Source organism: Fistularia commersonii, chromosome 3 (assembly GCF_037954325.1).
Source record: "Fistularia commersonii isolate RoL2024-O1a breed Wild chromosome 3, RoL_Fcom_v1.0, whole genome shotgun sequence".
NCBI lineage: Eukaryota > Metazoa > Chordata > Actinopteri > Syngnathiformes > Fistulariidae > Fistularia > Fistularia commersonii.
In genome coordinates this window covers 4,592,948-4,844,964 of record NC_141286.1, presented here as the reverse complement: position 1 = coordinate 4,844,964, position 252,017 = coordinate 4,592,948, and the positions used below count along the sequence as shown (strand labels likewise).

General features: G+C 37.8%; 10 protein-coding genes and 1 pseudogene across 18 annotated transcripts; 6 read left to right on the top strand and 5 right to left on the bottom strand.

Moving 5' to 3' along the window:
- Nucleotides 1–2,986: 2,986 nt before the first annotated feature.
- Nucleotides 2,987–27,728, bottom strand: alp3 (alkaline phosphatase 3). 2 transcript variants are annotated; one of them, XM_086142154.1, is made up of 12 exons: nucleotides 27,653–27,728; nucleotides 26,578–26,636; nucleotides 22,630–22,746; nucleotides 22,215–22,330; nucleotides 20,928–21,102; nucleotides 17,907–18,079; nucleotides 17,676–17,816; nucleotides 16,464–16,533; nucleotides 12,311–12,445; nucleotides 10,020–10,211; nucleotides 6,965–7,081; nucleotides 2,987–4,973 (listed from the first exon to the last, which is right to left on the bottom strand). In XM_086142154.1, exons 3-12 carry the CDS (start codon nucleotides 22,646–22,648, stop codon nucleotides 4,651–4,653), a joined length of 1,461 nt encoding a protein of 486 aa, XP_085998280.1. In that variant the 5' UTR covers nucleotides 22,649–22,746; nucleotides 26,578–26,636; nucleotides 27,653–27,728; the 3' UTR covers nucleotides 2,987–4,650. The 2 variants fall into 2 exon arrangements, with proteins under 2 accessions (XP_085998280.1, XP_085998269.1); XM_086142143.1 differs by lacking the exons at nucleotides 26,578–26,636; nucleotides 27,653–27,728 and adding an exon at nucleotides 24,538–24,830.
- A 2,534-nt stretch (nucleotides 27,729–30,262) lies between these two features.
- yif1b (Yip1 interacting factor homolog B (S. cerevisiae)) lies at nucleotides 30,263–36,535 on the bottom strand. 2 transcript variants are annotated; one of them, XM_086142175.1, is made up of 8 exons: nucleotides 36,400–36,535; nucleotides 34,989–35,091; nucleotides 34,684–34,813; nucleotides 34,169–34,273; nucleotides 33,691–33,827; nucleotides 33,435–33,590; nucleotides 33,132–33,225; nucleotides 30,263–31,355 (listed from the first exon to the last, which is right to left on the bottom strand). In XM_086142175.1, exons 1-8 carry the CDS (start codon nucleotides 36,434–36,436, stop codon nucleotides 31,200–31,202), a joined length of 918 nt encoding a protein of 305 aa, XP_085998301.1. In that variant the 5' UTR covers nucleotides 36,437–36,535; the 3' UTR covers nucleotides 30,263–31,199. The 2 variants fall into 2 exon arrangements, with proteins under 2 accessions (XP_085998301.1, XP_085998292.1); XM_086142166.1 differs by having other exon boundaries at nucleotides 36,391–36,520.
- A 3,895-nt stretch (nucleotides 36,536–40,430) lies between these two features.
- LOC147235283 (GTPase IMAP family member 9-like) lies at nucleotides 40,431–43,337 on the top strand. The gene is made up of 2 exons (XM_086178413.1): nucleotides 40,431–40,643; nucleotides 41,207–43,337. Exons 1-2 carry the CDS (start codon nucleotides 40,586–40,588, stop codon nucleotides 42,148–42,150), a joined length of 1,002 nt encoding a protein of 333 aa, XP_086034539.1. The 5' UTR covers nucleotides 40,431–40,585; the 3' UTR covers nucleotides 42,151–43,337.
- A 3,671-nt stretch (nucleotides 43,338–47,008) lies between these two features.
- On the top strand, nucleotides 47,009–76,410 carry LOC147235282 (uncharacterized protein C14orf132). Of its 2 annotated transcripts, XM_086142128.1 has the most exons (3): nucleotides 47,009–47,194; nucleotides 67,317–67,539; nucleotides 74,970–76,410. In XM_086142128.1, the coding sequence occupies exons 1-2, from the start codon at nucleotides 47,165–47,167 to the stop codon at nucleotides 67,533–67,535; spliced, it is 249 nt and encodes an 82-aa protein (XP_085998254.1). In that variant the 5' UTR covers nucleotides 47,009–47,164; the 3' UTR covers nucleotides 67,536–67,539; nucleotides 74,970–76,410. The 2 variants fall into 2 exon arrangements, 1 of the variants encoding a protein (XP_085998254.1); XR_015104411.1 differs by lacking the exons at nucleotides 47,009–47,194; nucleotides 74,970–76,410 and adding an exon at nucleotides 58,059–58,101 and having other exon boundaries at nucleotides 67,317–67,446.
- A 5,368-nt stretch (nucleotides 76,411–81,778) lies between these two features.
- Nucleotides 81,779–102,455, top strand: LOC147235281 (HHIP-like protein 1). Its single transcript, XM_086178400.1, has 14 exons — nucleotides 81,779–82,849; nucleotides 88,425–88,689; nucleotides 89,716–89,995; nucleotides 90,082–90,207; nucleotides 90,542–90,685; nucleotides 93,327–93,439; nucleotides 93,763–93,903; nucleotides 94,592–94,666; nucleotides 95,879–96,005; nucleotides 96,212–96,357; nucleotides 97,231–97,312; nucleotides 97,887–97,969; nucleotides 98,266–98,556; nucleotides 100,974–102,455. Exons 1-14 carry the CDS (start codon nucleotides 82,550–82,552, stop codon nucleotides 101,702–101,704), a joined length of 2,904 nt encoding a protein of 967 aa, XP_086034526.1. The 5' UTR covers nucleotides 81,779–82,549; the 3' UTR covers nucleotides 101,705–102,455.
- A 10,824-nt stretch (nucleotides 102,456–113,279) lies between these two features.
- Nucleotides 113,280–126,356, top strand: LOC147235280 (protein TUNAR pseudogene; annotated as a pseudogene). The gene is made up of 2 exons (XR_015104402.1): nucleotides 113,280–113,414; nucleotides 125,272–126,356. The product of XR_015104402.1 is annotated as a protein TUNAR pseudogene (transcript).
- Nucleotides 126,357–137,606: 11,250 nt separating this feature from the next.
- On the bottom strand, nucleotides 137,607–139,911 carry bloc1s3 (biogenesis of lysosomal organelles complex-1, subunit 3). 3 transcript variants are annotated; one of them, XM_086142081.1, is made up of 5 exons: nucleotides 139,860–139,911; nucleotides 139,520–139,635; nucleotides 139,239–139,419; nucleotides 138,927–139,027; nucleotides 137,607–138,493 (listed from the first exon to the last, which is right to left on the bottom strand). In XM_086142081.1, the coding sequence occupies exons 2-5, from the start codon at nucleotides 139,631–139,633 to the stop codon at nucleotides 138,314–138,316; spliced, it is 576 nt and encodes a 191-aa protein (XP_085998207.1). In that variant the 5' UTR covers nucleotides 139,634–139,635; nucleotides 139,860–139,911; the 3' UTR covers nucleotides 137,607–138,313. The 3 variants fall into 3 exon arrangements, with proteins under 3 accessions (XP_085998207.1, XP_085998216.1, XP_085998199.1); XM_086142090.1 differs by having other exon boundaries at nucleotides 139,756–139,895; XM_086142073.1 differs by lacking the exon at nucleotides 139,860–139,911 and having other exon boundaries at nucleotides 139,520–139,853.
- Nucleotides 139,510–144,463, top strand: trappc6bl (trafficking protein particle complex subunit 6B, like). Of its 2 annotated transcripts, XM_086142111.1 has the most exons (8): nucleotides 139,510–139,649; nucleotides 140,212–140,294; nucleotides 140,581–140,678; nucleotides 140,759–140,826; nucleotides 140,921–141,038; nucleotides 141,477–141,560; nucleotides 142,214–142,307; nucleotides 142,430–144,463. In XM_086142111.1, the coding sequence occupies exons 3-8, from the start codon at nucleotides 140,583–140,585 to the stop codon at nucleotides 142,459–142,461; spliced, it is 492 nt and encodes a 163-aa protein (XP_085998237.1). In that variant the 5' UTR covers nucleotides 139,510–139,649; nucleotides 140,212–140,294; nucleotides 140,581–140,582; the 3' UTR covers nucleotides 142,462–144,463. The 2 variants fall into 2 exon arrangements, with proteins under 2 accessions (XP_085998237.1, XP_085998228.1); XM_086142102.1 differs by lacking the exon at nucleotides 139,510–139,649 and having other exon boundaries at nucleotides 140,021–140,294.
- A 3,213-nt stretch (nucleotides 144,464–147,676) lies between these two features.
- LOC147235277 (mRNA decay activator protein ZFP36L1) lies at nucleotides 147,677–152,033 on the bottom strand. 2 transcript variants are annotated; one of them, XM_086142051.1, is made up of 2 exons: nucleotides 151,880–152,033; nucleotides 147,677–150,741 (listed from the first exon to the last, which is right to left on the bottom strand). In XM_086142051.1, exons 1-2 carry the CDS (start codon nucleotides 151,931–151,933, stop codon nucleotides 149,521–149,523), a joined length of 1,275 nt encoding a protein of 424 aa, XP_085998177.1. In that variant the 5' UTR covers nucleotides 151,934–152,033; the 3' UTR covers nucleotides 147,677–149,520. The 2 variants fall into 2 exon arrangements, with proteins under 2 accessions (XP_085998177.1, XP_085998186.1); XM_086142060.1 differs by having other exon boundaries at nucleotides 147,677–150,738.
- A 22,986-nt stretch (nucleotides 152,034–175,019) lies between these two features.
- Nucleotides 175,020–177,992, bottom strand: LOC147235276 (mRNA decay activator protein ZFP36). Its single transcript, XM_086142038.1, has 2 exons — nucleotides 177,837–177,992; nucleotides 175,020–177,290 (listed from the first exon to the last, which is right to left on the bottom strand). Exons 1-2 carry the CDS (start codon nucleotides 177,867–177,869, stop codon nucleotides 176,043–176,045), a joined length of 1,281 nt encoding a protein of 426 aa, XP_085998164.1. The 5' UTR covers nucleotides 177,870–177,992; the 3' UTR covers nucleotides 175,020–176,042.
- A 29,648-nt stretch (nucleotides 177,993–207,640) lies between these two features.
- On the top strand, nucleotides 207,641–209,309 carry LOC147235275 (uncharacterized). The gene is made up of 6 exons (XM_086177942.1): nucleotides 207,641–207,759; nucleotides 207,889–207,979; nucleotides 208,113–208,204; nucleotides 208,291–208,455; nucleotides 208,563–208,654; nucleotides 208,811–209,309. The coding sequence occupies exons 1-6, from the start codon at nucleotides 207,641–207,643 to the stop codon at nucleotides 208,882–208,884; spliced, it is 633 nt and encodes a 210-aa protein (XP_086034068.1). The 3' UTR covers nucleotides 208,885–209,309.
- The last annotated feature ends 42,708 nt before the right edge of the window (nucleotides 209,310–252,017 follow it).

Sequence of the window (252,017 nt, the reverse complement as noted above, 5' to 3'; positions counted from 1 at the left end):
CAAATAACTATCTATCTACCTATCTATATATGTATAAACACACAAATATCTATCTATCTATCTATACACACACTTATTGTATACAGACACAAATATCTATCGATACACACTCACATACACAAACACATCTATCTCTCTAGCTATACACATTCACATATGTACACACACACATAAAGATCTATCTATCCATCTATATGTATAAACACATATGTACACACACACATACACACACTCATATATATATATATATATGTATGTGTGAGCAGGTTCAAACCCTTTAAAATGATTGACAGGGAAAGATTGTCCAGATGTCTTGAATGTATTGGAACCCAAAGTGGACGACCTTCTGCTTTGACCAGTGTGGGTGGAAAGAGAAAGAGAGAGCGCGAGAGGACAGAGATAAGAAGCAAGAAGGGTGTGATTGAGAAAGATGCGGGAATGTTGTTTTTTATCATACTTATAATAACTGATACCAGATCAGCTTGAATAGAACTGATACAAGTGTGGAATGTGCTGAAAAGGAACGGCAAAAGAAATGTGTAAAGTTTTCTTTTTTTTGTTTTAAAGTCTTCAAAAGGTGTGTGATTTTACCTGCTGGGGAGCAGCAGACAGTTTCTTCTTCTTCTTCAGTGCAACTTTGACACTTTTGCAACACAGCAAAGTTGCAGCAAAGCCTCAGCCTCCATAATCCCTCCCTCACCCGCATCATATTGGATTTTTATCCGGGTCTCTGGCGCCACCGGATGGACGGATGCGGTACTTGCGACTGCGGGAGCTGCGGAAGTTGCGGGAGACAGGTGCCTGTTGCGCAGTTACTTTGTGGTCACTGGAATGAGAAGAAAAGTTTGCGCCGTGGAAAAATATCCAAATATTCTACATTTTCAGACGGTCGTTCCTTTAAAAACAGCAAAGTCCTGATAAAAAAACGAATATATTTTATGATTCTTAAAATGAACCGACATCCACGGTTTATTGTATTTATCAGAAATAAGAATACACACCTGATCCAGCACAGTCCTTTACAGAAATAAGCGCAGCTTTGCTTGCAGATGTGAAAACAGTCTTGGACAAGCAGCAAAATGCTTTCACTTTTCTCTGACTGACAGACTGAACAAACAAATAAATCAATCTAAGAATACATAAATGTGCACAAAATAGATAGATAGATAGATAGATAGATAGATAGATAGATAGATAGATAGATAGATAGATAGATAGATAGATAGATAGATAGATAGATAGATAGATAGATAGATAGATAGATAGATAGATAGATAGATAGATAGATAGATTTGTCTCCTTCCCTCTGCAAATCATCTGCCTCCATGTGAGCCCATTCTTTGTATCCTCCTCTGTCACACCAACTAACATCACGTCCTCTTTCACTCCATCTGACAAAGCTCCTGTCTGCTCTTCCTCTCGGCCCGGCGGCGCTGCTCGGCCGCCTGGCAGTTCCCACCTCAGCATCTTTGTACCGATATATTCACTATCCCTCCTCTGTGCATGTCCAAACCATCTCTTTCTGGCCTCGCTGACTTTTTTCCACAAAATGTCTAAAATTAATAGGCCAACAATGATCTTATTAAGAGTTTTAGTCATCAAGGCTTTAGTGCTGAAAATAAAAAAGCCCTGCAAAACAAGTTTCCCGATTCCTCGTAGGAACATGTCATCTACGAAAAGCGAGTATATGACTCAGGCTGGGGACTGAGTGGAAAGCCTCTTTTTCGGAGTAAAAAAGGGTCTATCTTGTCCCCTCAGGGTTTCCTAGGAGAGCCAGAAGGCCCAGGAGGGGAAGCAGAAAGGATTGTGAACCAGCGGGCAGGAAAGCAAGCTGTGATGGACAGAATTATTCATCATGAGCCGGAGATGGAGGAGATTGATGGAAAACAAATCTGGAAAGTCATATATGACCTTCTTGCATGCAGATTGATTTTAGAGCGGGGAAAAAGACACTGCCTCCTTCTTATTATCCGTTGATCAAAGGTGTCATGTAACCCTGTAACTCTGAGAAATTCGGTTTCAGTTTGTGGGATTCCACTGGAAAATGCATCGCCGGACGTGCTAGTTTTTTATTACCTGCCACTCACTGATTTAAAGATTCATGATACAATATTTGTTTGATGCGTGTGTGTGTTTTGCCTGCGATTTTTAACTTTGCATTTCCACTCGAAAATATTTTTATAATTCTTATGCAATTTTTCATGCATGCGCCATGCTGCCATTTTAGAAAAAAAAAAAAAAAATAAAAAAATTATAAAACCCAAATTGAATATATTCTGGCTGATAATGTCCAAACTGAGTTTCATATTCAATTCTTTTTCATAACAACTATAATCACTATTTTTGCACATTTGTAGTTATAAAATGTACATTACAGATGGAGCGCGCATTCATGGATGATAACTTTTATCTGTATACTCAGTTATTACGAATATGCTCACTCAAAGCTATAAATGAACAACGAGAACATTTAATATGCATGACATGAAATACTCGTCATATTTCCCATTAATAATCTTGGGAATTCTGAACTATATCTCTGATAACTTTATGCAGTGGAGGCTAACACATGCAAGATACCTTTTATTGCGATGAGCTCAAGAGCAAGAGTTCCAACCCTCAAGCTGTGTGAAGCATCAACCCAGAAATAAGGCCATCTGTCTGCTCCTCTTTTTATCATTTATAATGCTGGCGATGATTGGTGGGACCCCTGGACACTGATTCTGACCAGATTGAAGCTATTTTGTAGACCGTCGTTAGATTTATAGATTTTTCGGAATCGGTAAGCAATTATGGCATGTGAAATGAATGTAATGATTCTGGGTTTCGTTCAGTGGAAGGCGATCTTCCGGAGCAGGGGCGGGAAAACTACGGCCCGCGGGCCACATCCGGCCCGTTGGTCTTTTTAATTCGGCCCGCCAAAGATCGGTACAGAATTCATCCATGATGTGCATGATTGAATGATTGGATCGCTGGATGTGGGAGCTCAAACAGGAGATTATTTCATTTTCGGAGCTACTTGAGAGCACTTGGGAATTTTCCTGAGCTGAATGACACAGATTGGTTTTGTGATTTACTGTGGACATACTGACACACGTGAATGAGCTGGACGTGAAGCTACAAGGGAAAAAAAAACGGTTTGTGCCTGAATTGCAAGCAAAGTTCGGAGCCTTCAAAAGCAAGTTGGTTTTATTTTCAAAGCAAAGACAACGTTCGGACAAATGCCAGACGAGTCCGATATGTACTGTTAACAAATACGTATGCGTATTAATATGTCTGGTATCTTGTGCTGAACCGCCCCGTCTGTCAAATTTCAAAAATCAATCCATCCCTGTTCCAGGGCCATGGAGAGTCACTTACTGCTCCTCAACTGAGTTGTGTAAATAAATAGAATAAGGAAAAAAGTACTCGGCCGATGATGTCACACCCGCTCCTGCGTCTCATGCTGTTCGGCTTCATTCTACCATACAAGACTATTATTGCGTCTTGACAGAGTGTGTGTTAAAGCCGACAGCAGGGCTCATCATCCTCAACAAAAATGACGGCCTTTGGCCATTCTAAATGAGTACAAGGGTCCAAATCAGGTGTAATGAACTCCAAACCTCAACAGATGTCCGAAATAATTACCACAATCTGTCACCCAAGGATAAAAATAGATGATGTTAAATATTTTGCTTCGTTATTGGGCTGCTGTTGTAATGTCATCAAGCCCATTGCCTCAGTGAACGCTGCGGATATTGGAAGATCAGATGAAAAAGAATAGTTGAATCTTTTGAAATAACGGCTTAGTGAAACCTAAATGAAATCTCTGACGGAAATGTCATCGCTTGAGAAAATGTCTTTCCATTTAATGGTTTTTAAAGATACATGAGTGATGCATTTGCTGTACATTTAGAGGCTTAAAAAAACAAAGAAAATTAAGTCCAAGAGGATGAAAGTGAGTAACCCTAGGATTTCCATTCTTTATCACAAATTAAAGTGACATTATCCTTTTAGCATAAGTTAAAATCTAATGCTGAGATCTTGCCCAATAAGCCTATGATGTAACCTGAAGTTTTGGAAGCCAATATCGGTCCGGTTTATTATATATTTTGAGCTTTTGAATTGGCATTTCTGATTTACTAAAAGTAGATATGTGAGGAGCAACGGTATTTTCTACTCTTTAGTACATTGTGTGCCGTAAGTAAATGTAATGTGGAGCACACGTAACCTACGCTGCAGTCCGACATCCCACAACCTCAAAGTCTTTGATAACTGGAATAGAAAACTTGATTTCTTTTTGTTTTGTTGTTGTCTGAAGTTCCTGTTGATATCCCCAGCAGATACAACTGAGGAATTTGTAAAGTGTATAAACATACTGATGATATCAAAAATTCACCTGTTGATCCCGGGTTGATTTTGTTGCTGCATTTAAGAAAAAAGAAAAACGGAAATTCAAATCGGTATTTGATTGTTTCGATTCGGCATTGGCTTTTATGAGACCAGGATAAAATGAAATTTTGGCAAGAAATGACATTGTTCTGTGACAAGTAGCGAACGCCAACACAAAGTATCACACGGCCACTCCTCTTTCTATGACCTTGACTTCTGACCCTCCAGTTTTGGCGTTCAATGCAAGATCAATAGAGTCCTTTAACCAAAGGTTGAAGTCTATACAAGAATTGTAAGCAGTGGCGAAACACAGAGGAGGCTACCGATCAATACTGCTGAGCTTTGAGCTCCTCCAGCCCCGTTCAGATTATTGGCGACGGTGGTTTTAGAAGAAGAAGAAGGCAAGGTGGTTTGTGCTTCGCAGTGTGTTGGGTCGGCGCCCACACATGCAGCGTACGCCATGGCGTGGGCAACGAAGTTCTGCTCCCGGACGCCCTGGAAAAGGTGAGCCATTGGTCCACGGGCGAGCACCACCACGTCCTCGCCGCTGTGGGTGGCCGACTCCGTGGGCACCGCGGACTGCTGCACGTATCCTTTCGTTTCTAGCAATGATGAAGATGTATTATGTTACCATTGCGTATCGTCTTAGTCGATTTACGATTAACCGACACATTATGCAACTCCTCTTCTTCAGTTTCTCCATAATTAGGGGTCAACAGGTTTCCATCTTGCCCTGTCCTCTGCATCTTCCTCTATCACACCCACAAACTGCAGGTTTCTCCTCAATCACTTCCTGATACTAAAAGACTTCACAAAACATCCCAGTCTGACGTGTCCATCCTGGTCACTTCCAAACTCCTGTTTTTCAGTCAGATCCGCCATCTCATAGCGGTGAAAAACGCCAAACACTTGTGTTATCCAAGTTAATCAATCCATTCCCAGATGTTTGGGTGTTTCATCAAGATGTGTTTTAAGCTTTAGTTCATTAGAAGTCACAAAAAAAAGACTTATTTACCTCAGGAGTCTTGTGCCTTTAACATCTGATTTCATGCAAATTTTCAAGCACAATTTAAAATGTAGTTCTTTGGAATAGCTTAAGTTCAGCTGCATGAGGCAGGTTGAGATTTTCACTGACATTGATACATGTTGTCAAAAAAAATTACATAAAACGTGGCATTGCTGTCTACCTATTTCTGAGGGCTGATAAATATCAACATTCTTCAAAAAATACATATTGAGGTACCCTGAAATTCCAAATTCTTAAAAAGCCTTTGCTCACGTCGCTGTTTGTGTCAGTTGAGTCAATTCTAGCTTTTCAGTTGCACTGAGATTTGGTGAATTAAAAGAAAAAAAAAAAAAAAAAAAAAAAAATCAATGCAAACAATTACATCTTCAAAAATGCCACGTTTTTAAAAGACCGTATTTTTAATTAAACATTTTGATTAAAATGTCTGGAGTGGAAAAGAGGGAATCTGCTCCAGAGTTCCTGAGCTCTCTCATTGTGCAGCCTTCTACCAACATAGTTATGTATTTTATGAATATCAAACCTATAACTATAGCATGTCAGCTATTACTATCAAACTCTCTGTGCTACTTTTCTCTCTTTCCACCACAACCAGTCTGGACAGAAGGCGCGCAAATTGAGCTTGGATCTGTCCAAGCGTTCTGCCTGACAAAAGGCAATTTTTTGTTTCCTGGCCACTGTTGCAAAGTGCTTGTTAATTTTGGGCTAATCTAAATTATTTTAAAGTGCAGTCCAGACCTAAAGAGTCATGAGACAACTGTGTTGTGATTTGCACTATGTAAATAAAATCGGACTTGACCTGACTCAACTAGTCTCTGATTTATCAAATTTATGACCGAGGTTTCTGCGATTTAAAACTTTTTCAGTGGCTGATGTACAGTATAATGTTTTTGTAGCTCCTTTGAGCGCTAAGAGAGTTATTTCTTGTTCATCCTCCTGTGACGTCTCTGTTTTTTTTTTCTGGCTCACAAAGTTACTGTTACTGACTGGTGCACACTCACTGTTCTTAACACATAATCTAGCACCGAAATCTGTCGGAAACACAATGATGAAGTGACAAAACTAAAGTGACACAGTGCCAGCTGGAGGGATGAACGGGATACTTGTCTTTGAGGTGGGAGATATGGAAATTTGTTGCCCGTTATAACATTCATTGTTTCAAATAATTTAAAACAATGTGTGATTATCAATGATATACATTTTTTTTTTTTTTTGATGCCGTTTGATACATTGTCATTCATGTTGAACTCCCATCTTTCCTAGTTTATATCCACCGTAAGACAAACTGGATTATAAAGAAAAAAAAAAAAAAAAAAAGCAGGGAGAAGAAAATCGCCAGTGATTATATTATAGGGAAAGGTTATATCGGATTTTATGTGATGGATCTAAATACAGGAAGATGAAATTTAAAGGTCAGTCAAGTTGTTTTTGGCCATGTACATTGGAAGTGTGACTGTTTGACTCTTCATTTCTGAACACACTCTAAAATAAGGATATATAAGGGAAATAGACGGTGTTTTATAAGAATGATCAGACAGAGGGAAAATTTAAAGACTGCATATGTCTTACTGGTGTCCACATTGCGGATGTTGGGGCGTGTGCCATTGATGATTTTGTGGCCGGGTCCATTTCCATACATCAGGGTCGTGAAGGGGAGCATGTCTGAAGCCCACAATGGAGATTTACCTAGAAAATACCAAAAAGATCATCTAAATTATCTCTGAATCCTCTTCCACACTTTTCTATTCCTACTCCATGCCTTAGTGCTTCACACACAAACATCCCTGCATGAAAGAAGACACATACACAAACACACACACACACACACACACACACACACACACACACACACACACACACACACACACAGTATGTGTGCAGCGGTGTTTCTGGATCCCGGTGGTGCCAAAGGACGTCTAAAGTTTGTGGTGTTGAGCCATTAGCCCGGCAAGTCTCTTCGTTGATGAAGAGCTCAGAGGCTCACAAGCACATTAATCACAGCCGTACCACTGGGAGGAGCAGGAGGAGGAGGAAGAAGATTAGAAGAAGAGGAGGAGGAGGAGGAGGAGGCAACAGCAAGCAGAGAAGTGGAAACCGATAGTCTGAAAAGTGTGACACAAGTATTTGGCTTTCAAAAGTGACAATGATATATTCTTAAAATGTGGTGGATAATTAAATTCTGTGCTGCTCCAAATATTTGTAATCTGGGGAATAGACAAATTGATTATAAAATGCATTACAAATAAATGAAACTGCATTATTTTCTGCTCGGTGTATATTTATATCATGAGATAAATCATCTCTTGTTGTGGTTTGATTAACATATTACATATTTAATTTTTAAAGAGATACTTTTCCTGGCTCAGTGAAGGGCTACAGCATTTTGTTGAAACAAAAAAAAAACAATGATAATTATTTGCACAACTTTCTATTTCACACTACTAGATACATTTTATTTCAATGAATAGAATAACAATGAAAAAAAAACCCTAAAAAGAAAACGGCGTCAGTTGAAACTCTGTCTAAGCAAGAGGTCTGAGTAGGTGTTGCTATGACAGCGATGCTCACTGAATTAGTACCTATAAATCCTGATATATGACAGGTTTATATTTTTATTTATTTTGCCCCCCCCCAAAAAAAGAGAGAGACGGAATTAAATATGACATAGCAAACAAATCAGCGTTCTGACACTGTCACACCCAGCAGGGCTGTTGCTGTGGAAAAAAAATGAATATCGAACTTTTGCCAAGTAAACAAGTCAAAGTATGAAAGAATATTCAAACACTGCAGTGGCGTCTCCACCAAGAAAAAAAAAAAAAGTTTCCTTGAATTCTATGACGTGTTATATACAATGTCTTTATTTTATGAATGCTTAAAAAATTAATAACAAACACATTTAAAAAAATCATTACTTTTTATTCTTATGAGGATGCTGAGTGCTATGTGTGTATGTGTCATGTTCCTGCATCCCCTGCAGTTTGTGACGGAAAATGTGCATTAGACGACCTCATCCTGCAAATGTCGTAATGAGAAAGCAATAATAATCACCAAATTATTGTTTTTATTTTTAAATTGTGTATAATGATTTCAGGCTGCCCTTTGACTAAAATCATCAGTGAGCTAAACTACAAAATTCACCATCCTGGTTCTTGCTTACCTCTACAGCAGAGGTCAGGAACCTTTTTGACTGAGAGAGCCAAAAATGCCAAATATTTCTAAATATATTTCATTGAGAGCCATATAGTATTTTTAACTTATAATAAATGAAATATGCCAAACTTTCAATGCCACCTCTGATGCTGCATGGATTTGTTCAAAGTGCCGCTTTATATTTGACCGTTTCATCGATGCAATTTTATTATTGCATGTTAGACATACCACGGATCCAAATGCAAATTCCTTTGTCCACAATTTTTTTTTTTTTTTTTTCTTTTTTCCCCATCTTTTCTGTTATAAGGGTTGAAGCGGATAAACTAGTTGGCTATCTGATAAAATTAATTTCTCCACCTTTACAATGACCCGGACATGTTCAGAAGTTATCTGGTCATGGGGTGACCAGTGAAATGTATCTTAAAATCTAATTTCTGTTTACCTTAAAATGACACAGTATTATGAAGAAATATCACAAGTATTTTAAAATCAGTCACAAACGGATTTTTTTTCAACTCAAAATAGTCCCGACCGCTGCTCTACAGCCTTTTCTTAGACCTGTTTTGTCCGACAGAGAAAATTAGATCCCCTTGGCAGAGGACTGTTAACTGTAAAATAAATAGCCCCATCCCTATAGATTAAAGAATAACAATAATAATAAATAATAATATACCAGCAGCACCCCCCCCCCAACCCCCAAGTTAAAATGAATCCATGATATTCTTGTTGATTGGATTGGTCCATTACATCCTTTAAGCCTCAAGTAAAAGAGAGAAAATCCAATGAAAGAAAAACAGAAGTGACAGTATTGAGGGAAAAGAAGGAAAGAGTAAGTAAGGGCAATAGAGGTGTTCTCCAAAGGGAGTTTAATAAGCTAGAGAGTCTGATGAAGTGAGCAGGAAGAGAGATCGTCGTCAGCCTCAATGGAAAGAAACAAGTGGGAAGAACAGGGACATGAAGCTGAATGAGAGACTAAAATAGAAAAATGTGGCTGTATATGTTTACCCGGGATGTAATTGCAGGGGAGAGTCAGCAGAGGAAATGTCAAGCTGCTGGTGGCAGAGGCACAGTGGCAGGCAGTGCGCTGAGCAGCGTCACACACACACACACACACACACTCATACAACAAACACAAAATGCCACCCTCGGTGCCTGCTGTCACAGGGTACGAAGGCAACCTTGGGAGAGACGGAGGGCGCGAGAAAGGAGAAAATGGAACGAGCAAAAGTCGAGAGTGAGCGCTGGTCCACATGAGCCTCTCGGAGGTGACGGGTTTTTTTTCTTGCAGGGAAGAAAAACAAACCCCTTGCCCACAGTAAACACACTTTGGCTCAGCAATTCTTAAGTAGAGGGAAGGAAAAAAAGGGCTTTTTTAACGGTTGTTGGTGCGGACCGACCCAGCAATGCTCAACCGAACCCCAAAATATCAACATATATTTTGACAGAAGCATATAATGAGAGGAGAAAGGGCTACCCAGAATGCTCTGCCCCCGGAATGGATATCCGTTGAAAGTAAAAGGGTGGGAATGGTCGGCCATCACCACCGTGAGCGTTTCCTCCTCTTTGGTGAGCTCAAGGCCTTTGGCGATGGCGTTGTCAAAAGCGACGGTCTCGTGAAGCGCCATGTACGCCCGGCCGGCGTGATGAGCCTGGTCGATACGCCCGCCTGAAAACAGAGGAAGGGGAAGAGGCGCGGATGAGAGACGATAAAGCTAAATTCCTCACATGACAACTTAGGGAGTCACATAGTTTTAATAACCGCACTTAAATGCGATGCAGCTCATATATGGCTCATGTGTCCTCAAAGAACGACTTGACTTTTGACCAGACTGCTGAAAAAAATTGTGACTTCCGTCTTCAAAACAAAATTTGAAGTCTCAAGAACCGACCGAGCTATTTTTGAAGCCAAAAATATTCCCCTTTCACTCACATTACAGCAATTGGAAGGAACGTCATGTCTGACTATCAAGAATGATTTACTTCTAAAATGAGATAAACTTGACCATTAGAGTAGTTTGCTTTTGAAAGGATATGAAAAAACATTCTTTAATTCAATGATAAGCAGTCTTGGAAGACCTTCAGCTGGTTTGCATTTCGTGTATGCAATACACCTTGACACGGGCCGGTTTCAAACAACCTCTGATTTGGAAAGTGGTCTAGGGAGGCTTGGCAACCGACACGGGCGCATCTAGTCTGATCAATCTCAGTCAGGTTGTGATACATCATCTTAACCGAGATGGTACAAGACCATCTCATTCTTGTCTGTTAATTATATTTCACTGCAAAGCAATCACACTTAGTATTTCGAATATAATAGTCAATCTTTTATACATATAGTTCTATATAAACAACGCATTCTCCCCTTTTTTTTGCCTAGGTTTCTTCTTGGTGCTCAGTTTTCCTCCCCCAATCCAAAAACATGCAGTAGGTTAACAGTAAATTGTCCAGACATGTAAATTAGATTATTTTATGTCTCTGTATAAGGCCCTGTGATTGAACCTCAACTGGGATCGGCCCAGGCACCCCTCCCACCCTGACTGTAGGATAAACGGTATGCAGAATGAATTAAAACACTTTAAAAAGTTTGTAATTCAGAACAGAGAAGAGTCCAGGAGACTAGCATTCGGCAATCCAGTAAGTAACTAATTCAACAAAATAACTATCGAGAAACTTCTTGCAGCATACCAGTCTAGAGGTTAGTTATTGTGAGTAGAAGTTAATTTACTTTAGTATATAGGGTGAAACTAGCTTCTTGTTGTTGTTAATGTTGTTGTTTGTTTCTGTTTTTGATTGGCCAATCAACTTGGGGCGTGTCCGAGTGCATCCCAGTCATCTCAGGGCAATATATATATATATATATATATATATATATATATAAAATAAACAACAAAAAAAAAAAAAAATATATATATATATATATAACATATGTTTGCGTTTTGTATGTGTGTGTGTGTGTGTGTGTGTATGAATATTTTGTGACTATATCATTGTCACTGACATTTACACTGACATTGTTGATATTCAGGTATTAAAATTTAATCCTTCCTTTAATATTTTATTATATTCACTAAATTAATTTGTTTATTTGAATGCATTTTTCCCAACCTGTTACCTGCACCCGTTATATCACAAGGCAAAGTGGACTCCAATTTTAATAGAGTTTGGTCTCTCTGAGATGTCAGTGATCAGGTGCACCATATGCCTGCTTCTATTTTTACATTTGCCTATTATTGTAAAGAGACGGCGAAGACACTCAGCGGCAGCGTGGAGTCCCCGGACACCTGCCTCCGATTTATAGGAGGGATGGATAAAGTGGCCGGAGAGGCGGCCGTGTGGAACAGAAACACATCAGTCGAATGTGTTGCGCTTTCGCACACCAGCAAACTCATTGAGCTGTATGCAGAATCGATGTCAAGTCACCAGATCCGCTGCAGGTACACAGTGTTCTGTTACACAATCCGTTGTGGGAGTTGCCGTGATGTCAGACCGCAAAGACAACCTCAAAGTACTTCAAATGCAATGATGAAGTGGATAATATCTAGATACTAACATATAGATACATTAGTACACAACAATTCCTGTGTTACTGTTGTTTAATCACCTGACCTCCCATTGTGACCATAACAGGATCGATGACTCGATTGACCCGCCAGAATACACCGCATGCTCTTTCCTATATATAGCAGGACCTTCACCTCTTTGGGGATTTCATTAAGCACTCTTGGACTGACAGATTAAGCAGAGGAGCGGTGTGTGTGTCCTCACCCTCCACTAGCAGGAAGAAGCCTTTGGGGTTTTTCTGGAGGATACGGATGGCCTTTTCCGTAGTTTCGATGATGGATGGGTCCATCTTTGGATCTCGCTCTGCTTCAAAACGCAAATCGCCGGGCTCAAACAAGGCTGAGGAGAGAAAGAGGAAAAGCAAATAAGATAACGCCAAAGACAAGTTTTGCTGCATGATTTTAAATACCGACCTGTACCTGATAATTACTTTCCTCCTCCTGTCTCAACATTCAGCACAGAGGATTAATCCATTTATCCTAAACTGTCCCTTTTAGCGACTAACCAGCAAGTAAAAATTCGAAAATGAAGTTGGGTGAACGGCAAAGGAGACTAGGAACCACATCAGTGCACCCTTCAAGAAGTCATTAAAAATTACTTTAGCAAAATAATTCTTAGAGTCCATTTTGCTTCTGGCACTGCAGTAACACCCCTTGTCATTGAAATCCCAACCAGTAACAGCTTATAGAGTAATTTGAAAACAATTCAGTGGAACAACTATGACCTCTGGGTCATATGTTAGCAGGGACGGTCATTATGTTATACAAATTGTGCCTTGTTTTAAAGATGTGTGTTTTTGTTGTGCAAAGTGACTGTAGACAGAGGCCTGAAAAACCCACGGAGAATCAACTCTTTGCGGCAGAATGTCTGAACTCTCCCGGGTGTTTTAGCGACCTCTCGGCTCATTGTGCAGAGTAAATGTTAAGCAAATGTTTTCAATTCTACCAAGTCCAAATACTGACACTCAGGAAAAAAAAAAAAGACCAACGGATCTTTTATAGAACGAAAAAGTGGTAAAAAAGGGTGATAAATACATTGCAGCTGAAGAGCCAGATATTTCCCTCTGGAAATGGTGGAAAGCAAAATAAACCCCAAATCAGAACTCATCAAGTGGCTTGAGATTTCACTTCTGTTGTAACGACACAAGATTGCTGCAGCTTTAACGGCTCACTAAGCAGCTAAATAGATTTTCTCTTGGAGTCATTCTCACTCCTGCCAAATGATAGAGCTTTTTTTTGAGTATGACACAATTTGACCACTGAAAAGGCTGAATGTTTTGTTTGCCTTCAGAGAAGAGCACATATTGTAATTAGTTTTTACGGCAGTTCATTATCCAGAAGGAAATATAATATTTGTCGAAGCACCGATCCGAATTTTAAGCAGATGCATTGGTCTGAGACACTAGCGGCGATGAAATACTTAATATACTGTGGATTGACTTGGCTGTTTGACATGCACATGGGAAATAAACCTCAGAAGAACTCCAGAAGTCTTCACTTCTTTACTTTTTAACTTCTTAACTATAAAAGTAAAGAAAAAATGTTAAATACACCTTTTGAAGTACTACCCTGGGAGTTGCACGTTGCTGTTTTTCCAACAGGTTGCCGTGGATCCACCGATAAATGCCATTGTAATACCTCTCTCTATTTTGAAACAAAGAATAAAAAAAGTTCTTGGGAGGAAGTAAAATGACTAAATTACTACAAATTACTAAATTCATGTAGCAGGGTTTGCAAATATTAATTGTTTTTGCGAACAATATAAATAATTAAATAAAGGAGTGTGGGTCCGTATGTATATATTGTGCATATATTTGCATATTTTTCCGCAGTGGTAAGATTGGTGTTCCTATAAAAATGATTTTATAAATGTGCCATTGCTAAAGTAAGTGAATATGCCCAGTGATGCACTTTTCCCTTGGCATTCATCAAGCACTACAGTACTTTGAATGTTCATATAAAGCAAATAGTTTCTGGGTGTACTTTGTGAGGGTTTTTTTTTTCAATGACACACTTCCGTTGCTATGAAACAGAATATGAGGGATAGTAAAAATATCAGCATTAAAAGTGCCTGCGTCATCCTGATCAACTTGAAACACAAGCTCTCCGAGGGTGTGTGTGTGGGCGCGCAAGTACCCTTGTTTAGTTCAAGAGCTCCTCCACTGTTACGGCTCTATTGTTGTTTCAGACCAGGGGGTTTCAGACTCGCGGCCCGCGGGCCAATTTCGGCCCTCGGAGCAATATTTTGCGGCCCCCTGCCCGAAATCAAATCAAATACGACAAAATGCACGGAGAACTGAGAAGATAGAACCGAGGCATAGTGTTGTTGAAATTCCATTTGCTTATTTTCATGAATTTCAGGTTGTTCGTCATGCATTTTTTAAGGGAACAGTTCATTACAAATAAAGATTTCTATAATTATCTGTTCTCCTTTACACTGAAACAAAGGAAAAAATTGGACTTAGTGTTACTTTTAGGTAATTACGCTATGATTTTACTGGTCCTGCCCCCCTTGACATCAAATTAGGCCTGTTTTAGACATATATGTAGGATGCGGTTGTTGGTCTTTGTGTTTTTTATCATGCATTTGTTTACGGTTGGGCAGCAGAGTAACTGAAGAGCACAGCCAAAGACCAACCATTTGATACTCTTCAACTCTTGCTGACATAGAAAAAAAAAACAATTCCATCCTGATCTAAAACTAGCATGAGTAAAATCAAATTAATGGTAAATGCCAAAATGGATCCACCAGAACCCGAGGACCTGCTTCTACCTGGTAAGCCTGCACAGTTTCAGATCTGCATTTGGTGCGTTCTTTTATTTCTTGACCTTCATATTAAAGAGGTCACCAGAACTGACCCCTTCCATCCTAGAAACATTGATAATATCAGATCTATAATCCCTGTATTTGTTAAATCGTGGTTGGGCCATTGCAATGTCCTTTTATCGAGGTTGCCCAGAATGTCCACGGCCTGCAAACTGTCCAAAATGCAGCAGCCCGTGTTCTTAGCGGAGCAAGTTAATTTGAACACATTACTCTGTGCTAACCTGCCTCCGCTGGTTTTCTGTCCAGGTGGAAAGTGTTGCCTCCCCAACTGTAAAATTGCACCATCTTATGAATCTGACTTGGTGAAACCTTATTTGCTTGGACGTGCACTGCACTCCCAAGGTTCTAGTCTTTTGTGTGTCCCCAAGGTCCGGAAAAAGACTGTCGGTGAGAGGGCCTTTTCTTTTTGTGCACCAACGATGTTGAACCAAGAAGGGTCTTGGTTCTGGCCTCTTTGTGTGGAGTTTGCATGTTCTCCCCAAGCATGTTTGGATTTCCCTCAGGTTCCCTGGTTTCCTCCCACGCCCCAAAAACATGCAGTGGGTTCATTGGAAGCTTAAAACTCCAATTAGTCCTTAACTACAGGATATGCAGAATAAATGAATTAAAGGTGTGTTATTATTCATCTGTGTCCTACTCTTATTATTATTATTATTATTATTATTATTATGTCATATAATTTATTTTTTATTTTATTTTATTTTTTTTAGTTTAGGTCTCAACAGAATTATGAAGTGCTGAGTTGCTGTGTGATTGACCTTATATTTACTTATCTATTTATTTGTCAATTAATTCATTTATGATTATCTATTTTTCCACTCTGCAATGTTAACAAGAAAAGAATCACCTACGCGAGCATCTGGACTTTAAACATAAAGTAAGGAGCTGATAAGCTGTTTTGCTGTTTCAACACGTGGGACAGGAAACAAAAAATAGATTTTAGCAACTTTCTTGGCACCAACCTACCTTTGTCACTGCCGGAGACGAGGACATGGCTATTAATATTATATTAGCAGGAACAAAGTTTTTGTTTCAGCAACCTGTTTAATAAACCTTAACCTTTGAACGCCAATCGGTTGTAAAGGCAGTGGCGATCTGGTCTGTGTCTTCTGTCCAAGTTCACCTTTTTCACTTTTGCAATGGAGACAAATCCTGGCTTTCAAATCAAATCAAGGCCTGGTTTGGGTCTGGAAAGTACATTTCAGGTATGAACTTTGGAAGTGAGACATACCTAGTTAATTATTTTGTTGTTATATATCTGTTAACATTTGAAAGTTGTTTTATTTGTTTGTTTTTTTTTTGTTAAAACAAATGGTTTGCTATAATGCTGATTTACAATTACCGATACCATTTTAACTGGCAAAGGCTAAGATGTCATGAATTTCATTAGGGGTGGCGTGTTGATGTCACATGACGCTAACGTGAGTTTTACAGAAGAATGACAGGATGATTAATGCTTCAAGTCGCCTTTACGTTCTGGTTTGCATTTAGAAGTGAGAAGGCAAACGGGAAGAAAATAATGACAACTCACCCATTAGATAATCCGTGGTCTGGGGATCTACGGCGTCAAAATCCGTTTTGTTCCACACGTAATGGGCTACCTGTACGGCACCAAGGACATCTATATTCACACACGCGTGTCACGTCGAACGCACTGATGCATTTGACGTGAGTCACTGGATGAGCTTTTCACCGCCACGTAAATCACGCTTCCGTGGTACATTATCCCGAGTTACTTTCACCTGCACTATTCATGACTCTGCTTACAAGCTGTGAATCCATGCCTGCATGTTTGATGATAATGATAACAATGATTTCTTTATTCTAGGCACAGCTCTCCTTTCAATAACCTTGACCATAGAAGGAGCGGCAAAGTACCATTCCCTTGTTCCCATCTTTCTGAAGGTCGTTTGAAAACTTCCCTGGAGGTGGTGCTTTTTTACATGATCATAACCTATCACTGATTTTATATTACTATTATATCTTATATATGCATTGTTCCATTGTACTATCCATCCATCCATCTGTCTTTCTGTCTATCTATCTATGAATATATGTATTTATTTATGTGTCTTATGCCCATTTATTTATGTGTTTATTTATTTGTTTGTTTGTTGTAATGAAAAAAAAGTACAAGTGAAATATATAAAGATAAAGAGCAAATACAAAGCCCAATGTTAAAATATAATATTGAAACTTATCATTAAACCTTATTAAACCTTAGTTTAACCAACAGGAGTTCTTGTTACTTGGTCATTCTGGAACAACTCCCAACTGTGTGATACTGCTCTCCTCTCAATAGCATTTATTTAAAACAAAATGCATTATAGATTTGTCTAATTCACAGTTATACAGCGGTGGCTATTAAATATTGAAACCTTAAATAATAGTACTTCTTTCCCAAAAAGGGTTTTTAATCCATACAACATATTTCAATGAATCATTTTTACTGGCTAACTTCAATGAAAGTCAGCTCAGTGACAAACAGTATGAGAGTAACTTCATATATCGCACTTTTCATTTAAGATTCAGTCGTCAAAAAGTTATCCGGGCCTTTCAAACGGTACTTTTTGAAGTCAAACAATAAAGGGAGAGAACATCACATCTATCCATCCCCTAAATATTGTCATGAAAATGCCTTCGGGAGGGCAATGATTTCCAACATTTATGCCTTTTGAAATCCACCATCATTAATATTTTTTTTGTCAGTGATACATTATGAACGATGATATATATGGGTTACCTTTCCAAACTTCAGTTGCTGCCATTCTTTGATCAGATTGCGCCTATCTTTTCTTTTGCCTGTGGAAGCGGGGTCTTTTGGGTATTCTGGGTCATGGGTACCCCACGGAGTCATGTACTTTCTGCCGCCTCCAATGATCACCTGAAAACACACACATTCTCATAGCGATGTTCCATAAACAGCAAATTGTCAAAAGTCACATGAGAACGGTGCGAATGTGGAGGATCTTACATCGATGTCTGTGTTATTGAGGAGCTGAGAGGAGATGTCAGTGCAGCCTTGCTTCTTAGCAGAAGTCGGCATGTCAGAATCACTGTACCACTTCCTGCTGGCGCTGTGGGCATAGGTGGTTGCTGGAGTTGCGTGTTGCACCCGCGTAGTTGTTACAATACCGACAGATTTGCCTGAATGATAAAACATTGACACGCAGAATTTGTTATTTTTCATTCATCATCAGATGCTACTTCTGTAATAGCGTGTTATTGGTGTTTCTTCAAGTGTAGGAAAGGCGTTTGTCTCTGTTGAGCTCCCTGAGCGCTTTCATCAGCTTAGGTTGGCAAAACGTTTCAAATGCATCTGCAGAGAAGCGGCGAAAACACAGCAGCCGACCCCTTGGAAGTTGTGTATGTCCCAAACCAATTTCTCCCAACCATTCTCTTCTTGTCCCTTGGAAAGCCGTGTCGACTTATATCGGTCTCCTTGTTTCCCTTGGACTGGAAATTGCACTCAAAACCAGCACAATGGGGCAACATTACCGTACAGAGTTAACATGTTTCTGTTGTAAATTTATGTTCGATATTGCAATTTTTAAAGAAATAACAATCTTTCATGCATTTTCAACAACACATTCTAGTATGAAAAAACATACCAGACAATTATAGCTATGGCAATTAGTCCTCCAAGGAGAGTTCACTTTAAATGATATAAAAGGGGACGTGAACAGTTCCACATACTTTGCTGAGCATGTTGCTGAGCGGTGATTATTTAGTTAGAATAAGAGTTTTTGACACTATGGTCATTGAATATGTATTTTTACAAATATGGTGAGGTTATGTACAGGACTGTCTCAGAAAATTAGAATATTGTGATAAAGTTCTTTATCTTCTGTAATGCAATTAAAAAAACAAAAATACTTCTTTATGATATTCTAATATTTTGAGATAGGATTTTTGAGTTTTCTTAACATGTAAGCCATAATCAGCAGTATTAAAATAATAAAAGGCTTGCAATATTTCAGTTGATTTGCAATGAATCCAGAATGTATGACATTTCTGTTTTTGTAATAAAAACTATTAACATGTAAAATTTAAGAGGGGAAAAAAAAAAAAATCAAACAGCTGGCAAAATAATGATTGAGCCATTAATCAACAACTTTCTCAATTCCCTAAAGATTCAGTTCATTATATTTTTGTGTTGAGTAAATATACTGTGCACATTGTCCTTTTAATTACCTTGACACAGAATACTTTGTCTTAAATAATGCTGTTCTCAATGGGATTACACTTCGAAAATATGCGTCATTTGAAAAATGATACAATTAGACGGAAGCGGTTTATAGAGCTCAAATAAGTAGCTTCTTAATTCAACAAGGAGCTCATATACAGTAAAATGTCAATGTTAAGTATCACCCCTACATTATCCTTTTTATACTTTGCAGTATAATAACCTGGATGATCTGTAACTGCGCACAATGGAAGAGCCACATGTTTCACATCAAACACCCCCAAATCATGAAAACAAACTTGTTTTCCCCCTTTTTTTCTGTTCAAGACAAAAAGACATGCATTTACAAACCTTGTACATTAACCACATCAACTATATGGTTCTTTTAACACAACTGTTTCAACGTTTTTGAAAATATTTTCAAATGTTTTCTGAAAACAGCTAAAAGGCAGGTGGCATTTTACCCAAATGTATTTATTCTGACGTCTTTTTAGTGCTACCTTTAACCCAAATGCACAAATGTATTCATTTATTTATTCCTATACGGATCCAGCTATCTATGTATATATCTAGGTATTTAGAAACAGCCATTTTTAAACATGATTATGGATAATTCCATGATAAATATAGAAATAAATACATCCATGAGTGTGTTTGGCCCTGGATTGTGCTGGGTTTATAGTCATGACAGGATGTTTGTGTGTGTGTGTGTGTGTGTGTGTTTACGTGTGTTAGGAAATATTTATGGCTGTTGATAAGAGGGGAACATGATAAGAGTCAAGGTGCAGCACATGATCCTGCAGTGAAACCTGCAGCCTGGACTCACGGCTGCCTGGGTTCCCCTGTGGATCGGTAATAGAAGACTGACGGGGCGCTGCAGCCCACAGCGGAGCGCTAAACTGTAAAATCGTGTTTTTGCTGAGAAAGGTGTAAGACCTAAAGGATTTTCTTTTATCAGGAGGCAACTTAAGTATAACACTGCAGGGCTGTGCCTCACCCCTGACAAAGAGAAGCGTATTGTAATTTGTCACTTCAGTCTAAACACTGTTTAGGGCCATATTGCATCATTATTCCATCAGGATTCGCAGTCGTGTTTGTTTATATTTATGTACAATTTTACACACTGGATAGAAAAGTTATTTCCAGCTCAGCTTTGTAAATGGATTTTATAATTGCCCTTATTTCGGGGACTGGATCGCCGGTCCATTAACAAATTACCATGTGTACGTATATGTATTTTTAGCACAATGTTGAGTACCTTGTGTAAGATGTTAACAGCCTATACTTATCTTTGAATTGTCAATTGCCACAGAGAGTACAGCTTCAAGGACATTTAACATAGTATATCTTACAATATAAAGCTAATATACGCAGCTGTTTCTTAAACCTTCCCTGTGAAGCACATTAAAATTTTCACGAGTTGAGCTAAGGATGGGGTACTCCCACACTTGACAAAGAATTTATTTAAAGTCATCTCAAGTGATCAGTGATTATATGAGAAGAGGCACTTTAAATTTGGGAAATATCTAAGGATTCATCGAACAATACCTTTTTTTTTCCTTTCATTTCACATTTTTAGTCACATTTTATGATATTCAAAAGTTAGACTGAACAACATTGCGTGATTGTGCATGAAGTCGAGCGGAATCATGAACAGAGTCTGTGTGTTAAAGTAAAAATGTGTCATGAAAATAATAAGTCAAAACAATATATATTCATAAAAGCAAAATTTTTTTTTTTTATACTTTCAAAATGTTAAACATGATCATCGGTTGTCCTGCGACTCAGTCTTTGTCACGTCAGTCTCACCAGCATCTTTTGCCCATTTCAGGATGGACGTGACCTCGTTGCCCTTCTGTGTCTTGCAGACTCCGTTGCGTGCAGCTGCGCTGACTCCGATGGTGTTCAGGTTGGTTTTCACTCCGCACAGATACGCGGTGGCCGTGGCTGCGCTGTCTGGAATTTGAAAGTCCACACTGTACGTCTGCAAATAGCACAAAGAGAATTAGGGTTTTTTTTTTTTTCTTTGCAGAATATGCCGTTCCTTTTTGAAAAGATTGTGAATGAAAGTATGAGCATGGACTGTTCCCTAAAATAAAATGGAAATACATCCTCATCATTACTCTTCTAAGGTATACTTGCTAGGACAAAGTGGCCACACTTACAAGCGCACACACAAACACACGCAGCTGGTGTGATTTGCATAAAGCTACAGCTATGGAGTGTATGATGAATGGCGACAGACTCCGAAGCAGAATGTCAATTTAACACGAGAAGGAGATTAATCTTAAGTCTGAGATGGAATTTAAAACCCCAAAGTGGCCTGACACGAAACTTTTAATGTAAGGCAGACGTAATATCTGCGTTCGATTCTTGGCTAGTGTGTCGTATATTTTCCTGTGAGGTTCGGTGTCAATAGGTTATTTGTGTTATTTTACAACAACACACTGTAATACAAACAAAATATCGGTGTCACAGCCCCATCACTATTCTGTTCGGATAAATGTTGTAGTATCCAGCTTTAACCCTCTCTCACATCAGTAACATCATGACATTTCTCTATATATAGTATATGTTAGTATATGTAAATACTAAGCGCTGCCACCAAAATGAAATTGTGCAATTTAGGCTGGACTGGTGTGTGCGTTCCTGCTACATGTGCCTGAGAACTTCTTAAAAGCTATCTAAAAAGTTAAGATTCACTAGAGGTCAACAGACACCAACAATGTCATCAATGCATTCATATTCAAAGAAGGTTCTGATTGAGAAAATGCTATATTGAGTTCAGTAAAAAAAAAAACAGTGTGGTATAAGGGGAATTTGGGGCTGTATTAATAAATCTAAGTTGATTTTACTGTGACCCACTGACATGCATGAGTTGGCAGAGCAACAGGGCTGAAGTTTTTTTTTTTTTGTTTTTTAGATTATTCTAATGGATGGATGTAAATGCATGCAACGACTGCTGATTTACATATTTCTGATTTTGCATTCAGACAACCATCTGTACATGTGTCCATTCATCTAGATGAGGTCCATGTGCATGTGTGTGTGTGTGTGTGTGTGTGTGTGTGTGTGTGAGTGGGTGCGCATATATACCTTAACCAACCCCACATTGGGGAAGGTGTCCATAGTCATCACTGTCTCCTCTCCTGTCTGATTTTGTAGCTGTCCCTTGAGGATACGACCTGCTGTGTAGGTTGTGATTCCCATTCCTAACGCACACACATGAATACACATAAGTCTGAATAATTTTTTTCCTGACCAACCTTGTTTGCATTATAAACCCACTGTTGAAACATAATGTGTGTGCACTGTTTTGGTCGTTAAACTTTTTTTCTTGTTCGCAAATTTGTACATATTTGTACATAGAGTTTGTGAATTTAACATTTAAGATCAGAATGACAGTATAGTGTTAAGAATATTCTGATAACTATAATAAATTATTATTAAATAAAAAAAAAAAAAAAAAAAAAGATATTTTTTAATTGTGCCAGCCAATAATATGACTCACCATCTCCAAGGAAAAACATGATGTTTTTAGCCACGTTGGTGTTTATCTTCCTATTCAGTGCTTCTCTCAAAGTCCTCTGGGCCTGTGACCTCCAGTACTCTGGGTTTTCCTCCTCAACTGTGGGCAATGCAGAAAGATTTCAGTGCAGAAATACTAACATCCCAGTGAAGAAAAGTCAGAACAGTCATACTGAGAGTCTGAGACGTCACCGCAGAGTTGAAGATGAAAACATAACATGCGCTGTTCTTCCAAATCCATATCCCGTAGCAGGTGTTTATGCTTTGCACAGACTTTAAACTGGCGCTCAGCAGATAAAAAGTCAGAGCCGCTTGACAAATACTACTGAGATCATTGTGGGAAGAATTAGAAGACAAGTCGGCTGCACTTTGTTGAGGCCGCTGAGATGCAAGCGTGTGTGTTTGCGTGCAGCATCAGCAGTTGCATTTCGCTCTCTAGTCTATTATAATGAAACTTTCAGCAGTGTCAACAGTTCGTGTTTTTTAGCAGTCATCTAATTCCATAACATAGCTACAACTGAATGTGCTGATCCAAGAAGCTCGGAAATGAAATGAAATCCCAGGAGAGAGAGGTATAAGTAATGATGAAATAAAAGCACAGATTGGACTAAGTGTCATATACTAACTAACATTGCTTAATGTTCTAATGTAACAACTAAGCAATAACGTAGTAATATACTTATGTAATATAGATGTTTAATCTACATTCTCCTCAGGTCGTGTAAAAGTTGAAAACCACAAGTATGTAATTTGTTTCAGGTACTGTTATTGGCAGGTTTTGGAAGGTAAGGTATTGGGTCTAAATACATGTATACAGCACATAATAACACACAGAATATTATAATGGTGGTCAATTCCCAACCCATTTATGGTATTTTATTAGAATCACAAAAGATTAATTAACTGAAAGTCATTACAATGGAGGGACAATAATTCAGTATCGATTTTTGTCAGTCAAAAATATGTTTTTTTTTACTAATTTTATCAGATTTGTTTGAGTGTGTAAACAAGAGAAGAAAAGGAATTTTGAAGGAATATAACCTTAAGGAAGACACATTTGACTGCTACATTATAGTAAATGAATGGCACAATATTGATTCTCTTCCTTCATTGGCGGAAGTAATGCTAATGCTGATAAGGTGCAGAATTCAGTATACTTGCATATGTGTTATACATCATATTGATAATGATATGTCGTATATCGGGGGCAGGTTGAATGGTCACCGTATACTTTTAATTATTGCCTTTTTTCTAACAATGGAGTCCAGGGGGTTAATTGATGGATTTGATGGTGTCAAAATAAAGCATCGGTAAAGACATAAAGCAACAGGAAAGGCAGCCCAAGTCCACAATGTCTATCTGGAATTTGTTGACATAACTTTGTGTACATTAACAGAGGCTGTTGTGTAATAAAGGTAAAATCTTATGATAAGAAAATACAGGGAGAAAAACTTTTAGAACTGCTGAAATGGAGACTTTGGTAAGTTATGACGTGTATTCGAAAAGTTGGGAAAAAGTATGAAATACTTAAGTAGGAAAACTGTCCGCTGAAGCGAATTCAGTGTCGTTTGACAAGAATTAGAGCAATATTTTTCAGTGAAAGTAAAAGATGAAGGTGGTCGAGGTGTTATAAGAAAGCAAGGGAGTGTAATTCTGCAGCACACAGCGAGTGTGACATCTCATTTAATGCAACACACATATAAAATGAAACTGCTGCTATAGGAAACCCTGTGCAAGTGAGGAGTGAAATGATGGATACAACACCTTGATGTGATCATTAATAAATTTGACTGGCTTAACAAGTGGAAAAGTATCAGAAAGTTGGAACTAATTTAAAAAAAAAAGAGGAAAATCGCCGTCTGTTTCCTGTAACAGTCAGGTCATTTCTTACCTTTGGCGGCAGCATTTCCAATAACCACCAGTAGAAGGAGAGCCGGGATGAACATTCTTGTCAAAATCTTGTCCGTGTTAAGGTAAAGGACAGGCTCCTCTAACCTCCACACTGATCACCTGCTTGTCTAAAATAATCCTTGTCTCCAGCCGCATCGGCTGTCAGTCATCTTTAACAGCAAGTCATAAATGTGTAATGACCCTTAGGCCTGGCAAATTTATGGCATTAGACTGCAATTACTGTGTCCTATGTTTAGCGTAATAAAATAGAATAAAATTAAAAATGGATGTAAGACAAAATGCTCATATGGTTGATTGTCTAAACCACACAATCATTCTACAAAGAATTCACATATGAGAATAAATTAACTATTGACAGATGTTAAACCAGTAATGAAACTTCTTAATATCTAAATTTGATCAAGGAACTCATTTATAATACAGAAATAAATATCAAAGGGATCACCGTTGGACTGCTATTATTATGCATTATTGTTAGTGTGATTTCTAATCTAAAATGCAGAGTATCTGACAAGATAATGCAGCGGGGGGATGGTTATGTAACCGAGCAAGACAGAGTCCATTGGGACAGAGCCGGATGGTCTAAACTCTGAGCTGTCTATTTCCCAAAGAACAGATTAGTAGGAGAAGAAAATTTTGGTCCGGCGATCACGTTTTGCTCTACTGCTTGTCCAAAATGTCCCCATCAAGGACACAGATGCAGGTTGGTAATATGGCAACAGAGCAAAAGTGTTTGTTCTTATTCAGCAGGTAACATATGTGTCATCCTGATAATGGAACTTTGATCAAAAGTAATTTGATCACCTCGTGTTCCTGGTGAGTTCTCTGATTAGCCTTCCAAATGCTGACAGGCTGTTGGTGAGGAGGACCTTGTACTTGAAATGCAAAGTGGATTAAGCACCGTCATGTATCTTGAGATTATGTTCAATTTTGGTTATTACTGTGTATGGATATCAGCAGGGGTAATTAAAGGAAACAACATAACATACGGGGAAGGGAACATTCTGTGGGATAATCCTTAGTGGGTAAACAAATCGAGTATCACTTTGTCATTCCCTTTTAAAACCAATTATTCATTAAAGTATGATCAGATTATACACAGTTTTGAGGTACTTACCAACCGGTGGTTTCTTATATGTAATATCTGACAACACATAGTCACTTAATAATGCAAAAACAATGAAAGGCCTTTATATACTATACTGTATGACAATGTGGCAAAGAGTTTTAAAACATTACAATTTCATGATTGTTTGCCTCCGCAGTATTTTTGGTCATTGTAACAAAATATATTGGTAATAGGAAATATTTAAAGTTTTCTGTTAAATTGACGAATATACTGCATCGGATTCAAATATCATAATCAGTGGCTGACAGTCAGGAAAAAAATGTAAGTGTGAGTTTCTTGTTCCTTACTTTCCCTTCGGAATACGTTAAAAAGGCTTAAGAAAGAAAAAAAAAAGAAATAATGATAATAGCTGTAGTAACTTTTTATGCTGTTAGAGAGAAAGAGAGAGTGCATAGTAGGTTAAAATGGGTTTTAGTTGGGTCAACCTCTATGAAAGGTCTTTAAAGGTCTCCATTTACCATTTGCTTCAGTTGCAGGAGAAGTTAAGTCCGCCAAAGCAAAGGCAGCTTGTACAAGCGCTCCCATCCAAGGATGAGAAAGTCTGGCTCACAGGAAATACCACTGACTGTGGTAGGAAACGGGAACCGCAGGAAGCGGTGAAGCATACTGGAGGCACCGGGAAATCACTGGCACAGTGTGTCAGAAGCGTCAGAAGCGTCTCAGCCTGAGCAAGTACAGGAGCAAGAGTTTGAGCGAAACCAACGCCAGAGAGAGAAGAAAGCTTGTGGTGCAAAGGGCCAAGAAGAGGAACGGCATGTTAAAGCGGCAGGGCGAGCCTCTCGAGCCCACAGGACGCAGTGGGACGAGGCCATGGAGTGCTCGCTGTCTTGGAGGGAGCTCTGGTGCATAGACCGGAGCAAGCTGAGCTTTCTGCTATGCACTGTGGCTTACCGCTTGCCGACTCCAAATAATTTGAAGACTTTCCAGGCAGGCATGCGGTTCCAGAGAGTCTAGAACCAAAAAACAAACAGAAAGCTGCAAGGCTCCCAAGGCAAAGACACAAGCAACTCCACCATCCCTCCTGCATCTAGCATCTGGCTGGGAGGTGCATGTGGACCTCAAGAAGAGGCTGGTCTTCTTGCAGGGGGTGCTCGTGACCATCCTACAACCATGATCCTTCTCTCCAGAAGTGCAAAGGCAATCATCTTAGCTGAATTAACAGTGGCCTGGGAAGAAAAAACAGCCATCTCCCACCAGCTCATTAAGGCCAAGTGCCAGGACCTGGACGAGGCCAGAACCAAAGGATGGCACACAGCCTCAAACCCCATAGAAGTTGGCTCTCCTAGGCTACCCCGCAACTTCAGTGCTCTTCCTTTTGCAAAAGATCAGTCTGGAGCGAAAACAACTGCGGAATGCTATTAAGGAGGTGCCCACGGCAGCGGAGACAAGCCCTAGGTGGCTGTGGTTGTCAAGAAGCTGCAGTTAGAACCTCTCTGCTGTTAAAGGCTAACTCAGCTTTGCTGGACATGCACAGGTTGAGGGCCGAGACCCCCGTGACCCTGAAATACCTCCCGAGGATGCAGAAGGGGATCTCTGCTGTTTGCTTTTTTTTTTTTTAAATAGTTCCATCAATTGATCTTTAATTGCCACATCCCTCGTTACTCTTGCAGTCTCTGCTTGTAGGACAGCATCTCTGATATTTAGTTCACCTTCATAACAGTGATAACTTTTAATGTTGTTGCACAGTATATTCAACATGATGACTGAAAAGAGTCTAGGTCAGAAAACTGGTTGTTCAAGACCAGCCATGACAACCATTATTTCACATATCTATTTAAGTATTTACACAGTACAATTAAATCTGTCATTCATAGTCTTGGTAAATAAATTCAATATTTGCATAATATTTGGGTATGTTTAAAAAATGAAAATACTAAAATAACAGAAAATTAATTGTCACATCTATCCTTGTAATACTTTTGTGTACAAAAAAATTGAAATACATGTGGGTGACTTGCTGTCTTACTGTATTTCTGTATGCCGAAGGGCCTCCCACAGCAATCCTTGTGGGTGGACTGAGCACGCATACTGTGTGGCAGCTTGTATCACGTGGCTTCGTGTTTGGATGTGCGGCTGCTGTGAAATCTCAGGTGGGGGTGATGTTTTTTATCAACAAACGAATTGTGGGAAAGTGGAAACTGGGGAGGACAATTTCAGAAATGAAAGCAGGGAAAGAAAGGCTATCATTTGTCCCAGTTTAATGGAATGTATCAATAGTTCAGTAGGGAATGCATGAGAAACGTGTTTTTGTTGCGGTCAAGGATGTACAGTACATCACTGGCAGAGCAGCTTAGAACTCACAAACAGTGAATATAGTGCCAGAGCGTACGTTATGGGTCAACCTTGAAAAAAAGTCATTCACATAGTTACAATTTATCTGAATTGTAAATTATCATGGCAAAGAGCACTTGAACAAGATATTATTTAGGACGCAGAAGTGGAAAGTTCCAGTTAGATCAGCTTGAGTAGGATTGTTGTTATTGGCTGGGGTGACAAACTAGAGGCACACATAATATGTGATGAAGATACATCAATAAAACATGAAATTTCAGATTTTTCTGAGGTGAGAATATTTTCAACAAGCCATCCAGCAAACCCAGTAGGGCAGCTCCAAGGAAGCCGGCAGCGGTGCTTTAAGCCTAGCAGCTGCAGACAGACCTTGCTGCAGCTTCCCTCCCTCAGCCAGAAGCAGAAGGTATCTCAAGGCAAAAAATGGTGCAGTGGTGAAGTTAAGACCGCTGCTGGTCTGCGGGTTGACCATAACAGCAATTCTACTTTGAGACCCTTTTTTTGGATGCTGCAGTTTTCTAATCAAACATTATGTGATCCTTTCTGCAGCTATTGTGCTATAGAAACATCAAATATGACTGCGACCACCACAGAGCATTGAATGAGATAACTAGATATTTACCATTTACATTATTAACAGTACATATATATAGAGAGAGAGACTATCCATTCGCTATGCATTGTTGCTAAATGCCGAACAAAAAAGTAAATTTTTGTTCAACACAAAAAAATTTAAAGTTTATGTATTTTTTATTTGCTTTTCAAGTCAGGAAGCATTAATGAAACTGAAATAGAACCTCTCGTCTTTTAATTACTTGTTGTAAGATTGTGACTTGTAGATTGTGCGCTCTTAATCTGCCTTTTACTTGAATTCAGTTGCTAAAATCCTAAAAATGATGAGGTTGTCCTGTGATTCAAGTATAAATTTACTATGAGCAGAGATGAATGAAAGTAATGAGAAGAGGGAGATAGAAACAGCAGCCTCTAAAGAGAGCTGATGAGGAAAAATAACAAACAGGTGGTGGAGGAAAAAAAAAAAAACAACAAAACACCACAAACACACACCGAGTGTTTAACGACTCAATTTTGATCAGAGGCTGTTCAAGCGAGCAATCAAGTGAGCTCTGGTGCCTCAGAAAGCGATGTTGCAAATTTGGGCGCTTTCACTGTGAAATAAATGATCAGGTTTGTATGCTTTTTTTTCTTTTTTTCCCCTCACTAAAATATTGTGCTGGAATAAAGCAATCAAGTGAATACGATGCCTCGGAATACAATGTTGGAAATTTTGGCGCTTTCCCTTTGGAATTAACTGTGTGTTTGTTTTTTCCCTTGCTAGAAATTGTACTGGACTTTTCCTCAATCGCTTCCGAAAATGCTCCTGAAACTCCTGAAACTCCTGAAACTCTATGGGCCTTCTCGCTGGACTGCATGAGGGCATGAATTAATAGTGCAACAGCTTCCTCTGGTGAAGGAAGGGTGGAATTGAATGCTGGAGTCAAAACTATTTTCGATGATTCGCTTACCACAAAATAGCAGGATACTTTTCTGGGCCAGAACAGCAAGGATGGTGTGAAGGCATGCAGTGGTTATCAAGACAATAACAGCACATCTTGTAAATTGTTACATTGGCTTAAATGTATTGGGCAGCTTGGTACAGAAGTTACACTTAAGAGACAATCTCACCTTTCCTACGAGCCCTCACATATATTTATGTTATACATTTTGATAAACACAATGTCCTTCTGGGTCCCCGCAACTTTCCTTATTATTTCAGCTTGATACTTTCTGGTTTTCTTTTGTTCATTTTTCAGTCTGTATACTCACATATAGCAAGAGGGGAGAAGGTGGCCTTTTTATGTGGAGTTTGTATGTTCTCCATGTGTCTGAGTGAGTTTCCTCCCGCAGTCGAAAATCATGCAGTGGGACAATTGGAGGCTCTAAATTGTAAGAGGAGCCTCAACTGAGGCTCGCGTCTGCCCCCTGAGGCCTGGAGTGCAGAATAAGAAGTATACATAAAGAATCAATGAAAGTATTCACAGCTAATCGAAAAGGTATTATAAACGGCTGGTGTTTAGAATCTCGATCTCAAAGAAAATCACTCCGAATTACTGTGATGTGCATTTGTAAACACATCTCTAAGGTTTCTTTTGTCTCCGATGTAAATATTTTTAGGTTTTAAAAAATAAAATCTGAATTGGCCTTGCCTGATGAAACAATACTGACTTAATAAAACGAGTCATTAATAGATCAGGATTCACAATGGGAAATCAGTTGTCACAACTCAAAATTCACATTTCTTCCCTTTCTTTATTTCATCTGACTCTCAGTATGAAAAAAAGCAACAAATAATTTAATCGGCTTTTAAAAGCATATCAAAATTACGTAAACCGCTCCTTGTTGCAGCTACACCTTAATTTTACCGTGGCCTTAACTTTTGATACTTCCATTCAAAAAGTAATAATCAGGCAGTAAAGCACATAAAAACAAAGCACATACAAAGTAGTGGTTCACTTACACGTACTGACGTGAAATACATATTGGCCTGGACACAGCTAAACGTCCACACTTGCCGTGAATTTCTCACTTGGCAATCTTGCCAAAAAGTCAGGTATTCTTAGAAAACACCACATCTGTTTGGGCTTTTTTTTTTTTCTCTTAGAAATGACCAGGACGGCTTGTGTGAGGTTACCGTGCTTTTTTCGTTCGCTTCTGGAAAAAAAAAGCCAATTTGCATAGCAAAGCCTGCACAATAACACTCATGATACACCAACATATGCGATGAAATATTCCTAAAAAGAGATTTGACAAATAAATTCACAGTAGAAAAACAACTTAAAGCCACTTGCCACTTGTTCCTGCTACAAATGTTGTGAGGATATTATGTAAAAAAAAAAAAAAAAGACAAAATGCGATACAAAGAGAATGGGGTTGTGCTGTGAGACAAAAGACGTTGAAAGCCTCTTATCTCTTCTCCTGTAGAATATTTTGTTCTGCTCCATGCAAAAGAAGAAGCTAGTCTTTCCTGTTTTTAAGCCTGGGACTGATGGGATATTGCCCAGACAACTGTGTTTGTGCTTTCATCCAAGTCCTGCTTCTGCAAACCATGTGCGTGTTTTTAGGACCTTATTTTGTTCTTGGTTGGGTCAAATGGCATTTATAGAACGCAATGTACGCTTTTCGCACGAAAAAAAACAAACAAAAAAAAAACCTGCGTGTTCCTGGTTTTATCTGATGAGATGGTAGGTGAGCCAGTACATGAAGATAGGTTGTGCTGCTGCTATGGACATAGTAAGGTACATCCGCATCTGGTTTCTGGCTCCTCTCACGAGCCGCCCCTCCGCTGCCGCCTCAGATAGCAACTTCAGTCGCAATGTGCGGATCTGAGGAAGGAAACAAGGACATTTTCTTTAATCAACAAACACATACACACAAATCGATAAATGTCATCCTGTGTTTGTTCTACACCAGATAACTTGATATGTGAATTTCCATGTATGAAGTTCTTTTCTCAAATGTTGACTCCTTCAAAATGGAATCCTATGGCATCCCAAAATGTAATTAACATGATAGCTGAGCCATATTAAAGTCATTATGCCTTTTGAAATGTCAAAAACAACATTAAACCTTTGTACATGTTTTAAGAATAGGGGAAAAAAAAAACTGTCTGATTAGATCACGTTGATTTGTTAATTGCTTCGATCATGTGCATTAATCATATTATGGAAGTGCTGTACTTTCCTGGAATGACAATAATGTCCTTTTTTTATTTTTCAAGGCTGAGAAGATTATATCCAGTTAACAAGAGATGAGCTCTTTCAATAGATTTTCACTCCAGTTGGCATGAATGAACATTAAGCTTTCATTGTTGTTACAAACCATTGAGGGATGTTTATACCAGCTGGTGCATACAAACAATTACCAGTATATTTATGGCAAAAGTAATCAGAGATTATGAGATCGATGGTGCAACATTAAAAAACTTATTTTCCATTAAAACCCTGGATACTTAAAAAACACTTGTCCAAACAAGTGGGACACAAAGAAATCACAACCCATATATTATTAGTGTATGTACACTACCACACACACACACACGCATGCATGCATACCGCTATGGTTTTAATTACTTCTATTTCAATATAAATGCTTCATAAGGTGCCCAGATGGTATAGCATCAGAAGAACAGCTTTTACAGTAATCTCTAATTCTGCAAAAACAAGTCAAAGTCCTTTCAGTGATATCCTAGGATTAGATCTGCGCAAAACCAAAAATCTATTCTTGTTCCAGGGAGAGCAAAACTGGACATTTTACCTCGCAGTAGCTTTTGGAAAATAACCACGGAAGTGATATCACTCTTACAATGAGCCCTTTGGATTTCCATATCTGACCTACAATTTATCTGTTTCCTGGCTACTTTTTTCCTTTCTTTATTCCCATATGTTTTTTTGTGCTTTGGAAGATGGAAAAGCACCTCGTGCTGCTGCCCTTTGCGTCAGCGTAGGGCTTGCAGCTCATTTGGCATTTACATTTGAACTGTGTCCATTTAATGGAAGTCGGAGGTCATCCCATCTAAGTCTTTGAACCCATTCAAAAAGATCAAGGTGTCTCTAGTCCCTTCCAAAACACAGAATTTTACCTATTGGGACAGCATTATACAAGCTTTAATGGTTCTGTGAAAACCAACGGCATAAACTGGGATTGTTATCACTTTCATTTGGCAAGAAAAAGGCTTCCTCTCACATTCTAGCTTCAAATCTCTGTAAAAAGTGATCGTAAATTACCAAAGATTAGCAGAAAAAGAGGAAAGGGGGTTTTGTGTTCAGCATTCAAAGCAGAAAAACTACAAATTGCAAGGTGGTAGGTGTATTGAATATTTAAGTAATGATGTTTGATCCTCTCTGGAGAGCACCAGAGGTATGAAGTGACCCCAGCACTGCACTACAATATTTGTGTTGATTCTGTGACTTTGCACCAGGAAGCTAATGGGTCATAGTGCATTTTATGAACCAACTTGTTCTGACATACGGTACTTTCAGTTTTGCACAAGCTGATGTTAATGATAGTTAGTTGATGTACATATCCCTATGTAATGATTTAAATATTGTTTTTATAATTTTGACACAATTTAAGATTTCTTAGCAACATATGATACTCACCATAAAGACAAATATAGCAGCACAACACCACAGTAAGGAGAGGTAGTATGCTGGCCTCCCAAACAACAGCCCTGAAATTACACCTACGATCATTCTGAAAAAACATTAAAAAAAAGCAAACAAAAAACAAGATGCATTAGTGCATTTATTTGCTCAAAATATCTGTACTGATATATAAGCAAAACATTTAAAGCACAATTACTTTGCTTGAGCATGGACTGACTTTTTCATTTGAAATCTTAGAATCATCAATTTAATTAAGTTACAGCCATGTCAAATGAGAGCAGTAACAGAAAGACCTACCCAACATATTTATAACCAGAGAAGGCAAGCAGGTCTATGGTTGTGAGATCAGTGTTTACGGTTACAAGGTAGAGTGAGAGGAGGACAGCTAGAACCTCCATGATCAGCCACACCAATGCTGAGCTGGCCTGAACCCCTAGGAGCTCTGGAGAAAACCTGAGGGCACAGAGATGATTCCCTTTTCTGTCAAGGGCAAAAAATCTCAAGGAATGAGAATTGGCTAAGTGTTCTGTGCTGATCAAAAAAAAACACATACCTGTTTTGTGTGCCAAGGGCCAGTCCAGCCACAAGGACATACGTAATGAAGCCCATAGCAGGAATGTAGAGATCAGGAGCATTTACATCAAAACGTGGCGCCACAGGGGTGTCCTGCTGGTAACTCACCTCCCAGTTCTACAGCCCATGTGATCAATCACATAAATCTTGCTTAGTCCTCAATTATTTCACCCAACAGCAAAAAAGCATTTTTTTTTTAAATTAAATTATACAACAAAAATACATTTTCCCTAAAATGACACAGTAGTTCCCTAACTGACACCTACTGGATTATGAAATATTGGTATCTATGGAGCTCTGTGGCATTTTTGGAAGATGGGGAAATATTAAAATACCCAGGCAGTTACAATTGTATGCCAATTAACAACAGCATCATGGGTCCCCTCATCTTAACCCACCGTAAATAAGAAGCATTTCTAATAGTGGAATTTATATTTAAAAGGTGTCAGCCAACCTACCTCATGCATGTAAGGAAAAACTAGAAGACCAAGCTTCTTTCCAACATATACGGTATCCACCGCGAAGTAGTATTTCAGCTTGGAAATTGGGATGAACCTGTCCAACTGTGAAGCGCAAAAGAGGCAGCCTATCTCAGTTGTAATAGCACTAAATGAAACGGAAATAATTTGCCTATTATTTAATGGGTATAAATTCCTGTACACTGTTGCTAATCTACAGAGATTGCTTTAGCAAAATGGAACCATGAAAAACCGCAGACCTAATGCAAGGCATGTGATTGAGAGGATAATAGAAGTATACAAAAGATACAAAAAAGAGCAAATGGGTTATGAACAATTAGATCCTTACTTCATAGGGTGCACTTCCGCCAAAAAAAATTATTCAACAAAAATCATTAAACAAAAGACATCTCTAGAATAACCTTAAAATCACACTTTATAAATCAGAAAAACACAAGCACACGACCAGTTTTTTTTTTTAAGCAAAAAAAAAAAAAAAAAATTCATATTCTTACATTCTTATCGACCATTTCCCTCCCTTGCGATGCCAAAGAGCTGCCATAAGCCATTGCTAAATTGGACATGGGGTCTGACAGCATGGCCTGGCCAGGAAAACCTGCTGCCTGGGGGCCGGTCTGTTGGTTTCTGTCCCCAAAAGACAGGATGACATATGATGTGAGAAAAATGCACAACCTTTTATGTAAATACAAACAAAGATTGCATATCTTGTACTGAGAAGTCCCCCGACATTAAGTACATACAATGTGATTAGACAGGTCAATATTTAGTCTATTTTGAGTCTGATGGAAGGGGATCCTACCTGTAGACCTGCTGTGATCCTGATCCAACTCCACTGGTATCCTCGAACAACTGGTTGCCATCAGAGTCGTCCATGGAGCTATTTCTAAGACGCACATTAGGCTCTGGGATGACAGGAGGAGAAAAGGGAGGAAGTTGCAGAAAGATATGAAAAGGAATTAATGACACACCATGAATCTCTTTTTAGCCATGTACCGATAAGCAGAAGTAGCAAAGCAAGCAACATGATCACAACTATTATGGAAAACAAAGAAACCAGCAAAATCCTATCATATTCTATATCTATTTCTATTCATAGAATACAATTGTGTGTGTGTGTGTGTGTGTGTGTGTGTGTGTGTGTGTGTATGATAAAATATAATAATAGAATAGTTATATTCTATTTCTTTTATTTCTGATTCCGATCCACTCTGAATAGACAATTGCATCTTCAATCCCATTTATTTTGGAGTGAAAGGTTCCATTGTCTGACAGCGCAATTCACTTAACTATGTCGAACAATGTAGAAAGAAAGATTTTAAATTACTGATGGAGTCAACTTTACTTCAAACATTTACTTCATCTGGGTTAAACTAAATCAATTCTAAATATGTTTAAAAGTGACAATGCAGCAACATTGCAGACTGCATAATCTAGGTCTGTGAATAAATAGGAGGCACAGCTACCAGAATAGAAATTATTCTGACGTCCTTAAAAATGTAATCACATGAAAAATTACACCACTGTGAAGACAAAAAATAGCTTCATCCCCCAGCCCATGTGACAAAGTCGTGATATAATACCAAGAAAAATCCAGACAAACATTTATTTACCCCAATATCTTCTTTACAGATCAATTCATAGCTGAACAATGTATACGCGTTGTAAAACATCACCTGGTCCTAAACTACTGGATCAGTCTTAAAAGATTTAGACACAAAAAAGGGTAATTCGATTATGCGGCTAGCGTATCAATATTGTGTGCGTAGATGTATCTCCTAAATTAATTCTAAATGTTTGTTTTCAAGGGAATTAAAACAAACTAGGAAACACTCCTATTTAGGAAGAGTAAAGTTAGCTAGCATTAGCTCGGCATCTCTAATATGCTGTTGAGTACATTGGCTGATTAGCATAATTAACACAGCGATTAGCTTCTATGTTAATTGTCAAGAAGATAACGATTTCTGTAATATAACATTTATTTTAACCAACGCTCTGAAGGGCCACAGAGCCAGCGACATAATTGGACATTTTTGGTCAGTGCTGTAATTAGCTGTCGAGGTCGGGGAAAAAATAGAACAAGCTAACGGCACCACTGGGCTCCGTGTACGTTGATTTACAGAAAGCTAGCAAGTCATGTTTCCAACAGTATAAGCCGCCGGTTATTTAGTTGAAAAATGTATTTGAACGACAAAATCACGTACGTAACTTACGCTGTCTGAACCCTCCTTGATGCGCGGTGTAATCCATTAGGACAAGTGTGACGATACTGATACTTCGGTAACCCAAAGAACTATGCGGGGATGGTTGGATCCCTGCAACCGGGAGTTAGCAAGCGGCGCACCGGAGTTCTTCTTCTGCAAATATATGTCCGCCAGGCAGACGGTAAAAAATCTAACGCTGCCTTCTAGAGGAAATAAGTTGCTATCATAGTTTTATTTTTGGATTGCAGGTGGGGGGGTAAACTTGCATTGAAGATATTTGAAGCTTCCATGAATTACATTTAAAAAAAAGAGACGGAAAAAAATGACACATGCATAACAAAGTGCATGATGGAGGAGTTGAAAAAATCCAAATAAGCCATTTTTATCATATGTAGAGAGACATAAATTCTGTTTTCTTTGAAAAAAGTGAACATTTTTCTTTAATAGATTTCCCTTTGTGAGGTGAAATGTAATTATCTCTTTTAACTGTTTGCCAAACATCCCTTGTATTAAACTGGAAAGTAATTGCGAGTTGCAAACAAATTTACACTACCCTGATATTCATTAAAATAATTAAATAGAAAACAGATAATTAATTCATCAATTCCCATAAATGCCTAAAATATATCGAGACGCCAACTTCTTGTGGGTCAAATATTGTACCTCTAGATGGCACTACCTCCAAGTGGATCTCTGAAATTTTCGATCCATCCATTGTTTACTGCTTATCTTCCTCTGGGTCTTGGGGGATGCTGGAGCAGATCCCATCAGGCTGAGATGTGAGGCCCATCCTGGGCTGGTCACCAGTCAATCGCAGGGCCACATATACAGAAAGACAACCATTTACTCACACATTCTGGGAATTTTTTCCCAATTAACCCGCTGCATGTTTTTGAAATGTGTGTGAGGAAACCAGAGAACCCGGAAAAACCCATGCAGACAACATGCAAAGTCCTTCGTGCAAAATTTTTTACAGATAAATTTGAGCAATCAACAAAGAGGGCAGTTCTAATACCAACAAATCATGTACAACAATGTCGAAAGTCTCAGAGAGAACTGAGGACAACCTTCAGAAAAGGCCAATGAGGATAGAGTCTTTATTAAACCCTGCGCCGCTATTGTAGCCATAAACATCCTGAACAACCTGAGAAGAAATCTACTTTTTCTTTATTTCTTGTCAAATCATCTTCTCATTGCAAATGGACTTGTTTTTTTCTTTATCATTTACAGCTTCAGCAGAACTACCACTCAGCACTACTACTGATATTGTCATCACATTTAATAAACATTGTTTCTGAGAGGAGATCAAAAAGTTGGAGGATCTCAGGTACTTGGGGACAACAGTCCAGAGTAGGAGAAGAAGAAGTTTCTTTTTTTGATAGAGAGTGGATTTTTCAACTTTAATCTTAAAATGAAAGAACTCCTTTTCTTATCCATCCCCTTTTGATTCTTTAAGGCAGAATAAGAATTTCATAAAACTTCTAATTTGCATATTTTGATTTAGTATTCACATCTGAAACATTGTGTCTGTACTTGAGATTTTTTAGAGTTGCCTCCTAACTCTCACACAAGGAAACTAAATGGCTGGTAACATACATGTGAACTGATGAAGTGTTTTTGGTTTAAAACCATCAAATTTGGACAATTCACTTTTCTGTCTCTGTAACGCATTCCTTTTTACATTTCAATGAGTGGACGGGGGCTTTTTATCGCTGTACAAGACTGATCAGAAGCTATGCCAGCTATTTTGGTTTGAATGTTTATTATGGATAAGACACAAATGCTTCAGTGACTCAGAATACATATTCAGGTTCCAGTTGCATGAAAATGATTAAATTCTGTGGCTACTTATTGACAACAATCCAAAAAAGAGAGACAGATGGATAATTCGACCGAAGAGGAAGTTAATTGAATGTTACCAAATAAAGAGTGATAAATTCCTTGTCAAACCATTATGTAAACCTTCTGAAAACAGCAGCTTTCTTGCAATTTAACAGCTTGTAACGCTCTCCAAATGTGGAGAGTGTGGCTCTGAACGTCTGTTGCCATTGACCGTGAAAAGTGCTCTCGCCCGATGTTAACCAAGAAATAGATGTGTAATAGTGTGTGTGTCCCTTAACTGTCCAAACATCTTAACAAGACCATATTGAGCAGGAGAGAAAAAAGATGGAATTGAGGGTCAACTGCACTGTCTGCAATTTTCCTGTCCCATCATGCCTCCCATGTAGTTTCTTTAATTAATTCATTTATTGATTTATTTCTGATGGGGGTATTAGCATCATGCTACAACTTATGTAGTGAGTGAAATAATGCTATGATAGCTATGCCCATCAAAATAAAACAAAAAAGAATAACAGACACAATAAAAATATTGCATGTATGCCTGCACAAGTGGTCATACACACAGGCATGCACATGCACACACACACACACACACACACACACACGCACGCACACACACACACACACACACACACACACACACACACACACACACATACATACACATACACATACACATACACATACACATACACATACAAACGCATGCAGCCAGTAAGAAAACACGTTTTCAAAGTTTATAGTTTGGGATTTTTTTCTTTTCTATGACTTTGATATGTCTTATTTATTTATGATTATGTCACAATGAAGTAACAGGTCTTTCTATTTAGTACCAGTATCAAGTACCAGTACACACAATTTTTCTTCACAGCTATTATAAAATTATTTTTTCTCAACATTGTACAATCACATTTTTATATTTAATTCAATAAATGAATGATGTGGCTCAAGAAAATGTGTCAATGGTAGGTGAGTACCAAGGTGGTGATTTCCCAGAATCCAAGGGTGTAACTCTCAGTGAAACATGAATGTCAACATTCCAAACATTATAGTGGGCTGTTTCCCATAAAATGAGATCAGCATTGTTATGCAAGCAACAACAAAATAGGTACTTAATTTTTGTATATATGTCAACATTGGTCCCAGTATTTTGTTTTCTGAGATACCTCAGAACTACAGGTTTGCATTGTGTTCAAAATCCTGATGATTCAAAAAGGATTTGGAGAAAATGACCTCACATCACCACCAGCCCGAGCTGAAACTCTTAAACGCGTTTATGAACATTTTGATTAAACCCAAGTTGTTGTGAACAAAAGCTAAAACTATAGCTTGCTGATACATTTAATTTTTTTTTTTTTACCATTTATTTAAAATTCATTGCTCCATGGGAAACAGTAAACCATCAAGATGATCACACGTAAAAAAAGGGGTAACTCAAGAATCAATCTGCTCACAATAGACACCATCTGTTCAGTTTCCTTATACTGTTTTGGTTTTGCAGTGTCAGGCAAAGTACTCTTAACTTTAAACTTTCTGTACATTTCGACAAACACTGACGTTGCTAACAGCGTGATTGTATTACCAGAATAGTTTCCTCATCATTTCAAAATGTTTCAAGGAAAGATGTGCTAGAAAAGAAATCCATAGTTGATGGCAATATAAACAAAGCCAAACATGTTTCCTGCATCTACCATTAAAGTCACCAATCTGCCTTTTTCGATTTTTGTTTGTTTTGTATAATACGAAACATGAATTGAGATGTGCAAAATAGTCATTTTAATGCCATTTTGCGCCGTCGAAGATTCCTTTATTTATTTTTGTATATCCTGTACAGTTTAATATTTTTATATTTACAGTTTGATATTTTTATTTTTCCCTTGTTTCAACATAATGATCAGATTGTAACCCCTTACAGCTCAAACTTTTGAATCACCAACCTGAAAATGTAGGTACTTTAAATGCCATGGTTACATGGTACTTTGTTGAATAATATATCACAATGCATTATGTATATAATACAATATATAGAATACTAATACATATATATGTGTCTGGAGTTACAAAACATAACCCTATGGTTAACATGATTTGTTTTTTATACTTGCAGCACTTCCTGGAAGTTGATTTGACTGATATATGCAGCAAAAACTTCCTTGACACACCTTAAAAGTATTTTCCCACGTCACTGTTATTGAGCTTGTGTACTTTCATTTCAGAAAACAAGTCTACATTTATCGCAAGCAGACAAAGCCTTCAGAAAATAGGAATGGTCCGGAACTAAAGAGCACTCGGGACGCCAGTATTAGTTTGAACAGATGATTGACGAAGCATTTGTGTGAACTCATCTTCAATCATGGCCCACAGCAGTCTAAAGACTACACAGACCGTTTCTGTGAAGCAGGCGCAAAGTGGTAATGTGTTCTTCCTTGATTTTTTGTATAAGCAATAGAAGATATTCATATTTGAGTGCCTTTTCTTGCAAACAAATAGTAAATTTTGTATTTTTTTTGTAGACATAAAGTCATTGTAAACAGTACACATTGCACATTTGTTAAATGTTTTATGCTTAATGTCATTCTTATTTATAAGTCATATTTAATCTTTTTTTCATAACAAATTGCTAATTGTCAAAACCTGCTGTCATGTGGAAAACTATGCTCTAAGCAACTGAAAAATAATTAGTATGAACCGTAGCCCTCTCTCTTTTTACATATAGCTTGTCAAAATGATGTAATGCAACGTCTGTTTATCGAAGTTTGAAACAATATTGGAACAAACAAGCAATGCTATTGGTCCTCCAATTTACATGTGAATTGTATTTTTTTATCCAGTGCTTGAATTATTGTTTAAAACCTTTTCAATATGAGTAGCAGAAATGGGAACAGCATCATACATAAAGTGTGATGGAAAAATAATTTAAAAAATAACAAAAAAGTTCATACTTATAAAGACATATCCATTGTATTTTTTGTAGTTTTACATCAAAAGGAGGAGATTCGAATCATTCTGGTCGGAAAGACAGGGAACGGGAAGAGCGAATCCGGAAACACCATCCTGGGACGAAAATCCTTTAAGACAGCTCAGTCACCAAGCTCAGTGACATCGGAATGTGAAAAAGCAATTGGACGCGTGGATGGAGACAAGATTGTGGTGATTGATACACCTGGAATTTTGGACACAAAGTACACAATGACAGATGTGATTCAGAAGCTGAAAAAGTGTGCATCTCTGGCCTCTCCTGGTCCGCACGTGTTCCTGATCGCGATTGGCTTGACTAGATACACCGCAGCCGATCAGCGAGCTGCTGTGCTCTTGCAGGAGGTGTTTGGTAAAAAGACCGTAGATCACACATTTATCCTCTTCACTCATGGGGACCAGCTGACAGTCAAAATAGAGGACTTTATTTCTAAAAGTCCTGAACTAAAACGTTTAGTCGAAATGTGTAATAAGCGGTACCATGTCCTTGACAATAAAGTCCCCAACCGCAACCAGGTAACCGAGCTACTTCGAAAAATAAAAATGATGATGAATAAAAACGGGGGAGCTTTTTACACGAATAGACTGTTCGAGTACGCAAAGAGAGAAACCCAAGATGAAACGTTGAGAAAAAGCGCAGACAGAGAAAAACCGAACACAGCGTTCAGTGGATTGGTGCCAGAGAGGAGACCAAAACTGCTTGAAAAAGAATATGACACCAAATCAAAAGATATGGCTGGGAAAAAAAAAAAGCCCATTGAAACCGGTCTCGTTGTTGCAAGCGCTGAAGCGGGGATTGCAATTGGCACCGCAGCAGGAACTGCTGGAGGTCCAATATGTATGGGTTTAGGTGCTGCAATGGGTGGAGCAGTTGGGGCTGTTCTTGGACTCATCACACCGGTAGCTGTAAAAGCTCTGAAAAAGGAATGCGCGGTTCAATAAAGTAATTGCAACTCTTGCGGTAACACACTGGTGGTCGTGCACAAACACACTAATGTGCTGTCATACTGTTTGAATACTTGGTTGGTACTTTTATTATATTTTCCTCTGTTTACTGCATTTGCTGGTACGTTTATATTTTACTCTATGTCCATTTAATGTGTATTCTGGTACTTTTGAATTTTACTTTACTTTGTCTTTTTTGCATACTTTTGTTTTCTTGTGATTTGCACATATCCGATGATAGATGACGTTGCGCCGTTCCTTTTTTTCTTCCTTTTTGAACTATGGATGAAAAATAACCTCACGATTATGCAGGTACATTTGCAGAAACCCTTATGAAAGTCCAATGTACAATTCATATAAGACTGATTTCAACTCAACAAGCTATTTAATAGTTTACATCAATAAATAAATAGCTTTTTTCACAGGGTTGGTTAAACTTATGAGGAACTGACAATGGTCTGAAAAATCATGTTCAGTGAATTGCAGCAGGTGGAAGGTCATTTTGGAATGAATGTTTAAGATGGGCCGGTGGAGACAGGAAATGCTTTTTAAAATAGTTGGAATTGATAAAGAATGCTTGCAAGTAGATCTACGCATTTTTTTTTAAACTACCGCACAAGCAATGTCTCTGGTCTTCTAGCTACAGCGCCTGAGAAAAAACATGCATTGATATTTCAAATTTACAACTGTAATACAGATTGAACTAATGACATAATTTGATGCTCAAGGTCATTCTGCCGTTATATGTTAGCTTTTGACATCTGAAAGATCACTCATGAAATATCACAATCTTCTGGAAAAAAACTCCTTCAAAGTTTTTTTTGAATGTCATGTCTGTAACTCAAGATATGGTGACAAGGTTCGTTTCACAATGGTAAAATAGTTCAGTTGTTTTGTTAAATTGAATTAAATATTTACATATGTTTATCAGATATTATAACAGTGGAATGATGTTCATTGCATTTAGTTAATAAGGGTCTATTGTGTTTGCGGTTACCATCCAGGGGGAAAAACTCATCTTAAAAGCGTTAAAAGCATTTAAGGTTGAGTAGAGTTAATCAGTCCATTGGTGTTTTAGAGTATTGTCCAAATTTGAATTATTCTGTAAAAAAATGTAATATTTTTGTTTCTTTGCACAATAAAAATGCATGTATGCATGTATGCATATCTGCAATTGTGTTGCACATTTGTTTGAGTGTGTACGTATGTATGTGAAATGTTAAATGGATCCGCAACAATTTGAATTTTACATTTTTAGATATACAGGATACTGACTCAGTAATCTTTTTTGTCTTCATACCAAGGGAATGATTTTAGAAACTGTTGAATGGATGACATGTTTTATTCAGCGCACATTTAAATTATGTTGGAAATTCTACACTCTAACATAACAAATTCATATCTATACCAGGATCATCGATTTATGAAATAAATATAGCTGTCATATTTTTCCAGTCTCTCTTTCCAAAGGTTTTCTTTTGATTCAGAAGACTGTGTCTGCACTCTCTGGCCTCAGGGAAAAAGGCTGTCTCTTACTAAATGGAGTGTGTGCTGCATAAAAGAGCAACATATTGCCCTTACTCAGCTTTACTCCATATGATCAGGCCTGTGCACTCATGACTGTATGTAAGTACAGGAAGGTAGGTACTGACGTTTTCTCATTGTGACTGGGAAAACACACAGAAGCCAAACACGGGGACTATTTTGAGGAGGTTCGTCATGCAGTAATAATTGCTGTAAAGGCCACCGAGAAGAATAGAGGTCTGCAGTTAACAGCTTGGTGTGTGTGACACTGGAAACACAGAAGTGGCTCGGGGTGAATATGTCTTTGGGAATTATAGTCAGACAAGCTCATTTCAAGCCACAAATGCTAGCGTGCGTGCCCGACTTTACCTACGTTCAAATCTCTTAAGACACTAGCTGTGTCATCAGAAGCATGGAAAAACTGAGATTCTTAAGCTACAGTGATATTAATATATCCATACTTCTTGGGTGTGTGGAAATAAAATAGGTGTATCGTACCAATGGTAGAAGAAGAGTTTCCCTCAGAGGACAACAAAAGTTTATCTAATCTTGTCTGATAACTCCCATTGAGAATTAAAGAAAACAAAATCAGGAAGAATTAACAAAATTAATCTGATTACAACCAAATTACACAAATATGCAGCGGGTGAATCAGAGGCACTATGATGCCCCAATATGAGAGTGAATGGTTGTATGTCTCTATATTTGGGTGTAACCTCAGCTGGTAACCAGTCCAGGAATTTCGGAAAATAAAAACTTGGCCTCATATAGAATTTCAATGTTCTTACATTGTATATATCAACGAACACTAACAGGAACCCTACAATGATAGACAGCAACGAAATAGTTTCTGTCAATCATTGGTCTTGTTGAAGTGGTGACTTTTGACTGTTTTGAAAGCCTAAAAATGGGGGGGGGGCACTGTTGTTGCCAAAACGGTGGAGATCCAAGGGTGAAGGATGACGATCTGAACCAAGTCTGAGGATCTGAAGCTCGAGGATTAGGTCTGCCAGGTAAGGTCATGGTGGGATCTTGTAGGTGATCCACAACTTGACTGAGAGCCAGTGAAGGTGAATAAGGGTCGGTGTGATGTGCTGGCTGGGATTTGTGTGGGTGAGAAGTCTGGCACTTGATTTTTGGAGGAACTAGAGTCCCTCCAGGGCTGTTTCGGAAATCCCGAGCGAAATTTCTTTGCAGTTATACAAGTGGGTGGAGATAAATACATGGATGACTCACAGTTGCTGTCAATGAGTCAGAGTGATGGCTGGAGTCTGGATGTGTTTGTGTTGTGGGGATAAACAGATGAATGGGCTCTAAAAAGAATAACTCAGGGCTGTAATTCATTCAACATTATACAAATTATTTTTAGATGGTACCCCTTCCCCACCGACACAACATATAAAACCTGCTGACATTTGCGGATGGTTTACTTAAAAGAACTGATTTGACAAAAAATATTTACATCCAAGATGCATTGCAGACATGCAAAGACACTCATATTCAGAGTCTGACCACCTGAAATCTAGACAGAAAAGCAAGCATTCTGAAAGTGTCTTGAAGGTTGTCCTCTAAGTATAGATGTCATAAAGAAGGATTTTACTTGTATACTTAATAAGAGTCAGTCTACACTTTTGTTGCATGATAGCACAACTTCCATCTATTTTAGGAACAGTATCATTCGGTTTGTCGCCATAACAATTCATGATTTTTATTTTATATCATGGCAAAACTATGTGTCACAGCTTGTGTGTTGAAATGTTTAGTAGAAAAGCTTTCTCTAGAACTGAAGGCTGAATAAACCTCAGTATTTATTTTTAGCGAACATTAAGTGTTCTCAAGACAATTCGCTAATGGTTATAACCAGTTACCCTGACTGACATCAAACCAGTGAACGGCAGAGGATTCATCCAATTCTTTGCTCAAAGGAACACAAAAGGGCACCTAAACATGTATTTCTGCAGGTTGAGCTTGGTTGATGTTATTTATTTTTGTAAAGCTACTTCATACCCTCCTGGAGTACAATCAGCATGGCGGTAGACTCCGCCGCCGAAAACACCGGTCAGCCGCTAGCGCATGAACCTCATCCTTGGGCCTTGTTTTTCTCCCATAGTAATGCAAACAGTATATTTGTCATTATCTATTTTTGTTGTCACCTGTAGGAGGACCAACAGGTGCCTCAATAAGGTGCACAGTGACAGAACACAATAGTCCAGCAGGTGTGTGCACATCCATGTGTCCTGTACTCAAACAGTCTGAGAGAGAGAAGATGCTTTTTTGGTTCTTGACCAGTCCTGAGACGGGTGTTGAGACAGTTAACAGGCTCAACAAGGTTTCATGTAAATTGAACAAAAAGAAAATTGCAATTGAAATATTTACATTTTTTGGCATTTCATTTCAACTTTAAAATCAATAATGATCATAAATAAACGTACCAATATTATTTTGCATGCAATCATCAATACAAAATTAAACAAAAGTAAATAAAATTAATTTCTAATTTCAATATCGATTGAAAATACTTATTAAGATATTTAAAGATAATAGTTTGGCGGGCCGGATAAAAAAGGAAAATGGGCCGCCTGTAAAAATTCAATTTGGAGAGCCTTTTTGATAGGCACTTTGCAAAAAGATTGCACCTGGCACTGGCAGATTTTGACATGCATGCAATTAAAAAAACAAAATTTACTTTTTCATCATATTCTAATATTTTGAGATAGGATTTTTGAGTTTTCTTAAGATGTAAGCCATAATCAGCAATATCAAATTAATAAAGGGCTTGCAATATTTCAGTTGATTTGTAATGAATCCAGAATGTATGACATATTTTTTTTTTTGTAATTGCATTACAGAAGATAAAGAACTTTATCACCATATTCTAATTTTCGGAGACAGTCCTGTATATGCATGTATAAAATTGATTTGTTGCCTATAAAACTCTAAAAATGATAAAAGACAAGAATCTGAAGAGCTGCAGTCTTTTGAATACTTAAGAAACTGCAAATTTTTACAAGGAGATTTATAATTTATCATTCACCTTTAGGATGCTTGTATCCTTCAGAGTTTATAAAAAAAAAAGTGATAGCAGAATAATGTTTGGGTTTAATGTCAGAAGAGCTTACTTGCAAAAGTGACATGTCATCAATAATTCTGTGAAGGACGCTTGGCATGCTTCAAGTACCAGTTTAGCTTGACATACATATCCGTGGAGAAAAAGTGAGCGAGAGAAAGAGAAAGAGAGAGAGAGAGAGAGAGAGAGAGAGAGAGAGAGGAGAGGGATGTGCTGAGTGAATAAACTATTCCATGAACCATGAAGAGCATTTATTGTGTCATTATGTAGCATACTCACAACAGTACTCATCTAGTGAAGCATAGCCGTGCAGTTGCAGAGAGCATCTTTGTACTCTTTTATCCTTGCATAACTTTGATTTCTGGGTGTTTCCGCAACGCTGTCTTTTTCACTGTCAGGCTGGCAACCCTGGATCCCGGAATGATGGAGTTATCACTAATGGCAGCACAGGTAGGGTGGAGGCTAATGCTAATGCCAATGGATAACAACTTACAACGTAACTATTCAATAGAGGAGGTGAATGAACTTCTTACCCATCTGAACTTAAAACGCTGATGCCTTTTGGTTAATTATAATTTTGAAAATCCTTCAGTTTAACCATATATTTTGTATTTTGTTTCAAAGTTTTCGAGTTTTGAAGATTTGTTAAAATCATATTTTGAGCGCTGCAAATATGATTTGTTTTTAGCATTTATATGATTTTTGGTGTCACTATTACTCTACTGATGTTGCCTCAAGCTTATTTTAATTGTTGAGTGCAAAGCACTGGGTTCTGTACATTGACAAGAACAGTTGAGGAAAGTCATTATTAACAATAATAATTATTATGAATAATTTGTTATGCACTTAAATGCATTCTGACATTTTCTGTTGTATTTTTCTTATCATGAATACTTTGAAACAATTAAGGATTTGTAGTTTTTACCAGACGTTCTTTTAATATTAGAAGGCTCACAATAACAAGGATTATTTGCAAGTTGAGTAACTTTGACAAGTTTTTGTCAAAGCTATTTGTGGACATGAGCACAGTTATAGAAATTACATTTTTTACTGATACATCTGCAGTGTTGTGAAGTGACTGTATGCAAGCACACATGACTCAATGGAAGCGCGCAAATCATGGCTTCCCCTTCCTTGCAAAAAGTGACTCACTCAAGCTGGGATTTGGATTTGGAAAAATGGACAGCTCTTGACATTGATGTACAGGAGAAAAACAACCTATCAAGTAAACATAAAAAATACAACAAAAACACCCACACTGTATAATTCAGTGTAAGTAAGGAATAGGGAATCCTCATGTTTGCCTTGTTCATTGAAATGCTCTGGATCGTGCTTTATTTGCCCAAAAATATCAATATATATATATATATATATATATATATATGTATTTGTGTGCGTGCGCATGCGCGTATGTGTGTATATGTATTTTTTACTGCTGCTCTTTTCCTTGCTGTTTCTCTTGACCTATGATGCTGAGTTTAAGTTGCCTCAGGGCAAAGCTTTATGCTACTATCAAGGTCCCGCACGGAGCTGCAGGGTTCGAAAAGTAATTGCTGTAGCTTTTAATGTGAAAGCATGCAGTGAAAGACCTATTCCTGCATGCGCTTTTTGCTGATTTGGATCACAGCTACATTAATGATCTAGTTTTAGAGAGAAGCATTAAAAGCATTTTTTTCTCCTCTTGTCAGATGAAATAATGTGTGATATTGTTTGACGAGGCCTACCAAGCTTAATGTGCAGCATTCTAACTGTTCGTGACATTTGTGCAACCTTTAAATGAATTCCTACATTGAGCATGACTTGAGATTTTTGAGCCTCCAACACATTCGAGACATATTATTAAACATGCAAGCCTTATTTTCAAAACTCTCATCAAGCAACACCTGACAAATTACACTATTTAGGTAAAGAAAAAATATGTATAGATATATTTCATATATTTATTTATTCTATTTTATTTATTCAGCAAGATAAAGTCACATCATCTGCTGGTTGCATTAAAAAAATGAATTAAACTCAATCAAAAAAAGGCAATAATAAGTGAAACTTTCAGTGGCTAACGGAATATCTAAATTCCAAATAACATGTAAGAGCTGTGATGAGGTAACAGTTTTATTGTGTTTTTGCAACGGGACAGATAACTTATAATGTACTCTGCAGACCCATGGCAGAAGATGAACATTAATTTATTATAACATGAAAAATACATTTTTTAATGCTGTTTTCTTTCTCCCCTTGCTTTTTCTGTATGTTAAGATAATGTAATTATTTCAAAATATCAATAAACGAGCATAAGCAATACATGTCGAAAGCAGACGGTTATGACAAAATCAAATAAATGCATCGATAAAATGTAAAGAGACAGTAAAAAAAAGACAAGTTGCAAAGACTGATAGGGGTTTTTGCATATCTCATTGGACCGAATCAGACTTCTATAATCTTCTCCCGACTCAACAGCGTTCCCCTTTAAGTCTCTGAATTTCCACCCTGAGCCTGTCTGCATTAGAGGTGAAGAGGGTCCAGCTGAGAGAGCTTGATGGAAAACCTCATGTGATAGCCATCTGTTCCCAGATAGTTAATCAGGTGCACTTGATGTGCGCTATTTAATCACATTGTCTCTGAAAAGAGGAGGGCTAACACCTAAACTCTTAAGGTGGAGCTCCAAAACGTTACTTGCTAAAATCTAGCACCTAAAATGCTCTTTTGACTTAGAAACTCATTCTAGGCATGAGGGTGGGTGTTAATTATATACATATAATTTCACGCAGATTCTGCGCTGACTTAGACAAAGCTTAAACGATCCCGTCGAAGACCTTGAAAAGTAAGCAATAACACATTAAATTTGCTTGTTTAAAAAAATAAAAATGAAGGCATTTTTCCAGTGCTTCACCTCGAGACGGTGATCGGTTTGTTGTTTTTCGATTCAAAATTTGCAATCGCTTTCCGGTACTTAATTTTTAAATGACTGCAATTAAGTCACATCTATCAAATACAGTGTGATGGAGGGTCAGGTCAGATTACCATCTGCTAAAGACTTTATCAGGAACTTTAGGGAGACATAAAGGATGATGCAGCCAGAACTGATCCATCATGAGCTTCTACTTCCCTTTTTGGATATTCTGAGACTGGATTAGATTTGATTTTGTATATTTTATTTGTCCTACTTAAAAAAAGGTGCATGTTTGTAAACACGATGATTATTTTGTTTATTTAATGTATTTATGTTTACTTGTGATAATGTTTCTGGGAATGCTTTTTGATAAAAGCAAACATTAATAGGAGTTTTCTCATATTCTCATAGGCAACAGGGCCAACAAGGGCAAAAGATTCATATTTGCCAATCGTTTATTTTGATTATTGAGTTGGGACTGAATAATTAGCTGAAGATTACAAAATAAAAAAAAACATGATAGGGGCACATCATTTGTAAGAATTATCCAAAGATTATTCTAAACATTGCTCCAAAGTTCATGAAACATACAAAGTATTATCTTGATAAATCCCCACCATGCAAGAAAAAAAAACATATACCTGTGTGTATGTATATATATATATATATAAAGAAACGTGGTTATGCGAAAAATTACAAAATGAAAAAGACAAAGACCTGAGAAAAGCTAGAAAATGATCAGGATGAATTGAAAATATAAAACACAAAAATAAAAATAAAAAAATGAAACAAAATCTCAGTATTTTAATAATTTGTATAATATCATTATTCATAGGTTTATGTACAAAATTTATATTTAAAATTAGATTATATTTTTTAGGGGTGTTGAGTATGAATTCAGCTTGAAAAGCAGACTTAGGAGTAGCTTTTCCCAAACCAAACCTCTATTTTTGAAACTAAATCGAGTGGACAGCTTATTCACTTAATACATATGCCCTTGTCATGCATGAGTTGCAGAACAGTAGTGGTTTCAGCAAAGCAAGCATGAAATCAGTCAAGGATCCAAATATATAGGAGACGTTTCAGCACTTCACTGCTCCTTTTCTAAGTTTCTGTATATATACCAAATAAAGTATGAGATGCTGACAACAGTCTCGTGCGTGTTTAACAGATTTTCTGGTTCACCTTGCAGAATGATCAAAAACTGTATGCGTGTTGTTTGTGCCGGGGTGCTGTTCTTCCATCTGCAAATTAAAATTGATCTTATTCCTGCACAGGAGGAAGAGATAACCTCTGCTGATAACCTGAGGATATGACTATGGTGAACGCATTAAGCATACAAGCGAATGAGTCATTCACAGCACGCATAATACAAGACCCAAGATGCTTTATTCATGCAGTAGGAGTGGCACGACAGATTAAACACACTCTGACATGTTACGCACGTATGTGAAAGGACCAAAATTACACATTTGTTATGTAAACACATCAATTTTCAACCAACACTAAACCTTGCGTTTAGTCATTAGATAATTAAGGCTGATTTGATTTGGATAGATTGATGTGTTCAGTTGTGAAAGCTTGTTATTTGCACTTATGGTTAAAAAAATTCAATATCATGTTGAAGACTCAGAATGCAGCGTGATGGATGTTCTCATACAATGCAAACAAATTGAGAAATAAAATAAAATAAAATAAAATAAAATAAAATAAAATAAAATAAAATAAAATAAAATAAGATAAAATAAAATAAAATAAAGGATGTGCAAAAGTTGGATGATCCAGTTAAGAATGTCCCAGTCTATAACCTTAATAAACTTTAATGTAAGGCTTATCTGCATTCTGTCATTTAAGTAGAGCCACAAAATGTAATTCATTCACTCCCTGGGACACCTTAGCAGTAAAGTATTATCTCGATTGCAATGTCAGAAGGTTTGTTTTCTTTACGTTTGAGGATTAGCATAATCTCTCTCTCACAGAATGCAGCACTTATTTTGCAGGGCATTCTACTATACCCTGACAAAGCCCTCAAAACGTCAAAACATCACTAATGTAATGGTAAACAACTGTGTATCCAGTTTATCTGACATAGTTTTAATACTTACAGAAATAAAATGATCATAAAATGGGGTTACATATAACTACTGTACTTATGTACTCACCAAACAAAATATTTTATTTAATATTTATATGTTATGATTTAATAATGATTTAAAAGTCAAATTACGATGGATATGTTCAGGCCTAAACTGTAGATCTTAAATGGGATTTGAAGAAATTGTTTCGGGGTTTTCCAGAATGTGCATTCTGTACTTACTCCTGAGACACACGTAACACAGACACACGCCCGCACACAAACATACACATGCAAAGTACAATCAAGTGATTAGTTTACCCCTACAAATGTGGAATACAATGCTATAAGTAATAATTGTGACCTCCAGGGGTCTAGAAAAACCAGTTATTTCACAAAAAGTGCTGCATTTTTAATTAATTCTCCTCCTCTGGAAAAGAATGCTGTCTATGAAGGATTCTGCACTGTTCTACAGGTTTAGAAATAAAAACAAACAACTAAACAACCTTTAATAAATAGAGATTGGGGTAAGACAGAGGGGTGTACAAGCATTACAAGACACAGTAATAGTTCTCTGATTTTTAAAATAAACTGTGTAAATCAGTTTAGTCTAATGATCATATTGTACATTAATACCACATGCAGGGGCTGACATTGTATTAATCCAACTCCTGTTCAGATCCATGGTTTAATTGTGACTAATTGTTAGCCTAGTCTGTGGCCTTGACGAGCATGCACAAATAATTGGAAGCTTAAAATAAAATAAAATAAAATAAAATAAGATAAAATAAAATAAAATAAAATAAAAGTGAGGATAATCTGCAGATGATGGATGGATGGAAAATAAAATTAAAAAAATAATCAATTCAGCATCTGCCTTTATGAACCTCCAATTATTTTTGCATGTGGAGTGGATTAAGCACATTATCATGATCAGAATGGAAAAAGAAGTGGAAGTTTGAGAGCAAAATTAATAGGTTTAGTCAGAAAGAGTTGGTGTATAATTATAAAAAACATCTAATGATTCATGTCCTCATTGAATATTTTATTTCAGCCTGTCACCATGGGATTATATATTGATTCAAAGGCTATTTAAAGGTGGGGAATCCGTTTAAATCTATTGAATATTGTATCATTAATTTTTCAGTAATTTATTATTTTTTTCAATCTGAAAAGAAAAGGGAATCTTGAGGGCAAAAGTGAAGTGTGAATGAATTAACAGAAGTTACGCAAGTCATTCGACTTTCAAAAGTGACAGTTGCATGGATAAAACTAGACATTATCAAGATACAATACATATATATTTTTAAAAAAGGACCTGCAAGACAATTAGAGATACTTCTAAATTAGATGATATTTATCAAGAATTCTCCGTGCAAAAAAGTACATCCCCCCCACCAAAAAACAACCTGATTTCAATATTAATGATATTTTCTTTTACCAGACAGTGAAAGTCCTATGAAAGCAGAGGGATTTTACCTGCTTCTGATTTTACATGGGCATAGATCATTGGTATTTGATGTGATTTTCAACACCTAAAAAAAAAAAAGAAAAAAAAGGTATCCAGACTCCTTTGTTCAGTTATGTGGAAGGGAAAGGTCTTCTGGGTGCTTTAGGTGAAGGGAAGCCAGGTTTCATGGTTACACATGGCTAAGAATGAATCAGTATTAAGGTCAATATGACAGCTCATTGGAGCACAGCATTAATTACATGGAGTTTAACAGAGTGTGATATGTACAGTATGTACAGTATACAGGTGAGGTAAAATGGCCTGTATGGGACACAGTTTCTTTTTGCTGTTTCCTGTTGGGGTACAGAGGTACTTAAGGAGGGTTGACTGCTTGAAAGAAAAAAAAATCATTTAAAAAAAAAAGAAAGACCAAAAACATTTTAAACACTATTTCTAATCTCAAAATAATCATTTTACAAATTATTATTTTACAAATCATTATTTTTATTTTATTTTATTTTATTTTATTTTATTTTATTTTATTTTATAAGGATTTTGATTAGCTCCATTTCAAAGATTTCATAGTGGAGACATATGGTTAGAAAGATAAAGCAGTAAAGAACCCAAGGCAAAAATTAAGGGGGGCATTCTATAGTCTGCACCTTGTGTGTTTTTCTTCTACAGTAACACATGTGTCTGTGTGTAGGAGCACGTGTGAATGCATCCATACTGCATTTATTGTAGCATTGGATATCACGTAATTATGTCAGTGAACTCTGCTCGTCTGTCAGGCTCTGACGCCTCCAGCAAAACTATGCAAAGATTCAATCAGCCATGGAGTTCAAACTCTCATTCATTGCAGACCCTCCTTCCCTCCCTCTCACTCTCTCTCACTCTTTTTCTCTCTCTATCCCTATGTCACACTGTCTCTTTCTCACCCAACTTTGCCAGAACCTACCATCCGGAAAACCAACCAGGGTTCTCCCACTCCCTTGACATCCTCTCTTTCTCTTTCTCACTGTTATTCTTGCTCCCACCATTTTTCACCATGAATTCAGTCAAGTTTTTTTCCCTGCGGACACACTCAAGCAGTAGTATTTTCTTTTAATCACACAGCTCAATAACTTTGAAATTATGGAATTAAATTGAGCTGCTTAAACTATCTGGATTTTCCCTCTATCTTTCATTTCAAGGAAAGAGTCAATGGAAATGGGATTCAGCAGTCATTTTAACATCCATCCATCCATCCATCCATCCATCCATCCATTTTGTGTCGCGCCTGCTGTCATGGGGTGAGAGTCGGGTTACAACCTGTAATCGCAAGGCCACGTAAAGAAACAAACAACTGTTCACTCACTTGCTCATTTGGGGTAATTTTTCCATTTTTTTTTTTCCAGTTAACCTGCTGCATTTGTTTGGACTGTGGGAGGAAACCGGGGAACCCAGAGGAGGGAAGAACATACGAACTCCACATACAGGACTGTCTCAGAAAATTAGAATATTGTGATGAAGTTCTTTATCTTCTGTAATGCAATTACAAATACAAAAATGTCATACTTTCTGGATTCATTGCAAATCAACTGAAATATTGCAAGCCTTTTATTATTTTAATATTGCTGATAATGGCTTACATCTTAAGAAAACTCAAAAATCCTATCTCAAAATATTAGATTATCATGAAAAAGTAATTTTTGTTTTTTTTAATTGCATTACAGAAGATAAAGAACTTTATCACAATACTCTAATTTTCTGAGACAGTCCTATAGAATGGTCCCCTTGTCGGAAAGAACTGGGATCCTTCGTGCTGTGAGGTCGAATCACTAACCACCGTTCTGCCCTCATTTTAACACACACATCATAAATGGAGCGCAAGTGATACATGTGATACATGGAAAATAATGACGGTATATCCAAATTATTTATCAACAGCGAGAAAATCCTTGAGGGCCCGTTTTTAAGATTGCACTTTCTCATTCTCAGTGTTAAACAGGCAAACAAACAGGCTGTTTTTGCCCTGTTTATTTCGGAAGGTAAATAACCAAGGACTGATTGCTTGATTTATATTTATCGAACATCATCATGCTCTCTTCATTGACCTGAAGTGAGGTTTAAAATTTGTCCTTAATAGGCAGACAGTTGAATGATCATAATAAAATCAGACACACACCCTCCCAAAATGGTTAAATAGATAACGAATAAATAGAGAAATAAATAATCAGCCTTATCCAACAACTATCTATGGACCCTTCTTGATGCATTGTGTTGCAAAATATTAATGCGGTGATATCTTTCCCAATGGTTAGGTAATGCCTGTAATACCACGAGGACATTAGGATAATGACAAAACAATCACACAGAAATAAAGTATAGACGTGCAGCCTTACATGACCAGTCACATGTCTATCGACTCAGTTGCGATAAAAAATGTATCCCGATAGAGATGCTCTTTTTACATTATACAGAATAGTTTGGTTATGCATGCAATTTTCTGCACCAAGCCAGCTGGATGATGCAACGTAAAGATGCAAACCCACCATGGGTGGATGGAGTGTTCGTACTGTACTTTCAGTCCATTTTTTCTGACCTTTTCTTACTCTATGTTTCCCTCCATCTCTTCTCCAGCTTTTTTTTTTTTTTTTCTTCAATAACAGATGTTTTGGATGGGTGAGGAACAGCTGGCTGCTGTAGGGCTGTTTATTCAGTCCGTCATGTCTTTTTTTCTTGTGACTTTTTTTTTTTTCTTCTTTTTTTTCCTTAGCATTTACAAATGGAGAAATGAAATCCGAGCCTTGGAAATCTTTTTTTTTTTTTTTATTATTAGAAAATAAATAAATAAATAAATAAGTAATAATAAAGCAAACAAATTGCAAATTATTTTCAAGATTCCCGATTTCTGATTATGGTTAAACTCTGACCTCAGTAAATCACCCAAAATTTCAATTTTTATTCGCGTTTTGGCGCTTTTGGGAAACTAATGAGTGTATGTTGCTTTTGCATATGAGTGTATGTGAGCTCTTTGCAATTAAGTGCTCTGCAGGGGCACTTTTTGAATCTTTAAACTTAACTATGAAGAATATTATGTAGCTTCATAAACTGTCACTGCCCTGTAATACTGTCGGACAGAAAGACAGATACACAAACATGCATGCATGTGCGCGCGCTCACAGACACACACACACACACACACACAAAACCATAGACTTGCATACAAAGAAAACACATATGTACTCGCTCCCTTCAAGCCCCACAGGACATCCACTCACAGATGGGCACAGGAAGCAGATGCATATGCCCACTTATAATGCACAAAAGTCAGGTTGCACACTCACATGTGACACAGTCTGTCATTGTTGGAGTTTTTTTTTTTTTAGGATTGAGGGATTGTGGATTGTATATGTTTCACTTTAATCCCACAAGCCCTGCAGAATGACACGCTACATCAGGATGTCCTGTCCATGTCTAAACAGACGTACACGCGGCAAACGAGAAGCTCCTGTCTATCGCCGACTCACATCGGCTTGTTCGGCTTGGTTGAGCTAAACTTTACATTTTATTTCTCGGGATGTATGTTGCCTCCTTGTACAGACCCTCAATATACATTAGGAAAAATTCATTTTAAGGGATTTCAAGTTACTGACATTGGCCATTTAATTATGGATTCATATTCAGCCCATCCAACACTTGAAATCCACAGTGATTCTCATTTTCAATCTCAAAAAGAGCAAAATTCAAATCAATAATTTACAGATGATGATGAGTTCAAACTTGGCAAGACGGGAGAACGACAGGAGCCGGAGGAAACTATGAGGTTGTGGGAAAATGGAGAACGAAAACATAAAATGTCAGTGTCAGCAAGTGAGGAAGTTACTGTTTTAGATAAAGAAAGGCGACATCTGATGAGCAAGAAAGAATAGATGAGAGGAGTAATGACACATGACTTAAACAGACAGGCCATTAGGGATGGAGACTGTAAAATTGGAATATTAGAGTGTTCACTAGCTGAACTGATAAAGAGAATAAATTAAAAAAAAAAAAAACAGGAATTATAGACATTATATATACATGTGCGTGTGTTTTGAGATGAAAAAGAATTAATAATAAACTCATGAAGGAATAAAAAGATACGTAATTACATTCAATGGATCAACTGCTTGAAGGGTCCCCTGCCGAATAGATAATGAATGAATGAAATAATTTACACACGATACATTTCAGTTGATCCTACAAACAGGTCTGTTGATCTATATCTTTTTTTTCCCTTTTGCTTCTGCCGATTTTTTTTTTTTAACTTTTGTTTATTTTGTAAATGTCAGCAAAGCTCAGTATTTTATGTAAAGGAACACACAGCTTTGTTGTATGTAGATTCAAAACTGTGACCTTTAATTTTAAGGGTTCCCACTGCTGTTATTTGAATCAGATAATGTTCAAAATTGACATTTTGCAGTATTCATGTCTGACTTAAACTTATGTGTCTGAAGTGGATGAATTAAATCTTGTTTCCACTTCCGCATTTGCTTGATGCATGGTGTGATTGCGTCCTGGGTGCACGATCAAAGATTGCTTTTTAATGTATCACAATGAAACACGTCTCTGTAAGAGGCTGCAGACGACCAGCTCGGCTCTCCCTTCAATCGGAGAGCCTCTCCTGTCACCAACAACAAAAATGCACTTATTATGCACCCGCACACATTTGTGTGTTCTTTGAGTGCCTCTAACTCACAATCATCTGCGCTCACACACAAAGCTTGATCTCTAAATCTGTCTCAAACACATGGTCTCACCGAGCCTGGTCATCTCTCCACCGCCACCATCTCTCCCTCTCTCTCTCTCTCTCTCTCTCTCTCTCTCTCACACACACTTTCACTCTCTCATGAAGTGAATGCACTCAGTCTCAGTTAGAGTTCAGAACAGGAGGACAGTGAGGAACACCCGACTTGCAGTAGGTAAAACACTCTCCCTCTTTTCATGTTTTTTTGTCAATCCAATACAAAATGTAAAAAGCGTCTCTCTTGTCTTGTTTGGATTAATTGCCAACGGTTCGATCCCGTTGTAGACTCGCCGCAACAAAGTGATGCTGTACGGTTAGAAGTGTTCAGTTGTCTGATACTTGAGTGTTTTTAAGAACTTACTCACATTCAATATGCAACTTCAGTTGCAGTGTTGGTACTTGTTGTCAACTGTGAGCCTGCTGACATGAAGTGAATGTGACTGAGATGTATCTCGGGGAATGTTTTGCATCACATTAGACTGCATTATTACTGATACCTGACTTTTAAGCGTTACATTCAATCTACGAAAAGGCTGTGATTAATATTCATTACATTAAAAATACATCTAATGATTTTTTTCCCCCCAGAATATTCTCTATAAATATATTTATTTCTATAGAAATGCCAGAAATAGTGCAACTACTTGACCCATTTTTACCAAAACGAAGATGATGGTCACCAACCAGATTTTAGCATTATTATCTGGATTTCAAAGGATTTATTCATCATTTAATTTTTTGTGACTTTTGCAAGACTTTGCAAGATTTTATTGTTTTTTTTTTTCTCTATTCATTGAGTCATTGAGTACATTTGTTAGTTGACTGAAGGTGTTCTTTATCCATGGGGCTGTTTCTTTTGCATTCCCAACATGACACTTCCCAGCATACCCTACAGTCACTGGTCTTCTTTTAAAGCTACAAGTATCATCTTTCCGTCACTCTGTCTGACTGGTATGCTGGTTTTGAAAATGGAGCAAGGGCATACCTTACTTTAGTTTTACAATTGTAATTAGATTCCTTTTTCTATTTTTTTCTTCTGCTATATTGTGGCAATAAAAGTGCAACATAGTAAACCCGTTCTATAAAACTTGAGTGGGGAAAGAAAAGGAAATGGCGGTGATCTCATATTTGAGGTAACTGGGCAAGTTTGGATCCAGACAATTGACCAGCTTCCGTGGGTTCGTTATAACTTCACTTTTGATTATATTCCTAACAAATAATTGAGAAATTCTAAAAAAAAAATTAAATGAAATTACAATGTGATAATTAGTCACAGGCCTGCAAAAACCATGTCTATAGATCTGCTTGGGAGCCTGTCGTTGGGTGAAAAGGCGAGGTTCACCCTGGCCCGGTCACGAGTCAATCGAAGGGGCACATACAGGACTGTCTCAGAAAATCTTTTGTAATGCAATTAAAAAAACAAAAATTACTTTTTCATGATATTCTAATATTTTGAGACAGGATTTTTGAGTTTTCTTAAGATGTAAGCCATAATTAGCAATAGCAATCAGTTGATTTGTAATGAATCCAGAATGTATGACATTTTTGTTTTTGTAATTACATTACAGAAGATAAAAGAACTTTATCACAATATTCTAATTTTCTGAGACAGTCCTGTATACAAAGAAATACTCATTCACGTAGCTGGGCAATCATCAGGACAGAGCAAGTGACCTTCTTGCTATGAAGCGGAAGCGCCAAACAGTGCGCCAGCATGCCGCTCAACATATATCAAACGCATGTTAAAATTGATAAACAGATTCAGTTCATTCATTGAAAACCCACAGTTAAAAGCCAGATTTTCATGTATTCCTAATATATAGTAAACCTGAATGACCAGGCTTTTTGATTCTCATGAGGGGGAGTGCTTCTGTTTTTACTACTCTTATGTATTCAGAATCTCCAGAGTAGACATGTGCGGGAACACAATGGGCAGACCTCTGTGTTGTCATTGAACTGTCCCGGCAATTTAATCCCTGCAGCTCCCTAATGATGAGAGTCCTCTAGCCCTATAAACCATTAATTCCACCCACCTTGAATCTGGCCATTGGGAAAAATGCTTGCACGCATAGTGTGAAACACACTGTATGAGTAAAAAAAACTGAGCTCGATAGTGAATACTGTGTCAAAAGATATAATCCACCCAGGCAACAAGATGGCATTGAACTCAAAAAGTATTATAGGCACCGGTTTTAATCTGATGCTCTAACGTGACCTCCCACTCGAACAAGTATGTCATTTTCAACTGCAGAATATATGAAAAATGAAATGGTTGGTAACCATGTTTGAATTTCACCCTTGAGAGTCAGCACAAATAAGCACAATTTATTTATTTCTTGTGGAGGAAATAAGAGTCGCATGAATCTGAACGCACACAGCAGCCGAGTTATAATGCACCTCCGTAATGTTGGGGGGGGTCAGCGCGGCAAAACCGAAAGAGGGGGTCTCAGGTTGTCACCGGGTCTTTTTATGCAAAAAATTGTGGCTTTTTTTTTTTTTGGGTGTGGATAAAAACACTCTTGGTTGCATCTGTTAGCTGTTTAGCCACAGACAACATTTTTGCAATCGGGGCTAATTACAAAAAAAGGACCATAATTTGACCGCTAAGGCTTCTATCAAGCACTTTTAATAAATATTCAACAATTTTCCCTTACTCTGCACGTCATGTTCATATTTTTTTTCTTTCGAAAAATTCCAAGGGCTTGTCTTTTAATGCTGGTGGTTTTGCTCTCTATCTGTCAAAGAAGTTTTGAGGGTTTTTTGTTTGTTGGCTGGTCACCAGATATTATGCAAAGCAGGTTTGGAGCGTTTATAAAACCTGATGCAATGAACCCGCAGTTAAGGTAGGACTCTTGGTAATTTGTTTTTAATGCAGCTCTTTTAGTGCTGGCGCTCTGAGACCCTTCGTCTCAGATCGTTGGCTTTTTCTCCCTTTTCAAAAAAGGCTGTACATTGACATTTGTTCGTGGGCCATTTTAGCAGGGGGCCAGCTTGCCGACTTACTGATGCATAGAAAAACCCTTTGACTGAGTCTAGTGCAGGACTGAGGCGCAGGTGGAAATGGCAATTTTTCAAAATAAAATACCAGGAAGACAAATGAAAATAAAAATGCATATACTTTTCAACCACCTTATTCTTTCTTTTTGGCTCAATACCAAATGCTTGTGGCCTGGTGATCGAGAAACCCTGATCTAAATGATTTATTTATGCTATGTGGTCGAATATACCATCAACTTTTACGCATAAAGTTTTGCATTACCACTCCTAAAAGGGCTGTTGAATCAGCCATGGTGTTTTTCTTGGGAGGAGGAAGGTTTCATCCGCTTGTTTTTATGCATGATTTCAAAATTAATCAATTGAATACTTGAAAGTACAAATAATGCAGTGGATGGAAACACAGGATCTGGAATTATAAGGAGTTCATATTGTTTCTTTGAAAGAATTTAAGAACCAAACAGATGGGAAAATGGCACTAATCTAAATATCCTATGGCTTGGGGTTATTTTGCACACCTTGGGAGCTGTTGATTTTGCTAAACTAGCACGGTCAAAATAAACCAATTATAGACCTGGCATTATTAGATTTGATGAAAGTCTTGTTATTGTTTGGTCAAAAGACAATCTCTTAACATGGGGACCATTGCTATTGTATTATGAGATAAAAAACAAAGGTTGGGGGACAATGTCACAAATAATTATTATAAATGTTGAAAGGTGTGTGTCAACCACTCATCTACAAAAAAAAGCGCATGTTCTTTTCTTCTACTGCAAAGCACTCATGATCTCCATATCTTTAATGATTTACTAAAATTGATAATGGGCTAAACAAAATTAAAACATCAATAACAACAACAAAAATGACCATGTTATCATATATGTTTGGAGATGTATGCATAAATTGTCAGTCACTGCTCAACCAGTTAAAATAATGAAGCAACTCTTGGATTTTCATGAATTTTTAAACTAGTGTTAAACGAGTTTTACTTATCAAAAAAACATCTTCACAATTTTAGCATTTGTAATGATGACTAAATTATGTAATGATGTAATTATAATGCGTATTTCCCCAAATATTTTTTCTGGCCATATATTTATTATCCATTTGTTCATTTACAATTTATGCTCACATTTATGATATAATGATATGCAAATATTTGCTTTTTTTCTGACAATATTTTCTCAATGGTAGAATGACTCAGATATGACACATAGCTCCCGATAATTCATCTATATTGTTTTGTCATTCAGAGGCACAACAACGTAAAGATTCTGATTCTTGACTTCAAGATGTGAAACAAATATCTCACTATTATTTGTTTAGAAAGAATGAGCAAGTGCACACTCATTTTTGTGCATAATGTTGATAACCTTTCTGTGCTTCTTTTGTTGCAAAGTGAGACGTAGTTCCTGGGCGAGAGTTTTACTCAATTGAGACAACTGTGCTGGAAAATATTTGTTCTGATTTGTGAAATATGTGTCTGCATGCTGAGTTTTCCAAATATGTTTGGGTGTTTAGTGTCTGAATGATATTGAATCTTTTATACCATGTCCCTGTATCTCCCCTCAGTCAAGAGGAATCCTCTGAGGCACTTTTAATTAAATATACATAATAAGTGGATGATGTGAGAGCTCTTAAAGTTTTCTCATGAATTATGCTGCCGCAGCTTGACTACTCTGATGTTTTGGGCTGTTTATTTAAACTTTTGCATGGGAAAGAAAAAACAGGCATATAAGTGATGGTTGTCAGTGTAAAGATATAGGGAGAGAGAGATTGTGTGAATGATGGTGCAGAAATGAAAACTAAAATCATTCTAAATATCAGAAAGACGTTATCAATACCGAACAGCTTTTGGAACTTGTGGGTAATTATTCTTGAAGGCAAAATCAAACTTTATAAAAACAAGACAAATCAATAAACAGATGGATAAATGCATAAATCTGAAATAGTTGTGTATTGTTATATGTGGAGTTTAAAAGGTTAATGGTTAAATGACACTTTTCTTTCTTTCTTTCTTTCTTTCTTTCTTTCTTTCTTTTCTTTTTCAAATTTTTGCTCATATATGTTGAGTTGAAGAGTTGTGCTTTTTAACCTTGGTTTTAAGGATCGATATCAGTATGGCGAACCAAAAAAACTGTATATATAAAAATAAATCATTTTCTTTTTTATATCAAATAAACAGTCATGGGTGTCTTTTTAAAACAAGCACACATACAGTGTTGTTGAGCACATAATTTATCCAACCCATTTTTAACAAAGATAAGATAAGATAAGATAAGATAAGATAAGATAAGCTATAGCATGTAGATTGGGAATCCTTATCAGTTATCATTTCAATTCAACACTTTTTTTTATCCGTGTATAAGCTAATCTCTGAAAAGAAGAAAATACAGCATTTTTCAATTAAAACTAAATGCAGCCAAATAATAGTTAAATCCGAACTCATAATATTGGTAATAAGTCATTCCTGAGGTAATTCTTTGTGTTCAAGATTCGGGTATGGGTCTGTATCTTTGTAATATTGTTCAAACGACTTTTTTTCTTTCTGTGTATTTAACTTTCCAGGTAGGAAACAAAGGGAATGTAAACTTTCCAGTGTTCTCTTGTAGCAAGTAATTCAATGAATCCCTTGATTCATAAAAGTGGCGCATTTGTATATTTTCCCCCCAAAAAATCAAGTTTTCTTAAAATATTGCTAATGCCTTGTAATGTTCAATACAACAGTTTATTAGTGGTTCTCCACTGTTAATCAGAGACACCTTTATAATGGATGCTGTATATAAATTCAATGTCATTATATTCCCAAATACCAAAGACTTGATATTACATTTTGCTTTGTTATAGAAAAAAAAAAAAAGATAAACAATCTAATGGCTATTTATCTTATCTGGAAGGATTGTGACCCAGATAACTAAAATATTTGCAAACTCCATTCTTTATAGATCTTGGAAGAAAATGTGTATTTTGACAAAAAAGGCCCTTTGGAAACATCGGCCCAACTGCGACTTTTTCCTTGCAAGTATTTTAATTTTGCTCAACACTGAGGGCAATGTGGCTACAAGACTCAGCTAAATTTTACATGTTAAATCTTACAAGTTTTAATAGTTGAGTCTTGAAATAAGGAGAGGGAGGCAACTTTGCTTTTCACATCATCAATTTAAAGGCATTAAAAATTTCCCTCAAAGATGGGATCAACAAGGATGCATGATGTGCCTGAGAAATGCTGTGGGAATAAATGAATTTGATGAGCTGGCGGTTTTGCATACGTCACGCTGTTTAAATTAACTGGTGTCATCATGTTGAGTGACAAGTCTATTAATCAACTTGGTGAACATGTTTGTACTTTATAATTACATTGCATTTCCGCCCATCTCCCTTTTTTTTTTAGAGGAACAGACATGCTTTTTTAACTGAATGTAAATAAAGCTGTGAAATATGGTTTAAGGAACAGTATGTAACGGGTGTAGTCCATATTTCATCTGAGTTTCTTTCTCAAAAATATGTTTTATCACAAGCAGAAACAACTGGTGCTTAAATTTGCACAGTGTGAGACCCGCTTTTCTGTATAATAAAAGATTTCAATATGTTTAAACTTGAACCCTTAACATGACAGGTGTGTGGTCAGCAACACCTCCATGAAATGTCTTAAATCACAAACAGCAACAACCAAAACAGGGTTTGCAAAGAAAGTCTTTTTAGCACAGTATGCTTGTGTACTGATCATGACTTTTCTTTGAATAAAAAGCAAAAGATAATCATCAGGCTTTTTTTTTTTTTTTGCACAAATCCATGTCTCAAATATTAAAATTCTATTAAAACAAATAACTCAATGATAAAATAAAATAAAATAAAATAAAATAAAATAAAATAAAATAAAATAAAATAAAATTAATTGAATTTAATTAAATTAAAAAAAAAATAAAATAAAATCTGAAAACTAACTTGCCAGCTTGGGGGAGGAGCTCTGTCCTTCCTCCTAAACTCAGAAGTCATAGCTCAACTTGGAACAACTGAAAACTCAATTATTCTTGGTTGTCTCTGTGTTGCCATGTAAAGCAGGACAGAATGCGTTAACATTCCCATTCATTGATTCTTATTGTTCTTGCTCATCAATCCTTTTTCTTCTAACTTTTTTAAATCGGGAAGCCTACTTTTTTGGTTGTTTGAGCACTTGGAATTGACCAAAAGAAGGAAAGACATCATTTGCATCACTTTGGTAACCCAAATCAACTTCAGCAAAATCTGATTTAACTTTTATGACATGCTACTAATGGCACTGCGGAGAGTTCGTCAAATTTGGGCTTCAACAAGCCAAAACACTTTGGAGTTAAAGGGTCAGAGTCGGTTGAACCCATCAGCTGCTAGAATGAGTGCTAGAATTATTAATAGCCACTGAGCACACTGCTTTGTTTCCACAAACTGCACAGTGTGTGGCTGTGCAGAACAAAAACCTGTACATACACAGGAAATATTGCACATTTGTTTTTCTACTCACTAATTTTAGGAATTCACATCTACCTATTGGTGGAAAAAGCTCAATATATGCATATATGTGTGTATATATATATATATATAATGGTAATCATACGTATAAAAGAATGCTAAAACAAATTATATTTAATTTCACAAAAAATTTAAAGGACCTTATAATGTGCGTGTCATATCGTCACCCTCTTAGAATAATCGCCTGAGTCATTTTTTCAGATTTTTTAGGAAACACAAAAACGGAACCGTTTGACACACTCTTGACATAGGCAATTTCTACTAAAGGGGTAGAATCTGTTTAACTGAGGATGTAGGCAATTTTGCCAGAGGTGGTCAGCATCATGAGGAGGTGATTTAGGAAAAAAAAAAAAAAAAAATTGTAAAAAAATGACTCAGGCGATTATTTTAAGAGGGTGACGATATGCATGATACTGTGAAATAGTATGTAAAAACAAAGAAAAAACAAAAGGACAAATAGGACAAATGACCTTTTTTTAAAGACAACAAATGAATATATACATCATATACTTTAAAGTATAAAGATCATCATGGCATTTATGTTTCGCATTTAACATATGTAAGCTTGGAATGTTGATACAACAAATGAATAATATATGCTACACATATTTTATTAATACAGATTAATTGAAAGGCAGATAAGAGCAGATAAAAATAGCTGACTGACACATTGCTGATCAGAGTTTGTTCTGTGTTTGCATGCATATGGGTCAGAAAATCAAAGGTGTGTGTGTGAGTGTGTGTGTGTGTGTGTGTGTTTGCACAGCACATGTTCTCAGGACATGGATTAATAAGGCCATTTATCACCAGAAATATCTTCTCGCTCTTCTCCCTCTGGGATTTGGCGCAATGGAAGCCCCCCAGGGACGCTCATACAGCTGAGCCAAAAACTGGGAATCATTATCCGCCTCGCTTGTTTTGGCCCGGCCTCTCTGAGTTTGTGTGTGAGTGAGGGGAAACTTCTCCGCATCGGCTGCCACGCGTCTAACTTTGTTCATCTATCGGGAATTAATTCCCTTGAGCTTCTCTCCACTGGACGGGACAGCTGAGTTTGTTGCCGCTGGTGGACTCAGTTTGAATCGACTCATGTTCTGATCACTTTTTAAGAGATGAAACTCCAACAATTAATAATTTGATGACGTCCAGGAAATGTAACAATGCAAGTGAATAAGAGCGTCTGAGATCCACACAAATACACATATGTGAATATTAAAGTTATCATATTTGTGCTTTGATTGTGTAGTTTGATACGTCAAAGACGGCGTGTTTATAATCATTTTTAAATGACTAGATATGAAGATAAGAAATTGTAGATTTTTCTCACTGATTTGTTTTAAAGGGGACTTTTTTTTCCAATATTGTATTAATTTCTTGTTCTGAACATATATTTACATACATATACAACATATATTTACTGTTATTGTTATCTATTTCTTACCCATTTAACAGGATACCAGTGTATATGAACTCTGTTGTAATAGTTTTGGATATTGAATTTAAGTAAACTTAACAGCAAATTAGCAAATATATTGACTGGAAAAATTCTTGCTCATTTTTAAAAATTCTTATCTTGATTTAACAAAGGTGGATTTGAGGTTTGGATTCTTAGATTCAACTCACGACCCCACTCTACTTTTGTTTTTTATTCCTTCGTGTCATGATTTTACTATGAAGTATACTTTATGCAACAAACACCTTATTTTCTCAGGCCATTTTCTTGTATTTGTTTCAATCAAGTTTGCTTTATAAATATATTAAGAGAGATGTGTATCGCGTTCGCAAATTCCTATTATTCTCACTGTGTTGCGGGTTTATAAATATATGGATACACAACTGTCTGACAACCAGAATGACTGACATTAATTCAAATCATTTTCTTTGCCTGCACAGCATTTCCCAGCCGTGAGCGGGGCTTTCATGGATTCTCCATACAATGGCAACACGTCCTTGCAGACGTCGTCCTCCAACCTCAACGCCGGCTATTCTCGACCTTCGGAAGCAGAGGACGACGGGAAGGTGTCCAGTGACACTATATGGCTGTGGATCGCTGTGCTGGCCACGATCGGAAACATTGTGGTGGTGGCTGTGGTTTGTGCCTGTGCCTTCTGACAAGGTGTGAGACTGAGCTGGAAACACTGAAATACCCCCTGAATATATTTATTTTCAAAAAACAATCATAAAAATAGCCTTACATCTGGACTGCGGAAGTTTAGGTTGAGATTTGTAAATAATTTTACACAAGATTGTCACCTCTAAAGATCAACTATAAATGATCAAAGATTTTTTTTTTTTATTACTGTTAGAATTAATTTAACTTCACGCGAGCGACCTAATTTTGACTCCGACTTTACGACGGCAAACAACTTTTTAAAGCTTTTTAAATTTCAATGGGAAATAGACCAAAAAAAGAAGTTTTGAAATCAATCTCACTTTGAAAGGATTATTGCTCCCCCATATAATATTTTAAACATAACCCGAACTCTAAATTTCCTCCCATGGTAAATAATAAAGCATTTAGTGGAAGAAAGAAAGGAAAAAAAAACAGCAAACCAAAAACTAATGTTGAAGCTTTTTCGCTCATTATTTCAAAAATGAGACGCCCCCCGAGAATATTGAAATTCACTCAGATAAACTTCTCCTCCTGGGAATGATATTCATTTAATTTGCATTTGAGCAAATTGTTAATGTTCCGCTGAGCATCTTTCCACAAGCAAAATGCTGAATTCATTCATTTTGGTTTCTAGGCTTTAAAAAATGGTGACCTTTACACGGGAGCCACGCCATACTCGCCAATGGTCACTTGGTTATGCAAGTCCGACTGGCGTTATGTAAATCCCTCGGTCACGCACTCGATGGGAGCTACAGGTCAGCGCCAGAACGGCAAAGATTAAGCACGATCATGCTTGATCTCTTGGTGAAATGAGAGACGGAAAAGCAGATCCACATGATTAAGTGAGTGATTTGGAGCTCCCTGAGGTCAGGGAGGTTAAACGTTACTGCAGCCAGTGTCCTTTTGATCCCTGCACAGTGTTGAACCTAAGCCCATCTTTCATCTAACGCTTACATCGCGTGTTTTATATTCCACCCTCTCAACTAAGAAATGTTCAAAAATTTTGATTTTTTTTTTTTTTTTTTTTTATCTGTTTTGGAAATATCAAAGTATTTTCATGCACTTTTCAAAGGGCTCCAAGCAAGCATGACGAATTTCCTGCCCTCCAACTTTCGTCCCTTTCCTCATTTTAAACTCACCGCCACGCTTCACCTATTCATGTAACATTCAGTCAAAACCATCAACATATTGATTTCAAATTGATACATCTTGTCCCATCAATAGATATTTCATTGACTATTTTTGTAAAAGACTGTAGTCTAAGTTGAACAGCATGATGGATTCAATTTATTTTATTTTGTTAACCTTTATTTGAGATTGAAAACTTCTTTTTCAAGGGACTCCTGGCCAAGAGGTAGCAAAAGAATATAGTTACATTTAAGATGAAATCAAAATTACATACAAATCATATAAAACAGTTACAATAATATAATATTTTAATTATAATAATAATAATAATATTTATATTATAAGTTTAGAGCGGAGCAGTTTTCACTGGAGGCAAAATCAACACATTTATCCTCACTTCAAAATAGCTTCTCTTTCTCTAATGTTTTTAATTTAAAATAATAAATTGTTTCTTTCACACCATGGCAGGCTTAACATAAGAGGAAAGCTCTAGAAAAAAATGACCTCTTTTAAGGAATCCAGGTTATAATCATACCTTTCCCAATTTTAATTTAGAGTTAGATCCACCAACGTGGCAGGGATGCAAACACTATGACAACAACAACAATCACAGCAACAAAGAGATAATACAGTGCAGGAAAAAGCACTGTAATCCAATCTCAAATCAGACCAAGGGGTTAAAGAAGGCAAAAATCATTGGTCTCTGACCAGAGCCAGACATTTTAAGATGATTCAGAGATAACACCCTTTCATTTCTTTGATTTCAAAGCAAAGGGGAAAAACTGCCCGAAATTGATGATTGACTTATTCAGCTGCTTTTTTGAATCCAAACCCCTCAGGACTGGTGCACGAGTAGTGTGACTGGGATAAAAACAGCCGCACATTACGGATACGCCATCCATTTTTGGAGGGGGATTAATCTATTACGTGTTCCAAGCAATTGTAGTTGGATCAGTCAAACGCAGTTTCAAATGTCCTCCATCACGGTTGTTCAATTTAAACCGACAACTCGCGTTAATTCTAGCCGCAAGAAGTCTTCAACCACATCCAGAGACGGTGCATCCGATCAGATTGTTAATCATTCTTTTTACGGTCTGGTTGAATTTAAACCTCAGATTCTGGTGCTCTAGAGCTTTCGCTTTGATAGTGTACATAGAGATATAAAATGATTTGAATTTGAAATAGCGCTAAACTGGAATCGAACTTTCAGTCCTTGAAAAAAAGGACCGTCTACTAGAGAAAAAAAATGTTGTATGGTCCATAACAAACGGTGAATGTGCAGATGCTGCATATATTGTTACATTGAATAACACATGACAAGGATTTATTTAACCTAAAAAGTTTGAAACGTCTCTGTGATCGAGACGTCCTTCTGTATCACTTAGGAAGATGAATAAAGATAAAAAGGGGTAAAAATAAGTAGGGAAGCAGAGGCGCTTGTGCGGCATCTCCCCTCCCAGCCAAGACACACCGGAGATGGACGTCTATGTGCGTGTGATAACGCCCTCTAGTGGTTTGGAAATTTGCTTGACGGTTTTTTGTTAATACTTTTATGGTGAACACTTTAGATGTATCTACATATATTTAACGGCCAAATAAAAAGAGCAATATTCTTGCCAGACGCAAGGGAGGCTTATTAGTACATTGTCCTCTCTGCTCACCGTGGATGATGCAACAAGTGTGTTTGTTGCTCTTTTATTTCCACATGCATGTGTAAGTTAAATCTGTCCAGCGCAGGATAATGAGTTGAATTCGGGACAATCGTCCTCCGAGCCTGAGGTTCCTACCCTTTCCATCCCTTTGCTCTTCCTCAGCCAGTATCCCAGAAGGACATGAGAGAAGTCAGAGCAGATTTGATCAGTCTGGATGATTTTATCTTTTTTTTTTTTTTTTTTTTTTTAGAAGACCATTTAGCTAATGGAAGAGAGACAAGTTTCTCTCAGAAACAATAATAGATTTGTAAGCAGGGGGCAGGAAATAAATGATTTGAGATTATTTTGGAGTGTTGAGGAGAGGGGAGGGAATGCATGTTAAATCTTGCACACGTTGCTATTCAGCGAAAACATACTCGTGCGATTTCATCATATAAGCAGAGTTTTAAAAGATAAACTATCTAGACTATGTATTTGTCTGCAATGACATTTGTGAAGATGCAAATCACAGGAATGTTTATGTATACTCTGCAGAATTTAGCACAGATGGCACCAACATAATTGGGATGGTTAGATTTTGATATATATATATATATATATATATATATATATATATATACATATATTTTATTATTATTTTTTTTTATTTTTTATTTTTTTTGTCCATACACCTCCATTAAGACAACTTAGAAAATCCAAACTCTGTTTTGACATAAATAATTATGCTCCAGCAGGTATATTTCTTTATAGTGGTCAGTAAAGGTCCAGGTGCCCACTGCTCACCACTACTTCCATCAGTTTGGAATCCCTGCAGTCCAATGTGCTGCCGGTTTTTGGGGAAGCAAGGACAATTTGGACAATGGCGGCTTTTCATTCTATAGAAAAAAAAAAAAAAACAGTGAGCCTGAGATTCCTGGACTCCAAAAAATACAAAGCATATTCTGTATCATTTGGAGAAGACAGACAATTCAATCTTACCCGCAAAGTTATAAAATGGGAGGAACGGCATCTTCATTAGTCATCACTTCGATGTCAACAACAACAGAAGGTGAGAGGTAACACATTTTAACTGAAGGTGTTTTCCAAGAGGCTGATCCTTTTCGTAATACCTCATTAATACAATGACACTCTGAACTCACATATTTTAGGCATAAATGTGCTATTCCTATTGATGTTTTACTTTACTAATGTGAAAATGATTGATTTGTAAAACAATGAATACTGTTGTTTGCAGTTTTCACATTCATTGTGAAAGAAGTGGATTGTTTTAAAGTGGCAATTGTGTTTAAATCACCAATCAAAACATAACAAATGACTTGAAAAATACAATAAACAACCATAAATCCATCCTTACGAGAGTCAACAAGACGTAGATCGCCAAGATGACAATAAAATTCGAATATCTATTTTATTTGTCCATTCTGGGGGCTAAATATAGCCTTACTTGACACAGGGGTATGATGCTGCACGGGGACGGGGGGACCCCAAGTTAAATTTGACTTTGGGGTTCCATAGACATGGCCAAGGTCACTGAGGTCAGTGTCAGTGATCCTGCAGGCCTACACATGATTTGGTCATCACTCTGGACAGCTGCTCCACTCAGACACTTCGGGTTAAAATCCCTAAATGCACAATCAAACTGAATCTTTTGTCTGGATTCCTTGCTAAGTGCTAATGCATAAACAAGCAATCCTTCACCACAACAAAGAAAGACGATTTATATATCAGGGAACTGATATATAACATCGAGTGGTAAAAAAAAAATGCTGTTTTAAAGGATAAAATTACACTTGAGTCTTTAAGAAAACAGCACTTTGTATAATCTCTCCATAGGTATCACAATAAAGATATAAGTATGATTTGACTTGTGGCTGATCATTTATTCACAATTAAATTTCTTTAGAGACACTTTGTGTTTGCACAAATCATAAATTAATGTCACAAAACATCTGTATATTTGATTATCAATTAGATGCTCAAAATTATTGAAGTAAGTCACGAAATACTCAAGAATGTGTGACATTTAACTTTTACATGAGTAACCGAATGGAAAAGTTTGCTGCGCCTGTTCAAAGATTGATTGTTTTGATTTCATTTTGGGTTCCTTTTCCAGACAGAAATCTTCCTTCCGCATTCAGCAGGAAAAATTGCATGTGTATAATTTGCTTTCTCAGTTACCAGTATTTACTTACAGAAGCATAAAATCTGGTTTTCAGACACACGGGTGCCAACTATCTGATAGTAGCCCCAGATACAGTTAGGACCAGAAATATTTGGATAGTGACACAATCTTCATGATTTGTGCTCTGCATGCCTCCACACTGGATTTGAAATGAAACAACAGAGTTGAAGTGCAGACTTTCAGGTTTAACTCAAGGGGTTGAACAAAAATATATGTGAAAACACGTAAGAGTTGTAGCTATTTTTATACAAACGCTCTTCATTTCAAGGGCTCAAAAGTCATCGCACAAATAAACATAACCCGAAGTAAGATGTTACTTTTCAATCCGTTGGAAACCAAAGAGACCGCCAAACTTCGGGTTGAGTTCTGGTCATCGACTCGGGCATTGCAGAATATTCCACTTCTATGGTTGCTTTTGCAGCAAGTTTTGGATCATTTTCCATCTGTACTTTGACGTGACGTCCAATTAACCTTGCCGCTCGATCTGAAAGTAAATCCCCGTGCACTTCAGAATTCATCCGGCTGCTTCTGTCTTTTATCACATCATCAATAAACACAAGTGATCCACTGGAAGCCAAGCATGTCATGCGTGCCATTGCATCGCTTATCGCTTCCACCGTCTTTTACAGAAGATGTGGTGTGCTTTGGATCATGAGCTGTTCCAATTCTCCTCCAAACTTTCTTCTTCCCATCATTCTGGTACAAATAGTTTCATCTGGCTTCTTCAGGTGTTCATAAGCAAAGTCAGTTCTGGCCTTTTTAATGGTTTGCACCTTGTGGTGAATCTTTTCTATTTACTCTCATGAAGTCTCTTTATGATGGACTTCGATACACCGACTTCCTGGAAAGTGTTTTACACTTGATTGGATGTTATGAAGGGCTTTTTCTTCACCATGGAAAGGATTCTGCAATCATCCACCACTCTTCTGTGGACGTTCAGGCCTTTTTGAGTTCTCAAGCTCACCAGTGCACTCTTTTTTTTTTTTTCTCAGAATGTACCAAACAGTTGATTTGGCCATTCCTATCATTTCTGCTATCTCTCTGATGGATTTCTTATATTTTTTCCTAGCGTCATGGTCTGTTTCACCTCCATTGAGAGCTCCTTTGTAGGGATGTTGTGTGTTCACAGCAACAGCTTCCAAATGCAAACGCCACACCTGGAATCAACTCTATACCTTTAAACTGCTCAGTGGATGACAGCTTGCCGAGGGAAGAGCCCACGCAGCCTTGTTATTATTTTTGCAGCTCTTCTGAGTTAATTGTCAAATTGCTTTTGGTCCCTTGAAAAAGAGGCAGCTACGTATTAAAGAGCTGCAATTCCTAAATCCTTGCTCCAATTCAGAGGCTCTCAAATTACAGCTGAGAGTCTGCACTTTAAGCCCGTATTGATCATAATAATTGTATCCTTAATGTGCTTTCGTAAACAGCTAAAATAACAAAACTTGTGTCACTTTCCAAATATTTCTGGGCCTAACTGTAGATTGTCTTTTCCACGCACGCACGTAAAAACTGTCCTCATCGGATCGCTGACTGATTCTTTTTTTTCTCCTATCCTTCCAGTCTATCTGTTTTCTTCTTGTTGTCTTGTTGATTCATCTGTTGTTGACAATCTGCATTTGTCATCAAACCTCATTTCATTATTTCCATTTTAGAAGGTTTTAGTTCTGTGAAAATCCATTTATTTCCATAGTGTGAAAACAAAAGGGAAAGATACAATAGGCAAGGCTCAAGGCCATTTTAAAGTATCATATATAAAGAATCATTAAAAGGAAACGTGAAAGTATAATGACAAATTTCATTCATTAAACATTGGTTTTCAGGCTTAATTTACATAGAGGGATAAACTACGTGGGTTTTGGAACAATATATCAAACATATTGCAGGCATTAATTTATAATATTATCATAATTATCATCAATATAATAACAATAATAATAATAATAACCCGTGATTAGGTTGTACCCTCCAGCTTGTCCAATGGCTGGGATAAGTTACAGATTGAGTGATATGCATAATAAATTAAATAGAATGATGACCAGTACTACTACTAGTACTTCTACTGATAACAATAATCACAATAATAACTTTATAACAACTTAATAATTTCAATTGTGTGAAAAAATATCTGTTCTTTGACCAAGTTCTACCACAAATGATGCTGATTACGTGTCAGTTTGACATATTTTTGCATTCGACAGTCCTCGGCGCTCAAGGTCCAAGGACGTGTTTGTTCGTGTGAGAAAATGTAAGACCAGTTAGTCAGATCATTGTTTGTGGTGGCCTTTGCGATGCATGACAAAACATGTCTGGAAAGTTCCAAATACACAACAGTTTGAGGCTGGAAAATGAGATGAATCATGAAATGATTGACTAATGTTTCTATAGGTTCTCAAAAAAGTATAACTTCTCCGTTTATTTTTCCTCATCTGCAATGCAATGTTATATTAATGGACACTTTCTTCCATTTACAGAGATCTCAACCATCATCCTTCACAAAAGATAAATCCCGGTTACTGCATCCAGGGCAGGCGGTCAGACAAAAACTAACATTTGTGGACAAAAAGTTTCTTATTCACTAAGATGGAGTTCAAGTAGATATTAACGCAGGCACTGCCTGCCTGTGTAAAAGTGACTCAGTCCTACGTCTTGACGAAAGTGACTCAAACCTGATGAAACCACAAGGATCTCTGCTGTATTAAAAAAGGACCAATGACAACAGATGCATGGACCGCCATGTGGATTTTGGCAATCATCCGTTCTAATCATAATAAAAAGCTCGAGGAGCCTTTTCTTCTCCAAGGATTCAATTCAAGGATGCTTCTGTTCAAGGATGTTTAACTTTATGTACCAGGCGCTCGGCACTGGACTTACAGACAGACGGAAACAGATAAACGGCTTCATTTAACTCAAGATCACATCGACGGGATGTCAATTCAACGCCGGAAAGATATGAGACTGAACCTACATTGATTGAAAATAAAGATTGTTATAACAAGCCAACTTACTGTCTCAGAAAATTAGAATATTGTAATAAAGTTCTTTATCTTCTGTAATGCAATTACGAAAACAAAAATGTCATACATTCTGGATTCGTTACAAATCAACTGAAATATTGCAAGCCTTTTATTATTTTAATATTGCTGATTATGGCTTACATCTTAAGAAAACTCAAAAATCCTACCTCAAAATATTGGAATATCATGATAAAGTATTTTTTGTTTTTTTAATTGCATTAGAGAAGATAAAGAACTTTATCACAATATTCTAATTTTATGAGACAGTCCTGTAAATGAAAACGACATCTTCCCCTAATCTGAGCCAAATTGTCAGCTTTGGCGTAAACACTGTTACCTCTCGTCCCACAGTGAACCCTTATCTTTTAAACTTAAAAAATGCTTTGACCTTCTAGGCCCTGTTGGGAATGTGGATATTACAAATTACTTTCTATTTCTATAACAGATAGTATGTCAGTTAAAAGCAGGGTTGTTTAAAGAATTGGTCAGCTTCTATATGATTACCCAGAAATATGAAAAAGTAACATTACAATGAAGTTATGTGACTGAATCAGTGCTCCGTGTTATTCTATTCAATTCATTTATTTTTGATAGTGTTTGTGTCTGTCAGTGGTAGATCTTTGTTATCCCTTAAAAATCCCCCCCGATGAAGCGAGCACTTTAGCCTCATCATACTGTATTTGCATACTTTAGCCATTTGCACAGACGTAGTAACACCACATAATTAAGGATATAGCTTAAGATTCATTTCTAGACAAGTTGCTTTTTTCTGTCTGTTTTTTTTCCTTTTTCTTTTATATGATAGATTTTGGATTGTAAGAATCTCTCCATATTGAACAGATGTGTTCCGGTATGAAAGAGGATTTTCAAATGAAGGATATTTATATTGTATGTCTGAAACAATGCTATGAATCATCTGTAATATAAAAAAAATTAAAATGATAAGATTGAGTAGCTGCTTCTTTTTTACAAGGGTTTGAATGTTAAAACATTTTGAAGCTGCAATCTTAAAAATTATATTGCTTGTAAATTCACTTCACCAAACTGAACAGTATTATTAGAATAAAGACTGAAGAAAAGAAAGAGTTGTAAAATGCTAATGGGGATAACACGTGTGACATCAGCGATACATATTCATAATTCTATAAATAATCTAAATTTGACCGATAACGGAAATATGATTTGCATTTTCAATGTGAAATGAGATTTCTACATAAAGGGAACAAAATGTGTGTAAACAGCAATGTGGCATCTTGACTCTGCTCACACACAGAAACATTTTCCCCCCCAAAACAATGGATATTTTGCAACTGCTGACCCTGAGAAGATGACACAACACTGCTAACCTTCACGTGTTTCATGTGTGTGATGTCAGAGCTGGAAAACAGGGAAGTTCAGAAATGTCAGCGCTCTGATTCAGACAAGAAAAGATAAAAAAAAAGGAACACTTCTTTTGACATATATATGCAAACATAAAAAAACACCCGATCGGAAAAAAAAGGATTTTATTTTTCTTGAGGTTTATCTATTTTCAGTCGTAAATTTCAATAACATGACGTGTTTAAATTTGACATTTCTCATCTGTCGACTTTTTGTTCACTACTGTATTTCACATAAGAAGCAGAGAGGGCGGTTGTGGTGAAGGTTTGACTTCATGCAAAAGGAAACTTCTGCAAGGAACATTTTGAGGGGAGAGTTACATCAAGATAGAGCTACTCTACCCACAGAAAAGATGTTGATAATGCAGTTTAGGGAATAAACTAAGAAAAATCCATTGCCTTTTTTTTCCCTCATATCAGTAATATAGGCTTAGCGTGATTCCAGTACGTTTCTGTCGTCTTAGATATAACATAAATCAGCTTGACTGATAATGGTCCACTACATTTTAGACTTTTGAATAAAGTCTCAGCCCTGTGTCTTTCTTTCTGTTGGTAATGGTCACACTTAAACGCCGGACAGCTGAATGTGAATAGCGGCACCGGCCAGGCAAAAAGATGTCTATATATGGTGTGAGAACCTGATGTAAACTCTGCCTTGTGAGACCCGGTTTGTCTTGGCAAACTGTCCCTGGAGTTCCACCTTCGCAGCCTGCTGTCAAAAGCCGGATGACGGCCAAGCTAGAAAATGAAGCAATTTACAGGTATTATGTTTAGTACGCGGTCGAAATGTACGATTTGTTATACAATCATACTACTGATGTCTTGCTGCCACAGCATCCCTGTCCTCAGTGCATCTTTGAAGAGCCACATTGACATGTAAGGGTTCATTCATTTAGACATATTTTCTCATTGAAAACTGTACATTTTTAACGTGCCTTGGCTTAAAAGTCTGTTGATTTTTGTTTTAATTTGCCTCTCGGTAGCTTTGACTGAGATGCACGTAATCCCTTCCAAACTGTATTGGGTTCATTCATTTATCTAATCCATTAGTACTAGATTGAATTTCATCAGCTTCATTAGACTGCCGTTCTATGACCTGATATGTTTTTCTGTAGCCTTTAAGCACTCAGACTCTTAGTACTTCTACTACTACTAGTAATAATGATAATTCTTTGAGTGTAACTGATTTCATGTGAAGTACAGTGAGAAGAATGACTCATCTACCCATCCTATTTTTATCTCAAATTTTTTATTTTTTTTCCTGCATGGGTTTGACGCATTGAAGCCACCTGGTCATGATTGTGAGCAGATTGTTGCTCAGATTGTGTTCTTGGTTTAACCAGGCTTATCTGTTTTTCTTTTAATTTGTGATGAATCCATGTTGCAGTCACCGCACGGGCGGCTTGTCACAGTTTCTGACTCAATCCAATGAAGCTTTACCAGCTTTAAATTAGATGTTACGAGCTAAAACCCACATCCATCGGGCCTGCTTGGCATTCTGGTTCCCACTGCTCATGCGGATACATTTGAGGAGGTGTTTCGCTCAGTTTGTCATCTGTCAGCGTGTTAACAGAACTAAAGTCTGTATCTGTATTCAGTACCTGAATGGGGTGAAAAGCGATTTATGAAGACAAATCCTTTGCATATAATTCATGTTAGTTCTTTTCTTGAAACCAGACTTATTGCTGTTGTTATTAGTATGAGATTATTCGTGCCGCCCCTGTCTCTATCACACCTACTCTCCATCTCTGTCCTTTCTCTCTCACTTTCTCTTGTTCTACTTCGGCTGGTCGAGACAGAAGGTCGCCAAAACTGAGCTCGGATACGTCCGAGATTCCTGCCGGGAAAAGCGGAGTTTTTCCACGCAACCGTCGCCAAGTGCCTGCTCGTGGGGGATGTCGGGTTTCTGTTGGTCCAAACTAAACTTTGTTGTGATTTGGGGCAGTAGAAATAAGATATGACTTGACTTGGGGAAGCTACCTAAAGCAAATTAGATGTTGGAGTTGATGCAATACCATGCACGATCTTGCAAAAAACAAAAATCTCAAAATCAAGGTAGTATTTTAATTTTTGTTCACTAGGTTTTCATATATCAAGTAACGCTGGGCTTACGCCAAAAGATTTCACAGGCAGAGACTTCAAACTGAAAGTCAGAAGGAAATATAAGGTGGAAGTTTGTAATCTGAACTCATTCAGATCGGTCTTTTCCTCGTCTTGGGTTTACGACGTATCAAACACATTTGATATTATCGCAAGTCAGGGGATCTTCAAATCTTTGCACTTAAGACCTTAAAACACTTTATAGCCTTGACTTTGACACTTCATAGTTTTATTTGTATTTCTTATTCTCCCGCCCTTTTTTTTTTACTGTTCATACAATTTCCTTCTGTTATTTATTATTGTTATGTTTTACTTGAAACTCTGGCACAACAATTTTCTTTGGGATAAATAAAGTTGTTCTTATTCTTGTTCTTATTCTTAAGTCCTTCAGTCTTTGGCGTCATGTAACACAGTCAACAACCAATTGATGAGCTCTAACAAAACGAGAAACACAAAACCCAGTAGACAAACAATCATCAGAGCGGTATTGGCGGCAGAGATGGTATTTGTTGGCGGTACGAATGAACAGGAAGGACGTCCCGATCAATATGGAGCGTCTAGAAAGGTGGAACTGATGGTGGAGCTGTGGGGCAAAAAAGTCCATCTTGTACGATGTCGACTCTCCAATGTATCACGACCGAGCGGAGAAGGAAATAGCAGAGGCTCTGCAAAAACCCGGTGAAAACATCGCATGGTGGGAAAAAAATGCTGAAAGAATCAAGGTGTAGTCTATAAATTGTGAGATGGTAAGATTCTCAGTCTTTCTAATATCTCAGTCTGAGGCTTGAATTGGCAGAAACCCATGTAATTCAAAATGTGATCTATTCATTTAGTTAGTAAGGTTTCATTCTGAAGAAAAAAATTTAACGGGCTGCGTTTGTGTAAACGTGTCCTTGAGTTCAACTGACTGCGGGCGAGTTAATGGGATTTTTTTTGGCCGGTGATTCTTTTCTGCTCACATGTTTATAAGATACTATCATAAAGAGAGAATCCCGCTCAGACCAAGAGACAGTGGTTGTGGATAAGAGTGATAGAAAATTTGAGCTTCTTTATCCTTTTCCATGAAAGATGACTCACTGTGTAAGTCATAGTGAAGATTAGCCCATTTTACGATGCAAGCACAAAGAGGGCCTGATACAAATGTTTCAGCTCTGACTGGAAGCTCCTTTGTGTTGATTCATCTTCACTAAAAAAATGGAGAGGAAATGGAGTTCAAGAAAACAAAATGAAAACAAAATTGCTGAGGGGATGTTTTTGGGTACAATGTTAACTCCATCTATTATCAGCTGAAAATAATATTGCAACGTGTGTGTGTGTGTGTGCCTGTCTTTCTGCTTACATAACATGCTAAAATCTATTAAAATTATCATGTGAGTGTCTTTTCTATCTGTGACTTCAAACTGATAAAGTATATGAGATCCAGCAAGCCAGATGGGAGTCACTGTAACCTGAAGGTGGCGAGGAACTAATGAGATACACATGTTACTGGTATGTCCAGGCACAAGGACGAGTGCAATTGCACCACTTGCACGTACATTAAACTCACAGTCGACACATTCGGTAAACATTCTGGCGAGCCATTATAATACTAATCCGAAGGCATGAATAAAGTCACTCCTGAGTACCGTCAGACTTAATCGTGTTCATATTTTTCAACAATAAGCTTCTGGCAGAAATGAGAAAGAGACAAAGAAACGAGTTGCTCACATGAAGTAACCGCTGCCCTGAGCGATGACCTGAGAATTTTGGAGGCTCCATTGTCAGGATTAGTGCACTGGAGCATCGCAGAAAGCGGCAGTGAGGTGGGTGGAGTTACTGTAGCCCTGACTTTACTGGCCGCGTGAAAAAAAAAGAGGGGAAAAAAACCTAACAGAACATCGCTATTATATAAAACATAAACGTTGTACGTGTGCAAAAGGTGGGTGCTACGTAATAACTCTTTCTGGCCGCTTGAAGTAGGAGAAGCAACATGTAACCAGATTTGTGATCATCATCTGTTTATGTCTGGTCCAAAATCCGAATCATTAATTAATCAGTTGGGCTGATGCAAGCATGAATTCTTACTCCCAAAAAAAAAAAAAAAGGAGGCGGCTGTCCAAATGTTCTGTTTCATGGTAGAAATATAAATTTCCCAAGTCACATTTGGGTTGGACGTCTCTCCCTAAAAAGAAGATTTTTGAAACTTTCGAAAACAAAATACGGCGAGGTGACAAAGAACCGAGCGGAAAAAAATGCCGATATGAGCGGATTAATCACCAGCATCGATCTCAAATATATCCGAAGCATATTTGACTCAATTCAGATACTTTTTAGCATGACAATTTGATGCTTGTTCATGAAAAGAAAAATGCCTACACTCTTGTCTGCTAAGTGCTCACAGAAGATTAGAAAGCACGCCGAGAGAATCCATTGGTCTCGACTTCCAGCACACGTCCTGATTCATCAAGCCACACATGCACACACACCAACAAACACACACCAGTGTGAGTCCGTCTGGAAAAAAAACAGAGAAAGGGAGGCGGTCTGGGAATGCTGAAGGGGGAAAGGGGAAGGGGGGGCGGCAGGAGAGAGATGGAAAGCTGCAGCTTTAGGGCAATATAGACCGCATTCTATGGGGAGGAATGCACATGTCTTTGTAGAAGAGCGAAGGAGCAAATGAAAAGACGTGAGGAGGAGACAAGGAGGTGGAGGAAGGAGGCAAGGAGGGAGGGATCTAAAGCTGAGCTGCAGCGTGGCTCTGTGTCTGAATGAAAGGACCTCTCTCTCCGTCTCTCCTGCTGTCTGTGTGTTTGGCTTCCGTCCCCCTGCTGCACATGTCCGGAGTCAACCACGCTGGACTTTTGAGTCACTTTAAGCTGGAAGAAAACATCTCGCACTAACCTTGACCGGAGATGCAACGCTGATTTTCTTATGCTTTTTGTTTTCTTTTTTTTTTGTTTCTTCACAAAATCCCTCTCTTAAAAAAGTTGGATTACAGGAAAGTAGTATGGCTACTTTTACTGAGGATTCTTCAACATCCAGCAAAGATATTATCATCTGATGGACATTAAAAAGCTCACTGAGAGGATTTGGAAGTGTCTTCCTGGAGAATTCATACTGTGATCTGCATTTTACTGAGCACAATCTCACCACTTTTGCAGAACTTTGGAGTCTTCCGAATACCTTCTGGATGCCTCTGGATCACAAGTGTACAGTTTTTTCATACATTCCTGATACGTGGGCCGATGCTTTAGCTGCAGAAATTCTGAATACGTCGCAGGATTCTACACAAATTTGCAAGCAGGTGTGATGCTCGGTCAGTGTGTTTGAAACACACATTCGCAGACACACGCATCGCCCGAAACTATAGAGACCGGGACAACATCCATCCCTCATCCACTGTAACTTTGCTCGGCAGATGTGTAACATGTGCATGTTCTCACAGCAACTTCCTCACCTCATGCACTTGTGGTTTTTATCACCACCAAGCTCAACCTGCCGTACGCTGTCTTTACTGTTTTATTGCATCGCCAGAAGTTAGACCTGGATCATAGTGATACGCGCTTGAACTTAAAAAAAATGACTTCAAAAACCTTTATTTTGGTGCACCCTCAGACTTCAGGGTATAAATTCCTTCTTATTGCCCTGCTGTTATTTATCCGGACCTGGTGGGGGAGCTGTCACCCCCAGTGTTTGGATTACAAACCACCATTTGAGCCCCGGGAGCCACTGGTGTTCTGCAAGGAATATGCCAAATTTGGATGCTGCGATCTGGAAAAGGATCACGAGATATCAGTCAGATTTTACACCATTATGGACAACTTTGACCATTCAGGCTATGTAACCTGTGGCAGGTTCATACGTAACATCCTCTGCCAGGTAAGAGAAAACACAACAATTTGCAAAAACACTGGAATACCATTTCACCTTGACTTCTTATTTAATGAGCAAATCATAAATAATCATTCAAACAAATTGCGAAATTCATGAAGGCAGTTTTTGATAAGTGTGAAATCACAATTTATATTACAAGGTAAATTAGATATCAGACTGGCCTTGAATTAAGATCATTGTAAGCAAGTAACTTCGATGAAACTAAAGGGATTTTCGGTTAATTTCAATATTACTCTACAATTTACTGTCACTGAATAAACCTTAATAAACCAACAAGCATTTGAAGGTGTGACCAAATCACTTGAAGACAAAAAAAAAAAAAGAAAAATTTAAATGCTTCAATGTTTGAATATTTGCCTGAATATTTAAATACTTGACAAACAAAACATGTATGCATTATATTTTTGATTTTTTTTTTTTCCCCCCATAAGAATGAGTCCTACAGGGTACATCTGTTTCGGCATCCTTTCTGAGTCAACTGATGTTACGCAGATCCCAGCAAGGAGCCCCCCAGCTCTGCTTTACTGGAAATAATAAAGCTCGCACTGCCTACTGATTGTATAATTAGGTGCTGACACTGCAGCTCACACACTAAGTCTATGTAATTTGAGAGAGCTCCACTAACACACACACACACACTTGCCTGCGTTATTTAGATGCAACCCTTGTTTCAAAGAGAAAATGAAAACTTGGCTCAGCTGCGTCCTTAGATTAACACTCTAATCTGAATTTCTGAAGCCGTGTGAAAGCAAACAAACCGACGGAGAGACGTTATTACATCATGCACTGTGTCTATTACATCATTCACTATGTTGAGATGGTTACAAATCTCCTGACCCTAAAATATAGGTTTGCCATCATGATTGTAATTAAAGTCCACGGTGGTTACTTGTGAGCACTGCAGGGTGAGTGTAATGACAGCGCTGCAGTGCACGTAAGACTCTCTTTGAGTAAAATATAGTTTGAGAACAATGAAAATAAAATCACTTGTAACGCAAAGGGCTTTCCTTTTATAACCAGCGTTTGTTTTCCAGCATTTAAAGCGGAATTGTTTCTTGTAACACAACCACACCTAATGTAATGCATCTGAGCAAACGTGCGACCGCTATTTCTCCTGATTTTGAGCTTTTTTTACCAAGTGGTTCTCTGTATCTTTTTCACATCACATTTACCCAAAGCCAAAAAGGTGAAGGGACACTGTGGTTTTCAGCTCAAAAGACTAGAGGTGGTCGAGTTAGTCCTCAAAAAGATAAACCGACACAGTGAGGCACTCTGTCCCAAATGTGCTGTAGGCGCCTCCTGGTGCATATATTAATGATATACTAGACACATATAAATATTGTAAGGGAGAGAGAGGCAGACAGACAGAGAGAGAGAGCCTGGCAAGAAACTGGCAAAAAACTGCCAGCATCCATCTGCTTAACTGACCAAACAAACATCCATTTCCTCCCCTGGCCAGAACACAGGATGTATCAAGTTCCTACACAAAGAGTGTGAATGCATAACAGCAAAGGACATTTAAAAAAAAAAGAGAAATACTGAAAGGGGGGGAGATTTTCTGGAAAATGTGTTTTATAAATACAGTATACATATATACTGTATGTATATATGTGTGTGTGTGTGTGTGTGTGTGTGTGTGTGTGTTTGTGTTTGATGACAAGCAAAAGTTGTTGCTCTCCTCCCCTGATCCACCTTTTGAAGTAATAACAATCACATCCACAACGCAACAATAACATTGTAGGGTTTTTTTTTCTGGTTTTTTTGGATCATTTAAAACAATGTAACAGTTTTCCTATTATGATTCCCTTGTGTTGCACTAAATCAGGACGATACAATAAATGTTTTCCCATTTTTGCTTTAGAACATTATCACAACAAATGATTTTAGTACTGAGCTCCATCCATAACATTTTTCTCCTTACATATTCAAGAATTAATAAATTACCTGTACAAGACAAAATGGAGACACCCCAATATGAACAGGGTGTTTGCTGGTTAATTCAGAATTAAGAGATAATACAGTCCTTTGAATTCCCTACTGTATTTATGTAAATTTTCATAGAAGATTAATGGACGTATTGAACAGGGTTAGATGGGTCAAAGAAGGAAACAATTTATGTACATTTTCATGTATATTGTCTAAGCTTTGTGTAAATATATATATATACATATATATACATACATATATATATATATATATATATACACACACACACACACACACATATATATATATATATATATATATATATATACATGTTGCAAATTAGATAAGCAAAGTTCACACATAGTGTTCCATCATTTAGATCAAGATCAGAGAAAGGACTCCAATAAAATGTCAATGGCAGACATCAGATAGTACATGCCTGCACCCTATGTGGACCAGGAAAAGATTAAAAAAAGTAAAGCATGTTTAACATATAAACACATGTTTATATGTAGAGCAATGCATACCTTAGCATGTAGTTGTTACCAGACAATCCAGCTAAACACGAACAGTTCTGTTGATCTAAAGAACAGGATCAGCGGAAGTTGCTGTGGATTTTCTTAAATCCCAAAGTGAAAACTTCATTTACTTTGTATAATAAACAGCCCTTAAAGTTATCAATTAATTTTAAAATTGAATCCTGAACTGGAATCTGATAGATTGGATATAGAATATAGTAAGATATCGTTTGAAATAGTAACAAGATGTCCAGGAACGCATTCCTTCATTGTGATTGTTCATAGGTCAGGAAGTCTGCATCAAAAGTAGTCTTTAACTATTGTTTACTTTTCTTTTAAAGAAAAAAAAGATAGAGGCTGATAATAAGTAGTGATATTGATGTTCTGGCAGCATATTGTATGTGTGACAGAACTCAATCGTTTATAACGGTGTCTTACTTTGTTTGTTATCACCCCCATCAAGGTTTTGCATATTAACATTAAAAGACAAACAACACATTCTAAGTTTAGTAAATGTATGTCATTGATGTCTGAAGAATAATGGGAATTCATAAAATAATATGACTGACATTAGTATTAAAAAATTCCCCTTTTTTCACTTTCTATATTAATGATTCACAGTACGTCATACTTAATGTAGTTTTTTGACCTGGACATGCACAAATAAATGTATGCGGAAATTATTTATGCCGCATACCCCTGTTCCTTGCGAAAAAATAAATAAAAATAAAGGATGCTTGTTTAAATGTACCAATGAAACCAATGCAAAAAACTGGGGATTGTCCTGTTGTGCGTATTTTGTCACGAGTATTGTCTTTTTCATTACATTAAGCTAAGAGTGTGTAACAGTTGCACCGTTTCTCACACAGATGCTGTGAGTGATGAAAGGTCAGTTATTTTTTTGTCAAAAATGCTGAAGGGAAACAAACAGACTTTGAATAGGCTTCTCGTGTATTTTTCCCATTAGGGTTGGAAGCGCGGCTCTACTTCAGGTTCACCGACGGGTAATAGTTATATTTTCCTGTGTTTTGCATTTGCAGTGGGACTCCTCTCACTTGCTCAAGGCTGTTTTTTAATGTGAATTGGTCATTACAATCAAATTATTAGGCAAGATGTCGCCTGCCAGCAATTTTGACTTATATTGTATGAAGTTTACAGGTTAGTGATGTCACTTGTTTAAATCTTAATATATATAAAACACAAGCAGTCTCATTTTGTGCAGGCTACGAGTAAGTATAACATACATTCACATAAGCAAAAAAACATCTTGATATCCTATAGACTCAAAACCACAACATTCAGTTTTAACCCATATGTATTATTTCAATTCTACAGATGTTTGCTGACCTTTTCAGAGCTTTTGACATCATGTTACAAGATTGACAAATGTGTTTTTAAGAGGTAATTCCTCACTCACATATAATAGAATCTGGCCTTAAACGACACAAAAATGCTTCTGCTGGTCATTCAGGATTCATTAAACATGAATCGCATTGACTTTTCCCGGATGTTGTGGATCAGCTGGGATTTCGGGATGCTCTTCAAAGCATTTTTTGGTCAGGCTGTTCTGTTGCTGAGCATCAATCTCTCATTTAACAGTTCGGATGTTGTTCCCCCTTTGTACCAAGAGTTGACTATTCAGGGAGTGGCTGACATCGTGGTTGTGACTTAATAACTGGCTGGACTTCGGTGGGATCCATTTTTACCATTTCTACACTTACAAGAAGCACACAGGCTGTTTATAACCAAAATCCAGACTAGTCACAGTGAGGCGGGAAGAAGCTGCGGTGGAATAAATACACCAATCATCTATTTATGTATGTTCTTAACTCCCCTCCTGAGATACATATTTGACTTGGAATGGATTTCATTATGTATAAAATGCTATACTGATGAATATAGTGAAACATTAGTTGCAATACCGGCAGCCTGGGGGATCTGGAGCCTATTTCCGTCAAAAGCCATCAAATAACAGTATCAAATGCACTTAGGGACAGGATCATTCAACGTATTATGAAATAGTACAATTCCGAGACACTTCTTTCAGCGACTACATGGTCAAACTGCTTACTTAATAAATACAGATAGGGCTTGCATATATTGACACATGAAGTGCATTTGATCTGAAAAACATGACGTCAATAGAGTATTTTTTCCAGGGGTGAACTTTGTGATGGCAGCAGATCTTTGGCTTCCTACAGCAATTTAAAAAGAGCGTGTTTTCTGATATCTTCTCATTATGATCTTTATAAGTTGACACTCTTCCCAAACTTAAACGTGTCCAATTTTAATCTCCATTGATCTTAAACTACAAAATGTGTTCAAACTGTATACTCCTGCCATGACACTTTCAAAGGTCATCTGGTAATCATTTTATTATTTTCATTATTTTTTAATACATACATTCCTATTCTTATCTAGGCCATAATCATAAGACTGCACTGAGCTCAAAAGATTTAGCACTTTTTTTTTTTTTTGATTTTATTTTGCGTACAGAAAACTAAAAAAGTGTTTTTACAACAGGCCTATGGTATGTCTTGTTTGCTAATTTTAACTACAGCTTCAATTGCTCTGTAATATTAACAGTCATTTGATCTGAACCAATGGTCTTTACCAAAACCTCATCGAGCTCTTTTTGCCTGAAATCAAACATTGCATTGATATGATATAAAGCGTGCGCAATTCGTTATGCACTGATTTTTTTGGACTATTTGTAAGCATAGATTTAGGTTCATTTTCACACCAGGTGCTGGCAGAATCCCTCTGAAATATTTCTAAAATACAAGCATAATAGAATGGATATTTATATTCTTTTTTTTCTGCTCATATGTATTTGCTTTCGATATGCCCGGTCCTTCATGAACTTCATGAACTTCAAAATTAATCCTTGACTGCTCAGAGTAGTTATTTATAGATCAATTGCCCAAATGAGATTTAATACCATTTACAAATAAAACCTCTAAACAGCTGTTTTTCACATGGGACCAACTTCATAAGGCTGTTCTGGGAAAAAAAAAAAAAAAAAAATCAAATACAGTTTAGTCCTTTTGAAAAAGTGATTTAAAGGATCTTAATAACAAAGAAAAAGAAAATAAATACTATCTCTTTCTGTCCAGGAGTGTTCACCATATGCAGCCCATCTGTACGATGCTGAAGATGCAAACACACCAATGAGGATTCTTCCCGGTCTGTGCGGTGACTACTGCTCGGACTATTGGAGGCTGTGCCGCTACACCCTCAGCCTCCTCCTTGAGGACCTGGGGAGCCCACCACAGTTTGCAAACTTCACCACCGCCATAGAGGAAGACCAAAGGCAGTTCTGTGACTTTCTGGAGCTGAAGGATAAACAGTATTGCTATCCGAATGTTTTGACAAATGAAGGTAAAGTTGAGTTAACCTGGTGAGAGGAATTTCCAGCAGCGTCTTAAATTTGTTTAAATTCAGTCATGTTGTGTTTGCAGTGGTCTTAGATAACAACCAGCTGTCGTGTCAGTCGGGACAATCAAAGGGTCTAAATGACAGGCTTTCCGCTGTAATGTGATTGAAGTGGGACTAAAGCTAGGTGGAAAAAGAATAAAAAAAATACAAAAGGGAGTGTAAACCTGCTAAATCCAAAATGAAGGACCATGTAAAATAAAAATACTGTTGAAAGAATTCCAAATGCAAGGCTTAAAAAAGGACCTATAAACGAAATCCCTTTGCAAACTCCAAACAATTAAAATAGCCCCAAGACAAAGGGAGACAAACTAGCAACTAAAAAAACGGGGGGGGGCAGCTATTTTTACACACTGAAAACTAATGTGAACAGATGGTGCCAAACAGATTAACTATATATTTTTAATCAAAAAAATGAAATTACCCCTAGCATCCCACAAGGCAGAAAAATTAGACAAAAAAACAAACAAACAAAATATAAATCTCAAGGCCAATTAAATGCACATTGATTTCATGAATTTGAATTAATAAAAAGAGAGACTACATTATTGCCAATGAGCAAGATCTTTTTTTTTAATGCCATAAAACTTAAAGAACGTGTTTTTGTGATTAGAAAAATAAATATGCTTGAAGAAATGCCTGCTCTTTCTAAACTGAAATAACGCGGGGCTCCGAGGTTAGACTCCCTTACGTATCAGGAAATTATTGGCCGATAACCTGCTGATATCCAGAAACAATCTGCTATTAAATCTGCTTCACAATTTACAGAATTAAGTCATTTTACCTCAGTTGCAGTGCGGAAGTGATGTGTGCAGAGTCCATAATTTTACCACACATTGCAAAAATAGCAAGCTTCTGAAGAGGTTCATTAACTACATAAGAAGTCTCTACAACAGAACTCATAGTAAACCTTCAAACGCTGCAAAATGCAACTCATTCTTTTGCTTTCTCTGCGATTCTCTCCGTTTCCAGACCTCAATGCAAACCTCGGCTCGGTGCGAGAGGATTCCGAAGGCTGTCTGGAGCTGTGCTTACAGGAGGTTGCAAATGGGCTGCGCAACCCGGTGGCAATGATCCACGCAGATGATGGAACTCATCGCTTCTTCGTGGCAGAGCAACTGGGTTATGTGTGGGTGTATCTGGCCAACGGTTCCAGGATCGACCGTCCGTTCCTAAACCTCACGCGCGCCGTTCTCACCTCACCCTGGGCTGGAGATGAAAGGGGATTTCTCTGCATGGCTCTGCATCCAAGGTTCATTCGCTCACAATCGCAATCATTATCTCTACATGACAACTTGTCATATGGACTTGTATATTTCTCTTCTCCTGTGTGTGTAGTTTCACAACGGTCAGAAAAGCCTACGTTTACTACTCCGTGTCTGTTAAGAAGGAGGAAAGGATACGAATCAGCGAGTTCACGCTCTCAACGCATGATGATAACCAACTTGACCACTCCTCTGAGAGGTGAGAAGGTCAGAGGCAGACTTAAATTGGCGAAAAAAAAATATGAAAAAGGGGTGTTTTTTTAGTAATATGTCAACATTTTAGATGAAGGATGCCATTTGGTTGAAAGTTTGACGGTGAGCTACATGATGAAATAAACCGGTTGTAAACTGTCTTTGACATTACAGTTGACTACAGCCTGACAGACATTTCTAAAAAAAAATGGAAAGCACCCGCCTCAAAAAAAATCTAAAAAATGTTTTCATTGTATCGTGTATAACAGGATATTATTTTTGAAAAGGTACTTCACATCATCCCTGAATATTAAGAGTATCTCTTGTGTCTCCACTTGCAGAACCATTCTAGAGGTGGTAGAACCAGCCTCCAATCACAACGGTGGACAGCTTCTTTTTGGCCACGATGGGTATCTGTACATCTTTATCGGGGACGGCGGTCGAGCCGGGGACCCGTTTGGAAAGTTTGGCAATTCACAGAACAAGTGAGTCCAAATACACAAATATGTTTGCATCCCTCAGCCTCAGTGTTGTTGCATGTTAACATGCAGGTGTGCTGCAACAGCAAGGCAACACGTGCTTTGTAATTGGTCTAAGTGTGAGGCGTCTTTCAAAACTTTTGTTTTGTTTGTAATTTCAAGGGAATTTTCCACAGAGGATAAAAAAAAAAACAAAAAAAAACAGCTTTGAGTGTTCTGTTTTCCCAAGCGGTGTTGATTATAGTTTAACCACCATCCAGTTGTTTTTGAGGTTTTGGAGACAAAAGTATGCGTAGAAAATCTCTCTCTCTCTCAATTTTGCGTAAAATTGAAATAAGTCTTGAAAGTCTAAGACGGTTCACATAAGTGGTTTGTCTTTCTTAATGCAAATTCCCCCTCGCCAATCTTCTTGTATTAAAAAATAAAATAAAATAAAATAAAAATATTCTCATCTGTTTGTTATGTCAGTAATAATAATTCAAGGTTAGAATTGATTTCTCAGAAACCCGCATTCCTGAAACATTCTTATTGTTAACTTTTGAATACGAATGTTATGTTAAATTATGCTATATTGTTATGTTGTTTCCTTAAGTTTCCTTCTGATTTGTCACAAAACTTTAAACTAAACTTCCGGCTATGTACAGGAAAAACTAATTTGAACACCATCTGAAGTGAGCTTTGCATTTGGAGGCTCAGATGTCACAATCTGTGGTTTTTCCAAGTTTACCTTCTGTGAAAAAACCCTTCATGTTATAAATGGATATCATGCCTTTTTCTACTTGTTACTTCAAATCAGTTTCCAGTTATAATCCCTTAAAGGCCAGAAGAAAGTGCAATTATGTGTTCATGCCAAGAACAGTAGTTATTAAAGGAGCTTAGAATAACATGACTTAAGAGCAATACTTTTCCGAGTGTTTTATTTTATGAACATTACCTCGAGATCCAAATTACTCTCATTATGATCACAAGATAAGACACAAAAGGGGTGGTGTGGCTCAGCTGTTAAGAGCATTTGTCTGGGAACCAAAAATTCTTGGTTTGATTCCTGAGCTCCTTCTAGTCAGTTGAAGTGATGCTGACCAACCACACACTCCTACAGCTCATGCTCATGATTGTTCAAAATGCAGTGAACAATTTCCCATGAGAGATTAATAAAGTAGTCTACATTACAAAAAATTAAATACATATAAAACAGTACACTTAATGCGGTACTTCTAAAAACATATTTAGAGTTGTGATATTAAAAGCAAGTGATGTAAATTCATGCAAATGATTGACACACACACAAACACACATATACACACGTACATAGAAATATAATAAAACAATACATATGTCAATCTTCTTTTCCATTTCGGTTTATCCCTTTACTCATTAATTAGTTGATGAAATGCTTTGCTGCTACTTTCCAATACGTATTTGCCATCGTTTTGCATGCCAACATTACCATCATTAAATAGGAGGATGACATTTAGACATTCACAAATCATGGGCCAAAGAACTTTAAAAAACCAACAAGAAAACAACAAAAAAAACCCAATATCCATTCAGTTTGCTTGATGTTTCAAAGTTTGTGTCCTCAAAATCATGTCTAGAGTGAAAGATGAAAGCATTAATATGACATCCTATCAAAGAGCGTACGAAATTATACATGGGGCCTCAGATATTTTGAGACCGGATGCAGACACCTCCTTTTCAGACAGCTATAATTTAGCTGTTTAGCTGCTTCTGAGGGGGCTTGTTGACATGCAAAATTAGCTGCTCTGGGAATGAGGGAGGAAACACCCTGCCAAGTCTAATATTGACTCTACACATTGCGGGCCACCACACACTAGTGTGTGGAGGGGAGCTACGGGTGGGACTGAAAAGATGGGAGGGGCAAAAGGGGGAGCTGTTGTCAATTTAGACTATAGGTGGCAGACTTGGGCCGGGTCTTGTTTTGGACATGACAGGTAACACTTTTCAACAAAGAAAAACAAAAACTGAGGAGAGCATGAGGGGAGAGGTAGCACTGCTGTAAACCGTAGGTGGAAATGTAGGGGGGTTACAATACGTTAAAAGGTCCTGGGTTGAAAATGGAAATAAAGAAAATACATTTAAATTGGGAAAAGTCGAGCTCTTCGTGCAAACTATGATGTTATTATACATTACATATTTTTCGGTTTGCCCCTGTGCACCATATTTTCATTCATAATAATGAGAATCGATCGGATTATTCTACCAATGAGATTATCATATGCTTGATAAGTGATTAATTGCAAAGAAACTACAACAGATACACAGATATACAACAGATCTTTTTTGATATTTTGAAATTAGTCCAAATCTTTATCTAAAAATGTACAAATAAAAAAATGCAGCTAAGCACAATGTAAAATATTCATATTTGAAATACTGTTGGCAAGGCAGCAAGCAGAGGTATCAGTGGAATAATAGCTACAGTCCTGCTGAGTATGCTGTCATGGAAATGTTGGAGTGTGACAGGAGGGTGCAAAGTAGGGAAAGAGAAAAACACATTTTGTGGAAATAAAGAAATATGAATTTTGACAGCATATTCACTCCCAGAAACTCTATAGCTAATTGATATTTAACTTCCACATCCCCAAAGCTGACAGCATCATTATGTCTGTCTTTTCTCTGTATATAGGTCAGTACTTCTTGGCAAAGTGCTGCGCGTTGATGTCAACAACAATGATGATGGCGCTCCTTATAGCATTCCTTCAGACAACCCCTTTGTGGGCGAGAGAGAGACACGGCCTGGTAAGTCCTTCACTGTTGCAACCATGCAGCTGATACAAACATCTATACTGTGATTTAATAAATAAAAATGCTTGTAACCTACTCTGGCTGGAGCTTTCTGATCTGGATCAAAGGGACAAAAATAAGGATAAAAGTAACCATCAGGTCTTGAAATGTGCTTTTCCAAAGTAGGATTATATTACGAAGCAATGATTTTGATTTTTAAATGTATTTATTTACTTTTCTTATTTAATTTCATCTTTAAATGATGAGATTAGTCCACAAGTCCACAAGTATCTTTGCTACGTCACTATGCTTGCCTATCTGCGTTACATCCCTTGCAGAAATCTATGCTTATGGAGTGCGCAACATGTGGCGCTGCTCTATTGACCGGGGGGATCACGCCACTGGCTTTGGACGAGGCAGGATGTTTTGTGGTGATGTTGGACAGAATAAATATGAGGAGGTGGACATAATTGTCAAAGGTGCGTTGTCTTAGGCGTGCAGCCAGATTTCAGAGAAAATGCTTGTTTTCAATGTTTGTTTTTTCATGAAACTTTGGTTGTCATCTTTAAGTCGGCAAAAAGGCAAGTCTGGTCACTTTGCACTGTTTATGCATATTTGTTGTTGTTTTCTGGATGAGGCTAGTGATTTATTTTAGGGAATCAGCCACCCGGTATTCAAATTGAGATCATCATTACATTTTTAAACATTTGCATTAGCATCTCGAAGATGTTCAGTGACATGAAACAATCCATGGTAACATTATTCACATTATTATTTGACTGATGAAAAAAGTTATACCTCATCTTTTCTTTGCCAGAAATACAGCACAAGTAGCTTAAAAAGAACACAATTAATAATATCAGGTCCATATACTAAATATAGGTTCCTATATTATTGTTAAATGTCAAAAGTCATTGAATTATAACATAGAACTGCTTGAAAAGTGTACTTAACTATTCAGTCATGATTTGCAAGATTCAGCCAGCTATAAAACACCTTGTATGCTATGTGTGGGGTTTTCTTTAGAATTAGAATAAAAAGTCTGCAGAACTACAAATGGGCGAGCGAAATGATTGAAAAAGCGACTTTCTTCTTGGCTCTTTCACCTGTCATGCTAAAAAGGAAAATATCTTAGCATTTTTCAAGCCTATCTATTTCTGTTTAAAGGGGGCAACTATGGATGGAGAGCGAAAGAAGGCTTCAGTTGCTATGATCGCAAACTCTGCCAAAATTCATCTCTAGGTGAGCTGGTTTCACTGATTCGCAGGCATGATATTATTATTTATTGCACGAGAAGGCACAAAACTCATCCTCCTTGTGTGTGTGTGTGTGTGTGTGTGTGTGTGTGTGTGTGATAGTGTTTAAAAAGCCAAAAATATAAAGTCAGTGTCATCTACAAACAAAATGCTCGCAAATTACATACTATGCCTTGTTGACAATGCTGGATGAGCACTTTTAGACATTTTGAATGTAAATACGTAAATAGGTATACAGACAAACAACCGTTCACTCACTCATTTGGGGCAATTTTACCATTTTTTTCCAATTAACCTGCTGCATGTTTTTGGACTGCGGGAGGAAAACACATTTTTTTTCTTTTTTTTTTTTTTTTCTTGCATATTGTCTCACAATAAATTGGAATTGTTAGTCACAATTCCAATTGCAATCATTTTCTGAGTGATACATGTTTTCAAATGCCGCTGTAGCTGAACAAGACATTCATTTTGTCTCTCATGCCGACACAACGTTTGTGATGACCGTTGATTATGTACTCATTCATCTTTCCATCAAACCTCTACTTTCTAAATGCTCCTGTCTCCTCTGTATTTAGTCTTTTAGTCATTTACAGAATTATTCTTAGTTGAGCACGTAGAGAACGAACTAATTGAACATGCAATCTGAGTAAACATGAAATTCCATACCTGTTTTAGACCTTTTATTCTCCATTTGGGGAAATGAGCCCTGAAGTGTTCTGTTCATTTGAGCTACATGCCAAACTTTCCAATCACACATTTATCTTCCGGCTGCTCCCTTCAGGGGTCACCGCAGCTAATTTAATTCCTCCATCTGACCCTATTCCCTGTATCCTTTTCTCTGACACCAATTGACTTCATGTACTCTTTCACTCCGTCCATAAATCATCTGTCCGGCCTTCCTCTGGGCCTCCTGCCTGACAATTCCAACCTCGGCATCCTTCCACCAATATATTCACTATCCCTCCCTTGTACACGGCCAAGTCAAGGCCTCTCTGACCTTATCGCCACTGATTCGTATATTTAGTTTTGGCACACGTTTTACATTGGATGTCCTTTCTGGCGTGACCCTCCGCATTAATCCGGGCTTGGAACCGACTCAAAAAGACACTGAGGCTGCAATACTTTCCAATAATACCTCAATGTATCCGCTTTCTAAAAACATCATAGATCGTTACATCGAGCTTCTTTGAAATTCCAGATGACGTCCTACCCATCTTCGCCTATCCCCACAAGCTGGGCAAATCAGTGACAGGAGGATACGTTTACAGAGGCTGCCAGATGCCAAACCTCAATGGACTCTACATTTTCGGGGACTTCATGAGCGGGTAGGTATTCCTGTTACTTTGACTTCTTTTTTTTTATTTTCTTTCCTTTTAAAAAGTGGTGAGAAACACAAACAATCTGAGCTCACTTATTTAAGACCTACAGAAAATGCATTGTACTGTATATAAAGTATATATAAAGTGTCATATCACGATAGGAATGTTTTGGTTTTTGCGTTTGGATATATGAGAATTTGGTTTTTTTTCAGGCGTCTGATGTCTTTGAAAGAGCAACTGGCAACAGGTGAATGGAAGTATACGGAGATCTGTATGGGAAGAGACCAGACCTGCAGATTCCCAAAACTCATCAACAGCCACTATAAGTACATCATCTCTTTTGCTGAGGATGAGGCAGGTAATGATTCTACCCCTGTGTTTATTTGTTTATTTCATCATAAGAAAAAGCATGCGTTATACGGTGAAAGTGATGCATATTTTACAGGTTAAGAGTGAAATGTATGCAGGTCAAGCAAATGTAATATATCTACGGTGTGAGAAACAGTTTGAAATACACTCTCTGATATATAAGTTGTATATATTTCACATAGAGCATGAAAGTGATCCTGAGTCAGTTGGCATAAAACAACCAAGTCCTCCTATTGATAATGTTACGTGATCTTTAAACTATGCTGTACTAACAAAAAGAATTGTGAATCATCTATGAAACAGATTGATGTTGCATTCAGCCATTTATAAACCCACAAAAATTAAGATCGATAATTATACTTGAAACTGGATTTACATTTGTAGCCCACAAATTATGTAGCAGAAGAAAAACAATATGTTGAGAGGAACTTAGGTAGATATGGAGTAAGAGTCATTGACATCTTGTTGCTATGGAGACCCTATCAAGTCACTTGAAGAATAGTATATTACATTACATTACAGTCCTTTAGCAGGCGCTTTTATCCAAAGCGACTTACAAAAAGTATACACAGTATATATGTATACTGTACTTATAAAACACTGCCTATCTAGGGGCAGAATCATGAAAGACTCTTGACTTGGTTTGTATAATGAAAATATACGCTGAAATGTGCAGAGGAACACTCTGAGACCACTTTGAAAATCAATCAAAAAAAAAAGAAAAAAGAGGAAAGCTTATCTCTTTTTCCCCACTTCAGCTACTGAATCTCTCCCAACTCTTCCCTCGATGATATGTGTCGATACGGGTGTGAATCAATCTTACCCTCCCTGTCTTGCTTTCTCCATTCACTTTTCCTGCAAGGTGAATTGTATTTCTTAGCCACGGGGGCTCCAAGTGCGACAGCCAGAGCCGGCGTCATCTATAAGATAGTCGATCCTTCCAGGTGATAAAGTCACTACTCACTTGACTCACATACTGTACATTTTGGGGTTTGGTAGGATTTTGATCCAGTCATATTATAAATCCAGGCAGAAGAAAAAGATCCCTGAAATGACATGTTGTAAGGGACGTGTAGCCTATTTCTTAAGCTGCAGTTCCAATGATGACATAGAAGTTGCAAAGCAACATTAGCTTTAAAAGAATTGGTCATTCTTTATATGGATCACAAAATAAAAACTGAGCATTAGAATTAAATTCTTGGGAATTGACATTTATTTGTTTTGAGCAATGACATTTCTTCTGAATTGCGAGAGTAAAAGTAATACTGACAAAATCTTGTGTTGCAAAGTGCCTGTCAATCACATACATTTTTATCTATCATTAGTTAGTATTTTATCATTTTTGACTTTTAATGTGAATGTTGACTCAAAGATAAAATTGTTAGAATTGTTTTCAGACAAGCTATTAGATCTTAAGATTGTCCCATTAAAAGGTACATAAGAAACTAAGATCTGTAACTAAAGGAAAGCGTAACATATTTACAGACGGCTCGATCTGTTGTTTTACTCTGCTGACAGGCGAGCTGCACCAGGAAAGTGCAACATCAAACCCGCACCTGTCAAAATCAAAGGAAAGCTGATCAATTTCTACCCTCGACAAGGTAATAAATATGAAATCTCAAAAAAAAAAAAAAAACTGAAACATGTCAATGACTGGGTTTTCTATTTATGGTAATATATATTTTAGTATTTTATTTAAATGACACACTGAAGCCAACAAAACATGTTATTTGCACATTAATTTTAATTTTATTTGTATACTTAATATAAACTGTATTCATCTAATAAATTGCATTATTTCGATTTTAAAATCGAACTGATTATGTCGTGTAAGAGTAAACGTTATCGAGTTATCGCGATCGTTTGCTGCTGCTGAAAAATGTAATTATTTTCACAGAGTATGTGATCAACAAAAAACCAACCACAACAGCCGCGCCCACAACCACCACGACAAAAACGCCGGCGACAAGAAAAACCACGGCAACGAGAAAAACCACACCAGCCCCGCAAACAAGAAAACCGTCGAGAAAAGCCACTCCGCCGCCGCAGCCGACAGCAGCTTCAACGAAGAAACCATCGCCAACGACGATAAAAACAAGAGAGACACCTGCACCGCCAATAAAAGCAACAACAATAAAAACAGCTACTGTCCAGATGACAACTACTCCCACCAGATCCACACCCACTGGTAGGCTTACTGGTGTATCTGTTCGTCAAACCCAGCCCACCGTGACTCCGGCCACTAGATCCACTAACATTAAACCCACCCACGCACTGCCAAGTTATGGACACGCTCACACTGTCAGGCCTGGCCGTCTTCCCCTCTGTGCTTTATCCCTGCTCTATATATTAAAAGGGTGTTAGTAACGTTCACATTTTCGAAGATTTTTGTTTATTTTTATTTTTTTTTATATATATAAATTTTCTTTTTTGTTTTAATATTAGCCTTTTTACAGTTGATTTTTTTTTTTTTTTTTTTTTTGTGATGGTGTTTATTTAGTGGATAGAATCAGGCAGCACTTTATTGACAGAACACTTTCAGAGGCCCTGAAAAGTTTTCGTTGCCTCATATTAGCTGGGAAAAGTCAAACGGCGTCTCCGAGACATAGAAAAAAAAATCTAAAAAATAACAAAAACAGATATTTTGCACTTAACATCGATTCATGCATTCAATCAATATATATAGCTCTTATCCTGCTCTAAGGTTGCATGCAGGGGGCAGGGAAGGGGAGCGGGCCGGACCAGTAAAATCATTACCTACAAGTAACACTAAGTCTAAATTTTTCCTTTGGTTTAGTGTAAAGGAGGTAAATTTTAAATGTAATGTACAATCTGTATATGTAACGAACTGTTCGTCTAAGAAATACATGACAAATCAATATTAAAAATGAACATTAAAAAAGAATTGATGAAATTACACCCTAAAAATAATGGGAAAATGTGCCACAAGAATTTATCAGAAAATTTATCGGTAGCATGTATAAGAGGAGTTATAAAGTTTACAAGGCTAATGGGGGCTACTCTGGTTATTAAATCAATCTTTTAAATTTTGCCCGTTTTTTTTTTTGGGCTATCATTTTTGTGGTTTTTATAGAGATAAGAAAAGAAAAGACTGTTTTAACAATGACACTCGATGTTTTTTCATCAAAAACTCATTTTGTTTTCAATTTTTGAAGCAAAAAATACATTGCAAAGTTACCTTTTTCATTTTTTCCTTGCCCGTTTTTTTTTTTTGTTGTTTAAAAACCCACTGTATAAAACCCCCAGATGCATGTGAGAAAAAAAACGCATTTAGCCGCACTAACACAAAGATTTGATTTCACAAAATATTGTTCCGCGAGTCTGAGACCCCTGATGTATAGAGACGTGCAACCACTCACTCCCTCATGCACACGTCTGGAGAATTTTCGGGTCTCCAATTAACCTGCTGCATGTTTCTGCTTGCAGCGGCGCATCACTGTAATGATGTCAAATGAACCAGACACTGATAATGCATCAAAATGTTAACCTGTCAAAATCCAACGCCTTATTAAAATATCCATATATTATTATTCCAGTCCGTCACGGTCAGTATCATCATCGTGTAATAGAAAGAAGACATGCTGCTCAATATTAAACTATTACAGAAAATTTAAAATTTAAAATGCATTTGGCAGCTATGTTAAAACTAGTTTGCTTTGAATATTTATTGTGACTTTTTGGTTATGTTATACTGGCAATTACATTTGAGCTACCTATCTTATTTTTGCTAAAATGAGTGAATGAGTTGATTTTTCCTCTTGAGTTGATGAAGCCACTTGTCTTGAATACTATAATTATTGCACGTTTTCTGTTTTTTTTTTGGTCAGAATGAATGATAAGAAAATTAAAGCTTTAGTAAAGCACCATCAGACTGTTGCAATTGCAGAAACATTATCAAATATATATATTGTAAAATCCTTAAAATATATCACTTTAGATATTTGATTGAAACACAACTATTTTTAACCTACTTACTCTCACCTTGAACAATTGTGGCTCAAAAATCTGATTATTTAACTGTGTTTCTTTTATTAGATATATTTCTCATGACATAATACATGCAATGCAATTTAAACTTTCTGAAATAAATTAAGACAGGAAAATAGTCTATGGCTCTAATAGATGTTACATTGTGAAAATAACACTGTAGAGTAGTTACTATCTATTTAATAGAAGTTCTCTCCAACTTTGGATTTGGTTATATAGAAAAGGGAACTCATTTGAGGGTTGATTTAATGGAAGAAACATTTGCAATATATTGTGTAAGACCAAAGTTAGGTTAGTAATTTTCTTAAGTCCCTGTAGCATATTATTCTTTGTCAGGTACAAGAGTAAACCATGCAGAATAAATTATTTCTTTTTTTAATTTATGTTGATATTTATGATTACATGAAATCAGAAACATTGGCACTACTTATTTTAAATAAATGTTTCTGCATCAGCCCTGGTTTGGACATTCATCTTTGTGTGTTTGTGTTATCAATTTTATTTTTTCTTTATTTTGGCCTTTGAATGGAAAAATGTACGGTATGTCATGTCCAAACGAAGATTTAAATAAAGAGGGTGATTCTTTCTCTCCCTCAGGTTATCGCTCAACCACCACGACCGCAGCCTCCGCAACCGTTCAAACTCCAACCATCACCACACCTTCATCAAGGAAACATTTGAGACCAACTCAGTATTCCTCCAACTCCCAACTTTTCCCCTCACCTACTCCTCCGTCATCCACAATGAGGTCTATGGCTTTCACGGCCGCAAGTTACCCCGCTCGGGGGTCGACCACGCCGCGCTCGCCGTATTGGAGCCACAGGCCAGAGGGGTCTTCGAATAGAAGACCCGCGGTAAACACCACGACGCCCAGAACGCAAGAAGAAAAGCTGTGGTACGGGGAGAAGCTGGAAACAGCAGGGGAGGGTAACCAGATTCATAAGAGACCCAGAGGACGGGTCAGAGGATCCAAAAGGGGAGGAGGAGGTAACAGACTGCGCGTCGGCTCCGTACGACTGGTGAGCGCCGACGGTTTGCGGGATCGAGGAAGGGTCGAGATCTTTATACGAGGAGAGTGGGGTACCGTGTGCGATGACTTCTTCAGCAGCAAGGCCGGGACGGTGGTGTGTCGACAACTGGGCTTCGCCACGGTGCGGGCGGTGATGAAAAGGGCCGCGTTGGGCGAGGCGGACCGCAGCGTCAGGATCTTCCTGGATGATGTGGAGTGCGAGGGAGGGGAGAGATCGCTGCTGGAGTGCAAGAGAGCCAGGGTCGGGAAGCACAACTGCTCACATTCGGAAGATGTAGGGGTGATCTGCGGGAAGTAAATTACAATGAAGTCTATTTTCAACCCCAAAATCAATATGTTTAATTTCACCTATTGGTAAAACTCCGACACCGCACTTTTACCGACAATAAAAAGGAACCATGCACATGACAGTAGCGCAACCATTATTCGCAACACCTTATTGAGCATTTTCATTTTTATCTCCATTTAAAATTAAGATTTCCCAAACTTGTTCAAATAACTGGATACTAAAAGTCATACTATATCTGAAATCTAGCCAAAATTGAAGGGATAGAAAATAGTCAGAAAATTAAAACAGAGATAGGAATTATATTATCAACATTAACTTGAACGCTTGAGGTCACATTGATTGTTAGTTTATTCAACCTTGTTTCAAATGTCACATGCATTGAAATAAAAGTATCATATCTTGATTGTTTTTTTTTATTAGATATTTTTTGTGACAATCTACTTTCATGATGGTTTTTGTTTGAGAAAAATATATTTTTCAGAAATATTTTGAACTGCGCCCCCACCTATAACACAAATTGCTGGAAAATTTCACCACTGGCGGGTAAGGAGTTCATTACATCTTTCTATATGTTGTATTTACATACAAAGAGACATGAAATATGTATTTTTATATTGCTTCAGAACAGCAGGTCTATTTTCTAAAAGATGTAAAGGAAGTATTTATCTCTGAATGTAGTCTTAAAAAGAGGAAATGCTGGACATTCTGTACCTTGAATGTAATCGGATGTATCCACTCTTCGATGAAAAATGCAAGTTACTTGAGATATTAATAAAGTTTACTGCGAATCTGCCATATTGTTGTTTATCATTCTGAAACGGTGCAATCAAATGAGCTGATCGATGGCATCTTATACTTTTCCCCCTCTTTCTTTTATTTTGTTTCATTCTTTTGCCTCACTTGGTCGAGTCTAAAAGCAACTAATTAAATTTACAAGGCCCGTTCTTGCACAAAGTATCTGCTAATATCTGAAATAATCATATGAATGATAAAAAAATGAGAAACAGCCACTTTCCTCTGAAATGCTGCATCGCCTCTCATCAGTCACTGTTTGTTGTTGTTCAAACGCTATTTGAACCAGAATTTGTTCTGTGGCTGAAGAGGTCCATCTGTTCACAAATCATACAAATACAGATCAATACAGATGTTTATTTGGATGTTCAATACATCAATACAGATTTTAATGTCAGATAAGATTAATAGATCAGTGAGGAGGCTGGCAGCACTTCAGGGTTCTCTGCAACATTTTCCCACAGTGACAAGATTTTCTCTTTTAACTCAACAGTATTTTTAGGATGTAATTTTGTCAATTCTTTTTTGATAGTTTGTCATGTATTTTTTAGACGAACAGCTCATTACGTTTACAGACTGTATATTGCATATAAAGATTTTTATAATTGACTGGTTTACATCCTTTACACAAAAACAAAGGAAAAATTTGGAGTGCTTGTAACTTCAAGGAAATGATTTTACTGGTCCGGCCCACTTGACATCAAATTAGGCTGTATGTGGCCTCCGGACCAAAATCAGTTTGATACCCTTGATTTACATCATTTACTTTGGTATCAAAAAATGTAATAATAGTGGAAACCGCAAGGAACTTTGTATCGCAGTTATTTGTTTGGTAATAGAAATAAAGAGATTTGACTCGATGTTATAATGTACCATTTATAAGGAGCTTCACCCCATTGAAAATGGGCTTCATTTTAATCTTAATTTTTTTTTTTAAATCTTGTTTTAATGTTGAAGATTCATTAATTTAGATGAAAAGAATAATTGTGTCAGGTGGTCACGGTAGAGTACTGTAGATATTTACAGCAAAATACTATTATGTAATAACATTATGTGTATAACATTATTATTATATTTTTATTGTAATATTATATCATTAATATTATTAATATATTAATATTATTATTGCTTTTGATGTCATAATAATAATAATAATAACAATAATAATAATAATAATGATACTTTTATCATTATTGTGGGTCAAATGTGTGATTAAAATATAGTGATTCTGCTCTAACTATTGCTAAACTGAGTCGACTGCCTGAATGCAGTTCCACGCATCCACACTGGGGGAGGCCAGCGTACTTATCATATGTTTGCAGCTACAGTGATATTCACAGTCAGCATATTCGTTTACCTGTTGCATATTCCTTGACAATTTATCACCTGTTCTCTGTGACATCCATGTGAAATGTGCTTCGGTGAAAGTGGTAATGTATTTCTAGCACTTTCCAAAAAGCAACCGACATGATATGACAACAGTCTGTGTGTGAGGCTTTCGATTAACGCGTTACATTCAATGAAATATCTAATCACTAAGTCACGAATGTTGGGGTTTATGTTCATGCTTGTTTTTTGGTGATTTTGGGGCTGCTGGGAATGCTGTGGATGTGGTTTAGGGTGCAATAAATCCTGTTTTTTTTTACCTGGAATTGAGCAAGAAGAGCTATATTGCAGGCTCGTGTGGCCAACGACAGCGATTGCTCATTAAACAGTCGTTTTACCGTCACCTGGGAGTTTCCCTGACTAATACGCCACAATATTTTAAAGCAAGTTGTCAGATTTAAAAGCAGAATTCTAATACCATTGTTTAGATACTTGTATAAACCTGGCACTTTATTTTTCACAAAACCAGTAAATAAAGTTATACTCGATGTAAATGACAACCTGTTCCCATCGAAGCACATCTAGGAGTTGATGTATACTGTTTACTAAATTCAAATATAGTTTTTTCATAATGTAAATATATTTTGTACAATAGGAACAGTTTCGCCATGAGGCACCACAGCCGAGCATCAATTCCCATTATACTATATATTGTTCAGTTATTGATATTTGTCCTCAGGGGTTGTTTGGTTCGTGAGTGAACGAGCACTTTATTAGTATCAATAAGATCACTAATATAGAGTGGCCATCCTTGGAACTGAACATTCCTGGCTCATGTGGTCCTTCTAGCCGGCTGAAGTTTTGATAAGCGAGAACCTGAACCTCTAACTGATGTTGTGCTCAATCTATAATTTAATGTGACAACAAAGATCTTTCTCCTTTCTTCTAAAGCAGGGGTGTCGAACTCATTTTGGTCCGGGGGCCACATACGGCCCAATTTGGTGCCAAGGGGGCTGGACCACTAAAATTATTACCTAAAAGTAACACCAAGTCCAAATTTTTCCTTTATTTGAATGCAAAGGAGATAAATAGGTCAATTATGATAATCTTTAAGTATAAAGAACTGTTCGTCTAAAAAATACATGACGGATTAATATCAAAAATGAATATTAGAAAAGAATTGATGAAATTACACCAAATATTGTTGAGTTTAAAGAGAAAATCTGGTCACTATGGGAAAATGTGCGACTAGAATTTACCAAAAATTGATTGTTAGCATGTATAAGAGGAGGTATAATGTTTACAAGGCTAATGGGGGCTATTCTGGTTATCAAATCAATCTTTTCAATTTTGCCCAATTTTTTCTTTTTTTTTGCGATCATTTTTGTGTTTTTTTATAGAAATAAAAAAAGAAAAAAATGTTTTAACAATGTCATTGGATGTTCTTTCGTCAAAAAATTATTTTGTTGTCAAATTTTGAAGCAAAAAATACATTGCAAAGTTACTTTTTCATTTTTTTTTCCTTGCCCAATTATTTTTTTTAACCCACTGTATAAAACCCCCAGATGCATGTGAGAAAAAACACATGGGCCGCACTAACACAAAGATTTGATTTCAGGCAAGTGGACACAAAATATTATTCCTTGGGCCGCAATTGGCCGCGAGTCCAAGACCCCTGTTCTAAAGAGTGTATAGGATTTTGAATATATATATGACATAATGTAAACCATCCCTAGATCTAAGTTGTTTTAGTCTTCTGTTTTTACGGTTTTACTGTGGTCTTAAATGTGCTTGTAAGCACGGTTTACTCATTAAATCGGAATCTACCGTAATGATTTCATTACGGTAGATTATAACATATCCAAACTGACATTTTCTGTTTTAGTATATGAAGCATAATATTATGCTGCTCTAATTTTAAGGAGGAATTAATGAGGGAAGGACTCAGAAAACTGAATCAAGAGGCTCACAGTGGCACCCAGGGTTTGGATAGTTGTAAAAACATACAGAACATTCACATATAAGCATGCCATGCTGCCCATGAGCACGCACGCACACACACACGCACACACACACACACGTCTTCTGCTTGGCGACTTTTCTTAAGTTCTTAATTTAGCCCTCGCTCACAGTCTTTATTTCCGCCTTAATGACTCTCCCTCTTGTGCCGGTCCGCTCTGTTACTGTATTAAGTCATTTATTTTTCACCTTTTCAACAAGACATATCTTGTGTTATGAAGCAGGAAAAGGGAGCTAGAAAAATGACAAATGATAGAGAGGAGAGATTAATATGTGTCTTTATATATCACTTGATTTCGAAAAAATACCATAACATTATTAATCTGATATGTTTACACTTTTATTTTCTCACCCAACAGGCATTAGGCTGTAGATCCATTCTCGGCAAGGAGCAAAACTCCCTTTAAGTTGCGAATCACACGAGGTTTGTCTGAGTCGGAATCAAAATTCTCAAAAAATTCAGAGAATTCTTTTAAATATTAAATTGGTATCCAAGTGAGCTCAACGTTTGATCCCTTAAGAACCGGCAACAACAAGATCTATCGAAAGTTTTCGGCAGAAGTCTTATCAAGTACTTCTCTAAAACCTACATGCAAAAAGGAGGTGAAGTTTGTGGCAATGAATTGTTGTCATGTTCCAAAATGTAATTTAATTAACATCAGGAAATTAATGAAATAAGTAAAAATGCCCTTTAATGGTAGATAGTAATGTCTACAATGTGTGGAAAGCAATATATGAAAAGAGGAATGGAAGATTGAGGTTTGCCTGTGCTTTCAAATTTACCTCCAGAAACTGTTTCGTAAAATGTTGTGGAAAAATGAATTTGGGAATTTTCTTTCACGTATTTTGATTTTACGCAAACACCACATGTAACTATTTTCTTATCTAGACAGCAGCTGAGATCACTAGCTGTAGCAAACATCTGATCTTCAATAAGTGGCTGTCAGAGAGCATGAGTGTTCATGATTTTTTCTCGCACAACAATAATAATATTAAAACAATATATTTTGTGATAGGCATGTACAGCTTTCAAAATTGTTTTGTACTTTTGGACTCATATATACATACATTATATTAAAAATGTCTCGTCTTCATGCTGTGCATTTCCCCTGTCACCGTGAGATAGTCAGAATTACTTCTTGATTCCTCTGTACATCTGGTACATGTGGAGAAATTGACAATACAGCAGACTTTCACTTTGATTACATACATTTATCAAATTATTGTAGATTGTACTGTATCCCTTGCGATATCACTATCCCCATCCTGTCACGGTCAATGAACACTAATGGTAATGATGATAATCATCATCATCATCATCATCATCATCATCAGGTCCGTCACCCCGGTAACATATTTTTCTTATCTTGCACACAAATAAAAGGTCATTTCACATCTCTATAGTCGTCTCAGCCACTTTGTCTGGGTTCCACGATGGAAATAAATATTCGACATGAGAACTTCTATCTGCTATGCATGATTAGGAGATGTCAGGAGATGAAACATAATTTCATACAGATTTTGTAACATTATTAAATATATTTTACTCCTTAATGATCTCCTCAATCCTCCTCCTGAATGGTCAACTGCTATGTTGCTATGATAATGCAAAATTTTATCAACATGAATCATTTTCCTCTGCATTTTCCTGTCTGCTGTCCTGCCTATTCCCTACAACTCAAGCAAAAAACATAAATGAGGTAAACAACCGTTAGATTTTATAGCTACACTCATTTGAAGTGGAGTGAAGTAAGACTTTCTTGTTGTTGACTGAAGTGTGTTCCTTGAGCTCATGAACTTAGAGATAGAATAACAAAAGCTATTCCAAACAATACTTGGCTGTACTTTTTTTTTTCTCTCTCTAGTGCTGTTTGTTTTAGATTGCTCACAATATGAAAGCGAGCCCGGCTTGTGATGTTTTTTTGAAAAATGTTGGCATGGAAACAGCTGATGAGGACTATTAACTGGAATGGGTCGAATATTGACCGAGAACACGGTGACTGCAGGCTGTGAAACGGCTCCAATCTCATCAAAATTGCCTGTGTCAAAGTACAGAGCGTGCCAAGATGGAGTCAAGGCTGGTCACGCACAACATGGATAGCATTACAGTTTTCACTCATGTTACTGCAAGCCAATATATATCACAGTATTTGAGTGTAAGGATGTTTTTTGTTTTTTTTTTGTTTTTTTTATAATTATTGTTGTTATATGTTATTAACCCCCGAGGACAGAAATAGGATCTACAAAGAAGAAAAGAGGGGAAAAAAGTGTATCGCTATCATAAAAAAAGAACAACGATAACACAAAAAAATAGATTTGGCAAAAAGGAAGTGGGTCTGTCTGAGCACTGGGACGCGGAATGAGCATCAGTGCATCAAAATAGTCAGCAATGGATAGAAAATCTTCTCCTGGGACAAAAATGTCACCTCTCTTCCACAAATTCATAAAAATATACTATCTTTCCTTTTCCTTTTCCATATAAATCAAATATTTTTGCTGAAGCAGGATTGATTGATTCGGGATTGATGCTATTTATGTCAAGTTATTATATTTAGTTGATTCAGTTCAGTTGTTTTCACAACAACAGTTATCTCAAGGCACTTTTCACAGAGTGGGTCCAAACAGTACGCTTTATAATATTATTCACAGAGATAAAAACAGTTCCCCTGCAGATCTTTACTATGGCACAGTTCATATAAAAAGGGAGATTGATTGTGTATTTTTCAAATCATTACAGAGCAAGGATGAACAAGGGGAACCAGGATGAAGAAAAATAATAATCATGATAATACGTATAATTTTACAATTTAATGGATAAACTATACTAATAGATACGCCGTATATATTTCTGATTTTTTTAAATCAAATGATGACCCGTTTCCACTGGAAGGTGTTATTTAAGGGAAATAGAGTTTCATTACATTTTGGTAAATTAAGTTAGATAAAAGAATTGATTGTGAACACGGCACAAAGAGATAATACAGTTCATTTCATTTATTCATTTATTCATTTAGTTTCTGTTCTGCCTATCATGCAGCCGGGGACGTGCTGGGATAAGAGATTTCCAGAGAACTGTTGGAGTAAAGGTATGGCGCTTCTCATATAGTCATATTCCATTTCTATCTGAATTTCTACCCTCTCCGGTGTCTACAGTTCAATACTCAGCTCAACCCTCGCACTCATTCTGATTTCTGAATGCGAAGCTAAACAGTTTTCACAACCCAATACAAGTGAGGAATAGTAAGGCTGACCCTGTTGAGGGATACCATTCTTGTAAGTAAAGGACGACTGTAAATAAAGTGGACTTTACCTTCACGATGTAATGGATTAAAATAACTAAATAAAATGGAAAAAGTTTACTGTACTATAAATGGGATTTGGATCGCGATATGTCAACAGCTGAATTTTCCTGGTCTTGGCAATCTATGATTGTGATTGTTGTGTTGCGTGTCAAATTTGTTGTTAGTCAGGTTCAGCAAATAGTTTGATCTGAGGAGGATACAGAGAATAGGGTTAGATGGAGATGGTTGATTTGCTGTGGCGACCCCTGAAGGGAAAAGTCAAAAGAAGAGGAAGTAGAAAAAAAAAAAAATATATATATATATATATATATATCATGAAATAATATCATGGAAATTTGCTTCATTCACACCCTCATCCCTTTCGCAAAGTTATAGAAGTAGAAGTATTGCTCTCATCGGTGAGGTACCTACTCACCGATTTAGAGATGAACAATTTAAAAAAAACAAAAAAACAAGAAACCATCATCCTCATGGACAAGGTAGTTAAAGTATACAGGGGCTGTTTCTGGAAAAATTAAAAAGAAAAAAGAAAAATAAATAATGAATACATACATATATATGTGTGTTATGGTGAAAAATGATCACATACACAAACAGGCGCACAAACACATGCACCCACATCTGATTGGCTGCACAAACAGTGGGACAAAGTAATGCCGTAGGCCATAACAACAACTCTAACCAGCTATATAAAGACACACACCGAGAGCAATGTGATATAAACGCATGTCATAACTTATGTATGCAAGCAGCGATGTTTAATACTAACCAACAGACATACAACGGGTGCATATATACAAACACAAACTCCCTACTCCATTACTCCGTGGATGCATGGAAGCCTAATGGAGCTAATGTTTCATTTATTTATTCCATGATTCAGCCACTGTTTGTCAAACACTATTTCATTTTCAAATTAGAGCATTTTTCTCCAGGGCAAAAACAATGTGTGTGTGTGTGAGAGAGAGAGAGAGAGCATATTTATGCATGTACTGTACATTCAGTACGTGCATCTGTGGCAGCAGTCATATGAACGTGCGCTACATCCACTGTCAGTTCAGCGATTTACAGCATCATTCTCCTGCCGTAGAAAAAAAAAAAACTCTTTCATTTTCAGCGCCCTCAGTGTAATGTCTCTTGGTGTGTGTCTCTGGAATGTGAACGACGCTCAGGTGTGCATGTGTAAGAAAAGCCTCAAAGTGTGCTCGTTTTTTTAGCAGTGTTTTTGTTTTCGTTATACGGTTGGAAAAAGTACAAGTCAAACCTCACTGTGGATGGAAATATGAATAAATCATGTGCATATAATTCATGTGGCAGGGTTATGAATGGTGTCGAGAGTTTTCCACCTCCTTAGACCGTACACACTCTACTAGAAGCTTCGCTCGGAGAGAGAGAAGTAGGATGAAATGAGCGAGCAGGGGGAAGAAAAAGTGTGAGGAGAAGGAGGGAAATTATAGGAGACGGAGTGGGAGACAGGTGAGGGAGGGCAGGAAAAGAGGGAGGGATTCTGCATTTTAGCAGTAGAGGAGGTACAAGAGCTTCTATGAGGGGGCTGAAATAAAGAAAGACAATGAGTTTATCATCAGGATTCTTGTGCAGGTAAAAAATATTCAATGATAAATTTATAAGACTATGTGAATACCTATACCTTGCGACTAATAGGGGACTGAGAGATTATCTACACGATAGATTATTCAAAGATTTTGTGGATGTCAGGGAAGAGCAGTCAACCTGTCAAGCCAGTAGGTTATTCGTCCATAAATCCGTGCGTACGCCCGTGTTTCTCTCTCCCATTTACCATCCACTTTCCATCCATCTACGTGCTTTTCATCTGGTCGGCAAGCCCCTCCTCCCAGTTTGCTCCATATCCATCTCACAATCATCTCTCCATTCCACCCACCCACCCACCCACCCACCCACACACACACACACACACACACACACACACACACACACACACACACACACACACACACACACACACACACACACACACACACACACACACACACACACACACACACAAGCGTTTCTCCACAGCCTCCCCCTCTTCATCCTCTTCTGCTGTCACTTCCCTGGACCCAGAGGGCATCTCTTTTTTTTTTTTTTTTTTTCCCCCTTAAATCATCTCCACAGCTTTCCTCTCCAATCCATCTTGAGTCCCCCCCCCCCCACAGTGTACTTTCAAGAAACATTTACCCCTGGTTCATTTTCCTTTTTCTGTTCTTCTTTCCTTTGTCCCCAACCGTGTTCGTGAGGGACGTGGCAGAAGAAGAGCCAACGGATATTAGTGACCCGTCAGAAGGAACGGAGTCGTCTTCGTAGTGAAGCACTTCGGCTTCCCCCAGGAGGACAGAAGGACTCTGAGACACATTCGAGCATCTGGGAGAGAGACACACAAAGCGGCGTAGAGTTTTTGACAAAAAAAAAAAAAAAAAAGATTTGCAGGCTTCTGGAAAGAAAAGGGAGGAGAGAGAGGTATGACTCAGAGCACAGCAGCTAGACACAGTGTGTTCTGTATGCAGGAGGAGAGGTAGAGGGAGATAGAGGGGCAATGAGAGAAGCATGGGAAGAGAAATAGGAGGAAAGGACCAGAAGTGAGCGGTCATTAGACAGAGGAAGGACAGGATGAGGATGGGAGCCTCACTGGGAGGCAATGAGTGAGATATAGGCCGAGTGATTCAGCCAGCTGCAGGCAGAGGAAGGCGGAAAAGAGGGGTATAATCTAGAAAAGTGTAAGGTTTTAGCGCTGCGAGGGGGATGGAATGAAGGTTTGCCGTAGGGTGGGTAGGAAAAAAAGGACAGAAGGAGAGAAAGTGCTCGAACGGTCACGAAGGGAAAAAAAAAAAAAGTCCCGAGTGACTGTGTCTCGCTGGAGGGGTGAGTGTATGAGTGTGTGAGAATGAGCTTCGAAAATTAAGTGTGAGGTAGAAGAGGGTGCCTGAGAAAGAGCTGTGAAAAAGGAAAAAAAAAAAAAAAAAAAAAAAAAATCAGGCCACATCTGAGCAAAATCCAAACCGCCGTAAAGCCCGCCGACCGCCGATGAGAAGCAGATCAGAGGAGATGCCAGCCTGCGCACAACGACTGGGGAAACTTTAACTGTGACAGTAACAGGGCGAGAGATTCCTGTTAAATATTGATGCCGACAGACGGCTCTGGAAAGAACTCGCTCCTTGCACAGACAGAAGGAAAAAAACGAAAGAAAAAACAAGGCCGATTTTTTTTTTTTCTTTTCACCCCACATTTTGATGGGATTATACACATCGGGTGGATGAGCCTCTAGACGGGATATTACAAAGTGGAGAACCGAGACATTCATTTGTATTAGCTGAAAATTCCGGGAAGATCGCAGTTGGTCGTGCAATTGTGATTGCCGCAATCAAAAACGCTGGACCTGTTTCGAATGTGGGACACAGGAGGAAAGCAACATCATGGAATAGCAGGTTCCCTTCTTCTTTAGTCATTCATGCACAGAGATTTACATTTTGTATTGACTTCCTGTACCTGCCGGGGAAGCCACCGAGAACAACATACAGCATCACTGCCAGATGAAATACTGGTGAGGCATTCTTGGGGGGTTTCCTCATCTGTTTCCGTCTGAATGACAGGAATCTTTCTAACTCCCCGAAAATTGTCTCATCACTAAGATTTTGGACTGCCGTCATGGCTTGACGAACGGCGGGTGACTTTTTTTTTTTTTTTTGCGTCGAGATGGAGCAGAATGCATTCATCGAGAGTTTTTCAACCTTTCACGGATACACGCGCAAAAGCAAGCCATTGAGAAAGAGGCTCTGAAACACAGTTTTCTCAAAACAGCACAATAATAAAGCAGAAAGGCGCAGCGACACAGTCCATATCCAGCCGCCGATCGACCAGCCTGGTGTTTATGTTCCTGCTGCACACGGGTGCACGGACTGTCGAGGGGCGCTGAGCGTTTGTGCATTTGCGAGCGGTGATGATGAGGGTTTAGGTTTGTGTGTGTCGGCCAGCTGTGGGCTCAGACTGAGCGTATTTTTGAAAAGCATCGCCGAGAGCTCTGCGCGTGTGTGCGCACGTGTGTGTGTGTGTGTGTGTGTGTGTGTGTTACCGGGATTCTTCCTCCCAGTGACAGAGCTGGACCTGAACAGCAGCTGTGAGTGGGGGGAAAGGGAGGGGGACGAGGACGACGAGAGGAAGGTTAAAGACGCTTGCAGGACAGGAGAGAGGAAGAAAGTAACACCATGCTTGAATAAAGAAAACAAAGAAAGGAGTTTCTGGTCGCCTCTCTGGTGCAATGTGTGGTGAGTACACTTGCATGCGTGCATGTGTGTGTATTTGTGCAAAGTAAACTACCCACTATCAAGCATTGGAGTCCCCCAGGCGACTGGTCATAATCAAAGGTGAAAGGTTAATGTGTGGACCCGGAGGTTTTGGTGTGTCAGGATAGTAATGGTTATGAGTCAGTTGTTAAAGGGGGCGCCCCTCTAACGGGAAGGTTGGGGGTTTGATCCCAAAGTGTGTATTTGTGAGGCACCAAACCCCAAAGTTGCACCCGATGGTTTGTTTAGCGCCCGCTGCCATTGGTATTTGAGCGCATGTGTGAATGGAGAACGGTTAACACGGGTCATGTGACGTCAACATGTCCTCTTGATAGGTTGAAATTTGTGTCCATTCACTAATTAATGTGTGGGTGTTTTTTTTTTTTTTTATCCTGGCTACAATCTGAGAGAAAACAGTGAACTGAAAGATTTATGTAATTTCTGTCACTCTTATGCACAAATTAGGGATCAGGATTTACTCCAAATATAGCGTATAATGATTGGAGAAATTCACAATAACAGCACAAGGACAGCAAGGATAGAATTCAACATATCTATGCTGGCATTTACAAAGTATAGGTGAGGCTTTAATTAGACAAATATAAATCTATATTGAATTAATGATTTGTTTTAGATAGCGCATGTCCTCCACTATTTGTTTCTAATGGCATCAATATCAGTTTCATTTTTTTGCAAATCCCAGCTAAACAAAAAGGGCTAATCGGATAGCGATTTTCAACATTCTAAGAAAAGCATTTTTTGTGAGATTACAAACAAAATGAATGAAACATTTTTGTCCCATCCTATTCAAGGTTTTCCAAAGTTTGAGGAGCACAATTTTTGTTTGTACATTACTTTGCTTGAAGCTCAAAACTGTGTGAACCCATTAGAAACGTCACCTATCCATGTTCATAGATTCAATGCATTATGTCTAACATACACACACACACACACACACACACTCATATATATATATATAGATATGTATATACACCTAGATATTTTTTGTCAAAATCATCTTCTCGTGGCAACTGGATTTGATTTTCTTCCCATATTGACCACCCTTCACTGGAGAAGGTGAAATATCTTCAAGGGAAAAATATCAAGTCCAGTTGCCATGAGAAGAAGATTTTGACAAAAAATTAATCATGACCGGGATGACCGAGAACCTCCACAGCCATACACACACATATATTCACACACTTGGTATGGCTTGCCTGTCGAGTTGTTGTTAAGCATTGAGAGCAGAAAGCATAGAATTGAGCATTCTGTTAGATACTGAATCCCATAACTGCTGGGCGGGCGCCTCTCAGTGGCTGCCCTCTGCTCAGGGCTTATATCTGATGTATGATGGGTTAAATGCAGAGGACTAACAAATTCAGCACTGGGTTTTTTGTAGGGTGTCATCAGTGAAGTATTATAATATATATGTATATATAAATATACACACACGTACACAAATATATATCTATATATATATTCATGCATACATACATACATATATATCCACATACACACACACACAAACATATATCGATGTCTATACATATATTCATGCATACATACATACATATATACACGTACACACACAAATATCACATGCACACAAACATGTATATATGCTTGTATGTATGTATGTATGTATGTATGTATGCATGCATATATGTGTACAGTATACATATGCACTTGCTGGTTATAATACATCCAAGAATCCAATATCAATCCAACACACACACACACACACACACACATATATATATATATCTATATATAAATACTCACAAAAAATATACTCTGTTCATGTGTGTGTGTGTGTGTGTTGGATTGATATCGGATTGTTGGATGTATTATAACCAGCAAGTGCATAGACATAGACACACATACTGCTCGATCCCATGTAATGTATACATATATACATCTGCCTACCCTATTTAGGTCTTCCCTCACATACACACACTTTGCAAAGACACACACAAACCAAGGGGGGGAAAGTGGCTGTGGCTGAGAAAAAGAAGTGACAGTCCGTTCATGGCCGCTGGCCTTGTATTGTTGCTGTGGTAGCAAGTAGCAAAATAAGGCTGGTTCTAATATCATACGAATCAGTTTCCCTTGGCGATCATTGTGCACAGCAGCTCACTGCATATGAACTTGTATGTAAACACATGGACCTGGAGAACTCAGTCTCTTCATGCTGTATTTTTACGTCACTATTTTTCCGTCTTGTTTTTGAATGGTAAGAAATGAGGATTGGTGGGCTCTAAGTGCCTTGTTGGGAAAGTATGACATATTTATCAGCTCTGTAACAGCTTTATAAAAGATGCACACTGATGGTTGAAGTATTTGGAACTGGATATTGGGTATTAAGAGAATACCTTAATATCTGAAACACCGTAATAAATAAATAAAAAGAAACATACAGACGGTTCACATATACCAAAGTAGCTATAAAAGAAAATGTACTTTTCAGTACTTTTCTATTTATTTAAAAAAATAAAATAAATTAACCCCACTTAGACATCAACTGTTCTTACTAGATAGGAAGAGCTCAAAACATTGTAATCTAATCCATTCAGAGAAAATACATGTCAGAAAATATACACGCAATATAGGTATATACATACTGGAATATACGTGTCAGAAAATATAATGAGGTATAATGTGAATTAAAAAGATGAGACATCATCAGATAAGACTAATGTGTTAATGTTGACATCCCATCCTATTTCCCCATGCAACACCTGAAAGGCTTCATAACAGAGTCCTAAAATGAAATAGTTCACAAAGTTTCACTTCACAATTCTTGACATTAAAATTCACGTGGGAAATAAGATGCTTTTAGCCATAAATGATATGGCTTCATAGGAAATGTGAAAATGATCTCCTGACCAGGCCCCATCTGTGTCTTGCTGCCATCAATTGAGCCCCAGTGTCCACATTTAGGTCAGCAGATTTAATGGGCGGTGAACAAATTTCTGTACTCTAAAGACCTACTGATACAAAAAGGAAACATTTCAAAAATTAAAAAAAAAAAAAAAAAAAAACTTTTGGAATGAAAAGCGAAATAAGCCAATAAATTACAAAAGTGCCTGGAACACTGGCAGGGGCAGTCCCAGATCAGCGAATGGAGGTGTTATCACTACAAACAAATGCGTGCCCATTACAAGTACAAATGAGAGTCCAGAACAAATGAGCTGTCTCAAGAGGCAATAACAGAGCATGTCTACATTTTGCTAACGTTTCACACTAAGATCAGAACAGATGCATTAGAGCGTCCAGGTGGAAAAGGTTGCCACTATTTAAGACCTTACAAGCAGACATTGTGCAAACCTAACCTCCCGCCCTCTGTTCGTGACTTTCTCGTTTAATCTCCAATGTCCTTCCTTTCTTAATTGTCTTCCATATAACTAATTGAATTTTATTACTTTGAATCTCATTGAGACGTCTATAGTGGGACACATGCTTACCGAGCTCTGATCGTGCATCACCTTCACTACAACCTTCAAACGGATCGTAGCTCTGCTTATTTGAAGGTCTCGTTTTTGATATGATAAGTGGCCTCCACTTAAATGGCACTTCAATCTCCATGCAGCTCCAAAGCTATGGATTTCTTTTTTTTTATTTACAATCACCCATTCACACATGCACTCACACATAAATGGCAGCAAATGCCTATGCAAGGTGTTAACCTGACCAACAGAAGCAACTTAGAGTTCAGCCCAAGGACACTTCAGCATACAAAGAGAGGAGCTGGTGATCGAACTACTAAACTTCAAATTGAAATTGTGCCCGCTCTACCAACTGAGCCACAATTGTCCTTATATATATTTTATTGGGATTTATTTTATTCTACTTTTATTTTTTACCACCCAGGCCTAAACCTTGCAGGATTTTTTGAAAGCTTGGGATGTGGACATCTTTTTTATTTTTTTGAATCAATGTATCTATTTATCTATTTATTTAACTATTGAATTATTTAATTATTTATTCATTATTATTATTAATATTATTAATAATATTATTATTAGATTTAAATACTGTCTCAAACTAAGCACTAGCAGCCAAACTGATACAAATATCTGTTCAAAATGTCAAAGACCAGAATCCTGAGGAGAATCATTTAGATATTTTCCTACTCAAATGCATGAATTTATTTCCAAGGGCGTAATTTCCATTTGAGATGTAAGACCAAGATTATCAGAGAGATGCTCATAACCTTTAGACTGCAACAGTTATGTATGCAGCACTGCAGACCGGCCATCCCTGGGCCATTCTTATCACACCCTATATAAATTAATTTGACAGTGAAGTAGAGCAAAGCAGATATCTGAGCCAATTATGCTGGATATCATGCATGAGTTTCACAGGATGCACCACCTTGCATTGCTCATTTAGTGAGAATCAGTGGTGATTCTTCTAATGCTTTTGTACATTTTAAGTGCGTTTCACAGTTGCCCTCAGCCTAGAATTTGGGCTTTAAAAAAAAAAAAAAAAACAATTAGGGCAGAAGATCTCTTAACCATCCATGCAAGACCCCAACACAGTATCAGAATTTTACTGGAAATCAGTTAAATTCTAACTACTTAATGAAATTGTTGCAGTACATTTCTGCTTCTAATCATGCCTTCCTCCCCTCCTTTTTTGACCCACAGAAGCCAGATTTCCACTCGTACCCCGTAGGTTATCGGCACCATCGGCTGTCGTTGTTAACCCGGCCTTCAACCAACCCGATATAAAAGTCGTGTGTTGGATTTGCAAATTTGGTTTGGGCCGGATGCCCTTCCTGGTAAAACCCTCTGCATTTCTCCAGACTTGAGAGCGGCTCAAACAGACACTGGCTTCAGCCCTCCAAAGGCTTCATTGTTACTGTGCATGTACATTATAAAAGATAACAATAATAATGATGATGATAATAAATTAATGAAGATGATCGATAGGACTCGATTTTAAAACCCACTGCAGCCTCTTTGCTCCACCCAGAGTGTAAATAGAATATACTGGCTTTTGTGAATCTCTGCACTCTGATTGGTTCTCTCCCAGTGGCCTTATTTTATTTTATATACATGTACATTAACAAAAAAATTATTTTCCTTTCGGCTTCTCCCTCCAGGTGTTGCAACACAGAATCATCTACCTAAATCAAATTCTGTTGAGTGTTTTGGTAAAAACATCACTCTAGCTCATATTCACATTTGGGAAGCAAACACAAAAAAAAGAAAAAAAAAATTCAAAATACTAAACAAATACTGTTTTGAGTTACCGTTTACCCTCATTATCTGGCATCATACTGAAGACAGGTGGGAAGATTAAAAGGCAAAAACAAAATTAAAACCTGTAAATAACTAAATCAGAGATTGCTCATGACAGAAAATATGATTTGAAGCTTTAACTATGAACATAAGACTACTTTGTCTAATGGTGAAATTAAAAATGATGACACAAGCAAAGACACTCACAAATACACAAACACACAAATACTCAAACACAAATACAGCATGCTAACACGCACACACGGATGATGATTCTCCTTCATTCTGGTCTTTGCACTCATTACAAATGTTATTGCGAATCTGCAATACTTAATTCATCATAGATTTTTTAGGTTTTATTCAGTTACAACTTCTGTACCAGAAACTCTGCACAGTTCAATAAAATCGAAGAAAACTCTTGGATGTGAAGTAAAACGGGTTCAAATTTAGAAGCCTCAATTAGAAATAACAACAATACCGTGAACATATGAGTGAGTTCCTGGAAAAATTCATGCAAAGAGTAAAAATTGAGCCCTCTTTGCTCATGCATTTTTCGGTTCAGTCCTGTTACTATCCCACCAGAACCGTGTTAAATATTGATGTGGAAATGACAGATGTCATAAAAGCAAGCGATCCTTGAGTTAAACCGCCGATCTGTGAAGTCTTTTATAGACACAGTCACTTGGAGCGCTTGAATTTTGGCAGCGGGGGTGGTTTTGAGTTTTGGGAGGTCATTTGGTCCCGTGATAAAACTGATAAAATGAATGACTTCAATAAGTGCTTGGCTGTTTTTTTGTCATAACTCCGGGGAGCCTGCAAATGCGTTTGAAGTTGGCTTCATTTGAGTTACTTTTTTACACACTGAAAAATTACCCTGGAATTGGGAGTTGCACATTAAAAAAAGGATTTTCAGAGTCCTACGGTCCCCAATTTGACTCTCCTTCAGTGCATTTTAAACAAAATCAGGAACTTGCTTTCCCTTGCTGAGGAACATTGGACCAAGTGTCATGATGGCTCCATTAGGCGCCACCGAAATATGAGGAGCGCTAATCCCCGGGAGCCTGAATGTGTTCCCATTCGCATATTGTTGATATGCAAAGACAAGATATTCCACAGTTTAACCTCAACATTGTGTTAGGAATGTATCTCTGCAAATACTGAATGTAATTTTATTTCTTTTTTGTCGTTAATGTTGACTACTGTTATGAGTTTTGAGGTGCGCCATGTATTCCATCTAATTGGGTTGGAAATAATCATGTTACACTGTTGAATGGTTAGGCCGTGTCCCTGTCTTTACTTTCACATATATATACACACACACACACAGAAATGCACGTAGAAACACACACATAAACACACACACACAGCCGCGGTCTGCCAGAACAGCTGCTGGATGCTTAAAATTACAGATTGTGCCAACAAAATGAAGAGCAAGTGAAAATATGGTGACAAGTGAAAGAAGGAAAATAAACTTTTCATTAAGAATTATTTTTGCATTAAGAACTTTTTATATGCCTGAGAATCAAATTTGCCTAAAGTACACTAAAAAAGTCCAAAGAACTTGTGCAGGCCGGCTCACATACAATGCCAACAGGAGCTCGTCCTACTTACAGGACTGTTACCGAAAATTAGAATATTGTGATTAAGTTCTTTATCTTCTGTAATGCAATTACAAAAACAAAAATGTCATACATTCTGGAGTCATTACAAATCAACTGAAATATTGCAAGCCTTTTATTATTTTAATATTGCTGATAATGGCTTACATCTTAAGAAAACTCAAAAATCCAATCTCAAAATATTAGAATATCATGAAAAAGTTTTTTTTTTTTTTTTTTTTATTGCATTACAGAAGATAAAGAACTTTATCACAATACTCTAATTTTCTGAGACAATTTTCTGATAATTTTTCCTGAACAAGCAGAACTACAACATACCCGTAGAGTCTTGTGTGAAGGAAACTATTTGTGAGATGAAATAAAATGGAGTGGTTGAAACTGCCGTCTACATCTCACCCAAACCCTCGAAGGCTATTTTCTATATCTGCGCCAGCTTAATGCAGAAAACCAGAACCTACACTGGTAAAGCTGGAGACGGTGGGGTGCCGTGGGTTGAGCCTCACATCTACAGTACCACCGCACAAATGCTATCTGGCGACGAAAGCTAAATCCCGATGTGCTTGGACTCGGTCGAGGCAGAAGGGCAGCCACGCTGAGGTCCAAATGCAGATTTTTCTTGTCACTGTTGCCAAGTGCTCGCTGGTGGAGGAATGCTGGGTTACTAGAAATCATTGTAAAGAGTGTGATCCAGACCTGCTCTGCATGTTAAGTGTTATAAGACAGCGTGGCACTATCTAAATCAGCTTAATATCAGCACAAAATTCAAGAATTCACCATGACCTGGATGACTGAGAACCTCCACAGACACCTTTAACTGCAATTGGCCGCTGAAAAAAGCCTGACACTAATATGGACGCACAAGTTACCAGCCATACCAGACACAGTGTTACCCATAACTTCCATCAATATAATTTTAATGCTTTCAATTTTATCCATCTTTGTTCCACTTTGGCTAAATGATATAACGGCCTGTATGGAGTTCTAGAGTGAGAAATAGAAAGGACATTTTTACCTTCATGACATATTCATTGGTTATCTTGTTATTTCCCACTTTTTAAAAACCCTGTCGTTCCACGCAAAACACGGAATAAACAATTATCTTTTTCTGGGTGAATATCAATGGCTATATTTAATATAGCCATACATATTTAATGGCTTCATCTAGGTTCAAAAACCCGCAGTGCCCATGCTTATTTTGGGTGGTAAAACTTGAATAATTGATAAATTGCTCCACTTCCTCACCAGACTTGAATCCCATTGAGAACTTTTGAGTACTTTTAAAACAAGAGATTTGCAATCACAATGCAACTCAGCTTTTGGGAGCCATTAGTTTTCTTTGTTGATTAAGAAAATGACACGTTCCATTCCAGCTCATATTCTGGGGAATAAAAGGGGCTTTTTGCTTGTTTGTCTCTATTGCCTTCCCTCTATGTATATTTAATCTCTCTCATATATATGTATACACATATAATTACATAAATGTCGGTATATGTGTACAAATATATACATTTATATATATACATATATATCTACACACACCCACATATGTACATACATATACACACGTGTGTATATCCATATACTACTCAAAAAATAAAGTGAACCCTTGGATTTACATTGTGTTGTTTAAGTGTTCCCTTTATTTTTTTGCACGCTATGCAGACATAATTGTGTATATGTATATGTATATATACATATATATATATATATATATACATATATATACATACATACACACACAAAAAACATGTTTATGATGACTTAGAGCCTTGTAGTTGTTCACGAATGAAATTAATCCTGAGAAAACAGAGTTTGTTTAACAATTGTGCATCCACATGGAGAGTATGTGCTCACATTCAATGAACTTCAAACAGTTGTTCGGCCAAGGAGATGTGACAAAGCAAGATAAAGATCCACTCACCAAAGCTGTCCAAGATACATTTTAATGGGTCGATTTCTCATTAAAATGCATGTGAGGGAGGTTTTTTGTGGTCCTAGTAAAAGTATACACAGTGTAAAGTCTTTTTTTAACGATTTCATCAGTGTAGCCTGAATCAATGGCAAAACAGACCAATATAATTGACCATTCAGCCTTAATGTGGACAGCTCAGAACAATCTCACTTTCTATGCCTTGAAGTCCATCTCACATGATTTCACATTTACACGGACTAAGTTATAAATATACATAAACGTGCACTATCCTTATTCCATCCTAGTCCGTTCCCCTTTCCTCTCCGTGAACCCAAACCGTCTTCGAAAGCTGCAGATAATTCCCTCATCAGCAACCGACCTCATTCATTTTTAATAGGCACCATGAATGCATCGCATAAATGCTTATGACAAAGGAAAAGGGAGACAAATAAATAAGGAAAGAGGAAGACGAACTGAAGAATACGAGGACTTACAAGACGTAGACTTCACCCATTTGACTTATGTGGGTCATGTCCACATTAGCATCTTCTTTTACAACCGTTTAGAATCTAAAGATCTCCACCCCCTGTGGTCTCATTTCACTAACGTTTACTGCCCAAACAAGCTCACTTGAAGATATACGCGACAACACCGGCACGGCCTGCAGAACCTGGATCTTAAAAGTGCAGGGAAGCAATACAAGCCACAGCTCAGGCTGCTTACTGCAACATACGATGCATGGGAGTAACCAAAAAAAAAACAAACAATCTAATTATTGGTTCTACGTTCTAGCTGGAAAAATGCAACGTATAACTGCACAGGGGGTTGCAATCATAAGCTGACCACTAACATGGTTTGCAGCTTCTGAAGTGACAGATGTGAATGGATCGTGTTGCATTTTCACCAGTTTCTAAGGATCAATACGGAGGCAGCATGTGGACACGGGATGGGAATGCAGATTTTTTTTTTTTTTTTTTTTTGGGAATGTGCGAAGGTACACAATTCATCATGGCTATCAGACTTTTTAATTCCTCTTCCCTCAGCCGCAGGGAATCTTCAAGTCTTTGTATTTAAGACCTTAAAACACTTGATAGCTTTAACCTTGACAATTTATATTTTATTGTATTTCTTATTCTCCCTCCTTCCTACTATTATCCATTACTGTTATGTTTTTGCTTGAAACTCTGGCACAACAATTTCCTTCGGGATAAATAAAGTTCTCATCTCTCATCTCTCATCATATTACATTCTACATGCTCCTTTTTGATGGATAGTATTCTGTTCCTATCATGTGACTGTCTGTCGTTACCTTAAGCTCTCTTTTTTGTAAGAATTAAGGGAAAAACAGAGTTTACTAGGTCATTATTTATAATTGGCCATCTTGTGACCAGGTGACCACAGTTTACTGAATACTGAGATTTTATTTCCTTTTTTCAAATATTGTCTTTTTGTCACTGCTTTGAACGTGTTGTGCCATGTTAGATTTTCTAATCTTTACACGAGCCTGCATAAGCCATCATCACTTGTCATCATACTCTACTGTGCAACCATTTAAAATATGTATGATTTTGAGAATACTACATCTTTGTCTGTGCAACCGCTGCCAAATACCATTTGCCATTTTGTGCTGATTTCCTGTGGTAACAGTTTTGTATATTTTTACACCTTACGATATCATTTGCATGCCATAATGCTTTTTCAATTTCTTTTTTTTAATGGTGTTGCATCGTTCAACGAGTCCCTAGAGCTGCCTTATGTAGCTGAAAACCATGTGATGCAGTAGTAAGTGAAATTTATTAAAAAAAAAACAAACATAAAATTATATTTTATTGATTTATCTACGAGTGCGAATATTAACAATATAATGTGGTGTGTCATTTTTGCATTTCACAGTTTGAAGAAACAACATCCATAGAATAATGATTAACATGTCGACTAGACAGAGTTTCTATTGGAGGTTGATAAGAAACTACACGTTTAACTCATAATACACTTTTTTTGTTTATTTCCATCTGGCCTCTCTACTCTCTTTCCTCTAATTGCATTAAAAATGTAAGATGCTTTGTAAATAAATTACAAAAGCAGCCTGTTGCTTTAAAATGCACTACTTAATTTTACTACAAAGACTGCTTGACGGGGAAGGGCAGAAAATAAAATTCCTGATATCATCACCACATTGAGAACTTTTGATACTTCAAGCTCAAACCGGTGTACTTATATCATATATATTTATCATATATGTATTTATGTCAATCAATATGAGATATTCGAAGTTAATGACGAAAGGATACCACGCAGTCTCATGTTCACTGAGGTTAAGAGGAAGAATAGGTTATTTAATGACATATTTTGTGAGCTTGTTTGTTTGTTTGTTTGTTTAGAAGTTTATTAGGACAGTGTACAAATACATTAAGCACAGCGGCAGAGATGTTTGTACCAGATTATAGTTCATAGCTAATTTCCATCTGTAGTCCTGTACAATACAAATATAAAACTGTATAAAATAGACGATATATAAAACATACAGATAGGCAATAAAATAACTATACAATACATAAACAGGCAATAAAATATGTCTTTTGCAAGTTGAAAGTGCAGTTGAAAGTTGGAATCGTCTGTTTCTATGAGACTTTCCTTGCTGTCTATGGTATGTAAACAGAGAAAGCTTGAGGGGCGGAGAACTATGAAGTTCAGAAATCATTCAGAGATCGGTCGAGGAGATGACGGTGGAAAATACCTTTGAGGTTTGCTAAATGTTTGTTACAGTGGGGCAGAGGGAACAATGTCAGAAACCCATTTCATTCTCCACTGCCTTTTTACTTTTTATACTTATGTGATTAATATTCAATGCCCAGACGCACAGGGGAAAAACCCGACTAAAAATACGTGTGTGTGTGTGTCTGTCTGCCTGTCTGTTATGCAGGAAGAAATTCCTAACTACTTAGCAATAATTAACCTTTTTTTCTCTTGTCTCCAACCGTCTCTTTAATTTCAATATCGTCCCTCTTTTTCATTTCTGTCTGTCTCTCTCACGTCCACTCCTTCGCTGTCTCCAAATCCAGGCATCGTGCCTTGTGGCGGTGGGGTTCTGTGATGGTAACCATGATCCCCGGCGGTCACTATGTCTGCAGCACTCACGCGAGAGAGGAAGACTCCACGAACAATCGGGAGGAACGAATTTTAGCCGTGTTGGGAATCATCGGAACCATCCTCAATCTTTTAGTTGTCATATTTGTTTACATCTACACCTCTGTCACCTAAGGGTTCGGAAAGACAAGATCCGCTGTCATCGTCCACAACTTTTCAGCGACCATCCTTAAGCATTCATGTAATGTGAATGGTTTGATTAGTCGGAAAAATGTGCTAAAATGTGAGAATCGCCGGCGGAGTGTGCCACTGGATCGTAGCCATAATAATCTACACACTGTGTCCCTTGCGACAGTTTAATTCTGTCGGCTAAAGACTGCTGCCAATCTACAAGGAGTTGCACATGCATTTCCTTCTGCTTTTAATACAAGATTATAACTTTAAAATTCCATATGGCCACATCAGTGTATCCAGGCTATGTCATTTCTGCAGCATAGCGTTTTCACGACAGAGAAAAAAGTAAATTAATAAACCGATAGCTCAGCTGCATTTGCCGCTTTGCAGTAATATACTGACATTTTTTTAATCACGCCTTTGTAGAAATTGAAATATTTTCACTGCCAGGATGATATTATCGAAACCACCACATGCTGTTCTATGAGTGATCACATTAGCAGATTAGAAGAAATGCGCCTTAGTAGCACTAATGTTTAAAAGAGCAAAATTGCAGAGTGGCCTATCCTCAAATTCACTTGAAGAAATTATCAATACAGATTTACGTACCAAAAATCACTTTCATATATAGATTTTAATTTTCTGTAGTTAACAATTACACACAAAACAAAGTTTTACATGGACCTAACATGTCCATTCCTGAGCACACCAGAGGAGAGATTCCTGGCACTGCTGGGAGTGATCGGCATCGTACTCAACCTTCTACTGCTTGTCTTTGTATACATATACACATCTATTTGACAAATGTGCGGTACAACTTTGTCTGCATTTGCAAAATCAGTGTTGAGAGAACCTGTCACAAAGTATTAGATCATAAAAAAAAAAAAAAAAATGCCATCCGGCCACAGAGTTGAACATTGAGCATCCTGGTTTGTAGCTTTCTGCGGTTTACACGATGCAGATCTCAAGGAAAAGAGTTTTGCTCATTGACTGATTTACAGTAGATGTTGATATACTTAATTTTGGACAATATGTACCCTGTGGTGATTGTTTTTTGACCCAGTGCAGTACACATTTGTGCTTATGAGAAGTCGAGCTTTGATTTGCCATGATTTTGTCGATGCTGTGACCAAAATAATCAATGTAATTGTAGCAGCTCTGTCTGATCCACATGCCTATAGATGTAAAACATATAAAACTTATTAACATGGAACTGGATTCAGGCTGTTCAGCAGCTCATCTCCGTAGCAATGTTGCCTTTGTGGAAAGCTGTTACCGCAGGGTGATGGTCTATTTTGTGGTGCATTGTGTCCTGGATGGGATCTTCAAAAGGGGAACGGAGCATCATCGGAATGGGCGCAGCGCGAAACGGAGACGACGTCACACGAATCGAGATGGACGGATGAAGGGACCGAATATCGGTAAAGAAATTGCGCTGACTCAGTGGGAATTCCCGGAAAAAGGAGGATGCAAAGTCTCTGCACTAGACTTCACCATCTGTCTCAAAGCTCAAGGCACAGAAATCTCCCTGGGTTACGACATGTCTGTCGAAGCGGCGAATCACCCGGGATGTGATTTCAGGTTGAAACATTATGTATTTAACAGAGGAACAATCTTAAATACTGTTGACAAACAAGCAGGAACTCAGCTGAACCTTCACTTTATCCTTGTCATTCTATTTTCCACCAACAAACTAACACCGGAGAAGACATAGTACCGAGACGGCCAATAGGAATCTCTGCGGCAAATGTCATTTCACGTAGCACAATACTTTTTTATATCTGCACAACCATACATATTCCAGTTGAAAAGGATTTACTTTCAAACTTGACCAGTCTGAAGTTCTGAGGAGGACATGATGATTGGGTTTTGATCTTGAAAAACCAGCAATCCCGACTGCTCACATTTAAAAAATATCATGCTTGTGAGAATAACTGTTGAGATTTGATAATCACTGCATAATAACTTCCTTGTCAGTGTGTGTGTGTGTGTGTGTATGTGTGCTTGTGTGTGTGTGTGTTTGTAGTTCATCATTGTGTTTTGTTTATTTGTTTTTTACTGATTTCGCAAGCAGAGGTTAAATCACAAAATCAAGGTTATATCTGGAAGGGGAAAAAAAAAACATCATCATATCAACATTATTAATCTGTATCTATAAATATTTTAGGGTTCTGGTCCAACATACGTTTAAGCAATACAGTGATAATGTCAGCAAAAAAAATAAAAGATCTCTTCATTAACAATTGCCAAAAAAAATTGACGTCACTTGATAAATACCTGTTGCCATTTTAAATGAAAGCAGAGCAAAAATAAGAATAATAAAAATGTCATAAAAATGATGTGCATTTGATTTCCTTGTGATTCTCAGAGACTGTTGTACACCTTCCAAAAGACGTTGCGCAAAACAGCAGCATCTTTACCTCCATTTAAGAGTTGGGTGTGAGTGGTTGTCACACTTTTGGCGTTATACGTGCAGAGCGACACACACGTGTGGTTTCCTCAATTTTGGCATTTCCCCATTATGTCTTATTACTTTCTTGGAAATCTATTCCATGACATTCACATTTAAATGGAGGCAAAATATTCAGCATCAATCCATTGTTATATTTGGTCTATATGCTAAAAGAGCTTAGCGCCCCACTTAAAAGCCCACAAAGTTGTTTGGTTTTCCTCTGTTTAAAATCGATATGACATTTTTCTCATGAGAAAACAAAACAAAAAAGGGTCATTACTGAAATAATAAATCTAACTGAGACAACGGACTGCATCTACAACGGTCTGCAGCGTAGCCGCATTCTCCCAGTGGTGTATAACTTTGATTTTGAAATATGAACCAGACTGAAAACACCAATTGGCAAATCTCATATTTCTTAGGACATCAAATCCAGTTCCGATCTTATAGTTACTATTCTTACTACTTGCTGGGCTTTCTCAGCAAGTCACGATTAATATTCCACGGTTTTAAGAGAATTGGTCAAGCTGATTTAAGCTTCTTCTCAGGCAGGAGATCGACCTGGCCCTCTGCCATTCGGTCTGATTCTCATCATCTTACTAACATTATGTTAAGTACAGACAAAAACACAAGGTAAGGCATTCATTTGCTTCCAACTATTATCCACATTCTTATTTGAAAGCTTTCTTGCCTCGCACATGTGCAGACTTACAATTTGACAGTGAATCACAAACACTGAATGCTTGCATGAGAATTGCAAGACTGTCTTTTCAGCAAACTTTCAGACCACTTTATATATATATGTATAAATTCAAATGTTGAATCCTGTCAGTTATATGGACAGGCACTCTTTTGTTCATTGCCAAGTAGTGCTACTCCAACAATTAAAATGTTCAAATTAAATCAAGGCAAATCATTGCTATTGATCATCGAGCCACAGTAGTGGCACAAAGGGCAAGACAACAGCTATCTATGTCCGGGCCTGATTTCTGTGTATTGATAGCGGTTAATGTTTAAAGCGTCTTTGCTCCAGTTAATTATTCATTTAATCAGGATGAAATAAGCTATCCCACTTGCAGAATAGGTCTCAGGCGGATTCTCAAACATCCCAACACCTAAATAGGAAGTGCTGCATGGAAATGAAACTCAGACCTTGATATAGAAAGCTGAGATCTCGACACAAAAACTGCATTGCACCAGTGGACTGAGATAAACAGGTGGGGGCATCAACAGATACCTTCTGTACTGTCAATAACACGCTATGATTTGTAGATTTACACTTTTGGCCTTTAAACCGCGTCCCAGCAGAGGCAATTAACCAAAGGCCAAAATACAGTTTCATTCATAAATACCCTCATTGAACGTAAACCTCACAGATACAACACGGAAACGATACGTGCATCGCTCTTTGCGAGTTACATTCGAGAGTTCTACAAAATCAGGAGACCGAAGCTTCAGCATGCATAGCTTGACCTGACCCTCGCTCCATTAATTCTTGTCACATCCATCGTCAGCAAAATGAAGTTGGTGGATCTTTATCCATCTCCGGTGTGCCAAACCGTAGTGTGAGCCACTTCTGCGATGCCAAACATCTGCTGTCAGATTGTGACGGTTTAATCCAACACCATATAGGGACACATATGAAGAAGTGTAAATATGTGTGTAGTATTGAGCATAAAAGAAACTCAAGGCACATTGCAGAGTTCTGTTATTATGATAACAATCAACTCCTCCATGTTGTCAGTATTTACATGACAGATATCGAATGTATTTAATCGTTATCTACACCTGTTTTCCTGTGTTCAGAGTCACAGCCTCTCCCAGCTGTCATTGGTCAGTCCATCAACAGGCTACATGTAAAGACAGACAACCATTCATACACACATCTGGGCACTTTAGGGTCTCCAATGAAGGTACAGTATGTTTTTGGACTGTAAGAGGAAACTGGAGAACCAATAGATAATATTTCATTGGTTTAATTGATTATATCTCATAACAGCTAAATATACAATGTTTTTCCATACTCTTGTGCACTCCTTATCTTTCATTTGGTACTTAAGACCCTTATAGTTTCTCACTTGTTACTTAAGACACTTTATAGTTTATTTGTATTTCTTATTCCCCCCCCCCTTTTTTTTTTTTTTTTTTTACTGTTTACACAATTTTCTACTATTATTTATTATTGCTATAGTTTTCTTGTAACTCTGGCACAACAATTTCCTTCGGGATAAATAAAGTTATTCTTATTCTTATTCTTATAAGCAAAGCAGACATCGTCAGACTCTGTGAATTCACTATCCAAGCCACATTTTCCTTTTTTGGTTTCTGCATGAAGTTCAAATATTCACTTTAGCCCAAATTGAACACGAAGGACTCAATCCTGAGCCCACCGATGAAAGCAAAATGCCCAGAAGGCAGGTTCCAACCATCTGCTGTCCCCGCAGACCCTGTGCCACCTCTTCACGGTACACATATCCAAACACGATTTTAACGGCGTCACAAACTGCTTCTCTTTTTATGTCGATACAGAATCTAGATGTATCTTGTTGTCCGATTTATTAATACGGGTGCCCACTCTGCGATGCAAAAGCCTAATGTGTTCGCAGCCACAGGATAAACAGGTGCACCAGAGCACACCTGTGACTGTACACTTATTGCTTCAAGCATGAAATATAAACAGAAAACAAATGCTCATTATGCGTCTGGGCTCAGAAATGTTCACTCGGGGTCAGAGTCTGTCAGGGACTATATTATGAATATCCAAAGCGAAGAAATATTCACATGTTTTTTTCATGGTGCATTAGATGAATTGATTTTTAGCCTGAGAGGGCAAACTGGACTTGGCCAGTTTGAGTCTTGGCACAAAATCATGAAGACAAGAGGTGGGCGTTAAATATTCAAAAAAAAAAAAAAAAAAAAAAAAAAAAAAAAAAAACTCAGTGCAACGTGGTTGAAAATGTTTGGGAAAAAAAAATGGCAGGAAAAAAAAGAGCCCTAGTAATGTCAATAAAAAAAAAAAAAGGTTTTAAATTGGTCTGTGACATACGCAGTTGCAGCTCAGTGACAATTAAAATTAGGTTGATATGAAAGTAATTCTCACAAATAATATGTTTCATGACAGGCAATGCTTAAATAAATTTCCTACGTTTGGAAACGTAGATTGACCTTTAAAACATGTTATTTTCAATATAGTCCCTTCCTTTCACCTTATATAATTTTGTAAAGAGTACCAGCAGGAGCTTTAGCTCCTTGGCTTGAATTCCTTCCAAAAAACATTTTTGTCGTTTTTACGTGTTCTAATACTGTTTATACTGTGTTGAATCTATCTATCCCACAGATCTATATATCAAAAACTGAGGTGTAGATCTTAACTTGGAAGAAAACATCTATTATCCATTTAAACGACGTCGGTCTTGAGTTTTGTTTAATATTTGTAAATGGTCGAGGGACGATAAATCATATTTTAATTTGCATGCCTGCGGCCAAATTTTGAAAAAGACTTGAAATCATGGACACAGAATTCAACCAAGGAAAATGTCGGGTCGTTACGAGACCGGTTCTTTTAAAATAACCAGAATCAAGGCGAAAATCTGTTTTAATTGCATATTCACCATTTCTCTTATCAGTCGGCTGCATGCGGTGCACTTATTCCCTTTAGCCTGTCTCATGCGTTCCTGTACCATGTCGCTGTGCAGCATCTTAATATTGCATTGTCTCGAATCACCAAACGAACAGAGCTCCTTAAGTAGTGGAGATGCTTCGGAGGACCTGCGCTATTGTGTGCAGCCATGCTCAGCCAGCCAGATAAACTAACAGTGTGTCCTCAGGCACCCCATGAGACCGGCAATGACCTGGCTAATATGGGTGACTGCCCTACACACACACACACACACACACACACACACATGCGTGCACGCAGCCACACACACACATACAATTTACGCCAGCGTTTAGTCTATAGACGGCTCGAATGTAGAATCCAGTTTGACTTCGCAATCTGGTGTCTCTTTCCTCTTTTCCTGTTCTCCTTCACCCTCCGCGATCCTTGTACCGCAAACATCCACGTTCTCCCCCAAGTGCCTTCGTCCGCTGTTTCCCGAGGTCCTATTTTAGTCGACTTACTTTGCCAGCTCAAGCATGAACTTCATCCCTGCCTTTGAGCGTGAAGCCACTGCCAGTAGAACAAGCAAAGATGTTTCATGTAAACAATAATATGACGTCCTATTTGCCTGTTGAGTGTAACAATTCCCTCTGAGGTTCAGTAGAGCTTGAAAGGAAATACCCAGCGAGGCACTGTTTTTTTTTTTTTTTTCCTCTTGTTTATTGTTCTCAAGCTATTTCTGGTCTTTGACTGGAAACCATTTATATTAGTTATTACACTGAAAAATACTCATGTTTACCAATGAGCTTACCAAACAGAAAAAAAAAAACTTGCTGGGTGTGAAGTTCCATTAAATCTTCACATCTGCCCGGCCAATTCTCTCAGTTTCCCCTCATTTTTTTGCAAATTCCAGCCACTGGAGTCTGATACAGACACTGTCCAATATTGTCGAACAAGAACGTCCAAACTCAGAGGCATTTTGAAGCACAAGATGTTTGCTGGCAGGATCTGGGAAGCCGCTTGTAGTGTTATCTCGGTTTCAAGTATCGCATCATGATTCCATTTACTCGTTGTAGATCCCAGTTTCCCATCGTGTTCACACGATGAGAAAACCATTTTTATCTGTTATTTTAAAAGTGGCAAAAAACCGGACTCGACTTCTGAGAGGCTTTTTTTTTCCAACTTCAATCAATTGTTCCGACTGCGTTAACCAATCACAGTTGAGGGGCCAGTGTTCATTTCCTGTTAACAACCTTCATTTATGATAGTCTCATAATCTCCCCCCTTATTCGAAAAAGAAAAAGGTTGAACTTAATAGTAGCTTTTGTGCCAAACTGATAAAGATCAGACAATTGATGGGTTCCAACATTGGGTTTTGGTTAAATGAGGCACAGAATCTTTTGCTTTTTAAAACTCAAGTGAAAACAAAACTCAATTACCCAAATCAATGGTAATTGACAGCATCTATATTTATCAAAAGACAAAGAAAAATCATTTTGTTCATTAAATAAGCTTATTTTAATCAGGCTGTCACATAGCAACAGCAGAATATGACCATCGCATAGTTATAAACCAGGCACCTTTTTATGTGATGGGGACAAAGAGCGCCAAGCATTGTTTAAATGAGATGTTCAGAAGGGTAAAATAAAGTCATCCACATGGTGGCAATAATACTTTTGCAACCGCAGGGAAATTAAAGAACCTTCCAGAAATGCACAGAAGCAAGCCAATTGTAAGAGGAAGGGACAGAGGAAACCTGCCCCGCCAACATTATCCGAATGTGAACTGCGTGTGAGCAGAGCTTATTTGAGCGTGAGGGAAAACATCACTGAGAGACACAGAAAGCAAAGTCCAGCCTTTTCTTTCACACTCGGCCTGGAGACGAGCAGACAGAGACTGCCGGCCAGTGAATTTATCCCCACAAGCTCCAGAGACTCTGAGAAGCGGGTAGTTAATGCAATCTAATTTTCTATTCCAGACAAGTTTCTCAACTGTAAAATGTCAGGATTACTTTAAGGTCAAAAGGTACAATCACCTGTGTTGCATGGATCATATCTCGTTTTATTCTATGACAGTAACTTTATACTCCAACAGATAGTTTAAAGGAGCAGAAAAAAAATATATAGATAAGGTTTCAATTGTAACAGGTTTAATTCAAGTTGACCTTTAGAGGTAGATGTGTATCGAAAATAAAAAAGCGAAAACTGAAGAGATACTTTTGAATGGTGGGTCTGTCTTACTTGAAATCCAAGTGTTTCTGTTAAGCGTATTTTCTCTGCGGGAAGACATCGCGAAGAGTTGATTTAATGTCATCAGCAGGTAGAAAGTACCTTAACTTGGCCAACGCAGGTTGAAAATACACATTTGTGCTCCTGGACCCTCCAAATCATTAAAACTACCATTGACTTACAGGTCATTACATTTTTGTCTTTATTACCAACCCTCACATCGAAACATTAGGTTGAATGGCTACCATTGTCCTTCAGTTAATTTCGGATTCAAGTATGTGTGTGTGTGTGTGTGTGTGTGTGTGTGTGTGTGCAGGGGTTGAGAGGGAACCACAGGACAGGCAGTGCTATGGATACACAATATGTGATAGACCATAACCAAGCAGACTCAAATTGGTTCAAATTAAACCTTGACCATCAGATTCATTCAGTTTCCAATCTGTTTTTCTTTCATTTTTCATCCTTAACAATACATCGGAAAGTCGCATATAAACAAAGTTGATTTGGAAATGCATAAACTGACACGTTAATGTAATGGGTGTCAATTTTAGGATCCAACATGCAGGCAAAAGAGCCTTGCATTACGAGGGACAAAGAAGAATCAAGAAACTCGGCGAGCGCGAGGCAGAGGGAGACAGAGGAGCAGAAATATAGCGAGAGTGGTTTAGAGATACTGCAGACTGTCACTGTTTCACTGTTTTCCCCTCGATTTCCCAGTGTCTTACCAATCACGCTGCTTCAGTCGAAACAGCTGAGTGTGACATGACATCACACACACACACACACACAGATAGATAGCAGTGGGTGTGGGAAATGCTTTGTTAGCCGAAATGCTGGTCCCTCGATTTAAGACCACTGATTCCAGTGTCCCTGGGGTCTCATTATACTCCATTAAACTCATGTTACCTGCGTCCCAGTGTCCCTGACCAATTGATTACTGGCACTCCCACCCTCAGCCCATCTAAGCGCTACTTCAATTCCCTCAGCAAAAAAGCAAAGATGATTTCCTCCCCTGTAGTCTGAGACTATTCCGTCACACACACACAAGCCTCCATGCACAATGACAAGTCATTATAATAACATAAGATACATATGTAATGCTGCACAACTAATATAGTAACTATTTTAAAGTATTTTTGGTCATATTCAAAAACTTTGCAAAAAAATATCAACACCAGCGTGCAGATTTATATATTTTCATTCTGAATAAATGAATGTAATTGAAACCAAACCAACACCTTTACAAATGACAAACGGCGAGATATTATTATTCACAGGGGGAAATTAATTAAGACTACAAAATGACAAATGGTTTTTGAAAGATATATTCTATTCATGACCCTCAAAACCCGTCACGCTTGCCGACAAGCTTTGCCAGTATTAATCTTGATATTCATTGTTTGCCAATTGCAACGCCCTCCAACGCCCCTGACCCCCTTCCAAGTTTAAACATGATGATTGTAACTCAGCATCAGCTTGTGTGCACGTGCGTACATGGTATAAAGAGAAAAAAGAAAAAATTCCCAGCAGAATATTCACATAGTTTAGCTTGGTGATAGTGATAGGTCACTTCCCCGACAGTATTCTAAAATCCATATAAGGCTTTTCAACATTTCTACGCCAAAAACAATCAGTCTTGCACTGACAAATCCCATCCATAATCGTTAAATTTGGAGAGTGACAACAAAAATCACTATGGATGAACACGTACAAATTAGGGAGCCAAAGGGAGACATCATCAGGCAATGAAGTCCATCTCACACATCCCTCTAGACCAGGGGTGTCAAACTCATTTTGGTCCGGGGGCCACATACGGCTTAATTTGATGCCAAGGGGGCTGGACCACTAAAATTAACACCTAAAAGTAACACTAGGTCCAATTTTTTCCTTTGTTTTTCTGTAAGGAGGTAAACAGGTCGATCATAAAAATCTTTATATGTAATGTGCAATCTGTATATGTAATGAACTGTTAGTCTAAAAAATACATGACGAATTAATATTAAAAAAGAACTGATGAAATTACACCCTAAAAATATTGTTGAGTTAAGAGAAAATCTGGTCACTGTGGGAAAATGTGCCACTAGAATTTATCAGAACATTGATTTTTAGCATGTATAAGAGGAGGTATAATGTTTACAAGGCTAATGGTGGCTATTCTGGTTGTTAAATCAATCTTTTTAATTTTGATCTTTTTTTTATGTTTTTGCTGTCATTTGTGGTTTTTATAGAACTAAGAAAAGTAGAGATTGTTTTAACAATGTCACAAGACATTTTTCAACAAAAAATTATTTTTTCAAATTTTGAAGCAAAAAAATACATTGCAAAGTTACATTTTCCTTTTTTCCCTGCCACTTTTTTTTTTTATATGTATAAACCCCCCAAATGCATGTGTCACGGGGCGGGGCGGACTCGGGCAGGGAACCACACCTCAGAGCATGAATCAGGACGGGTCCCAGGCAGAGTGAAGGCTGGATCTCGGGCGGGGTCAAGGCTGGATCTCGGGCGGGGTCAAGGCTGGATCTCGGGCGGGGTCAAGGCTGGATCTCGGGCGGGGTCAAGGCTGGATCTCGGGCGGGGTCAAGGCTGGATCTCGGGCGGGGTCAAGGTCCGATGATCCACTAGGGGTTCCCGGTCTACACGCAGGGTCTGGTGGCTCACCTGGGTCAAGGCAGGATCTCGGGCTGGGTCGAGTAACACCGGCCGGCTGGGTCCGGTCGTAATGGGGTAGGGGTCCGGCGTGACAGGGGTCTGGGACATCCTCAATCCTCCGGTGCCAGGCAGAGTGTGCCACTGCCCTTTTTAGGGATCTTGATTAGCGGCAGCTGGCGCCGATTGCGAATTAATCTCAGCCGTGTCTCCTCTCAGCCGCCGAGAGGAGATCCTGACAGCATGTGAGAAAAAACACACGGGCCGCACTAACAGAAAGATTTGATGTCCCCCTGCCCCCCAGGCAGGGGGACACAAAATATTGTTCCGCGAGTCTGAGACCCCTGCTCCAGACAAACACACACGAGCCGCTATATGTGACGGGAGACAAGAGCAGCTGCGTTTCTTGGCCTTGCATCTGTTTGTGCTGCACTGCCCATCTCAAAAGCAACCCTTTACCATCTCCTTTACGGCACATCCTTGAATCACTGGCGCTTCGACATAAGGAGAATCACCTTAAAACTTAACACCACCATCGGTGCAGTGGTCACTGACCTTCGCTGTATACATTTGAAGTTTAAAACTGCACTGGATTAACAATATGGATCTGGGTAACTATTTTAGTAACTATTTCGGAATGGGAAAAGACAACAACAGAACAAGTAGCTGACCAAGAATGCAGAAGTTGCAAGGTATAGGTAAGGTAAAGAAGAAACTTCTAATAGCATAGAATACAATAAAATAGAACTTGTATAATATCTTTACTCATAGTACCACCATGTGGCTAATATTGGTACTACGTCTCATCGCCCATGTACAGTATTTTTGGATCATTACAAGTGACTCTCCAGTGAGTTGAGATGCAAAATTCAAAGTGTCTCATGCACAGAGTAGAAATGTGTTTCCCTGTACAGTGAACTTCTTACTTTGCTGTCCACAGTGCATTTGTATTGCTAAGAAATAGTAATAGTGTAAACATTGTTAGAAATATGAACAGTGTTTGCAGTGCAATAAGACATTTACTCTCAGTAAGACTCTTACTGTGAATGTGTTTTCTGATTAAAACTCTTAAGAGTCGAAGCAGATGTGAAATACTCATAATAAATATTGAGCACGTCATATCAACGACAGGTCTTTTGTTGTTAACCACACCAAACTTAAGGCCATCTGTCATGCAAGGATAGGAATGTCAACTGCCCTTTCAAAATGTACAGCAGAAATTGTTTATTTTCAGAATCATTATGCTCAATTTATGAAGAAATAAATAAATACATAAATAAATCATCAGTTTCCATGTGGATTTGTGTTCTCTCCTTATCAATAATTAAACAATAGCAACCTCTCTTTAAATATGGTTTCAGTAAGTCAATTTTAAGTATGCGCTGCAGTTTTTCCAAAAATCTTTAAGACCTGCAGCGTTTATCGCACTCGACTTTTTGCAATAACTGTGATTTGGCAACAAAAGTAAAGATTTTGAGGAAACTATTGCTAAAATGGAAAATGGAATTCAGCCATCAAAAAAGGCAAAGCAAAAACTGCTTCATCACTTCATAAAGCTGATATTCCATTCTAATGTTACATTTGAGCATAAAACCAGAAAATTCTAAGAAAAGGACATTCTGCTCAGGACATCCAAGAACAAGTTACTTCCTAAATATATTCACAATTGGATATGATCACAAATTCATTCTGAAATGTAAACCACAGTGTAAACCCACCTGAAAAATCCACATAACTTTAGATATAGTGTAAGGTCCTCAATTTAAACAAGCTACATCCAGCACATCAATACAAGTATGGTAAATCTGTTGAACATTAATTTCATCAAACGCATAAACATTCAAAACATTGAACATCTTTTTCCTACAATTTGAATATTGAATATGCGAAAATAACAATACAATAAATATGTATTGTTACAGCACAGGAGTAGTATTTGAATAATTGTCTCTAATATCAGGTAGTATTTGACAACTAGTGATGATGTCAATCTTCTCAGACACAGCTTTCAGGTCGTCCAGGATTAATCTGATACTATGGGAAGCGTTGATGATGGCGGTCTGTGAAGCGTTCAGCTGACTGGTTGCACTGCGCACCTTTTTCACAAAAAACAACTTGTCAATTAACCACCCAAAACTCAGGCAAAAACATTTTGTGCAAAAGTTATAACTTTCTACACTGGGTTGTCGGACTATAGGTGACGAATGTGAAATTTCATCGACCACAGTTACAAAGAAAAAATAAACATGCACTCTTTCTGAAGAAAAACTAAATCTCCACGTAAGACAAAACTGCATCCAAGAAGGGGGTTAGAAACCGGGCTCATACCATATAACAAGAAGCTTCATTATGTCAAAGGTCAAAATAATGCCAAATACAAAAGAAGTTCATGTACCGGTGCTTGATCTACATCTACAGCTAATGGAATTGATTCTGAATTTTTTGTACTTGTTTTTCCTAATCTCTTTTACTGCAAATATTAATTTTGACAATGAAATAAAAAACAACTCAAGTGAAAATGCATTATACCTCCCTGCTGGCATTTCCATAGACTTGTCTCAACGTCTGTGCCACGTCAGTGTAAAGTCGGCTATTCGACTCCTGCAACTTCTGCTGTAACAAAGTCTCACCTTTATAGAAAAAAAAAGGCAGAAATAATTTCCAAAGTTTTTCTCAACAGCATCATTATAACGTGTAGACTGTTGTCCATCATCACCTACATCCAATCACCTTAAGAGTTCCACAAAGCATCTAACTAACAGTGATATTTACATGTGTCTCTCAATCCAAAGGATTTACAAGTGTTACAATAATTGTAGTTTTGATGATGCCATTACACACCATGGGGTCTGTGAGTAGGGCTCGGTCTGTCCTCCACTACTGACTGAATATCAGGGTGATCTCTGACAACAATAAGTGGAGGAAGTTCCCTCCTGAGAATCTGGGCACTGCTTATTGCAGGGCTTGGCTCCGTATCCTCCTCTTCCCCATTACTGTCTGTCTCAGAGGCCTCCCCTGGAACCTAAGGGGATCCGGAGATATTATGACTTTATGATTTTATGAAAACAACCTTAGCAGACACATCTTCCTCCTGTGCATGCAGATATATACAACTAAAGCACCTTTGTTCCCGCTGCCGTGGCCAGGGGAGGAGGCATGGAGGTGATGTAGACCTCATCATCAGAGTCTGTCTCAGAGGCCTCGCCCTGCACCACGATCGGATACCTACTGGACATAACTGCGAATACACAGGTAAAATCTGATTTTTTAAGTCTTGAAGTTACCAGTAGCAGCGGTGGCTCGATACAATTTGAGAACTAAACAGTTCAGAAAACATTGATTAAGTTGAATGGCTTACCCCGGTGCTAATAAAAAAAAGATACAACTGGACTACACGTATAATAATAACAATGATTTTTCTATTCTTGTAAAGCGAAATAGATCCAAAACATAATGTCAAACCTTCGTGATGGCGATGTCAGAACAGGTCATGTGAGCAGACAGGAAGAGGCTTGTTTTCTGCCATCCAATCAAAACTCAAAACTAATGTCACATGATAGAAAAATGTCAATGCAATGATTGGAGGAAACGTCTGTTTCGTCATATTTACACTTACGGGTGTGTTTGGGTTTGTGTCGCGTACACCGAAATGTTGTTACCGCTGTCATTTTCTACATCGTGAAATAGCGATATTTAGGTTGATTTATGTTGGTAAACATCGAAATCGTTTAAACCAGTGGGTTGATTGAGTCTGTGACACAATGGGTTGTTATTTTAGATTGTTTTGTTGATTTGTTTGTCAAACCCCGCTTAGCTGTCACCGCTCAGGAATATCGTGGTGTAAAAAAGGAGTGCACCCCATGAAGTACGGTTCAGTTCCCTATTTTCGTTAGACAGGTATGTATAACTGCCTATATTATCTTTTTTTTTATTGTTGTTTGCCTGTTTTCAATGGCTATGTCAAGAGGCATTGTTCTCTAACTCATGCTTTCCTATGTGACAAAAAGTCGAACTCAAGATTTGTCCCTCAAAACCGATGCAACAACGCGAACCAGCAACGAGCTAGCTAACGCAAAACCAATGCATGTTCCCTCACTGAACGTTTGTCACTACAGTTTTCTAGCATTTTGTCAAAATATTTCATTATTTCACCGGCTTGTCGTTTGTTTTATGTGCCCGTTAGGAATGGCAGATGATGCTTTATTTGAATTTCTCCACATGGAGATCGTGTCGCATGTTTATAAAGTGCAACAATCTAATAAACAAGATATGGACAACAAGGTCTGTTGTATACACGCACTATGACATTGCATACATAATTGAATTTTGAACAACAATATTAACTTGAATTTCACTCACAGGACAGAGCTGTCTGTGTTTCTGTCTTGGAAGGGATGGGGTTTAGAGTGGGACAAGGACTCATTGAGAGGTAGATACACATGCATGTTCTGCCTGGAGGTACAACACAACATCATATCATACTGAATTATACACAAATCTAATATCTTCTTTTCACCGTCAAGGTTGACCAAAGACTCACCAAGCTTCAAGGATGAGCTTGATATAATGAAGTTCATCTGCAAAGACTTCTGGACCAAAGTCTTCAGGAGGCAGATTGACAACCTCAGAACTAACCATCAGGTAAAATACACAGAAAAGTAAACCGTGATAGAACTTCTTCTTTTTCTTTTGGCTTTTCCCTTCACAGACTGCTGGGTCCTCACTAAATCCCCCATGGTTTCCTTAATGGAATCATGATTTGTTCTTGAGAATAGACATGATTTAATCACATAACCTGAAAATGTGAGGGAACAAGACATTGTGATTGGATGCCTTGTGTTTGAACACATAGCACAATTGCAAATGTTTATTGTAGTTTGTTTGTTTCTGAGGGGCTAAGTGTTTGGCCTAAGTATTCTTTTCTTACACTTTTTGTAAAAAAAAAAATCACGCTTATTTTTGTCATACGCGATGTAATTTAATTTCCTTTTTAGGTATTTTGTGATTCCGCTTGTTTTATGAAATGAATAAAGGTTCATGCTGCTTTTTTATAGTGTGCTTGTTTATTTCTTGCCAAAGGGCACGTATGTTTTGCAGGACAACAAGTTTGCCATGCTGACTCAGCTTTCTTGTGGAAAACAGTACCTGGATCAGGCTCCTAAGGTTAGCGCGCAGGCTGAGGCAGTATACAAGTATATGATGAATATCATTTAAGTGTGATATTGTGGGTTAATGTTTTATGTATTTTGAATTTTATATGCTTTACATATTCTGAATGTCTTATTTGATAATTCAAAAGTTTTAAATTACAAGGATGTAATTTTCAGTCAATTTATCAAAATGTTCAAATGAAGAGATTAAGTGTAAGCTGTCAAAAACCTTCCTGAACTATTTCTAGAAAACATACTCATAGTCTATACCTATATTGAACAAAGAACAAATGACCTAAAAAAACACAAGTAACATTAATGCAAACAAAAATGTAACCTGGAAATATTCACAATATTACCTGAAAAGGGGAGGTTTTAGAAAAGTAGGAGCAAAAGATCTAATTTGAGAAAAATGTTAAATACTTGTTAAATGCTGAATTCAACAGAATTAAACAAACAGTAAATAAAAGTGTGATTCAAGTTTACCTGTGTTTGCTGAATACACTCAATGTTTGTATCTCAGCAGATACTGTAATAAAATTTTGATTTTGCATAACAGGCTTATGAATACCACAGCATTGCCCCCATTTGCATGGTTGCAATCTAGGCTCTGTATTTTGAGATCATTGGTTAAATTTTTGATTTTGTGTGCATCTTTTCTCTCAGCATCTCGCTTTTTCATGCGGTGTGGTGAGAGGAGCCTTATCTAACCTTGGTCTGGACAGTGTGGTAACAGCAGAAGTGACTTCTATGCCATCCTGTAAGTACCAGAATATTATTTCTGTTCTAGTGATCTTGGATGTTGTTTTTCACAAATGAATAAGAAAATAAACAAACAGATAATGTGAATGACAATCCCTGTATATTTTGTTGCCTTTGCAGGTAAGTTCCAGGTGGTAATCCAAAAATTGTGACTGCTGATATCCAGGATTCTGCCCATGTAGGGTTTGTGTGAATCCCAAACAGGAAGAAAGCAGTTTGTCTCACGACACTGGCCATACCAGAATGTCCATGCCAATGTTCCCTGAAGGACTGAACTGCACTCGCAAGGTTCTGATGACAACAGGTTAAAACCCTGAACCTGTGTGACCATAAGGTGGCACTTCTTTGCTTAGCTGTCAGTGACTGAGAAGTTGTGTTTTTACTGTTTGTAATTTGTAGTTCTACGGGTCTTAGATTTGGGGGATAAATTGCTGACATTCTGAAGGCTTCCACTCATGTTATATTAGGAGTGGAGAAATAACTTCATGAAAGCCTTTGAATATCATCAGATTCCCAAACAGAGACTGGACTAGCAACTTGTGCTTTGCTCAGACTTTCATGCAGATTGCCTACAAGAACCGGGTGATTCCTTTATACTGCTGGAATTTTTTGTTTCTGGTTATTTGGTGTGAAAACATCACTTTTCTTTTCTCCAAACAATTAGGTATTTAAAAAGATAGTGATCAGATAAATCTTGCACACATGAAACCCAATGGGTGAGCTGAGGTCTAGTTTTTGAATTTAATGCATAAAAGTGTTCTGCATAAAAGTGTTAGAGCCTGCCCAATACTGGAGTATTGGAGTACATTTTGATATTCGGTTATCATACTGAAAATTATAATGTACCTGTGACCATTTTCATGTTAAGTATATCAGTACTGTGTGTCTAAAAAAAAACTAAATAAAATATAACGGTGCAATTCTTTCATCTTATGTACTTTTGAATATATATATATATATATATATAAGCCAAATTGTTGTCGTTGCAATGTAAACTCTTCAGCGGCAAAGAAATGGATGTGGTTTGTGAACATCGTATCACCCCACTTCCCATATATACAGCATATCTGTGAGGGCTGTTATCAAAATCTCAACAGAAGTCTGGATTAAATGTCCCTACTTTGTCACGGCCTACATTCAACAACATGTCAATAACGTCACAATGTTTGAAATCTGATATGACACACAGAAACGAACCTGTAAAGTTTTATCTGCTATTTTTGCCCACCTTGACATTGGCAGGAAGGCCCAAAACAACTTGAGCAGTCAGCAGACTGATTTGTCTATTGTCTCTTACGCCACCTAAATATGAGTTACGATATGGACTTAATGAGGAAAAACTAGTGTATTGAAAATATATTTTAGACAGAAATTCACATTTTGTCCTATCAGTTTAGTCGTCATATTTACATGACACATTAGAAATTTTTCCCATCACTTTGAGACCTTTATATTGATTCGAGAAACACTTTTAGATTGAGAAGCTGAGGAACCATGATAATATATCAAATGCCCTTTCAATTTGGCCTTTACCCTTGAGATGTAAATATTGCATGTCCTGCAGCTGAAATTTAATACAAAATATTGAGATTTGTGTAACAAACAACCTGCTGCAAATGTGATTGGATTTTGCTGTAACAGTTTGATTAATTTTGGACTTCTGTTACATTTGTTAGTGAAACTTTGCTTCGCTTCAGATTAGGATTGTGTTCTAAAGTGACTGCCAACATTTAAATACCACTGTTTGGCATTTCTTTCTGAAAGTTTCTGTATCATCTCAGATTTAGCTGCATTTATACTTGCCCTTGTGTTTTGGACATAGAGGGCACACTACTTGTTTATCACATATGACAATAAAAGATGTGAATTTGAAGGAATTTTCAATCTTTCATCTTGTTTTCAAGGGCAAGTTAAAAACCCTTTAAATCAAGAGCTTTCACATTTTAGAACAACTGTGTCATTCAGTGATTGTCTTGCACACAGTTCACATTTATCACATTTATGGTTGATGCAGTTGCCTTTTTCACTCACCAGGTGGACACATTGAGCAACTTTCATTTTTTTTTTTTTTTTTGCCACTTACTGTACAAAAGTTTTGCTGATATTAATGAGCCAGTTGTTTTAAACTCTTTCTATTAAAGCATATTAATTCATTGACCTTTAGTTAATCCCTTCAGAAATAGAACTCATTCTAGGGTCGAGGCTGAGCGTTGTGTGCTACATGATACTCTATCACAGTAACTGTATTGTTGTCCACTGAATATGGTTTCCTGTTGTGTTACTTTACAATTATCAAACCATACAGGAAGAAACTGTCTGTAGCATGATGTATTGGGATGCTTCTAATGCAGGCCTTATTATTTTGTTAAATATGTCACATAATGGCTGTTACTGAGTGACCTCATTCAAAAGGAATTTCAAAAAGACCAGATGTGGAAATAGCTATAAGATTGCCTGGGGGATCTTTTCAACATTGGAGAAAATAGCTGTTACCACTAATAATCCCACCATTGCAAGCAGATTTACAAGTAATTATTCTATTGAAAAAGCTTTTGTAACTACTATCAACAAAGCCTGACAAACACAAGCATTTTGTATTTACTGTGAAAACTAATAGGAAAATAACGTTAAATACTACTTGGTATAACGATTTCACATCATTCGGTCCAAAACTGTCAATTTATCATTCGTTGACTGTGGTTACTTTTGCGCTACTCTTTCCTCCTTTAGCATGGAGATCTGATATGCATGAGTTGAATAAGGTATCCCCCACTGAATTCCTGCATAATATGCAGGTTTTGTGGAAACTTCAGCACAGCTGAAGAAATGCTGCTAAAGAAAACCACACAAACAGCGCAAGGCATCTGCATGCATGTGTGGCACCTGACGACGACCCGCTCTCTTCCCCATTTGTTGCAACCCATTAAACACTCAGACCAAATCCTCTCTGGAAAAAAAAAAGGGACTAAAAAAAGGTGGGATTAGAGGGAGGTCCCAGTGAGGGGGGTAAAATTGCAGAACTCTGTAGGAGGAGGACGAGACTGAAAGAGTGAGCAAGTGGAAAATGGGATGGAGAGAATTAAGAGCCTCAACAGGAGGCTACAGGGAAATGAAAGGTGGGAGAAAAAAAGTGTATTAGAGAAGGGAGGAGTTGTGGGTAGGGAGGAGGCATCACAGGAAGAAAGAAATAGGTAGAGAGGAGAGGATAAAGATGTGACTGGCTGCATGTTGGTTTTCAGTGTGTTGCAGTCTAGATTAGCCAGGAAACGAAATGCGCCGTTTTGCGGGAATTAAGAGACGACGGTGAATTCTCTCCAACAACTGCCCCGCACATCTCTGCACCCCACCCTACTGCATCACAATGTCACCAATACACTCACAAAGAGAAGCGGTGAATGAAAGGAAGGGGGCGAGGGGGGTGCGGGGGTTGTTCAGTGGCTCGAAGAAAAGACAAGGCCTATTCGAGAGTCCGGAATTAAACAAAAAACAGCTTTTCTTCTCTGAAATTGATGACTCTGTACAAATGACTGAAACTATCCGTACACTATCAGGTAACGTGTAGCATGTCTTCCATCTGCTGGAAGAGACAAACTGCGATCTGAAGTTGTACAACCTCAACAAAGAGTCAAAATCCAGTCAAGTGTAAAACATTTCACAGTAGATGTTCAGGGTGCTGAACTGGTTATGAAAGAATACTAATAATAAACAAGGCAAAAACCGCTTCGACCCATTTCATTGGTACTTTGAAGCAGTCGTATAAATATTATCTAATCTCACAGTTTGAGCGGTGGTGAGACAGTTTTGTGCCAAATACAAAGAAGGATGCATCTTACATGGTGTAAAAATGTTAATAGAACAGAGTTGTTTCAGCAAGAATACAATGTTATCAAGAAATTAGATTCTAATTTGTACATAAATCTTTCATGTTCAAGTATATCAATAAATCTACAATACTTAACACAAAATGGTTTGTTAGTAAACAGCCATTTGCTCAACGTCATCCTGGACTTGCTCAAAGACAACACAACCTAGTGTGGGGTAAGCGGAACAGATTATTCACATAATTAGTTCCTAATCTGGTTTATTATTATCTCTCAATAATACATAATCAAATCATTGAGTACAATTGTATGTTGTTGATACTCAACTGAAAACACAATTTTGATTCTAACAAGGAACATAATTTACACACAACAGGAGGATCAAAAAGGATGTTTTAACTTTTCCTCATTTTTAAGATGACTCCTTACCAAATCATTCAAACTTCACAACACGGAATAGTTCGACTCTCACTCGAACACACAAACTTTGTCTCCCTGGGCCATATGTTGACCTGCGGTGGACCTGAATACGGCCATCTGCCTGCCTTTCCTATGTCCCACGGGGCAAGAGTGTGGGAGAATGCCTATCAGACACAATACAACACACACACACACATACACAAACGCATGCACGCCTTTAACCCTTTCACAGCCACTAATCACTCCCAGACAACCAACCCCTCTCATGTTAACAGTGACAAGATAATAGCCCCTGTATGTGTGCATGAAAGAGATTCCTAAAGGGCCAACCATTTGCATGTATTTTAAACTTTCTCTGTCTTTTTTGTAGAAAAATCCATCACCATTAAGCTTTATGATAAAAAAAAAAACTCTCATTAGATTCCTTCATTTAACTGACATGATCCGGCATAGGGCTTGCTTTCAGGCACTGTTAACAGTGATGTATTTGGTTTTTAAGAAGAACTTAATTATCCATAATACACTGGCAAAGAGTGTTGGTGGTTGAGAAAAATTATTTATAAATCGAACGAAAGTGGAGAACTAAAGGAACAGAGGATAAAAGGTTTAGATGATGGGATGAAAGCAGTGAGCAAATTTTAAAACCCAAACAAAAAACTTCATCTCTGCTGAAATCTGCAGCGTCCAACTAGACTTAAGTAGTTATAACGCAACCATTCGGGGTTTTGAGACCACATGAGAAACCCCAGTCGGCCCCGCTTTGTCCATGAGTAGCGAGGTAATAGCTGCAAAAATCAGCAACTTACCAGAATGACCTAAATGCATTAATTATATGTGCACAGTCTTTGGTCATTAAAGTGGACCACAATCATGATTGGAACAAAAGCATTTGGTTTGTTAAAGGAGAGGATTGTTCTTTTGAGTTTTAAAACAAGCTTACAATGGTCTGTTTTCACAAAAAAATACATTTGATGATTTAAGTTTCCTCAAACGATCGAAATTGTTGCAGAACTACTCAGAAATTGACAGATGAGAATGTTCTTTCAATGTTAATAAATTACAAAATGTCACTTACGTTGCTATCAAATGACAATGTTTTTCATCTTGGGGAATAAGTAGTCAAACGTCTGGTAAAAAAAAAGCCAACTTTATTTTCAGTACAAAAAAGCAAAAGAAACTCAAATATATTAAACTTGATACAAGCATTAACAAATCAAGGTATTCTATAAATATGTTAAAATAAATTAAAGAAGATAATTTACTAAAGAGCATCACCTTTAACACTAACAGACCTAAATCACGTAGATGAAAAGGCAATTTTAAATAGACCAAAAAAAAGTTATAGTCCTTGCTATCACAACTACATCATAAACGAACAAAATATTGTAACATTCTAAAAATACTAACCCTACAGTACACTGAATCTAGCTCAGTAAGCCAATAACCCTTGACGTATATAACCAGGATGCTACACCATTCAGAACAGTAAATAGCTAAAACAGAAGAAAGTGATTCTAAAGGAGATGGCGAGGTCAGTCTCGAAAACTACAATATTATCAAATATGAAACGCAGTCTAACATTTACACCTGCCTGGAGAAGTGAGAAAGTACCCAGGAGCTTAGGAATGTTTTAAAGTGAGAATACATCACAACACCACAACTTCTCACCGCCTTCATTAACTCGAGGTTTGAGCTGACTGCCTTGCACCTAAAGCTTAATTTTGAACACTAGGCAAAATGAGATGCTAAATAACTCAATTGAATCTCAATTAAAAACTTGTCTTGGTCCATATAAATGGTGCAACTCTTGCATTGTCTGGCTGAAAGAAAAAAAAAAGTTCATAACATGACATGAACATTGCCTTTGAATTCTAGCTTATTTAAGTCACTACGTTCTCCCTCTGTCAACGAGTGTTTAAGTAGGGCAAATGTGGACATTTTTAATGGAGACAATTGTCATTAATGCACATGTGATTGAAAAGCATCACTTCACGATGTGGACAGCTTAACTAGGTATAAATGCTTGGAAAAAAAAAACAAAAACAAAGAACCTATCAATGTCCCGCGCACCTCTGCAGACCAACCAGCAAAACGTGGCTCCACACTACCATCGAAATGTGACAGGGTGTTTAAAAACACAACATTACCAGCCCGTAAATTAATCTACATCGGCTCTCAGACTGCACAGCCATGACGCAACGCAACTTTCTAAAACAATACTGTGTACGCTCTTAATGGAAAGAAGCGATTGCGCAACACAAGCCCATAGTGCATTTGTCCAATCTTAAAAAAAAAAAACACAAACGTCGATGTCTTTGGCCTTATCACATTCTTCAGACTATCCAGGGGACGCTGACAGAGGAAAATGTAAATAGTGTGGAGGAACAAGAGCCAATCACACTGATTACACCATTATTTTTTTCCCCCCAATCAGCAATTTCAGTGTACTATTCTGATAAACTGAACACTTCCATCACAATGAGTCCTACTCACAGGAGGCTGACTCACAATTCAGGAAAAGCACAAGCATAAAACACTAAAATATTGAAAACCTTATTGTATCAATCACCGCATCAATCAGAGCATGCACAACAAGAACAGTGTGCAACTCTTTGATAATCATTTCTACTACCCCTTTTCCTTTGACCATTCATCATATTTATTGTGCAAAAGACCCACTAAAAATCTATCAAGATTTACTTTGGTGTCAACACCCACTCTACTTCAAGCACGGCTGTGGTTTTTCTTTTGCACTCACTGCTCAAAGTTTAACCACATGCATCATCAACAGGTGAATCTTTGAGTCAGTCTTTACATCCGGTGACAACGTAGAGACACACATTTATGCTATCGGACTGCACATAGATGAATATCGTGCACTTATGGGGGTGTGCCACATTCGAATGTGGTTTTGTCTGAATGTGAATTTGGGTGGTGCACATACATGCGTGTGCAGCGGCACACAATGGCCTAAACGCTGACCACAGCAGCATCGTCAGGAACAGAAAGCTGACTGAAAACAGCCAGTCGTTTGCCATTCCCCTCATTGTTGCCATTGCAGGATTCAGATCCACTGACTGAGCTTGCAGAGCTGCTTCCGTCCTGGTCCTGGTCTGACAGAGAGGTGTAGGACAGGGATCGGGTACCAAGAGGCTCAGAAATGGCCCCAGAAGTACCGATGCTTTGGACCAGGGAGGGGGAGGTAGTAGGAGAACATCCCGAGTCTGGGGAAGGGAGGAATGGAGAACGGTGATCTGATGCATTTGGGAGCGGGTACTGCGGGGACGGGGAGGCCTCAAAGGCAAGAGAATCCATCTCCAGGAAGGCGTGAGATAAGAGGTCAGTGAAATCGGCACACGGTGGAGGGGAGGCCGATGGAGCGCGTGTGAAGGAGGTGGAAGCGGAGGTGGGCTGACCTGGCTGGATAGGCTGAAGCGGTTGTTGGGGAGCAGAGGGGAAACCAGCAAAGCTGAAGCTCTGTCTGAGGAGTGGAGGTCTGTGTGAATGGGAGGGGGTGACAGACTGGGGGGCAGTACTTGAGGAGGAGGACGAGGAGGAGGACGAGGAACGAGAGAAGAGTTTCATTTCTTCTTCATTGTTGTGGACAAAATGGCAGCGGATTCCATAGGGGCAAAAACCAATGGTATGAAACGTACGACATGGCTCTGTTTTGTATTTGGGGTGCCTGCTGAGATCCCGCAGCTCTTCCGGCCCATGTGCAAATTGGCACTTTCCACCATACTTGCACAAGCCGCTCTCAGTGAAAGAACGACACAGTTCGGTTTTATAGCGTGATGAGGAAGATGGGGTGGATAAAGACGAGGTGGAAGAGGCCATGCTGTTCAGTGAAGTGGGGCTGATTTCACTTAGGGAGTTCTTTAGGTCCGACCCGGACCAGACCAAACTAGCTGCTGCCGGGCTGCTGGTCTCAATCATGCTGATGGATCTCTGGGAAAGGAAGCCTTGTTTTACCCATTTTGTAGATTTTGAGAGCTGACAGGGAAGATGGCACTCTGGCTTCTGCCCCCACTGATTGGTGGACAGAAAAACGCTGTCTGCAGGTGGATCAGTGTTCAGGCAGGAGATAGTGCCGCAATTATGGTGCTGTCCAACATATCCTGGTGTTCTCATTGCCAGACTGAGGGGTGACAGGCCCCTAGTCTGGTCCCTCATGTCCAGGTTTAATATCTGCTGGAAAAAAAGTCAGAGGGCCTTAAAAGTTATTTGGTTAAAAGGAGTGAGATCCCATCATGACATTACTATTTCTTTGTCATTTATCTGAATTATTTTAAAATGAGCATTTCTCAGAATCATTAGTGGTGAAACTAGCATCTGAATTGCTCTGAAAAAGAAAGTAACAGTGGTTAACATCAAATACCTTCAATCTATTTTTCTTTAGCAAGCCAGGCCATGCAAGACTAATTCTATAAATTAGACAGTAACCATTAAAACCCTGATCTTTATCAGGAAGCTATATGTGAAATAAAAGTATATAAACCTTCTGCTGTGTGGTGGATTTCTATGAGTATACATTTACGTGTTAGGATCGATGTGCATTGAATGTATGATTACTTGTGTACATCTAAACATCAGCAGCATTTTTAAGTGGTGTCTAAATCAATGTTGATCACTGGGATCGATTAGTTTATAATCTATGTATTGAAAAATCTTGCAGAACATCAAAGGATGTAGAAAGACCAACCTTTTTTAATTACTGATTACTGTTGCTAAGCCAAAATATGAGTGCGTAGTTTTATGGATCAGTCGAGCACTTCTCTGCTACAAGATGCATTGTTAAGGAGTTGACTAGCTCATTTTTCGTGTATAACAAGAGTTGTAATGACCTTGTTTCAATGTTTCGTACCGTCAAATCACATTGAATTTGACTTTTACTCATTTTTTTCCCCGTTGTGGAGGATTATAGTGACTTTCCTTTGCGTTTTTAAATACTTTTACAGCATGACATGAGCCGTTTATAACGGTTGACACTACTTTCCTTATGGCCGTTGACTCGAATGCGCTTGTCGCCAGACCATTGAGTTTACTCGCTTTCAGATAGTTAAAACATGTAGTAGTTATAAGCAGCCTTCAAATTCTCGAATAACATAATTTTATGGCCAGGGTCGGTTAACTTTTGAAAGTAAAGTCAAGCCACGTGTTGATAATAAACCGCTGCGGCAGCGGTGTTTGGTTAGCAATACTTTAAAACACGAAGTTAACAAGCTGGTGCGGTTACAAGTGGGACAAGCTAAGCTAACACCCCCGACCTGGCAAACTTTTTCATTTCTTTCTCCCACTCCCCTTCACTTTTCTTTGCACATTTAGTTACCTTGCACATCATCTCTTCCAGGTCAGCAAACTGGTTGACGGGATGAGACGGCATTTCGCTGAGTTATCGAAAGCGGTAAGTGGTCTTGTCTGCCCCCGCGGCGATAGACGTCGGCAACTCGCTGGCATCGGTTGGTCAGAAGTTTCTAGTCGCCTCCGTGGTGCGAAACAAGCACTAGTTTCGGACCACGTGTGGATTTAAAACCTAACACGACTCCTGGCCACGCCCCCAAACCCAAGTTCCACCTCAGAACTTACTTCCGGGTTCCTGACGTCACCAAAAGTAATTTCTGGCATTAAATGTTTTGCAATATATTTGGACAGAGACCAACCTGATTCTGTTTCTTTATTCGTTTCTTTGACTAACACAGTTCGACCCAAAATTGTTATATACATGACAAAAATATTGTGAAATCTGGTAAGACATTGACTTTTGGGAGATTGGATGGCATACTAAATTATATAATTTGTGAGATTGGATACTGTATGAATTACGATTGTACAGCATTATACGACATCATTTATGTAATATATAATATTATCAATGAATCACAACACTGAACTATGATTAAGCCAGTTTTCAGCAGCTATAGAGGGAAACCTCAAGTCTCCAAACGTTGCTTAATCGATTAATCGCCAGCCTGCAATTTGGTTTGGCCACTTGCTATATAACTCATGTGTATGTTTATTCTGTTCAATCTAAGATTTTTTGGGAATACGATGTAAATAGATAGGCCACATTTGGCCATAAAAGACACATTTGAATTTGTTATCCCTGACAAAGCACTTTGACAAGAGCATTTGGGAGCATGTATAATACTGGCACATATACAACCACAATTGTGGACATAAATGAAAGAAAAAGTTTAAACAAAGCACAGCCTACACTATAAGCTCATTATCATAACAAGAATAGTTCCAAAGAAAAGCACATGAGGACAATAAAATTTAATTGTAGTTATAGTCACTGACAGCTACCACAGTGAATGATTCTCCAACCACTTGGTTATAAGACAAAGTTAACGTGGGCTACAAGCAGGCTTACCCAATGAGTAGAAAAGGAGAGCGAGAGAAAGTAAAGGTGGAAACAAATGGCGAGAGAAGACAGCGTGGAGACAGCTGACCCATCTGATGCAGACAGGGAGGAGTGAAGTCTTTGATTTCAAAGATAGAGGTAAATGTGTGAAAACTCCTTCGCAGAGTCGAGAGTGTCTGACACACACACACACACACACACATGCTATTTGTTCTGAAAAAGAAAAGGCAACATGAGGAAAATAAAATTCCCCACAAACACCCCTTTCTTCACTTGTGAGAGACGAGGGACATTTGGTCCTCGTTGCAGTCTTACCAGGAGGGACGTCTGCAACGACATCAACGGGCTGTGGTTATCAACAACTGGTTACAGGATGTGCATGTCGTGGCTGGATATTATAGTGTACTTTTAGTCAGATGCATGGTAAAACTAAAAAAGGGATAAAGCTTTACCACTTTAACTGTCAGATAAATCTATTTATAGGCTTTTACCCATGAGCGTAAATGTTGGCTAATGTTAAAACTTACTGAATCAGTATTTCAAATTGAAAAGATCTGTAATGTTTGTGTCATCTAAATTTCTCAGTTTGTGTAAAGTTGTAATATATACCAACCAAATCCCACGCCCTTAAATGTACAAATATTAAGGTTCATAAAATAAAGTAAGTAAAGGGTTTTCATTGTCCAGAATTTACTGGCTTTAAGTCCAATGTTTGATTACAATGCCAAGCTGATTTTGTCCTTAAATGCCATCCTTATGTCTCTCACAATCATTCAGATTTTTAAATAAAAGTTTTTTCGTTACTTTGAATTGAAGTCGGTCTCAGCTAGTGACACAGATTTTTTTGCATTTTTTTTATATATCCATTTATTTCTTTTTGCAGTTTTTCCATGCAGAAAGTAGCTTTGCTTTTTCTTTCAACCTGCATTAGATTTTTTTAAACCTCCAGATATTAAAAACTACTCATTTGGAAATAGTTGTTGGAAATTGTGAGTTATTGTATTTATACTTTGCACAGTTTTTCCATTAAAATGCAACATATTTAATGACAAAAAGTTTGATGTCCAAAATATTTTTTTTTTCCCGTTTCGAAATTTTAACCGGCCGAAAACAAACAAGAAAGCTCCAAAAGAGACAGGAATGAAACCACAGATGTTGCTGGAAAAGGATCTACTGTGAAAGGTTCTACCCCCATAAACAACGGATACTGAGAATACGTCTGAGCGTGCTTGAAACCAGATCATAGCTTGAAGCCCCTTTTCAAAGATAAGTTCTGCTGAGACAAAAGCTGAGTTAGAAGCTTTATTTTGCTCCACCTGAGTGGTTATCATTAAGTGCGAATGGGTGTGCGAGAGTTTACTAGCATGCTTGTGTGTTTGACAGTTTTGCCCCCGCTCACACCCTGGGTATTGAGATGACGTAATTGTGTAGTTTGATCCCATTCATCCTCACCATGTTTTGACTTGTGTGATTCATTCATGAAAATAAATCACTTTTATACCATATGTATGGTCTTGAGAGATGGACTTTCAGCTGAGGAGTAAACTCTTACAAAGAACCAACAGCACTTGTTTGTTACTCTTATTTAGTGCCTCCAAAACTTTTATGTGGCATCGTTGGGTCTTTGTGACGTACTGCATCAGAATCCAGTTAAATGCATCCCATCTGAATGCATCGCTTACTGTTATAAGAGCTCCCTTGTTCATTTCACAGTAAGAATATATGTATTTGGTTTCAAAGATACAGTGACAATTGCCTCAAAGTCACTTTACGACCCATCCTGTCAGCAAATGTGCTTCTCAAAGGCGAATAACATTTTTGCCAATTCGTTATTATCAATTCTATTTGGTCACGATAATGGGATTTCCTAACTTGTTATCATCATGTACAAATCATGCAGGCATAATGGTCATTGTAACCTGTGATTTGTTTCAAAACCTTCTTATCCAAAGACCTGATAAACTGTGGTCTTTAAACACTCCCTTTTGACAAAGCACTTCTCTCCATTTTTTGCACCATTAAATGAAGACCACCTCTGTGAACAAGAAGTCCTTAGCAAGAAATCAACAACTTAAGTGCCCGAAGCCAAACATGCCCTTCTATTATTTTGATTAGGAGTAAACAAATGGTATCTGGCAACAACCTTTTTTAGTCAGTAAGTTGAATTTACCTCTATAAACAAATCTCTTTGGATGAGTTGGGGGATTACTGTGAGTATGGCTTGGGAGGGGTTGGAGTGACCGAATGAGGGAAGAAGGAAGGAGAAAAGAGGAGAGTTCTTGCATCTTGTTGAGTCCAGCTGGGCAAGAGTACCTCTGGACTACAATGAGCTCAATGAGCTGCAGCACAGAGTAACAAACTAATGGCCCGCCCTCTGAGAACCCCACCCCACCCCCACACCCATACCAACACACAGACACACACACACACACACACACACACACACACACACACACACACACACACACACACACGTACGAGACAGGCAGTGAATGGGTGGAATAGAAGGGCCTGTTGGTAGAAAAGAGATAGGGGGATGAAGGGTTAAGACTATTTAGAGAAAACAGGGGGCGGGGGCAAGGGAGGAGGGGTCGTGATGGAATCATGAGCACATCCACATGGATTCATTAAGACTGGCTCTGCAACAAGCTACATCTGAAGGGTTTGAGATTTGGGTTCAATAAAACAGACGCACAAATTTATATTGCAGGACGCATTTCCCCTCCTTCGTCGTGCAATGTCCCTGCAGTGAAATAATTAGCCAAATTGGTAGGAAAACATTTACTAATTCAACATCTGTGGAACATTAGAGAAGATTTGCAAAGGTGACATTGCGAGAGCGAGTGTGCCTGAGGCCTTGCAGCAGGACGCAATGGTTGCATACCATTTTTGGTGAGATGGGATGAAAGGATGAAGAAATAAGCCTCTTTAGAAATCCCAACGAATTCACCCTGCAGTGTCTCATGGAGGTTAAAAAAACAACCCAAAAAAAGTGGGCAAGGATGATTGCCTGGATGTGAGTACAACTTGGAGGAAAGCGTTAAAATCAGAATAAACCTTATATGCACACGAGCTGCATGAATGTATTTGTGTGTTTATGCACGAGTTGGTGTGCATGTGTGTCTGTTTGAGAGATACAAAAACTGAAAATGCTTAATGCGGTTTAAAAATGCTTCTTATGAAGTAATGTCATTCCTCTGCAGCCTCACACAAGCTTCTTCATATAAGAGGCCTCTATTAGAAGTGAAATAATAAGCAGCAGGAAGGAGGGGTTTGTAGACCTGATGAACATCTGCTTCTCTTTTCCTTTCCCTCTCCTCAAACCCCCAAACTACCCCTTCCAGCTTTCACAATGTATCTTCAGCCACATGCCTCCATGTGTGTGTGTGTGCTTGTGTGTGTGTGCATGTGTTTGTGTGTATGTATGTATGTATGTACAGGAATTTCACAGCTTTTGGAAAGATGCTTCATTGACATCCAGACCAGTTAAAGCAGCTTGTATTGTATATACCCACTAATATTGTATATATATTCACAAACACACACACACAATATATACATATATTATACATATATTAGTGATCAGTGCTTGATTATTGCAGATAGAAATCAGTTTGCTGATAAAAACCGTCAGAAAAGACACTAGGCAGGATGATGGGAACAATCGTAAACAGCACATACGTTAAATGCAAATATGTGAGTCAAATTACCCGCTAAAATATCAGAGAGAAAAATGTCTTCCTTGCATTGCTCAACTAAAGTAAAGAAGGCCAATGAATAAAGTGGTGAAAATGCCATTTTGATCTTGCTTTTAACAATGTTACAAAGCTGTCAGTTGGGTATTATAAAAGTAAATTGTACAATGCAAATGCAAAACAGGGATGAAAACATATTACACAAATACATGTAACATCCACAGAAACTGCAGTGGAATTTTAATTGCAGTATTAATATGCAACAGTGAATGACTCTCTTGTATCTCCCTGACATGTACATAACAAAATCTGCACCAGAAACGCTGCACTGTAGGGTTCTCTTTGCAGTGCAAAGGGCATAACCTAACCTCCAACCTCTGACATCACCCCCTCCCCCCCTCCTTTCCTGTGCACTGGAATTCACTCCTACGGCTTCAATTAGAAAGCAAAGGAGAGAGCAGCAACTATCTAGAATGTGTCAAAAAACAAAATAACAGTGACAAATGTCCTCAGACTGACAATCGTGGAAAAGGACACACTCGTTGGAGAATGGAGAGAGTGTGAGAAATGGGTGGGGAGAGGTTCATTTGTTCCGGGGTGTAAAGCCAAACAGATAGTCATTTGAAGCCCAACATTAAGCATTACTGATAATTTTGATAGCAATTTATACGCAGATCATTTTTTGTGACTTTTGTAGTCACCTAATATTATTCCATAGGATATTTTAAGCAATATGCTATGCTTTCAGCAAAGGACCGACTCCCCTCCTTTCTCCAAGTGCAACAAAGAAATCATGTTTCTTTGTTGTGAAAAGATTTGTATGCTAGAGGTCTGACCTCAACACTGTCCTAGATGAGTAAATACGCAGAATGTGAGTCAGGCTGTATTCTTAAGCATCAGCTGTATCTCAGAAGAACATCCGGTTCTGTACTTGTGTAGGTTTAATGTGTGATGTGGGCGATCAGGTGCACGTTCTCATTGTGTGTATGAGTGTGTGTTCATTTATGCGCTCATTGCACATTGCGTAAATGTAAAATGGTGTTTGATATATGATTTAGATTATTAAGTACACCTACTCTGAAATGAGAGATCTGAGCTCGGTCTCTTTTTCTAAAGCCCAATAAATGGGAGAGGGGGAAACGGTCTCTTTTCTTGTTGGGTCTTCTGTTTTAAATACATGGGTGTCTTTGTGTGTGTGTGTTTCTGTGTGGGCGTGCACGTGCACAAGTGCATGCATGCGTGCAAGCATGTGTAAATGACACTGCTCTCTGCTGGATGAAGATTGGTGTTACATCGACCCTAATATGAGGGAACTAGATGTCTCACGTGACTACTTTCAAGTCGACTTGAGTCTAAGAGACTTAATTCTGCCATTCAGATTAAGACAATACAAAATAAATAAATACATTTAAAAAATTAAATGAAATAAATTAAAAATTTAAAAAAATGTGCCAGAGATGTTAACAATTCTCAAAAGTGGGACAGCTCTATGGAATATCTTGCACAAATTCCATAGAATTTAACAGTTTATTATTTGTCAGATTTAGGAAAGAGGGTTACTTCCAATTCTGTCACTTATTCTAAATTTTGTGTGCGTTTTCATAAGAAGCCTAATGATCCTGAGTGCCAGATAAATATTGGAGCAGCTCAAGATTAATAATGTTTGTGATGTCACATATCACCCTCAGTGGGTCATCTTCTTATATGAATTTTAGATGAGCTTTGAAAAAACAAAAATAATTTTTAAACAGTTGTATTTGTAAGATTGAAATATCTTACCGTTCAATTTATGGACAGTCACATTTCTGATGGGAAATTTTCCTCAACATGATTGATTTTGTTGTAATCAGAATCAGAATAGCCTATATTGTCATTGCAAGATACAATGAGATTGGAAATCAGTTTGACTATGATAGAAAAAACAGTAGATAAACTCAAATGGGTTATAGGAGTATGAGGGAATCATTCAGATGAGTGATTTTAATGCTATATTGATCATAAAATAAAACCATATAGAGAATGAACACAAAACATATGACGGATTTGCAATATCCTATATTGTCAATGGGCATAAAAACAATAAAATGGAAAAATTGATGACGGTGTTGTTTGGTTGCTATGCCAGCAAGAGGAGCTCTCGTGCTATTTATGTGTTTGTTTCCTTTACAGGGGACTGACTTTTGACGAATTCTAGATCTCCTTGAAGAAGTGAGAAGCTTAATCTACATCTGTTTAACTGTTCTCATGTGTTTAAGGTCTGTTTCACATGACACACGTGTTTGGTATAGGGCACGCAGATAGCTTAAGAACAGTAATGCAGGAAACCAGAAGTGAGGGGGAACGCTGCACAGATCGGAGAACTTACACAATACCACAGACTGGAAGCAAGCCTCAAAGCAACACGTGTTAAGCAACATTTCCTGGAGCTTCACTGAACCCAAACAAAACAAACACTTACTTGTTTCAATAACAGAGAGTCGGTCCACCACATTGAGTAATGATAGGCTTGCTGCTTAAAAAAAAAAAACTACTTAATAAAGGCAAAGGATTAAAAAATAAGAAATACAAAACACACAATCTATTTTTCAAACCGATAATTGAATTTCGTCTTCAGTTCAGAAGTTGTAACCCATGCGATCGAGTCAAAGCGCAAACTAATTTTCATAAGGAACTGAGAATGAAAATACAACAATGCTGTTTTACATCACACGTGGAATAGGATGAAATGAAATAAAAATAGGAAGAAAGCCTGAGTGTCATTGTTACATTATGCATTATTTTGTAAAGACGTACAGATTCTAAATGTCACTCAAAAGGCAAATCTATACTGCCGATAGGTTTTGTGTGGACATGCAACACAGAAAGAGATGTCGGATATTGTGAAATAAATAAATCAACACAAAAACACATCTGCAGTCATTTGAACAGATTCTCTGTGTAATATTGTGGTTATCATAGCTGACTACGTCTCTAATGACACGAGGTACTAAAGGTAATTGGTATTCATTTATAATTATCTGCACTTATCTACTGCTGTATGAACATAGATTTAAAAAAAAAAAAACAGCTGACTTACAAAAAACATGTAACATGCAATATGACACCGGGTATTTAGACACTAAAGTACACGCAAATGTTGAGCTGCCGTCATGAGGCGATGTATTGCAACACAGTTATTTCTTGTAGTTCTTCAGATGAAACAGAAGAAAAAGACATGCAGAATGCTGCAATGTCTGCGTTGCCTTGCGAAATGCACTGCAAAATTCTTTGTTAGTTGGATGGACATACTTGACAGAAAGACAGTCAATTGTTAAATTGCAGTTTATGTGAGAGCAGTTGGGTAACGATGAAGTCATTGTGACTGGTTATTTACAATGATCAGTAAAAAGATGAACAGATGAATAGATAAATGTCCATTACTTCTTATCAACTCCTCCACTGACATGTTGAATTAACATTTTGAATGACAAAATAGCAGGTGTACATATTTCCTTTGCAGACATGGTTGACGCTGACTCACGGTCTACAAAACTGCAGTTTATTTATGTTTAACCCCACATCCAATATCTAAGGACATAAAAAACCCAAAGATTGTGAAAGAATATAGAACATAAAGCTCTGAGCAGATGATGGGGTCCCATTTGCTATTTTTAGATTATCATGGTGCTTTGATAGTTTGTGCTTAATTGAGTTTAAAATGGCAAAAGCTGACATTATTCTCTTTTTTTAGCTACTATAGTGCAATTGCCGAAGCAAAAGCTGTAATGGGTAACATTGTTGTGGCACAGACAATTGCAATGCGGTTACAGAAATGCAACACGAGACGAGTCGACATACAAATGCTTCAGTTTTTATTTCCTGTGCATGTACATTATCTGTGGCAGGTCTACACCCACCCGGGACCAGGTGTGAGGGCATGTCAAAGAGCGGAAAGAGTAACGATGCAACAGAAGCAGCCGTTTATATGTCAGCAATAGACTGAATATTTCCATTCAACTGACTGTACACCGAAAAAGTCAATTCGGTGTTTGTTTTTTCTCATACTTTACTTACTAATCCAACCGTATGTTAACAGCAACCAATGCAGTTCATCATGTGATCAGATTGATAAACAGTATAAAGAGATTCAAATCAAAGGGAGCTTCATTTTACCACTACATAATTTCAGCCGTTTCAAGACTACTTGTGGATTTAATTTTTTTTTCTCTCCTCATCCATGTTTAAGGGTCTCTCTCTCTTTCTCTCTGCTTATTTCTAATAGGAGCCATGTCCCTAAACTAGTTGTTTAAATTTTATTTTATTTTTTTCTGCTTTCTTTTAAAAAAAAAAAAAAAAACACCGGGTTTGGGGCGTTGTAGCACAATGCACGCTTAATTGGAGAAACATGTATACATGTGGGTCTTTGTGGAAAGAGGAAGCCATGAGCCATTGTGTTATGGGGGGAAACTATGATGTCACTAGTGGTAGAGTTGGTGAGAGGGTGTAAAGTGCCGGCTTGCAGACAATATAAAACCAGCTCTTAGGGTTATAGGCACAGACGGAGTTGCACGATCACCGCAAAACGCTTTAAACACTTAAAAAAGAGGGGCCACAAGAAAAACGAGAGTAAATACAATGGCAGAGTTGAATAAATAAAAGAGTGAAAAAGAGAACAAAAAAAAGGGCAATGCATCGAATACGAATAAGAATAACACAGGGGGTAATTTGGGCCTAAATCAGCCAGAATGAAAGGAAAGGTGTACAAGACAGTGGTGAGACCAGCGATACTGTATGCTTTAGAAACAGATATATTGACAAAAAGACAGGAGGCAGAGATGAAGATGTTGAAGTTCTCTTTGGGAGTGACGAGGACGGATAGGATCAGGAATGAGTCCATCACAGGGACAGCACATGTTAGATGTTTTGGAAAGAAGGTCAGAGATGGTTGGGTCGTGTACAGAGGAGGGATAGTGAATATATCGGTAGACGGATGCTGAGATTGGATCTGCCGGGCAGGAGGTCTAGAAGACGACCAAAGAGAAGATTTGTGGACGTAGTGAGAGAGGATATGAAGTTAGTTGGTTTGAGACGGTTTATTCGCTGTGGCAAACCCTGAAGGAAAAAGCCAAAAAGAAAAGAAGTAATTTTGGCCAAAATCCCATCAAGAATTGACGGCAGAGTTCAACTTTTCGAATCAGCAAAACAACCCGTCTTGTCATCACACAATGGTTTGGATATTGAGCAAGGGAGCAGTTAGAAGTATTTGAGGACAAGTAGAAGCAGTTGAAACATACTTGTGCATATAAGGAAATCAATTTGAAGAAACCGAATATGACTACATCAAAAGATGCCTCCTTTTCTCCGTACACTATTTGTGAAAAGGCCATCTATGCCCACCTTGGGCAACTGCTGTTTTACACCCCTTACAAGACGAGCACCATGGTGTCCCTCTCGCCACAAAGCTTGCACAGCGGCTCCTCTCTCATTCCACAAATAAAGGCTTCTCTTTTTTAATAGCATGGAAAATGAAAAATGGTGAGCGCGTTGCGGCATCAAATAATCGAACATTGAGACAGTGTTCAGAGGACAAAATGAATATACAGGGCTGTCTCGGAAAATTAGAATATTGTGATAAAGTTCTTTATCTTCTGTAATGCAATTACAAAAACGAAAATATCGTACATTCTGGATTCATTACAAATCAACTGAAATGTTGCAAGCCTTTTATTATTTTAATATTGCTGATTATGGCTTACATCTTAAGAAAACTCAAAAATCCTATTTCAAAATATTAGAATATCATGAAAAAGTAATTTTTGTTTTTTAATTGCATTACAGAAGATAAAGAACTTTATCTCAATATTCTAATTTTCTGAGACGGTCCTGTACAGCGACGCATGGATGACTGGACAGGAAAGATCAGTCAGAAAGAAACGGGAAAAGGAGGCTCTTTCTTGAAGAATGGCAATGGTGTAATTGCTCAAAATAGGACAGTAAGCATGAAAACACTTCGATAATCAAGTCTGATGCACTGTGGTGAAAATGGAAATGATCATTATGTATAAAAGGGAGTGATCAATTCACCAAATGATCATGTCTATGCGTTTGTTAGTTCCAGAAGAAACTCATCTTGATGATGACAGAGTGGAAACGAAAGGATTACAAAAAGTGATAAATGATAACAACAACAATGATAATAATAATAATACATTTTTGAACATGCATTTGAAATGAAATGATTCTAAGTGACAGACATTATAGGAAGTCGTGTGAAAACGAACTTGAAATAACATTTATCCAGGAAAATAAATGTATTTTCTAAATAATGCCGTTATAAGTAGTTATGTTCATGAATTTGATTTTTTTGATATTTTTATTCTCACTTTGAAAGGTGTTGAAAGACCCGATTACAAATGGAAATGAGTTTTGTTTGGTTCTTTAGTCTTTGTGTAATGTTGTCTACGGTCTGCTGATGGGAATTCGAACTTGAGTTATGCAAACATGAGGTCATGGTTAATGGTAAGTGTAAGCTGAAACGAGTACGCGCGCCTGACTTTTTGCGCATGTGGGTATATGTCGCCAATTCACGAAAAATTTGCTTGCCAATGGCTGGCTGCGAAAAGATTTTATCCAGATCAACCACGATGAACATGCTCACGACATTCCCAACTTTTGTTATTGTTAAAAGCATCACCCCCCCATTAAGCTTTTTGTTACATTCACAGAAATATCGGTGACGGCAACAACTTTTATGTTACGTGCATGATAAGTTTGAGGAATCCCTAAGTAGCTGATTGATACAGTAAAGGAGTGTGGTTGCGCGATAAGTAAAGCGTAGTTACGTCTATATGTAAAAGTAAAGGCATTATTAAGTTTACTCTGTCTCTGTTTGTGAGATGTTGGTTGTTAAGTGCAACACTTTTCGTCGAACGTCAACAGATTCTACACTTCCTCTTTTCAAAGTCGTCAGTACCTATAAACTCGCTTGCACAACAGACCACTTCCCAAAACTCATCGTGGGAGTATTCATAAAGACATGTTTTTTAATAAATGTTACATTCCATGTTACATACTTAGGTACAATACCAGCATGCTTTGCTCAAGTTCCATGCTCATTTCTGCACTGTTGTTGTTATTGTTACGGAAATCCCAATGGGAGATGCGGAAGAATGGGAATTGAATAGTAATAATTTCTATTTTATTCCTCATGGGGAAATTCCTAACCCATCATGGATGAACCACGAGCAGTCGGTTGCTGTCTAGCAGCGCCAGGGGAGCAGTTAGGGATTCGGCGTCTTGCTCAACAACCGCTTCAACACACTAGGAGGAGCCGGGAATCGAACCAGGAACGCTCAATTCCAAGGATGATCGCTCTACTTCTTGGTGGTAAAGCGGTGAATGGTCGTGCGCCCCAGGGCGGCGTGGCGCATATTACTCAATATATACCGTTTCGGTCTGTGTATGGACAGTTGGACACACTGTTCACATTCACGGAAGGGTAAAACACCCGGAGTAAAAGTCCAATCTAGTGCAATTCAACAGAGATCTCTCCACTGGATTGAACTGTGAATGCGGTTCATGTTGACACGCTGATTGCAACCAATTTCTTTACGTAATGGTCCCAGGAAAGCCTGTCCAGAGTCCAGTCTGTAGAAAAGCCGCTTAGATTGACATAAACCAGGAGCTGACGATCGTGAAGAAAGATTTATTTTTTTTTTTGGTTTCATTCTATAAAGCACATCATCAGTGATATTTTTCACGTTTGAATTTACGGGTGAACCTCGAACATGTAAAACCACTCACTGTCATTCACATGTCTAAGCAATGTGGGGTTTTCAGTTAGCCTGCCTTGGACTGTGGGAGGAAACAGTAGAGCCCGGAGGAACCCCACGCAGACACAGGGAAAACATACAAAGTCCACACAGAAAGGCCTCGTGTGGGAAACGAACCCACAGTGAGACGGAGGAAACCGCTGTGCCGCCATGCCAGCTACATCTCAACACGTACAACATGTCTATATCAGCGTTGGGGAAAAAAAAAAAAAGTATTGCTAAAAAAATGACCAAGTAAATGGATACTCTGTGATAAAAAAAAAAGGGCCAAACAATTTTAGTGTCGCTCAAGACACATCACCAGCCCCGGAAATAGGAAAAAAACACTTTTATTGAAATGTTATACTGAAACAAATGTTCTCATATGATATCTTGGATTGTTTCCCCGCATGATTTGACTCGACTGAACATAAAACTATGCAGATTATGACCATGAGAAAAAAATGATGAAGGTCAGATATGAGTTAATGCAGTTGCAGATGGTTGGTGTCTCTGTCTTGAAGGCAGAAACTCAGTATATTATGGTTGAAGATCATAATAAACATCAAGTTATGTTTATTAGGTTTTAGTTAGTTGTATAAGCATTTCAGAATGATGGAGCAACGGTTGACATTTGTGCCAAAACTGAATTGTCAGTGACCTCTTCAAAACAAGCAACTTCACCTCTTTGAGCATTTGGAGAATTATTTTGTTGAATGAACAGCATGGAATTTTTTTATTTTTATTTTTTTATACATTATTTTTTTTCAGTTTTTTGGTCACAGTTCAATTCAATTTTGAAGTACATCACCACACCGTTTTTCTTCTTTTTTTTAATATTGGGGGTAAAATGATTCCTTTACACATGATCTAGGTAGCTGATGTGACTGAATTCAACTCTTTTGAAGTGTGAAATCTGTTTTTCTCTTCTCCTGTCATTTTCCATGATGCTTGTTTTCACAGAAGGAATTCTGCTGGTCTCTGCAGTGCACCAGTGTCACTATGTATTCCTGGGAGGGGAGCCAAGACTAAACACACATACTCAATATCCATTCCTTTCCTTTCAATAACCACACACACATACACACACACACACACACACACACACACACACACACACACACACATACACACATGCATACCTCTTGCTACTTCATTTTCAGTCCACCTGTTTAAACATAGCAGTGTGTAAACGGGCATATGTGTGTGAGCACTTTCTCACAGAGAGGCCTATTGTCCGAGCTCAGATGTATGTGCTGTGTCATGAATTGGCTTGTCAGCCACAAGCCTACCGCTAGCTTTTGCGTAAAACTAAAGTGCCGGACCTAAAATAACATTTTAAAAGAAGCAGCTGAGCAACTGAACCGCTCCCTCAGCGCTGAGGCTTCAATGGAATGATAATATACATCATGATGCGCTGAGCTATAGGAACATAGGAATATGCCTTAACACATAAAAAAGGGAACAATACCTGAGCATATACTCATGAAAAAAACAAAAAAAAACACACACACATATATATATATATATATATATATATATATACACACATACACATTTGCATACTACTACTCCTCCTACTGATAATAATGATAATACATTGATAGAGTACTTTTGATCAAAGTGCTGTACAAGTGTGACGGGTCATTGATAATTATAAATACTATAAATATTACTGGGGAATGTGTCATGATACGTCTTTTTTTTGACAGCAAGATTGTCACATGATTTGTGTGGTGAAGGAACGTGAAGGATTTGGTCTTTGTCGTATTGCATATTTTGTCAAGGCCTGTCTATGTACATGGTTTGAATTTATTTTTTGACATGACACTGCCTGGATATTCTTTTTTGTGTTGGTGGTTGCTTGCTATCACCAATGGCCGCAGCTCTTGTATTTGTCCATAGCCATCTTGGAAAGACTTAGAAAGAATTTCATAATGGCATGAAAAGTGTTTTTCAAGAAAGTAATGGTGCGACTTTCCAAATATGTTCCAGAGATTACTGCACTCGTGGGAATCGGACAGACACGCAACTTCATATTATAAGGTGTCTGGACACCGCAGTCTCTCGAGTTGGCGTTGGAATAAAAGGCGTCCCAGCCGCACGCCAGAGAAAAGATATTGGCAAAAACAGACGCTCACAAGCAAAAAGAATTATATTGATGCGAGCCTGATTTCTTGAAAGACACACTTGTTTTGCGTGCGGTTGTTTTTGTACTTTGATTGGAAAACAAAAACAGTTGTCTTCGCAGTAGCAGAGGTGAAATTTATGTCCCACCCCCCGTCTATAAAATGTATTTCACAAGATGGAACTTAGAGGTGAGGCTTTCCTAAGAAAAAGATAAAGAAACAATCTGGTAATTATTGACTTTTCTTCATCATCAGAGCAGACCGGGCTTACGTTCACAAAGTTCACAAAGTACTGTTAGCATTACTCACTACCTAAATACTTTGTTAGTTAAAATACCGTGGTATCTATCATATTTATCAGTTCAAGTCTCCAAAAGGCCTGATATGTTTAACTGACTGAAAAAGACAATATTTACACCAGTTCTCATTGAGCACAAACAGTGCAGGAAAAGATCTGCAGGAAGTCACATGGCCTGTGTTTTGTCCGGCATGAATTTTTTGAAGTAAAAAGCTTTACTTGAAATTTAATTGGGGTGTAGTGGATAATTATACAAGTACAGGGTGAACAGTTTATTTAACATGCCATTTTGTGCCTACATTTGAGCTGTCGTTATCTGCAGACATATTATCTTTAACAGTGAATGCCATCACATCGCTTGTCAGGCAAAACCTATATGATTTAATTTGCTAATACCTTTTTAACTCCTGAAATAGGATCCTATTTGACATTCTATTGACTTTTCCATTACTTCAGTCATGTTGACATGAAATTTTCAACCCATCATTATGAGATGCTTAGATGTGCATTTAAAGCAAAATATAATATATAATTAAAAGATCATAACTACTTTCTGTCCAACTCAATATATGAATATATTCAATATATGCACCACTGCATGAATCCATGAATCCCAAATTCTCAGAAATGCAATTCATTGTGAGGAGGAAAAGCAAATCAGCCCCTTTTATCTGATCTTACATATTTCCTTTATAATATGTTAAATCAAGAAAGAAAATAGACAAATAAAAAAATAAAAATTACATTTTTAATCATCATCAGTGTTAAACATTTCAACAATCATTCTCAATCATCTGACTATTCCTATAATGACGTGCAGGCAGACTTGTCACATTATACTAATGTAAACCTCAGCTGCTTCATGCTAGTACTATATTAATGTTTCAAGACCCCCCGAAATACTCATGTTTGAATTAGGTTTGAAGTAGTCTTTAGCAAAAAAGAGCTGTTTTGTTACTTTGCCATCTTACACATATGTTTTCAACAAAAAGACTGTTAGGAAGATTCTTTTTTTTTTTTCTGACCATTTAAGAAAAGGAGAAAAAACAGGAAATGTGAAGCCTTAAAAAGGAGAAGCACACAGCAAGTGTGAGCATGAACCGGAAGTGTGCAAGGAGCATGTATAGACCCATTGTGAAAGATCTGCTTTAATAACATAAACAGATGTGAAACTGCCTGAGGGGACTTTTTACCTCTGCCCAACACTGATGCAGCAGATCAGACTGAAGCTAAAGAAAAAGGCAATTTCACTAGTCCAGTTTTGATAGACTATTTTAATGTGCCACGCATATGTCATAATACTTGTCTGGGACAAGTAGTTCCTTTTTAATACAAAAAAAAAAAAAAAAGATAATTTAATCAAGAATCAGCAAGTGCTGAGTTTAAGTGAACAAACACCATTTTGCTTACCCCGATCCATTTTGTCTCCTATCAGACATAATGTTTGTCCTTATTTTTCCTTAGGGGAGGAGAGGGAGTCGGTTTTAAGTGTTGAGTGATATTGATAACACATGTTGTCAGTGTAATAGATGTCCAAGCAACACCAATAACTGCATCTACCTCCTTCACAGTGACCCCAAATGAAGGTTTTACTCCCATGTGTTTCCAGTGCACAGTTGAACAACAGCTGAAACACAATAATACTCCTGTGGTGATTCTGATGGGCTAGAAATTGATTTTCCCTGCATTTATTGGACTTTTTTTTTTTTTTTCATCAAAGCAAGCACTGAGTTATGGAATGATACAAGGCTGAAATAAGCCAGCTTTCCTTGGTATAGTAAATGGATTCCAGGACTCACACTACCAGACATTATTCTTGAAACTAAAGTGCTGAAATATGGGGCTAAAATATGATGCATCTTCTGTCAAAGCGGTATGATTTTTTTTGAAACAAGACGCAATCTGGTCCCCATACATATCAGGTTTAATGATTTCCTGAATTAAATAACCAAAGGTTACTTGAAAACATTTATGTTCCTCTTTGGTTTAACAGGGCTTAACATCCATGACACATTTATTTACCAATCCGGCCAATGTGCCCTCCGCTTATCCTTCAGAGAGGGTCACAGAGAGCTGGAGGCGACAGCGGGAAATGCAAAGTCCAACCTGACAAGCAATCATAGGGCTGATTTAGAGACCGTCAACCATTTACACTCACATTCATATTAACGGGCCGTACGGTGTGTTCTTGTCCCGTTGCAACTTCATAAATACCGAATACTTTAATTCAATCTAGTTTTACAGATATCACAATAAAGAAATGGGTTTAATCTTATTTTTCTTTTGAATGAGGTAATTGGAACAAGGTTATCTTGCACTATCAGCAGCCACATTTATCTTGTAACTGAAGGATACAACAGGTTGGACAAGGTCTAACTTGTGTTTACACAACAAAAACTAATGTCTGAGTGGAAAAAATCATGCTGTCCATGTAATTAAGAGCATTATAAAAACAGAACAGTTTCTAGAAACCCATGATGGTCCAGTTCTCTTTTTTAAATACTTCCCTAACCATTATCATATTCATATTATAACACTTGCATTATTCCACATGATATACTCCATAAACGTATAAATACTGAATACATATTCATGTCGGGGTCTTGCAAAGTTTGTGAGCAACGAGCTCCTTTCAGACAAGGAATATTTCACCGATATAATACATTTTCATTATCCGAAATAAAGATTAAGGCCTTATGGCCGAATCATACCAGCCAGTGAAAGTACATGTAAGAGAGGAACAGTGGAGCAAAGGGAAAGAGAAGTGGTCAGGATCGGGCCAGAGAGGGGGAGTTCAGGGACTTTTTCCTCCCTTCTCTCTTACGATGTTAACCAATCGCTCCGACCCCTCCTGTTGAGACAAGTCTCCACCTCCTGTTCCCGGGGTTTGCGTCACAGCACTCGAGCTGGCGCAGAAGTGAGGTCGGAGGAAAGGAGAACAGGAGGAGGGGTGAATTAAGTTCTGTAGCTAAGGAATGTAGCAGAGGGAGAGAACATGGCTAAAAAAGGACAGCACTTCCACTCTGTTGCGATGATGTCACCGCACAAATATTTCCTCCTTCCTTCGCTTCCAAGTCTGACTAGTAACACTGCTATTCGTACTCAATTTACTTATATCCCTTCCCTGCCCCTTATAACTTAATGACTGTATATTAACTCTGTTTTGTCATTGTTCAGATCAGATCTGCTATTTACGCTTATTCCATCCATTCATGTAATCTGCGCACTAAAATACACCTGGTATTAAGCCTCAGTGCAACCACGAGGCGTTATAGTGCCCTTAATGCAGCATAAAAGGCTAATAAAGGCCAACGTCTTTATAAAGAAATATGTGCCTCCCCTTAAAATGTATCAATTTCAGCAATATAGGTTTCATAGATAAGGGTTTTCCGCCTTTATCGAGTTCAAGTCTTCTCAGATCGCCATGGGATTAATTCCAACCCTCTCTTGTGGTTTTTAAAATGCAATTCTTTTGAAATGCAAAAAATCATAGGAGAAGGTTTTTTTTGTTGTTGTTTATATTTATTTGTTTATGTTTGAACAAGGGACTACCTTATAAGGCAATGCTTTGCACATAGCTAGAAACTGTCAGTACTATTATCGACTATTTTGGCCCAGCACTTGGGCTAAGCGGTAACGACAGATTGCACGTACATCTCTAATGAAAGACAGCGAGAGGGAGGAAAATAGTACAATACTATTTGATATTAAAGCACATTTGATATTATCACGGTTATTTTTTATAACAAAATAGCTTTCAGCTCATCAGTAATCTGCCAGTTATTACCAGTGTTGAAGCATCATCAGAATCTCACTGGATGGTTTAAACCATGCTTTATATTTTTGAATTAAGTTAGTGTTAATGGAATTGCAAGGTTTATTGTGGAAAAGGTTTTTTTTTTTTGCATTTTATGAACATTCACTATAGATTTCTGTTCTGAGTTTTGTCCTTGCTGTGAGGTTTGGGGGTGTGTTTCTGGTCATCAAGAAATATTCTAAATTTATATCATTTACTTTGTTATGACAAATTTTGAATAATTGCTTGACTTTCTGGCTCAAATGAAAAAAATAAAAAAGGGAGAATAATTAGGGGCACAGTTAAAGGAGCCAAAGGTAAATGCAATGCTAAAAGCTGGTAGAGGTACAGAATTACAAGCACACTCATGTGTATACATGCAAACACAACATGTTGAACAGGGAGGAATGTGATGGTGTTTAAATGGTCTTCCACCTATTTAGTTTATGATTGCCTCCGGTTGGCAAATAGTAAAAGAACAGGATTTACTATCGACAATGTTGAAAAGAGGAACTATTCCTCTTATGGTTTCTGAAACAAACATGCTCTTCATACTTTGAATTTTATGTCCAAAAGATCAGGTCTCAACATACATTTCTTTGCTTCTTTCTCTTATATCTTCAATGTTAAGGTTTGTTTGCAAGGTCACTAACCTTTTTGTTACTCTTGTATAAGACACAAATCTCTGTTCATCTTTGGACTACAATAGTTCCATGCCACGTTTTGAACTTTATCTCAAATTCTTTTTTTCGCGAGTGTGTATGTGTGTGTGTGTGTGTGTGTGTACGTGTGTTACGTGTTGTATGCACAAGACACGGGGTCAGGTATCATGGTAAAAGAGAGTTTTGACCCATAGCTTTGCAGTTGATCATTAACTCTTATACAGACAGAGGTGGGGGTCATAATGCTAAGCTTGTGTTAACAATCATTTGTTACACTGGTTGTATTTAGGAGAAGAAATGACATAGAACGAAAATAAACATGTGATATGAAGTCATATGAAGACATAATAACCGTGTATTTAAAGGAGGAGGGTCCTTCAATAGTATGTACGTAAACCACAATGTCAAATTATATTCATAGTAGTAACCATAGCTGGCATCCATGAAATACGTATCTTCTGAATGTTTTTGTGAAGTGAATCTGAGAGCCAATTGAATGTGATAAGCTGGATGTTTTTTCAATTAAAGGATAAATTAATCACAATTAATAATTATAATTAATCATAACTAGTTATAAATTAAAGCTATTCTAGTTCCATTAGTAATTAGCACAGACATTGAACTGTCAACCATGACTGAACAAGTCATGGTTGACTTACACAACTGTCATTGTGTAAAATGCAGGATAACTCAAAAGGTCATAAGAGGTTGTGCGGATGATAGAAAATCCCTTGTGTCACATTCTCAAACAACACTGGAATAACCACAGCTTGCTGTATATGCTGTAGTAAAATGATATCTATACATGATCTGGGAAGTCGTGTCCAATCAGCCAAGTTCCAGTCATGAGAAAAAAAAGGTCCGATGGGACGGGAAACCAGGGATTCACAGTTTGTAAGAATCAGTTAAACCATGGAACTACTTAATCACGCATTCCATTTATTACATCTAAATACCCACTAGGGGGATTCTTGTGGATTAGGGTTTGGCAGAGCACATATAAGTTAGCACGTGACATAACTCCAACAACTTTACTGAGATTTCACTTTTATTTAATCAAACTTTTGCAATTTCATTTTTTCAAAACTGTCCCTGAATTTCCATGTTAGAAGTCATCGAAGCCCCGCAAATGAGTACCCAAACTCACAACAACTGATATTTATGAGCACATGAATACATGTTTTTGGAATTGATGTCTTACCTAAGGCAACATTACTTCTACCTTGGTCTTGCCAAGGCAATTATAATCCATCCCTAAAAATCCTTTCAGAGCGTGCGTCTGACCCTGCTTTTAAGCTCCCTCTGTGCCTGAGAATGCTCGTGCGTTCTGATCACAGTTGAATCGTCTCGAGATAGACTGCGGTTTTATGCCTGCATATAACGATGAACAGACCCCTGGAGCCAGAGGGCTTGCACCTTGATCTGATAAACCTGTTAAAAATTTGGACCCGCGCCTCTTTTTTGGTCCGGCCTGAAGCCCAATGATTCCAGTTGGACATATGGAGACCAAGAGGCTTCCCAAGCACAACAACGGTTCATCTTTCCAGTCAAATGCTGCAACTAAAGGTGATCCACCATTAATAAAGATCGACAGGGGAGAGTAGAGTTTAAAAACAAAAGGTCCTCTACCACCGTACGGGACTCGGGTCTTAGAATGCATGGAAGGTATCGAGTTTGTGTCCAGCTCCAAACAGTATTTGTATTTCCTTGCTTGTACTTTTCTTCATTACTTATTTATATGGAGGGCAGTGCATTGATTAGTGATTAGTTTGGCGACCGATCCAAAGTGAACCTGACATTTTTCCCAATAACAGCCGGGATAGACTTCAACCCCAACACCACCCGGAATGTAGGATAAGCGGAATAGACGGTAAATGAATGAATGAGCTGCATATATGTGTTTCATAGGTGCTTTTTAGTCGATCAGCAAGCAGCATTTGTACTGTCAAAGAATCCAGATGGTAGGCTGCGAAGTTTCGTCATCACAACTGAGCGCGAGCTGTACGAACCAGAGTCAAGATTAAAATCGACTTAGGACTTGTTTTTCAGGAAGCGTATATGTGGAGAAAATTCTGCCCGATTTTCATTTCATGTGGTGGATCATTCTTATTAAGGTATCAAATGCAATAAAGGGGGGAAAAAAAAGGAATGGGAGAAAAAGCTTTGACCAGTCAAAGCGTTGAGGTGTCATTTTATTATTGATTAAGATTCTATTCATGAGTGCAGTGAGCCAGTGTTAAGCTGAAGAAACATTCTTGAAACGTTTTATATGTAATTTGATGTCTGTTATTTTTGCAGATTGCAGGTTGGAAGAATCCATTTCTTGGAGCTGTGGCTTAGTTACTGGTTTCTCAACGCCAGATTGCACTTGGTAAAAAAAGAAATTTCAACATACTCTCTTGAACTTTGGCATAACTTGAAGCAGATGTTACTAAATGCGTTGAAAAGCGGTTACATATAATACAATAACGAGCGCCTCTCAAGTAGATGTTAAGCCCTGTAACATTCAAAACATGCATTCGGGAATATGTTAAAATATTCCAAATCATTTTGTGAACGCTTTGAGATGATACATCATCATGGCGTACTTACTTATTGCCCAAGTGCTGAAAGCAATACTCGAGGGCTTTTTGGATATGTTGAATTTGCAGCGCGGCCCATTTTTGGTTAAATCCAGTTCTTACCAGTCCATGTTTCGATGTTCATGACTGATTCTAAATTACTCATGTGATGTCATTTTAAGTAAAAGGCCGATGGTGACTAAGCACACATTACAAACCAAGCACACGTGTTGCGGTCAGTGACACCAAGCCCAGTTTGATAAGAATATATTTTTTGGGAGGAATGCCAGAATTCATTTATTTATCATATTTTAATTTTTTCTTTTAGTTATGATTACCCCAAAATGATGAAGTATTGCGCCGAAATGACCGTCTCTGCGGAAGCTTTGTCTTTCTCAACCGATAAAGCTTTTCTGCTGTTAAAATTAGGGCAATATAACAGCTGCACTACTTATCTTGAGTTTTGAGCATTGCGTTAACGCTTATCAAGACTTTATCATTAAAATCTTTTTCAGATGAACGCGCAAAATTGACGTGGCAGCGAAATCAAATTTGGAGTGCCATTGTTTTTTACACGGTGCTAAAAGCGTTGAGATATGAGTTTTTATGTGCCACCATCATTGTTAGAAACCAGATCCTTTTGGCGGTAAAGTATACATAACAAAGACAGTGTGTCTCAAAACAAAGCAGGGAGGAGAAACACAAAAAAAATAGATCCTCATCGATTTTGTGTCTGCTTATCATTTTCGGTGGAGGATTACGTGGAATGAATATAACTTGACTAAAAAAAAAAAGAAAAAAAAAATCGAAAATGCTACAATCCATGGTAAGTCACATTAAAATGCAAGTACATACACACACACACACACATACATATACACACACACATGCACACACATATATCCAGTATATTATTATTTTTTTATTTCTAAAGATCTTTTTAATCAACATATTAGTTAGATTCTATGTTGATCCAAATGCAGTTTTCTATCTACAGATTATATATATATTTTTTTCCTTTTTTTTTTTTCTCCCTTAGTCATCTCCAAAAAGAACACCAAGTAAGTGAACTGCTCAACTGCAAGAGCCAAACTCTAAATCTGGCGAAAAATGGCAGCACAAACTCATTTTTTTTTCCTTTATTTTACTTGATAAAGACGAGGCAGGAAGAACGTTTCAATTCCATATCGAGAAATTTATTAAGTCCCTTCCAGGCAATTAAAAATATAAGATTCTGCTTTTCTTGTCACAGTGATATTTCACAGACCTTGAAATAATTCTTTATAAATAAAGTACAAAATACACTTTTTGTCATACAGAAATAAATATCATAATAAATATATTAGTTTAAGTTAAACATTGCTCGGCAACCAATAAACAAAGGGAATACTGTGGTGTCTGTGTTCCTGAACCGGACTGGCTACAAACAGGGGACCGTGAAAGATGGGGTGCCATGAGGAAGGTGGCAAAGACCACAAAAAAGGGAATGTGGGTCAGGGTACAGTTACGTCGCAATGTTACCACACTTTGATATCTAACCACTCTTCACCATACTTTTGCTGCACCCCAGGTTTCAGACGAAGGACATTACACATGCACACTCTCAGGCATATATACACACATACACATTAATGCTATGAATACGTGAAGCTTTTGTTGAATGCTACATGGAGATTTGACAGGATCTCCCTTTTGAATTTGCTGTAAAGTGCATTTCACAGAAAAAATGGCATCAATGACTCACTCGCCAAGGCCATTAAAATCAATGCATTGTTTTTGGCACTCGGAATCACAAGAATGTGAGGCTGGGAGGTTCATTAAGGCGTGGGAATTAATCATTATCATTACTCATAAGCCACTTTGATCACTACAAGACTTGTAGAGCTTCAAACTCGCTCAAGTGCCAGTAATGTCCGCCATTCTGCAGGTAAGTTAACTATTCGTGGATGACCACAAACATGCGTCTAGTTGGCTACACGATATGTAAAGTATAAAAATAGAATCTGATAACATAAAGGCACTAGAATCATATCAGTATGTGTAGTTTGTCCGAAAGAAATTCCAATTTCGCGCTCAGAACATCGAGGATGAATGCGTCTCAGAGAGTTTGACTTGTTGTGATCGTTTCTGATTTTTAAGTCTTTCAACAGTTCACCCGGGAACACCATCATCTGCATTTTCCTTTTGTCGGAGCCCCTTAATCAGACAGAGACAAGCGCTCAAACACGATGAGCCTCTTGGTGGCCGATCCGTCGAACGTTGGAGACTCACTTCCACTGGAGCCTCCGCTGCTGCTGCTGTAGCTGTCCTCCAGGGAGTCCTCGGAGGAGAATCGCTGCAGCGCTGGAGGCTTGCCGAATCCGCCGTGGCCACCCCAAAACGTCCCACTGGAGTCTTGGGCGTTCCTGTCTTCCACGGGGGCAAAACCTTTGCCGTTGTTGCCGAGCGAAGCAGAAAAGTCATTTCCATGGCCGCACACGCAGTGCGAGGCTTTCGACTCGAGAATGAGAGGAACGGGACGAGCGTCTCCGGCGCCGGCACTGGTCTGGCCGTTGCCAAAATGGAACGCGGCTACATCCCGTGGCCTCGACTCGCCAAACACCGGGGAGATGACATCTGCGGGAGGCGGAGACACAGACGGAGCCCGACTGAACCCCAAGTTAGAATCGGTGAAGGATGAACAGAATGAAGGAGGCGGGGAAGTGCGCGAAGAGCCCAGGAACCCTGCGAAGCTGACGCTCTGACGGAGTTGGTGGCGTGGATTTTGACCGTTTGTCGCCGTAGGAGTCGGTTGATACTGATTCTGGAATTTGGTGGACGGTATTGGGCCGTCGCTCCTCTTTTCCTCATGGATAAAGTGGCACCGCGATCCATACGGGCAGTACCCAAAGTTGTAAAAGGTTCTGCAGGGCTCGGTCTTGTACTTGGGGTGACGGTACAGTCCACGCAATTCTGCCTCGCCGTGGGCAAATTGGCATTTGATGCCGTACTTGCAGCTGCCCGTCTCCTGGAAGCCACGGCAAAGCTCGGTCTTGTAACGGTTGGAGGACTGCATCGGCGGCACCTGCGCGGGGAAGGACGATGACGGAGGGAAGCCTGGCGGTGGAGCGACGGTCGTAGAAGGGGCTGAAGGAAAAGCCTCCAGGTTCTTCAGCTGTGCAAGAGAGGAGAGCAGGGAACTGCTGGACTCGGTCAGGCTCATGGAGCGGTCGGGCCTGAAGGAGAAGGGATTCGGTTTGGACACGGGGGTCTGGCTCCAGATGTTGGACGACCAGATGGAGCTACTGTCGTCGCTGTGCTCGGCGCTCAAACTGGTGCTCGAGGAAGTGGGAGGGGAAGGAGAGGAGAAGAAGGAAGTTGATCGGTTCAGGCGTGTCTGCTCCGGGACTTTGAGGTGAGTCTGTCCCAGGAGCAAGCTGTCATCCAAGGCCAGGTTCAACATATTCTGTCACAAATTGGAGAAATAATGACTTAGATTTTGAATCCCTTCAACAATTTTAGATTTCTTATTTCATTCAAAATATGCTGGAAGCTCGCTTGTCACAAATATTGCATATATAGATAGCTTGAATTGCGAAATTAGGATTAAGAGGTTAAGGACTTACAACGCCGAAATTGCTGACCTACGATAAGACATATAATGTATACAATGTACTTGGAATCATATTTTGAAAATGTAATATTCTCGCTTACAATATCTAGCTCTCGTCAAAGGTTTGCCATACGAAAACAACTCAGTGCTGAATGTCCCCCTTATCATGTTGCTTCTTTACACTAAACAATGTCGTCCTTATCACTTGCTTCTTTACACTAAACATTCCTCCGATGCTCAATGTCTATTGAAATGACGACGGTCGATAAAATAATTTTGTTAAGGTTAAGAGGGTGGAGTAAGGTGGCAAATAAACAAACCCCAATGCTCCTTTTGGGAATCATTCTTAAAGAGATACTGAAATACAAGTTAAAATTCAATTCATAAACTTTGACTCACCTTTGCAAGGATGCTGTCAAGCATTTCGGACATGCTGTACCCCTTCGGCAGAGAGAAGCAGACTTAACTCGGATCCACAATTCGCTTTTCGATACCTGCAGTTTTCAGAGTCAAGTCAAGTTGAGACTCTGCTCTCCATTCTGACTTTTATTAGGGCCTGAGATACCCCTCCTCTGCTTGGGAGGAGTTTCCACCCGCTATGTTCCCGGATGTCCCTCCCCTTGCATCAAGTTTCATGTGAGCTCAAAGTTGGGTGTGTAGTAAAACACACACGGGGAAGGAACACTGAAAGAAAACTGTGTATTTATAGCAAGCTGTGTGAATTTTTTTTTTTAGTTTCAGCAAAGTGACCTTTTGACACACTTATTAGATCTTGATAACTTACAGTTGTTTATCTTATCCTCTCCGTATATGTTCATTCCGATAAATGATGCGACATTTTCTATAGAGAGTGATACATCATTTCATATCTGTGAAATTTTTCACAATCTTAAACACCCACATGTGAAGTGGCAGAGACGGCTGTTTGTTTAGACCCGTACACTGATCCTTTTCATCCCACACTACTAGCAAGGAATTTCTTTTCTGTGGGTAAACACCGTTATGCAGACATATAATCACATATTACAGTATATAGGATTCTATGACTAACGCTAGGTTTAAGGGAAGTGCCGTAAATCAACTTGTTTGTGACCAAGGACTTCAGTTTCTGTGTTATTTATTACCTCGTGATTTACTAAAAATCATTTCCTCTTCCTTTTCCTCACCGTCTGTTATGATAACTGCAAAGGGACGATATTCCATCGCGGTACGACGGTCAATGTAACAGTTGCGCTTTCGAATTTATGATACAGATTCATGGATCGAGATTTAAAGGGTTAATGTCATGTACACCGTCTGGAAGTATTGTTTCCCTGCTCGCTGAAACTCTTTGCCATCTGCAGTGCAGCCAGTGCAGGGTAAAAATATAAAAACATATGAAGGATGTATGACCAGAAAATAGTTGTTGGCAGTTTGCATTTCATGGCAGTTTCTGCGGTGAACATTTCAACCGCTGTGATTTTCACTTATAATTCCTGTAAGAAGAGGGTTATAAAATGTTTGCTCACCTACCGCAACTCATTATGGTTGCATGTAAGGGAGTAGGATAGAACTTATCCAATTTTTGGGCTTTGCTTCTACACGCATTTGCTACACATTTGTACACACAAGGACATTTTAGGAGCAGTTGCAGGTGTTTCAGCACTGCTTATAAAAATCCTGTTATTCAAACTTGCATTGCTGGGTCAAACCCAAAGTTTTACAAACATAGAGTACAGCAATGCGAGTGAGAAGGTCTCATTTGTTATGAAAAAGGGTCTATTGACAGAACAGAAACAAATAAATGACTAGTGGATACAGGCATACTGTCAGAAATAAACCCGTAAACCCATGTGTCAGTCATGGTTATGACTCATTTTTGGTTCTGGAAGTGGCAGGCATTGATTTTTGTAATAAGGGTGATGCAAGGGCAGAAAAGTCAGTTATTTGAAAAAAACAAAAAAAAAAAAGGATTAATCAGACGGAGGGTAACACCCAGAAACGTGAAGTTTTGACTCAATTATGTTTTCTTCTCTTCTATTAATTCTTTTCTTCTCATTTAAAAAATGCAATCACAGCCGTGACTTTAAAAGTTATTAACCTGGTTTGAATGACTGACAGCGTTTTGCTTTTCTATTGAAACTCTGTTGCTTGGGATGATTGCATGTGAAGTATTTAAATGAACGGGAAATTTGAAACAAAAAAAAAAACCAACAACGTTTTGTAATCAAAGGTACAATGAATATAATATAAGTCAAATATCAGAAAGTCACATAGACATATGTCACATAGCAAAAAAAGCTTACGAAACATTTTTTTGGTTGCTGTTTTCAAACTCTATGCAAAAATACAGTCAGTTATCATTTGTAATTTCCCACTTCTGCTTAAAGAAACATTGAGGTATCAGGTTAAAAAAAATCATGAATGTTCTCACACTTGTCTGTGTGTCTTCAGCTGTTTAAAGGATTATTTTTGCCAGCGCCTTGTTTGTATATCATTCTCGTGTCTTCTAATACATATATAAACCGCAAACTGTAAAATTTCCTTTTAAATTTGAATTGAACAGACTTTCACAGGCCTATCAGGCAGATGAACTGACTGAAGCCAAGCTATTAATACTGGCCAGACAAAAATTATATAACACAAAATCATTACATACTCTGGAAAATCTTTAATATGGCTGTGTTTTAGGTGGGAAAAAAAAAAAAAAAAAATTCTTAAACTTTCCCAGGAGTTTTCCTTCACCTTTCACTGCTTGCCAGTCCCGTAAAGTGACACAAAGGTGAGAGGGCATGTGGCTGGACGTTTGCGTTTACTCGTGTCGTTTTGTTTCCGGGCTCATATGGAAAGTCACTCGAACAGGGAGGGGCTCTCTCTCTCTCACACACACACACTCACACACACACACACATATGCAAGAACATACGCACACACACAGACACAGACACACATACACATACACAAACACACACCTGCTTAGAGAGATTAACGGGTTTTTGTTATTTATCTTTGGTTTTTATTGTTTTTAATTTTTTTAAATTTGATTTCTATTTTCTTTCGTTATTATTTTTACCTGGATGACTAAGTGGGTAAACTCGATGCCAAGTTTTCCATCGGGACTTTTCCTGTTACGTCGACTGTCATTTGTCTTTATGATACATGCCAGGACATGACTAGACACGGCTCCAAATTATGTAAACTATGAAATTTGCATATTTTTTATAGTATGAGTCAACACAACTTATTCATCCAAAACATAAATCTGAAATTATTCTGAAAACCAAACTGTATTGAGGACACTGTAATAAAACATAACAGGGTCTTTTTGTCATATGATTAACTATATTAGTACTATGTTTCCTCAAGTCCTTCTGTTGTATCATAATAGCTCTAAAACAGTGTGTTTCCACCATTTATGTGGGATTGCAAATCGCTTCTGTCGGTATGATTACTAACTGGAAGCTCAGTATAAGCTGCGTAAAATATGAAATATAGAAGCACCCACCCATATGATCGTAGATGTGACGTTTCTTAAAGGTTCTTCTAAGAACCACTGGCACGCTTTCCCAAGAGTCACAACATACAACAGTTACGAAATGACACAAGTTGGCTCCGTTCACCGGCTTCATGAAACAAACTACAATTAAGGAGGAATGAAATTTACTATGAGGTTCAATTTGTCAGCTCTGTGACAGGAATGCAGTATATACAGTGATGTTGAGGCAAAAACTGACACCAGACCTGCCTACACTTGAAGTACTTCTGCCCTGGTATGCAAATGGAATCAGATCTGCTTTCTTAGGATTTGGGAAAGCCCACGGTTGGGGTTCAGATCCAGCTCAGTCCAGATGTCCCTTGACAAAGTTTGATGTATTATCATGAGTCAAAAGAATAGTAGGTTCACCATCAGACACGATTCCAACAACAGTATCTTTTTTTGTAACGTGCTGGCGTTTGTTGTACTGTCAGCCACTTTTAACACCTATTTATCACTTAGAAGGACATTGCATTTTTTTTTTTTTTCTGGTTTACTCCAGCCATCAGAGCATATCTGGCTGCTGGCAGAGACCATGGATGAACTATGGGACACATTTACTGGTAATCATCATCCTCCACCCCCCAATTCCTACCGCCAAAGGGTGGGAATTCTCTGGAACTTTTAAAGGTGGCTGACTCATTCAGGATATGTGTTAACTACAAAGTCATGATACAACTTGTGATGTCAGAACGGAGAGGGTAAACATGGGGAAGATGCCCTCTGGATGAAATAGTCATTCTTATCGCAGTTATTGTAACGGTATAGAACAAAAATATTCAGAGATTCACATCCCGTCTTCGCAAAATTCAGTCAAAGTAAAATGTTGAACGTTTATTGAATTTTAATTACGACAATATGTGACATTTTGAGTGAAATCTAAGTATACGGTCCCTGAAATTCATTGATGCTGTCTGTTCCTGCTCCAAATTCATCTAAAGGGGGTCATAGTAGTTTGGCTAGCGACTGTTTTGGATAAGTAATTGCTTGCAAATATTTTACCATGGCCTCTGTAATATTGCTATGGTGACATTCTAAACACTGCTCATCAAAAAAAAACAACTGTTTCTTAGCAACAGTTTGGGAATAGCTTTGCCAAGCTAACTTGGCTTCCCTAGAAATATGATGAGCTGGTGCTTACGCCACTATTTTATTTTATTTTATTTTATTTTATTTTTGGAGGATCAACTGGGAGTTAATCCCTGTTTTGGGTTGGTTCAAGGCCTATATTGACATTGTGGCTCGGGGAATTATAGCTGTCTCTCTTAATGTGAGTGTTTAAAAAAAACAGAAAACAAACTTTGGCTCCATATTTATTACAGTTAATGATGTCTCAGTGTAAGGTAAGCTGATAGCGACTGTGGACTTTGGAAACACAGGACTGAGCAAACCTTGTGCAACAATCCCATTCATGAAGTCACTTTTAGCTCACTTTAAGTTGAAATAAAATGGTTGTCCTTGTTTTAGTATACTGGACCAGCTTTTAGGAAGATGTCACTTGAAGTGAATTTGCCAAATAGTGTCAGACATACTGCTCTACCCTTAATCTATTTTTGCATTTTCCAGTCATTTCTAAATTTAGCTTTTACTTCAAGATGGTTCTCCCAAATAAAAAAAAAAAAAGAACTGATTTATGAAGGCTGACCCACCAAGACAAAGTTATTTGCTCTGTCTGTTTTTAGTTCTATTTTCGAAGCTGTTCAGTCACAGACAAACACACCGCAGGACTTTGCTCCATCATTCTCAGAGAGGGGGCAACACGAAGCTAATCATCTCCTGCTGTTAACTAAGACAGCCAGTGCTGCCAAGGGTTACTTATCCACTCTTTTTCACCACTCCAGAGGACCACAGCCACTGAACCATGCCTGTCAAACATCAGGTGACACAGTAATTGAAGAAATATTAATATCTGATTGCTGGGGGTCAATAAAAATTTGAATTTCACAACATACATTCAGCTTTTAATCTGGAGTTTGAATCCAGTTTTAATTACTGAGCCCATGCATCCACACACCCAGCACTCACACAATTATCTTATTCGTTATTTCAAGTGAAACCTGGTCATACATTTAGATTGCAATCGGGAACTTAAAATAAAAACATCATTAGGTGAAAACAAGGAAATCTGTTTTTAACCGATAGGTTCCAAATAAAGTACTACATTCTACATGTACAAGAAGGGCTGTAGTGGATGCTTTTTTCCAGAAAAGCCAGGAACATAGGGTAACTTATAAGAGCGGAGGTCAGGGAGAGCTTCCAGATGTCTGGACAACTATAGCTTGTGTGATCTGGGAGACAGGTAGGATAGTACTTGATATGTCTTCTGGAGGGAAAGTTGATAAGGAAACTTGAGGAAACATGAGGAAGTGCAGGAGTATATACAGAGAAAGTGGTTGGCAAGGAAAAAGTGGGAAGGGACTGAAGAGAACAGTCAAGAGTACAGGGGAGATGTAGTTTAAGGCAAAGATAGAGGTTGTAAAGACAAAGCAAAGGGTGCACAATGACTTGTATGCTCGGTTGGACAGTAAGAAGTGAGAGAATGATTTATACAGGTTGACAAAACAGAGTGATAGAGATAAAAAGGATGGACAGCAGGTCCATGTGATAAAAGAATCAGAGGGAAATGTATAGACAGATGCTAGAAGAGTGATGGGAAGATGGAAAGAGTACTTTGAAGAGCTAATGAATCAGGGAAATGAAAGCGAGGAATGGGCAGAAGAAGAGACTATTGTAGATCACAAAGTAGCAGAGATTAATAAAAGTGAAGTGAGGAAGGCATTAAAGAGGATGAAGAGTGGAAAGGCAGTTGGTTCTGATGATATACCTGTGGAGATGTGGAAGTGTCTAGGAGAAGCAGCTGTAGAGTCTATGACTAGATTATTCAACAGGATCTTAAATAGTGAGAAGATGCCTGAGGAATGGAGAAGAAGTGTGATGGCGCCCATTTTTAAGACTAAGGGGGATGTGCAGAATTGTGGTAACTATGGACAAAACAATACAATGAAGTTATGGGAAAGAGTAGTGGAAATTAGACTGAGAGCAGAAGTCAGCATTTGTGAGCAGCACTATGGCTTCATGCCTAGACAGAGTATTAAAGATGCAGTATATGATTTGAGAATGCAGAGAAGTACAGAGAAGGTCGGAAGGAGCTGCACTGTGCTTTTGTAGACCAAGAAAAAGCAGGTCGCCGAGAGAGGAACTCCGGTATTGTATGAGGAAGTCTGGATTGGCAGGGAAATATGGTAGACTGGTGCAGGACATGTATGCTAGCTGTGAAATGGTGGTGAGGTGTGCTGTAGGTGTAACAGAGAAGTTCAAGGTGGCAGTGGGACTCCATCAGTGATCAGCTCTGAGTCCCTTCCTGTTTGCAGTGGTGATGGACCTGGTGTCAGATAAGGTTAGACAGGAATCTCCATGGACCATGATTTTTGGAGATGACATTGTGATCTGTAGGAAGAACAGGGAACAGGTTGAGGAAAATCTAGAGAGGTGGAAGAATGCTCTGGAAAGGAGAGGAATGGAGGTAAGTTGCAATACAGAATATATGTGTGTGAATGTGATGAACCCGGGTGGAACGGTGCGTTTACTGGGAGTGGAGATCAAGAAGTTGGAGGATTTCAAGTATTTTGGCTCAACAGTCCAGAGCTACGGAGAGCGTGGAAAAGAGATAAAGAAACGGGTTCAAGCAGGTTGGAATGGCTGTATAAAAGTGTCAGGGGTAGGATGCGATAGAAGACTAACAGCCAGAATAAAAGGAAAGGTGTACAAGACAGTGGTGAGATCAGAGATGCTGTATGATTTAGAAACAGTGACGTTGACAAAAATACAGGAGGCAGAGCTGGAGGTCCCATAGATGAAGATGCTGAATTCTCTTTGGGAGTGACCAGGATGGATAGGATCAGGAATGAGACCATCTCAGGGACAGCACATGTTAGATGTTTTGGAAAGAAGGTCAGAGATGGTTGGATCATGTCCAGAGGAGGGATAGTGAACATATTGGTAGACGGATGCTGGAATTGGAGGACAAGAGGAAGAGCAAAGAGATGTATGGACATATTGAGAGAGGGTATGTAGTTAGTTGGTGTGAGAGGAGGATACAGAAAATAGGGTTGAATGGAGAAGCTTGATTTGCTGTGACAACCCCTGAAGGGAAAAGCCGAGAGGAAAAGAAGAAATATTCTGCATTTGCAAGTTGAAAAATCTTCACTTCACAAGAATATTGATCAACATGGAGAAAACCTGTATGTTGCAAGAGCTGCCTGTCTGTTTGGCTCACTTCATAGATTGAGGATATTATGAGTTCCGCAACCAGAAAGAAGGGAACTCAAAAGATGATGGCTTGTCATTTTTTATTTTGCATCTGTCAGCGATTCAGGAAAATAAAGCTTGGATATCAAAACAAATATATCATCATAGCTTGATGATGTCTTTTGTGCTTTTCCTCTTGGTTTTGTCCCAATTTTTTTTAATTCTAATGTTATTTTCCTGCTCTTGCGCAAAATGGAAATATTACAAAATAGATAAATACATGTTTAAATAAATATATAACTAAATACAGCAGCTTCCAAATGGTGTTGTCATGAAATGTCTTCAGGTAGTGGTACAGCTTTAATGTAGTAAATTAATGAATAATTCATACTATTGTCATTTGAGTCTCTCGCTTAAAAAAGGTCAAATAAAAGCAAAATACTTTGACTTTTTGCCAAACTTTTTCAATTTTAGCTGTGATTCAAACATACTACTCAAACCAGGCTTCCATTTGCAATGTTATGATAATGCATTTAATCTAAAAAAAAAAAAAAAAAAAAAATCCCCCCATACGATATGAATAAAAAATTTGAAAAAAGTTTGAAATTTGAATTTGATATTTTTGAATAATAACATGGATATTTTATCACGTGTTTACACACATACAACATCAATAACAAAAACAAAACAAAATGAAAAAAAACAACTCTCGGAGTATCCGTGCCAAATCTCACTCTTTCCTTTAGCTCGCACTGCAAATTTTCCACAACAATGGCATGTACTGAGGATTAGTATTTACTGACGGTTGCTGCCTGTGAGACACATCAAAACAATGCTTGACTGGTTGAACTTGTTCCTTCTGAAGGCAACAAAGAACACAAGTGGATGTGGTACCAGGCTACACACTATTTTCTTTTCAGTTATAAGTTACTCCACCAAGGGTTGCATAGGATGAGATCTGAACTTTTTCCAGCATATTCATTTTGAATCGTACAAAATGTACAAATCCAGTACGATGCACCGAGCACTGTATGTTTTATAGAGTACTGGACTTACGTAATGGTAGTATTTTTCAATACCCCTTAGTTATGAAGAAATATCCGTTCTTCTTTCTGTGCCCTACCACCAGATGTGATTTTGGAGGAATTTCTGCCGTGGGCCAAGTACTGTCAAAAGGCAGATGTTTGAGCCAAGAGAGGGAGACGGCGAGAAAGAGAGGGAGAGAGAGAGATAGAAAAAGAGTTATAATAAGGTTTGGATCAATTATCTCAATTATCATGAAGCTGTGTGTGTGTGTGTTTGTGTTTTCCTGAGATCATAATTAAGTTCAAGGCTAGGTATGACATATTTTAGGGATATACTGTCTATAATGAATGGCAATCAAAAAAACAATCCTTACAAGGACACAAAGAAATTTGCATTTGCGTGTTTAGTCAAAAACAAGTCGCAAAATTCCTAGGATTGATTTAATAAAGAGTGAACCAAGATTCATGTCATCATTATTAAGAAACAAATGAATCGATGTCTGGAGAAAAGAGCTACTTAATGTGTATAATTTCAAAGTGGACTGATGACAGTTTTATTACATTTTATAATGCATAATATCACTATTACAAATTATTAACGATGAATCAAAGTGTTGAAACAATAACCTGAGGTAGTGTATAAATGTATAAACAAACAAAACAGAACAAAACGTACACAGAAAAGCACTGGTTGGGACATATTTTACAATTCCTCTCTCCTGGGAATAAAGTTTTCTCAAAATCTATGAAGCTGATTTTTGCTATTGTCGTCACAATGACCAAATTGTGTTTTCAGGGAGTAAAAAGAGGCGTTTCTTAAATAAATTAAATAAAGAAAATAAATGAATAAATAAAGTCAAGCCATCCTCTTACTCTTTCCCATCTAGTGACCTGGACCAAAATTTATGCCTCTCCCCAGTTTCACTCTTTCTGGGCCTACTCATTTTTAATTTGCACTAAAACCATAATATAAACAGCGAAGCAACACCAAAAACCAAATCATCCACAGCAATGATTGAGAAGTAAATGCAAGAGAAAGCAAGTTTTAATGGTGGGATGTATGTTTAGATAGTGAATCATAGGTTTCCTTTCTCTACATGTCATCTTTCTCTCTGTTTTTTTGGTGTTGCAACAGCTGTCCTATCTGCACATGAACATTATGTACAATTTGAGGCGTATTATGCTGATTCCAGGCTAAATATTTCAACATTTTACTGGATCGGTAAAAGGAACAGGGAGATTCCTGTATACCCTTGTGAGTCTGTATTGAAAATCTAACAAATTTATTCATCAAACTGGGCATCCCAAGTGGAATAAACTGTAATCCTTGTCTTTCAACTCTCTCTCTCTCTCTGTCTCTCTCTCTCTCACACACACACACACACACACACACACACACACACACACCTATATATATATATATATATATACATACATATATATGTATATGTATATACATATATACGTACAGAGAGAGAGAGAAGGACCTTTTTTAAATTTAGATTTAATTTAATTTTTTTTTTAATAATTTGTGTTATGGAGGGGCTGAAGCCTGTCCCAGCTGGATGAACATACTGCATGTTTTTGGACGATGAGAGAAAACTGGAGACCCCAAGGAACCCATAGACATCAGGAGAAAATGTGGAAAGTCCATATGGAAAGGCCCCCTATTGGGATTAAATCAGGAACCTTCATGATACATACACACACACACACACACACACACACACACACACACACACACACACACACACACACACACACATACATAAACATATACACATATATATATATATATATATTCATGTGTGTGTGCATATAATTACAAATTGAGAAGGCTAAAGGATTGGCAGTTAACTGCCCTCTGCTTTGTTGTGTGTTGTCATGCTGTCATGCTATGTTTTCTTTTTTCAAGGATAAGATGAGTGTTGTTAGGAGCTTTCTGCGTCTGACTCACTGATCGTGGGGGTGTTTTCCCACAGAACCGACCCTGTGACCAAGTGTTTTGGCTGTCCCATGGCTCCTCGCCTAGTTTTTATCCTGTGTCGCGCGGATTCAGTGCAAACATTTCTAGCAGACATTTTTTTTTGTTATTTTTTTGTTTTTGGGGTATATATGTTGTGTTCTGTTTGTGTCACAGCTTATTTACATGCAATGGTTTGCGTAAATTCATATGGCTGCTGACATCAGCTTTCTATTCTGCTTTTTGTTTGTGAAAATTCTCATGAGCTATCTCCCGTGACCATGTTGTATTCTACATTATGTTTTACTTACAATTTACCTTGAAATTTAATGTAACGTACAAAATAAATGTGATCATTTGTGAGGCTGTGACTCTACAGATAAATGTGGAAAACTTATATAATTCTGTGCAAGGTGAGAACAGAAGTAAAATGTTTTTTTTTTTCTTTTTTTTTTAAATCTTGTATTTGTTCTTGGTGTGACAAAAAATTCAATTATGGAAAAACATGATCCCGCAAATAATTGTATTTTATATTCTTCCCTGATAAGTAATATGTGGGGCTTGTAAATCCCCAAGCTTTCCTCTATCCCTTCATTTGTTGACTTTTTAATCCCCAATGTGTGTCTCCTCCCACTGTGACTGATAATGAGCACTTTTAAAGTCTATATTTCACATTCTTGTGTTTTCCCCCTCCTTGATTCCCCCCCTTCCTGCTCTTCCAGAGAACACGCTTGGTTCCCCCACTCAAGGAAAAGAGTGCCAGACTGCAGAGCGGGAGAAGAATGAGGGGGGAGGGTTAGATGGGAAACCACAGTTGGAAAATGAAACAAAATGTACTAAGCTGCTGGCCGGGGCGACTTCCAGGAAATGAGCTAGGGCTCAGGGCGTGACTGGCCTACAATTTTCTAAAAAGCATTGGGATAAGATAACAGGAAAAGAAAAAGGCGAAAAACAAAACTCAAACAGCATGTCAACAATTTAATAACTGTCACACTGTAGAGACTGAGATCCCTGCCGATTTGAGACACATCTCGTATCACTGACCAATAGATACTTCGATACAATGCTATGCAATGCATGAAGAAAACAAACAAATAAAAAAAAAAAAAAAAAAGTAGCGCCAGTGTTTTTTAGAATAAATAATAGGATATTACATTAAAGTAGGAAACACAGAACAAACTGCTACTGTGTGTACTTCCAAAAACGTGCCTTTCCAACTATTAAGGCAATGACATTTTGCTGTTTGCTGCCATCTATAACCCAGCCAAATCAGATAAGGCTGCATTTATTTAAGAATCTATTCATCTTAAGTCTTCCCTCTGGTCCAAATGCTACGTACAACTTTAAGATTGCAGATTGAGATGCTCGAGATAGAGTTGGATTTCTTCACAGAGATGACGCTTCAACGATTTCTGTGCAAGTAGGCCTTTTGGTAGTTCTGCAGTCAGAGGTACCCTGGATAACACATGTTATGCACACAAGGATGGAGAAAAGTATAGGCGTAAAATACTTTGTGCTTATTGCTGGAGGTCGAGTGGTATTGAGCGGACACGATGAACCTTTTGACACACACACAAGCACACACACACAGACAGATAGTTAGATAGATGGATTTGATATATTAAGCAGGCAATTTGATTGTCAGATGAACTTTAAATAAGTAATAAGTTTGACTTCACCGAAAAACAGATGACTGTGTTCAAGAAAAAACAGGACACAGTTTCTGTGGTTTTGTGCCCGTATGAGAGAGCATCCAGATAATATACAGAATTTGCTTGTAAGTTTGAATATTAACCTGGAAAGTGTTTGTCATATTTTTATTCATCATTGTGCAAAAAAAAAAAAAAAAAAAAATCTGAAACTGAAAATTACAACTGACCTCAACATCTGGTGTTATTTAAAAAAAAAATGAATAGCTGCCATATTATGCCAGGGTTTATGTTATGGGTTTCACTGAGCTGATATGTTCCAATGTTGGTTTTTAGTGAAAATGTAGACAAATGTTATAAAAGCAGCTGTGCAAAATGTCTCTCACCAGGAATCTGATATGCAGTTGTTTGATTCTGGCGGTTGCAAAAGCGTCCTCAATAAAATTGGATTTTGACCCGATCGAAATACTTCAAAAGTCTTTGAGTAACCTTTAGCCACGGTCTTATCGTTCGATTAATGTTATCTTCCAAGTCTGTCCTTGCTGTCTTCTTCTTAGATATTATTTCCTCTTCCTTCCTGGACTGCATGCTGCACTCCCTGATTCACTGCTATTAACCCTCACATTCTTTCTTCATGCCATGTAAATATTCTGCCGGTGCTTTCACTCTGTTTCTTTAAAAGGAAAACTATGTTCCTGGCTTCACTAAGGGGACACAAGTAAAAAAAAAAAAAAAAAAATACAGACACGCATGCACACACGCATACACACCCACACATACAAAACCGCCCACAAACACACACACACACACACACACACGCAAAGTAAGCGGATCAGCTGTGTCTTAACGTCAGAGATAGTACTACGCAAGACCTGACGTTGTGCATTCAAAGTTTGCTCTGGTTTCGAAAGGCAACATTCTGGCGCACATTTCATATCATATCAACAATATCATTAATCATTTCTTTTTATGGTTGAGTTATCAGGATTACCATTTTAAGTTGTTTCAAGAAACAAACCATACAACTGAATTACAAAAGCAAACTATTATATCCCATTTTTGTCCCTTTTTTTCTCTAAAATACTTATCTATAATACCTGAAACAAGGATCTAATTTGGCAGAAAAAAAGAAAAAACACAATGTTTTATGGCTGGCCTACCAACCGGGCCTTTGCTGACACTCTCAAGTTTATCTTGATCAGTTACAAGGAAGTAGACTCAAATGTTTCCTTAGAAATATATAGTGCTGGGTATTTTTTCTGCGTGAGCCCATTAAAGTTAAAGACTCTTTAATGTTAAAATTCAACCAGAAGTGACAATAAAGTTTAATGGAGCCAAGCCAGTATCCCCCAGTGCTGCTATAAGACTCAATATTGACAATACAGAACAAAGTTGCTGCCTTTTTTGAATTTTTGAAGTGTTGTAAAGACTACACCAGAACACAGGTGAAGTTGGAACAGAAAGTTGGCGTTATTTAATCCATTCATTGTCTATTCAGCGTATCCTTCGCTCTGAGTCATGGAGAGGTTGGAGCAATCACCAACAAGTCGTTGGGCAAGAGTCGAGATACACCCAAGACCAGAGGGTTGCCAGATAGAGACGTACTTAAGAAGCGTTCACTCTCTCACTGGGTATTTTAGAGTCTTTAATTAAAGCGATGCGCGATTGGAACCGCAGGAGCCAAACCGGAGAAGCTGTAGAAAACCCCAGCAGAGACGGTGAGAACATTCGAACTCCACACAGAAAAGGCCGGGTTGGAAACTGGCCAGTAACCTACTAGATGTGAAGTGGAAGTGCTGATCACAACGCCACCGTGCTGGCCTCGTATAATCCAAAGCTTGTTAAACTACCGACTAATATTGCTGGCGTAATCACGTGTATACGTATTTTGTAAATACAGGAGCAAATTCACATGCAAATGTGTATTTGCTTACTCCGACAGGGTGGGATTACTGTAGCTGAGAAGAACTGTGTTATATATGCATTTGTATCTTTGTGATGGGGGATATAAATACACCAGGCACGTATCTGAGAGAAAAGTCAAACACTAAAGCTCCTCTGTCCTCTGTTTCATTCCTCCGGCTGTCCTCCACTCTCTCACATACACTTTGTATTTCCCACTGCAGCACTACTGACATATACAAGTACACACACACACACTCACACTAACAACGCATTTGACATCTACTGCAATTCATATGATCTCGCTCTCTCTTTTTCGCTCTCTTGGTGTGTTTTTGTGTGTGTATGCATGTGAGACTGTCACATAGATGACAAAAACAGGCCATGTTCATGTGTCAAATTCCAAATCCCCTTTTACACAAAAAAGGAGGAAAAAACACACTCTCTAAATTGAAAAAAAATTAAAAAAATTCCCTTTACTTTTTTTCTTTTCATAAGTCTACCAGTCTGTATGGGACTAAAATGTAACAAATAGTTACGATCTGACATAAAGTCATTTTATCTTATCTAAATTATGTCCTAATTTTCACATTTCACAATGTTTGACATTCACATATCAAACACTGAGATTCAATTCCAAAATGTGAACAGGTGTGTATTATTTTTTCTTTTTTTTTAGATCCATCAGAATTAAAAAAATTAAAATAAAATAAAAAAGATCCCAATCTAAGCAATATTCAAAATTGTGATAAGGGTTTCTGTGGAGACATTTACTGACAACTTAGAGATACATTTTCAGGCAGGACTTATGGTCTTTCGCAGAAAAAAAAGGTGTCATGTGGGTTGTAAGAAACAGTGAGTGACAAGACATTTTCCACTGAAGCAAAAAAAAACAAAACAACAAAAAAAAACAGAAAACATCTGTGTGATTAAGCACTCCATTACATAGATCTCTTAGATTCTATCTACTCACATCAGAAATCTCTGGTTGCAAATGAAGACAGAAGAGGTTGTAATCTCTATGAAAATTTCTTGTGACTCATTTGTGTAAATGTGTTTTGCCATTTTTATCGTCCGCAAATCGATTTGTAGCAGAGCATCTGCGGTTGACTTTTTTTTTTTTTTTTTTTCAGTCATATCAGTATGAATTTAACATATTTTTTTGTTTTGTTATAATCTACTTCACTTCAAGTTAAAAACACAGAAGACGTTACAGGATTGAAACACGTCTCTAAACGTCTCTAATCAAATAGGACAAAAATTACATGACATGAGGTTGTTCACACTTTTGACCGTCATGAGTTTCACTTATAGAATGCACAATTGTTGGAGTGTCCCTTCAAATGCAGATCAGGTTTGTCGAGTCACGATGACAAGCACTATGATAAAAAAATATTTTGTCAATGTTACATAACCTCATCACTAATCCTCGAAACTGCAACTATAATTCTTAGTGAAAGAATTATAGTGAAATTATAGTGAAAAAAATCAAAAACAAATAAAAACATAGTAATTGCTTCAATATGAAGCTTGAATGATTTATTTGCGTTGGTAGAAAATTAGAATCAGAAGTGTGTGAAGATGTGTCAGTCATTCTTGCAGCAATCTAGGTCAGTACTCCTCCATTCTGGTCTGCCCTCAAATCTGTCAACATGGCATTCAATTGCAAGACTTATATTTTGCTATCTGGGTCAAAATAGTGTTCAAAACCATATACATTGTCATTGATGTATAGTGACACACACACACACACTGTTTTACAGAGGGAGTGTGTCTGTGCGTGTCAGAAAGGTGGGATATTGTGGTCCTCCTTCGTGCGGTTGCTCCAAATAACATCCATATCCTCTCCCGTCACGGCTAATGTTCAAAGTTCACGTTTGCAGAAATGGAACTCTAGGAAAGCCTACCAACATAAAAAAAAAGATTTCCATATTTGAAATCACACAGACACAAACAGGCACACACACACACACACACTTAAGCAAGCTTCCTCTCCATATGATGAACAATAAACCCCAAATACATTTAAGAGTATGCATGTACTTATATGGATATGAAGCCTGGAGACATATGAGACATGTTCAGGGTGCGGCTGGCTTCGTCTCCTCCTCAAATTTGAAAAAAAAAAAAAAAAAAAAAAAGGTGAGGCATTTCAGCATTGACAGGTGAAACCAGTTTCATCAAGGAAATAGACACTGCAGTTGGTTTTGTGCATGTTGTCACAATAAGAAAGCAATACTTGCACTGCAGTGTCTGTTTATCTGCTTTATGTTTTGCAACCTGGAAACATCCACGAGTGATGGATGTGAAGATATTTTATTTCGGTCAGTTATATCATGGTATGTATTCACGTGCAGTACACACACGCAGGCACACACACACATAGACAGACTAAACAAACATTTAAAGCTATAAGGTACATTATTCTGTTCAAAAAGCTGATTATTCAATCCGCAAGGGTGGTAGCCTACTGATTTTTGAACATCATTAATATAGCAAGCATTCAGGCAGACATAAAGGGAGAGAGACAGAATGTGGAGGAAGAGTGAAAGAGAGAGTGAGGGAGATAAAGACAGCAAGAGGCAGAGACTGAGACTATCGGATTGACAGCGTGAATGAGGTACTAGACAGTAAGACGTAGGGAGCTGTGCGCGCAAACACTCCAGAAAACACACACAGTTGGTGAGTCAGTGAGGAATGTGCGGTATGTGAGTCTAAGCAGAGCTGGGTGCAGAGCATGAGGAAAGCAGCTGGGACCCTTCATGTCGGAGCTTGACAAGCTTAAAAGAAATTACGTCTTTGTCCTGCTGCATACGGGGTCAGGTCTGAACCTATATGCATTGAAAAAAGTCATAAAAACAGGTCAAGATTTGAAAAAGAGGATTAAAATACATAACTTTGGTGATCATGTAATGCATGCATGCATGCATAACATAGCATGGTATAGACCTCACCCCATAATATTTTCATTCACATCACATGTATATTTTCAGAAAATCTATATCCACGGAATAGCGTCTTTTTGAAAAACAACAACGATAGATTTGTATTCTGAAAGGAGAACATGCACTTGTAAGTCTGAGTATTGGAGCAAACATCACAATACACGGGTTGCAAAGTGAAGCACAGAGCCGGGTAATGCCTTGGAACATTAAACTTTCTAAAACGTGTTTTTTTCTTGCAAGAGACACAAAAAAGTTTGCTATTTTTCTTGCAGAAGGAACAAGGCCTGTAAATGGTTTGTGTTAAATACAAGACATAAATGATCATGTACCAGTTGCAAGTTCCAATTCTGTGGAAAACAAATTGATTCAAATGCATGTCAAAATATTGTACGGCTTTGCAGATAGCGCTTGTCAGGAGGTCACTTTTGCAGGACAGGGTACCGTGTATTAAAGTTCATCTGTTTAAGAAATGTACCACTTGTGTATCTGTATACACTAATACTAATACTTATACTTAATTTTGATATTCTCTCTACGGAAAGTACCGTATAACGTCATCTATCAGCCCATTGCACACTACCAACTCACTACCATAACAGACCTTTTGCCAGCTCTGGGTATGAGTTGGTATGGTTGACGATCACATACTTTCTGTTATAATACAACATAGAAACCTTCAGTTTGATTGAAACTGCAGCGGTTAGAACTTCCATCTCACAGCATGAAGGACCCTTCATCAACTCACACGTTGCATTTCCGTATAGAGTTTTGCATGGTCTGTATATGTGGCCCTGACCAGTCCAAGGTGTATCCTACCTCTCGCCCCATGACAGCTGGGATACGCGCCATCATCCGCGCCTTGAGTGCAGAATAAGCGGCAGAAGATGGATAGATATATATATATACATATATATATATACATAAGGCCTCCTAGAGGAAGACCAAAAAGAAAATGAATGAAAGAGGCCTAAAAGAGAAAGGGGGCTTGGAGGCGTAATGAAACAGGACATAAAGCTAGTTGGCATAAAGAGAGGATATATAGAATAATAGAGATCGATGGAGGGGGTCGTTTTGCTCGGGTATAATATTTACAGTGTATAAATGGAGACACAAGTGGGGTCTCCATCTAAAACTGAATCTTTAAAAAAAATATGTACATCACAAATGTTCTTATTTTTGCTGTCTGAGAGGGTGGGAATGGAAATTTGAGATCATGGATGATGGAGACAGAGACGCAGAACTGGGTTCACTTCTGCTTCTGATTTGAGATATGGAAAACAGCTGAATTGAAAGGAAAAAGAAATAAAAACATAAAAATTGGCAATAAAGTGCAACTGAGTATTTGAGGAAAACGTCTCCTGCCTTTGTCTCCTCTGCCAGTGATGGTTTTAGAAATGAATATCCTGGTGAAAGTATGATGCATATATAAAACGACTGTTAAAATGCACAATTTATATTTTTACGCCAATATTTCAAACGTTTGGTTAGGGGAGCGTTCATTTTTAAATTGTGCACACAGGGTTATTCAAATGTAGCTGGCTTACTAAAAACTAATCTAATTTACTTTGGACATTGGAGGTTTCTGGGATGTTACTCTACGTTTCTGACGTGATGAGATTTACCACTCAGATCTTTTTTCTCGAAGTCACAACCGCTGTGTTAACTCGGAACAGATTGAACAGTTAATTTCAGTCTGAACAAGAATCTAGGACATTACAGAGAAGTTTCCCACTGTGATAATACATTATGTTTTCCAGCACATAACTTTTCATTTCCCCCTCTTGTTATGATGTTAAAGAGCGACCGAGTCCAAATGTGTGCGCTGTCAAACCACGGTGACTCATGTTCACATGAGGAAAGGTACCATCCGAAATTTAAACTGGAGTGACTCACGACTGCGGTCTCTTGATTTGAAGAAAAGACACGAGACTGGCTGTCCCTTCTCATATCTTGCACCATTTCACCGAATATGTTTTCAGAAATTAGAGTATCTTACATTTCTTCATTAATGCTTCTTTCTCAACTTGTAAATCCATATAGATTTACGTATGTATGTATGTATAATGTAATGAATCGAATGTAATGTCTAGAAATCAACTAATATACAATACTAACTAATATACCACACTAACTATGCTAATAATATAATATGCTAACTAATATATAGTAATATTCTAATATACTCAATATTATAAACACACATTTAAAAAGTATTGTGATTTGAAAAAATCAGATTTTTTTTTCATTTAATTTAATTCGAGTCTTTTTTTATTTTTTTTAATTTTATTTCTTAAGAACGAACTGGATTTCCTTTTGGAAATGACCCAAGCATTTCTGAGCTATACGGCCTCTTGAACTTATGTAACCAAAGGTTATCCACAAGCAAGTTTTTAAGGCTACAGCTAAAAAGCACTTTCAAGTCTGTTATTGAGGTCAGACTGAAGCAGAGTCGTAGATCAACATCAACAATTTTCTAAGAATAATTATATATAGGGGATTTTGCAGTGCTTTGGAAACAACTGAGTCTTTCGGGAAATTATTCAATTAGAATGAATGCAGTAAATATGATTTGGTAGGAAAAGTTATTTCTGAGTAAATAGAAGAAGAAGAAGAGTCAGTGCAAACTGTCGACACAAATGTTGAGCTTATGTAAAAATATTAAGATAAAGAGAATATAAAGAGTTGAGGCAATGCAAGTTGAGTCCGCGTGGAATGACGGCTCCTTAGAATTTTCTTTGAATTTATCACTATAAAAACCTCAAAATAATATTGAAAAATCTCTAAATAATGAGGATTAAGGAGGATCAATTAGTGAGTTGCCAGGTCTGTCCTGAAGGTGAAAAAAAAAGAAAAGTTTTATACTTGTTTGATGAATGAAGCTTGCATTGGAGCAGCCAGACAAGCAATGTCCTTGAGATTATCATGATAATTTTTTTTTTCCCCATGCATAAATATGTGAAAACGAAACAACTTGGAAAGAAAAATACAACTATGACTGTCCCTGCCAGTAATTGGGCTGATAGGTTTCACCTTGCCTTTTGTCTAACTCAGTGACAGAAATTGAACAAGGACCAACCCCGCTTTTGCTTCTGCCGCGGTGCACGTCAGTAAGCTGCACAGCCAATCAGTCCACCTGTGCACACCCTGACGGAGGTGTGTAACGGTGATGACATCCAAAAGGAGGGCACTGGAAAAATTGCATGACTTGGCAAATCACCTTGCTGTCTCATCAGAAACAAAATGGGAAGTGTACTCCACGTACGTGTGCTTTTATTACGAATCACAGCAAAAATATTTCTCCCCCCCCAAAAAAAAACAGTGACATCACCTGACACAGGTCCACGCGGCTGTACGGAAATGGAAAATGTGATAAGACAGGTAAATTATGACCTGGAGAGCTCAGGTTGGAATAGTGCGATGCAACTAAAATGTTAGATCCTGCTTGATCTTGTAGAAAACCAGCCACACGTACTGTTCTTTCCATAATGGAAACACTGAATGGGCTAATTCTACATCTGACACAACATCATATGATCTGAGTCCGTTGAAATCTGACTGAACTGATGTTCCCAAAAGCTTGTGAAAAGTTAGCAATGGAAAGAAAATGTCAATAACAGTATTTTCCTATTTTCCATCAATTGCTTATTAACTCACGTCATCTAAAATACATCGTGTTCTGCAAAGCGTCTCATAGGAATTTGTAAAGTAATTGGTTTCTCTTCATCTTTTTACTGTTAGCTACTCATGTGCCGATGTCAAAAAAATGTGTGCGTGTGTGTGTGTGTGTGTGTGTGCACGTGACTGTACGTGTTTGTGTATGTACGTTCTTTTTTCGCCAGCTTACTCAACTGAACAGTTTGTGCTGTAATTAAAGGTTAACTTCCTCTTGGCTATTTTCATTCTTTAGCAAACGGTCAGGGGATATGGTGTGTGTCTGTGTGTGTGTGTGTGTGTGTGGCCATTGCTAACATGTACACACCACAGCTGTAGACATCAGTTTTGAATTTGTGGAAAGTTATAAATAACCAAACAAATACGCAAACTGATTCCGTAATAATGTGTCTTAGAGGTTTGGAAAATAACACAATGGGAGATGTTTTCACGTGTTTGGTTGATGTGACCGAAAAGAATTAAATCATGATGAACCAAAGTGTTTTTCAGCTTTCTCATATGGAACAAGTGATTTCGGAAAGAGGATCTTTAACGTGTCCAGTTACGACATCAGGAGACGATAACAACAGAAAGAATTTACTGGCAATGATACGGGAAAAATTCAGCCGCGGGAACCGAGATGTTCCACACGGTTTGTTTTCGAATACTGGTCAGGAGGCAATTCATGCTTAGAATGGATAGAAGATAAAACCAGGTTATTTGACATGACGTCATTTCTTATCTTTATTTTTCAGTTATTTCACCGACTACCTTGCAACAGCATCAAAGAGATAATCTTCAGGTCAGTTCCAAAGTCTATAAAGAATGTAAATGAGGGTTTTTATCTTCTGCGACAGGTAAACGACTCTCACAAGTTATCATATGAGTGCCGCTTCATGGGATTCATGACTCCATATTGACGACTTGAATTACTTGTGATCAATTAAGAATTTTCTCTCAGAGTTCATGAGGACAATTGACGTCTGCGGGAGTTTCGAAATAGATCCCTACTCACATCTGGGGATCTGTCTTTTCCAGGGATTTTTCATGAAATATTCTTAAATTTTCTTTCAGTTTTTTGAATTATCAATACATGTTTCAACAGAAGACCGGTGAGTCTTTTAGTTCTGTTTGAATGTCATGCTCAAATAATATGAATAATAAAAAGAAAATGATTTATTGGTATTATTGCGTTACGTTATTATGAGATAAGATGAGATGAGAACAACTTTATTTATCCCGAAGGAAATTGTTGTGCCAGAGTTTCAAGCAAAAACATAACAATAATAGATAATAGTAGGAAGGAGGGAGAATAAGACATACAATAAAATATAAATTGTCAAGGTTAAGGCTATCAAGTGTTCTAAGGTCTGAAGTACAAAAATTTGAAGATTCCCTGCGGCTGAGGGAAGAAACATACAATACAAACATACAAACATACAAGAAACAATATTATTACATAATATTTATTGGCATTATTATTTATTATTATTACGCCTAATTATTTTTGTTGTTTTTTTTTTTTTTTCCTTTACTCACAAACACAACACGTCCAACACGCGCTTGAGTTCAGTAACATGGACGTTGCTGCTTTCACCCGTTTTATCTGGCCCAGAAAAATACCCTGGATGCCTGTCTGTCTGGGAATACAAAGGGTTGAATTGAACACGGCGTGATGAGCCATTTCTTTTTTCTAGAAATGGCGCCAGGACTTTAAAGAGTTACCAAATACTGACACGACACCCTGACTCAAGTGGTCTTGTCAAACTTGTCCATCATTCATTAGTTGGTGGGACTTTTACGGCCGGTGATGTCACCGTACGCTCAACCCCGCTATCATGTGCTTGCCTGTAAATATGTTGCAAATGTAAAATATTTTCAACAGGAAAAATATCACTAGTTATGACTGCGTTATTGTGTACGTGTGGGTGGGTGGGCTTAAAATGGTAAACATCCCTAACCGAGATAGTAAAATTCATAGTTAAGTTATTTTGGACAGTTATTTTTGGCAGTGACAAGATAGTTGTTGATTATTACAAGGACTAAAAATTTTGAAATGACTTACACCCCTGAAGTCTGTGGTATCACAAGATCCTTCTAGATCCTCTAGATCTGGGGTGTCAAACTCATTTTAGCTCAGGGACCACATGGAGGAATTCTCAAGTATAAAGTAATAATAATAATAATTATGATAATAGCAAGAGAGTTTTTTGTACGTTGAAAACTGGCAGCTCATTTTTATGTGGGAAAGGGTTTTTCTGTAACTCAGCATCTTCAGCATTGATGATAATCCATGATCAGTGCTGTCACTTAAATGCTCAATCGTTATTTTGGATATTCAAATAACAAAAGTGAGGATAAAATATCTATATTTGCTTGACACGTGATCCGTTTGACATTTGTTGATACCTACATATGATTCACAACATTCAGATATTGGGTATCAAAACGAATAGTATTATTAGCCAGTATTTTGTATTTTTAATTAATTTTAATTAATTAATTCTTTAATTATTTTTAATTAACTTTGGAGGTTGAAACGTGCTGATAGAAGACGAGCTTTCTTTCAGCAAAGTTCCTTTTCATTGTATTGTTTCTGTTTCATTCTGAGGAAGCCCCCAGAACCATCTGTTGACCGCCTGTATTTCTTTGCACATGTAATTACTGACTCAAAGTCTACTCACGCAGGATATCATTTTTGTGTGAGTGACGATTTTCACGATCATCTATTTTTACCATTTGTTTATTTCACAATTGATCGCCGATGGCAAGCGGACCGAAATTACATCTGTTTTTCATCGAACTCCTCAAACGCCCGGCTGTCTCAAGAAAAAAGGCAGTTATGATCGGTGGATTCATCGGTAAGCCTGGTGGTAAAGTCGACAAAATAAAAACAACACTTGAAATCTTGCATTATCAAAATATCTATCTGGTCAGCAATACGACTAATTAACAAATTGCTGATAAAATCAGTTGTGTAAAAGTGTGTGCTGAATATAAAGCACCAAACATGGAGACGGATGAGACTTTCAGGGGGTATCAGGTTGCATCTTGTTACCTGTTCCTGCGTTTTACAGCAATTTTGCCTTTCTTTAGGAAGCAAACTTGGATGTATAACAAGTTTAGTGTCCCATCGTATATTTGTTCATGCTTCTCAATCCTGAACAGATATTTCTGTTGCGTTATGCATCATAAATAGGGAAAAAAAAATGCTATAACAGCTAAAAAAAATATAAAATAAATAATGAAAACCATTTCCTGAATTAGATTTTTTTTTTGGAAAAGTAGACAGGGGAATTTACTTTTTTTTTTCTTTTTTTTTTAAATGATTCATAATGCAATTGTGGTTTGGAGTTGTTTTACTTATCTGATCGCCAGTGGGAGAGGAAGTGTGACGGTTATTTATGGACAAACTGCGCATGTTCTGCACCTTTGCGGCCGCAGGGCGGCCGGCGCGCGCAGGCATGCAGTTTGTTTCGATGCTGACGGCAGAACTGGGCGGACGGGGTGGAGATGCTTAACTTTTTGTAATCTTCCTTGCTGTTGACGGCTGCCTTTGGTGGCAAATAAGGAATCGTCGAGGAAAAAGGGAGCATTTGTTGCATCCCGGCCTGAATCCAGCCGGTCCAGCGTGTTGCCCAGTTCATTCTCTTGATACATTGTTTGAAATTAGTTACATTTTAATATCCTTGCCGGCCAGGTGGTGTTTAAGTATTATTGAAATGTCCATTTAATACTTCATAATGCCCTTTGTCGATTACGTCTCCCGTTTTTCATGTGGTGATGATGCTGACCGCCTCCTGTATGTAGGCCCGTCTAGTTTTATGTCGAGGAGAAAACTTTGTTTTGAATATTCCCGGCATGTCTGTCCCCTGCTACTATTTCTTTGCCGCTTTCGTTATAGTCTGAGCAAGTCATTTTTGAGGATTTGTTTTTGTCCGGAGCGTTTACCCTGTTCTTTGTTCATACCGGTGACTGAGCAAGTTACCCACCGTATCCCAAGTTTTTGGGATACGGTGACAGTTTCACCTGGGTTTCTGGTAATAAAACATTATACGGGAATCTCTCCGCCATTGCCTGGCGTTGTCTGCTCGCCCATCCCGTCACAGGAAGGCTTATGCTGCCTTAGCCGAGGAGGTCTAATTCCTCGCTGAATTGCAAGAAGGCATCCCTATTTGAATCGAGAGCTTGAAAATGTGTCTTAGTATTCAAAAAGAAGAAAAAAAAGAAAAAAGAAAAATGGGTTGCTTTTTGTAAGACTCCACATAGTAACTTACAACCTCCCCCTCAGCCCCCCAAAAAACATTTATAATTCAAGAGATTTGATTTTTTAATGTACTATGTATTGTTTTTCCCTTTCTGCAGCAGAAGGGAACATGATATCCCACTCGACATTTCCAAATTTGAAATTATATTATATAGAGAAAAAAAAAAGTTTGATGGGATGTTTCAAATTTGCTTTTATATGTTCATGACAAAATGGACATTTTACATATTGAGGCTCTATGGCTGAATTTTTGTTTTGGATGAGGCCTTTTTTATTGGATCTGCATTTTATGTTTAACTGTTTGAATAATTCCACAGGCGGTGATTGATAGTACCAACACATACCCGAAAACTAACGGTCATTTCTCCAATACACCTTACACCTTGTTGCAGGATGCATGGCAGACGTTTGCACGGTTCGCCCGACCATCTCATTTGTCAAAGACCTTCATCAGCGCTAGGCGGCTGCTTTTCTCAAGGAAGAATGCTGAGGTACACAGTGTAAAGAAGCAGCCTTATTTCTGTGGTCACTGGTTAAAAAAAAAACAAAAAAAAAAAAGCAGGGCGTGAAAGCAGAAGTGCAACTTTGTGTGAACATAATGTACCAAACAGCCCTTTGATTGATTTGAATAGCATTCTTTTCCCCCACTGGAACCTTCCTCTGCTACGTACCAAGGGGCCTCACATCCTTTTTTGAAAGCCTTTCCATTTCCTCTCTGTCTGAGGTGTAGCTCAGGTTAAAAACCAAAACAGATTCCACTCAACTCAGAACATTCCTCAGGTACTAAAATCATACTTCTGTTTGTGTAGCAGTCAGACATTAGTCAGGTGTACAGTAAGTGGTCCTCCAACATCAAAACCCCTCAATGTTTACGTTTTCATGAAGGACCTATTCAGACTGGTTTTAGGCTGAGTTTTGGGAATTAACACCTTCCACGGCAGACTTTTTTTTTTTTTTTTTTTTTGCAGATGTGCTATGAGACCATAATCGAGAACCAGCAAAATTGATGGCTGATCCTTTTAGCTGTAGGCTTAGCATTTATTGGTAACTCCTAGGCTGAAATGTCATGAGGTCAACATATGCAATAAGCTTTAACTGGAAAGTTACCGAGATTTTCATTGATAAACATTTTCTACGCCTTAGAACGATAATTGACCTACACTGCTGATAGACACAACTGTGAGACAAAAATTGTGTAACATAGACCTTCAGTCTTGAAGAGTAAGACTGAAACTCAGCACAAAATAAATAACAAACTAAATAATTAGATAAATAAATATAACTAATTAATTAATTAATTGATAATATAATATAATATAATATAATATAATATAATATAATATAATATAATAAATATTAAATAGCAGATCAAAAATAATAAAAAAAAAGCACCCTGTATCTCTGAACATACAAAGAAAAAAAAATAGTATCACAGATTTTATTTTTCTGGATATGCAAGCTACTAACTCTGTATATAGCTGTGTAACCATTACAAATGTCGAATACGTTAAATTTTTTGCGCTCTAGATATACTATTTTAGCTCAAGTAGTTTATTTTTCATAATTTAATAAAATCATAGATCATCAAGAACACCCTTTCATCATGTTAATCATGATTGTAATCAGAGTGGCAAAACATCTTAGAGGATGCATTGGAGCACATTTATCAAAATCAACTGATAAATTTACACTCACTGATCTGAGCCATCAGTTTGTGTATTTTCTTCACTACTGATACGTTGCTTCCCCCTGTAGTTCAAAGGTTGTATTACAGAATCAAACCACTGACTTGAATTTTAGTGGGGTTGGCTTTCTAAGTATATAAACATTAATTTTAACAAAAAGTTACAATGTTCAGATGATACAAACAAAATGTTTCTATCACAAAATGACATTGTGGTATAATGAAATTGTCCTTAGACAGTTTAAAAGATACAAACACGTGTTCAAGAAACTATCAATGAACATTTATAACAATTAAAATGATTTTAAATGAACATTCACCCCTTCCTTTACAAGCTAAAAGTAGTGAACTAAAGAATAGAGTGACTACCAAAACACTGAATTCCACCCATATCCCATATGCAAAGAACACGGACAAATAGAATTTAGGAAACAACAAGATTTGGAAAAACTAAAAAAAACATACACACAAGCCAATATATATGTAGATATACAAATAATGAAAAATTCCCAAAAATAGTTTAGAAAATGTTTCTGTTTATACAATTAACTAATTGACCTGATATCTGTGGAAACAAAACTTTTATTGTATGGTACATTATAAAACTCTTTTTAAGTGAATACTTTCTCAATTCAGTGCTATATATACCGAGTTATTTATTTACTTATTGGTTTATAAGAATTTGTGAGACCACAATATTTGCTAACTGTACGAAGTGCACAATGAAATTTAAATGACTGTGTATTGCAGATGTTGAGGTGTATAACGTCTTTCTCTCTGCTATATTTACTTAAGTCAATATGGACATACACTAATATGACTCTATTTTTCTTTTTTTTGTGTTGAGCTAGTTCTGTATCTTTAACGTTTAAAAAAAAAGGTACAATGCCTTTATTTTCTCACTATTAAGTCTATTAATCTGCTTCCAGTGAGAAAGCTGCAGCAGTGTAACATTATCACACAGTGATTCAAACTCCTCTTTAACCATGGCAGAACAAGTTTTGCAAATAGAAAAAAAAAAAAAACTTTTTTTTTTTTCTTATTCGCTTACCAGATGATGGGAAACAATGTGAAACCAAAGTTCTGACGCAACTGATGGGTTAGATTTTGCCGAGAAGCTCTGGTTTGTACCTCAGGATTAACGTCCTGTCAAAACTTTCGCTTCCTCGAGGTCTCATAGCATATCTTTATTAACAAAAATCTGTCATCAAAAATAAATGAATCCATCATTTATCTTTGATAACAGATTTTTGTTAATAAATAAAACAATTTGAATCTTGAAGTGAGTTGTTGTGAGACAAAAAAAAAAAATCAAATGTATGTTATTGTTCATATAAACACATCTATTGTCTCTAGATCTTGCATGGCTTTACATTTTTCTGGTTTTTAGGTATCACAGTTGCCACCGGCAACCCCTTTAACAAACCCCTGGTTTTCTACTCCCTCAAAACAGGAGCTAAATCGCACCCACGTATATGTTTCTCAGCTGGATGACAAATTTTGCCCGACCTCGCTCAGGTCAACAATCAAAATCTGGCTCATTACAATCCCAATGTCCCCAGTCCTTAAGGAGCAAGGGACGCCGTGCACAATGTCGAGCGTCCTCTTTTACATGCACCAGATTAGTAAGAGCGCAGATGACGTGCCAAACGTGTCAAGACATCCGACGTCATATCATATCCAATCGTGTAAAGGATCGCAATCCTCGAATAGCGACGGGCGACCAGAACTATCTCATCGAGGCAGCGCGCAAGGTGTTTCTCGGACAGGTTATTCCCTTTCGCTCTCATGGGAAAGCTCGCGGACGGTTGCTCTGTGTGGCTCGTGGGAACGCATTCCTGCGTATTTGGCACGGCGGATGGACTTTTACCTTCCTAAGTCTCTCATGGAGCTGTTGACAAAAAATGTGTCTTAGGTTACCGGGAACAGAGGAAGGATTCAGTTTGAGAATTGCACCGCTGATGTTGGTAAAAGTGAGCAAACAAACCAGGTTGAACCAAAAAGCCACCGTGACGGTTCGTTCTCGGTTGAGGTCAGCTGAAGTTTCGGTTTTGTCTCAAATGGGGAGCCGCCCTGGCGGTTTCTCACAATGTTACAATTGCCACCGAGGAGAAGAGACACCACCCAAATGTTTATATAACACAAAGAAAACTGGAAGCTGAATTTATATTCATGGTGTTACATGTTCACCTGAGCTGTTCCCCACATCATATATGAAGTTCCCATTGCCTTTCATCGCACGAATCTGATATTCCAGCTTCATGACCTTGGACCGGGTAATTATGGATCCCTTTATTGCTGACTGAAGGGTTGGCAGCAGCACACATTAGTCAGTTCTTCCCCCACCCCAAGAGTTGGAGATGATCCAAGACTAGATGAGATCGAGAGCAGTCTTAGAGCAGAGACAGAGAAGCATGATCTAACCCCGAAAACCCCGTGAGAAGGGATGCTATCATACATTGGGCAAGGATACTAACTGTGATATCACAACAAATTTGTAGTCAGTTTTTGCCAAACAGGAAGGACATCTATGCATGTTGTGTGGTTTGCACATGGACACTTCATGGATGGGAACCCCTGCACTGTTAAGGGGGTTCTGTGATGTCATATAGGGGAAACGCACCTTCTGTGACGTCGCTGCTGAGCCGCGATCGACCTTTTCCAAAAGCTCAAATACATATACTTCCGTAACTTAGATTTCCCTGTTGCTATGGAATTCATAAAGGAATACACCTGTGAAGCAAGATGAAAAACACATTTATGAGACTCTCGTCCAATCAAATTGCTCGATCGGAACTAAGTGTAATGTTACATGCTATACACAGATTATTTGCTAAATATTGACGGAATCCTGCAAAGCTGATTTGGTAAGAATTTTACATCAAATAATATGTTTTTTTTTTTCTGCGATAGAGGGGTTAACTGAAAATCTAATTGTGATACTGTTAATCAGTGTCATTTATCTAACCTTGCTGTCAGTCCATCAAAACAAACTACTGGTAAAATGATTTGGTTTTAAAAGCTGTAAATGATTACTGATGTTAGTGATTGATAATGTTAAACCAAAAAAAAAACCAAACAAACATGCCACTAGATTTAATGTTCTAAGTTGTTACATGTTTTGTTCTGCTGCTATAGCTTTGTTCAAGTTTATAAAATATTCATTTCATTTTCCCAACAACAGCAATTTGTCATTTACAACAGAAAAACAGGCCCAGACGCATGCATGCATAGAGACAGATATTTTATATTACCGCACTTCATTACAGTACAAAACAAGCATTGGATGGACAACCAATTTTTTTTCCCTCCCTCTAAAACTGTTCAGTTCCTTAGAGGCAGGAAAGGTGTAGACATGAGTGGCGGGAAGAGAAAGGCAAGTACTGAGCAAGAGAAGCCTATCAAGAGACCCCAGGTGAAACACACAGTCCATGAGACAACACCGCCAGATGTTATTCCTAAGATAACAATACAGTAAGTCGGTGTGGGGTGCAATAAAGAAAAGCAAGAAATCTTGTAATCACTTGTTTGTTGCATCATGTTATTATAACCTCAAATACAATCTAAACCTAAATTAAAATGCTGGGTTTTGTGTATTTTGTGCAGGAATGTAGTCTCCACAGCAACACTTGGTTGCCCATTAGACCTGTGGTTTATTGCTTCCAAAGCATTGAATGTAGAGTACAACCCAAAGGTAAAAACATGCAAATGGCTTAACGATGTATGCGCGCGTGCAGGCATGGAACGCACAAACGCAACAAATGCAAAAGTAAAAGCAGACGGATTGGATCTGGAATGAGCAAACATGCTTGTCGCTAATGTTTCAGAAACACAATTCACTCATCATGAGGATCCGCAAGCCTCAAACCACAGTCTTGATTTACAACACGGGGAATATTGTGTGCACAGGGGCCAAGAGGTAAGTCAGCCGGATTGATTGCACTTGTTTTATTTATACGTGGCCCCTCCGGGCACTGCTTGAATCTGATATTGTCATCTTTTAAGTGTGGAACTGTCACGGAAGGCGGCGAGGAGGTTTGCCCGTATTCTCCAGAAGCTGGGCTTCCCCGTTCGCTTCCTGGACTTTAAGATACAGAATGTGGTGGGCAGCTTCAAGACCTTTCCCATAAATTTGGAGAAACTGAGTAGCATTGAATTTGTCAAATGCAGGTCAGCGGATTAATGCCCTACATTCTACAGCAGAGCTGGCTGACATTTTTGCATCGCTACTGATATTTCTTTTATTTTTTTTTAATGGTTTTGTTTTCCCTCGACAGATACGACCCAGAACTTTTCAACGGAGCCTTCATTAGATTAATGCCTGGCTTGACCCTGACGGTTTTTACCACAGGAAAGGTTAACATTACGGGTAATCTTAGTCCATCCACATATTCTAACCGACTTGAACACACGGATACATCTGTTTTTTTTGTTTTTGTCTCTCAAATCTGTTGTATGTCTTTTGATTTGTAAATAATAATAATAATGTTTAACTGAGGTTCTGAACTGTTTTATTCAATTCCAGGGGCCAAAATGGAAGCAGATGTCTACAAAGCATTTGAATCCATCTATCCGCTTCTGTGCAAAGCCAGGAAATAACGGACTGACAATGGTCATTCATTCATTCACTCATTCATTCATTCATTCATTCATTCATTCCTAATCTATACTGTTTACCCTGCGTTCAGGGTTACATGGGGCGTTAGACCCGGCTTTTTAAGCCTCATGTGCACACCATGCTTACAAATATACATACAAATATACATATAACTTGTTGGTTCTTCTCTGGGGGAATGCTCATAGGTCTGTTTAATCTTTGGAAAATATCTTATCAACCAACAGTAGGCCTATTCTGGATAAAATATGCATCGTATTTCCAAGCTGCTACAACATTCCTGATATATAATGACTCACAAGTAATTAGATGTTATCAGGAAACAGAATGGTTTAGATTTTAGTTAAATGAATAATTTATGCTTGCGTTTGAATAAGTTTGAAGAGAAATCATGTAACAAACAATATCAAATCACAATGACAATCAAAGATTTTAAAATATTTTCCAATAGTTTTATGCAGGGATTTATAGTTATTTCAGTAGAAGTACAGTGCTGCCTTAATTTAAGGTAAACTTTGAATCTTTAAAGACTTTAAAAGTATTAAATGACATAAAATGGCTAAATGATACACACACATGCCAAATAGGGTCAGACAAAGGAGGATGATTTGCTGCAGTGAGCAGTCAAGAGGGAAAAAAAAGAAGCAACTTTTGATACTGATGATGGTTCAATACACAAATAAATAAGATGTAAAACATTTTTGCCACTTTTGTCATCTCCCCACCCAAGCAACCATCTGGAGTGAATCTTGCGCAACCTCTTTTCTTGATCACGATGAAAGAGCAAGAGATGATGATTAGACAGAGCTATATTTTATTCATGACCTGGAATTATTCACTCAGGCATCAGTGAGAAAATGTCATCAGAACGGAAAACGGTTTGTGCTTGGAGGATGATGCCATTTCTCCTGGATGCATCCACACCTTCCAAAGCTGTGGACGGGCGCGGCTCATGTATTTTACAACTAATTCCTCGCTGCCTTGTCACTTTTATATACCCTCACATTTCCCCCCGGTCGTCAAAGGGAGCTAATCTTTTAAATCTTTGTGTGTAGACATTTTTTTTTTTTTTTTTAAGATATATATTTATTAGTGTTGTTATTTATAGATTTATCCTTTATGTTTCATATGACCTTTATACTGATTAGGAAATCAAAAGCTATTTAGACAGTCACAATCCTTTTAGTGAAATTATTTTAGAGACATAAAACAAATGGTATGCTATAACCTTTCAATGCTGGGGAAAAAAAAAAAAAAGTAAAATAAATAAAGAAAATACATCAAAAAAATATACAGAAATAAAATCTTGTATTTGCATTGTATTTGTGATGCGTTGTTCCTTTGTCTGTTTTTCATTGTCCCAGTATTGATTTTTATGGTGGTGCCATACGTGCAATTTAGTCATAGTAAGTCTCATTGTAATTTCAATTCATGCTCTATTACATATATTGATTTGAAATACAGTTATCAAAATGTGTTACTGAGTGAAATTCAGTGAGAACCTACATCATTTAAGGGCGCTTGGCCAAGCAAATTGTAGTCAGTCAGAGGAGTTTGGGTTGAAAGTTTGAGGTTTTCAGAACGTAACCATTATGTAAAAAGACTGTGACCATAACATGACCAAAATATGACCAGTCTGTGTCCAAAATATATCAGACTTAAAATGGCAGGTGGGGGACATTTGAGGATATTGAATTGCTGATTCAATATCTCCTTTATGTCCAGATATCAACCTACACATCATTTTTTCTGAAATGAAGAATCCCTGCCTGGTAACATATGAAGACACTGGTCGTCACAAAGCAAAACAAGAGGCCTTGGAATCTCTTGAAGGTTTTATCTGTATCTGTGCAAAGACTGACTCAGACTCTGAGAGTTTCAGCCTTTCCCTATCTCAAGTTTTTAAATTGAATCATCTTTCCTTGTATCCAAACAACAAACCTAATTTTGGAGTCTTCCTGTTATCCTTGTAGTTTTATCTACATTGTGTAACCACATGAAAAAAGAAAAACACCTGTGTATATAGTTGATTGGTTTCTCCATGGGATGAAATGAGATGTACCACTGGAGAAATAAATGTGATCATTTAAACCGTGTGTATTTCTCTCAAAACATACCAACATGCTGCCTGAAGGGAAATACTTTGATTTTTGCCCGTTCATAAGAGGCACACAGTGGAACCAAATGGCTACAAATGCTTAATATAACATTTTAAAAATCTGTCCTCAAATAACTCAGGGTGGATGTCCTCCTTAGCAATATGTTTATGAGCGGCAAGTGATGCCATATTGAGGTGTAGATACTCAGGTCTTTCATTGCTGGCATTTTTTATTTTTTTTTAATTTTTTTTTTAGCAGATGGTTCATTGCAGGTGCATTGTAGCAAAATCTCTGATGGCTTCAGGATAAAAGATGCCCGAGTGCCGATGGTGCCATACCTCTTGATTAAAAAAGAAAAGTAAAGCTTCAAAAAAACAATTGTCAGTGACATCACGTGCATTGTTCTTCTGCCCTTTGTGACATCACGTATTCTCCCGAGAAACTTGCATTGTTGAAGGGACATTCGGAATTAAGCATTTTACCTTTGGAAGATGGAAGACTCTCCATGCTGGCAATACAAAGGGTTGCTGTGTGGTTCTAGATAGTCATTTATCAAAAAACAAATTGGCTTGTTAGTGCAGTTCAGTTTTTTGCCATCTTGATGTTGTTAAAGTAACGGCAGCAATATTAGTCTGTGGTGAATGTGTCTGCATTTACACGCATTCAGATATAGTAACATCAGTTAGGAATCAGCATCTGGTCGATAAGATATGCTCTGCAAACTCAAAAATAATAAATGAAGGAAGATATAGAATCCGCAGGAGAATGAAGAGCAGATTAAATAACAGAAGAGACAGTCAGAGGAAGCTTTTTAAATACACATAAGATTGAATGTCACATGGAAGTTAGAAAAACATAGGTCTCTTGGCAACACCAGTGTGACCATGTGAAATACAAGGATGCATTCATTTCAGACCGGTTCAGGGTTTATGAGAAGTAAAGAGACAAAACTCAAGATCCAAGTAATAAAGAGCAGGCTCGAGCAAAGTGACCTCAACAATTCATTATAGCAAAGCATGGAGTATTAGCCACCATTCTAGTAGGGTGGGATAGATTTTTTTTTAATTGAAAAACATGTTTTTAATGCTTTTGTTATTGCTATAATTATTTCCCCAGACTCAATTAGTAATTCTTTGATCATTTCTTTTAATTTTAAAGAAATAATAATTAAATAAACAACAGCTTGGCATGTATTTGGAAATACTGAGTTTTATCTGAGAGAGGGAAAATACAGAGAACAAATTCTGCATCATGAAGTTCATGAAACTGATGATTACTTTTACATGCATACAGATGAAACACACATCTATATGCTGAATTTTTTTTATTATTATTATTATTATTATTATTATTATTATTATTATTATGATCATTATTAATAATACCTTTTGTTCAGATTAGGATCCTATTTTTAATATCAAATATGGAGAAAAAAAAATCTATGTTTGGAAGAAAAAAAGGTATTACTACAACTCAAGAGCCACACTGCTGAATTATTCATTTATTCTTTTAAAACAAAAAAAAAATATTTGTATTCGCAGCCCTTTCCTCTCAATTGATATTTACATAACACTTTGTTCTTTTGCTTTCACCAAAACAAATTAAGAATGACTTTGACAAGGTCATCTGAAATTTAAAAAATGTTCATAATTGACATTTCACTTTACTGTCTATTCCTTTTTTAAGTCATAAAACACGATATAACTAATTTATAATCTGAATTTTTAATGTCTTGTCCATGAATTTGAGTAGCTTTGTCATAACCCTCTTGATGTGTGTTGTGCAAGAGCTGTTTGATACGATATTATACAATGTTAATTAAATAAATTGACTTATAGATAAAGAATGAACTCTAGAAAGAACACAACTATTCAAGAAGAGCCCTCTTTATTTTTTTACCTGTGGGGTCTTATTTGCACATTTTGTATAGTGTCTCAAATCTGCAGGCTCTTCACTACTGAAATATATTTCTGCATTTAGAAAGTATTACAGAATTGCGCGTTCCCAGTAGACCATTATAATGAAGATTCAGTTTGCTCTCCACACTTATTTGAAAAAAAAAAAAAGGGACGTTAGGGTGATGACTGGAAGATTGGAGATGGAGTTGTTGAACCATATAAATCAAAGATCTCTAGATGATTGTTCGCAGAGGATTGCAACGCAGGCGCCGGAGTATTTTAGAGAAATCCCAGAATGCAGTCATGGTGATCATTAGTTAGCTTTCCTTATTGAAACAAAAATGATTAAACCGCTTAACTTGCTTTTAGATTAAAAAGTCAGTTTCACTCTCAAACGCAGAGTGATTTGGAGGCCTTTCTTATTTCTGTCAACAAAGTAGCGATTTTAACATGCTGCTATCTAAAAAGAAAAGCAGAAAATGAAATGGCCACAACACAACGGGCAGATTAACAATACTCGCCGCTCGAATGAACGTTTTACAGTAAAATGTCATTTCTGACTTTGAGAAACTATGGATCTCTCTGTTCCAAGCGTCCTGGTGAAGAAGACATTTCACAGTCATTTATGCAGGTGTTTATGTGCATATGTGGGAGTGAACTTTTCAATCCTCAATTCTACCCACTTGCTTGGCCTTGATAGTGTTTCTCCAAGACTTTGAGTGTTGGTGGTATGTGTTTATACGCTGGAGGGGATAGAACGGTGTCTCAACTCCACAATTTTTTCGAGTACCACCCCTTCCTATAAACACACTCATACAGATCTAAGAACACATGAATCAGACCTGACAGTTATACTTATATAACCTCCTCACCACACATTCACATTTGAACCATTACACAATTTCACAAGTGTCATCTGTAAACATCCCGCCGCCCGCTACCGAATTCCCACTGCTATTTTACCGGACATATATTTGTTAGCGATAATGTTTATTTAGATTGTGGAGATGGAAGGAGTGACAGGTGTCAAAGTTGGTCATTTTGTTTGCCATGTAAGGAAGAAAAGAAAAAGCACTTTTGCCTCTCTGGGTGAAATTTGTTTGGAAAGGTGGTATGTTTACTGGTAACGGTTAATCATTTTGAAAATTTTCACTCTCAGAGCATCACCAGAGATGGTCAAAAGTGGAACGTCCATCACTTTGCACAACATTTTCAGTCGTCACAGAACAGCACAAGAGTCGAGACCAACACACTGTATATAGGATCACATTAATAATTAAAGTGCAGAATATACAGTGAGTATATTTGATCAATAACTGGCAAAACAATGAATGTATAGTAATTAAAGGGCGGTTAGCTTATCTGCAAGACAATCATGTCGTTTGCATTTTAAATAGGCCTTCGATAATCAATTTAGTTGTGCGAACCATGTACATGCAATTTCCGTGTTTACTTGCATGGATTATAGATGGACAAAATTAGGAAAAGACGCTAGCGGCTACCTTGATGATGGAGACTGGGAGGTCCCTTTCCTGCACAATCGACGAGTTTGCCAACAGCAGATGGAGTTTTGGTCGTTTTCAAGGATGACAGGACTGTGGACAACATGAGGAGGAAGGAGGGCTGTTTGCATTGTTCGCTCATCACAGATGATGTAACTCACATACAATCATTATTAAAGAATAGCTCTGCAGCATGACAATCAAATGTTACCTTTAGTATGAGCCCTTACTGCTTGTCAAGGTAACTTGTACATTATTATTATTTCATACGGCTCATTGTATAGTATATTTCTCTGCTATTGCAACTGAAGGCCAGTGATGTTTCCACTTTGTCACAACACACACCGCACCCACGGACCTCCCGTCTCATCTTTCGACACTTAAAGCATACTCCTCCCTCCTCCACACTACCCACATTCACTCCACTCGCTACACCAGAGACAATACAACATCGGCCTCACTCTATGCCAACACTTAGGAGGCCTATAACCTATTCTACCTTCCATCCCCTGGGGAGTCAAGAGAACATCTTAGTTCATGTCCTGCCTGTATACAAACGTCTCTTTCACAGTCACCTGTCACCCTCTCATTGGTCCAAAGAGACCGGCATGGCGGTCAAATACTATTTTGACAACAGTGTGTGGAGAACTCAGTTATTCTCATTGGGAGTATATGGGTAGTTTTACACATTGTATAATCAACTGTATCATCTTCTGTGTATTTGCTCACTAGGTCTGTGTTGTGCTTTCCAACAAGCAAAAGCTGGAAAAAACGGCAAAAAAAGAGCTCGTCGAGTCAGGAAATGATAGAGCCTGGAAACTGTCCATTACCAAATTAACCAAACATGCAAAATGAGAGGAACCCTGCCGTATCTGCTGGATCCCAATCATCTACATCTCTAGTGAGCTGTACAATCCCTTCCTATTTATCTATATCAGCACTCCAGGTCGGGAATGTCCTGATGGTTTCAGCTCCAGACTCCTCACTCTGCAGTTTTGTTACATCCAGTCTAACGGAGATGCCCATGTCCATTTTCAGAATTGTCATAAACCCACTTCACTTCATCTACCAGCTGGAACCATCTATCATCTGGAACTGAACCAGACCACCATCTCTCTCATCGGGTGAAACCTGGAAGAAACATTTTTGTTTCTCCGAGTCCTCCCGTTGTGGGAATGGTTCTGGCTCCAGTCCTGTCCAGCCTCAGCACCGTATACTTCTACATCAAACATCCGGGTGTTTGTCATTTTTTGCTAGTGGATAGAACTTTTAATTGTGGTGTGGAAAAGGAGGTAGGATGTATTTGTGCAAGTCTACACACTACTCCTCAAAATGGTGAGCAGTCGGTGAACTGAGCTCACCTGAACATAGAAAATGGCTAAGACTGATGATACATGAGTAGAATTAGGAACGTACAAGACCTGCGGAGAAAGTCGAGGTCTTTAGGAAAGCTGAAGGTGACTCCTTCAGGAGTAAGAATATGACATTTGCATGCAATTGTAAATATTGCAACATTTGATTTTTTTTTCGCTGTCATTTTCAGAAAGAAAGAAGAAAGAGGGACTTAGGAAGTCTGAAGATATTTTTCTGTAATATGATATAGTCAACATTTTGGAGGGTTCAAAACCCTATAGCACCGAGGAGCTGATAGGATTATTTATATATATTTTTACTGAAAGGTTGAAATCCAAGGTTTATCGAAGAAGATTATTTAGATTACATCCTTCTTTCTCGCGGTTTGGTGTGTACTTGATAAAAACATTGAATATACTAATGTAGCCAAGAATTCTGATTTATGGTTACGAAAATAGGAACAAACAGAAATCACCTCCAACCATTTGTGTGAAATAGAATTTGATCCCTGTCAATCAATCACTTTGTAACTAAGACGTTCACAGGACGGAATTTCTTTCCTGTGACTGAACTCAGTCGATTGGATAATATATTTTTTCTATTTTCAGAAAATAGGAATTTTCCTGGTGACTAGAATTTTATACTTTTGACTTGTATCCACCGCCAAGTGGCAATTATTATAAAACATCTGAAGGACATGCCTGGAATCAAAATGATTTGTGCAAAGTATTTTTATTAGATCTATTTATTGCGAAACCTTCACTTTGAAATGCAATGCATGAACCGAGAAAAAGCGGTGTTGAGACTCTCCTTTATTTGACTTCTGAAATGTCAGATAGCATCAGGGAAGAAAGAAAACAAATCTGGGGTTTTGGGACCCAAATGCACCAACTTGTATTGACTGAAAAACTTCAAAATGCTGCTCTAGAATAATTCAGGGACAGTCTAATTTTGCATCAGCTGCCATGGCCATTACAAAACATGAATTCAATTACAGTGATTTTTATCTATCCCCCAATATATATATATATGTATCTATCGCATTCAAATAATCGGTCTATGGAATCGGTTGAGTTTTCACAATCTAAATTTTTCAATATCGCCTTAGATTCATTGGTTCACCCCCAAAACCCAGCTAAACTTTCCAGGCGATATACTTTCCACGCACACATTTTCAAGGCTGTAAGGTCAGGACACGGATTTACATATTTCCAATTCATGGAATTGTTGCGGTAGGAAATGAGCTGGGAGTTGTCTTGAAGGATGAGTTTGTTAAGGATATTCTGACGAGTGTCAGATAGAGTGATGAGTCTTAAGCTAAAAATTAAAGGTGTTCAATGTTCTAAGTGGCTTTGCCCCACAGGTGGGATGTTAGAAGAGAAGGAGAAATTCTGGGGTGAGTTAGATGAAGTAATGTGGAATATCCCCAGAGGTCGGAGAGTGGTAATCGGTGCAGACTTCAATGGACATGTTGGTGCAGTAAAAGTGATAATGAGTGATGAGCAGGTTTTATATCCGGGAAAGGAACACAGAGGGACCGATGATGGCCGACTTTGCTTCGTGGGGGAATGAAGAAGTGCTGGAGTGAAAAAAATGAAGAGTGGAAAGCCGACTTTCCCTTATGATCCACCTGTGGATGTACGGAAGTGTCCGGGAGAGGAATCAGTATAGTTTTTGACAAAATTATTCAACAGGATCCTAGAGAGTAGGAGATTGCCTAAGGAATGGAGGAGAAGTGTTTTGGTTCTCATGTTTAAGAACAAGGGACACATTCAGAATTGTCATAACAATGGAGGATTAAAGTTTATTTGTCATAAAATTAAGATACGAGAAAGAGTAGTGGAAACTAGACTAAGAAAAGAAGTGACCATTTGTGTGCAGCAGTATGGCTTCTCGCCTGGAAAGACTGCTGCCTATAAGATATTTGCTTTTGAGGATGTGGACAGAGAAGTGCAGAGAAGGTGAGGGAGCTGCACTGTACCTTTGTAAATCTAGAAATAAAACATACAACAGGGTGCTGACAAAGGACATATGGTATTGTATGAGAAAGTATGTGGACGATAAGAATGATAGAGTAGTGCAGGTCATGAATGAGAGCTGGAAGACAGTGGTGTTGTGAGCCGTGGGTGTGACGGAGGGGGTTCGAGGTGGAGGTGGGACTGCATCGGGGATCAGCTCTGAGCCCCCTCTTCTTCACTCTGGTGATTGAAAGGCTTACAGATGAGTTGAGACAGGAATCTCCATGGACTATGAGAGAGGAATGAAGGTTTAGCCAGAGCAAGACAGAATTTGGCTGCATGAGCATGTGTGTGTGTGCTTGTGTGTATCTGTGTTTATATGCACTGTTACTCGAATACACATATTTGGCTGCATCGTCTTAATATCATAGTGATTACAATTATGGGAAAATATGGGATGTTATTTCTTACTATAAAATATCAAATAAAAAAAATGCTTCAAATATCAAAATAAAATTATGCGATTAGAATTTTTAGAGCACTTACTGTACATCAAAAAGAACTGAGAATTGCAGGAAAATGCATGATAGATGAAGTCATCTCTTATATGTGAGAGATGAAAATGTTGTTGAAAGTAACACAAAGCCTCAGAGTGCCGCCTGATTTTAACATCCACAATCACTCACCTGCAAATAATGAGTTATATCAACATTATGTCCCTTTATCTGTAAAACGTCACCTCTGAAAATGTATTATTTAGAGAAAAACATAAAAATTGATCTGTGAAATGTGGTATGAAACTTACTCAAAGGGAAAGAACACCGGTCTCCTACTGTTTGTTGACACAATGAAACATTTGGTCCGGGCAAAATAAAACTCAGTCTCAATTTAAGTTGTAGTATAACATAATGGTGTTGTAAACTAGACACAAATGGCACTTTCTTACATTTAGCTCTGCAAAGTTCAGCATAGTGACTGCAAAACCTTGACGATTGAATGTATAAAGGTAGTTGGTGCGAGAGAGGAGGATACAGAGAATGGAGAAAGTTGATTCGCCTAAAGGGAAAAACCCAAAGGAGAAGAAGGCGAATTATTAAAAATGACATCTAATATATATATTAGATAATGATCTAAATTAAACTTTGAATTATTTATTACACTACTATTTATTCATTTATTTCTGTGTTTTTTTTTAAAATATATTTTACATCTAAACAGACGCATGTTCTTGAGGCATTCTGCAGGAATTGGTTTCCTCATAGTCGGTCTTACCGCTTTGTTGATCCCCCACATCTGATTCTAAACACTGCAGCCTGTCCTGCCTTGAACCTTCCCAAATTCCTCCATGTTAGCTCAGTCCAAAGCTCCCCCATTGGCTGCCTGTGGCCACTCATACTTCTTTAAAATCCCCAGTTGGCACAGACAACTGCGAGGGGATCTTCAGCTCCACACCTCAGGCTGTGGTTAAGCCGGGCATGTAAATTCAAACTCTCGCAACCGGATCTCGCTCCGTCTCCTATTTGTGTGGTCTGTCATCGACACAGTTGACGTCAAATGCCGTATCAGAATCATCTGATGGTCCTCGTCAGATTACCCCGAGAATGCCGCTGCATTTTAATGCAGTTTTCTCTAAGGAGGCAGTGAACCAGATACTTGGCCAGAATTTCCATTTAGTTGACTTTTTCATCAGTTTCCTTACATGCACTCTTGATGCATGTATGTCTTTATGGGTGGGGGCAACAACTTTGTATGTGATTTTACTGTCTACATCACTGTGGTTAATTATCACTCCAAAATTGAAAAATTGACAGATATTTGAAATTATCGCTAATATTAGCATTAAACTTTACATATCTGAGGATAAAAGTACTTATCGAGCTGCCCTCAATAAGATGATGGTTGAGATGTGGGAGCATTCGAATTTGTTCACAGTATAGACAGAGAATTCATCCAAAGAAATGCCAAGCTTGGGGATAAATATTTTTTCTGACAAAACCCTGCGAAAAAACAAAAACAGATGCATAAACATGAAAAAAAAAAAAAAAAAAAAAAAAAAAGAAATTCGTTCTAGACTTTGTACCTAGTATGGATCAGCACAGGTTCATTCGTCAGCTATTTTGCAACTGTAAAAGCTGTGAAAATTTCCAATGACAATGTGTTTCAATAGCGAATCTTTTCAAGATTCGGAGCTTCCAGCATTAATGTTAGGCTTCAGACACTCTGGCTCATGACTTCTGCTGGATGTGGCAGGAAGAATCGAGAGAATTTCATAATTGCCAACAATGTAACATCTGTTTAGGTAGAACTGGAGCTGCAGGGAAGCCTCTGTGATTTCACACTGAATATCCTGCCCATCCTACTTCACTAACAACACACTTTCTCACTTCTGCGTTTTACAAATTTGATGTTGTCGCTTTGTTATTTCTGAAGGGAACACACGCAAAGAGATTTGAGGCTATGCAATAAATAAGTGATGAAGCAGTTGGTCACACCCTTGCAGGGGTTGAAATTAAACATTCAATTGTTTTAAAGAAACTACAGAAAAGAAAAGAGATAGGCCATTAAATGACAAAATGTCACCGTCACAGATCCCATACTTCTCTGGAAGGAAAGATGACTTTTTTTTTTTTTTTCTTATGTAAAGGAAAAGGGTAGAAAAGTTGACAAAGCAAATCGTTGCTGTACATATTTTGAAACACTAGATGACAGTAATACATTACAGAGAGTGGAGACGGTGGGAGAGCCAGGATGCAGGACAATAGGGAGGGGAGGGAAAGAGCAAAGGAAGAGATGGAGGATGAAAGAGAAAGGGTCGCGGATTGAAAGCGAATGGAGGAGGTATAGGGCTGATAATCGGGAAGAGAGGGAGGAACTGACGAAGGCATGGGATTGGCGACTATTTATAGGAACATCGAAAAGATGGACGCGACGACACAGAGTGAAAAGTGTGCGGAAAGCAGAGGAAAGAACAAGTATATCTGAGACGCAAAATAGGACGCTTGGAAATTGCTATCTGAGTGATATATGGTATTTGGGGAATATCTTGAATGAAGAAGAGAGATCCCATGATAATGGACACTGACAAACAAGAAGGGGTATGAATTATGAGGGCAGAGATTGAAGAGATATCCCATTTGAAACCATTTTGCTAATATTTTAAATCAGATTCTGTGTCCTGCTGTCATCAAAGACACAAATTAACTTCAATTCTCCGCTGCCTGTTTTATCAGATCTCTTTCTCCGTTCCTTTGATTCCTACTTCACTCACCACTCCCACTCTTTCTTTCTCAATTTAATTGCTCTCTGTCATCTTTCCATCTCTAACATGTCGTCTCCTCCCACAACAAGGCTTTCAGGAATTCTTGGTCAAACTTTGAAACTTACCGACAAACCAGTAAAAGTTGTATTCAAAAAAAAAAAAAGGATAATTCACTTACCCAGGTTTCCATTACAGAAAATAAAGCTTGAATAAATAGAAGTAGATCAGCCCACGGTTTAGTTTAATTAAAGGCATTAAAGACAGGAAATAGAAATTCAAAATTATCTCCAGGCTTTCATGTTCCTGTTTTTTTTTTAAAAAAGGGAAGGTTTAAAAGTGTAAAACCTCTCCTGGACATTGTCAAAATGCCAGCCTCTTCATTGTAAGCTCCCGGAATTGCTCTTTAAAGCGGACAGTTAACTCCGCACGCTCCCCCTCACCCAAGATATATTTTGACAAGAGTTGAAGATACGCTAAAATACACTGCGAAGTTGCAACCCGCTGAACTGAGAGCTTGGAAGAGTAAGACCTCTCTGACCACGAAATGCATCTCTCCTGGTATACTTACTCCAGTTTTGTGTTAATCCTGTGAAAGGAGGTACTGATGAGCTTTCAGAGCATAGGGCAACCATCCCTGGAGGAACAGGTTGGTCTTTCAGAAGCACTCTACAATGGTGAGAGCTTAGTGGACAAAGCAAGCCAATGACACCCCATGGCTACTATGTGAGCACTGTGTTGCTCAAAAATGACTCAGTTCTAGGAGTAGTTTTTTTGGATGCCATAGACACGCTGGAGTCCAGCCAAGACAATAGCCGGGTCAGCGAATGTAGCTCGAACAATGGAACTGCTTCGGCAGCCAGAAAGTCCAATGGATGGAGAGAGGGATCCCCACAAATGCCTTGCACCGGTGACGTGCAGTCAGGGGAGGCAGGGGAGGCCGGGCCTCACCTGTCATAACGGAAAGAAAAAAATGCAAACTGAAAAAATAAATTAAATGGTTATATTTATTCAGTGATTTGTACTTTCCACTTAACTTCACCATTTTTTATTTTTTATTTTTTTTCTAAATTGCTGAAAAAAAATTCACATTTACCGTTCAAATGTGAAGAAGAGACATGCGGTGACGCGGCAACCAGCCGAGCCCACTACGGATTGCGTGATGATTCTGCTAACTGTGCTGCCATGCCATGTGGCTGAGACCGTATTTCTGTCTCTGTGGATGTCACTATTAAAAAACACTTTTAATATATGAACTAAATTTTCATTGTTTAGCTGATTTGTACAATGTTTTTCGTCAACAACTGTAACGTGTTTCTCGCGATCATAAAACAACTGCTAAGCGACATGAAGTGAGGCACGCAGTGACGGTGCCTCATGGTAGGGGGCACCGCTGATCCCAGGGATCCTTCTTACTCCTCGGCTACAGAATAATAGAATTAGCAATAGCAAGCTACATTAACCAGTTGGCAAGTCAAGTGCAGCTATTTTTTTGCCGATCTCATCGGGCTGTATAGCTCACAAACTGGAAGGGATGAATGGAAATCTCCTGGGCAGCTTCTCAACTTTCTGGCCCAGAAAGATCTCATCCAAACTGTTTGTGAGGCGACAAAGTTGCTTACTGTTTCGGCTACGGCGGCATCGGCGGAGCGCTCATTCTCGGCACCGAAAAGACTCAAAACGCGCTGTCGGAACAGGGCCGATCAAGGACGACTGTCTTCACTGGCAGTGATTTCCATTGAGACAGAGAGACTTAAAACCGAAGAAAGATAAGGAAGACTTCTACAAGCAAGTTATTGATGCTTTTCCTCAGAAGGAGCTGCACATGGACTTCATTTATATGTAAAGGTAAGAGATAATTATGATGTTTTTACATGTGCTTTTTCTCTATGCTACAGTTTGTATATGTAAAGTATGCCAATGTGATATTTTAAACAAAACACGTCAACCGCTGCCAATAAAATGGTGGATAAGCAACTCTGCAGGGTTCATATGTTTGTAAATCTGACTGTATTGACATCAGTGCCTCACCAGCCGTGAACCTCATCGCACGTCACATCCTTGCACCCAACCATGACCGAACCCTGGGGTTTGGGGAAACTCTGAAACAGAAAATAACTTCTGTGTCGGGTATGTGCGATGGATCGGATGCAGCACTGCTCCGCCATGCACCGCAGAAGACCCGGCAAACCAAATGCAGCTGCGCTCGCCCGGGTTTAGAGACGCACACAAAGACAACGATTGTTGAAGAAACATCGCAGACCTTGAGGAGCTGAGTCGGAACTCTGTTCATAGATCCAGTCTTTGATTTACTTCTAGAAACATCTTATCACTGCAAAAAGTCATTGACGGAGGTTGTTACAGGATGCATGTGTCGTTTGTGTGTCCTCTAGATTGACATGTAGGATTTAAGTGTCTGTCATTGTTCAATAAAACCTGGCACTTTTTGAAATTGTGGATCACAAATAGGAATTTTAACAAAAAAAAAAAAAAAAAAAAATGGGAATTTGGAATCTCGTGTTTCTATATCATCAATAAGTGCTTCTGTTGGATTAATTAAACCAGAGACTTCAGTCGGGAACATTTTCTTATCTACTTCCACAATTAGTGGAAGCCAATAAAGATATCAATAAAAAATAACTACTTCTTTGAGCTGATTCTTTTCTCAGACTTGATATGTCGTGAAGGATTGGGCTTCGTATCTGTACGATGCGGTATCTCGTCAGGGATTATTTCTGCTGGCCCTGAAATTGATCGGTAACCATCATCAGCAATTGCTATCTTTTACCTCTTTGGTATTTTGTTGAAAGCAGCTTCGTGTTCTATGCAAAGTTGAACATCTGGAACTCCCCTCTGCTGTGGTACAAACATTTTTTTATTTGCACACCATCCAACTTTGTTGCCTTTACTCTTTTGAACAACCAAGAAATCATAATGAATACACTTGAAATTGCATTACGTTTTGGGATTTTTGATTAAAATACTAATTTATCCGCTCGTCAGTATACTTAATTTTTCATGAAAATTAATCAATTGATTTATATGCAAAGATTTTCTAAATACATGCTTACTGAATGTTCCCAACAGTAAACATAAATATGCAAAGTAGAACATTTTCAAGGGGAAGCTGTTTTGTTTAAATTAATGAGATTAAGACATCTTCTTCACTAAGCTGGAGCATTGATCAAAATGTTTTTTTTTTTTTTTTTGGCAAGTTTGCTTTTAAAAATATATACTTTTAGCCAAAACAGTTTCGTTCAAAATTAGACAGATGCCTACAGGAATTTGTCAACAAGTCTTTAATTAAAATAAATGTAAAAATAAAAAAAATAAAAAAAATAATAATAATTTGGAAATGATCTCAGAATTAACATGAGATTATGCATACCAACAAGTAAGTTCTTCAGGTTTTTTCCCCCCTCCATTTTGGCTTTCTAAACAAGGAGGAGATATAATAACCATCTATAACCTTCTGTCAGTGATGTCACATGATGCCCCCATTGCAAAAAAAAAATAAAAATAAAAAAGATAAATGAAATAAAATTGTCCTTTCTTCATTCTTTCATTAGGGGTTGATTATGGGTTGGCTGAGCTACTATTTTTATTCTTTAGGGCAGAGTTCATTGAGAAATGTATGTTTGACTGCCATTTTCTAGGTTTCTTTCAGCAAAAGCAATTCCAGCTTCTTGAACTAAACAAAAAAAAAAATCTTGGCCAATTATTAACTTAATAATTGCATTATGCAGCACATTATGGTAAGTGAAGAGGTGCCTTTATCAAGGGGCATGCTGCACAAATGATGGATAATCTTATACAATGCACCAAGGTTTTTTCAACCCGTTACAGAATAAGAGATCAGCTCAAAAGAATGATAAATGAAATATGCCAGAGAAGATAACATTATGATTGATAGGGTACTGGTTTCTGGTTTGAGTTTGCATGTTCTTCCGCTTGCTTTATTGGTTTCATCCAGCTGACCCAACTCCGTGACAACTGGGACAGGCTTCAGCACCACTGAGACTCTTGAGTACAGAAAATGAATGAATGAATGTATGAATAAATATTCCTGCTATTACATTGACAGAGATCAAGGCAAAAATCTGGCAATTTTCTGGATGCACTATACTTCAAGAGATGATATAACTCCATATGTTATGTTATCTTATCCCATGCATATCTGTATGTCCCCCTACATAGATGGAAGACACATTGGTTTTGCAAGCAGGTAAAGGGAATGCTTGGGCGAGTGCATGAATGGAAGTGACTAACCAAATGCAAACAACATAATTTACAGAGCCTGATGAAAAAAAGGAGCCTGATGATCATCCAGCTGGGCACAAGACCAGTTCTGAATAAAGAGAATAAGGCACAGGGAAGGTGGGATACAATGGATACAATGGGTTAACCAGGTAAAGGAAAGCCCATACTTGTATTTTCACGCCCTGAAAATGACAAAAATCTACTAATGTTACCAATTGGGTAAGTGATTGTGAATGTGTCATCATTTGCCGCATACATTAATGTATACAAAATGATGTGATTTACAAACTTGAGTTTTGCATCATAGAAACACATTTAAGTTGTATTAGCTACCAGGGGAATATTATGGCAAGAGTGAGTGTTTGATCAGTTGGCAAAAAAAAAAAAAATGTTTTCCGATAGTATGTTTGAGGTGTAAATTATTCATCTCTCCCCCATCCTCTGCATCTTAACTGAACAAAGGAGATGCAGGAGGTGTAGGTGGAGGCCCACAGTCATCTAGGGCTCTGTATCACCCACTTTTTCAGTGAAACAAATCAAATTTGAGGGATTTCACTGAAATCCGTCTCATAATGATGCCTTGCTTACATAACACATTCCCTAAAAAAAAAATAAGAATCTCAAGATTTACCTACTGCTGTCTACATTTCATTTATTTCTTTGAGTGACTGAGTGATCTTCCAGAAATCTTTTTCACGCTTGAGACCCCATGCTTAGGTATTGATTCATGAAATGTCAACTTATCAAATTTGCACTTTAAAATTATAATATTGATTTATTATCTGTATTCAGTGTTACAATTTGAGAATGTAACAATGTCACATGTAACTTCTTACATTGTCTTGTTTTACATCGGATTGAAATATTTGTTTGACTCTGACTCCATTCTTGGTCAGATACTATTGCACTTAAATATGACTGCCTTTAATAACTAAACCCATACAGGGTTGCCTATAGCTCTCAATGAATGCTCAATGAGCTATTCATTTAAATCTTTCTGGATTCCTTATTTGACACTCTGAGCAGCTGCAAAAAAACAAAAAAAACAACAGTTTTGCAAATATACCAACATTATAATCAACTAACATTCTCCATGTATACTTATTGCATGCTGCTTTACTTCATATAGGGTTTCCCGTGTAGGAGCAGCCACTATAAGGCTAATCCATGATTGGCAATAAAAGAGTTGTGAAGATTTTGAGCCCCATGCTTGTGCTCCCTAGAAGACTATTCCCGAGTCACCATGTGGAATATTACAGGATTATCTAAAACTGAGCTCTCTTTCTTTAAATATCAGGCAGTTGAGTAGCGAAGAGAAGCTAACCAGTACCCTCACGGTTGGTCTTGCTGCAGTCCCTGATGAAGACATTTGCCTTGGGCTGACAGAAAATTGGACTGAGACTTGAACAACACAACATTTTTTGGGCATCCTTAAAGGTTCTGGCGCTGTGTATGAATTCAACAACTTGGATGTGACGTCTCCAAATAACCTTGACAGCAGGATGGCAGGGGTTTGTAAAAGTCCTGGTTTTAGAGCTCTACCCTATTGCTGGTGCAATGACCTGGCCATTTTAGCCGAGATATCTAGCCATTTATAGAGGTGGTATTTTTATGACGCGAGGGGTCAAGTGTCACTGCTAAAAAGCCTTTTCAGACTGTTTCACAACCAGAGCAGACCTCAACATCCATCACGCTTCTCAAATCAGTGTTTCTTTGCTGGCAAAAATCCACAGCATCAGCTCCGACGGATCAGTTGCATCTCTGCTTCACTGACTGGATTCAGCCGTCTGAGCTTCATGCTTTGCAACCTCCAGGTGGTCTTCCTTTTAGCAGCAATTACTCAAATTTGTCTCAAAATGTTGTCAGCGTACGGGTTATAGAAGAAATACCTTGGGTGAGCTGCGAGATTTATTCCCTACCGGACTTATTATATGACGTGTGTCGACATGCCAATGTGCAAAAGCATATTGAGAAAAATAAAAGAAGGTAACTGCATGTATTTTATTCCACCTCCGCTTTTACAGTTAGTTGATGACTGTCAGAACCCAGAACATGGGCTGTGACATAAACTGAAAGCTGATGGCAGACATTGCAAAAACCTGGTGTTACTCAGATTAAAATAACACAATCTATTTTCTAGGAGTTTGGTGCTCGGAGGGTTTGGGTTCTCCGAGTGTGTTTGCTGCCTTCCCAAAAAACAGGGTCAGAAACAGCTATCAGAAAGTGAGGTGCGCAACCCCAAAGGACCCTCACATTTGCTCCAACATGGACAATCAGTGTGTAGCACCTTATATCCAAAAGTGATTTTTCAAGCAGTCCCAAAAATTGGTCCAAATTATCAAGTCCAAACAGACTTGCCGTCCACAACAGAAATGCACCTCATCTAAAATTTTGAATGTAGCACACATTCCCATCCAATTGTCATGCTAGCAATAGCAAAAAATGAACCAGAAAAGATGATTCATCTTTTTCAATTAGCAATAAAAGTCACTCATGCAAACTAAAAACCTCATTCTTAGTGTAGACTTAATGCTCTCTACAAATTGATTGTTCACTCACTGTGAACATAAAAACTTGCCCAATCGCAATGCTTGTCCAGTGGCAAAATAAACCTAAATGTTACTTCCCGTGGTCAAGTAACAAATAATGATTGGGAAAAAAAAAAAAAAAAAAAGAAAGAAATTGCCAAACAACTACCACCAACTGGAAATAAACATCAAAATAAACTGAAAGAAAGCGAAACGATTTACTTGCTAATTCAAAACCAAAATATATTTCAGTCTTCGGTGACAAGATTTCTAGGGAACAGACCGGGAGGAACAAAAAGTACAATAAAGTAAAGTGTTACACAGTACGCTATGGCCCAGGTCACAAACTGTGAACCCATACACCCAAAAAAAGAAACAAAAAAAAAAACCCTCAATTAAAAAAGAGCCATCAGATACCCACATGTTTTCTTTTGATAAAGTGTTATCAATCCAGCCATTTAACCAAATAATACAGGATCATCATGACTGTTTGTATTCCACAGGTTATGGGGCAAAAAAAAAATCTATGCATGGAGTCACATTGGAGGAAAAAGTATGTCGTTAAGTTTTCGGGTAAAAAAAACGGTACAGCAGTTCCACTTTACTGGTAGAACTATTCCCCTTATCAAGTCCGCCAGAAATAATTTGCAAATGCAGACTTATAACGTACTTAGGGCTGATGTTTGTTTTACATGTAGACAGCGGTCTCTTTGCAACATTCTGCCACAGAATTCAAGATGATCTGTTCATAAAACTGGTAAATTTGTTGCTTATATTGATTTGGGCGATGTTGGGTGTATTGAGATGTGTTACTGGAGTTCACCCCGGCTCTTCTTATCTCCGCAGTTGCCACTGCCAATTTCTTCGCTGCCAAGAAAAGCTATGGAATTTAAAGCGAGGAGAGTTGAAGATAAATCAAATGTGTATCGCACTCAACATTAAATTAAATTAACCACGATGCCATGGTCCTGTTTTTTTAAGCCCATTTTGTTGGACTTTGATCATTTGACGTTTCACTTCAAATCTGCTGATGATTTTGCACCCCCAGAATGTTTTTTTTTTTTTTTTTTTTCAGATTTCAGAACCCATTTCATCACTGTGCACTATGGAGGGATGTTATGAACGGCCCCCCGTTGCACAGATACAGCTGAACAAGCAGGTAGTGGGCAAATACCGAATGTATCCATATATGATCGCAGGTATTGCAACATGTTGCAACATGGGGTGCAAATGTAAAATTCATGTGGGAAGACACTTTTTTTGGATACCTTTTCTCAGACATAACACAAGATATAAGCAAAGCATTTTAAGTTGCTTATAACTGCTGTTCTCCAGCCAATTCTTGTCCTGGCCTCAAAAGGAATCCACTTAGACAGCCAGTTCAGTTCATAAAATGAAGTGCATATGTGCAAGTTTGCCTTTTATTTATCCTTTTTTCCAAGTCACAATTCGTAATTATATAATCATAGTTCCACTTAGCAGGGTGAAATTACAGATCTTTTTTTATCTTAGATAAAGTCCCCTGAACAGACTTGCATGGAAAGGAATATTGTGTGCTATTGTTTGAAGCCCAAGCTCTGATTCATCATTCCCCTCAAGGAAGCGCCAAACTGGGCACGGCAGGAGAGTCGAGAGTGATGATAATAACATAAATGTACAATGAAAGCCTACAGGTGGATTCTGGGATTGCAGAATCATATGTTTGGAGCCTAAGAGCAAATCAAAAAAAAAAAAAAAAACAACCCAAAGTGATAAAAACAGGAGAAATACATTGCAATGAGGTCTGACATCTGTCTTTTGAGTGCTTTTTTTAACTTGCCTATTATGGTTTATTAACAGCACATCTGGAGCAATATACATGCATCTATCAGGGTTTATTTTGCAATTCAATGTACAGTTTAGCCCAAAACAGTAGCCCTCAATAAATACTAAACATTGCTTCTTCACGCACACACACACACACACACACACACACACACACACACACACACACACACACACACACACACACACACACACACACACACACACACACACAAACACCCGGAGCAATGACTCTGTAATTAAATATAGCACTAAAATAAGAGCAGCACTCATTAAGAACAGGAACAAAGGAAAAACTATTATAAGTGAGGAATCACCAGAGGCAAGAGAAAAACTAAAAATAGGGAGTTGAGGTAAATAAATTGAAATCATCCAGCAAATAAAGTACCAAGCGGTGGATGAAAATGGAAAGAATGAGAAAAGGAAATAAAATCAAAAAATATTAAAGTGTATTAGATATAGAGCTAAATCAACAGATAAACCAATTAACTAGATAGTGGACCAATTTTCAAAAATAGAATATTAATTTTTTCACTTTGGCCCAGAACAGTTCATATATGACTGGCCCTATAAGATGTGTAAATAAAAGAGAAATATGGCACATATTTGCAGATAATAGTAAATGCAGTCACATTGAAGTCACATTACTGCAATAATAAATAATAATAAAAGCACATAATCTGCTCACATGACCTTCCTGGTAAAGGTTTTACATAGCTAATATCTGAAAGGATATGTGCAGCAAGACAAATGCAATGGTGAGGGACAGAGATAAGAAACATTTAGAATAATAAGGGGAGGAGGGAGTCTGAATCAGTATAAAAGAGAAGATAAAGCACAGGGAATTATGCGAAACACTGAGAGAAAAATTCGGACCGAGTCACAGAAAAGACGGAAATAAAAATAATACAAGTGACAAATAAAAAGTTTGTGTAGGAGGATTTTTCGCTGTGGTTGTCATTTTGTGGATACTGTACAGAATGTGTCCTTCAGCACATTATGATATCCATTTGCATGCATTGTTTGCTCATGTGCAAACACTTCTGACTATACAAATCTGGTGAAAAGAAAGTATCTCAAAAAACTAATTTCCTTAGGAGCAGCTTTTTTCCTTTCAAAGCTAATATAAAAAATAAGCTTATGAGACATAATTTTGAGGAAAAAAAAAAAAAGCAGTGGAAGTGGAAATTTATCTTTACAGAGTCCTTTGTGATTCATTTAACATTTTTAATGGAGTTGCAAGGATGACTCTGAGCCAAAGGGAACTTAGACATCTTTCACAGCAACACAGCAGACAGCATGCAGTGGCTTTACAAAAACAAAAAAACAAAAACAAACTTCTGATATCCTGAACAAAGAGATAGAGGTCAGCTGCATAAAATATTGAAATATGACTATTTATCTACTTTGTTTTTCTCTTTTTTAATTTAATTAAAATCCATTTTATTAAAATGTATGTTCAATTTAGCTGTTACCAAGCTACCAGACTACTTTTGGCCAAACCAAGAGTCAGCTAAGAGAAGGACAATTAAAATTACAATTCTAATTGATTTTTTTTTTTTTTAATAATTTCAATTTTAATGTTAATACAATTAAAATCAAATTGAGAACTTATTGAGCAGAGATATTTCCTGAACTTTAAAATGACACTTGACATGTTCTTGATATAAATAAGTAAAAATTTGGATATTTGAGCACAACCAGTGCTGGTTCTATCCTCCTGTTACCAGCAATTATATGACTCCTATTGTTTCCAACAACAGGAGTCCTATAGGAGTCCTATAATTGCTCTCTACGTGTCTGTCAATGCCATGACTGCACGTTTGCCGGCGTTGCTTAATAGTGGACTCCGTGGTGTTGACATTAAGCTGCGTGTCTGGAAAGACAATTCACCACAGTCTGTCATATCACGCCAAATTGACTTCAAAACCTGTGAAAAGGTGTGGTTGAAATACTGTGTCTTTGGCGTTATTTTTAGATACTTTTAACTGTAATGTAAATAGAAAAAAAAAGATACGCATGGAAACATTTTCAGGACGCTACGATGTCATATTAGATCTTCGATTTTGTTTTTGACTGTGTAGTTTGCAGGGAGGGTGTGCGGTTTTGCGATCTGTGCATTTATATGGGTCAAGGTCAGATTATTAGATTGACAGCGCAGTCATGAGCAGCAGGCGGTGGCAACTTTTGTTCTTGTACATTTCTAGATGATATATTGCTTTCGACAATGATGTACACGTGCGCTTATTTCTTTTTCTTTTTTTCTTCCTTTTTTCCTCTGTACTCCAGCAACGGATGAGAGGGAGTAAAGAAATAAGATGTCTCGTTTTTTTTCTTTCCCTCTGTCCTCTTAATTCCAGTTTCCAGATTCTGTAAATAGAGAAATATAGCAGATGAAGGCTGCGGCATTTCACCGCACCTTTATCGAACTTAACTGCTGAGCTATCTTTTCTCCCAATTTATTTTTTCGTGGAAGGTGATGCATGTCAAAAAAAGTTTCCGCCCTCAAAACTTTTATCAAAGTGGCTCCTTAACCTTTCTAAATTCATGTTTCCCAGGTAGCCAATAATTTTTTTTGTCAAGTTCCGCTCGCCACTTATCGGGTTCAGATGGCGGGAAATGTGACAGACCCTCAATAAAAAGCTGTTATAGAGTAAAAGAGGAGGGGAAATAGATTAACACAGGGACATTTGGACGTTTGCCCCCAGCGTCCGGGGTCTTCAAATTCTGGCCTTATAAATTCCCTTTTAATTATCATCCATGTATTTGCTGAGTCTCCTCAAGTTTACGATCACTTCACTTTCATTAACTGTTTGTGAAAGTTTTTTTTTAATACTGCAGTCTGATGTCTTTCACTTAAAGAATCTCTGTTTGACAAGCCAACAAATTTGATGACATTGTGTCATTAATTATAATTATTGTAAAAATAAATACATGTTATTTCTTTTCTGAAGACCTGCCAAGTCAGAAAGTTTGTAAAACCCGGTGACACGACTCATTCAAACGTTTTGATTTCATATTTCAATGATCTCAAAGGCACTGCATCATGGTTCTGAAAATAAATGAATGACTTTGCTCAGGACAAATACATGATTTATTTCTTGTTTTTAACAAATCCCTCTCTTTATGCCGAAGGCTTTTATGCAGAGGGGCAGCTCTTTGTAAAAGGGCCACAATGTTTCCCAGATGAATAGTTATTGTCACTTTATATTTTATTTAGTAGCTCTGCTCTCCGGGCATGCAAAGACCTCATCATGTCCATCCTCTAACTATCCTCGTTTCTCCTTTTAACAATACTTTCTAATGTACTTCAGGTTCCTTTCAGTTATTTTCCCTTTCGCCCCCAAAATCGTTCCCATTGTTGACCACTTGAGGGAAGTCCTTTTAATGATGTTCTTCATCCCTTATTCCCTTTTTTTTTACCCTCTTTTTCTCCCTTTGTCCCGTTATCTTTTTCTCATTCATACATTGCTCTGTTCACCACCACCATGCCTTTTTTAAATTCTATCCTCCCTTATTCACTGCTGTCCAGTCACTCTGCCGGTTCCCTCCAGGCAGCTCATTCTCACCCTGACCTTGGAAATGTTGAAGTCTGGTGACAGACTCAATTCCCTGGAGTTTCTCTAAATGAAGCTTCAGCATGTTAGTATCTGAGTATACTACCATTTTTTTTCCATTTGTACACAAACCAAAGTATTAAGACATTTGTAAGTCCACATACTTTCTCTCATCTTTGCATGGCACATTTCCTGCTCTCTGGAATCTTTCCACAAATAAATTGCGATCAAACATTATCTTCGACCACATTTCGACACCACTAAGCTATTCCGCATCACCCCACCCTCACACACACACACACACACACACACACGTACATACACTCATGATTCAATTATTTATATCTACATCAATAAATCCGTAGACCCATACAATTAAGTTACATCAAATCCATAATTTATCGTCTACCACTGGAAGGTTTTCACCTGTCATCCTGATTTGCCAAAGAAAAGCCTCTTCTGCTGCACCACATGCCACTCTGCCATGCATGAACAAAGAAGCAGAGCGACAAAGAGCAAACAATTCTTGCAGCCTGTCTGCTTGTGGGATGGCGCCCTGCTGACTTGCAGTACGGCACCGGCTTCACTAACTGTCTATTGAATAAAAATAAATGCATTAAAAAAAATTTGAATGATGCAAATTATAGCATGGAACACAGTTTCAAATCCAAAGAACGCTACGATCACCGAGAGACAATTCAAATCTGATGAATTTCAAATTTCTTTCAGGTAAAGAAATGTATATGATGTGTGACAGAGGTGGTGTGGCATACTTAAATAAAATATATGTACGTGGTCCAATAGTGTGTGAAATGAAAAAAAAAAAACTAAAATAAAGAAAATTAAATGCTGCCCTATCATAAAAAGGCTGAGAACTTGAATATGTGTAGAAATCATAGTGCTAAACATTAAGCTGAGTGATTCCATTTTGATTGATTGGTCATGAAACTGAATTTCTTTTAGATGTCTGAGAATCTATGAAAACAAAAACACATACATGTAGAATATTTCACTAAAAATTGACCGACCAGACAGAAGCAAGTCTTTCACAGTCTGGAGTTTAAGGTCACTCAAGGTCACTTAAACCAAAAGTTGATGAATGTTTAAAATACATAGAGAATTTGGAACAAATATGGAGCTACCGAAATTATTCTATTTTTTTAGGATACACATGTTTCAGTCAGCTACATACAATGGGCATAACTGTGCAAAAACAGGGAACAGAACATGACACTGTTGCACACATCATGACTTGTTTCCAGAAAGAATTGGTGGGAATTACACTTTATACACATAATTGTTTGGTATCTGCAAAAAGAAGAGGGACCATATTATTATTATCTAATAGCTCTCCCTGATCAGTATTAAAGATTACAAGGTTACTTCAAATGGAGACATGTTGCTTGAAATATGAAATTTAACCTCTGACATTATTTATCAACACTTTTGATTAAAAGCTAGAAAAGAAAGGCAACTTTCAGATGTTATAATGACTTGGTCACCTGATAAAGTATAATATGAGGATGAGAAACTGATTAAAAGACTGTAAGGCTGCAGATGGATTGTACAGAACTGCAGCAAACTAAAGGAAAACAAGCAGATTGCCAAATGGAACAATAAAATATCAAAATGTTTTTGATAAATATTGATAGTACGGAACAAAAGTTAAATAAGGCACAGTATAGATTGCCACCCTTGCGTTCTCTTTTTTTTTTCTCCATTTTTAATGATTGCTTTTTTGATTAGAACAAGGCTATATTTATAGCAACCAAAGGCACAGTATAAATATTCATTGCCTGATTCCGACGTGTCTAGATTGCCACGAAGGAGGAACTCACAAGCACAGGAAATGGATTATGAACATTGGTTGTGATTCTTTGTTGTTGAGTTAAATGAGTCAAATTCCATGTCAAATTTCCAACCTGTCAAAAATATTCATGACACCCCAAATAAATTGACCAAGCCTAATATGAACTCTGCCAAATCTGAGATCACTTTTGCTCTTTTCGCTTCATAGCGAATACAGTGTATGTGATTTCAACAAGTTTCAGGAAACTTGAAATTAAATGATTCCATCTCTGTGTATCCTTTTCTTTAAGGTTATAAAGTACAACTGCATTGAAAGAAAAAGTTCTGAAAGTTTGGATGCATAAACATCGTATGAAAATGTATTGCTGACTTTTTTATCCTACAGCTACATCTGTTCTTGCTATAAAAAAATAATAGGCAGCGCTAGTCAAATTTTTAATGATATATCTGTATTGTTGCATGTCAATCAGATAAATTTTGTTTTGAAGTGATGTCAATATGTGTACTGAGCCAATACATAATCAGTCGCCTCAAGGGTGTTATTATCTGTGCATCAACTTTATGTCCTTGGACTATGCCATAAAAAGTAAAATATAAAAATGGGTAAAATTAAAAAAAAAAAAAAAAAAAATCATAACACAAACAAAAAAGACAAATAGTTGATATAGTTGCAAGTTTTCGTACCAAGACCAAGTAGATGACTAAAATACTGATTGAATAAATCAATATCAATGAACGTACATGTCCATATATATATATATATATATATATGGTGAAATATAGATGTTATATATAATATATATAAATGCAGCCTCAGGGCGGGACTGGCCCGTGTCTCTCCAAGCCTGCCTTGGGGGGGCACGGAGCAGTGTCTCCCTGTGCCGGTCCCAAGCCCGGATAAATGCAGAGGGTTGCGTCAGGAAGGGCATCCGGCGTAAAACTTTTGCCAAAACCAAATATGTGAGTCAACCAAAACTATATCAAGAAGCTGGAGGATTTTGGAGATCAAGAAGCTGGAGGATTTTGGAGATCAAGAAGCTGGAGGATTTCAGGTACTTAGGGTCAACAGTCCAGAGCAACGGAGAGTGCGGAAAAGAGGTGAAGAGACGGTCCAAGCAGGTCGGAATGGGTGGAGAAAAGTGTCAGGGGTACGATGGGATAGAAGACTTTCAGCCAGAATAAAAGGAAAGGTGTACAAGACAGTGGTGAGACCAGCGATGATGTTTGGACTAGAAACTGTTACAATGACCAAAAGACAGCAGGCAGAACTAGAGGTTGCAGAGATGAAGATGTTGAGGTTCTCTTTGGGAGTGACCAGGATGGATAGGATCAGGAATGAGTCTATCAGAGGGACGGCACATGTTCGATGTTTTGGAGAGAAGGTCAGAGAAGCCAGACTGAGATGGTTGGGTCATGTACAGAGAAGAGATAGTGAATATATTGGTAGACGGATGCTAGAATTGGAGCTGCCAGGCAAGAGGTCTCGAGGAAGACCAAGGAGAAGATTTATGGACGTAGTGAGAGAAGATATGAAGGTAGTTGGTGTGAGAGAGGAAGATACAGAGAATAGGGTTGGATGGAGAAAGTTGACTCGCTGTGGCGACACCTGACGGGAAAAGACAAAAGAAGAAGAAGAAGAAGAAGAAGATATATAATATATATATAGTGTATATATGTCATATAAAAATAACTAAATATACAATTAAAGTTTGTTTCAGTGATATACAGCAAGTTATGCAGGTACAATCTGCTATTTTATGCTCCTCTCTTAAGTCTCCCTTGTGCATTATAATAATGACTATAATAATAAAAATAATCCAACCCACTCTTGCCATCCACTCAACAAAATTAGAATCTCCCTCATGTTTTCCTTCGGTTTACACATTGTTACCAAAGCAAAAAAAAAAAAAACAAAGAAAACAAAATAAACAAACAGAAATATACCAAAACAAAACAAAAGGGTGGAAGCAGCATTAACCTGATGTGAAAAATTGATTTTTTTTGAATGGATTCACCACCTGGGTACTAGATGGATCCAAGAGGTTGTTTATAGCTTTGTGACAGCGCCACAAGCCAAATTTTTATACCAACTAAAATCACATGAAATCTATCGATTCAATCGTTAAATTTTGCCATTCCATTAACAGTTTAACAGTGGGAACATTCGGCCCATGAGCAGCTTTGCACGTGTTCCGCTGTTAGTATTGAAAGATGGTCACCCCTCAGCGGGTTTCCCAGTGCAGTGGTGAGATATTCGCATCCTTAATGCATTATTCAACCTTTTTTTTTTTTTTTTTTTAAGTGTTTTGCTTTCTACACACATGCCCAGTATTATGATTAGTAAGCCCTGCCTTGTTGTTTCTCTTTCCACCTCTCTGTGTCCCCTTTGGCTCACCAAACCGGTCCAAATGCACACCTTTGCGTATCATTTGTTTTACTAACAAACACTGATGTGAAAAAGGCCTGACATGCACTCGATGCCCCACTAGACAGCCAGATTTAACGGCTGATATTAATGCCAAAGGCTGCCCCAGGTATGTGAACTTGGACTTACATTATCATAACAGAATGCTGAGGACAGCCACATGGTCCTCTGCTCGATCCCAGAGGAGGGGCTTCTGCCTATGAAATTTACATCTTAACGCCGCAGTCATACATAAAAGCATCTATTATGGATGAGTACAATAAACTTCTCGTGCATGGATGTCAAAGATGTATCCTTGGTGTCCCTTGCAATCTAAATATGTGTGTGTAAAAGAAGTTGTATTTTCAAAAACACTGGTCAAGGAACATGTGGCCTTTTCCAATCCTAACCTCACTTTATTTACATGAAAATATATTGAAGTGCATCCATTATTGGTCAGACTGGTAAGCATGCATTACACTGTTTTTGCTGCACTAAATCTTTTAACAAGACATGCACCAAATTGCATAACTTTTTATCTTTTATTTTTTGTCTTGAATCTTATTTTTTATTTTTATCAAAACTTTTCTTTTATTGATTATTTGGGCTTGTGTGACATTCAAGTAAAAGACCTTTTCAAATATGTACAGGTTAAATGCCAGAGCCAACTGCAATCAAATACAATGCACATTAGCACAAAGGTCTTGTGTGTAAAAGAAATCTAACTTTTTTTGTTTTTCCCATCCTTTAAGACATTTCGGGGAAGTATAACAATTTGTCAGTCACTATCTATAAAGCGGGCGGATGCAGCGGCGTAAAGGATGGCGCTTTTGCCTCACAGCAAGGTGGTTTCTGGCTCAATTCCGACCGGATCTTTCCTGTGTTTTCACGTTTCCACAGTTCAAATACATGCATTCAGTCAACTGAGGACTAAACATTTTCAGAAGGTTCAAATAGATGGGTTAGTGTTTGTGTTTTGTTTGGCAGCGGTGGCACGGTTGGTAAAGCGGGTTTGCCCTGATGGGCTGGTTAGCGCCTTGTGTGGCAGTTCTGCTGCCATCAGTGTGTGAGTGTGTGTATGACAGGATGGTGAATGCACTATTTACTGTACATAAATAGATACCATCGGTGTACTGGATGGGTTGGTATCGGCAGTTGGTGGATGACTGTGCGGAATTTTTGCCCGCTTCATAACCGTGATCGAACAAACTATCGCTACACACACAGTCAACCACATAACAGTGCCCACATGTCAAGCGAGGGAACCGCAGAGACTTACAGTGAACTCAAAACACACATTGGCATGTAATCCAGATAACACATGGTGGTGATCTACAGTGTATAGAATTTAGACCGCAGTCCTCCAGGGAAACCATAGCAACGACTGATTAAAAATCAGGGTACTTAATCGACCAGCTGTTACCCCACATTTCTTGGACTGTCAAATATTGACTGTGATAACCCATGACAATAATAGCGAATGATCACTGGAAATACAGAAATGCAATATATGAATATATTAATGATATGTGTACAGTCTATAATACAACAATTCTTCTACTTATCATTATTATTATTATTTTACTATTACTATGAATGTACAATTTTTCACGTGATCTGCTGTATTGCCGCCCAAGTTGAAGGCAAAGACAACATCCTTCCCTTCAAACCAGGATTCTGGGTTGTTAAAATAGTGAAATTCATGATCAAATGGGGGACTACAGGCATGTTCTCAGAATGTCAAAGAGAAAAATATGTTATGGCTGAGTTTGGATGATTAAAATGATCTTTACTAATAAATAATATGGATAATAACTAAGCAAGCCAGGTGGCTGGACAAAGGGTTGCGTAAATTAGATTAGTTGATCTAACCAATGTGGCAGGCATCCAGCAATGGTAAAGTTCTCCAATCAAGCCCCCAAGATTGTTTTTATGATGCAGGGAATTATACTGAGCTGCATTAAAGAAGGTCATCTGACATCCAGGGAGACAGGTGGGCAGCTAAACAGCTTCAGATTTTCCTGCAAATAAATATGGCCTGTGTGGATGAGCCAAGCAAAACCTGGAAAACACTGTGATGTGACACATCAGTGATTTTAGATTCATCCTTTATGTTAAATCTTAAAAGCACATTTCCATTTCTGCATCATTAACAAGATTGCATGTAAAGAAATGTAAATAAAGAAAAGAAAAACTGCTGACATGAACTCAAACTAATATATAAAACTCTGCATGAATTGAAGTGAATGAATAAGCAAAAACACTCCAGTTTCACGGGTAAATATCCCAAAAAAATCTGCTTGTTTACAATTCTATTTCATTTACTACAAAATTTATCTGCATTGTGTGACAGAGTTGTACACACTTGACTATTTCGTAGAAGTTCTATAAAATCGTAATCGAATAAGACTTCATTCATCGAAACCAATTTTTCTTTACATACATTTTAAAAAACCCACATAAGAGGCAGGGCGGCGCAGTGGTCATCCCTTCTGCCTGACAGCGAGGAGGTTTCTGGTTCATTTCTGTCTGATGTTTGTATTTTCTCCCTGTGTCTGCTTGGGTTTCCTCTGCTTTCTCTGCTTTCCTAGACAGGTGAATGAGAAAGTCCCGAAATTTGGCCCTGTGATTAACGAACAACCAATCCAGTGTGAGTCCCGTCTCTTGCCCAGTGATGGGTGGGATGGGCTCCTTTAACCCCGAGTGCAGGTTAAGCGGTCGAAGATGGATGGATGGATGAATGAACGATTGCTTGAATGAATGAATTAAAGAAATAAGAGGCATTGCATGTCCAGACAGTAAAGATAGAAAAAAAAAAAAAAAAAAAAATCAGCATTTGACACTCTTAACTGCTCATGTGGGAACTTACTGAGGACTTTAGGAGATAAATGGCCATCGAGTGAGAGAGAGCTGTTACAGTTGAAATCAAATCATTGTCTTCGGTGAAGACAATGTATAGGCGCTTTGGCGCCAAGATCCAATTGAACTTCCAGTGAAAGATGGAAAGCCGCTGAATTGACAACAGAGTGGGAAGAATTTAATGCTCCAGTCAGAATTGGTGGAGAAATGGTTCTTGGCAGGGCAGAAAGGCATTGCAGAATGTCTTAAAACCATGAAATACTCAGTGCAATATATGGAAACAGGAATACAAAAGACTTCATTTACCTCTAGCCATGTTCTGGCTCTCAATATGTGGTAGAACGTAAATACTGACATATATTTGACAAATATTTTTTTAAATATTCTAATCTGTAGCCACATGCCAAATGCATATAGTGTTTCATTTTTCCCAAAAGGACTTTCAGGTTATTTAAATATTAGGGAAAAAAAAGGGGAAAAACATTTCAATATATAAGGCAAGTTATAATACCAATGCAAAATGTAAAAAAAAAAAAGATGCAATAACATTTTCCATTCATTATGCAAGGTGCTAGGTGTTCTAGAAACACCAGGATTGCGTGTGTGCGTTTGAGAAAGGAAGAGTGTGATTGTGTGTATGTGTGGATTTTTTTTTTTTTTTTCATCTTATACAATGCAGTTTTTATGAAGGTATTCATGAAGCAGGGTGGCTTCTCAGAAAAAAAGGAATACTTTTGGAAGGTTACTTGTTGCCCTGATTCTGTCTGCTACCTTCTTCACAGCAGCAGGACTATATTTAAATACATGTTGACAGAGCGGGCAATGAAAATACATTTGCAATGCACACTAAACACTAAAAACCTATGCAAACAAACCAAGTTATACCTTGTGGTTGGGATTTTTGGCTGCTTTCATGTTGCGGTTTTATTTCACACCTACTAGCTATTGCAAATCAGTGCTGACATTAAAATTAATAGGTTGGCACATGTAATGCTTGTAATTTCAAATCAGAGAAATATGGTTAGGAAACTTAAAAAAACTTCACCTTCTGCTTTGAATTATATCAATCTATAAAAATTACATCATGTATAATTGTGAGTTTTGATATTTCATGTTCTTAATTTTATTCCATCCATCCATAATTATTGTTACTTTTTCTTTAAAGAGAAAAATGGATGGACATCACACATTGTCACATATCGTAATGTCAAACTTTGAGAATATCCAATATTGCGAATGGAGAAGGTTATATGTTAAAAAAAAAATTAAAAAAAATCAGCAAGGCTTGGTTTGAATTAGTTTGGATCAGTAATATTTAGATCTATCAAGAAAAGAAGAAAACACATAGATTAATGTTGACATTGATCATTTGAATATTAGTATTTAGACCTATTGTTAGTCATACACCAAATACAATTTGCATTTTGACATTTTCGGGAGAGGACACCTGCTGGCTTGATTGATTTGTCACATGATCTTCTTCGCATGACTCACGAGGTCATATTTTCTCGGATACTCGTCAATCCCCGTTTTTATCTTTTGTTGTGTTTTCTTTCAGTTTCTATCCTTTTCAATACTGACAACCACCTTGTTGAATCTGTTACAGCTCATTTGTTTGTTCATCTATTTATTTCTATTTCTTTTTTTTTTAATCTGATAAAATGATTTTCATATTTTTTCTCGGATATTTCAAAATAATTCAAAACTCCAGACGGGGAATCAGAAATGACAGCAACAAAACACTAGACAGCGGTAGAACGTTAACCGTGTAAACGAGTGCGGCTTAGCGCTAGTCTGTAAACGTAGTCACGTAGAGAGTGATATGAAAACGCAAGAATGAGACCCGGGTTATTCCAGACACAGGTGTAACTTCATTGATGCAACCAACATACTACATGTTGTTCTTAAATAACACTGGGGGCCATGTTTAGTAGACACTAGCTCGTGCAGTTGGCTCATTTATCCTTTTCTGCAGGCGGGGTAAAGCAATATAAAGCACTCCACCTGGGTGGCAGAACAACCAATGATCTTGAGAGCAGCGCTGTCTACCACCCTCAGGGCCTTGGAGCTGTAACTGAAGTAAAATCAGAAAAAAAAAAAGGTATTTCAGGGAGTCGGGCTGGTTTCTATGGCAAGTATAGGGCCATTTATCACTGCAGGGAAGCATGCTTTACCGTTTGTTCTTTTCAAAGATATTTGCTTTGAAATTACAAAAACACTGATAATAATAATTAGTAGTAAAAATAATAAATACTTCTACTACTACTATTTCTGCTATATTCCCAAAATCCTGAATGCGGGATAAGTGGCAGAAGATGGCTGGCTGGATGGATGGATAGTAATTCTATTATTAATTCTATTCTTACTAATAATAATAATTATTATTATTATCATTATCATCAATAATTATATTATTATTATAATCATTATTGTGATTGTTATGGTTATTATCATATTATCAATATAATTATTATCAATTATTATTATAATTACCGCCATTATAAAAACCACCTCCACAACAACTACTACTACTGATATTATAATGAGAATCAACAAACTCATATGCCAACTCAACCAAACCGCACTGATCATTGATGAAGGACACCTTAAATAGTGCAAATTAGAAAAAAAAAAAAAACATCCCTAACACAGGTTGGTAACCAAGTTTGAATATAGTAATTATTAAATGTGTTGCCATTGCAATGTGGCTGCATGAAGAAGACTCTGAATCATTAGATTGTAGAATACAGTTAAGCCCGATGTTTGGCATTGTGTGTTACACGTATGATCATGTGATTAATTATGATTGAAATTTAGCCAATGTTGGAAGAATCTATTCTATCCTCATGATAGATTCAGATTTTTTTTTTCCAATAATTTGTGTATAGATTGAAAAAAAAAATCAGACCAATGACAAATGATCATTTTAGTTACTTATTTTTTAACTGTTAGTAATTATAAACACTACCAAAAAAAAAAAAAAAAAAAAAAAGTTCTCCAAACATAAATAGCACTAAACTGAGGTTCAGACAAAAACAGACACTGAAATCTAGAAATAACCTCAACAGTTAAAGGAAAAATATCCCTTCTTTAGCTCAGGTCATACAAAATGCTTAAAAATAAACCAGTAAAAATGTTTTCTGACCAGCCCTATGTCTATACTTGAGCTTTTTAATTGCCTATTAACACACTCAGTAGCCATTTGTGAGTACAACTAGAACTGTGCATTATTTATTAATCATTTAGAATTTAAAAGATTGTTTGTAATTTGAACTTTGGAAATGGCAACTCCATTATTAATGAAGATACCATCATTAAGCTCATCATGGATGAAGGTATTATGTAGAATACAACATTTATAGATAATGTTTTAATTTATATATATATAATAAATCTAGCTATATATAATTAATACTTTACAACTGATTAAGGAAATAATACTAGAGCACTTTCTTTGCATAAAGTATATAGGATTTTGACTTGTCATTGCAATTATATCACAACTGAGGAATTAGATTAACTTCAATTACTACTTTTTTATCATTGAATGAGTAGGTTTAAGGTCTATTTCAAAGGTATTCAAACCAACATTTGCATCCAAATGACAGAAGTTGACATTTTTCCTTGCAAGTGAGGAAAGAAAAACATATGAACGCTTATAGGTGTTAATCTTACCAGTTAAGTTCGGAGAAGTGTTGAGAGTTTAATCAGCTTCTGTGATTATAATCTTTCAGAAATTATTTTCAATTATATATAAATGTGTAATAATAGAAGGTTAATTTTTTTCCAATCTGTTGTGTTAATTTGAAAATCACTGGTTACCATGGCAAACTAGTGTCCTGAGTAGAACAATATTTTCTTTGTTTTTAGAGGGAAAATCCTGGGTTGAATTTAATTCTTAATTGAAGAAAATTACAAAACCAATGAGGTTGCTCATTAAGAATTAACCTCCAATCAGAGTTTTTGTTTTGCTGATCAAGTCACATAGCAGTTACTTAGACTCTTTTGCTTTTGTATTGCAGTTATAATTTGCATTTATACAATACTTTATTTTTTGGTAGAACAAGATAAATTTGTATTCTTTATACACCTTATTTTAAATGACCCTGCAGCTCTCTAAACAAACACACACACACACACGAACATTTTTTTTCTTACATAATGCGGATTATTTCTTTCTGTTTTTCTCCAGAAAAACTGAGTTATTAGTATTGTTTTCACTTGTCATTGCAGATGTTCATGGGGAGAAAGGTTGTTTATGAAATACTACCTATCCACTTTCATCACACACACAAAACAAATAAAAGAAAACCAATGAGACCAGGTGGAAGCAGAGATGGTGTTCTGGAATATTGTTAAAAAAAAAAAAAAAAAAAAAAAAAAAAGATGAATGTTTCTCTTGACGGACCAATGTTCCTTATCACACATTTTATTTAAGTCTGAACAATTCAAAAACAAACAAAAAAAAAAAAAATTCTGTGACTTCCCAGGGAGGATCTGCAGTACCTCATATTTCATGAACAATAAAGAATTCAAGTCAGCACCTCATTTTGACAGTTTATTATTGCCAAGGCCACTTAACCTGTAGAACGCAGAGGTTTTTTTTTTTTTTTTCTTTTCTTTTTATTTCAGTATAATGTAGTCAAGGCTTTATTGCACTGCAGTGTTAGTGTTCCCTGATAGATGACATATTTTTGGAGCGCAGTGCTGCTAAAGTGCAAGGCAGAGTTGGCTCCTTCATTATATTTTCTATGTCCTGATGCATCAATATTCAAACTCTCTCCCAGTCAGCCAACTATGCACCTGAATGGACATGTGGAGGACAGCCAGACTAATAAAAAAGAAAAAAAAAAGTTTGCCGCAATGATGGAGTTTGCTGTCTGGTCATTCTTTAAAATACATTCATGTTTTAACTCTAAGTCACTTTTTTTTTTGCCCATCCTTGGTACTTTTAGTTATTCCACCTGGATTTCTTCATAGACTGTCTTTGAGTAAGCACCTTATGCTTTCTATTTTTTTCAGCGCACGCAACAAATAGGATAGGAAATCAATCTTGATAAATTGTGCACGAGTGGGCTCATCAATCCATGACAGTGAACCGCAGGGTCTCCATGTGTAATTGCTTTACCCAAAGAATTCCCTCGTGTACTACATTAAAATTACCGGTTTATGTCTCAGCAAACAACACTCCAGATTTGATTTATGCAGAACAAGCATTTATCAATTTGTCAATTGATCGGCAACTGTCTCCACAGCCGCGTTGCTTTATTTTGCACCTTTCTTTTAGTTTATAAAAAAATACAAAAAGTGAATACAACCAAAAAAATGATTGAGCAGCGGTTGTGCTATGCAACTCTTTTGTTATCCAGGGTTTCCACGGCTGAAATCATAAACGTTTGTCTCATTTGTAATAAGTCAGTTGTCATGAAGAACACAACAATCCTGTCTAAAGTCTCTTCCCTCCTCAGATTTGCACACCTTGCAAAATATAGCTATATCTTTTTATCATCATTATCTATTTCTTGCTAACTTTTGCAACATTTTTTTTCCTTTCATGAAAGCTTAAACTACTTTTCAAGAAATGTCTTGCATTATTTCCAATGCAACAATAAAGATCTATCAAATGTTTTTATCTATTTTACATTTTTATTCTTATTTAATTTGAGTTTATTTTCAGGGAATCTTCAACCTTCAGGTGACATGTTGTCATAGGTTCAGATATGTTGTAATTCATAAATCGATCTATTAATGTATTAACATATCGGGGTTATTTTCAAGATTTTTCAAACAGTATTAAAGCAGTTTCTTTAATTTTCAGGAAGACATTTTAAGTAGGTTACCATAAAAACTACCAAAAATAAAATATTAAAATGTGATTGAAGGTTATTAACACAAGACAGTTACTGGACATTTTCACATTTCTTGGTCATTTTTCACATCTCTTTGTATGACTGAAAAATTAGTGTCCCCCCCAGAATGAGCGGAAAATATGATATTAATCTGTACGCTCATTAAAATGTTGAGTTCTAAATGAAGCACGACATCCAAATGAAGGAATACTTGTGGTAAGGCCGAGAAATGTAAGACAGATCCAATAGCTTCAACATTTATAACTAGAATTTTCTTCCAGAACTGTTACCGGGTCAAAAAGTCACCTGCCAGTAACATTTTTCAGGAAAAACAATGAATGAAACTTCCTGATTGATGTATTTAAGAAGTAAAGCTTCCACTGAGACTTCTCTCTTTTTTGTTTTTCTATAGTGATCATCTCTTGGGTTACTGCTTTTTTTTTTTTATAACTATAAGATTCCCTGTTTTTGATTCCTAAAAAATGTTCAAAAATGCTCATTATCAAACAGTAAATCTCATTAAACAAATATCATACAAATAAGGTTTGTGCACAGAAGGCAGCAGCCCTATCAAGAATAATCTGGTCTCAGTAAAGAATAACTTTATTTATCCCAAAGGAAATTGTTGTGCCAGAGTTACGAGAAAAGAAGAAAAATATAATAATAATAAATAATAGTAGAAAATTGTATAAACAAAAAAAAAAAAAAAAAAGGGGGAGCATAAGAAATACAAATAAACTATAAAGTGTCTTATGGAATAAATAATATAGTAATTATAATAACATAAATAAAAATAATGCAGTTTTCTCATCATCATACACATTACATTTTTAAGTTTTGTATTTTTGCAGTTTTTGTCATTTGCAAAGCGTGCAAGAGCATAGCTAACTCCCCTTTTTATATGTAGAGCGGGTCATATATATATATATATAGCGAGACAGAGCAATGGATAATTAGATAGATTCAAGGAGGAAGAACGGGCACGATCTTAAGAGTACATCATGATTATTAATTTGCTTGCAGTAAAACAAGTTGCTAAACAAGTTGTTAAACCAAGAAGACATTGAGGTGTTGGTTGTCTGAGGGTCTGAGAAGAACCCAAAGGGCGGCTGCCATTACTTTTTTTTTTAAAAAACAAACCAATAGTAAGGCCATTATATCATTGTATATCTTTCTTTCACTTCATCCTTCTCGCCTCTCTGGTGAACCTACATCTTAATTTTGCTTTCACTCTGTTGCATGAACAACCGAAAAAACAAAACAAAAACAGCATCTCTCCGTCTAACGAACGCACATCGGTTTCCCTTTGTTTTTAATTTTTTTTTTTTTTTTTTTGCTCTGTTGACTGTTGTCTTTCTTACCCAGCTGCCGCTCTGGCAGCAGCCTGGATTTGCTCAGCAGTCGTGTGCTTCTGGCCTTCGTTATGTCAATTTGTTGCCAACTGCTTTCTCCCCCTCAGGCCCAGAGTTATCAATTCTCCATGTCCACCCCCGGTGTCCTTCACCATCTTGTCTTTCTCTCAGTCTTTGATCGTCTATTTCGCCGTCAGTCTCCTCCTCCTCCTCGTTCTCCGCTTTCCTCCCGCCGCCGTCATCCATTGCACATGACTTTTACCACCTGCCCTTCGTCCATCTGCCTCCCCAAACCTCACGGCGTCGCGGTCCCGTGCACGACGACGAGATGCAAGTCGAGTTAGCGGCATTTTCGAATCGCCGCTTGGATGCTTGTCATGACCAACACGAGTATGCAAATAGAAAACTTGTCAAATATGACGATAACAACCACTCGCAGCAAGTGTGACATTTAATGTGACATAAATAGACATTTAAGGAGGCGCATAATAAACATTATCCAACCGGTTTTGTTTTGTTTGCTTAAATCACAGTGACATTGACCAGCGTCTTTGGATAAAAAGGAACCGTGCTGTGAATGATGCTGGGTTTTTAAAGCCTCTTTGCTTCAGTCTGCCTGTCGATACTGATACTGCAACTTAACACGTAGCGTTACTGATGTATTCTTTGGGTTTCAAACACTCATCTCGTTTTCTCACAGACAGCAAACCCCACTAATTTTGTGACACCGCTTGTTACACATCTGAGTAAAGGCCAATATATGACGGGTGTCAGAGCGTTGATTCATGAGCTCGTGGTCGTGAATTTAATGATCAAATATCTGTTTGACATATCTGGGATTATTTTCTATAAATTAAGAATAATGTCAGAAAATAATAGGCAAACGTTGGCATTTGACGAAACCTTGTGAAATTAAAAGTAAACAGCTATTCTCTTCTGTAATTCCCGAACCCCCAAGACTGTCAAATTGCTATTTAATTAATAAAGATAATCATAAGTCCTTCCAATCACAGCAATTCTGATTAAAATGTGATGCTTTCTCTGTAGCTTATTGGCATTATTCACAACGCCTGCTTTGATAGTCGGAGACGAAATTTCTTTCCCCATTTCGACAAAATAAAATAAAAGTTAAGTCCTCCCTTGAAAAATAAAACCTGACATGAGATCTTAGGTGTTATACATAAACAGCAACAATTACACCGATGATTAATAGTAATACCGCCAGAAAAGACTAACATTTACATAAACCTGTCACGTGTACTTTGATTTTAAAACCCCGGGGGACTCATTGTGCTTCTTATTGCTTGGTTTCAACTGCAACCCCCCCGTTAGCCATGATGCTGACAGGAGTTGGAACAGGCAGTCATTGTGACTCAAATATTCCAATCCGTGGGGGAAAAATTAGACATATCTACAGTCAAACCCGAAATTATTCACACCACTGGCAAATGGACATGCAGCTAGTCTCTTAAGTTATTGAATTTGTCGAACATTATAGTCTGTTAGAGCCGTTCTTCAAAGTTAGGTAAACACCACCTGTCAGATTATCTGTTTTGTAAATTCAGCATATATTTGCTTATCTCTCTTCATATGGCTTCTGAAATGCTGATTAGGAGCTTTTAGGATGAGCTCATGCACTCACCAAACCGCCTCTTTGTGCAAATACGATGTTTGACTGTAATTTGTACATATGCCTCCTGCGTTTCAGTCAAAAGAACACTCCCTAAAAGCAGTGTCTGTAACAGTTCAGATCAATTTGAAGAGGATATCTCTATCAAGACCTGTCGGCATGCGTCAGCATTTTCACTCAGTGAAAAAAAAAAAAAAAAAAAAAAAATTGCATTCTCACCAACATGTTCATGTTGTTTGTTATCAAGGCAGAAAACGGGTAGATTTTCCAACCCCAGCTTCAATTTCAAGCATTGCTGTAAAAGCTAAAAACATCCGAGTCGCTCCCAAAGAGAAACTCAACATCTTCATCTCTGCGACCTTCAGTTCTGCCAGATTTTCCTCAAACTGTTCACTTCTCTCACTAAAGATCACAATGTCGTCTGCAAACATCACGGTCCGCGGAGATTCCTGTCTAACCTCATCTGTCGGCTTGTCCATCACCAAAAAGAAGAAGCGCCCAGAAGTGATCAAGTCCCACTTCCACCTTGAACTTCTCTGTCGTACCTACAGCACACCTCACCATTGTTTCATCTGTAGAAGTCTTTCCAGGCATGAAGGTGAGATACTGCTACTCACAAATGCTTACTTCTCTCGGTCTAGTTTTAACTTCTCTTTCCCATAACTTCATTGTTTGCCTCCTCAACTTTATTCCTCTATAGTTACACGCCTCAATTATTCTAAAAATGGGCACCATCACGCTCCTCCATTCCTCAGGGATCCTCTTCCTCTTTAAGATCCTGTTGAATAATCTAACCAGAAACCGTGTCGCCGCTTCTTCAGGTATATCAACCGTCCCGATCCTGGACCACCAGGACCTGCTGCATGTCCTTCCAATCCGCATCGCTCTGTTTTACCAACCTGTATAAATTATTCTCTCCCTCCTAACTTTCCAACCAATCATAAAAGTCGTCATATTCCCTTTGTTTTTGGCTCTGCTACCCTTAGCTTTAGCTTGTGGTGCATCTCCCTGCACTCCTGCATGTCCCACTTCTTTGCAAACCTTTTTCTATAAATATACTCCAAGTATTCACTTCAACCATGTCCATCTTTTTTGCAAAGTCTGCCATCATTTGTCCCTCTGTGTCCCCGTCCTGGATGCCAAAACTGTCCATCACTTTACCCACAACAGCTTTATTCCCTTTAACTTTAACGTGTCCATTAAAGTCTGTACCAATTACCGCTTTCTCACCTCCAGGGATTCTCTACATCACTTCATCTAACTCCGATCCACGAAGATCTCAGAGCCACGAAGAACATTGAGCATCACAGCTTTAAACCAGGCGTGGGAAAATAAGCTATACAGCCATCGGGCCTTTTAATCTGACAGCCGAAACTGACATCTTATTACAATTAGACGTAATTTATTTGACCTTTTCCACAGAATACCCATGTTCTCCTAATAGATAGATAGTAGATAGTAGATAGATAGTAGATAGATATCGCACTCCCCAGCACAGACCTCTGTCTGCTGTGGCGTATTTCTCTCTACGTCACTTTACGTCACAAGGATTGATGGCCACAGCTCACGGGTTGATGGCTAATTTACAGACTCAGCTATTTTTTTTTTTTTCTCTCACGAATTCAAGAGTTGAGTACCACTGTATGGCGTATGGACCCAAACGCAACACTGCGACTCCACACCAAAAGAGAGAGAGTTCAAAGATAGCAGAATGCAGATGAAGCAGGGGAATCGAAGACAGGCAAGGTCGGTAGCGGGAACATAGACAAGGGAGCGCAAAGGCTCGGTGGGAGAGCGTGGGAGCTTCCAAAGCCTGGCGGGGAGGCGCGAAGCCCAGCGGGAGGGAGGACCGAGCCCGGCGAGAAAGCTCGGGGATCCCGAAGCCCGGCAAGGGAGCGCAAAGCCTGGAGAGGGAGCGCGGAGACAGACAGGGTTGGTTCCAGTAGATCTTCCGCAACAAACAAGGCTGCCCGTCCACTGGGAAGGGAAAGAAGACAACCTACCAACCAGCGGGACTGGAAGCAAAGCTTTTAACTCTGCACTAACTGCCTGTCATGGGCGACAGCTGTGCATCCAGGAGGACCAAATCATCGGAAAAGGTAGAACTACTGGAAAAAGCACTGAGAACCATAACAACCATGGGAAGTTGTTTTGCCGGCGTTCGAATGAGCTGGTAGCCATGTTTCGAGACCTTCGAAGGACATCACATAAGATGCTGACGTCCATATGTGAGCAGATATTGGTATCATGAACGCCAATAAAACCTGTCACACATCCATTTTAACTTACAAATGCCTTTGAATACATCCTGAGAATTGCCACAACAAAATATACTTGTCCATCCCGAGATTATAATTTTCTAAAAAGCTTTTACCAGGATCTGGTTGAACCGGTTGAAGGTCAACATAAATCTGTGAACAGCTCACCGTCTTGTCCGTCCCTCTATTTTTTTTTTTTTTTCTCTTAACCTACCATTAACTGAAATGAACTGATATGTGCATCACTCACAGTGATGCATCATCACAATAAGCATCAAGGAAAACCCTGTATGTAAATATTTGCTTTCATTTGCCTGGTAACTCGTGTGCAGGTGACAGTTAGTAAAACTGAAAGTGAAAGCAAGAACTGTAAGAAGGACACTGCACTGCATTATGTCTGCTGTTTTTTTTTTGTGTGTGTGTTTCTTTGTAATATTATGCTGGCTGAAAATAAAAATAATGAACACAATGGCAACTAAAAATAAATAGAAAATGTTTGTATTTAAATACGTATGAGAAGAGCTCACTGTGCTCATTGTGGTTGGGGGTCTAACTCAGTGGTGGAGCTTTTGACTGCAAATCAAGAGGTCCCCGGTCCAAATCTAATGCGCCTCTTAATTGACTCGCTCTTTCTTAGCCTAATAGAAATTTATTTCAAAAATGCGTGCTCAATACATAAGCTATCAAAACGGCAAAATTCGGCAACATATGCAATACATTC

Bases quoted from the DNA above. Each gene is read 5' to 3' on its own strand.
- trappc6bl (XM_086142111.1), top strand. From the start codon at position 140,583: ATGGCAGATGATGCTTTATTTGAATTTCTCCACATGGAGATCGTGTCG. The intron at 140,679-140,758 runs GTCTGTTGTATA...TTTCACTCACAG, and splicing joins AACAAGATATGGACAACAAG to GACAGAGCTGTCTGTGTTTC. The intron at 141,561-142,213 runs GTTAGCGCGCAG...CTTTTCTCTCAG, and splicing joins ACCTGGATCAGGCTCCTAAG to CATCTCGCTTTTTCATGCGG.
- LOC147235276 (XM_086142038.1), bottom strand. From the start codon at position 177,869: ATGTCCGAAATGCTTGACAGCATCCTTGCAAAG. The intron at 177,291-177,836 runs GTGAGTCAAAGT...AATTTGTGACAG, and splicing joins TTGACAGCATCCTTGCAAAG to AATATGTTGAACCTGGCCTT.
- LOC147235283 (XM_086178413.1), top strand. From the start codon at position 40,586: ATGGCCCACAGCAGTCTAAAGACTACACAGACCGTTTCTGTGAAGCAG. The intron at 40,644-41,206 runs GTAATGTGTTCT...TATTTTTTGTAG, and splicing joins TGTGAAGCAGGCGCAAAGTG to TTTTACATCAAAAGGAGGAG.
- bloc1s3 (XM_086142081.1), bottom strand. From the start codon at position 139,633: ATGTCCAGTAGGTATCCGATCGTGGTGCAGGGCGAGGCCTCTGAGACA. The intron at 139,420-139,519 runs GTGCTTTAGTTG...GGATCCCCTTAG, and splicing joins CCACGGCAGCGGGAACAAAG to GTTCCAGGGGAGGCCTCTGA. The intron at 139,028-139,238 runs GTGTGTAATGGC...TTTTCTATAAAG, and splicing joins CCCTACTCACAGACCCCATG to GTGAGACTTTGTTACAGCAG.
- LOC147235275 (XM_086177942.1), top strand. From the start codon at position 207,641: ATGAGTGGCGGGAAGAGAAAGGCAAGTACTGAGCAAGAGAAGCCTATC. The intron at 207,760-207,888 runs GTAAGTCGGTGT...GTGTATTTTGTG, and splicing joins ATTCCTAAGATAACAATACA to CAGGAATGTAGTCTCCACAG. The intron at 208,205-208,290 runs GTAAGTCAGCCG...TCATCTTTTAAG, and splicing joins GTGTGCACAGGGGCCAAGAG to TGTGGAACTGTCACGGAAGG.
- LOC147235282 (XM_086142128.1), top strand. From the start codon at position 47,165: ATGATGGAGTTATCACTAATGGCAGCACAG. The intron at 47,195-67,316 runs GTAGGGTGGAGG...TTGCCTGCACAG, and splicing joins TATCACTAATGGCAGCACAG to CATTTCCCAGCCGTGAGCGG.
- LOC147235277 (XM_086142051.1), bottom strand. From the start codon at position 151,933: ATGCCGTCTCATCCCGTCAACCAGTTTGCTGACCTGGAAGAGATGATG. The intron at 150,742-151,879 runs GTAACTAAATGT...CTTTTTTTCCAG, and splicing joins TGGAAGAGATGATGTGCAAG to CAGATATTAAACCTGGACAT.
- alp3 (XM_086142143.1), bottom strand. From the start codon at position 24,592: ATGTTCATCCCGGCTCTCCTTCTACTGGTGGTTATTGGAAATGCTGCC. The intron at 17,817-17,906 runs GTAAGATCCTCC...GTGTGTTTTCAG, and splicing joins TCAATAACACAGACATCGAT to GTGATCATTGGAGGCGGCAG. The intron at 7,082-10,019 runs GTAGCCCTTTCT...GGTATTTTCTAG, and splicing joins CCGGGGGCAGAGCATTCTGG to GTAAATCTCCATTGTGGGCT.
- yif1b (XM_086142166.1), bottom strand. From the start codon at position 36,436: ATGGATTACACCGCGCATCAAGGAGGGTTCAGACAGCGTAAGTTAC. The intron at 34,814-34,988 runs GTAGGATCCCCT...TTTTGGGGACAG, and splicing joins GGATCACAGCAGGTCTACAG to AAACCAACAGACCGGCCCCC. The intron at 34,274-34,683 runs GTAAGAATATGA...TGCGCTTCACAG, and splicing joins GGGAAATGGTCGATAAGAAT to TTGGACAGGTTCATCCCAAT.
- LOC147235281 (XM_086178400.1), top strand. From the start codon at position 82,550: ATGACTTCAAAAACCTTTATTTTGGTGCACCCTCAGACTTCAGGGTAT. The intron at 94,667-95,878 runs GTGAGCTGGTTT...TTGAAATTCCAG, and splicing joins CTGCCAAAATTCATCTCTAG to ATGACGTCCTACCCATCTTC. The intron at 96,358-97,230 runs GTAATGATTCTA...TTTTCCTGCAAG, and splicing joins TTTTGCTGAGGATGAGGCAG to GTGAATTGTATTTCTTAGCC.